General features: G+C 41.2%; 5 protein-coding genes across 5 annotated transcripts; 4 read left to right on the top strand and 1 right to left on the bottom strand.

Moving 5' to 3' along the window:
- The first annotated feature begins 19,920 nt into the window (after positions 1-19,920).
- rybpb (RING1 and YY1 binding protein b) lies at positions 19,921-35,666 on the top strand. The gene is made up of 5 exons (XM_038696969.1): positions 19,921-20,074; positions 20,671-20,796; positions 32,985-33,290; positions 33,380-33,478; positions 33,829-35,666. The coding sequence occupies exons 1-5, from the start codon at positions 20,049-20,051 to the stop codon at positions 34,076-34,078; spliced, it is 807 nt and encodes a 268-aa protein (XP_038552897.1). The 5' UTR covers positions 19,921-20,048; the 3' UTR covers positions 34,079-35,666.
- A 54,220-nt stretch (positions 35,667-89,886) lies between these two features.
- prok2 (prokineticin 2) lies at positions 89,887-92,997 on the top strand. Its single transcript, XM_038697710.1, has 3 exons — positions 89,887-90,898; positions 92,443-92,568; positions 92,855-92,997. Exons 1-3 carry the CDS (start codon positions 90,752-90,754, stop codon positions 92,978-92,980), a joined length of 399 nt encoding a protein of 132 aa, XP_038553638.1. The 5' UTR covers positions 89,887-90,751; the 3' UTR covers positions 92,981-92,997.
- A 3,459-nt stretch (positions 92,998-96,456) lies between these two features.
- On the bottom strand, positions 96,457-99,336 carry gpr27 (G protein-coupled receptor 27). The gene has a single exon (XM_038697136.1). It carries the CDS (start codon positions 98,614-98,616, stop codon positions 97,501-97,503), a length of 1,116 nt encoding a protein of 371 aa, XP_038553064.1. The 5' UTR covers positions 98,617-99,336; the 3' UTR covers positions 96,457-97,500.
- Positions 99,337-102,172: 2,836 nt separating this feature from the next.
- LOC119886422 (eukaryotic translation initiation factor 4E type 3-like) lies at positions 102,173-107,832 on the top strand. The gene is made up of 7 exons (XM_038697137.1): positions 102,173-102,488; positions 103,358-103,430; positions 104,252-104,346; positions 104,646-104,706; positions 104,799-104,865; positions 105,944-106,099; positions 106,316-107,832. Exons 1-7 carry the CDS (start codon positions 102,304-102,306, stop codon positions 106,360-106,362), a joined length of 684 nt encoding a protein of 227 aa, XP_038553065.1. The 5' UTR covers positions 102,173-102,303; the 3' UTR covers positions 106,363-107,832.
- Positions 107,833-114,302: 6,470 nt separating this feature from the next.
- foxp1b (forkhead box P1b) lies at positions 114,303-266,061 on the top strand. Its single transcript, XM_038695446.1, is given in 22 exon segments — positions 114,303-114,460; positions 130,276-130,373; positions 147,303-147,346; positions 163,499-163,565; positions 174,011-174,231; positions 182,779-182,948; positions 211,744-211,887; positions 229,469-229,606; positions 229,819-229,941; positions 233,365-233,515; positions 239,707-239,896; positions 245,009-245,116; positions 249,533-249,620; positions 250,883-250,966; positions 255,024-255,126; positions 255,129-255,227; positions 255,459-255,535; positions 256,203-256,304; positions 257,482-257,603; positions 258,457-258,526; positions 258,728-258,894; positions 261,567-266,061. Coding segments are annotated over 17 exon segments (2,070 nt in total). The 5' UTR covers positions 114,303-114,460; positions 130,276-130,373; positions 147,303-147,346; positions 163,499-163,565; positions 174,011-174,231; positions 182,779-182,789; the 3' UTR covers positions 261,712-266,061.
- Positions 266,062-268,492: the final 2,431 nt, after the last annotated feature.

Raw genomic sequence — 268,492 nt, 5'->3', positions numbered from 1 at the left:
GAGGGCTGCAAGCAAGGCTGCGGCACGGGAGACGTTTGTTTGAGAGATAAAAGCACCCCGCGGCCTGAGGCAGCCACGAGATGGAGGAGCAGAGGGCCGGCAGAGAAACTGACACTGGCCAGCTTAGGCATGGATATGTCCACATAAATTGGCAGCAGCAATATCCACCTACCCTGCAATAAAATGCATTTTAAATTGTGTCCCCTAAGTAGACTTAGACTGAGTAGCCTTGATATCTGTAATTGAGGAAGAAATTACCCAAATTAGCAGAACTTGTCAGGTTTTGTGATCCTAATGGCTCATAACGGGCTGAGGGAGTGATTGATCAAGCACTGCCGCAGTAAGGCCTCAGGCTTTTTCAAGGGGAATTTCATCCTACATGAATGAAGGCAGCTCAGCCAGCCACCGGTGATGATGGCTCCTTAGGTAGGCGCTGTCTGTAGTATTGTGTTACCAAGATGGATGGTGTTGTTAAGCACCTCCCAAGAAGAGACAACCTCCTCGCAACATCCCCATTGGGAGCGAGCGCCATCGTTGCTGTGACTGAGATGAGTTGCACCGTGAAAGTCGGCCCATTTTCAACCCCCTTCATTCTGGGGACACGAGTCGAGGGACTGCGCGGTCCCCGCAGGCAGTGATTCCCCCTCCCCGCTGGCTTTTCACATTGATTAAGTGACACCGGGCTCTGTTGCCGTTTTTCATTTTAAAGTGGCCTCCATATCCTCCCATTAGTGCACCCATCTCAGAGCCTGACCGAGGGATCTGCGGCCAAGCACGGCACTTCAGTTGGTTCTTCTGCAATTAATACTCCACACTAGCAGACATTTTTCAAGAGACTAGGCCATGGTTTAATGAAGGTAGCTGATAAATTATACAAGGCTGTAATTAATGTGATGTCTGTTCTCTATTTTGAGTTAGATTTGATAAATCAGCCACTTACTTGTGTAGTGAGCGTGCCCTTTGACCCCCAAGGGTCTAAGAAACTGGAGCAATGTGTTCAGGACTGATGTGTGCCACCGTGGTAATTAGCACAGTAACAACAGCACATGTCTAATAAGGTAAGACCGCTAAGGCTCAGGATAAATTTGCCTTTTATCAAGGTATGCATTGTTCACATACTTACCAGCACATTTTATGCGTATCTGGACAATTAAAAAGTAAAGTTGCTAGGGGACAGCTGGGGGGGGGTTTATTGATTTTTTATAAACAAATTCTTGTTGATTTTTCTCATACTTAAAATTACAAAGATTGTTGAGATTCACTGATTTTTTTTGATGACCTGTCCAGGGTGTATCCCGTCTTTCGCCCGATGTCAGCCCCCAGCGACCCTGTATGCAGGATAAGCGGTTGACGATGGATGGATTTGAACAGGTTTACAAGTTTATGCTTGTTGAATGGGTGTATTGATTAAATATTGGCTTTTTTCTCACTAAGGTTGATCAGTAATGAGCGTAGTTGTCATCAACTCCATGAAACTTCACTTCTCTTCCAGAGCTGCCTCTCTGCTCCGCTGACCATTGACTGTTCTCCAACTGTGTGTGTTTGTGTAGGAGCTCACAGAGAGCAGCACTTCTATGATTTCAACACAGAAATACTGTTCACAAGGTAACGCTGGCAAAATCACAGGAAAAATAGGGCTTGTTGAGATAGGATTTTAATGTGTTCAAGACGTAGGACACATACCTGACAACGCCACTGCTTCCAGCACACCTGTAGCGATGACAACATTGACACAGAAATGCTACTCTGGGGACTAGTTCCAGGGACCCTGTAATGATTTGAGATTTGGGGTGCTTGGACGCCCCGCAAATCTCTTTGTTCCACGAACACGCTTTAGAAACAGTGTAAAACAAGCGATTTCCCCCTTAAAAAATCGGAGCGTTCCTGTGCATTCCCCACCACTGCCACTCTCATATCTGTAAAGCTCACTGATTAAGAGAGTGTCCAGGAAGTTACTGCACCCTTCCAAGAAGTAGACTGGAACATAACCCCCCATAAAACCACAGTCTGTCGTTTTTACTCTTCAGTTTTTGTACCGATCAAACAAACAGGATGAAACATTGTTAGTAAGCTTTGGCAGATCTTTTTACCATTGGACAGAATCAGACTACCAGTTACCCTGTTTCCAGTCTTTATGCTAAGCTAAGCTAAGCTAAAATAAGCTAAGCTAGCCATCTCCTGGCTGTGGCGTCATATTTAACAGGCAGATATGAGTGAGGTATTGATCTTCCCAAACTAACTCTCAGCAAGAGAGCAAGTAAGAAAGCAAATGTGATTTCTTTATGAGTATGCCTTTAACCTCATCTCCAACATATGGAATGATATCAAGAATGTCAGGGCTTACTTGCATCTCACCATAAATTATTAATTAATTATTAATTTTGAAAAACACCATAATATGGATAGCCCTTCTGGAATGCATAGTTAGCAATAAGTATATGAGACGCTTATCTTAAAATGCCATATGTTGTATGTATAGTCCAATGTGACACAGGGACTCATTTAAAACATTCAGCTTTTCTGTCTGTGAAGATTAAGTGAACCATTTGTCTCTTTCATATAAATATACTCTACTAACAGCAGTGCATTTACTGTGACCTTGCTTGCTCCAGTGTGAGTAGACATTTTAAAATGATCTCACTAATGTGATAGTGTACTCCCTCACTTTTTTTTGTTTTAAATGGCAAAGGCAGCAGCAAGGACAGTGTCGTCACTGCCCCCTCTGCCTGCGACAAACTGCCTCTGGTTGATTGTAATAGAAAACCCATTCTCCTCTCCCAATCCTGAGAGGCAAAGTGATGCGGGTGCTTGAAAAGATTAATAGCCCTCAAGAAGAAATGAATCAGGTGCTCTCCAGGGCCTGACCCCTCCAACGGGCAGGCAAATAGAAGTCCTTTTGTGCAGCCTTTCTCTTGCGGCTGTGTCGGCTGGTGTGGCTCGGCTTTCCCTTTTGTGGCCTTCGTACTGTGTCATGTCGCTCCAGACTTGGCCGCCGAAGAGACGAGGAGCGGCTCCGGCGCTCGCGCTCGCGAAAGAGAAGCAGGTGGCCGCTTCCTTCAGCTCATTCTTCGGGCTTTGTAGTCAGTCCTCTTGAAATGACTGGCGTATGGTAATGAGGGAATGAGTGCATGGGATGTGTCAGTGTCTCTCAGGCTGACAGTGCTGACAGGGAGGGATTATCTAAATGGGCTATTTTCATGCTCTTAATCACAAAGGAAACAGAGAAATGCCCCCTTTCCGCAGTGTGTGGGAGCGTGTATGTGTGGGTGGCTGTGTGTTGACAGCGCGGCATCCACTTGTCGTCTGTAGCGTTGCCTGGCTGATTCACTCTAATTGGTGTGAGCAATGTCCGTTAAATCACTCCCTAACTCTCAGTGGACATGTGCTATCAGGCAGCTTAATGCTGCAAATTGCCTCTGCCATGGAGCTGTGTGTGTGTGTGTGTGTGAGAGAGAGAGAGAGAGAAAGCATCGTTCTAGCACCTTGTTAAGTGTGTTGGGGTTGCAGGGATGTTGATAAGTGGGAAGGTAGAGGGGAGTCACCTGGAAGAGTAGCCACACCTTAGGCTTGCCTTCTTGAAATTGATTGTTTATTAAAATCAGTATGAATATTACTTAATTACTTAATTAATAAAAATTAGGCTATCAAGTTACAACCAACTTACCCATTGGACTTTAAGAGGTTTTTGTGCATCCAAAGAAACTTCTATAAAAGCCAGACCAGATGTCTAATTGAGACCTGCGTTTATCTGTCAAAACGTGTAGCCACACCAGGCTTTACAGTATACTCCTCCACTTAGTACATTACAATGCTACCCCTGAGGACCTGACAGCTGAGATACAGTGCAGCTTGTCAAAATTTCGCACTGGTAAACAACAGCACATTTTCTAATGAGCCTGCTTGCACATAGTGTTGTCTCGAGCCTCTTCTTCTCTTGTCCACAACAGTTGTTCCTTATCTGAGCCAGTCCACGCTCGAGCGTATGTCTCTGCGCTTTCCAAAAAAGCTCCGGTCTTATGTTTGTTTTCGCAGCTAAAACAGCTGTCAAACACGATTAATATTTCAGCGAGAGACCGTGCTGGAGGGAAACTCTAAGTGCTATGGGAGTTGGAAACAACAAACCGACACTGTTGCTTTGTGCCGTTCTCCCTCCTCGACTGCGTCTGCTGTGTGTATTCGCCTGCTCCTGCTTTGCTTTCATGGAACCGAGTGGCCCTTTTATGACTCCTTGAACAAAGCAGCGCTGGATGGAAATTAAAATGAACTGGGCAAAGCTCTTGTTGGTGTCAACAAGCTTTTGGTGTATCAATTCATTTCACGCTGCGGTAGTTTGAACTATAATCATGCTGACTTTGATCTTTTCTTTTCAGAGGCAAGCAGATCAGAGCTTCGTCAGGAGAGAAAGAGGGAAGTCGAACCTCTGAGGCAGTGCCTGTGTTTGCTCTGCCTTATGTCCACGGGACGCTGCCTTTTAGCCTTCAGGTCCACCTTACTACCCCTCTTGGCTCAGAGTAGAGCAGGCTGAGCCTCAGACTAATGATGCCTCACGGATGTTAGTATGTTGCAACCAGACAGTGAACAAAGGTTTCTCATGCTCATACTCCCCGAGCGCTCAGCAGACAAGCTCCCCTGACATTACCAACACAGGATCTTGACACAGATAAAAGCCTCTGCTTGAGCATAAACACAGAAACACACTCCTCTCCTTCTCTAAATTTTCTCTGCAGTGTCAGTTCTGGGGCTTCCATTGACTAGCGCTAAGCAAAACAAACACACAGGCTTTCCACCCTGATCGCAGCTGCTGGAGCAAAACACAACTTCATCCTGCCATGTTTCCTCCACGGCGGTAACCTCTGCAGCTTTCTTCACAGTTAGTCCACTGCACTTGCTTAAACCTGCTTTTTCTATTTCATGCACGGTCTCCCACACACTCCCCTCTCCCTCTCTCACTTCTTTCTTATCTTCGCCCAGCTAAAATTCACTCACATGCCAGATCTTTTTAATGTGGTGCCCGCCATCCCACCCAGTTGTGCAACGTTTCTAGCACCTCTCCTTCTTTTTCACCCTCACACACGTCACAAGAGTTGGCCTCCTATCATACCCCCTCACCGGCCCCCCGGGATGTGTTGCATGAAAGCAGATACCCACACATGTGTCGCTATGCCGATCCTGTCAGCACGTCACGGATCGGCCGCCTGCTGCGATTCAATCACTGTTCTCTGGCAGGGAGAGGTGTAGATTACATCTGCATGGTACGGAGCCGTGCCTCCCAGCTGACACGCAGCATCAGCCGAGAGGGTAAAAAATGGTGGCTTAGGGGGAGGCGAAGAAAATCATTGTCAGTGTAGCAGGCCTTTAAAAAGGTAGCTGTCTGAACTTCTTGCTCGCACTTTCTTTCTAGTTTCTTGGAAAGACTTCTGCTGCTTCTCATCAAAGAACCAGACTTGAGGCTAATGGAACGTTCCAGCAGGCATGTTAACGAGGAGTAAAAAGACGAAAATCACTGAAGTGTCACTGAGTTTACAGAATGTGGGGCCTCAGCTCTGTCACAGACATCTGCCGTAACGTGACTCGCAGCTCAGTGGGTTTTCCTGACATCAGAGCAATGTAATATGTATGTTGTATGTTAATGCTGTGTCAAGCTGTGGAAACAGTGTCAGATCAGATAAGAACTGTGATAATGTGGAATAAAACTATCTGCAGGCAGCTGTGAGCTGAGTGACTCTGCACTTTCAAAAGAGAAAGGAAGCTATCTGATAACGAGCTTGCACTTGGAAAACTGTTGATAAGGTTGGCGGATCCATTTACTAGTACACAAGGAGGCTGTTTACCTCTGAACCTTGGCAGAGTGGCTGCTTTAACTGACCTTTATCCGGACCAAAAGGCACGGGATGATTATGGACGTGTGTGCTGAGTGGGGACTTTGATTTATCTGAAGGGAGCTACAAGATTTAGTCTGATATTATTTGACAGGTTGTTTGGATAGGTTTTTAGAAGTTTGAAATAGGAAGACATTTAAACAATTTTACAATACCTTGTATAGATGCTTTGCTTCAGTGTGTGGTCATATTTCTCAGTACATGAATAAAGCTAGGGTTGCTGATGTGAACGGTCACTGTCATTTACTGTAAAGGTGTTAGGACAATCACAGTCAGAGGGGCTGCGCCCGACAAGATTAGCAACTTTGCAAAACTGACAATCTGAAAGGCATACCCACTTCCCACAGTGACTGGCCTGCAGTGCTGAGATGAGAAAGTATTCTGTTTCTATTTTTTGTCACTTTTCGTGTGTACAACTAAGTGCAACATCTTGAATGCCTTTGCGGAGAGACTGTCTGAAAGTGTGTGCCAATATTGCCATTTGTAAGGTTTTGTGCATCTTGCCTCTCTCTATGATACCAGGCTTTTTACCCCACCTTTGATCATAGACATTTGGAACAGATATAAACACATTTTCCTTGCCAACACGTTTTACAAACTACTTTGTGGGAAGCATACTGAACCCTTAAGTCAAGACAGACTTAAGGCCCATTTATACTCTTGCATAGGGTCTACGTGCGTACCTACGCTGGAGGCTACGCACGTAGCCAGGCATTTATACTTGTGCGTAGGTGTGTCCGTCATGCTGCAATTACACCCCCAACCGCTAGTCGGCAGTAGCGCTACAGCGTCCACTGTGTTGACTTTTGCCGGCCGAGCAGGCTAACTTCCGGTTTAGTGCTACGCTAACATAAATGGGGGTAAAATTGTAAACGTGCAGCTGGTGTAGCCTTTTCAAATGTTACCGACCGAATGGATCACATTCTGATAGCGAGTCATTTCGCTCGGGTTGTGACGGTCACATATATTGATTCACTGTGTTACAGCTGCCGTTTTGGCCGCTAGTAAATGTTACTTCAAAGCGCGGGGTACTTCCCGTCGGCTCGGAGGCATTGCGAGGCTACCCAGCCGACCAATCACAGAGTTTACAGTCCGCGACTCGACATGTGGTTACATTTTTGAGGAGGTGTACGTCAGGTGACGGCGTAGGCTACGGGGCTACGCGGAGGTTTGATTTGACTCAGAAGTATAAATTGCACTTTAGGAGTATCATTCAACTAAGGGGGCTTTCACACCTGAAAGTCCACACAAAGGTCCGAACCAAAGTTGTTTTGATACATTTTGATACGTTCTGTTAGTTTTGGTTTGGTTTCACACTGCAATTCTGTGACCGCACTAAACTTTATATGACACACTTGCATCCTGTCGTCATCATCTATGTGGGCAGCGTCTCCCTCTACTTGACATTGATTTGTTTATTAAACAGCGGGTATCTTTGACAAGAATTAATGACTTAAAAATGAGCATATGCAAATTTGCCACAACTATATTGTTATTATTATGGCATTACTACCTGCAGCACCAACTATACTGAAGGCTAGTCGCAATTAAACATCCTCGTGTGAACATTATAACGTCGCCGACAGGACAGGAGGAGAAGACCCCAAGCAATCCTTCTGCACCTCCGTTTGAGGAGAGACCAAAGAGATGGTTGGCAGTGTGCTTCTATAGTGGCCCTCTGTTTGAAAAGATGAGCTGTCACGGGAGATTTATAATTGTGTCCTTATTTCAGTGCATTTACCCGTGCATTTGTTTGTTTCCGATTTATATGGCAAACGGCAAACTTCCTGTAAATGGTCTGAAAGTCCGAACCATGGTTCAGTTTGATCGAGGCTACCTCTTTTCGTCGGACCAAATTTTGTCTGTTTGGTCCAGACCATGGTCCGGGGGAGGTTTCTGTATTTTTGGTTCGGAGCAAACTGAAAAGTCCGAAAGTCCGGACCAAACAAGGTAGGTGTGAAAGCCCCCTAAGTAAATGATGCTTGATTCAAAAAATCATGTCCAACAGACTGAATGAAGCAGACAACATTAGCAGTTTGTGAACACTAGACCAAAACTGGTCACAGCATCGACTTGGAGTGACATTAAAGTCATTAAATTCCATGGCCAAACACCATCCTTGAACAGAGACAGAGGTTATGATTTCCTTCCAAATAGGACCACTTGTTAACACGCGACCGAAGTTCCTCACTGAGGTGGAGGAACCAAAGATCCTAATTTATGTCACGTAATGACAACTAAGCCAGCTCAATTTGCTGAATGAAGACCAGAAGATGAGCGCTTCAAAGGGCACTGAGTGGACATTTGAGCCCAGTGACCAAGAATTCAGTTACATCCTCAAATAACTCCCTTGATTTGAATGAGAAACTTGCCTTTATTTCATCCCAGATTTTTTCATACATCTGTTAGCCTGATCCAGCCCGTCTTCTGATCTCAAGAGGATGACGGGAGAGCTGGATTTGCAGAGCTAAAAACGAGTGTTCCTCTTTAATATAACCTAGCCATGAGTGTGTAACCCTAATGTGCACTAATCTCTTCTACACAAAAATCAATGAGGCACACATCCACCCACACAACCTTCATCTCTGCTATTGAGTCAGGAGACTCCGGCCTCCACAGATCTGTGGGATATTAGCATCACTCGTGCATTTACTAGTGTGTCGACAAACGCTTGCTCACACACCTCCCCTCAGCTCGTGGGTAACACCAGGACACACTGCATGTCCTGTCATGAATCTTATCAGGAAACAACAGGATTGTTTTCAAGAGTACAGAAATGTGAGGCTATATGTTACTGTGCCTCAAGGGGTCAAGTGGAGGGCACTATAAACACTTATTATTCAGAACAAACTTCTCCTCTCATTTATTAGAATATGAAGTGCAGTTGGATAATCTTTTTTGTTGTTGACAACACCGCTAGCTAGCTAACTAGCTTACAGAGACAAAGTCTTCATCATCCAGAAAGCCAACCTGGGGGAGTGGAGGTTTTAGCTGTTGACAGTGTTACTATGCTAATTTTCACTTGAGTCCAGTAAGCGGACATTGTCGCAACTGCCTGATGGCATCACAAAGTAATCGAGTAGTAGTGCTAATTTGATAATAATTTCATCATCGATTTGTGTCGACTACGTCGATAATTTGTTGCACCACATTCAGGGTTCAGAAAGGTAGCAGTGATTAAATCAAAAAGTTGAGGATTCTCTGTATTCATCTCAGAGGGAGAGCGCGAGAGACGGAGAACAACATATAGCGGAGAGTCTCGTGCAAGCAGCCTTATTCTTGGAAATGTACAGCTTGGCAGTCTCACACCCATCCAGTCTGTTGGAGGATGCAAGAATGTGACAGAAGGCACCGTGACAGGCTCCAAACGAGAACAGACCTTGATTCTGGACACCAGTTTTGAGAGAAAACGAGCATCTTGTATCTTCAAAACTGTGAGATGATGTCTATTTAGAACTTAATAGGGAAAGTATGCTGCTGCCAATCTGTGAGCTATTGTTTTGTCTGTTTGGCATCATAATTATATATTAGATCCATGTTTGTCAGCAGTTTGTGACCTTAAAATCAAGTTAATTAGGACCTTTTACTTCATCTCGGTTTGTTTCCCATTTATATCCATAGTGATTTTCATTGTGGATGTGGATGTTTGAATTTGTGTAGTACCCTACATTCTTTGAGTCAGAGCAAGTGATAACCGGTTGAGTTAGAATGACTATAGGGTGAGCTTTGTAACATACAGTAACTAGGTTGGCTGGTTCTTACTAGGCCTCTACTTCTACCTCAAGTACTTCAAAGTTACCTAACACAATGTTGGAGGCCCATTTCTCTTCACAACAATGTTTAGCAACAATACCAAGAAAAGCTGTTTGTCTTTATGACTTAGACATTTTAAAGTTATAACTCGGCAATCTCAGCAGTATGCAGTAAAAGATGACACATTTGGAAGCTGTCTTCTGACTTGGAATGGATAATTTCTTCCAGTGTTGTGCAAGTTCACACTTCGCAAGAGCTAGCTCAAAGTTCTGTTCACACTTGGGGTGTGCCGTATCATCACAATATAGCAGTATCATTTTTTATATGATAAAAAATCATATTGGGATAATGGAAATGTTCCCACTTTCTGATGTACTTGCTGATGTAATCTGTGACGTTTGGAGGTTGTTTGGTTACAAAAGATCAGATGTACAACAAAATCCCGCAAGGAGAGCTCAACAACTATTGTGAGTTCGAAGAGAATTGAAGCCGAAGGCGATGCATCGTTTTGTTTGCTAGCCCAATATTTTTCTTATGTGAATGCCAAACTAATGGTTCTTCATTGTGCACTGCCAGCCTCAGTAACAGAACATTATCCTAATCCTGATAAGTTCAATCCAGTTAAGGAAAGTGGAGACATAGCCTACCTCTCCTTTTCTGTTGGACCCTGCTTATTTAGTCCAGTTTAGACTGGATCACGTTACACGACAGACATTCTGCCCTCCAGGAAACCTGATTGGATAGGCCTCTAAGTTAGTAAAACTGGGTTTTTAATGCTCTCAAAGCATCCCCCATATTTTTCTTGTGTTATGGCATGTTCTAATTATGCAATTTTTCTCCTTGTGACAGTGCTCTCTACCCCATCTGCAGGACGAGTCATATTTCATGTGCTCAACACAAGCATTATTGTAATGACAAACAGTGCTGTTGCATCTGCTCTGGCTCCCCTGTGTTATCATGATTACCTCTCAGCCACATGGGCCTCCACATGTAGCACTTACTCACAACACAGAAACGTAGAAGCACCGTGTAGTATTTTATATGTTGCAGTTACATGGATGGGTGCAGCACACATAATCTGCCCTGGGCTCGTTTCCACTGTGCAGACACTCGCTTCAGTGAACAAGGATCACCCGCAACCTTCTCTGACATGACAAAGCAGCGGGCTGTGTAAAAGTCTGATCTGACACAGCTGCTTGATTCTTAATGGTGTGTTTCTCCTCACATGACAGGGCTTCTCACAATGTTATGACCGCAAATTGTTCATGCTACGTGGGACCATTAGAAAGATGCTTCTTTGACCTCTCTGGTGATTAAAAAAAAGGGTGAATAGCTTATTGGTGTGTTTCCCCTGTTTTAAATCAGCAGGAGCAGCCACTGCAGGAGCACTGAATTAGCTTGATTTGATTGTTGATCATTTGACACAAACCTGTTTTTTTGTCGCAGCGTGGCGCTATGGAGGGTCTCGCAATGTAGGTTTATTGGTCTGTCAGACCTGGGCAGTGTTTCATTAGAAAGTTAGAATATACTTAAGGCGGATCCTCATTCCTGCACTGCAGCAGTAAAAAATGTGTAGCCACTAGCCAAAGTGCTGCACTAGCTAATCATGAGTACTGTCACAACATCAGCATTCAAGTATAAGAGTACTGATCATGGTTTCAACTCTACTCGTGTTGTTTTCATTACAAAAACTAATTCATTCATTCATTCAAACCTCTAACTGTGTTGTCAGTTAAGTCAGGAGGATGATTTTTAACAGGGTCATTTTAGTTGGCTAATGTGAGCCTGGGTTAGTTCATCCACACTGACTTTGAACTACAGTTATTTGCACCACTTGACCTTGCTCTTAGAATACTGTCCTAAATTCTTCAATTCCTAAAGAGCTGTTAAGAAGCAGCCTCAGACTGTGTTAAGGTACCACAACCCAACATACACTCTGAATATCCAATATTGATTTGGTTTGCTGTGTGTTTAATGATGTTGATTTTATTTACATGCTTGTTTAACTCAAGTGTTATCAGCAGCCTCTTAATTAAATCAAATGCATGGCGCCAGCGTGGAGCACTCTTGTCTAACTCTCCCCCTGGAAGACAGCAAAGGACACACTGTCACCCTGGGCAAGGAAATCAGGTGTATTAACAAGTCAATGAGAAATTCATGGGTGTATAATTTCACAGTGAGCACATCTGACCTTTGTTAATGATGCCACTCAAACCTGCAGGTGGTGTTTCTCAAATGAACTCCCAGGGGAGCGGCGTGCGTTGCTGCTGCGCTAAAGCGGCTCATTCCTCCTGACTGGTAGGGAAGGAAGGAAGAACATGCACTCATTCAAAGGGAAAAAGGGGAAAATAAAAGGAAACCATTGTCCAAATCACTTTACATCAAAACTCGGTGGGTGGTCAATTTGTTTTTTTGTTTTTTTGTTGAGTCATTTTGTTGTTTAATCAAAATGGATCTGATGTCTTGCACCAAATCCCTGTGTGTTGTTGGTATGCAAACATTTTTTTTAAATCCCACGGGGGTGGGGGTGGAGTACTTTCCCATTCATAGACTTGCATTCTTCTTCACTAGCTTGTGGAGAGAGTCGAGGGGTAGGGGGACTGAGTACTTACCCGTTCATAAACTGGCTTTCTTCTTCACCAGCTAGTGGAGAGAGACAGAGAGCACCAGGCTTCTACATTCACAGATGCTTAAATTCACGCATGTGCCGCCACTGTGATGGATCACTTGTTCCTGAAAGCCACCCTTATATTGTGTCTACCCCAGCATACTGTTTGTTTTTGAGGTAGAGCTCTTTTTTGGGCGGTTGGGGGGGATCAATGAAAAGCAATTTATCCTCTTCCATCCACAGCCACCTTCTGCCTGCTTGCTCTCCCAGCTATCTCCGCTGCTCATCTCTTGGTTGCTCTCTTACTCCATCTTAATTTTCTTCCATACTTTCATCACCTGCTGACTCATCCTCTCCAAGTCCCACCCCCATCTTCCGTATTACTCTCTTTCTCTGCACTGCATCACATACATCTAGTATCGTAAGAATCAAATGTGAAGGCCAGCCATGCTCTCGCTGCTTAAATCTCCCAATAATGGAGCCCAGGGGTATCTGAAATTGAGTGTGAAAACTGCATCAAGGTCATTTACTCCACCCCACAGGATAGTGATGGATGTCTTGTCTGATTGCTCAATTTGGCTGCCCTACTTGAGGAGGGGGAGCATATCCTATTGCACTTTCCGAGTGAGGGGAGTGTTGCTTTTGCGCGGACGGCCAGAAAGTCATTCCTAGTGGGAGAGAAAAGATGGAGGAGGGAGGGGAGGAGGTGTAATAGGAGGGCGGAGATACTGTATAATACCCTGCGGAGCCTGGGGAATGAGGCGTTCTGAGTCCAGATTCTTGAGTAAACATTTAAAGGGATTAAAATAAAACATATTGATTGCTGGATGGATGGCGCACCATCTGTCAATACGCTAATCTGCCAAATTGACTGCTCCTCTCAGAGCATTGTGCAGCTCCAAACAGCTGGATTCAGTCATAGAACCATAAACACCAGCCGTAGTCATCTGAAACCTTTCCCAAGTGCCTGTGATTTATAATCCCCTGGATTCCGTGCGTGCACTTGTGAGAATTAGTATAGACTGTGGTTGGACATGTAGGGATCAGCCCATGCAATTGTATTATAGGGGTAAAAAGGCTCATACATACATACAAAAGCATGATGCAAAGGTTGTGTGTCTTTGCCATTTTTCTTGGTCCATCCACATTCTTAAAAGCAGCATGACGAAGAGGAAACTGGTGACCCATGACGACCCTTTTATCGAGTCTCATCTGTCATGTCTCTGCATGACTATTAAAGATTAGATTATCTCATTTGATCTACTGTAATAAACCATGTAATAGTTAAGTATATGTAATATAAGTAATAGTATGACTCCATAATGAGTCAAGAAGCAAAAATCTGTAATTATATTTGTATCTAAATTCTGAGCATGGGATGGGACATTTTTTCTATTGTTATTATCAGGCAGTGAGCAAACAAAAATGTATTTTGCGTTCTCTGACTTGAACAGAATATATTCAGCTATTTCTCAACTGACCGGTAATCCTGCTGGCCATTGGATAGGAGCCAAAATAAAACCAAAATACATATATTAAGCCTTAAATTTATTTTTGTATTGCACATGGAAATAGAATCCTTTTCTGCACCTAAATTTCCCATGGCGTGCTCAGAATTGAGAAAAATGTAATTCTGTCAAACTCAGCTTGAAGAAGACGCGGCACACGGTCGTCCTGCGTGAGGCTACAGCCTGAGGTGTTGAACTGTCAGATTCGCAATCAACAGGCAGATAATTGACAAGTGAGGCATGATTGTCTTAGTCTTTATTCAGTGTTATGTTTGAGAGTTAACAAAGCGTGAGATTGGGCCATGCCTCCACGCTGCACATTCTCAGCTTGCAGGCCTTTTGTTCTGCAGCCGTTGTGGAGCCTGCCCCGGATTCATTGAAACTCTGCTGCTGAGAGAGCTGAGGGAGCTGCTTTTTTGTCACACACCCTCCTTCTCTACTCAACACATGCACACACACGCACGCGGCCATGCACAAAGGCTGAAGCTCTGCCAGCGTTTCGTGGGATAATCTACCTTCCTGAAGGTTTGCTAAAGCACCCTTCCCTCCCTCCCTTCCCACCACAACCCCACTTCTTCTCCTCTTTCCTCTCTCCTCCCGCCTCCTATACTCCTCCTTATCGGCCCCAGTGTACGCAGCATGCGGTTTCCTGCCAACTTCTGGGAGCTGCGAGCAGCCTCTCCAAACAGGAACACGCATGAAGACATTCCACAGCTGAAGGAAACACTGTCCTCAACCGCCCTCCCCCCATCTTTTCCAATTCCCCTTAGACGGTTCCACACATCCCACACAGCTCCGCCGGGGCTTGACCACTGGACAATCAGCACACATAAACACACACAAACATGCACAGACTGGGCACGGACTACAGCTATTCAGCAGAACCATGGACATGGAAATGAAGATGGTGTAGAGGCTGTTGAGTGTGCGCGTGAGAAAGACAGAGACAAACAGAAATAGTGGGAGGAAGAGTGTGTGCATGACTATGTATGAGAAGGAGACAGAGAGTGTGTGTGCATGGGTGAGAGAGTCCAAAAAAAGGATTGAAAATTCATTTAGTTAAGAAATCTATTATAAGCTTATTCCACATCATTTATCATCATGTGCCGTCACATCAAAATCTTGGTTCTGGAGTCTGACTCTGAAATGAAAAACTTCTCTTTAGTGTGCTTATTCGCTGCACTTGTCCATAAGATATTGGAGAGGTTCTTCTACTGTACTTTTTTTTTTTTTATTGGATATCCATGAAAGCTTTAGTTGAAACGCAAACATCGCTGCAAAGAGTACTGAGAGAGTAGTTGGAGGGCTGTTATGTGCCTGTTAGGAGAGTAAATTTGTTTAACATTGCAGCAGGGCTCTCTGAAACCAGACGGCAGGTCTGGGTAAAAGCAATAAATCTACAAAAAGAGGCAAAGCTGCCCTGTTCATTTTGATAAATGTGGTGAGATACAGAGAGACAACAATACACAGTCAAACTCTAATGGGCATCATCTGCAAGTGGAGGGTCAAGTAGGTCTAATCATGGTAATACAGTGAAACCAGGACAGATGCAACAGCAGTGATCACAACAAACCTGAAAGATGACTGGTGCTCTTAATGACAAAGGCGGGATCACTGTGAGGACAAAATAAACTGTGTAACTAGTAGGCAAAGGAGGACGAAACCATATTCTAAACAAAGTCAAACTAAAATTGGGATACAGCAGGCAAGAGAAGGCTTCATATAATATCAAATCTTGTTTATAAGCTCCGTGTTTTCTCTCCTGGCATTTGGAGCGTATCGATTGGGGAATGTTGTCATAAGTCACTTTTCTCCTCTGGGTGTATGGATCAGTGCCAGAGGGAGAGGGAGAGAGAGGATGGGTCCACAATCTACTGTCCCACTGCATTTAAAGCAGCCAATTCGCTGACTCCTGTCATGCTCTCTCCATCTTATCTCCACTCCTCAGTTTCTGAATGTTTTCCAGGAACGAGTAAACAGAGCAAAATGGCCCAGACAGAGATTTTGAGAAACTGATTTCTTCCCTCCTTTCCTGGGTGGTTGAGCTCACCAGGCAGATACGTGGCACAGCATCTTTTTGTGTGCCCACATAAATGATTCAGTGGCATATTGAAATTACAGAGTGGGCTCTACTGGTAAAATTGCAGAGGATTTTTGAGATTCAGGTCAAATGTTGGATGCGCAATACAAACTGAAATACTTGAGGCAAGAGGACTTGTTTAAAAATGTTGAACAGGTTTATTCTTTTGAAAATTGCCAAATACTTGAGTATCTTGTCTTTTACTGCTCAAGCTTTAAATAGGGTACTTTTGGAAATGCGATTTCTTTTGGTCCTGCAAATAAAGACTGCAAGAGAGTCACCAACTAGTTTCTGATATCAGATTATATTTTACAAGTAAAAAGACAGAACAAGAACTCGCCTGGCTTTCATTTCTGATATTTTACATGTGTATGTTGGGTTTCAGTATTTGGAAAACTCTCAAGTACCGATATCAGCTTTTGACTGATAATCCCGACCAGTAGACCTTACAGCCTCTGTTTGTGATTCACACTATCAACCCGTTCTCATTTCCAACTCGTCACATATGGACTCTTGGTCAGCACCCTTGGCGGTGCTTTTTAATGCCATGGGTACTCTTTTGCACGAGTTTGAGCTCCGGGGTCAAGCAAAAATAAATATGCAACGTCCGGTCCATTAAGCAATCATACATATGCAAGTCTAGTTAGACTTTCAAAATAAAACTACTGGTCAATGTTGCAATTTGGTTAGGTTTACGCAACAAAATTACTTGGTTATGTTTAGGAAAATATCCTGGTTTGGGTTCAAATAGCTACATTACTGAAGTTAAGTAATGTAATTTACCTAAAAAGAATCAGTGTTTACTTTTTGTTTTACACTGGAAACGAACACTGGTACCCTGGGTGAGAGTCCAGTTTCTCTTTGTTGCACCCCACCCTCCAACCGCTAAATGTAGCCAGAAGTTCCTTTTTTCACACTGGTGACATGTTGTAGAACAGCCCTCCATTCTTCCATTAAACATGAAGTTTGAACATGAACATGAGAAGGTTAGGACTTTTTTTATGGAACAGACATTTTCAATGACTTGTTACTTGTTCTTGTATTGTGATGTACAGGTTTTCTTCCTTAAATTGGAGCGATGTGCTTTTGGATTTCAGGATTGCCTTGTTTAGTTTTTATGCTGAATGTCTTTTGCTTTCTTCGTGTTTTCTTTGTCTACTAACATCTTGGGACCACGTTGGAAATAAGTGCTTTCACATTAACATGTTATCTTTGGATCTTGGTTTTTTTCCTGTGTCTGATAATCTATAAATAAAATCAATCAATTAATCAATCAATCAAATCATTACATCATGTACCACCTTTACCTTTAAATTGACCCTAACCCTACCTTACCCATTCTGCAGAGCCCATGGATCACGATCAGTGTGAAAAAATATTTAACGGACAATGTTTTTAAATTGCTGGCTGTATAGAATATCTGCACATGGCAAGTATGATTCAGGCAGTAGTAAGCTTCAACCGAAGTGCTTGTCTGATGGTCAAAGAGCTTCACAAAGTCCCACCTGCCTTCGACTGTGGCCATTTGGAACAACTATATACACTTCAACATGTCATACATGTGACTTCTTTTCAAGCATAGCCCGACCTTTATTTCCCATCCCTACATAAAGGGCACATGTCTTCCTGCACTGACAGTCAGTGTTGGCATTGGATGTAAATTGAGAGGTGTGCAATTGTCCAATATGGACTTATTTCCTAGGATACCAGTCTGCGTACGTCCTGTCACACTGTGATGATGATGTTTGACGGGAATTTTGGCTGCTGCAGAGATTGAACCTGTGATTTCTCCAAACACTAGACATTACACCGTTTTTACACACTCATGCCTAGAAGCAGTACGACCTCAATCTTCTACTGTCAGACACTGAGCAGCCCTCTGGAGTTATTGGAATTCAAGGCTGCTGCGTGCTTCAAACAAAGTGCTGTTTGAGACAGTGGATGCAGTCAGATTCAGTCTGAAGGGTTTTGTATTGCAGGTAAACCAACAATCTGACAGCTACTCCACTTTTTGTGAGTCTGTAACACTGGAATGAAATTTTGCAGTTTTGCACAAACATGATTAGCATTACTGTCATCCTCCTTTGCATCATATCAAATTATTCAACGTTCTTTAAGCGTATCTCACCGAGATTTTCTTCACCACTTTAACGTCATGCTGTTCAAACTCGGCTATTCACTTCTCATAAATAATGAATGAGGGCTAACTGTTTGTCTTGTGAAATCATCTGCGAGTAATGGAAGCGCCTTGCTCAAGGGTGTAGTTGAAGAGGGAAGGAAGAATCAGCTCCACAAGTGCACTTCTTTCACCTTTAGGCCAGTGAATATTTGTTAATGCCTCCTTTAGTTTGTTCTTTATCCCTGCTGTATCAGTGAATCAACTAATCTGCACAGATATTGTGGTCTTTCTAAAGAAAAATCATATGTAGCTGGAAGGACTCATCCTACCTATGAATACTAAAGAGCTCAGCTGCTACACTCTATGCAAGTGAATGCTGTATAACTTGCAAGTTAAAAAAAACAAATAAATTTTTCCCAGGAACTCATTACACAACCAGCGAGGCAGGGCTTAATGTTGTTTTGACTGAATTGTAGTTATCAGTAGGCCACCGTGATGAAGCTCAATTAGAGCAGCATGCTATGAGCTAAGCAGAGGTAATCACTGGGCGGAGGGCAGACTTATGTGGAGGCACGGATATTCACTCTGAACAGAAAAAGCGAGGGATTGACAATAGGACCTGGAGCTGTGGAGAGCAGCTAATGAGCCTACATGATTCACTCTTGGTCTCCCCCACTGAGAGCCTTGTCCTGGGCAGAGCGGAGGCGTGCAAGAGGTGCAGTGTTTGCTCCAACACATTCCATGACGCAGCCTGTCAGAGGCAGGAGGGTAAAGGGGTGATTAAACCTTTCTCTTTGCAAATTTTGGATGAATGAGGTCCTCTGTGTATTATTGGGTTCTTGAATCAATCAATAAACATGTCCACAGTATATGTTTATTTCAGTAAATATAGGAAGACAATGTGTCCAGTAAGGCTGTATCTTCGCCATTCATCTTGATGTTCCAGAAAGCTCTTGAGAAAAAATGCCTGCAGTCCAATGGGTAATGTTTTTGAATATTCACGATGAAAGACAACAGATATTCTGTACAGATATGCCTAATCCTCCATGCAAGAAAATACTTCCTTGACAACTTTATACAGGACAAATTAAAACTGTCTATGCACTTGCTGTACGTGAAATCCTTTCTTTTATGGAGTTAAAGAGGGGGACGCATTGTCTAAACGATCCACAATGTTACTTCACAAAAAAGGGTTATGTTTTCAGAGCACAGCCTTGCTGTTTTGTCTGGATTTGCATGTTCACAAGGTTTCCTCCAGATACTGTAGTGTACCTGAAACATAAAGTGCCCGTGTGTGTGAGTGTCGGTCTGGCCATGTTTGAACTCTGTAGTAGGCTTTAGAACAGACCAGAGAACTTCCCTCTCTTTTAAAGTTGGGAGAGGCTCAATAAGCAATGTATGATGCACCTTATGATGGCATTGTACAAATGTAATTCTCTGGTTACATCTGTTATTACAAATAATAGTATTATTATTAACCATGAATTAGCATGCATGCTGCTTAGTTTTCAGCAGATCCCTAATGCTTTTTCCACGGATTAGAATTAAAAACAGGGTTTTTTTGTTATCAGAACTCCACCTGTCTAAAGACTGGTTGTATGATTGTAATGGGATTTTGTTGTTATATATATATGACCTATTAGTACTTTTGACAAACCCGTGGTAAGGTGTTTCTTTACTTATACTTTTCTGTGTTGCCTTAATTTAATTGCTTTTTTTATTCTCTTTATTCTGTTTAATGTGTTTTAAATGTTGTATCCACATTTTATTTTTATTACAGGCATTATGAACGATATTGATATTACAACATTGTAATGTGCATGCATGTGTGGGTTGACATGAGGACTGTCAACTGTCTCGAGCAGTTATCAAAATAGCTACTAAATATCCATCCAGACTTTTAAACCGACTCGCGCTCTGATTGGCTGGATGGCGGTCACGCGGTGTAGTGCAGTCAGTCGCTGTGCCGTGCCTCGAGCCAGCGCTGAGTGGAGCCTGTCTGCCAACAGCTTCAGCAGCGGCTCTATCTGGAACCCACTACACTCACTGACAATTAAAGGAGGCCCCTTTTTCTTCTTATTTCCAAGGACTATTCTTCACAATGGGCGACAAGAAGAGCCCTACCAGGTAATGCGCTCACCCGCTGTCGATTTATACTTGTTTTATGCGTTTTGGGCTCGATATTTGGATGCGTTTCCCTCTCACAGGGATCGTTTCTCCTTTTTCAGTTGGTATGCCACAGCTAGCTAGAATAGTGCAGTCACTATGGCGGCTTCTCGCTCCCTATAACCCAGTCACTTAACAGACAAAGGGAAATTTTTCAGAGGATACGCCTGGCATTCCCTGAAACGCTCTTCCGCCTCTATTAAGCCTTTTGGAGGGTCAATGTCGAAATGGACATTGTTTGATATTGGTTTTGTTAGCCGACATGCTACGCTTCGATGCCGAAATTTTTAGCAACGCTTGCCTGCCTGCTAGCCTAGCTGGCGATACAATCGGACGGTGTGGAGCTTCGCCACTGTGAGGATTTATTAACCAAGGAGCTCTACTTGCCGGGACTCGAACCCAATGTTAATGACAACACCACCATAATTGTGCTGCACTAAGTAGCTGGTGTATTACACAACGTGTTATGTTTGTCACAATCTCCTTTCTTGTTAATTAATGAAATATACTGGTATTTCAAGAACTAACTTGACCTTAACATTTGTCTAATTTGTAAGGCCAAAAAGACAAGCCAAACAGACCGCTGACGACGGCTACTGGGACTGTAGCGTCTGCACCTTCAGGAACACCGCCGAGGCTTTCAAATGCAGCATCTGCGATGTGAGGAAGGGCACATCCACAAGGTAACGTAGCTCCTCTCTCTCTCTCTCTCTCTCTGTCTCTCTCTCGTCTGAGCGTCTCGTTTTCCTCTGCTTGGCTGGCTGCAGCAGCAGCATTGCATCGCAATTTATGGGAATGGCAACTTTGATCGACAGCCTATTTGTCTGTCATCGAATGGGGACTTGTTGATGGACAATCTTGCAAACATCTTTTGCCGTTTTCTGGATTATCCGTAGCTACTCATTTTTATGCGACTAACATTGCATCCATGCATTCCTGTAGGTAGGCTGGCTGCTTCACAAGCCAGATTGGGGGGGGGGGGGGGGGGGTACTTCATGGTGGCTGTAACATTACTGCTACAGTGCATCAACAGAGCAACAGCGAAAGGGCTGCTTTTTCATGAAGTGAGGCAAGTCTGTGCATTTCACCTACCTGTAGGATTGCAGAGGTTATCTTAATGGTCTGATAGCAGATGTATTGTGCTTAAGATGCTGGCTGTACAGCAAGGAGATTATATTTCTTAGGCTAAGAACAGTGGTTGCAATCAGAATTAGAGCTAAACCCCAGATGTGCATTTTTTTATAATTCTTAGTCCATCAGACTTTTTCCTTGTGCCATGTACTTCAAGTCAACGTCATCTCATGCCTAACCTGGTGCGGCTGTGAGTGTTCAGTGTTCACCAGTTTTGTTTCCAGTGTTCCCAAAAATCAAACGTTTAAGTGTTTTTTAATGTCAGTCCACCCAATTGTGTATGATGAATAATTTTCAAAGCTCAATCTGCGACAAACTTTGTTTACAAGAAAATTCACTCATGTTTGCCTTTAGAAAAATTCTCCGGGTTAATCAGTCAGTATTTATAGTAACAGGCTTGTTTGTCACAGACATTTCCTATGAACTTAACTCAGAATACATTTTGTGATGTCACCAGAAGACCGTGTCTTATGGGAAACTAAGATGAAATCACTTGAATATCATGATGGGATTCCCTTTCGGTCTTGTGTATTCTGACGCCTCCTTCTGTTCTGGGGAATGTTTTTGATGAGAAGTTACGTGTGCCACGGTGCGAGTTTGTTTACTCGTGTCATCAGTTGCATGATGAGATGAAGAGATTGATGAGTCATTTGTGGGTTTGTTGACAAGTCCCCTGCACTCTAACCTTTCCAGCTGTGGTTTTACAATGAGTTTCTCGACACCACCGGCACACCACAAACGGGGAGAACACAGACTGACGCTGGTTTACTGAAAATCCAAAAGATTGAACTCAATCTTATGTCTGGCTCCCCTCCCCCTATGATCGTTTCCTAGCAGCGTGTAGCTCAGGAGCAGCTGATGATGCAGGCTGAGCCGGCTGCATGAAAGCAGGAAGCAGAGACAAGCATGTCATAGCCATCCTACCACTGTGCTTTGGCAACAGCCCAATTGCCTCTATTTGGTAAATGGGAGCACATGACATCACAGGAGTGGTTGTCACACATTCCTGTTTGATGTGAATAGTTAACCTTTGATTAATGCAGTTGTATAGTTGTGGGACTGCCTCTTATTCTAATGAGTACTAATTAGCTGTCTTTTCTTCACTGTTTGATGTATTTCAACAAAGCATGGGATGAAGCAATATGCTCCTAGCAAAATTACTCACACTTAAGGTTGTGTGTGGATGGTTGTCTTGCTGCTTTTATCCCAGTGAATGTGCTTTTATGCAGAAGGACACGTGTGTTCACTAATTAGAGTTCCTCGCTGCTGGTAGGAGTCAAAACACTTCTTTTCTCAACAATGAAGTTTGATTGGATCTTAAATTTGTGTTTACCAGAAGATAGGTGAACTAGTTTTTTTTTTTTTTGTCCAGTTGGTGTGACATGCTTGTATTTATGTTTTATTAACTTTTTGAAATGGCTTGATTTGGGTGGTGTGACCTCTTTCCACACAATCCCCAAATACAGCTATCTTTTCTTGTGTGCCGAGACAAACGTCAGATAGTATTGACTGTATTTGAACGTAGTAAGGAGAAGATGGATGCACTTGAAGATTTGGGCAGCATCATAGCCAATCACACATGCCTCTATCCATTCCTTGAAAGCTGTTGATGCAACAGGTAGCAGTCAGAAGACATTAGTGCAGTGATGTGGTTGCTAGCTGCAGTTTGAGTTATAGAGGGTCTACCTACCTGTCCTAAGTGAAAGTCAAGATCAGATGTTATCACAGTCTGCAGTGAGTCATTGAGATACCAGCTGTTTCTGTAAGTGTTGATGGAGAATACACAATTAACATGCTCCGTGGTGATTGACAGATAGCGGCTTACGTCCCAGCAAGGCTTGAATTGCACTCTGTGCTCTCCCAGCGGGAGGTAAGCTAGGTAACTGTGGGTCATGCAGCTCTGATTTGTGCAGATGGAGACAAGAATGTGTGTTAACAAGGGCAAAACTCTGACTGTGGCATCAGCATGCAGGGAGAGGCCCCGTTCTCCCCATCCGAGCGCAGCCTAACGAACCTGTTGACCCAGTCCAGCTTAGTAAAGTAACATGATACCCAAGTAGACTAAATCTAGCCTCTACCACTCTGACTCTTAAACAAGAAAGCACTCTGCTTTTTTGCACCTGACCTCGCTGCTTATCTACAAGTCCAAGTAGCCCAAGTGTTCAGCCTCTGCATTCAGTGGCTGCTTCTTTGGTAATTGGAGCAGGCCTTGCATTAGCATACCCTGTGAGGTGCATGTTATCATATTTAAATGTTTCTGGCATCTGAGTCTGATCGCTGTGTGAACCTGACACCATGTTGCTCTACATCAGTTTGCTTTGTGGTGGTGTTTGGTATACACCTTTGTCAGCCCCGGGGCCCTGGGAGAAACCATTAGGAGCCCTCTAAAGTTGATTGATGGTGGGATTCCTAGGAAGTCTTGAGGTACCTCAGTCTTTGACTGCTGTGCTGTTATCTGCACGCTCTTGTTGTCAACCATTTCAAGTAGCTTTCATCTATGCGTTATGTAAAACAGAACAAATGTACTTTTGAGTAAAATGCAGTGCTTGGACTGGATTAATACACTAAAAAATAAAGAAATTTATAGCCCAGGCTGCTGAAACGGCACAGAACTTGAGCCATTGCAACTGATGTACTATGTATACAGAGTGAGAAATAGGGATTTATTTATATGTGTTAGATGTAAGCCCACTAGTAAATGGCCTTTAAAAAAGATATTTATGCAAACATAATATGAACAGAAATCAAAACTACTCAAAAGACTTGTTTAAACAATTTGTAGTGTTGTATTTAACATACAGTGACTGTAAATAAAAAGGTTAAAATAGAAAATGGATAGAGATCTAATCTTCATTTTTGTCTGGTGATCTCAAAGGGTTGACTCCAGATTAGCCTGACCTGTCAAACAAATCTGGATCTGGATTGGTAGTGTGAAAGGAGCCAAACAACAGGAATCAACCATAGGCAGTCACTGTAATTTGTTCATGATGCTGTAGACATTGACAGATGTTAATGTACTGAAGTAAATGTATTTTGCATGTGATCTATGGCTTTATCATAAGACCATATGGGAAACTCATAAATCCACAGATTATGAACGTTATAACCAGGACTGATGAGCAGAATCAGAATAGATACAACCTAAAGGATACCCATCCCTAAAGCCACAAGTTGTCGTGTGAGTGTCGAGGCTGCACAAGTGATTGGAAAATGATTGCAGTGTGTGTGTGTCTGTGTTTGTGTGTCTCAGGTTGTGTGCCAGTCTGTCTTTTTCAGTGATGGAATGGAGTCATTATAATCCGTGGATTCTACCACTGTCACATTAAGGCAAATTGTCTAGGATAATGGAATTACATAAGAGGGACATGCTGGCACTCAATTTATATCTGCACTTTCTCGCCCAGCCCCTGCCCCCACAGCAGCCCCCGCTCAGAGGAAACTGCTTTTGCTTATCCAGCATTATCAGCATCTGCACTAAAACCCTGAGCACAAGCGGGTAGCCCTAATCTTTACATGTTAATTGCCGGATTTAAAAGTTCTTAATTACTTCATGGGATTTGGCAGAGTGTGAGTGATTTAAATACAGTAGCCAATTTGGCAATCTGACAAAACGGAGACACGATGACAGAGCTGTTGAATCGGGGCTCCACCCACTCAGCAAAAAGATGAGGCGAGCAAATGAGTGTGACAGCGATGGAGGAGGCACGGGAAAATACAGAAAAAGCCACACAAGGACATGGAAGAGAGGGAGTGAGGGAAGTGTGGAGTCGCAGCTAGCTGAGGAGTAAGGAGACGAAGAGGGCAAGAGAGGACAAGTGGAGAAACAGCGGTGAGGGACAGAGGAGTGTAGCGTCTGGACATTTGAGTGTGTGTGTTGAAGGAAGGGGGGGGGGGGGGGGGGCATGGATGGCTGCAAGGGGGATGTGCTCACTCAACCAAGAGTCTCCAGGGGCTAAAGCAGAGTGAAACACATCATTACCCAGGGAGGGAGCGAGCAAGCTAGAGTGAACGGCCTCTTCTGTTTCTACCAGCACCACCATCCATGCACTGGCGAAGAACAGCACCATTTAACATGTTCTCGTTCTCTACAGATGAGATCGAGAGTGAACCCGAATTGACCACTTTCTCTCTGTAAAGTTATGAGGTCATTCTTGGAGTCAAAGGTTTTGATCCCATTGAGTTAGGGATTGTCTGGGTGTCATCGAGAACCTATAGACCAAAAATCAAATCCGTTTGGTAGATTTGAATCATTTCTGTGTTTATCTAGTCTGTAAAGCCTCTTGGTGTCAGGTTTCTTCACTTGCTGTTTTTTTTTGTCTGCTTCCTTGATGTTGTTCCCCTTGTGTAGAACTTAAGAGGTGCAGTATCCCCTTAGGCAGGGCTGCTTGATGATCTGTTGAGCAAATTCAAACCAGGCCCTGTTTACGCTAAAGCAAATGGGGTCGACGATGACGGGACAGCGACAAGATGGGGTGACTTCTTGACAGATAACTCACGCACCCCAGAGGCAAACAGCAGTGGAGAGGGTAACGAGAGCCGAAGAAGACCTATAAAGCCAGCCTAGGATTTGGGGTGGGCTAATGCACACTGGGAGAAGGTAAAGAGAGAGCAGGGAAGAAAACAGAGAAGATGATAGCGAGGCAATGGAGAGGAGGAAAACAAATGAGTGAGACTGAGCAATGTGAGAGTGCTGCTGATTGAAAGAGCTCATACATGCTCAGTGCCTTTGTAATGGCTCGCTGTCAGACCTGAAAGGTCGGCCACGGAAAGGGAAAGACTCGTCAGTGTGAAGACAAATGTAGGAATTTCCTCTTTTAATTCCTCTTTGATAGACCTCACTCAAACACAGAGAAACGCAGACTGTCTGACTCCCTACAGACGGTATACAAGGTTTACAGTTATTGCAGAAAAGTTGAGATATCTTAGAGGTTTCCCTGAATTCCTTTGCACTATCCAGCATTGGCAGTACTCTGTACCGCGGGAACTAAATGTCATGCCTGATTGTTGAGCTCTTTTGCTGTTTGAGGAAAAGGTGTGGGGTGTAGATACAGTCTGGGAGCCTGCTTCCCATACAGAGCACCTCAATAAATTTGATGGAAATTGTTGGGGGATCCACAGACCCCACAAGGAGTGTAAGGTGGAGGGGATAGAGGGGAAGAAGTGACATAACATTAATTCCTCAAAGTCCTGACTGGAAGGGACTCATGAAAGGATGAATGCTTAATGCCTCTGGTGGGCAGTGGGAATGAATTAACAAGTGCTATGGCCCCAGGCTGCTCTTCAGGTGCTATCTGCATTTAACCTCCACAACACACTCACACAGATTACTTTACGCATGGATGGCTGGAGGGTGACAACACTGCTTCATCACTATAGTCTCACACTGGTAACAAGCTTCCTCACAGGGAACGCGAGTCCCAGAGTCCAGTGGTATTTGTGAATTTAACATGATAATAAATATGAAATAAATGAATAGGTTTGTCCATGTGCACTGATGAAGGTGCAGTTATGAAAGTTCTATTTAAGATTGATGTCTTAAGTCTCAGGACAAGACTGAATGCCACTGACAAATTTGGTTTGATTTTCGCACACTGAGGGTCAGATTCAGCCATATAATAGGCCACATGTTTATGTTAGTGCTGAAACAATAAATGTATTAATTCATTACTATAAAATGAACAAGAAGAATTCATATAAAGTAAAAATAATATGAAATATATGCTCATTCCATCTTCTGAACTGTCTGGGATTATTTTTTCAATTCACCAAAAACAATTGACAGATTAATTGATAACAAGACCAACAAAGACACACACATTCACATTTGTGGTGAAACTGGAAGCAATTCATTTTTGGCAATTTCTGTTAACCCGGGATGTGATTTTTCACACAGATTCCGGGGGTGGGGGGGTAAAGGAGCTGGCCGAGTGAAATGGAAAGGACATCTACAGGCTGGCGTGTGTAAAGTTTTCTTCCTTTCCAAGTATCAACAAGGATGCCGTTTGCGTTCAGCTGCCAATTCCACACATGCGCAGTGTGTACCACAGTTGCTCTCGCGCATCAGTGGTACGTAACTTGTTGGGCAGTAATACTGCAATATTACTTTTGCCAGTAAAGAGTAATGTAACGGATTACTATTTCCAAAACAGTTATATTATTACAGTTACTAATCCAAGTAACGCTGCGCTACTGAACGCATCATCCCTGATGTGAATGCACGACCACACTGCAGGTCAGCTGCACCGGACCTTATATTGTTCAAGTCAGCTTTTAGCCTAAAAGCTAAAGGAAGACTGGAGAACAGGGAGAGAGAGGTATTTCAACAGCTGTAAGTAACGTTATAGCTGTATTGTGTCACAGTCTAAGATGCAAAGAACATTGTTGTCCGTTGTAAACCAGCAAAAAGTTTTTGACCGCGAACAATTCTACATTTATACTTAGGCTAATTGAAGCATCAGCTAAAGCAGCACAACAATGTGAAACTCCGAAAGAAACTCCGGCCACTACTGCCAGTGATGCTTGGACTCATCGGAAGAGAGTGGCGTTATATCACCCAGTAGTAGAGTAGCTAATATTAGACTACTTTTTTAAGGAGAATATGCTAAGTAACAACTATATTATTTCTGAGTAACTTGCCCAATACTGAGTTGACAATAAGGATCGGATAAATTGGGTAGGCCTATGTTTTGATTGCTTGTTATATTAGATATAGTTATATCTAATGGTTATTATGACTTTGTGGTGGCGTGATCAATGCTTCTGTGTAACTTACGCCATCCTGTGAAACTGTCGCGGTCATTCTCGTCTCACGCGCGCGCCCGCTGCCAGAGTTGAAATGTCAAACTCGGACAGAGACTGATGTGGCTGTTTGATCTGAGTTTCTTGAATAATATGTTTCTTTAACAGTTAGGCCACCAGGTCTTACACAGGCGACAACCTTTGCTGCTGTCTCTTATTCATTAAAAATCATCTATTAACTTCAACTGAACTAATTTGAAAGTTAGTAGTTATATTATTTAGTTTTAGACTCAATTATTTCACATTGCATGTTCCACATTTAGCTGTTGAAAGGTTGCGATGGAGCAGCGGATTAGACACTTGTCTTTGATTCCCATTGCAACACATTCACCAAATAAGTTATTGTCATGGGTCCTGCCGCTGCAGTTTAATCGGGGTGTCGGGGGATCTCTATATGTTTTCCTTCTTTTTTGCCCTTTGTCAATCACATGCCTGATTAACAGTGACTTGATGATAAGTTGTAGGATTAAATTTCTGTCAATTGACCAATTGTTTCCGCTCTATAAACAATATGGATTACAATCCATTCTGATAATCTTGCTCTTGTCTAAAGTCAGCTAACGCATGCACACACTACTGTTGCACAGTTTTATAAAAGAAATGCAGCCAGTTGTCAGACCTATGAATTGAGTCAGGCCGGGACCTGATGTGTTCTTCTCAGACATACTTCAAGTCCTTCTGGAAAGATTGTCCAACTAACAACAATAGAACAATAGAACATGCAGATATATATAACCGCTGACTGGTTAACAAATTTGAAGCAGCACAGGCAGGCAGCTCTGGGCTTTGCTCCATCACCCTCCATGCTGGTAGGGGGAGGGGAGAGCATCACATGTTTCTACATAACAATCAAGGCATACAGCGAGTGTTGACACAGACGAGTGCATGTAGATCATCAATTTCATGGCTGCCAGCACGTCATAGGGAAGTGCTGTGATCAAACTAAGGCCCCGTGGCATTCTCACATGCTGGATCTGAGACATGTGCTCCCGGCCGAAACTGCGATGGGCTCTCTGTCCGATATGGGGGGAAGGCAGGTCACTGCTGAATGCATTTGAATTGAGGATTCATGTTTCTGAACAATTTTGATCGTCATCGAGGACAAGGAGCCCACATTTGTATTGTGTAGATGCAGTTATTTACAAAGTCTGAATGAGAGAGTGGGTGATGTTAAACAGTCTGAGCTCTTCCGTGGGCTGTCCATGGTCAAAGGATACTGTTGTCTGTTGGCGCCCCCCCCCTCCCTTCGCTCAGCTGTCTGCCTCTGCATTCACTCAGCCTGGCAGGAAATAATTGCTTGTCCTCCACACAGCACTTCAAATAAAAGAGCTGTGTTAATGAGGGCTTTCCTGTGCCTCTCTTTCTCTCTATCACGCCCTCCATCGCTCGCTCACTCTTCATTAAGCTGCCTCTCCATGAAGTGCTGGGGCTCATTGTCTTTGGATTGTCTAGAACGAGCTCCCTCTGAAACAGCTGCTCCAGCTTTTGCTCTTGTCTTGCACCGTCGGTTGCTGCTGGCCAGCGAGAGCACCAGTTGAGCAGAGGTGTGTCTGTCTCTGGGATGGCTCAGGCTGAGTGGAGCGGTCTAACTATGGGTGTCAGTCTGACCGAATTAGGAGCTTTTAAGCATGATGATAGTTATTCCAGGGCACCCCGTGGAGGGAGGCTCCCCACTCCCTGCTCCCCCAGACGGTGGAATTTAGGGGCAAGCATAGGAGGAGCTGTCAATCACGGCCCATTGTTGTGCGAAGGGAGGTAATAAGCTGTGAGCTCTCACAGCGGGAAATTATTGGACAGCAGGCTTTACACACTTGACACACTCACTCACGCTGATTCCCCAGGAATATATTGGCAGCAGTGGGAGGTTGAAGCAATTTGTGCAATTGGACCCAGGAGTTCACTCCTGGTCCTGCTGCCAGGATCATTTCCAGTACCTCTTGTGAAATGAAGATGTTTCCTATTTGGTTTGGATGTTTACAAAATAATACGGTTCAGATGTAGTAGTTTTTAGCAATGTTGCAGTGGAAGAAGTACATTCTGTGCTTAACAACCTGGACAGATTTAAAAAAAAAAAATGAACTGCAATTAATATTAGATATGATATTTTTAAGCGGGAGACTTATTCCAGCAGTTCAGGGCTACCACATTTTAATAAAAGTGAAACACACACACAGTGTCATGCAGAATCTCCAGCCATGTTAATGAGCCACAGAGCATTGCTTTGCAAAGCCATGATGTGTGGTCAGTAAATAAATAATGGTGCAAAGAGAGCGGTGGCTGTATCATGCCAGCAGCAACTCATGGCTGACTTACAGCTGGCACTGAATCACGGCTTAACTACCGGGGCTGCTTCTGCCGACACAAATCTCAGACTCTGGCCAGGGCTCCAACTCTGCAACAGGCAGGAATCGTGGATCTTATCAGTCAATCAATCACTCATCCACCACCTCCTCGACTAGCAGCGCTCACTGCCAAACAAAATGATTTCTGGTCCTGTTGGATGCTGTCTGCGTTTGCAATCTGTTTACTCGTGGCTGAGGCTAAGAGATTTATTTTTTCACATTACCTCATTGTAGCTCTTCTCACTGATGTTTGTCATGTAGCTCATGCTGCATTCCCCAAAAAATGGATTTCTTCGTCACACTTTGTCATCGTCCTACCAGATGTTGACATCTGATCATGAGGCCGGTCGTACTCGAAGAGCCCACAAGATGCCCATGCGTGGGCGGCATTATGTGATCGGAATAAGAACGGAACAGGGCTAACCAAGGCTGACAAGTTTACGGGAGTCTGGAGGAATTAGTTACATTTGTTTTAAATGTCACAGCCAATTCAGCATGGGGTCATGGCATGTATTATTTGCTCAATATAAATTATCGAGTGTAGGCCTGCTTTGACAAATTGGTGTTGTCGGTATGGGCAAAGAGGTTTAATTGTGTAAACTCATCACTTCCTAATTAATTAGTCATCAGCTTAATCACTTAAGCATTTACAAGCATTGCTGCGTGTAGTTCATTACCTAAGTACGATTAAGACGAGCTCTGACACTCAACATGGGAATGCATTGATCTAGATTGAAATGGAATTGGGATCACTATAATGGGAACAAGACGGCCATGGCAATTATGAAGGTAGGATGAAATGGGAAGAAAATTCCACTCTCATATAACCATTTAATTCTCACCCATTGGAGGCCCCCAGAGGGTGGCAAACATAAAGGTAGCAGGTAGAAAGGCCCAAGCTCCAGAGAACCAAGGCTGATGAATACAATATCAACAGCCTAGGGCTCCTCAGCATTCGCCACAGCTGGTGTATTGATTGGAGTGTAGTTTGAGCAGTACGACATGATGCTCTATTATGCCCCGATTGATTCCCTTCTGAGCGGCTGCATAACCCCCCCACCCCCACCAAGGAGAGGCTCTCTCTGTCTGTAATACACCACAGCAGGAGGAGATAAATGAGCTTGATGGAGCAGTAGAGAAAAAAGTTGCGAAAGAATCGGACTATTAGAGTTTAAAAGTACTTGGCTACTAAAAGAGAGTGTACTGAGGGTGTGTCATTTGTGGAAGACATGGGGAAACGAGAGTAACTGGACTGGCAATATGATGCTGCCAAATTGAAACACTGAGGCTAACCACTTAAGCTGTCTGAAATTCACTCTCCACGGCAAGCCAGGAGAGCCAGAAATCAGGGTCATCACACTACTGAGCCTCTTCTGTTTGTGCCACATGCATTTGGTCTTAGATCAGTTTCACTATATCCCATTCCCATGCCAACTCCAAAAACATTTGTTTCACTGTCAGAGCTTCATTTGCCTGATGCTTAGACTGCTTAGATGCTTAGAGAGTTTCAAGTTTCAAGACTCCCTACTAGACCACAGGTCTCCTAAAGCAGTGCTGAGGATCAAGGGACCTCCTGTCCACTGCTGGGATATCACAAAACCTCTTCCTGCCAAGACTAGAATTGGGTTTGGAAGGGTTGGGTATACAAAGCTAGCTAGTATAACTTGTTGTGTTCCTGCTGAAAGGCCTCCCGAGCTTCCATCGAGGCGTGCCAGGCTGTTTGTTTGCACGCTAAGCTCTTCAAGTGTGCATTTGTGTGCGAGTGTGCTTGTGGTTCACTACTCACCGTGCTTGCCCAGTGCTGGCCTGTGATTATCCGTGTTGCTGGCTGCTGTTTGGTCTCGGCTGAGTCGGAGTCTCTGGAAGGCTGCAGTCATCCTTCCCTCTCCCCCGAGGTCCTCTGCTTCCCCCCTGATGCTGCCAGCTGGTGTCCATTATGCTGCAGGTGTGTGTGTTGGCTCGGGCGGTCTGACTCTGGGTTAGCATTTTGCTTCACAACTTCAGGCCCTGTTCATCTGCACAACTGACCCAGCAAGTTGCTTCCTCCTGCTGCATGCATGTTTGTAACAGTTTAGTGGTGATACACAGCGGAAAAGGCTGGTTGTATGTGTTTGTCCCTTTAGGAAATACGTGGGACTTCCTTGCCTTTTTAGTGTTTTTCCTCAACAGTAACTCAAAATGATGGTTATGGTTTGTAGGTATGCGTTAAAAAAGTCAAAGTCAAAAAAGGGACAGGGTGGCTCTGTGGTTGCTGGTGAGCTCAGTGAGCGGAGCAACTACACCATGTCCAACAGAATCTCAGTCTGTGACAAATGGGGCCAACCCTGCAGTAATCAGATTAGAGCACCTAAGTGACGTTCTGCAAATGTCCCACCTTGTGATCCTGTGCATTCATTTTATCACAGCCGTGAGCTAATGAGATTAGCCCTCAAAACAGAGCGGCTCCAGCAGGAAGCAGCAGTCCCTTTCCCTCGCCGGCCTCTAGGTTCAGTCACCTCTCTTCATCTGCCGTACTGCGACTCTGTTGGTGCATAGCCAGAGTCAGCTCGTAGCTCCACTCTGAAACTAATCTATGATCGTGCATTGGATCTCCTCCACAGGAAACCCAGGATCAACTCCCAGCTGGTTGCCCAGCAGGTGGCTCAGCAGTACCCGATGCCTCCCCCACCGAAGAAGGAGCGGAGGGAGAGGAGCGAGCGCACAGAAAAGGAGCGCCCGGATGGTGAAGGAGAGCGCGCCAACGGAGAGGGACGCCCAGAGGGTGAGCGTCCGGAGAGAGTGAGGCCAGAGGGAGACACTCCCGAGAAGGAAAAGAGCGACAAGGAGCAGCCAATCAAAGACAAACCCGACACAGAGAAGGACATCAGCCCAGCCGTCACGAAGAAGCCCAGCAGCAAAAAGACCAGGTTAGTGTCTCTGTCGATCCTTCACTTGTGTCTGTGGATGCTCTCTGTGCTGGTGTTATTCTTACTGTTCTGTATTTGCTTTCTTCCAGACCCAAATCAGACAACCATCAGAGTCCACCCAGTGACAAACACAGCATACAGTCTGGCAAATCAGCAACCAAGACCAACAAGAACTCTCACATTTCCAGGTGTGTAGCACCCTCGCATACTCTGCTCCTCCTTGGCAGAACACATGGTTTTACATCTATCTGTAAGAAGTGCTCTGTAGTCTACGTAATGCAGCACAAGGCTAGTGGGGAAACCTCAAATGATTCACAAATGATCTTTTACACTAAACACCCACTCTCACTTTGTATACACTTGTTGTGACTGTTCGTGTGTCACCCGATGAATTGAGCAATTTAGTGTAACCACCCCCACACTGCTGGCAGCCTCCTCCTTGTTGTCGCTGAGACAGAAATGTTGTGGTTGCCATTTCTGGTCATTTACGTTTGTTCTCCCCCCACCCCCCACCCCCCTTCCCATCTATGACCCTCAGGCCCAAACTGAAGAACATTGACCGGAGCACTGCCCAGCAGTTGGCTATCACCGTAGGGAACGTGACAGTGATCATAACAGACTTTAAGGAGAAGACCCGCTCCTCCTCCACGTCCTCATCCACCATCACATCCAGCGCGGGCTCCGAACAACAGCACCAGAGCTCCGGCTCCGAGAGCATGGACAAGGGCTCGTCGCGCGCCTCCACACCTAAAGGGGATCTCTCTGTGGGGCACGACGAGTCGTTCTGAGTTCGCGCCCCTATCCCCCCCCGTCTTCACCCTGCTCCACTCCCCCTTTTTCCCCCAAGTTTCTGGACACTATGGATCCCATAGGGGGGGGGGAGAGGTCTCAACTTTCCCATTGCTGCCCTGCCTCCATTCCATGACCACCCCTGGATGCTGAGAGGAGCTGGCTGGCTAAGAGGAACAGTGCGGTGCGCCTGCCTGGGAAATCAACACCCTGCTGGGGGAACTTCCCTCGTGGTTGCACCCATGCCATAGGCGAGGAGAGCTGGGCTACAAGGAATAACACCCTACCCCAAACCTCCCCCGCGGTAGCATCCAGACACTTGTATGTATTGTTTTATATTCGTACGTGGATGTGAGGCCAAGTCAACATTATTTTTGTTTTTGTAAAGAAGAATTCTCCGCTGGGCACAATAACCACCATCATTTCAATAACTTTAAACTATTATTACCCTTATTTATTACCTGTTGCACCTGTATACTTTGATGTTCTCCTTTTTTTTATGTTGAAGCTTTGCTGTGTAGCTCTGCCGATCGATCATTCCTTCAGTGGTTTTATTACAGTTTGAAAATGATAGGACAAGACTCGGGTCACACAGACAGACACACACACACACACACACTGGTGCTAGATACACTGTGAAGCAGTTTTGCAGATCTGGGATTGCCCACTCACTCAATGTGACAAAGTGCTGACGAATCAAATTCTCATTCACTTTTCTCAACAACACTGTTTCACTCTGAACACTGTCGGGGCCTCCATCAGGCCCGTTCTGCTTGTTCTGTACATGTCAATGTGCATCAGAAGAAGGTCACCGGAGGTTCAGACACCTGACTTTTTCAACTAGATTGTCTATGATTTAGTATGCTATGGCAGATCTCTTATAAAGTATCTTATGTCATTAACTGTACAGTGTAGGCTGTTGTGTAAAACACTAAAAGCTGTTGATATTTTCTGCATTCCGTACTTAGATATTGAGTTTTCTGGCTAAAGGGAGAGCTGTCGCCTCAGCTCTTGAGCCAGAATCTTTTCTCTTGTGACTGAAGGATGGTTCCACGCAGTTCCACTTGGTAAAACCATATGGAACTGTGAAATAGACTTGTTGTGTCAAGCTGTTGTGAATCGATCTCATTTTTCTTTTGTTGTGGTCCTGAAGACAAACTTTGAATCTTCATTCTTTCAACCTGATATCCCAGAAAACACATGCAAAGACATTAACAATTTGCAAAGATTGACAATTCAATTGACTTTCTTTTATTAATTTAAGACTCCTGTCATTGAAGGAAAAAAACTATTGCAGTAGTTAATAGAACACAATTGCTCTTTCAATTTTTAGAACAGCAAGGCTTATTTAAGGGTTTTAATTCACTTTCACCTTAGCTGATACTAGACCAACATAATTTCCTTTTACCTGTATGAAATTGTATAAAGAATAAATGTGTATATGATATCTTAGTTTTATTTATTGAAGGACCAAAGGAATTTCATAATGACATGATAAATAGACAAATAAATAACAATTTGAAATGCAATTATCTAATGTGTGAGATGAATAACAGTTTAAATAAAGACTAATATAATCCATGTAAATGGTGTTCTTATTGTCCACTTGTCTCTTTGCACTGCTAAATTGGGGCAGAGAATTGTTAATACTGTGAGTTGAGTCGAAGAACACTACCAGCTCCACACCCAGCGGTGGATCTTCCCTCATTGTGCAGGTGATGAAAAGCAGACTGGGTGTGTTTGGGTAGCTGAGAAGAGCTCTGGGTCTGCTGGGTCGAAGTCTTAGGCTTTAGTAAGCCCCCTCTTCACTCTGCTGGACTACCACAGTACATGTAACTCCCTTAACAGAGGCCCCGACTCACCAGTTGAGCCACTCCCTGAGCAACTAAAGCCAGTTTAGGTGAGGTTAACAAGTCCCAAAAAATTCAATATATCCTACTACCATCTGAGGGGCAGGATTGGATCAGTGTTGAGTAAAAGCTTTGTATTTTCACACGTAGGTATGATAATCATATGTGTGTTGTAAGCAACGTTTGAAGCCCATGAGAGATGTGTTAAAAAGATTTTTCTTTGCTCTTAAGCTATGGTTAATATGTAATTATGTACTTTATTGCATACAAATATGGAATCAGTGTTCAAAGTGAGGAAAAGCAATGTGAATAGAACTTAAAAAGTGGGACTGTTGGGTCAAAGGAGAAAAATGTTTTGTCCAATTTATACTGAGAATAAAAGCCTGCTTTGTAATGCAATCTATTAGAAATGGGCCTAAAAAGCCATCTTTTCACCTGCCTTATCTGCAACCACGTTCACTTGACTGAGTTCTCCAACAGAAAGGATTCATTGTTAAATTATTGACAAATGGCCATTTGCTGAATATATGAATTATTGCTTGTATATAGAATTTTAAAAGGGTGCAAAAGTAAACACTATGAATAATGGCATTGGAGCTGAATTCTTTTGTTTCCTGTTTCCTTTCCGCGCAAGCAGTTCTGTTCTTGTGTGCGACCAGTAACCTTAATTTACTGTGTAAAGATGGTTACATTTTTTAGCTTTGTTTGTCAGAGACCCAAATATAGAAGGCTTGTTTACTGACTGTATAACCTTAACCGTGAATTTCCAATTAAGTGTATTATACGAACTCATTTCTTCCTATAACAATGTCTTGTACAATGCTTTTAAAGTTATTGCTCGGTTTTAAAAAAAATGGAAAAAAAAGTTTTAGGGACAGTACAATAATCCATTCTTTGTTTAATCCAGTTTAAGTTTTCTTCTTTGCTTTTTTTTTTTTTTTTGAACTTATAGCTAATGTGTCATTGTTTCCCCTTGTGAAATGGTCACATGTTCCTGGTGTGGAAATGTACGCAGCATTTTCAGCGGATCACAGCTCCTTGTCTAGCTTATAATGTTAAAATAATACATGTTTCTGGCATGTGCACGACTTTGCGCTTATAGGCTAACCCAATAATTTTCCTTCGCTTCAAATAGAAATGTCTATTTATGAATTTTGCTTGTAGTTTTTCACAAATAAAATTGTTAAAGTTATCTATTTTCTGGCTGTTTTGTGTGCTTTATTGATGGTTTTCATCCACATATACATGCATTTTACAGACACGTGCAAGTTCTGATATTCAGTTGCTTTGTACTATCAGATAACAGGAAATGTGTATGTTCTGAGGAGTGTGTTCATAGAAGAGGAAGCCTCCACGGTGCAGTGACACATGACATGTAGAAGCCCTCATGTTGACAACCGCTTTCAATAATGTTTCCCTCCAGAGGCTAGTTAGCAGCCAAAGTGCGCCGTCTAAAAGCTCCAACCAATGAACACATTCCTGTGTCGCCTCTGATCTGATCTATACAGTATGCAAGTCACAGAAGAGAATAGTTGATGCTCACATTTGTTTTAAAAGAAGATTCATTTCCTTGATGAGATTATTCTCAAAGGGAGTGTGACTATTCCATTTCCCTCTGGTACATTCCAAACAACTTTTTTGCTCTGGTGTTGAAAGACAGTTTTGTGGCTTAAAAATGTTAAAGGTTTTCCCCCTCTTGAATTTCATCAATCAATCTTTATAAATAAGGGAATAGATGAATAATAAATTAGATAATTTTCCTTTAAATAAATAATGAATTAAAAGAAGTCTCTTCAAGTAGTTGATATCTTGAATATTGTCAGTACTTAGAAATGTTGCAACTTGCTGAAAACTAGTAAAATTACTTTATAAGAGTTGAATTTATATACGGCACTCGTCCTTGCCTTTTCAAAACTTTTTTTTATTGCACTTGTCACACTGACATTGTGTCAAGACATCTGTCGGCTCCAGTTGGCTAACATGTACGGAAACCCTAAGCTGCCATCGATTCAAATATTTTTTTAATCAATTTTCCCGTGATAATTATCTCGAGATAAGGAATGTTGTTTTCCCGTGATAACGGAATAATTTTCTCATGAGCTCAGGCAGGGTCGGCAGGAACGTTTCTTAATGGTAGTTTTACTGTGGTTTTCAGTGTCAGTGGTTAGCTCAGTTAGTAGAACACAGTACTCAAAATCTAAGGGTTGTTTGTTTGATCCTGATGGAAGTCTAACTTTTTATCTTTTTCATAATTCTCCTCAACAAAGTTCTTATAACGACACTGTTTCATATATTCACAATAAAGCACGTGTTGGACTGGTCCACATCCATCAACCTACTGACTTTTCATTTCCCCATCATTCACAGGCAGAGGAAATTCCTGTGCTTCTCATTCGGGGGAATCCATTTAATGTTACTCATTTCCTGACGGGTATTTTAGAACCTTAGCCATCGGGAAATGTGTGATTGGATTCCTGTGAATCTCTTCATAACAACTATGCTGAAGAGGATAATAAAAAAGCCACAAAAGAAGAAAAAACATGGTTGAGAGAAGGAATTGAACACACAGTCTTTAGTATACAAATCCTGTACACTTCCAACTGAGCTAACTAGACACATTAAGAATCACTGAAATTATCCTAAAGAAACGCACCTGCCGACCCCTGTTTTAAGTTATCATTTGTTATCTCGAGATCACGAGAAAATTATCCCATTATCACGGGAAAATGGAGTAAAAAAAAATGTGAATGGATGGCCTCTTAGGGCTTCCGTAAACATGACACATGACAGTCCAACTAGAAACAGCAGCTAGTAGCAGTAATAATGCTAACCAAACCTTCACAAAGTTGGCTCTTATATGTAATGACAGATGAACTGAGTCTGTGCCTCCCTCGCACTAACTAACATTAGCATTAGCATGAGCAAAAACGTGGTGATAGCATATATGAAATTCCTGCTTTTTGTCTGCACAAATGAAGAGCATAGAGCTTCCTCACACCGGATATTAGTAACGTTAGCATGTCTGAAGTTTCTGCCTTACCTTAAAACAGTTTTTGTCCAAAACTATTCAGTACCTTATAAATATCCAGGGTTATGACAAGACCTAATAGGGAGGCAACTGGGTAATAGTATATTCAGCTATTATGGAACCATTACCATTGAACAAGCTAAGATGGTGTACTTGTTGTACTGTTTAAGCACTATATTATGTACAGTTGATTACACAGATGATAAAGGTCATGTGTAGAAATGTATTTTTTTTCTTTGAATAAATTCTTAATGAGCCAATTTTTAAAATTTCGCGACATTAAATTTACTTGAGCAATATGATCTTAAAAATAACTGTTCCTCAGCCCAAGCAGGATTTTTGGTATTCTTCCCACCTCTGGCTCTATATCCCCAGGTATCCTTGAGCCCTGATATTTACCCTTTACCTGCTCCAGGGCTGCTACGGAGGGAGCACAGAGAATCTCCCCCTTGAGGGATAAATTAAGTATATCATAAAAAGAAAATTGCTTTCAGGTCACTACCCAAGTAGCAAGGGCAAAAACCTAAGATACAGTATAAGGGGGCTTTCAAACCATGAAATAAAATTGCAGTTCGATGGGATGGAGTAAAAATTGAACAAGTTGGTGTTTGTTAATAAGGTTTCACAAAGTCCTTTGTCAAATATTGTGTTGTAAGTGTGTTCAAACAGAGCAGGAAGGATATCAGAAATCTAGTAGTGTATTCTCTGGAATGCTTTGAAAGACTTATGAGGAGGAGGGTGAAATGTATGCCTAATTTTGGTAGCTCTCGTTCATCAAACAACAAATTTGAACCCCTCAGTAAAGGAGAGCAGCAGACAAAAGCTTCACTTGGATCATTTACATTCAGGTCAAGGTCCAACCAGATTGGTGTCTTCCGTTATAGTCGGCCCCTCTGTCAGCTCAAACCGCCATACCATGACCAAATCCATATGTCGAGGAAGGGGTGAACATCTGCAGATAAGAAACCACTTCTTTTATGTGAAAAGGAAGTCAAGAGGTTTGATGCAGAACTCAGGCAATGTGTGAAACAGAAGGTGAAGCGAGCCATATTTCCTTTCAAACCACATACTCTGTGATGTTCACAGTAGTTTCTGTGCTCGTGATCCGGAAGTACTGAGGAAAATATGAGGTTTAAAAAGCAGTGCATAAATGTGTGTTATTTTTAACAAGAGGCAAATTCAAGTGAGTCATTAAATCCAGTTCTTATTCACTCCACTCCTCCATCTGCAAAGTATCAAACTAATCTACAACTGATTTCCCGAAAATTATCATGTTTCACAAATTCCCATTTCTGCTTTACAAAGGAAAATCTAACTGTTAAAAGGAGGTAAAAGATACAGAAATGGGAAAAACCTGAACCAATAATCGTATACATACAATTATACATCATTTCCAGAACCATGATCTTGGCCTAAATTAATCTTTATTCATTTGCACATCTAGCGACGTTTATGATAAAAAGATATGATAAAGTGAGTGAAGTTTGGAGATGTATGTTTGTTTGAGTAAGTAGCATTCAGTATTTTAAGAATGAATGGATAATGTCTGACTATGCTAACCTAGGTAATGTTGTTTGGTGATGTAGTCTAACGCTTTAATAGCGTAATAATATAGTTAGTTGTTTATCAGTTAGCTAACTATGCTTCACCTGGCATTTTCTATAATGTAAAAATTTAGTAACAACAAGCATAACAACTAGATTGTATGTTGTAACCCCTTGTAAGTTATTAATCTGTGGACATCTTATAAGAATTACAGGCAGAGGTGCGTGGGCCTGGTGATTTAACACAGGTCGGCCCGTTAAAATTTGCATGTCCTTGCTCGCTGGGCCTTGCTTGCCGCAACTAATTTCTCATGACTTTTGGTAATCTGTGGCTCCAACAAAATGATGACTGGCAAAAGCCTGCAGCTTGTTCAACAAGTTTTGTACTGTACATCACGTTCATATCCTGTGTGTTTACACTTTGGAAGTCAGACCTCATTTTTGGTTCAGAGCTTCTGCAGACTATACCAGCAACAGTAAACAACTATCCAAGTTCACATCCTGAGAGCCAATATGAACTTGCAGTGATCTAATAAGCCTGTGCCCAAGAACCTTTTCAAAAGTCACGAAAATACATATGATAGATCCATCCTTCAGCAAGTATTATAACAGCAATAGGGCTGTGTCAGAAGGTGCGCACAGTTTCTATGTGACATCCATCTGCTCCAACAGTACAAACTGTGCTGAAATAATAATTGCAAGAGGTTGTTTTTATGAGTTTTATGAGTAGAACTTGATGTTCTCAACACTGTTAGCAGGCTCATGACAGCAGGAAACACTTCATATAAAAAGCATACTGTGAAACATAAACTTCAGCAGTCCTTATTTAACCTTTACAGCTGTAAAAAAAACAGAAAAAATGGAGAGAACCACTTTATCTGGTACCTACCAATCAATATGACATCGACCTCCACTCTGGGGAAATGCACTTCTCTTTCCAAACAGCGCTGTGTAATGGTGGATAGGCAGTGATGATCACTTATATATATATTTATGGCCACACATCTGACTAAAACTCTATGTGCTGTATTTCTATTTATGTGATTATGATGAAGCGGATGAATCTGTCTCAATCACACTCCGTGTCAAACCACAACGCACTGGATCTCAGACACGTGCTGTGGCGAGCTCACACACCTACAGGGAAGCCCCAGCTTCAGCCTTGATTACTCACCACACGAGTGAGCGTCACTCAGGCACGGGTGTCATCACGCCGACATAATCAATGTAGGGTCCTAGTTAACTAGTTCTCTGTATACCCTCCTGTGTCTGTCTACTCAAACCACACAGAACCCGAGTGAAGTCAGATGGATTTTTAATGCTGCCCCCCATCTGTCTGCTAAGATCAAATCTCCCAATAAAAGCACAATGATAAAGGATTTATTGAGCAGCAACCTCAGTGCTCATAAAGTGGAACAGTAAATCTTTGTTGAAGAACTTTACTTCTTTCTCCCTCCCCGCCTGTCTGCTGGAGGACTTTCTGTCTTTTACAGCTGCTGCATATTTCCTTCCTATTTTGTGCCAAGAACTATACAGAAAAAGAAACGCGCACTTCACACAATCCAGTGCATCCAGTGCATCCAGTGCATCCAGTGCATCCAGTGCATCCAGTGCAGCGTGAATATTTGACATTAATTCCCCATCACCCTGAAGGGACCACATTGCCAGAGAATCACCCTCTTTGTTTACAATCTGCAGCTCGTCAAGATGATACAAGATAATAGGAAACCTCAATCCACTACCTGTGTGTGTGGAGGGAGTTAACTAACAAATAGTTCAGTCTGTGCACGCATGTTGAATGTGTGTGCGCTTCAAAGGAACCTCATTAGCTCGCTTAACATGACCGGCAGCGCAGTAAATCATTGATGAACGTTTGGAGCCTCGAGGAGCTTGTAAAGCAGCTTCACCTGGAGGTCAGACACTCAACCTGTGATATCTGTCCCAGCTTGCTCTCAGGGCCTGCTCGCTGCTTTCTGACATCATTTATAGACGATAAATCCATTAAGCAGGACTGCCCCAGGTTTAGTTTGGTTTTGAGTGTAGTTTTATTTGTTGTTTAATAGGCTACATATGAATCAGCTTTGTTTTTCAGCCTAAACACAGAATGGAGGAGATTATGTTGTCCTCAGGATAATTAATCCTTGATCTGCGCTGCTGCCTGTGTTGTTGAGGCTAATCGGCAGTTTTAGTCTCCTCCTGAATGCTCCCTCTTCTCTCCCTTCATGGGGGATGTGTTACTTTATCATTTAGGCTAATTACCGCTGAATAAATGGTTTCTCGCTGCCTTGTCAGCCTGCAGTGTGTAATCATTCTTGACCTACTCACTGAACTCTGCGTGTTAAGTACGTGAACTGTATAATATTCGCCCTGCTTAATTATTAATAGGACCAAACTGCGTGGGATGCGCCGTCCATTTAATCTGTGCTCCTAATAACTGTGGTTGCACAGCCTGGCGAAGTCAGGGGAGAGGGAGATGAAGTGGAGCCAGGATGAAGGACCCAGAGCTGATCCAAGTAGACTTCTATAACAAAGCAGACTTTCCAATGTAAAACTCTGAATATGGAAAAAGCAAATGTTAAGCTTTGCCTGTATAACCTGCAAGACACAGTGAAAACAACTTGTGCTGCCTGTTGATAGTTTAGTTCACATTCATTTGTCACTACACGCAGGAGCTAACTTTGTCTAGTCTCAGTTTGCATTATCTCTGCTTCTAGTTGCTGTTTCTCGCTATGAGCCACCTTAGCTTGCAGTACCCATAGACATAGTAATAACCAACAGATGTCTATCGAAGTGTAGCACTTGGTAAAAGATAAAATAAAAGGTTTGTAAATGCCAAGATGAGTTTCACACACATTTTCTTGTTTCTCAACAGTGATCTTACTGGTTTCTAGGAAGTTCATTTATTATTAAACACTTACAATGCCCATGCCCTATTATGACAGGCAAGGTTTTTTCAGCCCCCCTGCTGTGTGTGTGCCTGCATCCTCAGTTCTAAACAGCAAACCTGTTTATACATGTCGAAAGCAGGAAGACAGATATTTAACAAAATATCAGAAAACCCTGGTGTTCCGCTGTTGTTTTGTGTCAAGTGAAGAACGTGAGTAGGAACAAGCTGCTCTGAGTGATTAGTGCTTTACTCATTTGGACACAAAGTTTGTTCCACTGACAGGCCTGGAAGACTGCTCTATCCAAGCAGCCAGCCATCATTCACGCTGCAAATCATGCACGAGGCTGACAGCTTGGCGCGGCTCCAAATGTGTGTTTCTATTTGGGAGCCATCCAAACACAACCACGGGTGCTCAGCCAAGCTCCTAATGAGCGATCCAGGGAACTGGAGGTAGGTTAACGTGAACTCGTTCACTTGGACGACCCTGGGCTTCAGGAGAACCCCCCTCCCATGGATTCCAAATACACGGCAGGGGAGAAGGAGACCACTCTGAGTTTGAACTGCTTCTCTGAAATTTGCTCCGTCACATCAACACGATTACTTAACCCTAAAGAACACAGTTTGACAGCTTTGCCGTTCAGTGTTTGAGGTAGAGTTGAGATAATGAAGTGCTGAAAGCATTACTTTCAACTCTTTTTCCAACTGGGGATGCTATGTAGCAGTGTACATGTGCAACTACATCTCTGTTGCTGCCAAGTCTAAAATCTGCAAATCCATCTCTTCCTTTTCACAAAGTGTCTCTACAATACAGCTCCAGGGTTTTTGCAGTCACTTGGCACTGCTTGCAAATATTCAGTGACCTCTTTATTGTGAAAGAGTGAATAATGCAACTGCTGAAACAAAGACAGTTTTGAAGGAGCAGCGTTCACAGGCTACCTAACAAAGACTGGCACGCGAGGAGACCATTTGATAAAACGCCTGATATCGGGAGGAGTGTGCGACGTTATCAGCTCACAGAGAACATAAACTGTGGTTTACAGGGATTTCACCTGTCAGTTACTGCGAAGTTGCTCATAACACCCTGATATTTATCTGTGTACAGGTTCTAGATAACGATTTGGAGGCTTCTGATCTTCACGGAAACAACAGTGAACACAGCCGCTGCTGCCTGCGCTGCTGCGGTTGCAGCGACTGATAATAAAGAGATGCAGAAGGAGGAGGAGGAGGAGGAGGAGGGAAGGGGGGTTGATATCTGAGGGGAGGAAAAATAAAAGTGCATCTGCTGTGACATTTAATTCACAAGTGAGTGGTTGTTGTGCACTGGTGTGATTGAAAAGTGACTTAGCTGCTGCGTGATTATTTCCCAAGGTTTATATGAAGCAGTAAAAAGCCCTCTTCTCTGCAGCAGGGAGCATAATGTGATCTTGAGAGGAGATAGAGCGCAGAATGTATGCGTCTTATTTCAGGCTCTGGTGAGGACGGTTGTCTGCGTTCAGGAGCGGGGGTTAGAAGAATGGGGGCATATGGGATGTTACAATCCTGTTGAAGATGTCAGTACCTACAAGGGGAGCGGTGCCAACCGACGGCGCCCCGCTGCCAACTGGCACGACCGGCGCTGCATATTGAACGTCTCTCCTGCAGCGCCCACAGAGCAATGTAGGCCCCTTCGGAGTCAGCGAGCCAGTGAATCATTTATGCTCTCGCTCCAACTTGCCAACGCTTGTATGACACACTGTTTGTGATGTACCGTAAGGAGATTTAGGCGTAAGACAAATATATCTGTAGAATGGAAGTGCTTTGTTTGCAGAAGTCATCAATTGCAGTTTTGTTTACACCACTAACCAAGCAGCCTCCCTCTCTCTTCCCTCTCAGCCTCAGTCAGGCTGATGTTTTCACATTCTTATGAGATGCAGGGGATTTACAGGCAGAACACCCCCCACCAGCACCACCTAAAGAAACCAAAAACGATCGGCCCACTCTCTCCACATCACCTCACTACACCTTACCACACCACCCCAACCAGCCAAGACAGAATGAAGAGGAGGGGGTGTCTGTTGGCTTAAAGATAGAAATTGCCTCTGCCCCTCTCATGTATTTCATCAGCATTGGAACTCACCTCCATTCTTGGGAATTAATGGCTAGGATTTCTATGAATGTGAAAGCAGGCTGCTGGGCTGTTACGCACCTCTGCTGCTTCGTGCTGCCGTGGAAACAGGGAGGCAGCCAGCTACAGCAGACAGACACAAAAATCATTAAGAAAGTCCTGTCATGTTAGGCAGTTTAATAAGTCTATGGTGACTTTACAATGCTTCATTTTATTTTATTTTTTTTACATTTGTTTGATTACATTATTTCTATAATATTCTATAGAGGCTTTTAGTCTAGAGTAAATTTATCTCCTTATGCCTGTACACTACTGATAATAAAACAATGGTTTGTCATATTAGACACTTGGTGATTGTTGATAATGTCATTCAGTTTCTCTGTCAATGGGCCTCCTAGTTACTGTGCCGTTTTCCTCCCGAGTTTGGAACATCCAGTTTCCCTGTGCTGGTGTCCTTGTCACTTTTAAATGAGTTAGATATTTTGGAAGTGCGTTTTTCTTGCTAAGAGACAGATTTGAAGATTTCTACCACTCCCATGTCTTTCTGTTAAGTCTGGAGCCAGGAAATGATTAGCTTATCTTAGCATAAAGATTTTAAAAGACTTAAAAATGATAAGGGTTCAGCATCTCTAAAGCTCACTAATTAACATGGTGAATCTAATTTCTTTAATATATATACAAACAGAAACAGAAAATTCCTGGAGTCTTGTCCTCTCTGTGAGGTTGCCAGGCAACCACAAATAGTTCCAGCACATAACAACTTGAGCTTTTAAAATATTAGATTTTGTACAGATTATGCAAATGTTATACAGTGTGTTCATTAATAAGCTTTAGAGGTTCTGTAAGACGATTTTTTAAACTTTTGACAGAGCATGCTAAGGTAAGCTAATCACCTCCTGCCTCCAGCTCCAATCTAAACTGATGAGATATGAGATTGATCTTATCTATCTCTTGAGGGAAAAAAGAAAACAAGCATTATCCCCAAACTGTCAAACTATCAGCCTACTTTTAATCCCATAGTTGAGCTGGTGATGTTGTAAACAAGCAATGATACAACAGATGCCAGGAATTGAACCCTAAACCACCCATCTGCAGGGGTGGTAAGCGTTTTGCCCCTATTTCACCTGTCCAGCCTCTGGTCCAAAAACATACAGTCATAAAATGAGAGTTCCATCCTCGTTTTAGTATTATTGTAGTCATGTGATTACTGTGTCGTACATGGAAACTAGTATTACACAAGGTTTTTATAGTAGGCTAATGATGTATAGCTTTTCAGATTTTACCAAAACAGCACTGTTCAATTTAAATATAGCCTACTTTTTTTCAGTCAAGTCCTTAAATTCTAATGAAAGTGTTTAATTCTATTCACCATTTTCTATATTCTCATCAATGTGTTCAATGACTTGTTAAATATCCAATGTATTTTTCCCATTTGGAATCTCATCCTTGTTTGACCTGCAATTCAAATTTACCCTCAGGGATAATCCATACATGCATTATTTTAATGAGTACTAGGGTCAGGATGAAAGGTCAACTTGGCTATAGGTCTGCTGGGAGATAAAGCCCCTTCAGTAATTCGTGGATCTGCTCGGGGGTCTTCTCCTCACAGATTTTGCATGTAATACCTAAAAAAGGAAACACTTCAGGGATATCACTAGCAGGAGCAGGAACCATGTCACCTCTCAATGTTTGGAGGACCAACGGCCTGATACTGCTGAGGCTCAGATGTTTGCCTCAGTTGCAGCGCTAAACTTGCCCAAGGAGGCTGAGCAGTGTGGTCCCTGATCACCAGTGGTGGAATAAGTATTTAGATCTACTGTGTAAACATACTCTATTACAAGTAAAAGTCCTGCATTTTAACTCTTACTTACAAGTACAAAATATCAAAAGTAAAAGTAATCATTACGCTGAATGGCCTATTTCAGAATTATATATGTTATATTACTGGATTATAATTAGTGATGCATTAATGTGTACATCACTTTAATGTTGCAGCTAGTAAAATTGGGGCTAATTCAAATTACTTTATATACTGCTGGGTGGCTTAACCTATAATACTATATCATAATCTATTACTTGATGTACATTTTGTAATCCAAATCTGAAAAGTAACTAGAAACTAAAGCTGTCAAATAAATGTAGAAGTATAAATTAACCTAAAATGGAAATACTCAAGTAAAGTAGAAGTACCCCAGTACTTAAGTACAGCGGCGTCCTCAGCACATTCTGTCTTTCTTTACATGTGACCATATCCAGGAATGATGTCTTAATATCATTAGAAAATTGACCAGCAGAGAGACTAATGATTTTGGTTTTTAGTAACCTAAAATGAGAAATTTTACAAAGTGGATTTCTGGACGTTCACTTGTGTGTGCATGTATGTGCCTTTGTGTCTGTGATTTGGTTTTGGCCGTTATTTGATTTTGGTCTGTGATTTGGTTTTGGCCATTAATAAAGCGATAAACATATGCATACCCAGACAGAATACCTGGCAGATGGGCAGTTTTCCTTGAACGTGACTTTTGTTGGCAGATCACTGCCCATCAAGCTTCCAAGGAGGATGCAGGCAGACACAGGGATGGCTCAATTAGTTAAATACTGTGTATCTGTTTAACCGCCAACCAGTGGAAATCCAGGCTCCTTCTCGCATGCACAGCAGGAGAGCTGGAAACACTAAACATTGAGGCTCAGTCTACAACAAGAGCCAGATTCTCCATGCACCACCAGCAACAAGCAAGCCAGAACTAACAGAATGACTTATAGTAAAAACTATTGAATAAACATGTTGTTGATGAACATGTTTGGAAACATGTCTTTAATTTTACAAAATAAGTAAAAGTAAAGTGTCATATTTCTTAACCGCAGGACTGCCACTGGGTCAGTCCACCTTTGACAAAAGAGATCCAGGGAGTATATCTAAACGAGCTGTGAGACAATAGCGTGTGTTTGTGTGTGTGTGTGTGTGCACATGTCTTTGCACTTGGCCAGTCTCCAGCAGTTTGGACCGAGTACTATGTAATCTTAGAGGGCAATTTTTATTGAAAATTCCAGTATTCCCATCTCTGTCGTTTTGTCAGCCAGTAATTTTGTTGAACCATATCACTGGTGTCAGGTGAAAATATTCCATCTCCAGTATGTTGACTAATCAGGATCTAAAAAAAATGTTGAGGTTTGTGCCTTGTGGTTCTGGATGACACTGCAGTTTGGACTTCAAAAAGGTGTTTTGAAAAGGTTTTATCAGCATTAGGTTTTTAGAAAACTATGTCAGTCAACATAAAAACATGTTTAAAAAAACTAAAACATGTAGAAGTCCACTCAGCAGCTGGCCTGGAGCATTTGATCTCATCTTCCTGAGCGATGGAGTCACCCAGTTGTCATGGAAATGTAGATGTTCAAATACATTTTTTTGAGCACTTGGGAATGAGCTGGATATGCAAGGTTTTCACATAGCTCTAAAACAGACTTTTTAAGAAAGCCATACATTTCATATATAGGACATTTTAGGTCAAAATGCCATTAAATCCCATAAGAGCTAAGAGGGAAAACATCCCGGGTGTTGTTTTGGCCGACCACCAATGTTCTCAGTGAATTTTTTCAACAATACATTACGCTAAGAGATGCTCCATCACCATCCTACTTAGATTGATGAAGAATAGTAAAACTTAATGGTGTGAGATAAAACAAAGGCAGGAAATCACTCAGCAGGAAAATAAAGAGCAGCGTCTTCCTTTATATAGTCCAACTATGCCATCTTGTGGTTAAACTAGTAGAAAAAAATAAGAGTTTCCCTTGAACTCAAGCCTTGTTTCTGAGCCATAAACCATTTTTAATCCCAGCATACATCAGTGCTGCTGCCTGGCGATTCCCTGAGCGCTGGAACCTGTTGTGACAGCGGCCCTGGTCCCAGTCAATTACACCATTGATTGAGTTGTCAGGGGTGGAGGGGAGCGATGATATGATGTGATCAGTGCTGACACCCAGTGGTAATGTGTCGCTCCTGGTGCTTGCTGCTTCATCCAGCTCATTTGGCCCCTGCATCTCCCTCCACTTAATCAGATATGACAAGCTCCCTGGGCCTCCACTTCATGAAAACATTCACAGATGACTGGCCGACCTGTCGCACACCAGTCCATCGTCCTGTTGAACGTTGGCCATTAAGGAGGATGATGTGTGCCTCTTTGCTCATTTGAGCTCTCCCTTTAATTGTAAACACATTATTCTCAAGACAGCCTTGGAAACACAGCAGATGTCTAATTGGCGTGTTAATTATCATTATGATCCACTTATGAGTCTGTCGACAGCACTCTGGCACTAAACCGGAGCTGCTGTCAGATGGTGCAGTTTTTTCAGCGCCATTTTTGAGGCTCCCCAAACTCACTGATTAGAGCCATGCCTAATCATCAAACCATAATATCAAACAGGCTGTGAATATTTGAGCATCTCCAGTTTGAGTGCCTCTGGTTATGAAAGTGATTACTCAAGTCTGTCTCGGCGTGACAGAGCAAGTTTTAAAAGTTATCTCTCCATTTTAGCACCAGCTGACCTGACTGGCACTCCACCGTGCAGGGCAGGGTGTTGTCTTCAGCTGAGGGTCGAGCTTCAGGCAGTGTCATCCTGTCTTTCCTTTTCTCACCAGTAGAGGAAGTGCCATTTCACCTTCTGTCTGTCTCCTGCTGCCTGCCAGTGTTGCTGGAAATATTCGAACCACAGCTGGCCAAATAGGCATGCAGTGATGCTGCATTATTGATTTCCAAAAATGACATAGAATATCCCTTTAAGATGTTATCCCAGAGAGATTTCTGAACCTTAATGTCCCCAAGATTAGCTTGTCAGATGTCACGCTGGTATATACATACTGTAAACACTAAACAAAAACACTTTATGATCTGAATTTGCACATTTTCTCCTTCTTTTTTTCTGTTGCTGGTCTGCAAATACAGATGGGTGACAAATTATAGGAAAAACATAAACAAAGTGTTTTGCTGAGGTGTTGAGCCTCAGGGATGAGCACCATTTAACACCAAGTTATTCCCTTACTTAGTGTTTTGGTGATGGCGGTAAAAAGCGCTGTCTAACACGGCACTCCAAAATGTAGAGCCACTTCAGGGGGGTCGTGGGTGTTGAGCGGACCAAAAGTTGCATGAATATGATTCATGTGGTGACATCAACAAACAAAAGTGCTCTGATGCTGGCGAGGCTATTTTGCTAAGCTGAATCTTGTTTTATTTTAATTATGTGTTGTTATTGTTTGACAAATATAAAATCTTCGGTAGAATTGAGAACCACTGTGCAGGTGGCTCTTGAGATGGTGATATACAGTATCTCACAAAAGTGAGTACACCCCTCAAATTCTTGTAAATATTTGATTATATCTTTTCATGTGACAACACTGAAGAAATGACACTTTGCTACAATGTAAAGTAGTGAGTGTACAGCTTGTATAACAGTGTAAATTTGCTGTCCCCTCAAAATAACACATTACACAGCCAATAATGTCTAAGTGAAAATGTCCAAATTGGGCCCAAAGTGTAAATATTTTCTATGGCCACCATTAATTTCCCGCCTTACCCCTCTTGGGCATGGAGTTCAGCAGAGCTTCACAGGTTGCCACTGGAGTCCTCTTCCACTCCTCCATGACGACATCAAGGAGCTGGTGGATGTTAGAGACCTTGCGCTCCTCCACCTTCCGTTTGAGGACGCCCCACAGATGCTCAATAGGGTTTAGGTCTGGAGACATGCTTGGCCAGTCCATCACCTTTACCCTCAGCTTCTTTAGCAAGGCAGCGGTCGTCTTGGAGGTGTGTTTGGGCTTGTTATCATGTTGGAATACTGCCCTGCGACCCAGTCTCCGAAGGGAGGGGATCGTACTCTGCTTCAGTATATCACAGTACATGTTGGCATTCATGGTTCCCTCAATGAACTCTGGCTCCACAGTGCCGGCAGCACTCATGCAGCCCCAGACCATGACAGTCCCACCACCATGCTTGACTGTAGGCAAGACGCACTTGTCTTTGTACTCCGCTTGACACCATCTGAACCAAATTAGTATCTCTTGGATTCATCAGACCACAGGACATGGTTCCATGACATCCATGTCCTCAGTCTGCTTGTCTTCTTGTGCATCATCTTTAGAAGAGGATTCCTTCTGGGACGACAGCCACGCAGACCAATTTGATGCATTATGACGCTGAGCACGTGCACTAGTCAAACCGTCCTGCTGAACCCCTGTATGGTCTTGGCCACCGTGCTGCAGCTCAGTTTCAGGGTCTTGCCCTTCTTCTTATAACCAAGGTCATCTTTATGTAGAGCAACCTTTCTTTTTTTCAGATCCTCAGAGAGTTCTTTGCCATGGGGTGCCATGTTGAACTTCCAGTGACCAGAATGAGGGAGTGTGAGAGCGATGACACCCAATTCAACACACCTGCTCCCCATTCACACCTGAGACCTTTTAACACTAACAGTCACATGACACCGGGGAGGGAAAATGGCTAATTGGGCCCAATTTGGACATTTTCACTTAGGGGTGTACTCACTTTTGTTGCCAGTGGTTTAGACATTAATGGCTGTGTGATGTGTTATTTTTAAGGGACAGCAAATTTACTCTGTTATACAAGCTGTACACTCACTACTTTACATTGCAGCAAAGTGTCATTTCTTCAGTTTTTTCTTTTGTAATGTGTATGTTGTATGTGAGTTGGTTAGTCAGTGAACCACTTTGGTCTAGACATGTGGATTGCGTCCAGACTTTCATGGTCCCCGTTGCACACAGCCTACTGACTTTGGTGGTCCCCAAACTTTGCCTCTAACGCCACCATGAGGTGATTTTGAGTGAAATGTATTGACAACTACTTTTATACATCAGTATTTTAAAACTCAGAACACACCATTAACACACTATTTTTGTGTGCTAACAGTGGCGGCATGACTCTTCTGTTTTAGATTTCATAACTTAAATGTACTGAATTTTAAATGTGAGCTCTCCAAATGCCCTATGTCATGCAACAGATTAAATGCTATCCAATAACATGAAAAAGTGGGTCTATGTTTAGCACACACAGCACTCTACAGCCCCTCAGATGGGTATCTCCTCCATTTAACAGACTGATATTTATAGGGAAGCCATCTAAATAATTGATCTGGAAGTTAAAGTAGCTGGCCACTGCGTCACAAGGGTACAAAGAAAAGCCTGATAGCTGTGCCGCCGGATGGAGTTACTGGAGCAGAAGTTCCTGACAAAGACGGAGGAGTGAGTGCAGCACTCTGCTCGGCTCTGTGCTGCTGCGCTGACAGCTATTCTGTGGTTGGCTCCTTTAGTTTTCTTCATTACTCTCCCCTATGTGTGCTAAAGATTACAGTCGCTGTTCTGGAGTGTAATTTAATTTAACCACATTATTACACATGTTTGAACTTCGGCACATTGGTATATATTTGCACACATTTGCACACATTATATTAATGTCGGGGGAATTCTAAATGAGTCAAACATTTACACTGCAGAAAAATGCCAACATGCAAGTGTATAGAAATGGTACATGGTCCCATGACAGTCCAAGAACAAAGCACGATTCTGTTTCTTACTGATCTGTCCTTCCTTGTGTTTTATCATTGCACAATACAACCCCCTTATACAGTGACACAAGAACAAGATCTTCTTCATCTTTAATGAGCAAGCACCAAGGTGGTGTAATTGGTGAATGTAGCATCATCACTGTGTGCAGCAAGATATTGAAAAGTCATAAAAATGTCACATGAATATTCAGACAGCTCCACGCTGCCTGAGATGGACAACAACAGCTGTACCCTTACATCTTCATCTTCATCCTTCTACATCATCCTAATTATGGGGATATGTTAATTGGGCATCTGTTGCCCAGAGTCAAATTCATCTCTCTCTCTCTCTCTCTCCCTGCCTCTCTCTCTGCTGGCAGAACTGCCTCTGAGGTAAAATCAGCTCTCTGTCCAAGCATGCACCACCACCAGCATTAAAAGTGTGCACATACATGCACTGAAACTATAAGCAGCATCCACACATGTGCACTCATCTCATGCATGTGCGACTGGCAAGATGCACGCACCTAAATGCAGCATGTGGAGGTGGTGGCAATCTTTGGATTTGGCAAGCTGTGAAACCAAGTCAATTAAGGAAACATTTTTTCTTTTGTTACAAAGAGTATGCAATACACCTGTTCTGCTGCTGTTCCTCTCTTCGATGTAGACATAACACTGCCATTTGGTGGTTGCTTTTATTCAAAGCGACTGAAAGTTCTGTGAGAGCTTAAATTTTTAGCGTGGCATCGAATCAAACATTTAATCCCGGTTGGCAGTGTCAGTAGCAGGCTGGTGTAGTAGAGGTTGCTTGAGGATCAGTGTTGGAGGGTAATGGCAGATGAAATTTCACAGAGAAAGTGAGTGCTGGAGTGTCACTTTGTGATAAATGTTTAAGAGGCTCTTCCGTTTCCGTGTCTCGGGCTGGGAGGATGGGATCCAAGTGTATGTGGCAGCCACAAAGACACATCTTCATCTCTTCCGATGTGACCGGCTGAAAGCATTCAACACCAACCTCAGGGTTCAAGTCCCTGTCATGATTTGGTAGATGAGGTGAGCTCATTACAACATTATTGATTAGGGCTGTACCGTTGACTAAACTACGTTCTATGTTTAAGTACAAATTATGTTGTTGTTCGGGGTTTTTTTCCGGTGGTTCCCAAATGTTTTTTTATACAATGGCCCCCCTCCATGAGAATGGGACATCTAGCTTTCCCAATCCACAAAAAGCCGTAAGCCAATTGGCTTTCAGTTATTTCAGCTGTCTCAAACTCGGTTATCTCCCACTGTGTTGAGGGCTGAAGTGCATTGGTGTTTCTTAACTTAGTTTACTATTTCTGATCACTATATACCTGGAAAACTCATGTGCTGAAAGTGTTTTGCGTTACTGTGACAACCAGCAACCATGAGCTGTGATGCAGTCTCAGCGGAAGTATAAATGTATATTTTACAGGGTTTTAATACAGTGATTTCAATATTTATTGTTTTTATTTTCCATTTTAACATATTTAATACCTTGAAATGTAGTTAAAGTTAATGCCACCTCATCGTTTTTAATCAGGTGAAACTTAATTAAAAATGTAAAATGAATAAATTAATGTAAACAAATCATTTTCAGAAAGAAAAATGTGTTAAATTAAATAAACAAAAAAACATACCAGTAAGGTATTCTCCATAAACAATCCTGACAATGTGAAGGTCAGCCCTCTTGCCAAATAAGGGGTTATTATCGGAAGAAATTCCAGATTTCTTTAAGTGTTTTTTAATTTTTAATTATTATTTTTTTTTACATCTAGTGTAATGTTTTTACGCTTTCTGCTGTAGTACCGTCAAGTTTAGGGAAAGATCGTGGTACAGTTTGGCAAATGAAACATAGTGTAGTTATATTTAGGTGTGGTTGGCATTTGGCAACACTTCCACACTGAGGTCAAGGAAAGACTGTATGTTAAATAAAAATGCCTTTTAAAGGTCTGTCACAGGAAGTGAACTCTGGCCTCTGGCATAAATGTCTGCTAAACACCTATCTAACCCACAACTTCCACCCCCTTACTTGCTACATATACAGATCACAGTACTTCCTGCATTGGCACCTACAATCTATGATTGGCCCTAAAGCAGGGCATTGGAATTAAAAGATGAGTTTGTAGGATTTTGTGACATCTAGTGGTGCTCATAACCCAAGCGTGTTTTCAAGCGTGTATGAGATCCTAAACTCGTGAAAACGCGAAAAGCCCTCTCTGGAGCCAGTTTTTTGTTTGTCCGTTCTGGCCTACTGTAGAAACATGGCGGTGCAAACATGGCAGACTCCGTAGAAGAGTCGCCCTGAATCTTACACACATTTAATCATAATTGTCCAATATAGACCTAATCCCTAGGGATACTGGGCTGAAGTCCAGTGCAGACTCACTATCAGCTCTGATAATGCGGCACGTCATGCAGAAAATTTATGTTTTTCAGATGCAATGTAGTGTGTAAGAGGCAGAGCAAAGGAAAACTACTGGCTACACCTGTTTTACTTGATACTCGAACTTTAACTCCACATAGGGATTACAGTTGAGCTTTCTTGACCTTCACTGCTCATCATTAATAGATCATCTTGATTTTTGCTGATTGTCCTTAAGCGCTAAATATTTAATATTGTTCTTATTTATTGCCACAAGACGCTGTTAAAACAGTTGGTGATATTTCTGTCATGATTGATAAGTCACTTCGTATCGGCATATGGTAGGCCTATTAATTAGAATTCACATTTAAATATTACTCACCTCCAAACAGGACAGAGAGTTCTTTTAAACAAATTTAATTAAAATTTTTGCACTGCTGTTTCTGTTTTTTCTGGCAGCAACACCTCAAACTCTATCTTTCTTGGACCTTGAAGGCTGGACAAGGTTCATTTGTGTGAAATGGAGGTGTACCGTGAGCTCTCTCATGATACATCCTCCGCTCAATTAGCCGTGCTGACGCCAACGCCTCTCCAAAGATACCTTGAAGGCAGACAAGATGAAGCAGCACAGGATCCTGGGAAGCCAGAGGACTATTTTGAGTGACTCATAGCTTTGGCTCATTGTCCGCACATGAAGGTGCGTTCGCTGTGTGCATAGAGATGGAGAGCGAGGGGAGAGTGAGGCCCTCCCAGGTGAGAGAGGGAGTCCTTGAGAAATCATGACACATTGTTCTCTGAGTTTTCCTCCAACAGAAAGGCTCTCAAATCCCTATGCTCTGGTAGACTTTGTGTTGTAGCTAGGTAAAACATAAGAATATTGTAAATGTAATGTTGAATTACTTAAATTATCAAAATAAAAAAAGCCCATGAATCCACTACTGAGCAATTCTGCAAAGTCTGGCTTATGATACCAGCCAGGTTTTTATCTGTAGCTACTGAGCACGATGTTGTCCACTACTCATACAACAGCAATTCACCTATATCCAGTTCATAAAACATTTTACAGCTGCTATCCTGAACTCACAGTGTCTGTTTTAACTTTATGAGGGAAATCTAATGGTGCACATGATCAAAACTATAAGATTGAAAAACTTGTTTGCAAGAGTACACCGTACTTGTTGCAGATACTATGTTTACCATGTTCACCATTTTACCAGTTTAACGTCTAGCTAACATTTGATAATTATAATAATAAGCTTTATATAGCACTTATCAAACAGAGTACAAAGTGCTTCACAACAAATCACACATAAAATACAAAAACAAATAACGACGTGGGTAATGAGATACAGGGGGGTAAAATACAGAATATAAGAACAAGATCACAATAGAGTATAACAAATATGTTCAGTAGGACATAAGGAAGATAAGACAAGGAAACAAAGTGATAAGAACGGTAGGGCAGGAATAGTAAAAGAAGTGGCAGCTCAGATAAAATCTGGATATGCTTTCCAGTAAAAGTAAGAAGTAAGAAGCCGACCCAGCCAGCCTAATTTCTTCAGGCAAGTCGTTCCAGAGCTGTGGGGCCCTGACAGCAAATGCACCTTTTCACCTTTTCTTCTTAGGCTGGCTAATGGCCATGAATAGCCTTAAAAGTAATGAGTAAAATCTTAAAATCAATCCTAACACACACAGGGAGCCAGTGCAATGATGCTAAAACAGGGGTGATATGATCATATTTTCTTGTCCTAGTTAAGAGCCGAGCAGCTGAGTTCTGTACAATCTGTAACCTATTTAGGGTTTTATTATTAAGGCAAGTGAAGAGGCTGTTGCAGTAATCAATGCGTGAGGAGATAAAAGCATGTATAACAGTTCCAGTATCTGTAACATTTAAAATAGGCCTTATTTTAATGATATTTCTAAGGTGGTAAAAGCTGGACTGGACAAGTTTAGAAACATTATGCTCAAAGCATAAATTACTATCGAATAAAACGTCAAGATTTCTTGAAACAGGTTTCACGTGTTGCTGCAGGTCGCCAGAAGAGGGCAGAATTTGATTGCAGAGATGTTGGGGACCTATAACCAGGATTTCTGTTTTATTGGAGTTAAGTTGTAGAAAGTTATTTGACATCCAATGTTTTATGTCGGTAAGGCAGTCTTGTGGTGACCTCAGCATACTAAGGTCAGTGGGCTGTACAGGTAGGTATAAGTGTGTATCATCTGCATAACAATGGAAGGAAATACCATGCCTGCGTATGAAATCACCCAGAGGGAGCATATATATAGAAAACAAAAAAGGTCCAAGGATTGACCCCTGAGGCACACCGTAGTTGATGGTAGAGAAAGAAGACTTAAAATTATTTATAGAGACACAAAACGTCCTATTGGATATGAGTAGTATGAGTAATTAACACAGTACAGCTGAGACTTATGGGGGTTGTCATTAAATTTTGTTCTGATTATGGCACTAGATGAAAAGGAATCACCAAAGTTACTACAAATCCCCTGGGAACATGAATGTCTGCGTCACATTTCATGGCACATGGTAGCGCTACAGAAAATGTCCAAGGATCACAAAAGGCAGATGGAGTTATCCTGAGGGAGACATGAATGTTTGTGCCAAATTTCAAGGCAATCAACCCGATATTGGTTGAAATATTTCAGTCCGGACCAAAGTGGTTGATCAACCTTCTGAGCGCTGCTAGCATGGCAAAAAAATTGCAATGAGATACACAGGGAAGCGTGGCAATATTAGTGCAGATTAGATGCAGGCTTACATTAAAATGTGCAAGATGGGGAAAAGATCATATGAGTGGACAACAAAGCAAAGAATATGCTACAGAAAATTCTCGGCAGTAGGACAGAAAAAAGACTGTAAGCATAGCTCCACTTTATCAGAAAAACAGACTACAGATGCACACCAGGTTCCACACTGAGCTTCTCTGTTATCTTGTTCTGTACTCACAACACAACCCCCAGAGGATGTAGAGAATCTCTTCTCCATATCATCTCTTTTCCCCCCTCTCGCAGTGAAATGTCCTACTGCGATGCTGGATATCACAGTGGGCCAGTTGCTGGCACAACACTAGACAGAGAAGTGCTATGCAAGGGATTGCAGTCATGCCTTCTGGTCATTTATCTGTATCTACACTACTTTACACTCCAGGAGATGGGAAACAGCCAAGAACAATGTAATCACACACTGAAGGCAAGAGCAAGAGGTTGACCAGACAAAGAGAAGTGCCTGCTTACAATAATACATAAAAAAAAAAAATATTCCCACAATATTTAACAGATTTGGTTAAACTTGATTTATAAAGAGTTATTAGGGTGGAAAATACATCCTCTTTCTACTCAGTTTGACATTTTTTACATGTTTGTGGCCATTGCCAAAATGAAACCTCACTTATTTTATGGTCACCTGTTTTAGCAATTGAAGGATAACAGAAACCTCTGGCATACTTTCAATCACAAAATTATACATCACTGGAAAGGCCAGCTGTCAACTCAATGCATGGCTTTCACCTTGCATTTCATTATTACACAGGTATTGCAAGGTAACTACCCTCTTAACTAAATCTGCTGTGCCGTGTCACATTGTTGCATCACATCCAAGAGATGTTTTTGTTTATTCACGCTTTTTCCTCACAAAGCAATTCCACCTAGACTGAAGTCTATTTTACAAGCATCTATGAATAAATCACTAAAACAAGTACAAAGACAAAAAAGAGAAACAATTCTCCAAACAACAAAGAGAGAACAAACAAGCTATGCAAAACACTAACACAGTCACAGTGAAGACGGTGAGGATAACATAAGAAACTGAGGTGTTTTGAAGGAATGAACAGGAGGAAGAAAAACAGACAGGTATACAGTATATAAAAGATAGGTGAGTACCGTCACATTTTGTAGCTCAAAATGATCTGTAGGACTCTAGTGCTCATTTTATGCCCCAAGACACAAACATGGGAAATAAGGTCCAGATCCAAAAATTCCAAAGTTATCCTTTCACTGTGAGTGATAAATGATCAGAAACTTTGTCTTTACCTGCTGCCATTTTCTCAGGAGCAGGGATGAGTATCGTCAGGATTTTATTGATACTAATACTCTTATCAATATTCCTTACTGGTTTGGGTTTTTTATTGATACTCTTATCGGTTCCTTTTCATTACTAAATAATTGCCTTTTAGGAAATATATTATTTTTAAAAAGAAATAATTCAGAACAGGATTAGAATTGAACAAAATTATGTTTCTAGTGCAGCAGACTAAAATGTCATAAATATAAATATCATCATATTCTGGACATAATACTGAGTGAAGTTTAGAGATATTGAAGAACTCAAACACAGACACAGTCAGTATCAACCAGCAGCAGCAAGAATTTGCCAGACTTTAAGGTACGTGGTAAATTTAGGCTACATACAGAAAGCTATTGTTTGAGCTAGTTTGTAACAATGCTATCAGCTGTGCTAGCATGCTGTGCTTGTGTAAAACACTGTGAGAGACTGTGGACAGAACAGATTAAAATCTCGCTTTTGACGTGTTTAAATGCTTTTTACTCACGAAGGTATTATGGCACTCGCACTAAGGAGTGTAGTTGTCATCAACTCAAGCGGCCCCTATGATCTGCTGTTCGCTGACTTTGCTCTGTGTGTGTGGTGGAGCTCAGGCCTGGCACAGAGAACAGGGTAGGCTGCAGCGTGAAAGTAGATTACACCAAAACAATATGTTTAATTATTTTTTTTACCACTTGCCCGGGCAGTCGGGCAATCCTTATTGTGGAGGCCTGGTAATGCTATACTGTGCTATATTAGAACCTACTATACTACACTATTACTCTTAATTAACAATTAACAAAATACGTTTTTGTGGCATTACGTCTGAGAGTCTACTGGTTCAGTAGGATCTATAATGATGTCAATCTTTGGCTGACGCACGGATATTCCTTAATCCTTAGATTACTGGTCCAATGTCATTTTTATCTTTAGCTTGTTTGCAGTAGGCTACTTCATGAGACAAACTATTGATCTTTATGGTTTTACCACTTGGATTTCCACGTAGATATTCAATGGGTTTCCTTATTGCATGTGCTGTTTATAGGCCACATCACTTCCACCAGCCCGGAAGAACTCTATTTCTTAAATAGTTGACTTACCCCCCTTCAGAAATCAACAGCGACGGTTGAATCAACTGCAGTTTGGAGTCTAGCTCCGCTCTTAAAGTCATCATTAAGCATTCCTTTGATTCACATTGACTCTGAGAAAAAGATCATCCCTGCTCTGTGCTCGTGCTCCCCCATGGCTTAGTAGAATCTCATTTTTGGCAGGAAATTGAAAACTCAAATTGCGTTGGACCTGCAAACCGTAGCCAGCTCAGTGGGATGCCGCCATCCTTTTAAATTCAGTCTATATGAAGGGCAAGCAGGGTTTTTTTAGAGCAGCTTTGTTGACAGTTTATCCCCCCCTCCCGCCCCCCATATTTTAAAAATGTGTTTCTCTGTGTAGCCTACTGTTTACATCATCCCTCTGCTGGAGCTTTAGAAGAATCTCTCTTTTCTCCCGCCTTTCTGTTAAAGTCCCCCCCCCCTTCCCCCACTGTGTGCCACATCCCCCACTGTGTGCCACATCCCCCAGAGCTCTCAGCTGTGTGCACTATTTTTAGCGGAGCACTCTGGCAATTTAGCTGAACAATGTGCTGGAGTCGCATTTTTGCTTCCATGTGATCTGGTGAGATGTTGACAACAGGCATCACATTTGCATTGGATGTTTGGGTGCAGCCCATATTTTCAGACCTAAAAGCCTCTCTTAGGTATTAATACATTAAGTGACATCTTATTTATTATAGAAAAAGGCCCGATCTGTAACATAATTCTGAAAAGAGTATTGTGCGAGCGATGTAAAAAAAACAATTAAAGTTAGGAATTTCTGTGTCATGTAAAGGCAATGTTTTTTCCACACCCTGGCTCTGACTTTAAGACTAAATAAGTCTCAAATAGAAGCACAAACCAATCCCTTAACTACATATAAAAATGTCCCATCAAAGGTTCCCCATTATTGAGCTGGATTACTGTATTAACAGCCAGACTGGGGTAATTAAATGGAAGCCCTGTTGTGTCCTATACATCAATGAATGCAAGTTCAATTAACCACCTAATTAGAGGCAGGGCTTGCAAGAAACGTAAATTCACCTTGTGTCTAATCCAATTCATTGATGTTATCGTCAATGCGTCTTGAAACAGAGCACTTACCCCGGAAACATGAAAGAAGTACTTGAAGAGCACTTTCCTTCTGCTGAACATGAATAAACACAGCGGGGTCTTTTTCGGGCGATGCTAGGTGTGAGTGAAGGCAGGCAGGGAGAAGCTGTAGTTGGACGCCATACTCAGAGGAGTCCTATGTGGGAGGAAGGGAGTCTGATGAACGGGATGAGAGCCATTAAAGTGACATTGACAAAAAGGCAGGAAGTCAGATTATCATCTGGAGAGAAGGGAGTGTATTAGAGGAGATGGCAATTGCCTGGGGCAGGTGAAATGCAGAGATCTAGGAGGAGTAAACGGCATTAATCTTTGGGCTTCCTTTGTGTGAGCTGGGACTTTAGAGCCAATGGGACTGGAGAGGAGTCAAGTGCACCGTATATACAATTTTATACACACACATGCTTGTGTGCACGCAGTGTTTTGTTTGCCTCCACGCCACTGATTGCCTGTTTTTCCGGTTATGTTTGAGGGAATTTCTTCAAATTCGGCATAAACTTCCACTTGGACACAAGTATGAACTGATTAGAATTTGGTGGTCAAAGGTCAAGGTCACAGTGACCTCACAAAAGTTTTTACGTTTTTGGCCATAACTCAAAAACTGATGACCAGATTTCACAGCTGGTTGGACAATGAATTGGTGACACTTTTGGCTCAAAGGTCCAGGCCACTGTGACCTCAAAATGACAATCACGTTTTTGGCCATAACTTTGAATTGATGGGGCAATGACAAAATCTCACATAGATGTTTAATGGGATGCAACGAAGTAATGAAAGCTTTTCTCCAAAAGGTCAAAGATAAACTTCAATGTCCCAATTGTCATTATTCAACAGCATACAGTAACTCAGGAAAGAGGGGAGATTGTGACCATATTTCAAAGTTGGTGGGACACTGAATAGGTGACACTTCTGACTCAAAGTCAACTGTGACCTCAAATTCGGTTTTTATCCATAACTTAAGAATGAATTGGGAGATTCCAGATTCCACACATTATGAATGGGTACACAATAACTAGCACAGTACAGGCTTTCCTCCATCTCGTCCATTCTGCCTTTAACTTCCTGCCTCATTCTGAATTTCAAGGGTCACAATCGCATGACTGCAAACAAAGTATTGGAGCACGCTGAGCTAATCATGATCATGTGAGTGAGTGAGTGAGATTCACCTACAGCTAATAGAGAGGCTTTGCATCTAAAATGAGTAAGATTTTGTGTAGCTATACTCTATAAGAATCCATCTTTATATACAGTAGTAATCAGGTACATGTGTGGCTGTTTAGCCAATGCATCTATGATAATACTTCACTATCAGTTCAGCATTGCATATTCACTGGAATCAAACATGGGCATCATCAATGTAGTGATGACTTCCATTTAGCCCAAAAATACCATACATATATTATATGAGTCTGAGGTTGGCAGAGGCATACAACCACTGGGTGGTAATTCTAATTAAAGGAAAAATCTACTGCTAATATTCTGTATATTCTTATCTTGTCAATAAATCCCATAGAAAGTGGAAAACCCAAAAGGAACTGCTCGTACAAACAAATATTGTATGTGTATCCAAAGCCTGATCTTCCTTATTCCTTTGTGCCATAGAGCTCCATTGTTGTCCATACACACACATCAGTGAGCTACACTGTTGCACTGGGTGACATATTCCTTCATTACCATACACACACACACACACACACACACACACACACACACACACACACACACACACACTGTTGTTTATTTTGAATTAATCCCACATACACCATCCTTCCGCTATAAAAACAACTAGAGGAACAAATCTGCAGCTGAAAACAGTTTCCAACAAATGGACTAGTTACTCCTGTTTGTGTAACTTAAACTAAAAATGAGTGTCCAGCTGTTTTAGGAAATTCTTTTTGTACCGAAAAACTAATGTATGTATTATTTTTAGTTAAGTTTATTTTCTAATTATCTTTTAAATTAAAGCTCCCCAATGATGAAACCTTTATTTCATAATGCAATCAAAAACTTCTGACAAAGGGCAGTTGGTTAGTTTTTGGTCTTTTAAAAGGATTTGCTGACAATATAGAACATTGCCTCTAATGTTACTTCCTATTTGCTTTAAAAGCCATTAATGTTATAATAATTATTATTCTGAATTGTCCTAACATTTTTTATTTTTTATTCTCTTGATATAATACTTATATCACATTACACAAACACAGAGGTTTGCAATGACACTAAAAAATGTTCAAATGTATTAAAACCCTGATAATTTACTACTGCTTTCCACAAATAACACTAAGATAGATAGTTTTACCAGTACAGGCAGAGATGTTTATATTTAGCATTGCCGAGAAGGGAAAAAAGAGAAACAGTTTACCTTTGAGATTTCTAAACACTACTTTTCATGTATTAAGCAGAGTGACAGAGCGAGGGCTTTGGTTTGAAATGTTTCCAAGTGTCGCATAACCTTCGCAACAGAGAAGAGTGGGTGTAAGTATGTGTGTATTTATGTGTGATGTCCTGCCACGTCAGATCCAGGCACGTCTGTCAGGAAAGATATAGTGCTATTCTGATTCATCCCATTTTAAGCCCAAAAGCACGAAATGCAATTCAACCTTTAAGCTCAGACATACAAATATAAATAACTGTCACAACTTCCCTTTCATAAAACTTCTTCTGTCTGTTTTCATATTCTTTATTGTCAGACCGGCACATCTGCCATGCAGACTACAGCTTCTGTCGGAGAATGGATGAAGCAGTCAGCTGTTCCCCTCTAGGCATTATACATGCTTAGCTATCTTTGAGTTTTTATAACAGTGTTACACACAAAGCTGTACGTGTAATTGTGAGTGTTAGAAACAGGGTAAGCGCTTCCCTTCAGAGCATCTTTGATCCACCTTGTGCTGTTGTTGCAATCCTTCCTGTGTGTAGTGGACACTGGACATTTCAATATGAAAAATATAACACAACCTGTAAACTGGCTTTGGATCCCTGGGCTGATGAGCCAATATTAAACCCAGTGACTCATTACATATTAAGTGACCTTCATCATGTGTAACAGTTGGCAGCAGACACCATGGGTAGACGACTTCCTTTGGCCAAATATGAACCTAATTTATTTAGAACAGGCACAAAACCAAACTAAGCCCATATTTCATACAAGGCTTAATACAGCTAAAAACGTAGAAATAAGTGATATGGCTGAATACTGTCATGATATTTTAATCTTTGATGAAATGGCTTTAACAGAACAATAATTAAGACTAATTAGTCTGACTGAAATTAGATTTGCATGGATTAGTGAAAACATAGTCAAACATTTAAAAACATTTTTTAAACAAGATATAATACTTATGCACCAGGGCATGTTGTGTGTATCTCTTTTTGACCTTTGTTAGGAAAGAGACAACCCTGTAATCTCATATGGAGTGGGACAAGGTGTACAAAACGAGTAGAAAAGAAGGCTGAGTGGTGCAGACCTTGTTCGAACTGCGTTTCTCAACTATTCAGTCATGTCACTGAGGTGAATGTAATTAATATGTAAAAGTCCAGCTTTAAGTACCACAAAGACACTGTACTTTCAAGCTTGATGGCAGAGGTGATTATTATTGGACGATTCTGCAAAATCCTGGATTATGAACATGTTTAAAATTCTCCCTTTCTACAATATCTGTAGGACTGTGAACTCTGCGGTCTCCTGCATCGTCTTTATTACAGATATTGGAGAGATGACAAGAAATGAACAACAGCTACTATGGTGAAAGCAATTGTATGTTATAGATGTAATTTCTATGTGCGCTCATATCTATCAATACACTGTATGTTTGTTTTAAGTGACTCACTGAGAAATGGGAGTGTTGGCCTCTGGTGAGCTGGGGAACATTTAGGCTTTCTCCTCAACACCCCTCATTTTGATGCTGACGTACATACCCCACACCAACAAGAAATGAGATATGATGTGCAGATTTACATGTTGACCTTGTGGCACAAAAGAACAGTGGGTCTTCATGGTGAATAGATTGAGAAGTCTTAACTGATACATTACATACTGTATTTCAGCTTGACCATCTTGAGCAATAAAGAATAACTAGTTCAAATTCGACCTTGCATGTGTGAAGACCAACCCAGGATCCCCTGATGGTAGATCCAGGCGTACAATAAGGCTCTATTGATGAGAATGTTCTGCTTGTAAAAAAAAACATTTAATATATCTTCACAAGAAACTCTCATCCAAAATGGGCAAAAAGTGGAAAATCTGATTTCCTGGCAAAAGAATGAAAGGGTAATCAAACTGGCTGCAAAGATAAAAGGTGAAAGGCAATGTACTATTCCACAGCACCTGCATAATATATGTGATGCCCTTGTACAAGGCGGAAATTGTCTTTCTAAAAATATTAGGGGAATAAAGGGAAATGTGTTTGAATGGGCAGCTGTGAATACTTGCATGCCCCTTATAATCACAATATAACCAGTTTTTCTTTTACTTTTTGTGATAGATTGAATGAAATTATATATTTTCCTTCTTGATGATTCAATTGTGTCAGACATGCAGCTTTTTCTTTTTGACCCAGCACTGAAGTTTGAGCAAAACACTGAAATATATTATCGGTTTGGTTCATGTTATGTTACAAGCTTTTATTTACAATACAGTTTTTAAATACATTATCGGAGAGTATGCTGGTTTAATGTAATTAAGCTAAATTATTTTAATATGTCAGTCAATGTCTTTGTTTGTGGCACATTGTTAAAAAAGTTAAAAATCTGCATGTTATAGATTTAAATTATTTCAGGCACAGACTTTCTACAGAAAACACGCCATAAAACTAAGCTTATAACATGGTGTAATACAGAAATCCAGGCAGTGATGAAAATGAAAATTTATATAATCCATTCACAATAGAGTAAGAACATGATTTATTCTGGAGATAAAAAATGCATTATGAGCAGCTTACAAGTTCATAGTGATACCGACATTAGGGTGCCATGTTGGGCTGCAGAAGTCTCACTGTATCTGAAACAGAGCTAGCACACTCACACCTCTCACTGTGAATTCACACTCAGTGCTTGTATGATTCATTTACAGAGACACAGAAAGTTAAGTATTTCACATGAAATGGTTACTAAATTCTTGTATGTGCCTTGATCAGAACTGCCTGCCTGTCTGCTGTCTTTATTAGTATCACCTGTTTGTGCTCCCGCCCTCCTCGTTAGCCAGTGCTTAAATATGTGTGACTTCTGTTCAGCTGTTGCTGGTTTGTTGTATGTTTGTCCACTGCTTGCTTGCTTGCTTGCTATTCCCCTTTGTTGAACTCTGGACTCTGCCGTAAATTCTGTGGGCTTCAATAAATACCCAGAAACTGTACCTGTTCTGCGTTTGGGTCCTAAAACCTGTTCCTGCCAGCACACACGACAAATCCTGACAAAAAACAGCTGTATTCATATCTATAACTTATTATACTGGAAGAGGGCGTGGCTTATACAGAAGTGGTTAGAAATAGTATCATGTGCTTCATTATCTCCTCATACATGTATCTAAATGTTAAGCAACAAAACCAATATAATATTTTAATCAAGTATCTGAAATAATCTAGTAAAATATATTTGAACATCACCTACAAAAAGAGAACAAAAGTAAGCTAAATAAAAACTGTGTAATTCTTACTGATCCTGCTGGAAATGGAAATTACATAAAAATTAAGCACACCTCTGCTTTCTCTGTGGCTTGGAACAGCCACTATTCTGCGTCCAATGTGAAGAAAAGATTGTATCGGAATTTCTGCATGTGCACTCCCGAGCCTCTTGCCTACTGATTCTGAACTCCACATATCCACATTCTATACAACATAACGTTGCAGGACAACACAGGTATGAATTAGATCAAAATCAAGCAACTTAAAATATGGTGGGAGTTTACCTGAGTTCCCAGCATTTTGTGTGAAGACATCTCGTTATAATAATAATAATACTTTATTTGTAGAGCACTTTTCAAAAACAAGTTACAAAGTGCTTTAACAAGTGTAAAGACAATAATACCCAAAAGACAATAATACAAAAACAATACAAGATAGAAGAATGAAAACATTGAAAAGACTAAAATACACGTTTAAGATAAATATAAAATTAGTAAAATAGAATAAAATAAAAGGAATAAAATAAAGTCAGATAAGATCGGGAAAGGCTCTCCTATAAAAGTATGTTTTAAGAAGGGACTTCAAAGAGTTCACTGACTCAGCTGACCTGATTTCCTCGGGCAGGCTGTTCCAGAGCCTCGGTGCCCTGACTGCAAACACTCTGTCCCCTTTAGTTTTCATTCAAGACTCTGGAACAGACAACAGACCTCTGCCTGAGGATCTCAAGGTGCGTGCTGGTGTGTATGGGACTAAAAGTTCAGAAATATAAGCGCTTTAAAAGTGAAGTCAATTCTAAAACATACTGGGAGCCAGTGTAATGAAGCTAAAATAGGAGTAATGTGGTCATATTTCTTTGTTCTGGTTAAAAGCCTGGCAGCTGAGTTCTGGACAGTCTGGAGTCGATCAATAGATTTTTGGGTGAAGAGGCTGTTGCAATAATCCAGGCCTGATGAGATGAAGGCAAGTAAAATGGTCTCGGTGTCCTTAAAGTTAACATAGATCGAATTTTTGCTATATTTCTAAGTTGATAAAAACATGATTGAACAAGCTTTGTGGTGTGCTGCTCGAAATTTAAATTACTATCAAACCAAACACCAAGGTTCTTTGCCACAGGCTTAATGTGATTTACTAGGGAACCAGCAGATGGCAGTATTTGTTTTGCCATTTGCTGGGACCCAATGACCAGGATTTCTGTTCAGCTGGAGGAAATTATTTGACATCCATTTTTTAACTTCACAAAGGCAGTTGTTAAGTGAACTCAGCATTCCAGGGTCTGTGGATCTGACGGGCAAGTATATTTGTGTGTCATCAGCATAAATATGAAAAGAAATGCCATGTTTATTTATGGATAATATGTCCAAGGGGAAGCAGATACAAGGAAAACAAAATGGGTCCCAAGACCGAACCCTGAGGCACACCATATTTAACTGGACAGAACGAAGAGACATAGTTGTTTACAGACACGCAAAACTTCCTATTTGACAGGTAGGATGAAAACCATTCTAGGGCAGTCTGTCTAACATGATGTTGTGATCAATGGTGTCAAAAGCAGCGCTAAGGTCCAGGGGTACCAGGACTGAGCACATGCCTTCATCAGCAGACATTAAAAGGTCATTGGTGACTTTAAGCAGGGCAGTCTCAGTGCTGTGGTACTTCCTGAAACCAGATTGAAACTTTTCAAATATTTTGTTATTTTCCAGTACAGTGAGCAGCTGTTTGGACACAATTCTTTCTAGAATCTTTGCAATAAAAGGCAGTTTTGAAATTGGTCTAAAATTATGTGGGAGGGAGGGATCTAAACCAGGTTTCTTTAAAAGTGGGTTCACGCAAGCCGTTTTAAAATAATCAGGGACACAACCAGTAGATAGGGAGCTGTTGAAAACAGAGATCAGATGGGGCCCAACAGAATCTATTACTTTCAGTAAAAACTTTGTAGGTATTACATCAAGTGGGCTGGAGGACACTCTCATTTGTGATACTGTTTTTAAAAGCTCAGACAAGTCGATGGGATAAAACTGGTTAAAACTCTCTTGTTGCTGGTGAGGGACCTCTGAGTAAGAGGCCGCGGGGGTAATAGAGGCTCTGATTGACACCACCTTATTGGTAAAATAAGATAAAAACAATTCACAGTCATCATTACTTCCAGCTGAGGCACAAGGAGGGGTTGGGTTTACCAGCTGATCCACAGTCTTAAACAGAAACCTGGGATTGTGTTTATGTGTAGTAATGAGTTCAGAAAAATAGTGTGTTCTCGCATCCTTAACCAAGTTATTGTATTTAATTAATAAATCCTTCAGACTGATGTAATGGACTTGGAGACTGGATTGGATTGGGCAGATGGGACGTTGCTTGCCCATTGCCGAATCTCAAAACCACCTAAAGCGAGAGCTGCCTTAGCTTGTCGATGAGAGACTTTGCTGACTCGGGTGTTGAGAGGCTCTGCAGGCAGTTGTCAACGTAAAAACACTTCAGTGGACTGCAGGATGTCTTCATTCCCTTGAACATGGTCCTTGGTGTGTCTTTGCAGTGCAAACGTGGCACAGCAGGGGCTACTAGTCGTCCCGAATGAGAAGACTCACCACTGGTAGACCTCAGGTTGCTGTTCCCGTTGCAGGTTTCTCCAGACGAATCTCAGTAGTGGCTGGTCATCAGGCAGGAGACGAACCTGGTGGAACATTGCTCGGATATCCCCGCTTATGGCCACTGCATACTGATGAAAGCACAGGAGGATACCAATGAGAGATGGACCAAGGGTGGGACCTGCGAGGAGTTGTTCATTGAGTGAGAGGCTGTTATGGACAAAGGAGCAGTCCCACACGAGACGGGGCTTGCCGTTGTGGTGAACAAGGTGATGGGGTATGAACCATGACTCATTGGATGCCTTTACCTCGTCTTCACCGAGCTTGACAACACAGTCTCCACTGATGAGCTTCTGGATCTCTGCCTAGTATTGTTTAACTAGAACTGGGTCTCTTCGTAGTCGCCTCTCTGTGCCACGGAGAAGGGACATGACTGCTTCAGGTGTGGCCTTGAGTGGTGGTGCCCCTTTGATATGGAGTAGTGGTGTGGTGTAGCGGAGTGTGTCAACCACTTTGACTCTTTCAGTGTGTGTCTCAAGAATGTTGATGGCTTCTTGGTCTAGACGGGATCGGATTGCTAGCTTCTCGTTTCGAAATGGGAGGATGTCTAGCTGCCAGAGACGTTCGACATGTTGGTAGAGGACATCTAGTGCTGGTGTGAGGGAGGTAAAATAGCAGGAAGCAGCAGTAACCATACTGTCTGGACCTTGAAGTGCCCAACCGAGGCTTGTGTGGATAGCTGTTGGACTGCCCTTTGGTCCAACTCTCATTGGCTCTTCAGCTGTGATCAAGTGTGTGCAATCTGGGCCGATTAGTAGCAATGGTTGCACTTCACTAAAGTCTGGGATGGCGGTAACGTTCCTGTAGTGCAGCCGTGTGGTAGGATTGCTCTGCTAAAGCAAGTTGGCCTGCTGTATAGGCGTCTTTAATAAGGTGGCGCTCTTTTGGGTGTGCTAGTGGGGCTACATAGAAAGACACAGACTCACCAGCAAGATGGGCGACGTCTTGGCGGATGGTGCAGAGAATGAGGGTCTCTGCTTTACCTTTGAGGCCTAGACAGCTGCAGCTGGTAGTATTATTGTTCGTTCGGCCCCATCATCCAGAATGGCGTAGGTCTTCAGTGACTTGCAGCCGTGACTTATTATGATGGGCACCACCTTGAGATATACCTTTCCTCCTTGCTTAGAGTTGCTGAGGGTGGCTTGGTCATGTGGAGTGATGAGGTAGTACACGTGAGTGTCTACCTCATCACTCGCTGCATGGTTTCTTTAAGGTGCATGCTTCGGGCTGGTGGCTGGTCCGACCACAGTTACGACAGCGCTTACTACGTTCGAGCCATTTCCTGACGTCATATGGTGAACGCTGTACGATGTCAGTGCACTGTGACAGATGCTCTGTGCTCTTACAGAAGATACATCACTTCTTGGACCTTTGTGACTTGGGATTAGAGCGGGCTGCCTCTGCAGGATGACTGTTATCAGCTTCGGGTTTGTCAGAGCCGTGATAAACTGCACTCGGGGCTTGGAAGCTGGAGCGTGTTTGTCTCTCCTGGAGACACGGGGCTCTTCAGGACGATGGCGCTGTGCCATTTTTGCAGATAGTCTTTGAGCTTCTGCCTTAACTTTGAGCCAATTAGCGAGGGGTTGCGTCGACTTGTGTTGAGACGACCTTGTGTTTGGAGGTGCTCTACAAAACTGTCTCTCATATGCTTGGGCAGCTTACTAAGCAGTCTGTCGACATGGCCAGTTGACATCATTTCTGTCCCATTGGGCCCCTCTAGTGAAGTGAGCATTCCTACTAGCAAGTCAACACTGAGGGCGAAACTCTGGAAGCCTTTTGGTGTCCCCCGATCTAACATCAGGGGCATTTAAGATTGCAGCAATCTCACTTTGTGCGAGCTGTAATGCTTCCATAGCAGCCGAGTAGGGTTGGGTATAATGTCTGCAGGACTGAGCAATTAGCTTCGCTTCATCCAGGACTAGGTGCTCCATGAGTACACAGTACTTGTAGTGCTCTGACAGCTCTGTGTGGGGGCCAAGCAGGTGGTCTAGCGCCATCTTGAGGTCAGTGAATTCTCTCTCACTGTCACAGACCAGCTTGGGCAGTTCAGGTACAGGAACAGGCAGGCCGGCATCTGGAAACTGTATGAAGATTGCGGCATGGGGTACTGTGGCAGGGGAGTATTGTATACCTGAGTAGAAGGGCCTGGTATTATGGGCACCGGCTGGTAGACAGGCTGCACTGCGGAGGGAGGCTGAGGCTGGAGAACAGGTTGTAGAGGCGGACCTGGCTGATAGCTTTGTGACTGGATCATGGACTGCGCCGTAATAGCTGGTGGAGGCTGGTACACAGGGTGTGCAGTAATAGCTGATGGAGGCTGGTACACAGCGTGTGCAGTAATAGCTGGTGGAGGCTGGTACACAGGCTGTGGAACTGCAGCAGGAGTGTATGACAACTGGTAGTATGGTGCAATGTTACTTGACAGAGTTGGCATGTTGGCGTTATCACAGATGGAGATGGCTGGTATACTGGATAGGCTGGAGCTGTAGAACAGGGCTGGTATTGGACTGGCATATGAGTAGATGGGCCACTATGCTAGACGTTTGCAGCTGTATTCACAGGATGCATTATTTGATAGGCTGGTTGGTATGATGTAGATGCTGTTGGATGTAACATGCTTATTATTGTGGGGAGTGGTTGCTTGGGGATTGGTGCAAACTGTGATGTAGATGTTAATGTCACTGGAAGGGATTGGGTTAGAATGTCACTTTGGCCATAGCTCTGGCTTGAGGTAGTGGATGTTATAACTTGGGACAGTAATACTGTACTTGGCATTCACTGGCAGTGAATGCAGCTGCTTGTGTGCTTGGCCAAGTTGTATCATCTGGCGGGAAGCTTGGGTTAACTTGATTCTGGAGAACCTGGCTCACTGAGGCCGTAGTCTGTGAGGGGATAGCAGGCTGCATTCACTTAAGGCAGGAGATGGCGGCCTCTCCCTAACTGTTGGTAAGCTAGGATATGTGCTAGCTTGTGGTGTTGTGTACCACTGGCTGACTGCTGCTGCAGGGGAATGATAGGGTGGGTGTCCGAGTGCTTGAAGTAGCTGGCCATCTTGACAAGCAGACCCAGTCTGCAGGCTGACTGACAGTTTTCATCCGGATGAGGAGCAGTATAAGGCATGAGGGACTGAGGGAGGCTGACCTGGTAGCCCTGGAGGTAAGCTGGTAGCTGCCGTGGCCGTCCTGTCGCTTCACTTGCGATAGTTGATGTTCTCATTGTGTCTGTTTTGCTGATAATGGGTGATGTAATCCGGCTCAAAGGACCAGTGTTATGGAGAGCTAGGACTATATGTTGTTTTAGGGGAATTCGCTGGAACACCTCATCCACACAAACACTCCGATTAGAGAGCGAGGCTGGACACAGTAGGACAGTTAACTTGGCTTTACTGCACAACTCCCAATTACATACAGCTTTGTGTTTCTGGTTTGCTGTTTACAGTTTGATTCATTAGAATTTATCTCTATTGTCTGTTCTGTCTGAGACTTTACATTGGTCTGATTGACTCTCTTTCTGTACTGGTATCTGCAATAAACAAAACACAATATACATGAGAATACTAGCTTAAAGAGCACATGTTAACTCAAACTTAGCTTTAGGTTAATACCAAGTCAGTTGGCACGTTAAACATCAAATAAACACTGCTACGTTAGTAACATTATATTACCGGAAATTCACCGCTTCATTTACATATCAAAGGAACTAATTAGCAATCATTAGCAGATTGTTACCACCCACCTTCATCACAAACGAAGCATCAACGTTATAAGGACCCCTTAGCTGCCCAACGAGGTGCCTGATGTAAAAACACTAAATCAGCACTGAACAAATCCTGCACCACAAACACAGTAATAATAGGGAATTTACATCAGATATCCTGGCCATGACTTCCACTTCCGTGTGCCATTCATTTTTAAAGTCCAATTAGCAATTTCGCAACCCATCAACTAACATCTGACGACGATTTGAAGATGCAGATAAATTAATAAAAAGCTAATCTCAAGGGTTTCAAAATTGACCACGTGTCCGCGTGGGTTCTTTCCGGGTGCTCCGACATGCAGGCTAGGTTAATTGGTGTCGTTAAATTGTCGTTAGGTGTTAATGTGAGTGTGAATGGTTGTTTGTCTATGTTTGGCCCTGCAATGGACTGGCGACCTGTCCAGGGTGTACCCCAGCTTTCGCCCAATGTCAGCTGGGATAGGCTCCAGACTCCCCGCAGGATAAGCGGTTGACGATGGATGGATGGCTAACTGGTCATCAGATGATAGCCGATCCAAGACCGGTTCCAAGACTGTATTGCGACCAATGCGTGCAAAAATGTGTACTTTGAGGGTGAAGGCCTTTAAAAAGCTGTTACAACTAACAAGCTAGCCTACTTAAACAACCAGCAACCATAGCATTCATTTGGAGTCCTGTTTCTGTCACTTTGACAAAAGTAAATCTAATATTCATTCTCTTTTAGCTTTGGTTTGGACTCCTGTTAAGTATTTTAAATGAGTGAATTCCTAATTTTAGTTTTTTAGCGATAGCTGTCCTTAAGAGTACCTAATTATCAAACATAACTCATCAAAACTTCACAAATGACAGTACTGTGCAGTTACGTGTGGTATTTCCATTTTAATTAACAGGGCATTCCTAGCTACTGTAATTCTGTACATGAATAACACTCATTAACACCCAGTGAAGCTATCTGTGGACCAGTCTGCATACTTAATGCACAGTAGTTGCTGTTCCAACTCTCCCCACGGAAGCTGTGTGTTTACTCATTGAGGTTGTTTGACATGCCGTGTAACCTCTCAGGATATAGCCATGCATGTTTTTATCCCTCCTCAAACAATGTGTTATGCACAGTAACACAGTGAAAACAACGTTTTGTAGTGGGTGTCTCGTCCCGACACAAGATGCAAAAGCAAGATAAAAAAAAATAGTCAAAGCTGCCAGATTATACCCAGATACAGAAGAAAAAAACACGCAGTCACTGAAATATCACCCAGTCACAGCTTTCCTGCTCTCCATCAGAGCCCCTGCCCCTCTGGAGGATAGAGAAGGAGGAGGGGGCTCTTCCTTGATATACAGGACACCTCCTGTATATCAGGAAGGATTTATCCAGCTCTTTTCTTTAATGAGAGGAGCACATTGTTATCCAGGACTCATGCTGTTCATCCCTGGGGCAGTTTTCTTGGGTAAGCAAGCTGAGAATTCTGGCCAAGGCTCAGAGAGGCAAAAAATACACGAAAATGTGTCTGATTATAAGAAGCTCTTTAATTGTATTAAAAAGAGGAACATCATTTTAATGTAGTTACAGCAGAGCCATGTAATGATGGAACTTCAGCGTGCTTGATTTTCACGTGATTCCCATAGACTTCAGAGAGTTCCAGGTAGTTCTTGGTGGGCAAGCTGAATGCAGTAATTAGTAGTCAGTAAATGCATTGATCTACAAAAACAACTCTAGCAGCCCTACAGGACTGTTTTGAGTGCACGGACTGGCATATGTTCAGAGAGGCTGCCAACCAGGAGAACCACATCAATCTTGAGGAGTATACAGCATCAGTGACATCCTTGATCAGCAAATGTGTTGATGATGTGGTGATCGCTAAGACGATAAAATCATTCCCCACCTAGAAAACCTGGACTAATAGAGAGGTGAGGGCTCTTTACAGAGCCAAAAAAGCTGCCTTTCGGTCAGGTGATAAAGAAGCATACAACACCACCAGAGCGAGACTGAAAGCTGGCATCAAGGAGGCGAAATGGAGACATCAGCAGGGACTGGAGAGAGACCTCAACACCAACAACACCAGAGATATGTGGCAGTATGCCCCGGCCTACAGATTTTGCTCTCCAGATGTATAAAAACATGTTTGTTTGGTACAGACCCCAACAAATGTCACATGATTATGATTTTAATAGCTTTTTTGAATGAGAAAATGAAAAAATGATGAGTACCACACTCTGCAACTGGATATTGGACTTCCTACGGTTCTGATTGGCGGATACACCTCCTCCACTCTACTGCTCAACACAGGCTGTGTGCTACACCCACAACTGCATCCCCTGACATCGACAGAACTCTGTTGGGAAGTTTGTGGGCGACACCACCATCATCTACCGGATTTCAATCAACGATAAGATTTCATATCAGGAGGAAATGAATCTTCTGTGGTGTACAGACAACAGTATGCTGCTCAACGTCAGCAAAACAAGGAGCTTATTGTTGATTTTGGGAAAAAGGGGACAAAGACACACATTCTTGTCTACATCAGCTGAGGTGGAGAAGGTGAACAGTTTCAGGTTCCTGGGAATCAGCATCACGGAGAACCTGACATAGTCTTCTCACATCTCCATGCTGGTGAAGAAAGCAGAGGAGCAATAGAAAGCATCCTGATTGGAAGCATAACCAATTGGCATGGGATGTGCACGGTCCAATAAAAGAGGGCTCTGCAGCGGGTGATTAAAATCACTAAGAAGATCACTGGTACCCGTTTACCGAGCATCAGTGATATCGGTGAGGTGAGGTGCCAGCACAGAGCCCAAAGGATACTAAAAGGCTGAACCCACCCAGCCACATCCTGTTCACCTTGCTGCCATCTGGAAAGAGCTGCAGAAGTATCTACTGTCGTACCACCAGACTCCAGAGCAGATATTTCTCCCAGGCTATGAGACTCTTACATTTAAATTCAGATTCATCCTCAGCACTGCTCCAAGCAGTAGGGCTTATTTCTGTATAGCATTTTTTGAATTTTTGTATATATTGTCTGCTTTGTAGCAGAGTGGAACTACAAACTGTTTTCATTTTACAACCGTGTTGTAATGTGACGATTGAATTTACCTTGTATCTATTTTATTATGTAAATTTAATATATTTGAGTAATATTTAGTGATAAGTGGGAACAGCTATCTGCCTTGTTGACATATTGCTGCCAGCAGTGTAACATAGTCATGCTGGACCCTGATGCAGATATTTTCCTTGGGCCCAGACAAAACCACAGACAGCAGCTGCCTGAACGTGTAACCAGCTTACACTGACAAATCAAAACAGAGAGACACTATGACAATAAGCATAGAACTAAAGCCATCAACATAAGCACAGCAACTCACAAGTCTACATGTGTGATCACACAAACAGGCCTATTGATCATTTATTAATTTAGTTAGGGATGCACCGATTGCAATGCAATCTTGGAACGCATCGGCTATTGCTTTTTATCAATCTGGGAACCCTGAAAATTTAACTGCATTCAGATCGTAGTCAGAAGAGGAAGTCTTGGCACATCGGAAGCCCCGATACAGTTACCACACAGAGGCTAAATCAGTATCGGATGATAGCTGATGGGTTCTGAGATTGCAGTGTTGAGGAACTTGTTGTATGCCATGTCCCTCTCACACTTCCCACACTTCCTCTCTATTTCTCATTACGAAATGTAAGTATGTACATTTAAATTTGAGGTATTTCCATTTCATGACACTTCTACTTGTACAGTACTACAGTGCAGGAAATATATATTTTTTGCACTACATTAATCTGACAGCTATTGTTCATCATCATCGTTCATCGGCGACTATTTTCATAACTGATTTTTGTTCAAGTCATTTTTTTATGCAAAAATGTAAACGTAAAAATGTAAGCATAGTCTACTAAGAGAGAGAGAGAGCAAAATGCTGCCTCAACATTAGTGCATGAGTAACAATAATCAGTATGCTATTGGTACTTTTCCTTAAGTAAATGATCTTCTTCCACCTCTGATATCTCTACTGTAAAGGCAAGAAATGCCCCCCAAAAGACATCTATATATGCATCACAATTTACCAAGGCCTGGTGGATGGATCAGATGTCATGATCCAGATAATCTGTACAGATACAGATCCCATGTTAATACCGGGAGTAAATGGGGCCACATTGAGATTACAGTCTGTAAAAAAATATAGCATGACCATAACATCATCCATGGCTTTCCGGAGAGATGTTTTGAAGCCTGCATTCGGATTTAGTGCTCGTCAGTTGTATGGAGCCAGAAAGTCCAAATGTCCAAAAGTCTGGTTGGAGTTGAAGTTGGACAAGCAAGCAGCAACCGCCACATCTGAGTGTGCCAGGCGGCACGGAGACACTTCTAAACCTAGGACACGTCCACAATGTAATGCATTTGATCCATTAATATAAATAATAATGAAAACAATTACCAAAGTGCACAACCACAAATTACTTAATCAGTGTGAAACAGGTCTTTTAGCAGCTAGTGCTGGTGAAACGTGGTGCAGTGCTGTTCTGAGCTACAGAACGTCCAAAAATTGACACCTCGGGTATCAAACCTTTAGGTACTTTCTATCTTTTTAAACATTCAGCTTCAAAAGATAAAACTACAGAGGAAAGGGAGGCAGATTAGATCCCCAATGTTCCTGGAGTATAAGATTCATTTATGCCAAGATTGCCTCCTTGGAAGGAACTGACTGAACCATGTCTGCACTCCTGCTCTGTATTTTGCTGCTGGGGACATGGAGTGTGTGGTCTGAATCTTCAAATACTCTTCTGCAGCTCCAGCAAACCTAGCCTCCTCTGACCACAGACAAGTTGTTCTTGTGTTAGTTTGTACCTCAGAGACTTTACTGAGTCTTTGCTGGAGTCAAAGCAAGACGTGAGGTGATTCTGTCAGTCCAAATAGAGAACAGCCTTGAAACTACTTGGGAAAAGAGGTAGGACAAGCAAAGTAATTTCTATATGACTTAAATGATAAAGAAAACATCTTTGGATGTTCAAGGTTGCACTGTGTTACTGTCACATTTCTTATGTGTCTTCCCAAGCTTGCAGAGTTCCAGCATCTGGAAACCGCAGTCCTGTGTCTGCTGTTACAGAGATACCATGTGTAAATGTTCACTAGCTACTGAATAAGGTCATGAAGCCCCTGGGCCCAGTGAGTCTTCATTAGGTAATGCACGGGTTCAGAGCTCAGCCACTCGTGTGCCTAACATATTTAAGTTCAGCTGCATCTGCATTATGATAATGTATTAATAATGCTCGACAATAGGCGTTCTCTAACCAACAACAAACAATCTCAATAAACAACATTGCTGCTGTGTATATGAATGAAATTAGTAGTGACTACTAATTCTACTTCTACCCCCAGACCATGCTAATACATGATGTCAGGGTTTTTCCTGGCTCAAAATGAGGCGGAAGTGATACCATCCTGAAACATACATGCCTCTCTGCACAACACCAGTGAAGCTGGGGCTCGATCTCTTCAGCAAGTGTTCCTCTTCTGCCGCTACGCACACACAAATACACGCTACGCCTTCACATGCGACACCCCAGGGTTAGGGCTATGTACTTTAAAAACATTTATTGAAAGCTTTTATTCTTTTTTTATATTTACAGCATTAAACATTGAAATGTATATTGTAATAGGCTGTGTATTAACTTATTGGGAGAAAACTGGTATTCTATGTAAAATCTGACATTGAGCACCCCCATATCGCCAAAATGGCATGATCCTTGTTTCACTGCAAAGCTTCAAATATATAAAATTATAACAAACTATTGTTTTCATTTATAGTTCACAGGGGTCCTCTTGCAGTGTAGCTAAAGTAAATTACTGGATATTACATATTCATCTACAGTTTTCGGCATGACACACCTGTGGGCAAGTTGAGCCAGCCCTTGTTTCTCGGCAACCATAGACAAAATTGGTTACATGAACACACATTTTTGAAGAGTTAATCATTTTAGTCACCCTGTGGCCCATGGAATAAGTAATAAGTAAATTTAAGATTAAAAAATAGTTTTTCTGTTCAAGGAGTCCTGATTCATGTGTCATGAACAATTACAGACAGGTTTGGGAAAATCCTACGCATGTGTTAGTGCTTTAAGATGTAGTGGATGACACCAGTTTGTTAAAATGGCAGGGATCGGTTAATTTGAGCCAAAAGACCTGGGGGAAGATCCATCCATCCATCGTCAACCGCTTATCCTGCATACAGGGTCGCGAGGTGCTGGAGCCAATCCCAGCTGACATCGGGTGAAAGGCGGGGTACACCCCGGACAGGTCGCCAGTCCATCACAGGGCACCTGGGGGAAGATGAGCTATTTTAGTGTAATTTTACACTGCATACTTATGCATCATGGAAATGATGTGACATTATGCATTTTAGACAGAACCATCATGTCATGCTTCTATGAATGGAACACTGACAGGCTTCAACTCCTCTTGTGGATTTAGACAGAGTAGTGGGAGAGGTACAAAATGGAAGTCCATTCATCACTGGACATGACGATCAACGACACGACTTTAAAGTGATGCATTCATATGAAAAAACTAGGAGACATAGCTGCAATGTTTCACTACTAAATGCAATTGAATGTTGGGACCTGGCATTTGAGTTTGGATGATAAAATGCCATTGATGTCACTGAACCCCATGTGGCTTAACTTACCCCTCATATGGGGTTGAGCCAAGAGTCCACTTTTTTTGGAAAGCCATATTTTGAAAACAGTTTATTTTAGATCTAAATTGATTATTCCCAGGTACGCACCACATCCATAAGTACATATTTTAGTTAAAATGTCTTGTTAGGGTCACATCTCACCCTAACAAGAATTTTTACGGCCTATCATGTTTTTAAACTTATTTTGTTTATTTAACTAGCCAATTTAAATGATTTGCTTTTATCAGTATTTGTGTTGTGTTCTCCAATCTGTTCTCACTCCCAAGTCATCACATATGACATATGACTGTTGGCTTGAGTTTGTAACACTCTGGGAAGCCCCTTAGCATCATAGTTAAACACACTGGTGGAGCCCTGTAGTGTCATTTATGGGTGCTAAAAGCAGTTGTATAGCAAATAACAGCAAAGTCCAAGTGAGTGAGAAGGTGGGTGGGGTGGACAGGTGGCCCAGAAACCAGACTCTCCTAACCCTGACCAGTGTTTGTGTGTGAAACAGACATCTGTCAGATAAAATGAGATTCAGATTATGCCGGTGAAAACAGTAAACATCAGAAAGGCTAGAGAAATGCAGAGAGAGTTACGTTAGCTGGCCGGCTAACGACGAACAGTTGCTATTGCTATCTGGTGCAAAGTTTTATCGCTTTCCACATTACTTCACCAACTAATGCGACCCATTTTACTGTCTTGTGTACCACCGGTGTTATGTCAAAGTGTTCATTTAGCCTGCAAGAAAGGATGTAACGGTACAAAGCAAATGTAGATACATACAAATGTACTTTTGTATTTGATAAAGTTAAAAATTAAAAAACATCTTTATATCTTTACATTTCACCAGTGTAAATAAACACACTGGCTTTTTAGTTGCTGTACTGGACAGCATTCAGCCACACATGTAGAGGCATAGAGCAGACAGCCATTTGCCTGCTGGCGATATAAAAGTATATTAAGACATCAAACAGCTTCGAAAAGCAGTTCTATTTTTTTGTGATTATTTTTACTGTACTGTCATGCCTTTTCATTTTGAAAGCACAGTGCTCTCTGGAAATGTGGGCAGCGTTTTCCCCTGTGCTGATTACGATACAGCATCACCACATCAGCGTAATGTAGCAATGACAAATGACAGAAATCCACAAAGTGCAACACTTGCTAGAAAATAGTGAAGACTCATTTCATTAGAATTTCTTCTTCAGCTCATATACTTGTACATAAGCTGAATTATCACTGATAACTTTTATGGAGAAAATTTGGTTAGAGAAGTGAGATAAAAACAGGAATGTGAAAGTTGTAATAGCCTCTAATGCATTTCTGCCATTTTAAACCTTTTTGAAGTTGTGTCTATTAAAACTACTTCAACTTCTTGAGAGTTTGGCCCATTGGTCCCCTAGCACGACATATGGTGAGAGGATTGGCACAATAGTCGCCTCTGTGTCTCCAGTGGCTTGCAAGACTTTAAAATAGAGCATGCAAAGTAGGTGTTGTCTTAATGAGACATCTAAAGCTGCCAGGCTTGTTTACTTGTTTACATCGCTAACAATTTCTTCATCATTAGTGAACTCCATTATGAAAGACCTTTTGGAACAAAATCCAACATAAAAACAAAATGTTTTCACATGCATAAGTAATTAAAATTTAAAATAAATTGCACCACACAAACCGTTCTTATGTAGATATTAGAGGTGTTAATAAGTGTTTTCACATACAACACATTTGTCACATGTTGGGTGAGGTGACCAAACTCCCTAGAGTTCAACACACATTTCTTTAACAGTAAATATCCATTTAAAACTAGCAACTAAAACTAGTAACTGTTTGTGTTGTCATTTTTTGTTTTTTGCTGAAGAGCCAATAAAACTGATACACCCAGACAGCTGCAGCCCTCGCTGGAATGTGGCAGCACCATTCACTTTACTTTCCCTCTGCAAAAAGACAAAACAAAACAAAAAAAACATTAATCAGACAGACAGAAGATAATTGCAGACCCTACTCACATTGAATTGAAAGCTTTATGCACACTGAATAGCTGCAAATCCTTCTTTGACACTCAAACATGTAAATAGATAGACATATATGAGTGTGATTAGAGATATATGTAATGGATCTCCCAATTTAAATGCATACATTGTCTCAGGCTTTCGTTTACACACACGCCTTGTGTAAAGAAAATGGCATTCAATATCCCTGAAGTATCATACTCTAAGCTGCACTGTATCATCATCATATTCATATACAGATTACACACACAGCCTACACATGCATCATACATTGACTGCATTTCAGTTTACACGTGATCTGTCACCATACAACATATACAATAGTACATCACACACACTAGCACACAGTAGGAAATGTATTATATATATCTATACTGTTTTTTCACATAGAACGTAGTACATAGAGTCCTGAAAACTGAAAGCGATAAAGCAAAGCCCTAAGGTAAAGCCAGTAATGGGAAATTCAGTCTTTATTCTACCAGCATGTCTTTGGACAGTGTAAAGAGACGCGAACAATTCAAATTCCACACAGAAAGCTCAGTTTCTGTCACTGCCAGGGCTAATCTCCGATAAAGATAAGTTTATGCTGTGGGCTATTTAGTGTCACATAGATGTTTAATGGCAGCTACCATGTACAGCCAACCATATTGTGCATAGCATATGTGTGTCATGCATCTAACTGCTTGGAACTGAGATGGTTATGAAACTGTGGGATCTATCAGTGGGAATCAGCACAACACTGCTGACATTATCATCAACTTATTGAAGCTACAATATACTGTACTGGACCAATATTGCTGTATGAGTTTACAAGATGATCCAAACTACCAAAGATGACAAATACTATCAATTTCATGGATCAGTATGTCATATTGAGTTAAAAGCCATTGAGATATGAATAAAATATTGCATGAATTTACGTCAATACATACAATAATACAACATAATAAGTACTGAGGCATTATTAAGAGACAATATGCCATTCTTATTACTGATACACGGTGTACTTCTTGTAAAGAGCATCGAAATTGTTATTCTGGTTTACTATATATTCTCTAATGTATGTGTGTGTATAGATCATATTCACATATCTCATAACCTTTGGTTTTGAACCAGCCAAATCATGTGAATTACATTTTAGACTTCTAAATCTAGTTTTTAATGGGAGCACTAGCTCGTCTCAACTTTGCTGACGCTGCACACTGTGTCCTTGTCAGACAGAAAAACTAACATCATGTGATTGGTAGTGGAATATACAGTATCTTCTCCAGGTTGCACCAGCTCTTCTTCACTGTAGTTTGAAAATAATAATAATACACATCACTAAATTAAAATGAATCGCACCACACAAAGTGTTCTTATGTAGATATTAGATGTTACAAAATATGTACCCAGCTTGCAAGTTTAATTGTTAAACTGTTTAACTAAATTAACAAAATTTTAGCTTATGTCTTCTTGAGAGTGAAGGGTAAAATAACTATGAAATAGTTATTGTCCACACATCTGACTTTACACTGTGTGTGTATGTTAAATAATGATGGAAACTGGAAGAAGTTCACATTTCACAAAAATAACAAGCCATACACACCACAAAACATCATGCTAATAACATTTGACTAAATGACCTAGTAATGTCAGCTAGGTTAACTTGACTGGATATTTGCCACTCATTCTGAACCTCTTGAATACAATTAATTTTGAGACACACATTTTTCTTTATGTATCAACATATAAATAAAACAAACAAACAAAAAGACAAACCTAGAATTCCAAAGGAATGGTGTTATGTTTAGTATATTGCCCCCTTAAACTATAATGTTGTGATTCTACCTGTGCCTTCAGCTTTACATAGTTTATCACTTTAATTAGTCTTTGTTACAGATTTTTCTAAGCAACCAATTTACACATCATATGGTTTTACTAAGACATTTCCTCAATTGTAATGCTGCACCCTGATTTTAAATAACTAGTTTGAAGTTTGCTAGTAGGTACTAGGTACATTTCAGAAGAGAATCCTCATTAATTGCTACCTTCCTCTTGCTCATTTTTATTTTATCTGACAATGTGACATTTCAAGACTAATTATAAAGTGATCTAACTCTCTTTGTGCCCTTTGTGCTCTAACTCTGATTCCTCTGTCACTGTTTCGACCAAGCTAATCTCGAGCTCCAGTAAATTAATGTCTGAACATGATGTAGAGATTTATATTGTAACTCCCATTACAGCATACAAAAGTCTCTAATGAAAGCAAGGAGTCCTTTTCATGCCATGGTGTGATGGAATTTGTATATGATGCAAAAGCAAAAAGGCTGTTCTGACAGAAAGAATGGAAATTACTTTTAGACTCGTAGTCACGTAGTTATGTGTGAATAGATGAAGGCTGTGAAAGGAAGCCTTTGTGGAAGGAAGGCACGAAAGCAAGGACATCCTTGAGAATAGCTTAGTTATGACCTTGTGTGGTGATGGAAGACAGCGTATTTAGTAAATATGTTGGAAACAACTGACAGGTATACTCGATGTAAAATGTATTCCATTTTGTGGATGTCATGAATACATCTCAATGGGAACGAAATCATGCTCATATCAACAAGAGGCATGAGATCCAGCAGAGACACAGCCTCCTAATGTGGGAACAACCCTTATGCATCTAAAATGATCAGAGAGCAATAGAGATATATAAGATGAAACTGTTTCACAGTTGGTTTTGCAAACCTCCCATATGCAAAATCTCTTATAAAATGGCGACAATGTTGAACTTCCTCACCTTGAATGAGTGGTTCAGAATGATCTTGCCAGACGCACAATTTGCAGCTGTTCTCGTGTCCTTCTATTTTTGTACATCCAGTCTTGTTATTACAACAGCCAGGGACAGCATTCATGCTCTGCCGGAATACCATTGTACAGGTGGGGATTGGGACAAAAATTCAGCCCTGGCACTGTAGCGCACGCACGAGCACACATTCACTACTTAGGCCACATTTGTGTAGAGATGTTGAAATAATATAAGCAGAATGCCTTCCTTATGTAACAGATTTGAAACATTTAATGTATGTTACTAGCACCCAGTGCTCAAAAGTTTTTAGAGCACACGTTTATACCAAATTTAAACATACAGTTTAAACGATGGCTGTCCATCTGAGTATATTGTGGAGTCTGTGTGCTCTCTGTCTGTTCGTCTGCTGTTACTGCTGTTGTCTTTCTCTACTGCAGAGTTAATTACAAATCTAACATTTATGTGTCACAGTTTCCGTCCTACCTCTACCACCATCCTCCCCGTCTCTGCTAGGCCTACTGTAGCATCCTACCTCACAGCACTGGTACTAGCAGAGGATGTTAACATTGCAGAAAAAATGTTTTCTCATACACTGCTCTCAACATTGGAATACACATAAATAAAATGGTAGAAGTAGAAAGGATTATGGTTTTGTGTTCTGATAAAAGTAACATTACTGACTTTCAGATTTTGTTGCACTCTCTCTGATGATGAGGTGTTTAATTTTGACTTCTTGTCCCAGTTTTAATAACCTAATCAATTTGGTCAGCCCATCTCAGGACCAGGCCGGCCGCTGCCAAATGGGCCAAATGCTTTATGTCTTTGTATTTATTATTATTGTTACTAGTATTATTATCATTATTATTATTGGGCATATTATTATTATTACCATAGTAAACATGTGCAAGTGACAAAACCTCATCTTATGCACTGTCGTCCTGTAAAAACAATTTATTTATATATAATCAGTGTAAGGGTATATATATATATCTAGTAGCTTAGGTTATTTTTTATTTAACTATTTTAATTCTATTCTCCACCTTTATTTTAGTGTTTACTCACTAGCCTACTTGAATCTGCTCTCTTTGCCTTCAGTTCTAATATTCCCACACAAGCACGCATATACACCTCTGCTCCAAACACAGCGGCTTGCTTCCTCTTTCTTTTTCTCTCTCCCTGCATTTGTCGGCCCTTTTGACTTTCTCCATCAGCAGTGGGCTTTGTTTTATAAAAACTGCTACTGTATGAAAGACTGAAAAGTGGAGTGCAAGGTGAGGTGCCCTCTGAGCTGCTTTGATAGAATGTTGATTTTCCATGAAGATTGTGAAGTGGCATGGCAGGGCTACTTCTGAAAGGAAAGGAATTTATAATTCATCACTCTGGCTTGCCTTATAAGCCCCGTGTGGGTGTGTTTTTCTTCTCCCTTTTGCATATAATTTCCTTTATGTATGTTAACACACTAAAAAAAAAAGGCATAGAGAACATGCACAACAATGCTTCTCCCTAATCTCTTCTTGGGGATTGTCCCAGCCGGTGGGGGCCCAACATTACCCCGGATTCAGCCAAGATGAAACCTTGTAAAAGAGGGTCATGCAGAGAGAGAGAGAGAGAGAAAACAGCTGATTATATGTAAACGAGGGTTGCTGGCATGTTGTATGGCACAAAATAAGGGAGGAGGTCCGCTGGGAACACGATGCGGCAACAGCGGCGACATTATGTCATCCAAGGGGCTGATCCTCTGATGACATGCCCTGGCAGAAAGAATCTGATGTTCGCCACCACAGCATAATCTAGTGGCATCCTCTCACATGTTTATGGATGTGGAGCAAATGACATTGGCGACGGATAGAATCAGAGGATGAGTGAATGGAGTGACGGCAGCTCTGACTGTAGTAAAAGTGAAATCCAACATGTCTCTCTATTTCCATGGGTAAACTACATTCATCTTCCTGCACTCTGCTGGGTCAGCTGCCCATGGAAATGTATTTTGTCAAGGATGTATGCGCTCCGTCTTGCCTCTCTTTCTTCATCAGCTCATAACCATTAGAAAGAAAACAACTCGCTGCTAAAAGGGGTGCCAGTATTCTCTGTTGGCACACTGAGAAACCGAGGATGTCAAGCCATTCTTTCAGGTTGCAAAAAACTCCCGTCTTGATGCTTTCTTTGTGCCCCCCAACCCCTCTCACCTCCATCAACCCCACTGTCCTTAAAGATTAAAAAACACCACAAAGGACTGTTCCACTCTAGGTCTCTTATTACTTAAAGCTAGGGTAGGAAACATTGGAGAACTAGCAAGAGACGGCTAGAATGTATCCAAATGAAAAAATCCCACCCCCTCCCTTCAGGCCTCCTTCCAAGCCACTCCCCCAAAGCACATGTTCATGCGCATTGAGTACACAGGCATTTCATTTGGGGTGAAGAAGCATAATTCTATGTTTTACTGTGGAAATAATCTTTAGTTGTTTCAATTTGCAAAAGTGATTTGTCCTCGTGATTTAGCTGGCAAACAGCTGAATGTTTTATTTATTTGTTTGTTTGTTTCACATAAATACAAAACACACTGACTGACTTTAGACTTAGACTTAGACAGACTTTTTTTATTCATTCAACTGCACCTTCAGCATGTACATTTGAGTGAGATTTTGTTGCAAGGCTCTGAATAAAAAAACAGAAGACAAGTAAAAGACAAACAGTATAAATATAAGTATATGCAATATAAAATAGAATAAAAATATATATTACACTGAATTTCACTGCTAAACTAGCAGTACTAGTAGATGCCTTATTTGCCACTAAATGTCCAATGTTCTCAGGAGCCATTGCAGCCGCGGCCGAGCAGGGCGCCGCCATCATTGTTGTTGTAACACATACAGTTATGGTTTATTATCTCAAGATCATGAGAAAATGATTATCATGGGAAAACAACAGTCATTATCTCGGGATCACAAGATAATTATCCCGTTTTTACGGGAAAACAGAGTAAAAACGGAATGGATGGCTGCTTAGGGCTTCCGTAAAAATCATCATATTTGTAACACAAGTCTGATCCGAGTCTGAGTCATGTGACACAATTCCACATCTCTGGTAATTACTGTAAATTACGTTTGTCTGAATACTGATTCAGATAAAACATAATTTTGGTGCTGCTCGATCTTAGGGTAGTATTTGACATTGTGTGTTCAGATCATATGTCAATCTTTACTCTGACTTCCTGTAAGTTATAGAATAGATTTTTAAGTGCTGTTGTTGGTTTGTAAATCACCAGTTGTGTAACAAAATACATTTCTGATCTGCTTAAAGAGTATAACCCTAGTAGGTCCCTTAGATCTTTAGGAACTACCAGAATTTCTTGCCAAAACTGAACAATGTGAAGATGCTACACACAGACGTAACCAACTTCCTGATGATCTTAAATGTGCCCCAACTTTCCTTGCCTTCCATGATTTCAGTCTAGTTGTTGAGATGAAATAGAGCATTTATGGGTCACGGCAAGCTGGATTCTTGATGTGTGACTCAGTTGTCAGTGTCACTCTGCCAAACTGTGATGAAGACAGATTTAGCTCAGACGCGTTGATAGGCCATGTCAGTCGGCAACACGAGGTGCCGATGTTCTGAAACACACTGACTTCAGGCGATGGCACTACTTTGTGACTTCACTACAGTAATCTGAGATGTCTACAGGTTGCTCACTCATATTTGTTTGCAATGTTTTTCTATGTCAGGTTTTGAACTTTTCTTTTGCCACTTATCACCTTTTAAATGTCTAACATTAAAGGTTCAGTGTGTAATATTTAGGAGGATCTATCGACAGAAATGCAATATAATATCCATGTTTTCAGTGGTGTATAAAGACTTTACATAACCGTTTTTATTACCTTAGAATGAGCCATTTTTATTACCTTAGAATGAGCCATGTCTATCTATCTATCTATCTATCTATCTATCTATCTATTACATGGATGTAGCCATCTTGCACCGCCATGTTTCTACAGTAGCCCAAATGGACAAGTGGTGCAACGGAGCGTGTTTCGTCACTACGTTGAATATGTAAGAAGAAGAAGGACAACAACAACGACAAGTAACGTTAGTAATAGTAGTAGTCGACTGCTTTATTAAAAGTAAGAAAAGAAGAGAAATTAGGTCAAATGGACTGCATATATTATTTAGCACAACAGAGTGTCAGCCACCACAGCTTCTCCTGCTCGCTTGGACTTGGAATCTGTTTTCCTTCTTAAATCTTTATTGCAAAAAGAGAAATAAAGTGTACATGAACTTTGATTTGTGCAAAATTATGTTTTACATATCGTCTATGAAGATTCTCAGTCATCCAGGTCATAGTTATCCAACGAGGGTTAAAATGAAGGGCAACTGGACTTGGTTGAGGCTTGGTTGAGGCTTGGTTGAGGCTTCTTCAGTTCTCTGAACTGAAGAAGTGCTTCTCTGAACTGAAGAAGTCCTTTGGATAAGGGACGAAACGTCTTCCAGTAGCTTCAACCAAGTCCAGTTGCCCTTCATTTTAACCCTCGTTGGGTTTTACATATCCTGCAAACATGTCCTTTGTAATATGGTTGTAACGGTTAATTATAATATATAGAGTGAACTAGATCTCTGCGCTTTGATAATGCTAATCCAACACATCTTTGTAGTTAAGTCCATGTTGATTCCACATTTGGACTTAAGAGCACATGAACACAGGAAATGGGACCATCTGAGGAGCACATGAATGCAACATGAGCCACTGGTTGCAATTCGCAACCCTCACCTCTAAATGCCACTAAAGCTAACACACTGAACCTTTAAATCTGACATGCCTCATCTGAAAAACCTACAAATGTGGTTGTTTGAAAAGTTGTACAGTGAATCTCCTTAAAAGTGTGACAACTGTTAAACACCTATTAAAACCAATTGAGGGTGGCAAAGACTTTCTACCTGCAATTATATAAAATTAACATCCTGAGATTTAATATAATTGGATTATAATGAATGGCTTTGTTGAAATAACTTGGAATCAACATTTTACAGTATAATGGGCTCATATAGGCGAGTGTATCTCTTATGACAATAAGATTCTGATACATCTTCTCTCCATGTATAGTTTCTCTAGCAAATGGCCATTGTTGGAACTTAAAACAATCAGAAACCACAGTTTGAGATAATACGCATATTTTCACAAGTGCAGTGGCCACAGAAATTCACATCCATGAAATAAAGTTGCTTTCATTGTGAGCTCTCTCAAGAGTGGGTTTACAAGGATATTTTAAAAACTGTGGCCTTGTTGTGTGAAAAGGTGAAGAGGGGAAAAAAGATGCATGGAATGTAACAGAATGCCACAGTGATTATGTCTACAATTATTTTGACCATCTTTTGCACATCTGAGTGTAAAATAAGCTTTGTTTTTAGTATGAAAATGGTAATTCATCATAAAGGAAACAAGCATTGTCAGAAAAATGAAATGCAGGGGCATTGTAATGTTAAACTTTACCTTGGTCTTTTTTTTTTCTTTGAGGCGATACTAGTGTGAGTGAGTCACAGAGTTTCTGAATGGCAGGCTGGGTTTATAAACCTCCGCCAGCCCTCAACACAGGAGTTTAGAGGCCACTTGTCTCTCCGGTCTGTCACATAGGCACATGCAGCAAGGTCTGGCAGCCTCAGCATCCTTACGTTTCATCCCGGAGGGCACGGGAGCACAAAGACTCTTGATGATGAGGTCCTTCTTCCTACTTCTCTTCTCCCTGTTGTTGGTGTCCCATGGATCTTCAGCAGTCATCACAGGGGTAAGTGTGAGCAAACAAGAAGATACCTTACAGGGTACTGGAAAGCTTTCGGTGTGATGGGAATATGCAGAATAAGTACTTTCTTGTCAAACTACTATTTTCATAAAAGAAATGTTGCCTGATGTGAGCTGCTGAATATTTTCCTTGGTCTAAAAAGCAAAACCTTAGCATTAGTTATACCATCAAGATCACTTTTTAAATTCAAATGGAGGATACACTACTATGAAATTAAACTCTTCAACACACTAGAAACAGAAACAAATGGGAATATTACAGGAAAGAACAAAAAAGGTACATTAAGTGATGCTTCAGGAAAAATACTGACTGTGTGCTTATGTCATGTCTTATTTATGCTTAGACCGAAGCCTTGTACCATTCATCCTTTAATTGTAACCCCCTCCTCCAAATAATTGTGGAAAGTATTTGAATTTTGCTGTGCTTTTTTAGCCAAGGAAAAATGTAAAGTATCTTGTACTGAAAATAAATCATTATCCAGTATAATGTAGAAATATGTATATTTTAATTATTCAAATGAGATTTTTTTTTAATTTATGTCAAATTAATCCAGTCAGAGATGCCAAACATACAGTCTACCATTTGGGGTTTCTATGCATGAAGGGCAATCAGAATGTAAAATGACATCATGAAGTGCAGCGTATCAATCAGTTTATCCATAAATACATACACTAAAATCCGACCAGTCAAGTTGCAAACTTATCTTTGAATTATTTCCCTATCCAAGTCAGGATTCACATAATTCCACGAGCATAAATAAGGGCCATTACCTGCTAATAAAACACCTATCCCTGTCACAAGAACCCCCTCACACTGTGTTGCTGATGCAAGCAGAGAGAGGAGCATGCAGCCATAAAACCCAAAGTGATTTTCATCCACGTCTGTCACATGAAATCACTTCTGTTCCTCTTCATTGCGTTCTCTTCATCTCATCCAAAGTGAGAGCTGTCACTCAGCTTCTCATTCAGACACTCAAAGCAATAAATCCTGCAGTGTTTTGTTGAAGTATTATATGACTACTGGTGTAATAACACTTCTATTAGCATAATATACTGTTCTGGTAACACCAGTTTGCAGTGTGTATTGCACTTCTACTGCTTACACATTCGGAATAGCTCACTTCCACCGTACCTGTCTTTCCTGTTAGTATAAAAATGATCACATAATTGTGTTTAATGACATTACATAGCATTACATATAATCATGAATTATATAATTACCGATTACATCTTTCCTTTGATTTGACATAGCAGCAGTTACACCAGTGAACCGTGGACTACATTTTTATATTTGTAACAAATTTCAAACCTGAAACTGAAATGGTCTCATAATATAAAGCTGATATTAACAGAATATAATAAAGTTAATAATAAGAAACTGGAAATTGTTATTACATTAAGATTGAAATGTTTAGCTACTTCATGTCCATAAAACTAATCATTCTATTGGTCGACGTAAGTCATTAATATGCTTAATTACATCGGAGCATCTAAACTTGTGTGTGTGTGTTGGTGTTGTTGTGTGTGTAGGCCTGTGAGCGGGACTCTCAGTGTGGAGGAGGTATGTGTTGTGCGGTGAGTTTGTGGATCCGCAGCCTGCGTATGTGCACGCCCATGGGACAGGAAGGAGACGAGTGTCATCCTATGAGCCACAAGGTGAGATCATCTACAGAGGTCCTCTCGCCTCATCTGTGAAGTGTCACACATCGTTCATTGCCCTCCATGCAGTGGTGTCATGGCAGAGATGATACAGTTCATAAAGTAAATGAGCTCATCCTCAACATCCTCTCTGTAACAGCGATGGAGCAGAGGATTTAGTGAACACTTTCAGAGCATCAAGAGTCTCGCCTTCAAAATTCACACAAGAAAAAAAAAACATCTATAATGCCTGGGGGAATTGGAATGAATCCCAAACTAAAGGTGTCTTCCTTTTTGCTTCCAGGTTCCTTTCTTTGGGAAAAGACTCCACCATACTTGCCCCTGCCTACCCAACCTGTCATGTATCACCATAGAGGAGGGGAGATCCAAATGTCTCTCACCATACAAATATCCAGACAACTACCTCTGAGGAGTAGTGCAGTTACACTATGTGCTACCTGCACTGTAACTATCTGCTTTTAACAGCCTGTTTTTTTTAATTTTGAATAAAGATATATATTTAATAATGCATTATCATTTTGTTTCAGTTTGAGTCATATGATATATTTAAGGAAAATCAAATTGCTGGTCTGTACACTCTTAAATTTTAGAGCCAATAAAATATTTAACATGATACCAGGTGGGGATAGGTGACTGTTCCCTGCTATCACTGATGAGTGTGCTTTTGCAAATATTACAAGACTGCACCATATGCTGTAGTTTCTACCTAAACATGCACAACTGGAATGTTCTTTTACCTCTGGCAATAAGGCTTATTTGTGTTTGGCAATGAGAATAATCTAATTTAAATTGAGACATGGGCTGTGTTACGTGGGGTTATAGTGCTGCATGTCACCCAGTACTCTGCAGCAGCTGAGTGAGCTTCCAGCTGCCCTCTAGGGAAACATGAGGAGAAACACAGATGATTTCACTTGTAAAAAATGACACGCTGAGCGAGATGTGCAAGTTGAGTTTCAATTTCCATTCATAAATAATAAATCCACATGTGACAGTGTATATGCATGCTTAATTGTTTTCCTAAACTTTTCTTAAGTACAGTAGTTTTAATTGGGGTTAAAAGACAAGGAGAGACAGGCCTTTTCTAAGACTCACCTTTGCAGCGGGCCTTTATAACACCAGGAAACACTAAGACAGCTGAATCACTGTCAAGCTATGATTCGCAGTGTTTGTTCAAGGCTCAAAGCTATAATTAGTTTTATCCAATGTGTAAAGCAATGAGCCCCATCAATCTCATTCTTATAAACGGATGTTGGTCTTCTGTGGCTATAGACATGAGAGCATTCAAACCTTAACCTTAATCTGTGATTAGGCAATGCCTCATGTAATGCAAGTATGAAAACTAGAGTACATAAGGAGATACAAAGTCACCGGGAACAGATAATGGAAATATCTCAATAACTCCAGACAGAGTTTGTTCTAATTTACTATAGAAGTGTAACAACGTGCAAAATATGAAATAAGACTATCAAGATGAATCGTGAAGCCTTGGAAAAGCTGTGACTCTGAAACAGTAAGTCAATTCATTGATCAATTAATAGACAAAAGGTGTGTAAAGCCTTGTGGCTGCCTCAAGTGAAAGAAGTGAGCTCACCAGACCTCGCTGGTCCACTCCTCATGTCCAGTCAAGGCTAGTGGCTCAAGGCTGCATTAGCCGCTACTAATATAACACACCCAAATCTTTGACTGAACTGTTGCCAGTTAAGAGTTGCCAAGTTTTGACAAGAAGGAAGAATGCATGGAATAAAAAAGATATATAAGAGGAATGCAACACTAAATTGAGGGAGTACTCAAGTTAACAACAGCTCCGAATCTTTTGAATACTGGACCCAGCTGCCCAAATTGTACATTAGGAAATCTCAGTGAAAAAGACAGAGGTCATCATAGTTGCTCATTGATTAAAAAGACAATAGAAGAGCAACATTACCAACAGTAAAAGCCGTGAAAAAAAGAGTCACATTTCTCCAGCTTCACAACGGAGCCTACGTGCCCTAAAGACAACACGATGTACCAAAAATACCCGACCTGCATTTGCATTGCACGAGAGCATGTACAGGCGAGGAGCTTCCTGCAGCTGGGGAGCCACCACAGCAATTACACCATGAGACCTCAGCACACTGGTAGCAGAGCACAGCCAGCTGTCAGGAACAAGCAGGCATGTTGTGATGCTAATGGTTATGGATGCACTGAGGGTGGATAGTGTGTGGAGGAGCTCGTTTGTTGTATGGCAGATCAGAGTGACGGAGGGGCTGAAGCTCAGAAACACCTCAAAGTGATTAAAGTGTGTACCGAGAGAACTACTCAACCTTTTAAAGCTGTGGTTTGGTGTAATCGAGGCCAATGTCAACGAACAGCTATTAGCCGAATCAATAGCCTGCTACAGGCCAAAGGAGAGAGGAGGCCTATTGCCTATTGAAACAAATCTAATTAACTAGGTGCTAATTTAGTGCTCTGTTTAAAACAATGAATATGTAATAAAGTAATAAAAATTAAACCTCTAACCTTAAGCAGGTACAGACGATTTGTTATGCTGTTAAATTCTATTTTATATTTTATAGTATGCATGTTGAGGTGTCCTGCATTTTTTAACCTGGAACCTATTTTCCCATGTTTTTATGTTTATGTGACTTATTTTGAAATTGGTCCAGTATTGAGGAGGCACACTGCAGTTGGCAGCAGCCTAAGGGCACCTGTGCCCAGTTAAAGTACATCTGCTAAAACGCTTGTTTTTGCCACTGACAGGCTCACATTGTTATTATACTGACAACATTATGGAAAGGATCAATAAAGAGGTAGACATTCTTTTAAAGAGTAAGATCCTATTTGTTTAACCGGAAAACCAGTCACTATATTGCGCTGTTGGATGCCTCCAAGTCTGTAAAACAGCAGTTTTACCCCGCAGAACACCGGAGTTGTTGGTCTACTGCTGTTTAGTTTGTTTGTGTTGTTGTATGACCTTGTTTTTTTAAATGGTTAAAAACACCAAAGTCGCACAATAACACAAACAAACTGATCGAGGCAACAGTAGACCAGAGAGGTAAAATTACTGTTTTTGTCAAAGGAGTCTGGTGGGTTTGAATAGAGCAATTTAGCAGCCGTTTCTGGTTAAACAAAAAGGAATGCATTCTTAAAAAAGGTCTATCTCTGTATGGATCCTTTCCATCATGTTGTCAGACACTTACAATAACAATCCGAACCTGTCAGTGGCAAAAACAAGCACTTTCGTGGACATACTTTGACAGTGGGCAATTTCCCACAAGGATGTTGTAGCCTTGTTTCACTGCTGCTGACGGCAGCACGTTCCATCAATACTGGACAAATTTTAAAAAGCATTGTCCCCATTAGTCACATAGATACAAAAGCAAGGGGAAAATAGGTAGAGAAAATGTAGAAAATTACCCTTTAAATAGAATGAGTCTAAAAATACTGGGATCAGCCTAAAATACACCACATGCTTTTTTTAAATTGTAGAATGTATCTGCGCTCCGGTTATAAAAGATGCATGCCACAAATGTTGCACATGAAGTTCTGTTTACTCGTCACAAGGAGTCATTTTAGGTTCTTGAAAACAGATGTATAATGTCTTTTGTGACTCTAGGTTGAGATTTCTAAAGTCTGAAAATAACCCTGATGATGTCATCTGGGTTATCTTGAGACTTTGAGCATTATAAACCGTAAGTGTGGGGTTTGAAAGAAGTGGGCAAGACTAGCTATCCAGTTGCTTTTTGGGAAATAGACCTGTTCTAAAGACTAAAACAGAGTACATAAGACAGGGTGAGGGCAAGCCAGCATGCAATTTCATTTAAAGACATAACATGAGATGCTTTCAGGAGCAGAACCAGATCAAGAAAAGACATCTTGTTTAAAACAGATTAGAGTCCAAACCACTTATCATCCATTATCTTATTTATTTGCTAAGAAATACAAACAATGCAAACATCTTTTCCAAAGAACCAAACTGTTAACATTTTCAGAGTCCCAATGTCCATATCATTAGAAAAAGAATATCTGTATATCCTGCAGGCAATGTAAATCCATCCATTGCACAGCCCAAGTGACCCATGAATATGAATTTCCAAAACACCTTTAAAGTTTCAACACCTTTTCAACACATAGAATCCTAAGACATTATAAATTATACAACATGTCTGGTTACAAAAAGCAGAAGGAAAAGGGGAAAAGGGCTTTACAGTATTTACAAATGTGACATTGTCCTCATTAAAAATATACTGAGATCTGTGTCTCATTTGTGGTATCCAAACAATTAGAAACCAAGTGTGTCATAGATGCTAGAGACACTGACTCTAAATATAGTTCTGTTGTGTTTCAGGCATCAGTACTGCAAAAGGTAAACAACCTCAAATGGGTGTGCTGGGATACAATTTCAAAATATACAAACAAATAGCCCAAGTGACATTCATGTACAATATTGTAGTGGACCAAAAAGGTTGACACTCCATAGGACATAAGAAATGTCTCCAAATATAGGACATAACTGATAGAGGCCATACCCTATTTGGAATGAATGTCTCCTACAGTAGGCCTACATGCAGAGGTGTAAATTAAAAGGTGGCTTAACCATGATGCCCACTTAGACAACCTCAAACACATTATATTTCTATAAAAGCATCACTTTATGCTTCTATCCCTTACGCCTAACATGATTCATATAGGTTGGTCTATTGATCTGATTCTAATAACATCTAAATATAACATGACTTTACATCATATTCAAGTTTCTGTCAAATTAAAATAATGGGTAAAACCTTTGTCACAAATAAAAATGTGTGTACATTGTACTGAAGTGGGTTCACCTTCCACAGCACGCGTGTCTCGGGGTACAAACACATTTTGGGGACCAGTCTGTGTAGGCCTACATTCTGAATTAAGATGTAATGTATCTTTGGCAGTATTCTGGGGGGCCACTGCGGTTCAGATGACACAGTATGGCTCCATGGGTGTCTGTGTTCCCAGGCAGCAGGGGAAACAGGCTCTCAGTCGCATCCGGAGCTCCTTGTTAAACATGAAGCTGATGATGGGGTTCGCTCCCGCCTGGGCGAAGCTCAGCCACACCGCAGCGGTCAGGTGCAGCTGCGGGACCGGAGCTCCGCGCACAAATATTCTCAGATAGCAGGCGCTTATGTAAGGAGCCCACATAATGAGGAAGGTCAGTGTGATCATGTAGTACATCTTCCCGATCCGTTTCTCCATCTTAAACTCGTCCAGCACCAGCAACCTCCTGTTGCCGAGGTGCGACGCCTGCCTGATGCCCACCAGCGTCGGCGGGGTGGGTCCGCGGCCGAAGCCCGCGATCCAGTTGGCCGCGGCCTGTCCGGTGGCTCCGGGCCCGTGGAAGGTCCAGTTCTGGCTGATGGCAGGGACCAGCTGAGCCGGCTTCATCTTGCGATGGTCGTAGACGAAGCACAGCATCTTTATGTAAACCACATGGGTCGTGCCCACGATGACGGCCAGCATCAACATGAAGCCCAGGGTGTCGTTCGCCTTCACGTAGCGGTGCTCGAAGATGCACTGCTCCTCCTCACGGATGAATTTGTAGGTGCCCACGTCGAAAACCGGTGGGAAAGCCATGGCCACGGAGAGTGTCCACACCATGCAGATGACCGCCACGCACGTACACAGATTCATCCGCTTGTAGTAGAACCGGTGGTGGGCGATCGCCATGTACCGGGTGACGCTGACGCAGAAGAGCAGGAAGGCGACGTGGAAGCAGAAGAGCACCGACATGAAGGCGACGATCTTGCAGCTGAGCGCGCTGTAGGGCCACGCGGAGCCGCCGCTGATGGATGCCATCACGAAGGGGAAACACACGGCGGAGCGGACCACGTCTGCCAGGCACAGGTCCAGGAGGAAATAGTAGGGAGCCTTGTGCAGCGAGCTGTCCTTCAGCAGCAGCAGCGACAGCGACGCGTTGCCCAGCAGGCTGATGCCCATGATCAGACCCAGGGAGGCCAGCTTGACCGCAGAGGCCGTGGACGCATAGTTCTGTAAGGACGGGCTGCTCCCCGCAAACTCACTTGCGTTTGCCATCTATGCAGCCGAGGTAGCGTGTATTCCCACATCAATTCATCGACGAGCGGTTGGATCCTGCCAAGGCTGAAAGGAAAACAAAATCAACGCGATCCGCCGCCACTTTAACAGAAAAAACACTCAGGGATAAATTCCACTCAGGAGCATCCGTTCAACGTCGGTTCACATCCATGTGCTCTGATCCCCACCAAAAACAAACAAAAAGCATTCAATATTTCTTCTTTTTCTTCTTGTCCTTCATCTCACAAGAGTCCGGTACAAAAAGCACCCCTGTCTGTGGTTCTGTGGAGGCAGCCCGGTTTAGGTTTGCACACCATCTCGGAAGGCATCCGTTCAGCAGACAAGCGACTCAGAAAACACATCTCAATTTCCACTGATGGCGGAGGTCTCCCGTTCGTCTCGAGGAATTAAAAAACTGACAGCGTGACAGCGGAAGCATGGCGCAATTACGCATCCACAGCCTCACCGACGACCGCTAAAACATTAGTTATATATAGCCTAGGCTACAAAAGCGAACATGTTTGGAAAAGCTGCGTGGAGGTCTGAAGCTCGCAGAGGTGGGAGCGCCAGTATGGGTCTATGGGTGCATCTCACACAGCAGCGTCTAGCGTATGCGACGCACGTCCGCTTGCATGTAGAAAGCAGGCCTGGAATCAGTCAGGAGTCTCATCTGCTGGTCCTTGTCTATTGCAATCACAGGACGTCTGCCTCCGTGCAAATGATGACAGATCGACAGAGATGTCCTCATGCACAATAGCCTAGGCTATTTGATGTGCAGGTTATAAAAAACAACGTTGATCATACATTTTTAGGAAAATACTCTATTGATGGCCTACATATTATATAATGATCATATGAGTATTATAAAAGAGTCAAGCACACTTAATTGTCCATTAATGTCAGCTTATAGTCTTCATTATTGAAAGACAAACATTTTGAAACACACAGCACAGACAGCCCATACTATTTATGTGTTAACATCTATTCAATAAAATTAGTTTATTGAAAGACAAAAATAAAGACAAGATAGTCGTAAAAGATAAAAATCAAATAGGCCTACTGAACTTCTGAACAGATACATGATTCATGGTCATTGTGCCTTTATGCAACACACTACATGCAATGTAACTCATAGTGTTTCACTCTAAAAGATGATCAGTGAAATGGAGATTTTTTTAGAGAAGTATTTTTTATTTCTCTGTAAGATGTAAGGTAGGCTTATACTTAACTGACAGTCAGTAGTTACAAGGGGCATCAGCCGTTCATTACAATGATTCATGCCTGTATGGCCTAGGCTACATAATGTCATGTGGTTATATAAGTCAACCTAACGGTCCCTGAGTTGTTTAGTTGCTAGTTTGTTGGAACTTTATAAAAGGAATAATTAAATGGTAATGAACTGATATGCCACTTAAGCTCTCCCAAAGTCAACACACATACTATTTAGAATAAAATGTAAATGCGCTTAGGGGGCTCATTTGTGCCATCAGCTATCAGCCTCCACAACTGATTATATTTTTGACTATATCTGATAGTTATTATCCTTTATTGATTGTAGGCCTACATAGTGTGTATACAGAGTTTAAATATTTAAATGTCTACGTAGAATGTTAATTGTATAATGATTGTAGTGTGTGTATATTTATACATCTACATATAATGTTACTGATTCTACTTTTATTGTATCTGTTCTTTTACGTTCCTCTGTGCTGCATGCTTCAACGTGAATTCCCACTACGGGGCAATAATACATTTTTTATCTTCTCTTAACAGTTATAGCTGACACGAGAGACTGAAGGATGACACAGATAGAGCTAACAGTGTAGTTTTAAATATGGTAACTTGTTGAATAAGGAGAAATGGCAGAGGACTTTACAAGTGGCTTGAAAACAGCCAAAGAGACCTTTTGCATTCTAAAGCACTGCAATGTGACTTTTTAGGATAAACTAAAAACAGTACCAAATTATCTAGAATAGGTTATGTTATTATGTTAAAGAATAATAGATTCTTGATGATAGATTCTTCAAGGCTGCACCTGCTGCTGCAGTGATTCACCAGCACCCCCTACAGCCAGCTCCAAGGATCATCATGAGAATACAGTATAATAAATTAGGCAGGTTAGCTCTCATTGCTGTTTTACAGACAAATTGGCCTGGTCAGGAGAATTAACACTCATATCAGGACCAAAAATGAAACCACAACTGACCACAACCCATATTGTAATGCCTGGGCTTTCCATTCCAAGCCTGGCCAGGTTTTCATATGACTCTGTGACCACACCGGAGCCTGATCCAATCAAGTCCAGAGGAATAATTAAAGAAAGAAGTTCTAAATCCCAGTAACACCACTGGATCAATCATATGGTTCCAGCTATTAAATGGGCTGTTGTAGACAAATTATATATGTGTATATATATATATATATATAAATATGCTTATATTTGAGTCATTGCATTGTTAGGCCTGCTTAAATGTGTTAAGCTGAAAGAGACAGGTCTCCCTGGAAATGGGGCTCCACCAGCAAAGCTCTTGTTAAGTACTTTCACCAAAGTGAACTAAAACAATATCTTTGATCAGGCCCTGATAGTCAGGCCCTGTAATGACATCATGCAACACTCGATAAAATCACTCACTCTTTCCTGGATGAGACAGGCTAGCATTCACTGCACTTCTTAACTATCATATTAAAGTAGTAAAAACATTCAGTAAGAATATTTCTCTATTTGTGCTGATTTTTGGATTTTTACTACCTCAATATAATAGTTCAGCAGTGCAGTGAGTACTTAGCAAGCATGTTCCCAGACCCATTTAACAAATGTCTATCCCATGAAATGTATAGGCTCTGGGCCTCGACCATAGACTGTATTTAAAAAGGCCTCGACTACCCAAGTTCCTCTCTCTTAGTGGTGCCAATAGAAAAAAAACAAACAAGAGTTGAAGACAACCAAAAACAACCAAATTAATAAATGTACAATATCTAGTACAATAGATAAAAGACAGTAGACCCCTGGTCAAGACACATACTACTGCAAAAGTCATTTCTCAAAGAAAGGGGGGAATATTGCTTCTGGAGGTCACACTATATATAGCATAAAGGTATGAAGTAGGTGTGGAATAATATAATCAACTGGACCAAAAACAGGCAATATCAATAGTACAACTGACAGTGGTTTATTGAGGATGCTGCTAATAAACTTGTCCATGCACTCTGGTTGACATAATGTAAATTACATCGATTCACAAATCTGTAATGAGCACTGATGGCCAGTTTTTGGTAAAGCTCTAATATAGGCACCGATCAGGTTGATATTGCGCTATACAAGTGCATAGCACAGTAAAAAACATGTGGGGACCTCAATTTTCAAACCTGGTCATAATAATATATTTGACCATATTTCTGTAGAACAATTTATCCAGTCTCCTGCCATGAAATGGGCTGGTGGGGGATTTGTGATTCAGGTCAGTTTGTGCTACCCGAAAAACAAGCAGAGTGAGCCCTCACCTCTTTTTCCCGCTCTCTGGGATGGACCGACTGCGACGTTTCTGCCCAGTGACGCAGGTACGTCACCAGTCAGTAGGCGGAAAAGCGGCGGTGTGTTTCTGTACCAGGAGATAAAGCCAAACCGGGTGTTTTTGTGAAGGAGATACATTCAGGGGGTTGGAAAAGATTAGTTTTGTTCGTGCTGAAATGGCGGTTCCTGTAGGTCAGACAGATCTACCGATGGACAGGGGCGCCCTGAGCGGCCAGACAGTTTCCCCCGAAAACAACATTGACATCGACGAGAAAGAGTTGGAAAAAATCACAAAGAAACAGCGAGAAGAAGATACGTCAACGCTGCCTTTGCACTCACCTTGGACGTTTTGGCTGGACAGGTAACATTTGTCCCCTCTTCCGCGTTGTCTGCGAGTTTAGAGCCCAGGACGAACAGAAATGAGGGTGTGTGTAGGGGGGGGGGGGGTATAATTCAAGGCCACAGTTTTCCGCAGGCCTCCTGCAGAAGAACCTTTTCCAGTAAACCAAATATGTAGCGAGACTGTAATACATTGCAACAGTTGCATTTGCTTGGGACACTTTCCTATCAAAGTAAGAGTGGTGGTGCTCGGTGTCTCTTGACTTGATATTTCTTATGAGGAATGCCGCTGGTCACGTATGCTTTGTTTTATCGTTTTCCTTGGGGCAAAGGTTCCCAAAGTTTGGACGACGCCGAGGCTCGATTAGTCATCTTCCAACGTTATGCTCGACGTGCTGGAAGCAGTGAGATATTAATGAAATAATGAATTAAAACTTTTCAAAAGACTCAAAAATCCCCAGACCACAGAGCCTATTAAGACTGACTCACCTATTGGTCGATCAACTGAAAAACAGTTTAGAAACTGTTTAAATCATCACACATTTTTTAAATTTTTTATTATCAAGCAACCAAGACAACTATTATCTGGAACCAGCTTCTCAAATGTGAAGGTACCACATAATCTATATTGACTACGCTACATGAATATTATGCAGGTATGATTTGTGCTAAATCTCTCTTTACAACTCCCTTCTAAAGGTTGTCAACAATCATTTAAATAGACTGGCTGACCCCCCCCAAAACAAACATAACAAAACATGAACCCTGACTCTCCTGTGTGTGTGTGTGTGTGTGTGTGTGTGTGTGTGTGTGTGTGTGTGAGAGAGCAGCACAGGGTTTGTTCTGTCTCCCTATCATTACTATCTAAACCGCTTTCACTTGTTGGTCTAGGTCTTTACCCGGCACGACGGCTGCAGAATGTGAATCCAATCTGAAGAAGATCTACACTGTGCAAACTGTTCAGGTGAGATTTGGTGTCAGTTTAAAGAGCGTCATCATCTTAAGAGCAAAGAGATCAAGTGCATGACTTGGCTAAAGAGTCTAATTCCTTTGAGAAGAGCTCCTTTGATGCAAGGGAATAAGCAGGTCATTGGCAATCAAAGCGACAGTAGGCACAAATGGTGGGGAGATAATCCACCCATTTGATCATGACACATGAACATGTGGTGAGCGGTTTATCTACACCAAATTAGATAAATAAAATTGAAAATGTTCATACTATTGTTGCTATTGTTTTTGCAAACGTGTTGAATAAGATATTGTTGTGTGGCAAGAATGTCAGTCGCCTCTGATCTGCGGGTCTGCTACACACTGTTTGATGCAGTACATACACTGCCGCCGCTTGTTACGATGCTCCGATGGCTTCAGAGTATAATTATCGTGGGTACTTTCAGCATGTAAACAAAAGTAGACCAAGCAAAAGGTTTGTCACATCATCACCAGATTCCAGCGCACAGGATTGAAGCCTGCTACCTGTCCATAAATGGATTCCTGTTTAAATAGAAAGGTGGAGGTAATACAACAGTGAAACCTAAGTAAGTAATATTTTGCAGTGGTGTTTAAGTTTTGTTTACATCCTTAATGTTTGTAAACATAAAAGGGAAACAGGCTTGCTGTGCGGCCATTTTCAATTTAGTGTCGTAAATAAACCGAACACAAACTGGGTGAATAGCAGGTGAAATTCTGCTATTGTTTCATAGAATAGTAACATTCTCCTGGAGCTTTAAGAAAGAAAAGCAACTCATTTCAACATGTAGCGTCACTTATCTGCTTTTCTGTTCGCAGATGTTCTGGAGTGTATACAACAACATCCCTCCAGTCACTGCCCTGCCTATGAGATGTAGCTATCACTTAATGCGTGGAGAGCGGAGGCCACTGTGGTGAGTCTGTTATTATTGTAAGTACTAATAGGGGCAGATTACTGTCAGTAGTTTGTTACATTAACAGGTTTTACAACCGATTCTCTGCGCTGGACTGGCGACCTGTCCAGGGTGTACCCTGTCTTTTGCCCGATGTCAGCATCGTCGGTTGACGATGGATGGATGGATGGATGGATGGATGGATGGATGGATGGACAACCCATTCTGATGCTCATTTTTGTATTGTGATGACTTGTATACATATCTATGTTTCTTAAATTAGTTTAGTTCTTAAATTGTTCTATATTTTACACCAACAGGGAAGAAGAAAGCAATGCAAAAGGAGGGGTATGGAAGATGAAAATACCAAAAGAAAGCGCTGTAGGTGTTGTGCTCTGTTTAGCTACTTTTCACATAATGATCTCACGGAGTCATATTAATATTTTAGCTCCTCTGGGTTCTTCTTGTTTCAGTCTGCAGTTTGGAAAGAACTGTTACTTGCTACTATTGGGGAGCAGTTTGCAGATTACTGTGCCTCAGGTAAGCTTCTGTGTCAGACTTTCTGCCCGGTACGATCTTCTCTGTGTAGCTTGGCACGGCTTCCATCAAACGTAGACTAGGCATAAATTTTAAGCCGCTTTTGGGATTCTTCTGAAATGTGCTGGGCCCATCTGGTATCGCAAGCATTTTCTAGAGTGGGTGTGATCACGCAACATAGCCACTCTAGACAATGCCTGGTGGAATCAAGCCAAGTCTGGTCTATGGCCAGCCGTTTTAACTTTTATTCCTTACAATTTACTAGTCGCTATTTAAAAGCTACTAGTACTTATTTATTAGTTACTAACTATTCCAGTAGCTACTAGTAACTATTCCTGTTTTACTACTAACAATTTATAAGATACTAGTAACTTTTGTTTTTAGTTCCATTAGTTACTAGTAACTATTTTTTGTTAATAGTAATTAATTGGAGATTTTATGTCATTGAAATCAATGGGGCTTTGCCTATTCATTAGTTACTACTAACTATTTCTGTTTTACTAGTATCTATTATTTAGATACTAATACCAATTCAGTAGTTACTAGTAAATATTCCAAAAGATACTAGGGACATTTGAATTCTGACTAGTACATTTTCTTTGGTTACTAGTCATTCATTAATGCCTCGTAAAATGGCTTGTTGATTGTAACATTTAAATTGTTACTAGTAAGAATGGAGTAGTTACTAGTAACTAAAAAAAAAAGAAGCACTAGTTCCTAAATAATGGATACTAGTAAAATGGAAATGGTTACTATTAATTATTCAGTTAGTTACTAATAACTAATGAATAGGTGATATCTTAACTGCAGAGCCTCATTGCAAAATCTGCAATTAGTGACTAGCAACTAAATATTAAGTACTGTTGTGTAACTAATTATTGCTACTAATAACTATTAAGTACTTGAATAGTTATTAATAAATAAGTACTAGTAGCTTTTGAATAGCGATAAAATGTCCATACTCAACATTTTATGTTTGTGTTTTTAGGAGAAGATATAGTCCTCCTTGATCAAAGAAATAGGCTTTTTCCAGACAGCAGTTGAATTGATGAGTATTTGTTTACTGTCTTTTGTTTTCCAGACGATGAGGTTGTCGGTGTCAGTGTTAGTGTTCGAGACCGGGAGGATGTCGTACAAGTCTGGAATAGAGATGCGTCTCTTGCTAACGAAGCAAATATCTTGGGGAAAGTCTATGAGCTCCTCCCATACATATCTTTTAAAGCTGTATTTTATAAGTGTAAGTATTTTTGTGTTCCTGAGATTGTATTGTTTGAATTGCTTGACCTGCGAGTAGGATTTTGTAGAGTCATTATTCCAGTTTTTAAACATGTCCTTTTGATATTAAAATCTAGGGATAGGTTTTTATTTTATATTCTAAAACAAGAAAAATAATTCTGTGATTGATTGAAATGATTAGTGTTTACTCACCATGAATCACTTTTGTCTTTTTCAGCTCACATGGAACATCATGCCTTTGAAGGAGGACGCTCAAGACACTAGATTGCAATGCACTTTTAAAAATTTTTAACGTGAACTGTGTGCCTGCCTTGACGTAAAGGCACTGTCCACCAACTAATCAAGGATATTATTTTGCATTCAACAAGGAAATGTTATCAATATATTTTTATAACTTTTAATGAATGATGCCTTGTTTAATTTTGTTGTAGGTCCTAAAGCTCTGAAGAAAGCTCAGAGAATGTATATCCCGCATAAATCTCATCCACACTTCATTAGTTCATGTTGGTTTTGACTTCCTCCTATACTGAACTGCACTGTCACGGTCCTGTTCTCTGCACGGCCTATGGGCCTCACAATATATTCCTGGTATAGAGGTAGCAGCTACATAATCTACTGTGTGTTAACTGTTTGATATGCAAGATATCTCAGTTCATATCACCTTTTAATTAAGTCAGTTTATTCAGTGCCAAAACACTTTTTCTGCCATTTAAGAAGTTTGTATGTGTGATAGAGCGAATGTTGTCCCATTTGGTTTCTTGAAACTTCACCAACTGTACTTCAGACTTAAATCAGGGTAATACTTGGAAATATTGCACACAACTACCTATTTTAATCACAGTGTCCCTCAGTTCTAGAGCCATCATAGGGAATCAGAAAATATCCCAGCACAAATATGGCCCTAAGAAATGACATTTGGTCAGTTTGATGGTTTATTTTATTTTATATTTTAAATTTTTTACAGCTTTACTTAAAGAGCAAAACCCACACTGAAAGGTGCCTCTTCGAATATTTTCAGCCACATTTGACATTTCTCTCAATACATGTGCTGAAAGTAGACCCTCTGCTCTCCTAAATGGAGTCAGAGATCGTTTAGTGTGTTACTAAAGAGATCCTGCACATTTTGGTTCTCAACTAGTGGTGCTCCTTTGTACTTGTCTGTTCTTGTTTCCCATACCAGTAAATCTAGTGTGCATACTGAACGGTGCCGTTGTACTCATAACACAGAGAAAAAGCAGCATTGTCTGCTTTAAAGGAAAGTCATGCTATTCCCATATTTAGCATGATATGTAAATACAATATACCTAATGTTATCGTTAAGAAAAAGTCCTATAAGATATGTGATTTTCAATAGTCATTGAGTCAATGTAGACTGCTGCTGCAAATAAAAGTACACTTTAAAGCATAAGTTACACACCTGTGATTATGATAAATACCACCACTGTTAATCCCTTTCCAAATCTCATCCAAATTTCAAGTATTCGAATCCAAATTTTCTGAGACGTCATCACCCAGTCTGACTTAGCTTCACTAACACAGTTAAAATACTATTGTTTTATTGCGGTGTAGGCTACAGCAAACTGAATGCTCACGGTGTAATTCACACCACTACTTTTATAGTTCAACTTTGGACTGGTTGTTAAGTTAGTCATGAGAGGACAATATTTCCTTTGTAAACATGATGATTTTTGCAGTGACATGGACAAAGTAAATAAAATGTAAATGAAAATGCAATACTCATCTGTTTCTTCTTGCCTAGCATAATTTACAAACATACTCATGTCATCTCAATAGTAGTTGATCCTGTTTAAAGTTCCTAGTTGGGAATGCTAAACCCCCTTTAGTCAGTGTAGAAAAAGAACATTCAACAGGGTATCCGCAGGTCCTTGAACAGGTCCTTTTTAATGTAAGCGTATAAAAAGACTTCAGAAATCTTGTTTTTAGTTATGAAAAGTCTTACATTTTGAGATGGTGCATATCTCGTGAAATCACACTGACCCACATGAGCTACGGTTACATATTAAAATGTTCAGTCGGTTCTCTTGACAGTCCAGTTTTCTCCCATTTTAGAATAGCCTACTGTATGTTTGGACCCTTAAGACCACACCACTGATGTTTAAAAGCCTTAAGTGATCATATTTAACTAACCTTGTTGTGGAGTCTCGCTCTTGATTTGGATTTATCTGTGCTCAGTCTTCAGACTGGGCTGGTTTTGATAGGCCTGTCTGTATTAATGTACATTAGGGCGGGGCAAAGATATTGTATTAAATATTGCTTTCTTTTACAGATTTCTCCAAATTAAGAATTCGAAGCAAACAGTAATTAAAATCTTTTAAGTTATTATATTTTACTAATTGTTTGTCATTTTGCATATGTTTGTATGTTGAGATACATATCGAAAAAAGTCCGCGTTAATATCGCGGTTGATTTGAAACATTTTGCACAGTCCTCATGTGCTTTTGTTCTGCTGTGCACAGGGTATTACATTTTCTTTGTTTAAGACTTGAAAAGGTTTTTAAAAAGCGTTACATTTGGTTTCAATAAGTGTATAAATACCCTGATTCAGACGTATGGACAGGAAACCTGATGACAATTCTGTTATTGTCCACAGTTACCTCTGTAATACACGCTGGAGCCAAACCACATAAAATAAGTTGTTTTGATCTCGTAACATGTCTGACAAGATATACAAGATTTGATGTGAATGTCTCCTGTGTAGTAGCTAAGGGCGAGCAATTACACGGACAGCTTGCTTGGGTTTTAGAGTGTTCTACAGTTTGTCCCCTGTGGTTATAAAATGCATTCTGAAGGCTTGTCAGTAATTTATAAAACCTGTGCAGAGTGCATCTACCTCCACTCTGTGCTGATCATGCCTACACTGAGCTGCACTTTCACAGCCAATTGAAATGGTTAAAATTGCTGGTATGGACCAGCACCCTCACCATCTCACAAACTTGATTGTATCGAGAGTCATACATTATATGGATTCACCAGCCAGTGGGTTCAGGCATTGCTCTAATGATTAGAGGAAAAAATAACAGCTGACACTGCTAGCAGCAGCTTCAAGGAAAAGCTTCTTCATCTTTAGGGAAACGCTCCTGTTCTTCGATGATTTGCACTGATGTGCGATGACATACACTTTGTTACAAAATGTTCTTGCATCTCAAGAGCAACTCCTCAGTTAGACAAACCCTTGCATGAAAACCTGTTGAATATTCTAAATATGTGTTTTAAAGACCATCAAAACTTTCCATGATGCTGTCGAAACTATGCTAGTTGTTTGTGTTTAGGTTCATTACCTGCATTGTTATAAAATGAGTTTAGTGTTATGGTTTTACACTACTCAAATTCTAAAACCAGAATGCTGGTGAAAGCTTGTTGCTAGCACTTAATATGTTAACAGTGACATCAGACCCCTTCGCTGTAAACACTGGGATCAAAAAAAAAAAGCTGCCAGCTGATTTTCTGGCCTCATGTGTGCATGTGTTTGGTGAAGAATATGTGATAGGAGGGCTTCCCTGTTAGAATGACCAGAAAGGTAACGTACAAGAACACAATAGTTAAGGAACACATACACACCACTGTGTAAAATGGTATACTTGAAGCTACTAGTTTCAGTGACACTTTTTAAATAACTATTTAGTTTACCCTTGTTTCTCCTTGTTGCTGACTCCTTGCTGTTGACATTTTTAGTGAGGAGCGAGGCTGCACAGAAACAGAGCTTTTCTGATGTGCACGTTGTGAAAAAATATTCCAATGTTGAAAACGTGATTATTATGTGCAAAACAATTAAACAGTTAATCCCATGAAATACTATTAAGTAAGACTGTTCATATACGGTGATGTATGATATGTCAAGCAACACACCATATGATATACAGTTGTGTCACACTATACTTTATTGCTTCATGTCAGCAGGACATTTTTAGGCCTAAGGCTAAAAAGTCTCATATGACAAGATGAGAAAGAAACTGATTATAAAATACTTCATGCGGCTGTATACGAATATTCAGTATATTTGACATATTGAAAAGTCACTTTTAAGATACATAATTTTTAACATGAGTCTTTCTAGATTAGGTGACATTAAATCTATTTATATCCGTACAGAGACAAACCCAACACATCAGGAACATTCCAAACAAAACAAATAGAAAAGAAAATAGTTTTCATCTAAAAAAAAAAAGTTTAAAATGCAACAAGATACCAGTGTGATTTTTGTTACGTTTTCCTTCCTTTTCTTTTTTTTTTTCATTAAAGAGATTGGATCTATATTTCCATTCACGCCTAAGCAGATGTAAATTATCTTCACTATCACTTGCATTATTATTATTATATCATCATTATTATCAGAACTATACATACTGAATTGTTGATGAAGTGCATGGTGTCCACTACAATGGAGTATGGTAGTTAAAAATTAGACGGCACTGATGGCATTTGTTGTGCCACATTTAAATGCAATGATGCATTTACTTTTAATTATTGATGTGTGTAAGACATGCTAAAATTAAATACAACACCTTCATTCCTTTATATTGATTCATCTCTATACTGACAAGCAGAGTGGAGGGTCACTCTAAACGCAATAAATGCTGAATTTGTGTGATAACTGTAAGATTGTAAACATGCCCCTATCAGTCATCCACCAAATAGGGGGCACAGTTTAGGTTCACAGGCAGACAGCTAATTATTCCTTATTCCTGATTCCTGACTCCTGACCTGTCAGCCTGAGACTATTGGACATATATAACGTTTAACCATTACCTCTGACTAGGTAATCATCCATGCCTCGAGTTTGGATGAGGAACACGGCCGGTCAGTGACATTTTATTTTACCATGTTGTTGTGTGATTTTGATTTAAATGCAGTACCATGAAAGTTTATGATCTACAGCTTATGTGCTTAGTAATTTGAAAAACAAAAACGATTAGAAAATTTTCCCTTTAACAGACCTGGTGTAGCTTCTCCTTTTTACAAATAAACGCAGGTCTCAATTAGAAGCCTGGTCTGGCTTTTATAGAAGTTCTCTGTATGTAACACCTCTTGAAGGCCCACCAGGTCACCTACTTGAGCTAGTTTAATGTTTAGATTTTATGTTTAGATTGTCCATACTAATATAAATGTTTAAATGTTTTTCAATATGGACATGCTACACGTCGTTAGATCGGTAAGATTCTTCACAATTCAATCATTTAGTCCCTTTAACATAGGTATTATTCATTCAGATTTACCTGCATGGTAAAGGAATTAAAGAATTAAAGAGTGGAATTGGTGCAATTTAACCTTATAACCTTATAAAACGATGATCTTTTTTAGTTATTTATTTCTGTTTGATGACTGGAAATAAAGTAAAAAATTGCCACACTACATCAACCACCTAAGTATCTATAACTGCCGAATGGTACACAAGGTATCTGTTCTCTCATTGGACAGTTCTTTACTGGTCATTATCTGTATCTGTATCCAGAAGCCCTTTCATTACATGTTGAATGCTACAGCCCCCAGCAGCGAGGGAAAAACACTGCATGAAAGCCATCCATCCCCCTTTGGGAATCAAGAGGAGCTCCTATTCATTTGCTTAATTACCTAATTAACAGAAAGCTAATTACTTTGTTGTGTGCATGTGCATGTGTGGAGAGGCTGTTACGTAACTGATAGTGATCCTCAATTAATTTGTAACTACACCCCATCAAGTCAGGGCCTTAATCCACACAACACATCACCAGTGTGACACCAACAAAACATGATAATAAATTCAGACCCAGACACATGGCTGTTGGGCTCCGCTGAGCTCATAGATCCAGTATTGACATGCAGATCAAGCCACTGAAGAATTAGAAAGCTTAGAGCTATGTGTTAGATTGTCTTCATAACACTGTACATGTATTTGAATTTTTCTCGTTAATTACATCAGACATTGTGTTTACAACCTTTTGAAAAACTGCAGTAAGCCTATGAAAGACTGCAGGATTGGCTCTGTTTACAAATCATAACAAAACGGCAAATCCTGTTAGGAATATAATGGGAATGTAGTTATGCAATAAAAGATCAAATTACATTAAGTAGAAGACTGTCATCATGAATTCACCACTAAAACAGCCAGATCATCACTCAGGGATGTCAAAAGGTCAAATTTTTCATTTTTCATTACAATGCATCTCTACATAAGGAATATGGCACTTGTTATGCCATACTCTGCCATGCCATTGATGACATGCTTTCAGAAAAACATTTTAAATGGCTATTACTGTATGATTATTTTCTGGATATGATCCAGTTACATAATTGTCGAAAATTACAAATGTTTTTCTCCCCAAATTTTATAGTTTTTTTGTGTATTGCGGGTATGTAGGCAACATGAAATATTGTGTTTGTATGTCAGTGTTGTTGGTGTGCCCAGAACTGTGCGTTTAATATTAACAATGAAGACATATCTAAAGTGTGATGAAGACAATCTTTCTGTGCCAAGTGATCAATCACACATTAAAAGCAGAATTGGAGCCTGTGCTCATAGCACAACAGTACGGGCTACACTGCTCCATGTAGAGCAAGCATGTTTTAATAGATACAACACAGTGACTGTGATTTGGGATTCCTGTAAGAATTTGTGTTTGGTGCCAGTCACTGAGCAGTTACAGTAGCTCATGTGTAACCCAATCTGGATAAAACATAGAATATAATAGGCTATGTTGAAAGATATCAATAAACTTTGAAGGTACATTAAAAAAAAAATAATAATAAAGGGGGTTGTGATTGTTAATGCTATGCTCTGAAAAGTTTCCAAGCATTGTTTTTTTTTTTATTTGCAGCTCAGTCTGTAATTCATTTTGATTTTGAACATTCCTACATACCTCAGGCCAACACAGCCACGCATCGAAGTTGTATGGATCCTACAGAAAACTAAAATAGTATAGGGACACAATAGAGGATTAAGAATATGAAGTAAAATCAACTCGCATGCCTCATTTTTCCTGTGACAGGGCATGGTCAGAGGGTGGCGCTCTCTACTAAGAAACAGACTTAATGAAGAGGGTTCACCAGCAGCATTCCACCCAGATGCAGCCATGATAAATGTAATGTAGTTCATAGCGAAATGAGCTGTGCTTTTCAGACCTTGATCAAGGGCAAAAAAAATTAAATATTTTCTCTTGAGGTTAAATTAATGTTGCTTTACAATGCGTGTTAACTGGACTGTTGAACTGGCCCATGATAATTCTCATCTTCAGGGGCAAGTAACAGATTTTAATCACTGTCATACTGTTGTTGCAGTTCTTGTGACTGTCATATTGAGGGAAACTGTTTAGGGGTGAGCAAAACATTTCAACCACAAAGCAAATATGCCATGCAGGCAGAGATTCTTAAGATTTAAGTATTCTTAACTTTGTTGAAATTTAGATGCAGTTATGTCCCCCTTCAAAATATTATGAAGAATTGGCCCCACATGTTAGAAAATATAACCACACCAAACTTACCAAAGATGCACAGTGGTTATCTACACTGTCATTTTCAAAACCATAACACCACCGCACAATCAATAGTTAAAACTCCTCTCAGCAGATATTAAAACATCTTTGATGATTATGTCAAAGCCTTTCTTTTGTTCCTTTTTTTTTTTGCAGTGAGGTTCTGGAACAGTTATGATGAACCTCAGATCAAAAAAGAAGAAAAAAGACAGGAGAATTTTCTGAAATAATAGAAGTTAATTCTGCCTCAGCTGTAATTAGTCAGCTTAGACATTTTAGCTTTTCTGACAGCCCCCTCTCTCCTGTCACACTTTCAGCTAAAACTAATGCATATCATTACATTTCCCCATAGAAAGGACCTGCTAAGTGCTACTAAGTGCTACTGAATTGTACTTCTGACTGTGATGTTTCTATGAAGGATCTGCGATGCGATGAACGTTGTTTACCCAGTAAGCAGGTGGATATGACGTCACGGACTTGGAACATCAAAACAAAAACACCAAATCCGCGATTCTTCCTTTTTTCCTCCTTCTTTTTCTCGGCGTGTTAAAATCTAATAACAACATTAAGAAAGGAGCGTGTGCCTTTCCCTACCAGGCGGACTGGGAGGCAGCGAGTGTGAAACTCTACATTTCGCTTTTTTTCGACGCCCTCGGTAAGATTATCTTTTTCTCCTTGTAGTTAAGTTAGTTAGTTAGTCCCCCCCCCCCCCTTCCTCCACCTCGACACCAACACCGAGGCGGGCGGAGTAATATATTGTTGGTGTTTACGGTGTGATTTGTTGTCGCACGCGTTCTCGGTACACAAGCTCGCGTGCACGGGTTCGTTATCTCATGCTAGCAAATCGGCACCCTCCGCGTGCGCCTGTTAGCTGCTGTAAAGCGTTTTCCAGTCTGGTAAGTTTCACTATTATCATGATGTTAACGTTAGCCTTGCTGTTTCGTGTCTTGATACCTGCTGCCGCTTCTGCACTCAAATAGGTACACAAACACGGAGTTTGCCTTCGTTTCTTCTGCTGTTTTCTAGAATTGTTACAATTAGCGGAATAAACAAATAAACAAACACCTGTATTATTATCATGTTGGCGGATTTGGTAGCGCTGTTTAATATCTCCGTAACGAGCAGCTGTTACAGCTGTGTTTTTGGTAACTACTACGTGTTGTGTCCTCTACTTTCTTTTGGAAAGTTGGGTTTCTAACTTAGTTGAGGCTACTCGCGAGATCCCGGGGGAAACGCGTCTTTATAACCTAAGCTGGGTATAAAGTGCTGGTTACCGATAGCCGTTAACAGCCCGCAGTTACAACGTTACATGTGAGGGATAGAGCCGTAAAAGTTTTTATCTTCACACGGTGAAAGGGAAGTTTGAGTGCCGTGATTTCTTTGGAGTAAGACCAGGGAAGGAGCTTTTCCCCACGTGCTAGCTGTCCTCCAAACTCCGCAAGCCCGGAGGAAGACATCACAACTGCGCTAAACTAGAGATATTAACACTGTAATAGTCTATAGCTTCAGTTTAACAGGTCGACTTTTATTTGGCATCATTTGCGTTATTCTAGGCTGTTGTTTTGGCGTGGCTTGTCTGCTCAGCGATAAGGCTGTAACACAATAACGTTACGTTTAAAGCGGATATTCACCTCATGGTTAACTTTTCATTAGCACAAAGGATTTAGTGAATTCGTTTTTAATTATAGCGGTGACGATTTAAAGTCACACCTCAACATTCAACGTTGTTGGCATGGTTTAACTGTATTGCTCAAAGTTTGAACAGAGTGGTTTTATTGAGTCAGATACAGATACAGTTGGCCGTTTTCTTAACTGTAAATACGCTGAAGTGTCAGAGCACTTTCTCGTCGCTTATGGAAAGAAAGAGTTTAAATGTTGTTCAATTAACAGTCACCTGTTGTTGCTATAGTGGGTAAGGGGAGTAAATAGTTTTTTGGACTAACGTTACTTATCCTAATAAATTGTCCAAAGGAATTTACTTGAACAACCATATTTTATATTGTAGAAATACATTAAAAACAACACAATCAAGCAATTATATATAAGCAACTTATATTCAAAATATTTTTGATTTATTTCTGTTTTAATTAACATTTTAAAACAGTGGTATTACAGACAAATGCACACCAGTAACCAATATGATAATGAATTTTACTGTGCAGCTTATAAATGTACATGTACAATAAACAAATGTCTTGTGGAGGCAACTCACATTCCTGTTGATTTAGTACAGAATTAGTATTTTCAACAAAATACACAATTGTATATAAAAAAAGATTATGTATATCTATTGAGAGTGAACTGAATGCGTAGAATAATGGAATATCACCCTAATATTTTATACAGTAAGTCGGCATCTGGCAACAGCAGGACTAAAACCATCTGAACATTTACAAAAGGAAAACTGCAGCTTTAACAACTATTGCTGGCAGTGCTCCCTCCTTCTTGGTCTTTGGATTAGTCATTGTCTGAGGGGAAAAAAACACTTTTTTGTAGGAGAAGTAAAGTAAACAGCCTCCAACAAGCGAACCTTGACAACCCAGATTAAGGAAAACATTGGAGATCAAACAGTGCTGCTGCTGGGCTGTTGTCATGAGCTGCCTGAGAGAGAGCTGCAGACTATTTGAACAGGCACTGGGGTTTGTGTGCTCACTTATGCAGAAATGGACCTTCGCAAATGCTGACCCAGGTTTTAAAACGCAGGATGAACTTTCTTTGCGACTTTTCCCGGCCTGCTGTTTGACGTGGTTGTTACACACAGACATTCAGACTTCTGCTGTTTCTGATGGGAACAACCTAACGCCGTCCCCTGCGTCTGCTTCTACAAACAAAAATGACTTTACTTTCTCAGCCCCACACTACAGCTGAATAAATTGAGTTGTAAAGTGAAAAAGCTTGAAATTTGAGGAAGAGCAGCTGTATGCATTGTAATGATGCAAGATCCTCAACACACCAATCTGGGTTTTTGTATTATTTGGAAAGCCCTTGTTTCTAGTTTGGCCTCTTCAGGCAGGGGGCTAAGGCTCTTCTTTGTAGAGAGTTGAGGTTGAACTGCTAAGATCAGTCACTCATGCATTCAGTGTGGGGACTCCCATCCCTGAGTGGAGCGGCCCTCTCTTTCATCTGACGGCTCAGTATTTGTGAACACACATCGAAATGTGCTGGGTACGAAGGGGCTGTAAACTGACAGTGCACCCTTGCTTGCAGCTGAATGATAAGGAGAGTTCTTTTCGGTCCAGTGTGGGAATAAGGTTCTGCATTTGCCGTATTGTTTCTATCAGATTTATTTGCCGGCATCATTTGATTTCAGATGCAAGACGCCCTCAAACCAGTCGCTTGAAACATTTTTTTGCACAAAGCAAGACAAGTGACAGATGAATAAAGGGAATTTTCTGGTAAATGAATTTGTCATGTGATTTTTGCATGTTTGATTCACACAACACAAAGGGGGAAGAGTACAGTGTGCTCATTAGTGCTGTATTACATGAATGGAAGTGATAACAAAGGAAAGGAGAACAATATTTCCAGGGTAAAGGTTAGAGTGTCCCGGCCCCTGTGGTGTGCCCGGGCAGACGGTTCTCCATGCCAGGGAATGCGATTGGTCACTGAGTGGACAGCTTCAGGTGTGCTTTGAGCAGCTTCTCAGTCTCTATGGAGACTGCAAAATGCTTCAGGATGGCCATTAACTCATGCAGCCATTAATTACTGTCTGCTACTGTCATCTATCCTTAATAAAGGGATAATAAAGGATGCTGACAAAAAATGTGATCCGTCTGCATGGAAGGAGAGAGAGCATGCAACTGCAATCAATTATCTTGAGTTACAAAATGAATTTACTATTGGTGTTGCAAGAATTTAGTACAACATTGGGATACAGATTGTCCATTGTTGGAAAACATCAAAGTATCCTAAACATTTCGTTTTATCAAGTCAAGGTATTGGTGTGTTGGTTTCAGATAAAAGTAGTGTTGTTATCTTAATAAATAATGGGTCTGTTGTGCATGCAGTGTCTGTTACGTTTGAGTTAGGCTAGATGGGCTGCATAACATTTTGCAACAGTATATCAAGAAGCTATGTTGTAGTGGTACCAGAAAAAATACTTTTCTCAGTCCCAGAGTAATATCAACATATTGTAGCGTGGATTTTAGCATGTAGCTGATGGACTCTTTTCAAACAAGATAAAGAGGACTTGGAATAAAAGAAAAAAACATTAAGGGGTGTTGACATTTCACTGTGGTGTGGTTTGCGTTGAGATTTGACACCTTTATTAGGGTAGTAATAAAGAGTGTAGTGAAACTCTGAACCTATTCAAGATGTTTACATTTGGTTTGTTGCACCTTTGTTCACATATTATTTAAAGAAGCAACACTTTGTCAATTCAGAAAATAATTAGATAATTATGTGTACTGTGTCGCTGGTAGACTCAGTGGAAGTCTTATTTGTTTCTTATTTTTGTTCCTCATATACTTTATTTAATACCAAGTGGTTGTTCTTTTTTAGGCACACAATTCCCTGTTCTCATTTTGAGTGTGTGCAAGAGCCTCTTAAAATGTAATAACTTAACATCAGTTTAAAGTTTCCTTGATAGCTCAGTACTTGTCTGTTTTGGGAATGATGCAGGTAAGCTACAAACATTTTCATCCAGACCTCAGGGGCTAAACCATATGCTACAAGCTGTGCTCGGCTGCCAGGCGAAACCTCAGCACCTGTTTCTCTCAGCTGTCCGTTCTGTGTGTTTATGACGTGGCGTTCATTTTTAGCATTTTTTTTTTTTTTTTATCAAACAGGCGTTGATGAATGTTTCCACTGAGAAGGTTTGGTTATTACTCTGACATAACCTGACATGCTCACATGTTGTTTTGTTTGTCATTCCAGGTGGTACTGCTGCCCCAGAATGACAAACTGTTTGTGATCCTTCTTTATGTTCAAACGTTTTTGTTTGAAACTTTATGTTCATTTGCATCCCGCCACTCCAAAAAGATGTCTCTCGCTTTCGTTTGTTGTCTACACTAAAACTTTAATAAGTCATTTTGCTTTCTATCAATTTTAGAAAAGTCAGAACATGAGAAAAATGTGGCGACAGTTGAGTTCATGGAGCAGCTAATGTTGGGTTATGGCTGTTCCCAAATTCATGCTGAAGAAGTGGCCTAACTGATGGCATGTGATATAGACATGGTGACTTGAGAGTGTAAGAAGAAGCACCACTTTAAAGTTGAAAGGTTCAACTAATTTCTATTGATATTTTGATGACAAGTGGTGTGGTTTGACACTTTTTTGCAGCTTTCTAGCGGTGTTCTTTTTCTGTTCAGCTGTGGTGGCTGCTCATGCTATCTCACAGGTTCTTCTGTTTATGCCAAACAAACTGGATGTTCCTGCTGCTGGAAATATATAAGCTTTAACTTGCACCAACGTTTTTAGATCTTAAGGCCTGTCCAAAACTGGATGCTTATAGCTGAAAAAAAAAAAAGCTTTGATAATGTGGCTATAGGTTAAATCATTATTATGCTATATCTATGTGAGAATGAGAGGAGCAAAACAGACATTTACTAATGTGAAAATGTCAGACTGTTACTTAGACCCTGTTAACTGTAGTAGGCAGCGTAATGTTAAAATAAGATTGCAGGAGCACATCTTTAAGGGCCTCATCCTTGACTTCTTGGCTGTGTTTTCAGTTGGCAGCCCCAGCCTAATAAGAAACATAACATGGCAGGGCCTGCTCTTCCATCATCATTGCTGGGTGGAAAGTTGGTGTGCTTTGATCATGTCTTTTGGGCGCATCACTCCGGCTTAGCCTGCTGCTCGCTATGTGATAAGCCATCAGAGTACTCAGATCTAAGCCGGCAGCTCCGTAGGCTTGAGGAGAGACAGGAGAGAGTAATGGAGATGAGGACAGAGCAGCAATGCAAATTTTGTTGACAGACTGTTACTGCAGCTGTTCTCTTTGCCTTTGAATTCAACAATGTTACTGTCCATCTTCACTCATCTATGAAGAAAAGGCTATGTTTCATTTATAAGTCCTTTCTTTGTGGAACAGCACTGTTCCCATGTCGTATATTTTGCCCTCTTCGCAATTAAAACACCTTTAATTAGGCGCGCGTAGTAATTGCCTCAAAAACACATGTGATTTAATTATTTCACAAACTGTTATGTTCAGATGTACTCAACCCAACTGCGGTTATCTGATACAAGTTCACTTTGAAGTTGAATGCTCCGTTTTAACACTGTTTTCTTCTGTTTGTACATAAAACATAATTTTGAACCCCCCATTATAAAAGGGTGCTCCTAATTGACGGGTTGTTGCTTGTTTATTTGATATATATTTACCAGCTGGGTGGTAATTGGGGAGCAGTAATTACCCAAGATGCAGTGCAGCGCTTCGGCAGAGGTGCTACTGCACTGATGAGTCTGGAGCACAGATGAAAGTATGCAGGTTACTATTATCATCCTAGCAGGCTGTTTAAATACTTGACCGCGGAGAGCAGAGATGGCTAATTGGGCCCGTGTCCCTTATATAGTCTCATTGTTTACTGTGATGATGTACAGTGTGAGATCAAAAGCGTGATACTTTATCTGTGTGCTTTTTTTTTTGGGTACAATAGTTACCAGTATACCTGTTAATAGCAACAATAAAAGGCCAGTGGATGTAAGGGCCTCATGGATTTGGAGTCCCTCCTGATGATGTAGTTCCTTCACTGATAATGGCCTTGTTAACTGAGATTCATTACCTCTTCATTCAGAGTCCCCTGGTTATTGAGGGAGAGTGTTCTCAAACTACTGGGTTTGCCACGGTGAAGTCATACTGATGTGGTTTTGTGAGCTATTCATGGAAGGTGGTGACGGTATCTTCCCTGACTCCTGATGATTCAGTTGACCTGAGACTGGGGCGGTGGGGGTGGTATTTGACTTTGTTTGCTACTCAATTCCACTTTCACACCAACTCTCGCTTTCTCTCTCTCGCTCTCCAATTCACTCCCTCAGACACACAGAAATGCACACCTTGTTTGTGTGCACGCTGCTGTTGTTAGATAGCCCGCTCTCCCAGTAGATCTTCAGACGTTGTTGTTGTTTGCCTGTGATGGTTGGAGTGTGTGACTTGCATTTGCCCGGACTCCTTGGAGGGAGTTTGTTTTTGTTCTCAGTGTTGTAAACAGGGTGGGGCTTCATTCCCAAACCACTCCGTTGGAGATGGTTATTTTCACAGGAGTTATTTTTTTGTTTATCATTTTGGTCAATAGATTAGCCTGGGATGGAATTATGTGCTGAAGCAGACAGTGTGGCTAACCGTTTGCTGACTAGATAAACCCTTGTTGTTTTTGTGATTAAATTAGCACTTAGATATGGTTTTGTTGATACCAAATTTCATTGGGCTGGGTGAAAATTCAGTAATAGAATTTATTGTCTTTCTGTATGATTAGACCAAAATTCTAAATAAATTCTTGTACAAAAAATGTAATATGTCAGTGTTAAATATTGTGAAGATATATTTTTAATTGCAGAATTTTGTTTTAGGAAACACTTTCTTTTTTCAAATATTGTAAAAAAAAATAACAAAACAGTATACATCTTTTCCATTTCTTATAACCCTAGATTGGCAATATATTTTCATTTTGTGAGTGGTTAAAATTGAAAGGAAGATTTCCATTTATAACTAACCAAATAAGATTCCATTTGGTATGTTCAGTGAAGCCTTTACTCAGGTCATGGCAGAATTTTTGAACGACTCAAAAGAGTCTTTGCCAGAGGAAACACATGCCAAAAGGTCACAATGAAATCCCAGCCCAGTTTTCAAAACAACATTTTTGTTTATTGTAGCCAGTTGGCTGAACATATCCCTGGCTAGGACTTGCAACGGATGGGGATTGTCCTTCTCCAGCCCAGTAGAAAGCGAACTAGTTGAAATTTGGTATAAAAAGCCAAGCCTGATGATGGGACTGAAGATTTTTTAAGTAATATTTAGACAGTATTTGGATGTATATAGACTTGCAGCATGTGCAGTATTTGAAGCTAATGTTTATCAAGTAAGTGTAAAGACGAGATCCACACAGAGATCCTTGTCAGGTATGATACATCTGTGGCTTTCACAGGGTGGCTCAGCATCAGAGGCTGCGGATGTGTGTAAAGTCCCTTTTAGACGGGAGGCGACAGCCGCAGTGGCTGCCGCTGATCCTGCAAAGGTCTCACCAGAATCATACAGCAGTGTGCATAGCAGTCTGACATGCAGCAAGAAATGGAGGAAAATCTGGGTTTGGGAGTGGGAAACCCATCCTCCTTCTGTCCCACTACCACAAAGTTACTGTCAGGGTCCCGTTGCAGTCAACACAGGGAAGTGAAGCAGCTGAATAGGCTACTCAATGAAATGAAATGAATGGTTAGGGATCCATCATAGCTGTCAGTTCATTTTAAATGCGGTTTGAATGATTATAGGATCAGCAGCATTTTGTGTAATAACCTAGTGCTGGTAGTATTACTCTGTTTCTTAAGACCAATGTGCTTTACCTCTTGACAGTAAGCATGCACACACACACCAGTCGTTAGGTGACATAACGGCAGACAGTAAGAAAAGGCACATGTGTAAAACTTGATGTCTAAAAAAAACAAGCGTCACTGCGGGGAGGAACAAGCAAAAAGTTAATGTTGTGCAGACTTTTTGGAGGTCACAGGTGAGTTTTTCTACAAGAGCCCACACACATAGGCTCTTGAACGTTCTTTTCATAAACCATTTGCAGTTGATCTGAGTGAGTTAATGCCGACTTAGCTTCGTGACCCTGACACTGCCCGGCTTTCTTGCGAATGGGTGAGCACATGTTCATATTAGGGATGAAAAATTTGTTGATTGTTATTGCTGCTTGCAAGACATTTATCCAAGTGACTACGCAAGTCTAAATAAAGACCAAGATAAAGTAAGAGAACAATAGAAAGAGTGGATGTGTGGGCAAGCCGGAGAGAGAGAAACTGAACTGGAACTGAAACTTTATTTGGTACTTATTCTGTTCCAGTACTATAGTAAAAAGCATGAGAAAAAAATCAGATTCTCTACGTTAGCTCTGATGTGAATAGAACGTCAGTTGCTGATATGAGTCTCTGATTAACCTGTGATAGCGGTGGCTTGTGTATTAGTCAAACACGGGTAGAAAACGTGAGTGTTACACCACATCAGATATGGGGTTTGGCTATTAAAAAAGGGACCCAGATTTGTTTGACATTCTATTTATTCACTTATTTAAATTTAATATAGATTTTAGATTTCAGTTTGCTGCGGGAAAAGCTTTTCAAATGTTTTATTGTGAACGTGTTTTGACAATATTTGAAAATATTTTAATTGCAATCTTTTGTTAAAACTGTCCTTGTAACTTAATCACGAGAGCTTTTTCATTCCCACCACAGCATATTCTATTTGAATATTTTTTTTTTAGACGACATGAACGATCACTTTGCCTTGAAAGGATTCACATTATTTCAATGTTTTCCCACATCATGAACATGGTCTACAATTGGGCCTTCTGCATCGTGCATACATGTTCCAGAGTTGATTTCCTCCCAGCTTGCTACCGTTAACCATTTACTATTTACTGTTTACAGCCTTTTGTTGGAAATTTACAGCACCTGTTGTAAATGCTGCAAAAATGGTGTGGTTGAAGCAATCAGTTATTGGATAGTTTTATAAAAGCCTTTTCATGTAGTGTATACGGAGTGCATGATGTACAGGCTTTTAATGTGTTGACCAATCAATTCCTCACACTGAAAACAACTCACAGTTAGAAATAAGTAAATCAGTCTTTTCATATCCTACTACAGAGAGGTCTTGGGCCAGGATTCTGAGTGCATTTCTGTGTACTTTATACACAATTGTATGCAGTGACTGAAGGGCTAATTCAAAGAATTTTAATCACTCCGACCAGCCCTCTTGCAGTGTCATCTTTTTTGAAAATTCCCCATAAAATGAATAGATGAGCGGCCTCCTTTTAGAGCATAATGGCTACATTAGAATATGAGATGGATGAAAATTCTCTGTCCTTCATGCACTCTTTCTCTTTCACTCAGTCGCTCTGATCTCTTTTATCAATAGTAGTCCCGTGTAAAATACCTTGCAGGCCACAGTGAAGTGTTCAGTTGAACCTCACATAGACAGAGGAATGGAAAAAGCAGAGGTGAGAACAATTTGAGCAGTAAATTGTAGAGTAGCTGGTGCAGGATCGACTGTTTCAGAACCAGCTTAGCTAATGTATGATTTCATGCTGTGGAACCAATAACAGATTTGTTTTGCTTGTGTTTAAGTTTCTCCACCTTCATTGATTGCAATGCCACACCCTCCTACCAGATTCACAGTTACAGCTCTTTTTTCCACCAAGTGAGATCATGCCATTGAAGGCTGTGTGTTGTTCTCATCAGGGCCAACCGCATAGTGCCAGTCAATATGTAAACAATGGTGGAGACAGTTTCTCATTGCTTAACTGACATTTCTCATTCCTTGGCTGATGAGTGTTTTCAGGTTGCACTGTACTTACAGCAGTCTCAATAATTCACTCTGTGAACTTTGTTCACCACTGCCATATACTGTATATGCTAATACTGTAGGCTATTCAAGGCCACTCACTTCTTGTTTGGACTCTGATCTATAAATAAGCAAATATATTCCACATCATCTGACCAGACTTGGAAAAACAAGTTAATATCTGTATGGAGGTGATCACTATGGAAGCCCAAAGAGGGCTATATTAAAATGATAATGTAAACTTGAAAATGAAAATGTAATTCCACAATAACATCATAATTTTCCACATATTTATGCGTTATTTGAGTAAAAATTTAAATGCAATAATCCTATTTGCATTTTCATGCCATTCATCTGAACATTGAAACACTTAACATTGTCCACTGTTGGAGGAGCAGCGCTACAGACTTTGGCATCATGCAATGACCGCGAAAATGAAGTTCTGGTAGGTAGCCTATGGTGTCCTGTCTACAGAGAATGATTGACGTAAGGAAGTTGTTTAGCTCTCCAATTTAGCAAGTATTTTTGTAAATATTCACACAGGTAATTTATAAAACAACATGAGATAACATAAATAACATACAATTGCTGCTTTGAAATATAAGCTGAAATGGTTTAGTAAGAGTTAACAGGATGAAAATACACACCATAAGTCAACTGTAGTACCAACTATGGGGCATTTTTTTGTGTAATATTCAGCATTAAGTTTACTGTTCACTGGCAATATAATAGGATGACAGTCATCAACTTTCAGCGTTTTTTTGTCTGTCCCTGTTTTTTATTTCCTCTGTTCGAAAATAAAGTAGAATTGCCATAAAATGACAAAATCAAGTTATATATCACTAAATCTACTAGATGACTGCCTTTTTCCTTTTATGGCCCATCAGATACAGAATTTGGTCAGTGGCAACTGACTCACAGTGGAACTGAACTGAACTCTTTTTTTAAGACAAAGACGCCTGGCACTGAGGTTACAGGAGGCAAATATTTTCCTTGCTTTCATGTTCTGGAAATGAAACCATAGATATTTTTCTCCACTTGTGCTAATGTAAATGATTTGCATGGAGTTTGTCCCTGCTGATTAAGGCTGTTTGGACTGTTCTTCTTTGGAACCGTGCCAATTGAATTTTCTGCCTTCTAACGTGCTTGGAGAGTGGGGAATATGGTTCTCATTGGGCCTGAGGCTTGATCTCCTTCTTGCCTCCCCCAATCCTTTCACATCACTCTGACAATTAGTGAGCTCGACCATCCCCAAATGACACACGTAATTAAAGAGTTGGCATTATAATTACAATGTGTTTATTGTCTGTTTATGGGTTTTGTGCAGTGCATAACGCACTGGGAGATTTCTTTGGTGTAAATGGATTGAGGGCTGTTATTATACTTGGTGGTAAATGCGATTTCATGTGGTTAACATCTCGATATCTCCTTTATCAGCGCTTTGACAGTTGCTCTTTTTGTCGCACATACATCGCAGTTTGGCTGACAGCAGAAACTGGCACCCGAAAAAACCCCCAAATTATTTAGTCATGGGCTTTTAACGGGCACAACGGTAAATGCATGTTAAGTAAATGATGCAATTTATTCCCTTCTCCTCACTGCCAGGCTGACTGCCACGGGACTTCTGCCAGCTTTAAATAAGTGGTACCCAGATGGTATTCACATGATGCCCACTTGGTTACAAAATGGTCCTGGGGAATAAAGCTGACTGCCACAACAACCAGTGGGTCAGCCGGTGAGCCTGTTGCCTAATGTTGTGTCACTTTGCTGAATTCTTTGGGAATGTTGTATCTCAGGGGGTCCGAGATTAAATGGAAAAGAGCCTCGTTAATGAGGAGGGTGGGATAGAGAGATAGGGGAGAGAGATTCTCTGCTGGAGTTAGGCCTAGTTTTTGAGCTTTGCCTCTGGAGTGATATACGTTGGTCAACAAAGTGATTTCTTTACCATCTTATCTTAACAAAGGCAAAGTCTCTTTTCTTCTCTGCCTTCTCTCCCTGCGTCTTGCAGTCTGCCTCCTGCTCTGCAGCTGTGCTGGTCTCTGGGCTGGCTGTCTCCTGGAGAAGTGGTGAACTGTATCATCTCCAGCCACTAACAACCAGCAGCTGCAGCACCGGCCACCGCTGCAGATCGAGGGACAATGTGAAACTGATTTAGTAAACGCAGAGAAACAAATAAACAAAGCCCCTGAAAAACAAAGGAAACAATACCACAAACAACACACAGCTTATGCAAATGCTGGGGAAATGTGTTCGATCGATAAGCCCTATTTGTGTACGAAGAGACTATAGGACAAGAGTGACCATTTGCACATTACTACGCTTGCTATTTTATCCGCAGTAGCTACTCTAAAACATCTGTTTAGTTTTTTTCTTCCACAGTAAATGTAAACCCACACACATTATGAAACACGCTAGTTTTTTGAAGAGTTGTGACACGACGCTGAACTGGGGAGGGTGCTCGTTGCTGTCTACACATAAGTTGCCAGATGTTTCGAGGCAACGTATTGGTCATTGTGGTGGGAGAGGGGTCAAACTGTCAGTAGGTTAAAGGTTGTACAGCATAAAAACAAAACTGCAGCACCCACACAGTTAATTAGAGATGAGAGATTTATTGTGGGATGGTACATTTATGTCACTATGTGAAGTTGTTTTAGTTTTTGTCTTGTGTTGCTGCTGCTGTTGTGATCGTAAAATGTGTCTGTTGCAAGACACGGCAATTTCTTGCGATATTTGTTTTTTCCATGAATGAAAAATGAAATCTTAACAGCTCGTCCCATTGTTTAGCTTTTTCTCCCAGTCACCTTGTAATTGTTTCTGTGTCATAAGCAGCTATTAGTGTTGCTAGAAAATGGTAATGCTTTGAGAGACTCATCTCTCCCAGAGAATGGCTCTCTATCACACTCTCACATTCTTTTAAAAGGGAAAAGGAAGATGAATTTTGCCCATAAAGGCTGTATCACAAGGGCTTTTTATCCTAAATGGCTCTGGGGATTGTTATCTGTGGGAAGTGTGTCCTGCCTCCGTCGTGTTCAATCAAGTGTCCACTTAGCTGTGACTGGGAGTAATTGTTCCCAAGTGGGCCACACACTGACCTGTTAATGTCTGCTTTGACCCTCTAACCTTGTCAGCACGTCTTGGGGAGGAGTTTAAATCATGTGCATCTCCTCCGCATCTTTACGCTACCGGGTCAAGTGGGCGTCGGCCCTGAAAGACCACTCTCTTGTAATTGTCCCCAGCAGCATGGGTCACCCATGGGTGTTCTCAAAGATTGGCTCTTATTATATGCGGTACTGGGAGTGGTGTGACTTAATGGGTCAAGCTATTGATCTGATACAGCACCAGTGTCCACCAGTGCGGTCACAGTCTGCAATACCTGGTCACTGGCTGGACTTGCAGATCCATGTCTCCAACTATATGGGTGCTGGTCTTTTGTGAATAGCATCTCTTGTTTATGCATGGCTTAATTGTGCCCTTCTCTATTTTCACTCTGAGATTTACTTCTTTTTCACAATTTGACTTGATGTTGTCCATTGTAATTTGTGGCGTAACATGACAACACAAAACAGATGAATGGCACCATTCATATATCCGCAGCATTGATGCCCATCAATAAAGGGCCACATACATACTTGATATGATAACTGTCTGACACATAGTCAGTGCCAAATCTTATTTTGTTTTAAGTTGGTGAGAACACGTCTGACTTGCATCCTTGTAGATGTTGCTTTCAGATTTGACTTCAGCTCTTATGTACTATCAAACATCCTTGGCAACACCAAGTTATAGAAGAAGAGATGCCAAGAGATAATTAGGGTGCTGCAGAAGTGTACCTTTTGAATCAGGATTGTAATGTGAAATAGAATAAAGGTCTTACAAGCCCATAAACTTCTGGATGCACTCAGTCCCAGACACATATGCTTATAAGACAGGCAAAGGTGGGTTAGGTGCTGAAGGGGATTAAAAATCAATGCTTTGCATCTAAATTCATTTTCAGTCAATGTCAAACTTGCTCAGTTGTAATCTATAGTTAGACTTCCTTGACTGATTGATACAGAGCCATTGTTTGGCTCTGATTTGACTGTCATGGAGTGTGTCAGGAGGGAGAGAGCTTAAGGAGGGGAAAACGACAGTGACACTATACAACAAAGGTTGTGTTTTCAAACGTGCAGCAGGTGGCCTGTACTGATTTATGTAAAAAAAAAAAAACATCATTTGGCACCTGACGGACCAATTTCTGACCCTTCTCATTCTCCGCAATGCGGATGGACAGCTTCAAATGCCTTTCTGGTTTGCCTGGAAACTCACAAATGAGTGGCAATTAACACACACGCTGCAAAGTGGCTAGATGTGGAGTTTCTTCATAAACTTACATAGTTTGTATTTTCAGTGAAAAGGGGGGGATTACAAACACATGTTTCCAGAGAAGGAGTGAGTTGAGTGTTGAGCAGCTGGCATGCAAAATGCCACAAAGTGAGAATGCTTTACAGTTGGTGTTGAACCTTATGTTGGCATCTTAGCATGCAGTATATGGGTTGTTGAGTCTTTTTTATGCACAGCTGACACAATAAGATGTCATCCACTTAGCTGTCCCCTTTATCGTATGCCCTCCCATGCTATTTTACATGAATCCCATCCTCGTTGAATCTTCTTATCAAGTATTTTCCTAAGCTTGAGTAAGTTGTATGTGACAGACATGGCATTATTATTGACATCTTGAAACGTCGGCTGAAGTCGCTGAATGCCCTCTGTCGTTGATCTCAATGCTCTTTTTTGACGGGCATAGAGAAACAATAGCGCAACCATAAATCCATGGAGGGAAGCTGTCTGTTGGGATCAACAGAATTTTTGGGAGTAATGACAGAGATGCAACCGAGCAATCAGAAGGGTCTAATCTGGGTCCGATGGCAGGCCCAGGAATGTGGACTGGCTGTGGAAACAACGGCTGCACTAATGGGGTTAGTTGAATTCCACACTGGTGAATTATGAGAAGTTGGGACGTCGGGGCTAGGCTTTGTTGTGTCTGGTTGGAGAGCTACACTGCTACACACAGAAACAGAGTTATATATTTGGTTTTTGACACTTTCTCATGGAACAGGCCAATTAACTGGGAGCTGAATTGCCTTGCTGTGCGGCTGCAAACACAGCCACATTAAACAGCAAAGTGGCACACACATATATCATAGGGCAACAAGCAACACATGCAGCCATGACTCCTGTGACAGGGACAAAACCAGAAGCCATCCATTCTGCTGCCTCATTTGCATGATCTGAACTGTATCTGGAAGTCATTAGCATCTTTCCACTTGTTTATCTGGCCACAGATGAATGCATTTGAGCTTAACATCAAGTATTTGAATAAACAAAATGTCCAGCTTGTTTCAGATGTTTTTGTAGTGGTACACGTCATGCATCATGTATGTAAGAACATGTAATATTATAAATAATATTTTTTTTTAACAGAGGTGGAGACCACTGCAGGGTTTGTAGATCACTGTAAAGGCTTAACTGTGAATGCATTCTCCAGAGCACTCAGATGTGTAGCTTTGTAGTGTGTTGCAGTAGCTAAATTACCATTTGTAGTATACAGTAACTATCTCATCATGTTTATGTTGTTAGCTTGTTGTAATGACATTTTTTTATGTGTATCAGTAATGTATTTAAAATGAACTTACATATTTTTTCTTATTGGGGAACTTTGAATGCGTAAGAACAAATAAACACGATCTGTTTAATTACACTTCATTTACTTTACTGTCTATCGTATAAAAATGATTGAGAACACAAACAGCTATATCAAATTAATGCATCACAGTTTTTTATGTGGGTATTGCAAAAGTTAATTAAGGTCAACTTTGTGACATGTTTCCTGTTTTAAGGTGAGAAATGAACCACAGAAACCAGTTAATGTGATACAAACAGTTTTTCTAGTATTTTCATGTGTGTGTCCGTCATAGTTGCATATCTGCATGTTTTGATATGAAAGATAATTTTATATGCATGTAGGCCAGGAGGTGCCAAGAGGAATCAGTGTGTCATAACATATCAAATACTTGTGGCTGATGATCACTTTTACTTTTGCCTATTCTTATGTAATTTCTGTACATGTGGGCTCATTGGACCAGGTGAAGGGGCTTTCCCCACCTTTCACTTCCTGTTTGTAATAGTTGTATCTTTCCCCTTCCTTCCTTCTCTCTCTTTCTGTGTCTCTCGCTCTGTTAGTGCCCTCTGTGAAACCCCTGTGGTCCTGCCCCCAAGACTGTGAGCTGAATTCTGATTGGAGGAATGGAGTGCCAGTCTGTCCTGCACCAGTGATCAGGGTATGTGGCAGTCCTCCCACTCACCCCCTCTCTTATTTCACACAGTAATGTGTGTGCTGTTTGTCTGTGAAGTGACTCCAAACACTGTTAAGTCTGACTGTTAGGCTGTTTGAATCAGTCCATAATTAGCTTGAAGCAGATCTCAACAGATGTTTTCTAAGCATTTCATCAGTTTTATTGTTCAGCTGTTTAGGCCAGTGAGCATGGATATGAGTGATAAAGACACAAATTGTACAGATATGGGGCAGGCATTTTGGGGGAAATATCTTATTGTGATTTTACTGACCAATATTGCATTTTTTTTTTTTTGTATAAATCAAACTCCAGGACTGTTTTTGTGTAGACTGGTTCCAGGCCTATGAATCGCTGCCCACATGTCTGGATTTGCCAGTGATTTAAAAAGGTGAATGGCTGTTTCTTAGTTTTAAAAAGAGCCAATCAGATTTACTTCACAACCAGTAATCCTGGAGGTTCTGATTCAGAGCTTTTAACCTTAAGCAGGCAGAAGTGGAAAATTAGTTGTAAAAAATATTATAATGTTATAATGTATGTTATTTGCAACCAAGTAAAGCATTTCCAAAAAAATGTTTTCAATATTTTGTTTATTTCAGATTTTATGAGTTGTATCTCCCAGGAAACGTTGCCCTATTAATTCTGAATATAGATTTTAAAATGAAAAATCTGCACTTTCAGGTACTGTGGATTGCTCAAACATATACTGAACACCATAGTGACTCTTGAGGTACAAAGTGGCATTGCAGGCAAGTACAGACTAAAGTTAGCTGGTTAGCGTGCTACCTTTAGTAAATATTTCATAGTCACCATTCAATAAATTTGCATCATATTACATCAATATGTTATTACTTTCCAATTCTATTGATCTTGCAAGTTAATGCTTAGATGTTTTACACTATAATCATTATGGATTGCACCCTGGAACAAAATCTTGTCACATGGGGGTCCGTGGTCTAATTTGTGTTAGTTTGGGGGTCCCTGATGTGAAAAAGTTTGAGAACCACTGCTCTATCACTCTCATCCTCTCTCTCACTTCTATAACGTTAATCGCCTTTCTGCTGCCATAAAATGAGCTAACTGGGATGCCCTGCAGGACAAAATATGGTTATAGTGTCATAATCTTCATACCTGAACATGAACATATCTGTTTATTAGGGGTGTCAATGACCAGAGGCCCCACGATACGATATTACCACAATACTTTTGTCACGATACGATATTATTGCGATTTTATTTAACATATTGCGATATATTGCAATTCATTACCTTTTTCCCATCTTCAAATTGTGTCACCAAAGGAAAACCTTTTTTGTCATGGACTGAAAAAGCAATTGATTTTATTATTATAATACCAGAAAGGAAAATTCTATGTACTATTTATATAATAAAAGATTGATGCTTGACATCTGTGTCAATACAGTATTGCCACGGAAAATATCACGATACTATGCTGTATCGACCCCCCCCCCCCCCCCCCCCTTTGAATATCGCACATTAACCATTCCTTACCCATAATCTGGCAACATATCTTGTGGGATACCTACATTTAAAAAGTTGCTAAAAATGGAGTGAAATGGAGTGTTTCTGGACAAAACTTTCACCTCTTTACATTTCAAGATGTCAATAAATCAATTGTATTTTTAAGCAGAAGTTGTAAACATTCACTGGTTCCAGATTCTCAAATGTGGATATTTGTTTTGTTTTTTTTAGTGTTTCTGAGAGAAAACTGATGTCTTTGGGTTTTGCACTGTTGGTTGGACAACACAAGACATTTTAAGCCATTTCCTTGGGCTCAAGGCATTTTTCACTATTCATAGACATTTTGTAGACCAAACAATTAATCAATTAATTTGGAAAATAATTGGTAAATGAATTGATAATGAAAATATCCGCTGCAGCCTTAATAGGCATGTCATTTTGTTTGATCTTCGAGGTTTATGAATTTGAATATTACACCTATATTTGCCAACCTTTGCCAGTTGAAATTGTGTAGTAACAGTAATAGTAATATTAATAATAAATACAGCTAATTGCACCCCTGAAATCAATTAAATATTTGATATCTGTTAATACATTATACCCTCTACCTGAATGTTGCACCGTCAGCTGCTTTGTGTTCGTGACCCTCCTTTGTTTTTTAATATCTCTGGCGTACTGTCGTATTTCTGTCCCTCTGTTCACCTCTCTCGGCCCTGACAGCCCTGATTGGCTGAACACTTTCTGCACTATAGTTTGGCTTCTTGCCAGCCGTGCTGCCAGTGGCTGCGGTGCCCCCTGATCAGAAGAGAATGTGACATTTGTGCAGAGGTAATGGAATCTGCGTGCAATTAAATCTCTGACTGTGAAGAGGAGTCTATCTCATCCCTGCTCCCCCCAACTCCTGCCATTGCAAGCAGCAGGGGGGGTCAGGCACGATGATGAAACCTTTCCCAGCAGGCCCCTCTCCGCACTCTCTTTCCCAATCTCCATGTCAGGTTGTGTTTTTTAACTTTGCCGCACTAGCCCTGCCTCTATCTGGCAATTAATTACAGAAAACGTCCATTAGGAATCTCTCCAAATGTTGTGTAAGAATTAATATTCAATTATAAGAATTACATTACAGGGCTGCATCATTACAAATGCTTTAATGAATTCTGCTGCAGGTGACAGTTGTTATTTTGTGGTGACTGTTGTTTGGTGGTTAAGCATGTTTTGATGTATTTTTGCATGGGGAGTGGTAGAGAGGAAGAAAGTGAGGCAGAGGGCAGATTTATGCATGGTTGAGCAGAGGGTCATATCTCTCTATTTCTCTTTCTCTGCTGCCCTGCCACTACACTTAACGCCTCATTTGTGGGCTTTGTGGCCAATGGCTTGAGTCTGTGATCTGTTGCCATAAAAGGCAGCATTTTCCTCTCTGCTGATGGGGCACTTGCTTGTGGGTTAATACTAGACCCCCTCTACAGGCGGACTCATATCTAATGGATATGTGTATCCCCATCAGGATAGCTCATAAACATAAAACTCTCTGCTGCCATTGTACTTGGTGTAGCTGGTTGGGAAGGACAGAGCCACGCCATGCAAGCATTTCCCTTGAACTGGTGTAGGAGTAGTTCCTATCTGTGTTCTTTGTCCACACTGGGTGGACAGAGATGCAGGATATCCAGGTCAAGGTTTGGCTAAATCCTCCCTGTCGTTCACACCCTGTGTGGGTCTACCTAAATGGCACAATGTTAGTTCATACCTCTCTTCAGATCAGACACTGGACTCAATATGAATATTAAATTGGCAATGCATGTTCCAGTTCATTTAAACAATGAAAGATTACATTTAATTTTTCACAACGCTGCTGCCAAATGTCAGCTTTAATACGACTGTTTTTCTGTCACGTTCAACTCATTTTTTCACATTCAGCTTCCCCGGTAATGTATTTTGTCATGATGAATTATTAATGTCAGGGAGTGTTGTCTCAGAAAATAAGAGGGTCACTCTGTTTCTTCTTTGTTCTTCACCCAAGGGTTAATTTGAACCAACATTCAAATGAACCTCCCTATTTCCTCGCTGCACTATGGGTCGTAATGAAAACTGCTGGGTCTTAACTTTATTCACTAACGTCCTGCTGAACAAATACAACACTATTCCTCTTGGCTCTCTCTGTTTTCCTCTGTTGCAGATGGCTTTGCTGTGTTGCGTGATACACAGGAAAAGGCTTTGCTTGGGGAAGGCGAGAGAAAGAGGCTTACTCCATTAGTGTGATTCGAATGGTGAATTAGATCAGTCTGACAGATAGATGCGGAAAATTGTTTTAATTGTATAATTATCTGTGGCTAGCCACTTGTGCGGAAAAGTGCTGTGATGTTGTTGAAGGCCAGGGAAGAGCACATTTTGGCCTTTATGTGCTTATTTTGTCTTTGTACAGGAAATGAACAACAATTGGGGGTCCTGAGGATAAAATATAAACACACCCAAACTCGCAGACACTCACACTCCCCCTGGGCAGGTTGTGGCGTGCTCAGTGAGATGCTGCGTCTGGCCAGTGAGCCTTTTCCTCAGGCAAAGAGGAGGGCGCCTGTAACTGTCTGATCAAGATGGCACAACTTAACACAAATGTAACAGCTATGCAGAATGGCTCACTTAACACTGCTGGCGCTTTGAAGAGAATGAGAGGCCCAATAACTCGCTTAATTACATTCAGCTGATTTCTGACAATATATAAAATTCAAGACTACAGACAGATGCCACAGACTCTTTATCTCTGTCACTTGGTCTGAACTGTTTTTTTTTGTACTGCAACACCTTCCCATGAACTAGTTTGCATGAAGTACCTATCTAAACTGCCAGTTTGGTTGGAAAATAATCCTGTCTTCCCGTTTCAAACAGTAAGGAGCTACTTCACTGAAACAAACGTCTTGTTATGTACAGGCTCAGAAGGTAGAGCGGGTCGTCCACTAATCAGAAGGTCTGCAGTTTGATCCCCGGCTCCTTCAGTATGCAAGTGTCCTTGGGCAAGATACTGAACCCCCCCGCCATTGTGTGTGAGTGTGTGTGAACGTTAGTTCCTTTCTGATGTGCAGTTGGCACCTTGCATGGTAGCCTCTGCCATCAGTGAACGAATGGAGTGAAAGTGTCATGTATTGTGAAGCGCTTTGAGTGGTCGGAAGACTAGAAAGGCATTTTACCATTTAACTACAAGACTAATTTAGCTTAGTCTTACTTTCTTCATCCTTTATCCTCAGATCACAGTTTTTATGGTTTTGAATAGAAGTAGTCTCCCATTGCATGCTTTGCACATGGAATGTCATCACTGTTAAAGCAGTAAACTGCTTAGAATTAAATATCGCGACTGTTTTAACAAAGGTTTTATCTACGGATTAAACACTTTAGGACTAGGACTTTCCTCATCTTAATTCCATTTGACGAATATTTTGCAATTTATCAGTGAAAAAATGTGTTGATTTAATTTTGTAAACATATGTATTACCCTGTTTGGTGTCCTCGAAATATAAATTATGCACATTTCTATATGACCATTTTGATGTCAGTGACCATTACATTTAGAACATACAAGCACCCATACAGAAAGCATGTAGATGTGGCTCGCAGTGTTGACAAATCAGTTACTGAATGATTTTTTTTAAGCCTGGTGGGCAAAACTAAGCCCACGGCAAACACTGCGCTGCAGTCAGCAACTGCCTGCAATTTTCAGCTCAACTCATTCAAGTGTAGAAAAACAATGCAAGAAGTGCTGTTAGGACTGTTGGCCAGGATGCTCTTAGTTGAAAAGTTGAAATGGGACATAGGACAACAGTATATGCAGTAAATGGAACTGCTGCCATATCAGTTCCATTCACTGAGTGGTTTCTGTTCCTGGTTTTGCAAAGCATTTTATCACATAATTCGCTGTTTGGTTTGTCATCACAACAAGCAGGCCTTTAATATTTAATCAAATAATAGATATTAACATACTGAGCTGGTCTGATAAGAGTCTTGCAACACAAAGCAATTCATGAACTGAGAGCTTGTCATCTTTCAGTTGTTGCCTTCGTCACGCTCTGTTGTTCAGTTGCATCTCCTGCGATAATGCACTGGGGATAAGCAGGTAACAAGGCAGCAGCGCTCCTTTGAGGATGTTGCGCGTGGCTTTGAATGTGTCGCACAATACTCCATAAACGGAGGGGGAGTATCACCAAATGGTGATTTCCCAGCTACACAGGGAGCCTCCTCTTGGATAATGTAGTAATGAAAGGTGACAGGAAGGACTCAGGGTCTGGTGCGAAGCCGGGGCGGCTGGTCAGAGCAGGAGAATAGGAAACAGTGTGCAACCGGGCTAAAGTGCAGTGAGAAGCAAATTAAAGCTCATATCTGCCATCTCCCTCGCCTCCCTGCACTTTCCTGTTTGGACTTGAAGGTGATTGGGAGCCAAGGCGGTGACAGTTGACGGAAGCTACGCGGAGGAGAGAGTATTTATTTACAGTGAGATGCAGCGATGCTTGTTCAGGATGCGGTTTCACGCAGGATGTACCCCCCCCACACCCCACCCCACCCCCAACACACACACACACACACACCCCTCCTCCCATCTTTCGCATCTCCACCCTCACACTACAATCCCCAGGTTTGATCAAGAATGGGAAGTGGGTTATTGGGGAGGAGGGGTTGGCCTGTTGCAGGCTGTATTGTGTAAGAGGCTGGGTCTGGATACAGCCAGCAGAGAGCTCACTCAGCATGCCTTCCTGCCCGGCCCAGGAGGTGGTATCAAAGTCATCACTGAGAAAAAGGAGGGTGAAGCATTAAGATCGCATTGTGTGACAAAAATTGTCTTTGGTGTTACAGAAAAAGGAAAAGTAGAGCTAATGAACAGAATTGAGCAGATGAGAAAAAAGTACAAAAGAGAGTATGCGTACCCTGCCAGGAATTCCACCTTGTAAAGCTGAGGTTGGGGGGGGGGGGGGGGGGGGGGTGAGTTGACTGTGTAAATCCCAGTAATTACACTGTACACTGTGGTTGCAGTGCAATTACCTTTGTCGTCACCTTACACCTTACAATACTCACATTACGGTAAACTGCTAAGTTTCAAGATTTAAGTGTGTGCAACATTATTTTATACCACCCAAGAGTAGATATGCAGAAATTACACTACACAGATTGAAAATAGAATTGAACATATAGCAGACACAACTTTTCACCTGGCCAAGTGCTGCCATCTCTGGCTTTCATCTGGTGGGATATTGAGTAGTAAACATGCGAGTGTGCTGAAAAGGTGAGCTGTTCAGATCTTTGCCCAGTAGCTGTCATGTCGGCATTAATCCTCCCAAAGTTTCAAAGGCAGGTTTTATGACCTGCCTTACGGCCTCATCTGTGTGGACAGCGGCATCTAAACTCTGGAGAACCTGCCACATAAAACGCACATCTGTTAAAGCCTAAATTGCAAAACAGCCCCCGCGTGTCCAGGCAGCGTTAAGTTAATAATACACTAAAAGTACAGCTTATAACACTCCCCGCAGCAACAGCAGCAGTGATTGTCTTAAATTCTCTTCTTTTGATCAGCTCTTGTATCTTTTTTTCCCATTGTGATTTTATGTAATTTTTTTTAGGTTTTTGACCTTCAGAGAATATGCACTGTAAATTATCTTTCTGACATGTACAATTTCTCAGTCTCTCATCTTTCTCAGTCTGGTGTCTGTATAGTCAAGATGACTGTAGAAAACTAGCAGTGATTTTGCTGGATTTGGTTTAGATATAAACAGTATATATTTTTATCTATTTAATTTTACAGTTATGGTGAAGCAGGCGTTGCCATCCCATCTGAAATGCACGTTTGATAATAATTCAGAAGAGTGAACATAGGCCTCTTTGAAATGCCTGCTTAAAATCTACTTTGTCACTGCAATGTTTCTGACTGAATTCCTGAAAGAAAGTGCTGAAAACTGAGCTACGTTTGGATACACTCAAAGAGTAAATCTGTTATTTTTAAACTTGGGGCCTATATTATTATTTTTTTTATTTACATCAGCCGAAATCTTTGAAACAGGCTGCAATGGCTGCAGCGTAATCCTTGCGGGCAATTGTGCCCCAAAAAAGTACGTCCACTTAAAGTGCTTGTTTTTGCCACTGACAGGCTTAAATTGTTATTCTAAGGGTCTGACTTCATTATGGAAAGGATCCCTAAAGAAATAGACCTTTTTGTTAAACAGTAAAATGACCTAAATCTTATTGCAACAATCTCTTGCGAGATTTCAGGGTGAGACTTTTCTTTGAGCAAGACTTCTGTTTCTGGTTAAACAAAAAAGTTAGTATTCTTTCACAGGAAATTCTATCTCTGTAGGGATCCCTTCCGTAATATTTTCAGATAATTGCCCCCAAGGATTATGTTGCAGCCGTGCTTCCCGTATCATGGATGCCGACTGAGGCAATCTGCTGGAACAGTTCCAAAAAGTTTTGTACATAGTAGTCATATAGAACCCAATAAATGTAAAAATAGGGCCCAGGTTTAAAAATACTGGAATTACCCTTAATTTGAGTCAGCTTTTAGTATCACTAGTTAACATTGCTTGGTCAGTTGCTGCGTTCCATTTACCTCGGAAGTCGGAGGTCAGAGCTGGGAATGACGTCACACCCGAGTTGACGGCGTTCCAGTTACAAATCGTAAAAACCTCGCTTGGCCAGCTGTTTGTTTACAACTAGCCAGGTTAGCTATTGATACGACGGTTGATTAAAAAAACGCATTTTGCGGTATTTACTCACACTAAACACTGTAGCAACACCTCCACAGACAGCAGCTGGACAGCACTTTGTGTACGAACATTTATAGTCACAAGTACACAGAAGTGCTAATAAATAGTATAAACTACAGCTTTCACTAACTGTTGATACCCTGACAGCCATCTTGGATCACAAAGTCGGGGTAGTGCGGTTCTCCCGACTTCCCGAGTCGGAAATCCAACTTCAGGGGGCGTTCCAGTTGAAAGTTCCAACTGGGAACTCGGAAAAAAGTGTTTCATGTGCACAGTAAGGCCTTGCCACTCCCTTTACATTAAACAGCTTAATTTTGAGTGACAGAATGACAGACATTGACAAATAGCGATAAATACTAAAGAAAATAATAAAGAATTGCTGTGTTGCTAAAAAAAAATCATGAGTACTAGTCTAGTAGCTTTACCAAATACTGGCAAGTATTGTGCTCAGTCTTGAGGTTTAATACCACAGCTCTAATATATGAGGTACTTTTCACAGATCTGTGAGTGATGCAACATATGCAGCAGTTACAGGGACACAGTTATTACGCACTTTTGCGAGCTCATTCTCTTAAAGAGGAAGTGTGGTTTCTCTCCTAAAGGTATTCAATCACTGCTCCTGTCAGTGCATTAAGAGTCCCATGTACTGTATGTTGATCTGCGCCCTCCCTTCATCTGCTACCCCTGTTGCTTAGCTGTCTGCTAGTCAGTTCTTCCAGGGGAAAGGTACTTAGCTATGGACCTAACAGAAACAACACATGAGGGAGGGAGGGATACACCAACAAAACAACATCAATCTCAGGGGTGATTTGAGTTCTGTTCAAAGGCATTTGGCATGTAACCCGAGGGAGAACCCCCTTGCAGTTCTGTCATGTACACAGCGTAGGGGGCCAGGCATTCACCACCATTCTTGACAGGCAGATATTGTTGGTGAGCGTGTGGGGGTCTTAACAGAACTACAGTAATTATCAAATTGTTTTATTGATATTTAATTATTTACATTGCAGTAAATATTGAGATAATACTTGATCAAAATTTACTTGGGTTTTTGTGGTGCTGTCAAAGTAATTGTGACATTTTTGAGAATTGATCTTTGGTCAGTGTTGCGTTATCACCAAAGGTTTTGATGGTTATTGATTCTTGGAATGTCATTCGGTTTAGCAGTGATGAATGTGAAGCTACTGTAGAGTTGCATACTCAAGTCTCTGTGAATGGTGACAACCTGGGATTACCTGTGACAGCAGTTTTAGTTGTTGGTTGTTTAATTGTTTGGTATGGGTTGATTCTTTGATCAGTAGAACATGGTTCTCCTTTATATGAAAGCACATTTAAGAGCTACATAGTATAGCACCGCCTGTTGTAGTACTGTTGACCTATTCTGTATGTTTTTATATATTGGAGTTAAAAGATGTGTCTTCAATTTTAATGAGTTAAGAACATAAAGCTTCTTTCCATTCATAAACAAAACTAACCCTGTTCAAAAACAAGTTACAGTCAAATAAATTCCACATTGTATTGTTAAGTGTTTTAGCAGGTCAGAGGGTCTACAGCACCTGTTACTGCTAAAGGCACATGGGGAAGAGTCTTTGAGAATCTACAATCTACAGTTTCTATTCATTCTTTTATGTCCTGTGATTGTGTCTGTAATTGATCATGACAACGTGATTACATCTTGCATGAATTGAAAAAGATTTGTTATTTATTGCGATAGCAAAGGCTCTATTTGAGTGTAAGCTGGGTCTTAGCCTAATTGATGTTTTGGAAGATGAGCTCAATTGGATGAGTCATTAGGCCTATTACCAGAGTTTTATTAAATGCCCCCATCCAAAAAAAAAATCCGTTGTGGAATATTTCCTTCCTAGAATAACAGGAGGTTAGATTGGTAAAAGGCAAATAATATATGTGTGAGATTGATCAGTGAGTAGCGACCCCATTATCTCCTGAGATGTTAATTACACTCTGCTCAGCTTGCATGTCAAAAGGCAGATAATTGAAGAAGGTAAAAGATGTGCCACACTTTATTTATGCTTTCACTTGGAGCTAGTAGAAGATCGTCTCTTTCTTTTGTGCTTTTTATTCCGCCTCTTTTTTCTCTCTCCTTTTCGTCCATGATGTATTTATTGTTGGGTAATATTACATTGTCAGAGTTGATCATTTTGCAAGGATATTATTCATAATCATTACCATGGCCTGTGTGTGTTGGATACACACGAGAATCTTCTGTCCTGTCTCTGGATGTCACAGCTTTTTAACATGATTTAGATGAACTTAAATTCAAGACCTTTAAATGTCTTGTACTTTTTGTCATATACTTTTTCAGACTTTAAGATCTCTCTGTTGCATTTGTCTTATTCTGCTAATTTCCAGCTTGATTTTACTTTAACATTCAACAGCTTTTTATACATATTTATACATATATTTGAAATGTAAGCCTGCAGTCAGAAATGCAGTCATGCTCCTTATAGACCCCCAAGTGGAGAGCAGTTCCCAAGTTGTAATTCATCTCAATTTAAATTTCAGTTTATGTTGAAAAATAGTGTTACAACAATCTCAAATTTGTTTAGTTGTTGTTGTAATCAAAAATCTGTGACAGTGACAGAGACTGTAGCTGCTAGACGATTACATCAAGGGCAAACTTTAAACAAGAAAGAAAGAAAGGGGATGGAAACATTTTGGGAAAGTCTTAGTACTATACTTAGTATCTGCCAGAGAGATCCTCTGAAACACACACTGAGGTGAGAGGGTGCAAAAAGCATGAGAAACCCAATAAAAGCTTTTTAAACATTGTTTTTGTTTTGAGTGCAGTTTCCCCACCTCAGTATCTTGGTGTCTGTAAACTTCCTATTGACAGTAAATAAGCCATAGGGGACATGCTGTACTTAAAAAAAAAAAAATCTTGTTTGTCATTTCGCATGCTTATAGAGATAGCGTCAAAACTCTGTTTCCTGTGGTTTCCTGTGGAGAACTGTGGTGTGTCTGTGTGCTGCAATTTACAAGTGCACGTGAACGCTGTCTGCACTCCCAAAAGCGAATGTACAACATATTCACTCTCACGCACACGCACACGCACACACACTCCGCTTCTCAGTTCTGTGTTGTCATCATAACTTGGTGTGAAGCATCAAGGGTGTGGCCAGAGTGTGGTCATCATATCTCCGGGGCTGATGGACAGTTGATGCACGGATGATTTAGTGCATCACCTGGTGGACACTGCTAAGAATGAGCTCAGCATGACGGGAAACCACCTTCAAAACACTGGGATATACAGTCTGGTGACCAAACCACTGTACCTGGCTTAAGATGGTGACATTTATTTCTGGTTTTGGAGTTTACTTTCACTGATTTATCTCAAATGTAAGTCGCTTTGGATAAAAGCGTCAAATGAGTAAATGTAAATGTCATTGTATGTATATAAGAAGAGGCAGCAAGACTTCACTGATGTTTTTGTTGAAAGCATTGAAATAAACTGTTTAAAGCACCTCCTCTTCCTACCAAGTACAGTGATGTCGGGTTAGTACACCGAGGTAGTACAAGTTCATCAGGAGTGGTAAGGCCCCCACCTTTACTTTACTTTGTCTGACCAGTATCTAAAATCCATTAGTATCTTTCCAATTGCCAGCAGACCAGAAGGCTCCATAAGGCAGACAATGAACTTCATTGGATTTAAAGTTTTTATGGTATTAAGTTTGAAGTGTTTTTCTCATTTTGGCCACTTTTTGTTTGCCAGAGAAAGACCTCTGCTCTCTCGGATCCCAGCGAGCAGTATTTTGCTGTGGCAGTGCAGTCTTATCTGCGCTTGAGGTCTGTACTTTAATGGGCTTTATTGATCTAAACAACATCAGGGGTTGCGGTGATGTTATTAAGGCAGAGATAACTTCTGTGTAATTCCACTCCAACAATATATTAGCCTTTTATTGGTCTAAATAACTTTGCCTTTTAGACAGTAATGCACCAGTAAGTCACAGCAGCTCTTCATGTCGGCAGGATCTTAATAAAGCATTTCCTCTGGACATCCTGCTGCGGAGAGAGTGAAAAACGACAGGTTAAAAGGCATGCTGGGAAGTTTCCATGCCATCACTGTAAATTATCTCTTTTGAATACATAAATAAAGCTACAAGAGAGCTGTGAACGGGAAAGGGGTGGGGGATTGGTTGAAGTTTGTACAAACATGTGTTCCAGCGCTTTCTCTGTTCCACATATGGAGATCCTGTGAGGAGGAACTTTTGAACTGGAATATATGCAACATCATATAGGCAGTTACAGACCGGCGTTGTTTTGTTAAATTTACTGCAGAATCGTTTAGTTTTAGTTATTTAATAATGACAGTGTTAAAAGTTATTAAATGTATCTAATAATACAAAAAAAGGACATAATTAGAGGAAATGGAATAAATGATAGATTATGCAGCCACAGTACTATGAGTTAACTAGAAAAACTTGTGATGTAAGGATATAAAACCAAAATCATTTTAGTTTTGAATATTTATTGTTTGTTGATAGATTTTTCTGTATTGCTTTAATGTGCATTGTGTGTCTACAAACTACTTAATGGACAGTTGCAATATTTCTTTCCTTTCAAGGGCAGCATTTATCTAATATTTATATGAAATAACGAACCCATTCATCTGGAAGTGTATTTTCAAGGGGTGGGAGGGGGGTGGGACTTTATAATTTGCAGCTATTTAAAGCCTTGGTTTGGTAATGAATTATTTTGTCATCTAGACTGTGATGAGATTCATCTTTAATAACTGTAACAATTATTTTATTAAAAAGAGAAGCCATGCATTATGGCTATCTCGCCAAGGTCTCAAGCTGGAAGGAATTCTCATTAAGAGCATTATATTACCCCGGTGTGCTTTCAGTTGGATGTCCCGCTGAAATTACATTAGGTGTCAACAATGTTTGTGTTAGAAGTAAGCAGTCATATTTACAGAGGCTAGCTTTTTCATTTGCGGGCTGACACTGGGAGATGTATTAAAAAAGATACTAATGCTCTGTATCTGATTAAGTCACTTAGAGAGAAACTACTCTAAAGTGTTGACTTTTAATAAAAGGCAAGCACTGCTCTGTCATCAACGTAGACATAAATCTTTATTCAGAGATGAGGAACTTTTGATTGCTTGAGATTATTTTGTGATTTATTTAGTTGGCACAAAGAACTGCTATCACCCTCATTTAGATCCTTCCCAAACTATAAGCATCAGGTTGTTTGTGTCGTGATCGATTTATCAGTGTCTGTTGCTCTCCATCCTGTGTTTCTTCTGATGGTTAGCATGGTGTGCAACATTGTGTTTTGTTAATGGTTCCAGGCCCAGGGTTGCTGCTAATGACATGGTTGTAATTGTTTGTCAGTGTGATAATGTGTGATTTCCTATTTCCATGTGAAGTTGGACATTTGATGAAGGAGGGATCTTGTCAGGAAGACAAAGTGCTGTCATTTGTCACCAGCTAAATTAGCTTTTCTGCAGACATCCTCTTGGTTTTCAATGGCAACATTAAATTCACAGACCTCTTTTTGGGCTGTTGCCATGATTGCCACATGGTTTAGTGCACTGTACAAAAGAACAAGAAACCTAGAATAACAACAATGAGATAAAAGTTTGATAGATTTGCTCAGGTTCTGTGCTGACATATAGAAATCTGTTAACTGTATTTCAGGGGAAGACAGAAGTGAAATTACTGTGTGTGGTAATCTTTTATTCTTAGTGTTTGCTAGGAGGCATCACTTCCTTAAATTTAACATTTTTAAACTGAGAAGCTATTTCATCATTTTTAGAGGAAATAGTTTGTCAGTTCATGTCACTGTACACATTGGGTTTTCTGATTTTTATCTTATGGTAAAATTTGCTTTCTTTGGCTATAAGTTAATGATATGTTTTGTCCATTTTGTCCCTCCAGTAATATCATAAACTAATGAGGCACATAATTGCAGCAATTGAAGGACAGAATTGTGGGACTGCCTTCATACTTTCCAAAGTCTTTGATGTAGTCGCCCCCCTGATCAGACTGCTTCTGTTTCTGCTTAGACTGATTCCATATTTTGGGGTTGGGGGCAGATCCTTCCTAGTTAACAATCTAATGAGCTAAACAAGCCAAACAAAGGAGAGGTACAGTGAATAGGTCTCCTGAGGGAGCTACTTATTGTCACAATTGCCTCTGTGTCTTCTCCTTTCCACTCCATATCGATTCATGCCTTCATTGGTTATGCTCCATCCACTGTAGCACACGTGGGTGGTGTAATCTGCTAAGTGTAGCCTCTGCTTTCTTATTATTACCTGGGTGCTTAACACTGATATTTTTTTCCTTCAAGGACGAATGGTGTAGGAGAAGGCAGATCCCGTGTGAGGTCCCTGAGCTCTTGCTGAGCGGCAGATCCCTTTTCAGTGCCAGCTGTTCTCTCAGATACACCAGGCCGGGCTGAAATTCTCTTAATATAATTCTGGGGGCTCAGGAGAATTGTGCCAAACAAGCGTGCCAGCCAGGAGAATGTTGAATTTTTCATCAGTGGGCCTCAACTCGCTGAGTTAGTGGGCAGCGCTCTCATTCATGAGCAGATGTTCAGCGCAGTTACACTCTGCAGTTAATGTGAACTTACTGGCCTCTCTGCCATTGGCTGCAAGGACGTTGGCAGCGACCTGGCATCTGAGAATTACTCCCAGTAAAAGGCGCAGGCCTGGAAAGCGTAGCCCCGGCCTTTTTTAGCCACTTCCCAGCCCAGGAGCTGGATCCTGGACAGGGGAAGGCACTGACAGCCCATCCGTCTTCAGCCCGACAGTGATGAAACACTTGCCACTGTTTGCTCAGGGAATAGCAGTAAAATTCCTGAAGATAATTTCCACAAGTTTTACGGCCTTTTCTAATGACTGGCTAAACATTAACCAACTCCACTCGGCTGGTGAAATATACTGTATCTGTCTGAAATATAATTACATGAAGGTACTGGCCGGTTTGTATGAAACAAGTTTACATGCAGAGGAATTATTCCAGTACCCTTAAAAGATGAAATTCATAGAAATAAGGCACCTGTGAGGGGGAAACAGTTTGGCCCTGGTAGGTGTATAGCTGAAACCAGCTGGTGCTGCGGTCAGTCTGATAGGCTGTATCCTCTCCCCAGACTAGTGCTTCGGACATCTGCATGGCCAAGCTGCTCAGCCTGGGTTTGATGTGGCCATACAGATCTGTAATAGCTTCCCTCTAACTAAACAAAATGCTATTTAATGTAAAAGTGCCATTAACAGGTCAGAATGTCTACGTGGCACCAGGTTTAGTGGGCGGCATGCTTTCGCACACATCTCCGGTGTGTGTGTGTGTGTGTGTGTGTGTGTGTGAAAGTCATCGCAGTAAAGTTGTGCATATGGGACTTAAACAGTGGAAATGACAAGCTCTTGTTTCCTCTGCACGTCTCATTTTCACTTTCTAATTGGTCGTTTTCAGGTTGGCTTTACGAGAGCAAAACTAATTAGTGTTTCTAAATTCAGCAGGAAAAAAAAGACAGACGGCTTGATTGTTCTGGTTTCCTCTCCTGTGTCAGTCGCTCAACAATAAAATAAGACTCTAATCATTTTCAAATTGCTCATATTTTTAAACCCCAGAGCTGAATGTCACTCCCGGTCTCTTGGCATTTTGTTTGGCAAGATCAGGGAACAGTGGTTGCCCTCTCGCCTGTGTGCTCTCTTTGTGATTCGTGGGAAGTTTGGACTTAGTTGTGTTTTAGGTGGGGTTGTTTCTGCTTTGATTGGGAACGTCCTGCTGACAGGAGCAGCCTAGCAAGTTTACAGTAGCTGTGACATTGCTGTTACCTTTATTCAAAGTGCTCCAGCTGCAGCGAGCCCTCAGGAAGCGCAGCACAGGCCCACATGGACGGCTGGTGGCCCACAGAGAGGAGAATGAGCCCTGTTTGAGTTGGCAGACACTCCCCTCTCGGGGAACTTTTGCTGCCTCTGCAGAAAGGCCAGTGGCTGGTGGGGCGGCTGCGAATCTCAGGGCAGGATGGGCTTTTTCCACCTCTCCGCCCTTTCAGGAAACACATTTTGCTGTTTCTTCCCTCTGTGTTTGCAAACGGAGGGAAGGATTTAAGGCAAAAGGTATGGGGCGATGGGACTGCATGACAAAGCTGAACTGTGAGAAGCTGAGTGCTAATGTGATTTGAAAAGGGCATTTAAATATCCTATATACCATATATATATATATATATGAATAAAATGTCTCCAGAAGCCATAATTAAAAAGTGGTTGCTCTAAGGTTAGGTAGGGCAATGTTTAAATACAATTAGTGCATTGCTCAAATTAATTTAGAATCATTAGCAGTTTTTGTAATGTGTCATTATTTGTTTAATCAAGAGAGTTCTCAGTTGAGATGCTAAATATGTGTCCACGGACATTTGGGGGGGGTCACTGTGAAACCCATTTAATTCTGCCTGAATGAATATTAATTTGAAAGTGACCTGTTTTGTGTGTCATTGCTCTCATGCTCCACTCGTGTGTGCACACTCACACACACGCACGCACACATAAAATAGCATCTGAGGTGACTCCACTATCACTATTTAATAAGGTGAGTGTGTTTGTATTTTGTTAGTCACCCTCACGTTTGAAATAATTTCCACTGTTTTTTTTCCTTTCCACCACCCCCGCTCCCTGACTTTCCTTCCTATCTCCTCACCTCTTCTTCTCTCCTCCCCTTCTGTCTGCTGCTTGCCGGTCCAGTCAGGAGACTCCGTTGGTGACATCCTGTGGAGCCAGAGAGCAAAGTAAGTACTTGCACATCTGCACCAGTCAGTTAACACAGGAACGCTACTTGTGTATTAGCTTTGCATTGTTAATTTCAAACTTTGGACAAACTGTTTTTTTATGTCTTGTCAAATAAGAGCATTATATGGAAATTGTTGCAAGCTTGAGTGACACAAAATGATAAGAAAGGTTTTGCATAGTAACTGATTTCCTCATTTCCTGATGCAGTTGCATATTTACATCACTTTGAATGATGCTGAACATAAGGACAATGACGAGGCCTAGGCAGAGTCCTCTCAGTGTTGACTGATGAAAGTTTACTAAAAGTAAAGAAAATTGCAAATAGTGTGCTGGATCATGTCTGCATCCCCAGACTATCCTAGAAGTCATTACTCTTTGTGTGGTGTATAAACACGTCAAAAACAAACAATGACCCTGGGCAGGCTCCACACTGCAAAACAATTTCAAAGCCTGCAGTGTAGTGTAAACACAAAACATGGCTAACCTTCACGCAGGGAAGACTTCACCTTAAACCTGGTGTTTGTTTTATAGTCCCTGTCGACCTTGGTCAGATATAGTTTACATCTCTTCGGTTCTTTTCAGGCCAATGTAGCTCAGGTTCTGTGCTGACATTTAGGTTGAGGCTTTCAGTAGACTTCTGTAAAAGGTTGTGTTTTGACTGAGGGTGCAGATTTGTATTATTTAAATATATGTTAAAAATGTATTACTTATTTAAAATGTATTTTTATATAGACTCCTCACTGTAGTTATTTCTCTTTTTCAAAATGAAAGTGGTACAAATGAAAAAAACAACACTCAAAATCCATCCACCTTCTTCATCTTAGAGGTGGGTGACACGTGATGAAATGTTCCAGTAAAATAAAATATTGTTCTAAACAGAGTGTAAATACTGCTTTACTAGGGATTTCTCGTACAGGGACCCTCTCCATCAAGCAATGAATATTCATAATCTTGTTTCATAGACTCTTCTGCCTCTGTGAGCGCTTTCACATTGAGCCAGGGGTGAGGGCTCTAGGCTGATGTGAACCCGTATTTTTAATAAAGCCCAGCTGCTGAATGATCAAATAGTGTCTCTAATTAAGGCCTGAGTGTACACCCATGTAAAATTCTCTCTGGAATGCTAACAACCTGTGATATTTCCAGAGGAATTTGCTGTGCAGGTCTCAGAGAAGGGAGGGGAGTTGAGTGTTGGGGGTTTGGAGGGAGGAGGGGCAGTGTTCATGTGGCAAGCCAACATGTTGTTCACATCCGTGTCAGATTGAGGCTAATGAAGGCCAGACTGATCCTTGGATGCAAGCCTTAAGTAAATGATCCCCCTTTGAATATATTAGAGCCACATAGCAGCGCTGTGCCTCCCTGCCGTGCCAGAACTCCTACGCGTTGTCTTGTGGTCTGACGAGGCCGGTCAAAATGGCAGTCACGGTTTTCGATCATGTTGAACACCATCCAACCCGATTACAGTATGTCTTACAGACGTATTGTTACATTGATTTTCTCGTGAGTAACTACACACACAGATTGTTTCCAGGTTAGTGTTTCTGCAAAACAGTTTGATAGTAAATGGAAAGTATGAGTGTTGTGTCATTTGACAATGTAAATGAGCCATCTCAAATTTTTCCCCACCCTCTCAAGAGGGATTGCATTTACATACCAGGCTGGGGTTTGGTACTCATGCAAATTGGTCATGTAGACAAAACCTCATTTTTCTGATTTTGCTGTATTTTGTTGTATTATTTAGAATGAAATAGTTGTGTTCATCAAAATGTTTTTAAATATTAACAACAATAATAAAATAAATTATAAAAATAGCAAAGAGTAAGAAAAAAATCTCTGAGATAGAACTTTTTCACTGCAATTTATGACCACACTGGTCACTTTGCATGTAAATGAATCCTAAATGTGTAATTACGAGGCACTTTTGAATATTGATTGGAAAGACAAGGACATAGAAATGAACCACTTGTGAATGCACCCCTCCTAAGCTACTGTAACATCCCATTAATAAATACCTTTCTGGCTCTTTAGTGCTGGTCTAGCCTTACATTGAGTGAAACAATGTCGTTTGATTTTCGCTGATATAGCATGCGTACTTCATAGATGGATGGATTGGATGGATCCAATTACCATGGTCATTGCTCATGCATTTAAACTGACAGTGGGAGTCTTGCAGAGAATATCCTTGATTTTGCAAGTTTTTTGAAATGCTCTTGCAAAGTACTTTAGAAGACCATGAAGAGCACATTGTGAGGAATACACCCTAGATGGAGATTTGATTTACAGCTGTAGCAAATTTTCTCAGTTAGACATGGGAGGGAAACAATGTATTTTCAGTAGACAGTGTACAATGATGGGGAATACTTAAATGATAATAAAGTGACCAAGACACCTCTTTCCCTTTCCTGTTATGTACAATCAACACTGCAATTACTTTTGACTTTTACTTAAGATAATGCATCTTTTAATGCAGAGCACTCACTTTGAATCCAAACACACCACACATCTGCAGCACAATTCATGGCTTGTGACACCAGTGAATCAGGTGCATGCAGTGTCTAATAAGGCCTCCTGACCTTCCACATGATGTGTACCATGCTGGCCTGTTTGTAAGCCCGAGCCCTGTTTGTAAACACGGACAGAAGGATGAGAGGCACATTTGCCGGTCGCGCTCAGCTCTTAGACAGGCACAACACAACGTGACAAGCAACAGATGTGTCACACAGGCTGAAATCAAAACAGCCGTCCAGCATGGAGTTGTGCACACCATCAGACATGGTTGCTGTGATGAGGCAGGGAGGCAGCGAGCGCTGCTGGCAGATGAGACAAGGCAGCGCCTCTGCTGCTCCCAGCTTCCTGTCTGGAAGAGGACAGCCCTGTTTGTAGGCTGCTTTGACACCCCTAGTCACTTTGTCATCTGGGATGCCTGCTGCAGCTCTGATCACATGCACACACTACATTCAAAGAGCGTCACATCAGCCGCGTGACAGGTAGGCTCCCAATGAGACAACAGCCAAAGGGAATGTCCTTTTCAATACACTGTGTGAGTACAAATGCACAGTGCGCCAAGTCAAAATAACATCATATGACATCATTCTGAAAGCTCTTATGTAGTGTTTTTTCAGTTTGGAAAGAAGTTAGTAACTCAGTGTCATTTTCGGAACTGCCCTGCATCAGAACAGAGAGGCCTGTACATAGAGACCGGGACTAAAGACACACCCTGTCCATCCGTGATGTCCACTTCACGCAAACTGATTGTTGTGTTTGACAGCGGCAGTTAAAGTGCAGCAGGCATTAGCTTTACACAGGGAACATGTTAATGTTATTCTCAGCAGCTTAATCTGCCTACTGCCACTGCCCCATAAGCAAATAGTGTGGCTGCATGTTGAGCTGTGGGGGGAGAAATTGGAATCCATCATGAGAACAAGTGAATGAATGGAGGTACAGCAACAGCTGCTTGACTGATCATGTACTACAGACTGTCACCCCACATCTGTTTACCACTCTGACAGCCACATGAGTGTTTATATCCACGGGTGTAATTGAGCTATTTTCCTGAGGGCAGCTGTAACCCACACTAAGTTATATCCCAACTTTCCATTAAAGCATGGGGGGGGGGGAAGTTTTACAGATAGTAATCACGCCTGGCAACATCACTATGTAAATATGGCTTATCAGCTTTGCCAATTTGGTTAAGTGGCATGTACGTGGGTGATTCACATATTCATCTGTGTGGATGTCCTACAGGCCACATACAGACGTCATTTATTAAACATAGGTAACTTGCATTGTTAACAGGTATGTATGAAGCAAGAACATAATCATGAAAATGATGGTGTGTCAAACCTATATTGTGTAGAAAAGATGCAAATATGCTGACAAAGTCTTCAACCCGACAACCTGCGTTCAACAAGTACAGTATGTGGAAAATGAAATGGGTAATCTAGATCTAAAACACACCATTTAAATATTCAAATGTTAACACCAAACAATATAATGCATTATGGCTTTTAGCATTTGCGTACAACTCTGTTTGCTGCTGTGAGCTGGGGATGGTAGAGGGAAGAGAGAGGGAGAAACACTGAGTGGAGGATGTGGAGCACACAAACAAAGTCTCTGTCTGCCAGTTATAGGAAAATTAGAAGGTACAAACCTTGTAGTTTGTTAAAAACAAACCTACCATGTTACTTTAAGCGTCATATTGTACATACATAATATAACAGACAACCTTTCTAGTAATTAAAATTGGGAGAGAGCAGTAGGGTGAGATATAAGCATTTAACATTATTTTGTATATCTTTTTTTATTACAGTCAAAGGGAAAATAGCAGAGAATAAAACCACTAAAGTTGCAGAGATAATAGGCCACCTGAGCTTTTGCTTATGGTGCGCTCTCCTTCCATTACTTTTATTCATTTGACTGACACACGCCTCTGGAGCAACTAGGGGTTAACTGTCTGACACTAACTGACACAGTTTTTAAGTAAGGGTCACCCAAAGAACTATTTTTGGTTTAAACAGCCAGTGGTTTTGATTTTGACAACACAATCATTTCCAACCCTAACTGTCTTTAACTTTCAGATGTCAACAGGTGTTTTCACAAAAATCAAAGAGAAGGTTATACATGGCGCTCAGAAAGTGCTGAGAAACATTCTCATTCATCCAATCACGATGAAGGGTAGGTAACAAACATAAAGAATTTGATAGTGGAGACTACTTGTTGAAGGATTTGACATAAATCAGCATTTGTAGCTAACTAAGTGGTGGTATCAGATACAGTGGAGCAACAGGTAAACATCAGTCTTTTGAAGCAGGATGTTATGATAATTTCTCCTCACCAGAAAGCGCTCCAAGCAGAGCATTTTCCACATAAAAAGAAAAAGTGATCCTTATCTTGATCGGAAAAAAACACAGTGCAACTGTTTTCTGGTGTCTGGTAGGTCTTTCTATGGAAGGAATCCAGAAAGGATACAATTTCCATAAAGAGCCACAGTATTAAATGAACACTTTATATTAAGCGTGAGTATATTCTCCATCATAGCCAAACAGACAGAAGAAAATAATGCCCCACCAAAAGAAAAAAATTATGTGATGATGTGTTGGAATGCAATGTGAAAACGCTAACACCAAAATCATTAACAATAGATGTTTGGCACAACACTTTAAGAAAAATACATTATACTAAATAACCAGTTCTCATTTGTCAGTATCCTTTCTTCAGTATCTTGGCAGTGATTCTGTAGGTGAAACGTTGAGCAGACAGACACAGAGGGATGGTGAGAGGAAGACAGACAGGCCTCAGCCAGTATGTGACAGGGTTAAATATAGTAAAGGATTGCCAGTCCAAGCTCGGACATCTGTAGCCGCCATCAACATGCACTGTAATTAAGTGGATCTGCTATTTTTAATTCTATATGCTGTGCAATAACAGCCCCAGTAATGAATAATTTAAGGAATACGGGAGGCTGTTACTTGACGCATTTTCACTTTGTGTTTAAATTTAGCTGGTGTCATTGTCCAGCAGTGTGATTAATAGTTTATCAGTCTCAACTATACGTCTCCAAGAAATATCTCTTTCCATCTGTCATTAAACTGCAAATGGAAATTGGTTAGATTTTCAATCAGGGACAGCTTTGACCCCCCCCCCCCCCCCCCCCCCAAAGAAGGAAAATTACTAAAGGAAATAGCCATCAAGATGTACTCACATGCAGGTAAGGATGTGATCCAATATAGGATGTCATTTATGAAATGTCTTTCTAGCACTGTGCTTTGACACACTTCTCTCTTGCAAAATCACAGCTTTTGTCCTTTTTATGAAAACTGGATTGAGACCTCATACAAGGCACAATATGCATCCTAAATGTGTTTTTAAATAAGCCTGAGGTATGTAGCAGTGAAAGTGAGAGTTGCAAGAGAGGGGCCTACTGCAAGGGTTGACCAGTTAGCCAGAGATTGGCTTCGCTGTGAAATAAAGATTAGGCCCTTTATTTTACCATCTAATCCCTGTAAATCTCTGACGGAGGAACTTTGGCAGTTGAGGGTTTTAATGGTGCAGAGGCTTCACATTCTGCATGTCTTTCTTATCTTTGAATGTAGTAGATACAGCAACCTGTGGTCCCTGGTTAGTCAGTGCATTTAAGTCTGGGTTACAAAGCAGTTTAAGGTGAAACACGAAGGAGGCTATGATTTTTTTCATGATGTTGTCTTTTTGTTGTTTTTGGGTTGTCCGTCCATACATGCGTCCATCTGTCCCATTCTTGTGAATGTGATATCTCAGGAACGCATGAGCGAATTACTTCAAATAGAGTGGGAGGAAGGATGACCTGATTAGAATTGGGTGGTCAAAGGTCACCGTGACCCTTCAAAACACGTTTTTGGCAATAACTCAAGAACTGATGACCATATTTGTTGGTCGGACAATGAATTGCTGAAACTGAAGGTCAGTGTAACATCAAAATAGTTTTCTTGCCATAATTTCAGAATAAATTGGGCAATTCCAGATTTCCCACACACTTTGACTGGACGCAACGAGGAAACAATAACTAGCACAGAACAGCCTTTACCCATCGCGTCCAGGAGTCATAGCTATACTCTAAGAATCCATCTTAACATAGTAATCAAGTACCTGCGTACCTGTTTAACCAATACATCCATCTTTCATTAATCATGTCAGCAGTGTTTTTTTAACTGGAATCATCATCAAAATAGTAATAGTAACTTCCATTTAGCCAAAAACACACACTTCATACCTTTTAAATAATTCCTTGGATGTGAACTACGTTTACATTTACATTTAATCATTTAACTGACGCTTTTATCCAAAGCGACTTACAATTGCTATACATGTTGGAGATCGCAAGTGTCTTGCTCAGGGACACATTGGTAGATGGGTCACAGTGGGGAAGGTACAACAAATTCTAGTTTTTGTGCTTGTTAGCTTTCTTTGCTAACAAGCTGTGTTCCAATTGAAGAGAGCGCTGGCAATTAGATTGAGCTTGCACTCTATTTAGCTAACTTGGTGCTGTAATTTGACTTCTTTGGCTTCATTTTCTCACATTTAGTTATTGAATGTCTCCAGTTTTTCCCCTCAAATATGCTGAGCATTCTTTTTATTGAATTATTAATGTGTGTATTGAATTATTGAAGGAAGATAATTTCTGATCAGATTAATATTAACTCCCTGTAAAATATTAATGACTAATGTTAAAAACGATGAACTTATGGAACTATTAATATAATCATAAACAGACACAGTAAAAAGTGGCATGGAGACAAATGTGCCAGAAGTGCTCCAATCCCTTTTAATGCAGTTTCCCTTGAGGTCGGTGAATATGAAATATTGCACTGGTTGACTTTGCACTCAGACGCTTGGCTAATGTCATTGGCCATTCCTGCCTCGGGGCTGATGGCAGTGTCACAGGGGGAAGTTCACCAGCATTTGTCTGCAGGTTACCATTGTCACCTTGTCCACATATGACCTGAACTATGGCCAGGGGAAAAGTTATAAAGATGTTCTGGTGTTAATATTGTGCTGGCCCTTTTATCACCCCTGCTGATTGGCAGAGCTCCACTGACAGGTCTAGGCTCTAGCTCCTCCCTACTCTTGCTGTGAGGCTATCTTTACCTTATTTCTTTCACTAAAGGTGACACAAAGTAAATTTCATCTAGCGAGCCTAGGGGAGGTTAAATCCATTCTTTTGTCAGTTTTGATTAAAACTCCTTAGATTAAAGATATTCACCAAAGATTTGATATAGCATTTGCCGTTCTTTGGTTTGTTATTACGAACTGCCGATTGTATTCATAAAATATGGAAATCAGAGAAAATAAACCATTATTGTAACATAATGGTATAAGCACCTAGAAAATACAGTTACATTAATTATGTTTTAAATGCTAATGCCAGTGAAGAACATAATAACGAAGACATGAAAGAGTCTATTCAAAATCTGATAGCCAGGGAGAAGCAAATTATTTCAAATATTTGATATTTAAATTATTTTCAAATGAACAGAGACATGAGTAGAGCAGAGGCGAGTAGTTTCCCCTGGTGATCCTCCAGGCTTCTTTGTTTCCTTGGTGTGTCTCCAGCTCATTAATGTTCTAAGCATGTGAGAGAACCAGACCATACTCCATAACCCATAGCTGGGTGACACTTCGGGCCCATCACACACACACACACACACACACACACAGTACACATGCACATATACATTCACACACAAAAACCCCTCAGCCGTTTAAAGTCCACTGGCTCTTTCAGGAAGTGATGGCCGCCGAGCTGTCCTGATTAAAATGACAATAGTCTAATTAACTCGACCTCAGTCTCAGTGCACTAAAACGGTTGATGGCCCGCCAGTTCCTGTTTGAAAACCCTTTGTCTCCTCATCGTCCAAAAATATGACTTTTTTTTCCCTAGCAAAACGCCTCAACCCCATTTGACGAGATTTGCTAATGGCAATTATTTCTCATAAGCTAATTAAATCTAGGCAAAGTTTTCCATTCTTTTTTTCTGTAGAAATCCTTATGTGCAATTCTCCAAGGATTTATCATCACAATCACCTTCAAGCAATCTTAATCATTTAGATAATATACAATTCCAAAGTGGTGTTTTGGTGTTCAGCCTGATTTTATTTCAAGCATTTTCAATCATACTCCGTTCTGTCATCTCTATCTGTCTCTACTCTCAGACACCACCAGACAGGTCAAACAGCCAGATAGACAAAGGCTAAAGATTGCACACTCAAGCAAAGGAGTCTATTTTATGGCCAAATTATTTCGCCCTCTGCCATCAACAATATTTGAAAATGAGACTTGTGCCCCCATGATTCTTCTGCATTATTTGATGGACTCATCCAAAGTGCAGAGGAGAGAAAAAAAGAACAACAACATAAAAAAAACTTTAATGACTAAAGAAGAAACTGCTTTTTGTTCTATTATCCTTCTGTTGGTGATTAAGGTCTAGAGGGAGATAATTACGCTTTAGTCGGAGTTAATGAAACGAAAACTTCTCTTTTCTTGTGAAAAGGAAGGGCAGATCTTTTGTACTGCTATCTGCTGACATCTCCCACCCTTGACAAGGCACACAGAGAATTGGTTTTGTTTTAAGGTTGCAGCCCCCTCCGCCGCCTGTCAGTCTGTGGCTGATATGAGGGATCTGTGAATGAAGCCAGAGTCAATGAGGTCTGTCTCTGCTGCACTGTTGCATCTGCCTGTCTGTGAACGTAAGCACGCTGGAAAACATCAAATGGAAACATCACAACAGGTCTTGTGGTATATCACCTGATTTGAATGAAAGAATATCCATGGCCAACAAAAGAGAAAAAAATATATGTCTTCATTCTAACTACTCCACTTACATGTGTTCGCCATCAAATGACCCAGCTTTGTTGAACATGAAAGGAATGCACGGATTTGAATTTGTCACACGGCAACACGGAAGCCATATGTGTAGTCTGACTTCAGACGCCCCTTTTGAACACTTATAGGTGTTGACCAAGCCGTTGTCTGGTATGCACAAGCTGCGCGGCACAAGTGGTAGCGAGAGATCACATATTAAGCTGTCCTTGTGGAAGTTCACATCTGGTGTGTAGAGCTGTGTGTGTGACTGTGGGGCAGCATGCCCCCCCCCCCCTCCCCCCCCCTCCCCCTCCCCCCACAACACACACACACGGCCCAACCCCTCCAACAGCACTCTCACATTTCATCATCTGTTCTCCAGCGCCAGGGTGCTCCGGCAAAAGTTGGCCGCTCTGGATCCATCTGTTGTTATTATTTTCCACTGATAATTGGCTTGAACAATGGAATGCCTGTGTCCCCCTTGCCTTTGAAACCGTACACCCTGTTTATTTTCCAGAGGTCTCATTTCTGCTCTCCTTTCTCCCTCTCTGACTCCGTTTCACCCCTCTCTTCCCCTTTACAGTCTCCATTCGCCTAGTGTCACCTCACCCCTAGCCCCCTCTACCTTCCCCGTGATGCATTTGAGAGGGTTTCACATGAAAATGACATCTTTGACTGGCCACATCAGTATGTGTCACTCAGCATCTGACGCCACTCTACAGATTTTCTGGAGGGGCTCAGCTCCCATTCTCCTCTGTTTTCTTTTCACTCTGACAGCCATCCCCACCACCACACGCTTCTGCATTCCTGTCCTAAATGAGAAAAAAATAACGAGCCAGAGACTGATAGATGAAGAGAATAAGAAGGAGGGAGGAAAGTGGGGATGTAATTGAGAGACTTAAGAAAGAAAGACAGTGGACCTTGGTATAAATCAATTCTTTCTGCCGATTAAAATTCAGCTTTTATTCTTTCCCATTTCCACTAGGAGGTGTGTAGAGGGGAAGCATATGTAAAGATGAATTAAAGGATCACAGGTGTATTTTTTTTAATCCGGGACATAATTTAATGAAAACCCACACCAAAAAATGACCTACTTAAATTAATTAAATTTGATATTTTAGATTTTAATTAGTGTTTTAGGTTGTAATTAAGCAGTTTCATGTTGAAGTCTTCATGCTCTGGTTACAGTTAGTTTTTTAATATCAGATGGGTTTATCAACAATCTGACAAAGTAATATTGGCAAAGTCATTTGTGAAGTTACTTAAAATGTAGAATACTCATGTATAGGATTTGACAAGGTGTAAAATAGTCAATCATACCAGTCAAAAAATCAAATATATTCTTTGCCACTTGTGAAACTTTTGAACCCTTTTTTTTTTTTTAACAGCTTCTCTATAAACTTCTTAAGAAGTCCATTTTTGAGGATTGAGGAAATACATCCTTTTGTTCTGCCTTGTGTGACCGTGTTGATGTTCATTTGTTCTGCCTGCTCTTGTCTAATTAAAAAAGGCCAGGACAGGTAAGGCTCTCAGCAGGCATCTGTTCTCTGCCAGTTCTTCATTTGCTGAGTGTTTGTGTTTATGCAAAAGGGGCCTCTTCCTGCATATTTAATCTAGAGCAAGGCACCAGCTTTTGTTGTGTTAAGACCACATACCTCCAGTCCCTCTCAGCACTGCAGTCTGGGCTCTAGTTCTCTCTCTCTCTCTCTCTCTCTCTCACGTACACACACACATGTGCAAACACACTCAACTAGCACACACTACTTCAACTACTCCATACCTGCTACTTTCACTGGCAGCTTTCTCCTCTACGTCGGAAGTGGATTTCAAAACACTCAGTGCTTGGAGGGAATCTGCACCAATATACAGTTTCATGAACATTATGAAAGTCTGTTTAACTGTCCAATGGTAAGTCTGTAAAGATTTCATTATCTTTCCACACTTTGTCTCATTTTTTCCCGCCTCCTCTTCTTGCCTTTTATGGGACGCTGCTGGTTGTATGTGTGTGCATGTCCATGCGGGTGTGTTTGTAGGTGTGTTTTGTAGGTGACCGATCAGTTTTACTGCAGGACCTGAGTGGGTAGTTACTACTACATGTAGCATTTAGACAAAATGCAATGAAGTGTAATATTACAAATTCATGAAGGAAGTCAATGAAGTATCTCATAAATCAAACAGTTGTAGAGCTGAAACAATTAATCAGTTAATCATTTGAATAATAACTTTTTTTCTGCTTCTAGCTTCTTATCTAAATCTGAGAATTTGCTTTGTTTTGTCTCATACAATAAGTAAACTAAATATCTTTAGAGGTTTTGGACTGTTGGTCGGACAAAGCAATTCATTTGAAGATATCATATTGGGTGATGATTTTTCACTATTTTCAGACATTTTAGACACAATTAATTTATTTTATTTACAATTATAAATGATTAATAGAGAAAATAGTTGACAGAATTATTAATAATGAAAGTAATTGTTAGTTACAGCCCTGGTTGTTTCTGTGCCTGTAATTTCAAAATGTCTAAATCCATTTCGCACAGAAATTATAGTTAAAGCTTGTTCGTTCAAAGTGAAAAAATAAACTTATATATGAACTACAGAGTTGTCAAAAAAAGTCTGTTCCTGTTACCAGTCTCTCGATCTCCTTAAAATGTATATTTTAATAATTGCGATGAGAATGAAGAAGAATGATTGTATAGCGCCTTTCAAGTTGTCCAACACTCGAAGCGCTCTACACTACACATCGCATTCACCCCATTTACATGACTTCATACATTGATGGAAGAGGCTACAGTGCAAGGTGCCAGCTTCTACATTCACAGGAGCAATTCAGGGTTCGGTATCTTGCCAAAGGACACTTTGACATGTGGGGTGGGCGAAGGTGGGGATTGAACCGCAGTTGCCCCCACAAACATGGTAGATTTGAAAAAGTACAAAAAACACTATATGCTTAGCCATAACGTGGGCATAGGGGACTGCATATGAGTGAAACAGAGTGCGTACAGGTTCATGTGCAAAATTTTCTTTCTGTGCAGCAGGGTTGGAGGTGATAGTAAGCGGTAACCCCACAGTGATGTGTGAGGGTATTAGTTCCTCCCCTCACTCATCGCCTCTTGTTCTCCCTTTGTCTTTGTCTTGGGAAATGGAATCTGCAGCTTATTGATATTAATAGCGCAGAGGGTCTGTGGTCGGAGAGGAGCTGGGACCTGGGAGAGAGTGGAAACCTGATATGGATGGGTAGAATTGACAGTCCTCCTACTTGACAGGGTGGAAAGGGGTTGGTTTTAAAAATAGGATTTCAAAATGGTGAATGTACTGTTGTGTGATGTACTGTATGTGCGTGATCAGAGTGGAACTTTTTGACTGCGCCGATCTAATTTCACGTGTTAAGTGTGAGACTTTTTTCAGCTGTGTGGATCCTGAGCTGCCCCAGCTGTGACTTGTCAGCAGACAAAATAATTTACAAAGAGCTGTTTTCTCGTGGTTACACTCATGGATCTTAGACTTCCTCATATCCACTTGATATGGCTTTTTGTATTCAATGAGTACATTTAAATAGTGTAAAGAAATATGTGGTCTTGTTTGTTTTGGGCTAGGAGTGAAATTCCACTTCCTTGGTATTAAGGCAGCAAAGCTCTCTGTGTGCACTATGTGTACTTTGTTCTTAGCTCAGCAAAATGTGAGGGCAGGTCCAAAGAATCTGGGGGATCAGACAGGCCTGACATTCACCAGACTGCACTGTTGCCTCTTAAGCTTAGAAAAAAAAATATCTGAAAAAAAGCATCCAGAATAAGGGCTGGCTGGATTGAAGCTGGGTTTAATTGGTGGGTTTTGAGTCTGTTTGCGTGTCAGAAAGTGCTGTTGTTTACAGTCTGTGTGGGTGTTACAATATAATGCCAGGATCCTGCCAATCACATCAAAAAGGGGGAAAAAAACAATGCTTGTTTTTCACTATTTCTAATGCTGACTTTTTTGTCTTTACGAGACCTAGCCATGTTTTTCATTTAATCAGTCCCTCTTAATAAAAGCCCAGAAGACTAGAGGGAGAAAATAGTGTGCAGTCAGCCCTTTTAGCAGATCAAATCATACAGTAAACAGCTGCATTTGTTGAGAAGTGAGTCATGCTTTAGATTTTCCTGTGTTTCAGAGCACAGACAGTGACTTGGAAAATCTCCTGCACACACCCTAAAAACAAACACCAATGACTGTATATAGATATCACTGGCTCTACACAACTAAAACTATCCTACGCCCTCTTCTTATTTATACAATGCTCTTAATACAGATTCACCAGCCTTGAGGAGTGTTAACCAGTGCCACTACTTTTTTTGGTTTAGTCCCACACACACCGTTAGGCCCTGGCATGCTAAATAGGCACTGTAGATTTATTCAGATGCTGATACTAAGTGATCGAAACATCGCGGATGGGCTGTAAAGAACTCTGGCAGCCTCCTATTGACAACCATTGAGTTGAGCATTAATTAATATGGTAATGATGTGTGAAGGTTCATTAACGAGCCGCCACAGAAGTAGCCACAGATACAGTATTAAGCGTGCTTAGAGTAATTAATGGAATAACTTTACTTAGTGCTAAATATTCATGGGCCCTCATCTTTTTGTCTGCACAGTGTGAAGAGAGAGGAGAGCCTGTCCATTAGAGGAGCTGAAGAGCTGTCCACAGTGAATGCGGGCCTTTTGTTGGGATTGGGTGCGTTTCAGTGGAGAGGTATTAATTCATATTTTGAACATGCAATCTTACAACAAAGCCAAAGGCACTGATAACATACCTGGGACTAGAGAGCATATTGTGAAGCCGTGACCCCCTCACAAATAGGGAAGTCCACTTCACAGGTTTGTGGACAGAATAAAATGAGTCTTTGTTCGTGCTCAGATGTAACCACAGCAGTTCATTACCATAGCGAAAAACCCTTCTGAGTCTCCATTTCCTCTGAAAATAGGCTGTTTGCATGTTTTTTACTCCACAGTTACAATGAAGCCTGTGATATTTGCATAGAGAATGGAAACATTTATTTGGATCATCTGATCCTCTAAAGGTATCAGGCTAACGGTCATGCTATCTTTTACACACAAGAGTCTTGTAACTACTATGAGATTTCTTTGTCAAAAGTCTTTGTTGTCCTATTTTCCACTTTGTTTAACACAGTGCACCTACAAGATCCTCTCAAGACTTTACACGAGAACCTTGCAAAATGCTCCTTAGTCTCCTTTGTCTTTTGAAATTGTTGCATTTTGATTCATATTCTTAGTTTAAGCCTCTTACTGAGCATGCACATAACCCACCTAGGTGGGTAATTATCTCAACCAGGAGTTGTTCTATTCCCTAAAATCTCAATGTGGGAGTGTGTGATGGGCTCGGTTTTCCCAACCGGGTGAAGCAGCGTGTGCTTGTTTATCCTCACCCTATGTTCTCCGCACCCCCACTGTTCTAAATGGCAATATTACAGCCTTGTGCTGTTTGAAATGGAGACAATTATCTGTTTAGGCATTACAAGATGGGCATTATATTACAAGGAGAAAAGGCGTACAGCTGCTATCAGGATCCTGTTGTTGCCTTTTCTTTCCAATACAAATGTTCCATCATTAAAATGATGGAACATTTATCTAAATGGATGTTATGCATTGGGTAAACTCATTTAGCTCCTGGGGCTCTTTCAGGTGATGGGAATTAATGATGTTTAGTAGTTTGAAACTGAAAATATCTGTCATTTGTCACCGCTCGCCATTGATTTACGATTCCATTGATGATATGTTAATTGAAGTGTAATGAATCACAATAATAGGCTAGTTGTGTGGGAATGGTCCATTTTTCGATGATTGTTCAACCCTCAGTAGAGTTCACAGCGAGCTGCATGTTGACTCGCGTTTTCAACAAGGGCATTTAACACATAATTAATGCTGTAACTGGGCAAGTTGGACCGGTGTGTTTTATCTATGCTCAGTCTGCTTTAGATAAACACTTGCACAAACGCCTGGCCACAGTTTTGACTGCCAAATGTAAACGGCAAAAAAGAACAGTGGGAGAGGGAGTTGGAGCTTTTTTTTTTTCTCCTTTCGTATTTGGATATGCTTTAATGCTTTTATTCAAATGCACCTGAGATATTGGTCCCACAGTCACTTCTCAGTTTACCATAAAAATAAGATTTTGTTTCCTTCTCTCCCTTTTTTTCCTTCTTTCCTTGCCTGGGTTGAGTGCTCAGTTAGGAAAGCTGTGTGCATGCAGATCAGGGCTACCCAGGGGGAGTTGAGTCAGGGCAGAGCAGGTACAGGTACACTGTGTTCATCACTGGGGGGGCGCAAGTGCCTCTACTGTTAGCAATATAAAAAAGTTTTTGTCTTGCAAATAAACCATTCACTCACAGCAGACAGCCCCATTGTTCATTTGTTATCATCAGTGGGTGTAGTTGTAGTTAACAGACAGATAGAAATGCAAGGATGTGTCCGACGGTGGCAAAGGCAGGACGAAAAACGAAAGTTGCCTTCTGCCCTGCTTCGAGCTGAAATGGTGGCTTCATGTCCATAGCAGCAAAGCGAGGCATGCTGACTCATACAGCGTCATACAAACACAGGAAAGCAAACAGCAAAGGGATGCAGAGAATTGATTTCTTTCTGATGATTTCTCCGAACACGTATAGGTTTGTGCACGTTATCAATTCTAAAAATTCTAATAGAAACTGTTGGGCATTTAGTTTACACCCATGTACTCTTTCTTTAAATTGTTGTATGGGTGCTGATGACAAGCGTTGTGGGCTGCAATGTAATTATTTCATAACTATAAATAATTCTCTATCTTGTGTCTGCAGGGCGAGGAGGCTGTTTCACCACCGCTGGAACTGAAGATTGCTTTAAATAAGCAAGTCCTTGTAGAAGGTAAACACACAATCATTCACCAGACTCAAGTCCCTGCATGTGCATGAACGCTGTATTGAATTGGCTGAATAATTAACAGAATGCAGTGTGGTTGTCTTGTTTGTGTACTGTATTTTGAGTGTGTATGTGCGGGGCAAGAGGATGGGAGACTCGGTGGGGGCTCAACAGGTCGGTGGGGGCTCAACAGGTGCACTCTTGTCAGTGGTTTAAGAAGCTGCATGGCGAGTAATAAAGGGAAATTTCCCCCGAAAGTCCAAATTGAGTTAGTAAGAAGTTGGTTGTGTGATAACTTTTTGTAAGGTAGTTTACCATTGTACAATTGAAGAACTTTTTGGACATGAGGAAATGACGCTCCTTAGTGTGGAGGTATTTATCTGTGTCCACATGTTGACATTTGTCAGGAAAAGCTGAAATATGGTAAATATGGTAATGCCATGTTTACCAAACAAGCGGGGGGAGGTTTACCGCACACAGTCTGGTTACCGTTGGCATCTCAGCCATTCTGGTGGATATCTCGTGTTTGCTTCTCACACCCGTCTTCCTATCTTAGAAGGTTTGGGGCCCCCAGGATGTAAACTTTTGGCTGGAGTGATCCGGTGAGGCAGAGTAGGACTGTGGGGAGTTTTGTGTGTGTGTGTGTGTGTTCAGGAGCTCAGGGCTTCAAAGGAGGAGTGTGTCTGTTTTCTGTCTCATACAGCTTCAGCCTCACCGTCATCTCTTTCTCTCATTCCCTGTTTTGTCTATCTTTATCATTTCCTCTCTGTCTCTCACCCATTCTCTCCCTCCATCAACTTGTTGTGACTTGTAGGTAGAAAGGTAGGACATGTGCCAAATAACGACTACACATGTGAGCAGTGCTTTTCTTTCATTTGAGGCTACTACAGAACCAGTGAGATGTAACTTGGGTGCAACCAGTATTCATTTTTGGGATTGCAATTAGTGATTTAGTAAATGTTATAATTATTGTACAACAATATACCCTGCCCATGGAGGCATATTCTAACATATAAATGAGTAAAATCAGAAATGATAGCACAGTTTCTGTATTTTAATACAATTATTTTCATGTCCTTATTTCCATAAAAATATATGCAAATAGCTGATATTTTGTTCTCATGTTAACTTTAAACAAAATGCTAAATTTGTTGTTCTTGCCACAAAAAAAAATAGTAAAACTGTACAAGTGGTAAAGTGTTTTGCCTAGAATGTATTTCTTTAAACAGCATTTTACAAAAGGTGAATCCTACAGCTCTCAGTTTACCCCAGAAGGGATCCCCAAAGACAAGTATTAGTATTGCAACTGTACAATAAAAATGTAATAAATCCAATTACGTCCTAGAAAGAAGGGTTGATGGCACTTTCTGCCAATGACAATTTTGGATCATTAACCAAAAGCCATTACTGATACATCTTAAATATTAACTGCTGCAGCTTCTCCATAGAGTTTGGAAATGTAGCTGTAACAGCTAGCAATGGTTGTAGGATTTCAGCAAGACTAGTTATATTTTTCTTTATTGTAAGGTTCTCATCACCACAATCTGTTAAACAGCCTTTACTCAGACAACCACCCCCACATTTGGAAAACATCAGAAAATGGAAGTGGATTCATGTTGCTGCTGTTTATCTGGAGAGAATTCTCCGCATATTCAGGTCCACTCCAGCAGGCCATCAGCTGCCTGCTCCAAGATGTAAGATCAGCCCTGAAATCTTTCAAATGGTTGTGTAATTAATGTTAATGTGGCAAAATCAGCCTAATTATTGACACAGCTTTCCAATGTGATTTTGATTGCATCACTAATGCTGAAATCCCTGTGGCAGCTTATGGGATTACTATGTCTTGGTGTTTAAAGCTCTTTCAAAGTGCAATAGACTCTGATACGTTGTATGTGTTTGTATTGTGTTCACTTTTGTCTAAATTTGGACCAACCATACGTTTTAGAGTATTTATGGTTAGGGTAATTGTTGTAAAGGAAAAGCCTTAAAGCAGTCTGACAAAAGTTTTGATTTGATTATGTGTGGAATACATATCATCATATAGGCATATCTATGTGATAGGGCTGCGTCTGATGTGTGCTTTGTGCAGGCCTGCTTGTTTAGACAATTTATTCAGACCTGATGACATCCAATTTTCTAGAAAAGGGCCTCTGCTTAGAACAATCCTCAGATACCCGAAACACATTGCTCTGTTTTGAGAGCTTCAGAAAGTTATTGTCTCATGCCGGACATTTGAATTTTATGAATCCATGTAAGCTAGAGAAGAACACATCATGCAAACACTCGGCTTCTTCTAATTCTTGCTTTGCTGTAAATGCTTTGGTTTATGTTGCCTTGTTGAGGTTGTTTTGTTAATCCACTTTTTATGGAATTGTTATGAATAAACAAGCGGATTCGTGATTTGGACCCGCAGAAAGGTCGTGTGCAGATTTATGCTGGGATGAAAATAGGGTCTCTGTAATAGTTCCCTTGACTGCATTTATTGCTTACTTTAAAAAAGTAATTTCTTTATATCAGCATCAAGCTGAAAATTGCCATGTATTAGTATTAGGCTTGGTAAGCTTCTAATTCTGTGGCATTTACAGCCGGCTGTGTTTCCATGCATTTATAACACTTTGATTCTTAAGAGCTCCTTTAATCGCTTATGCCTAGCTTGGAACATAATAAACAACTCGCTGTAGCAAAAGTGCCACATGGGGGAGATTTCTAGCAAGAAAGTTAAACGCTTCTGTCACTGGCAGTTTTGTTGCTGTGTTTTTCATGCACTGTAAGTACCATAATCTACTCTCTGAGCTTGGTTGCTGTAGTTAAAAACAGTGACAGGCAGAATAGATGCAAGGCAGCGTGAAAATGAAAAATTATCGTCCCTACAAAGACGTCACAATGGAGACCAAGGCAGAGACATAAAGCGACAGCGCTCTCCTGCCTTTTCCTGTTGATTGAGATCACAGGATGTGTCAAAGCTTTCTAAACACCCTCACCTGGCCACCGTCTGCTTTCCCTATCTGATGCTCTGCTCCCATGGCCGCATCAGCTGCTATCAGAACACACTCTGGCAGATTGCCTGCTTCTGTATTGTCTGGCTAAACAGGTTGCACAGTTAGATGCATGCCTTATGCTGAATATATTATGTCACACAATAGAGCAACATTCTTATTTTCTCTTGCATCTCCTACAACCTTCATGTGAGTTATCGTCCGCTGTGAGGTAGAAAGAATTGGCACTGATAATGTTACCACAGATGTGTTATCTTGAAGCTACTTAAAATACCTTTTGGGGGAAAACGCGTTTGGCAAGTTTCAATTTCTTTTTCTATCAACATCAAACAGACATGTCTTCTTTTGGTCTGATATTGACAGATGTATAAACTCTGGTCTGCTAGGAGAGTGAGGAGCTTTGATAGTGTCAGCCTGCTACCAGGTGCAGGCGGCTAACGTGACACAGTCTTTGTGTGAGATTGACTGAGGCGACAGAAGTAAGCAAATTCCATCCGCAGATGAGTTGTCTTACAGCAAGATGAAAAGAAAATCACAAAAGTGAGAATAGGTGTCAAAGCTCTCCTTTTTAGCTTTGGCCTTGTGTCTCTGCCTCAGAAAAGATGAAATAGAACTTGGATTGATTGTTGTCTTCTGAGCAAAATGAATACAGTTGTTTTTTTGTTGTAACCTAGGCCAGCGTCTGCCAGACTGCAAACCTATGTACTATAACTAGTGTAATATCAAATGTAACTTAATATATGTACACACTGTCCCTGCATCCAAAACAATATTATACATTTATATATTATGACACATTAAAAGGACACTTGTTTATGGTTTGTAGTCCGACTTGAGAAAGTCTCTGACTATGTAAGGAAATTCCAAAAAGTTCCTACAAGGCACAGTGATTCATATTTGGATAGTTTTGACTTTGTTGCAATCACTTCATGTCATGGTAAATATCACTTTGGCAGTCCTTTGCGTTCTCCGTTTATTTTAGAAAACAAATCCCTTTTAGGGATAAAGCACCTGGTGGTGCTTCTTAATGGAATGGCTTCAGCACTACGCAAATAAACAGCTTGCATTTTTGGTGTGAGATTAGGAACTGGGCTGAGAGTGAGAGAGAGAGCTGGAGTGAGGTGGGTAAAAACCAAACAAAGAAAGTCATCACCACATGTGGAGGGGACAGAAGCCGAGCAGTCAACTCCTACTACTACTCCTACTATAGTTGACTGTATGTTTTGAATGTCTATGGAAATACATGTCAACATTGGCATTTTGTGAGCTTTAAACCTGGGTATGGCTTTCTTTTTTTTTTTTCAGTGTCATTCTGAAGTGAAGCTTGTTGTTTTAAAATAGTTGATCATAGAGTCAGCAGTAGGCCATTATTCAAAAGGACTGGAAAGGAAGTACGTCTATCTGAGTCAACACGCAGTTTGTTTGCTTGCAGTTTTTTCTTAACTTGGAAAAGATAATGTTGTAACCAGAGTCAAAGAAAAGGGAGTGAACATGGAGGCGAACAAGTGACCAGTGAAACATAAAGCAGAATCAGGGCTACATTTCTTTTAATCTTGGTTCTTTTAATTTAAATTAGTGAGACCAGGCAAATAGTATCTCAGTTATTTAATTCATCCATGAGTTTGCCCACTGCTCTTATTCACATGATATATTGTTAACAATAGTGTTCCCACTCATTCCCTTGCTGTATTGTCTGGATAATTTAAAAATAGTTTTAACTATTTTTCAGAATTAAAGATCCTGTATACTAAATCCTGTATATGAAAATTATATCCACACTCAAGCTCATTACCGGTTGAGTATTAACTAAAATGTTTACGGCTAAACTACCTGGTAAACTACCTCACACTAGCCAGCTAGGCTGGCGCTAAGCAGTCACAATTGCTCTCTTTCTATTTTTTCTGTCTTGGGTGTTTTCCTCCTGGCATTTTGTTCTCTTTTTATCTTGTTCTCATTTTATCCAATAAAGAGCATTTGAAGGAGGATAAAAGCTCTCTAAGCTAACCATCTAACTAGTTAGAATATTCGCTAAGTTCACACAGCATATTCAAAAGACGGTTTACTCCAGTTTCATAACTTTCTGCAAGCCTTACCTTGTCTGTGGAGCAGGTTGTACTCTGACCGAGCAGGGTTAAATAATAGTTAAATGTGCAACACAGCTGATGATCTATGATAATGTCCTCCATTTTGGACTCTCCAGCTATCTGTCCCCTAGAAGGTCAGCGATATCAAAACGTTTTGCTCTTAGACAATTGGTGTAAATTCATGTGTCAGAGTTCAGTGAAGAACTCAAAGTGAAAAATTTCAATGCAGATGTACTTCGCTCAGCAGGGAGTGGATCTATTGATTGCAGTAACTACTGATTGCAAATTATTGATTTAGCGGGGAAAGTTTGTTGATTCTTGCGTGGCTACCTTATGATAAAGTTTAGTTCTGTTTTAAACGTTCATTGTGTAAGTTTTAGTGGCATCTAGTGGTGAGGGTTGCAAAGTGCAACCAACAGTCACCGCTCACCCTCCCTTTGCAAGTAGGTAGGAGAAACTGCGGTGGCCAACAAGCTCTGTCGGCTCTTGCACTAAATAATTTGCATGGTCCTGCATTTGTCTAAATTTCACTTCTTTTCTTACTTTTAACTAACCAGACTCATTCTATGGTGATAGAAACATAACGGTTCATTAGCCGAGGGCAGCGCTGTTTGCAGCTTTTGGACAAATAAACATCTGTAGTCGGACTGGATTATGCTCTGACTGACTTTACTCTGACTTAACGGGAGGATCTCGGAATTAACTGCTTTTATAAAATTAGTTTTTTACTTAAATTTTTGGGATTACAGTGTTGATTTATCTTCACTCGAGCTTCTCAGCAGCAAGCTTCCATGCACATCCAGTTCTACTGTTGTTGTTAGCGTCGGTGCGCACCCAGAGCTCTGTTTAACTTCTGCTTCATATTTATATAAAAAGCGGACAAAACTGGATATTACTTGGAGGAAAGAAAGGGAGGTCTGAGTTGAACTAGCTGGTGAGTTCAGAAAATATGTGCCTGTAGCTTTATTCCAGCTATTGTTGTACTTAAATGTGAACAAGGTAGCAAAGCATAGCCCTGATTGATTCGAACTCTATTCAGAAATCAAACATTTTAGAAGTTGTTGTCATGTGGTCTTGCTGACAGACCAGATGTTTAACAAATCTGCATCATGTTGTAGTTATTTCGGCATCAGTTTGATCCTATCCCAGTTTGTTGCTATTAAATCACAGCAAAATGTTTACATGGGGTTCATACAGCTGTAGTAATGGCAAGTTGTGTTTATTCACATTATTGCATTGTGTGTGAACACTTGGCAGTTGTCCAGCATTGCGAGGATTAAATCTGAGTTTGGTCTGAATGCAGCATAAGAGACGCACTGGCGACAGACGATAGTGCCCATGGGTTTTTGCCTCCTCATCAGCGTGTCTGCTTCCCGTACCGGAGTTCGCCGGTTTGAGTCAGGACCGTGCAGTACATTCTCGCCAGCAGCCGGTTACACTGGCATCAGTAAACTTAATGGATCCCAGCTTTAGCTTCTGCATCCTCGTACTCCACCCGATCACTTGTATTGTCTTTCAGTGAAGCTAAACACAATATTTTGATGCTTTCATTGACATATTTTTCTTTCTTTTTGTCAGACAACTGAAAAAATGTAAAATATTGATTTTACTAGCTTCTAGCGCAAGACCATTGTTTTCAGAATTCTCCATTGTAGAGAGTGTTTTTAGAGTCTGATTTGTATCTGTGAAAGGTGGTGAATTAACATGGTGGGAAGGTAATACCGGAGAGGAAAATGTTTCAAATTTAGCCACCGTACTGTGGACACGGCCTGGGAGGGATGCGGGAAGCGAAAGGCTGTTTCTACCCATATGTGGGTTTATTTATGTAATCAAATGAAAAAGGTAGAGGCATTTTTTAAACTGATATTTATTTACAGTTTTCTTTTTTTTGCTCTGGTTTTAGCCTTGGCTCCTGCGTTGTTTTCATAAACAAAGTCTCTGTGGCCAGCTAGAAAAAAAAAACACAGGGCTGCTCAGTGCAGTGAAAACAGGAATGACAAACACCATTAGCTGAAAAATTTCCATCTCATTGCAACTATGTTATTGTTTACTTTACCATACACGTCCTAATATGGTTACCTCCCTGTCAAAGCGGGCCAGAGCAGAGCCGAGGGGCCCTCGCAGGGAGACGCTTTCAGCTGCCACTTAGACAATAAGAAACAAATGTCACAGCTCGGCAAAATAGCCTGGCTTTCACAGCCTTACAGTGCTTGGCCTTCCACACTGCTTGGCTCAGGCTCCCGTGTGATATTTATCTACCCTCCACTGTTAGATGCCCTCACAATGTACCCCCCCCTCTCTCCTTCTCTGTCCCCTCTTCTTGTCTTTCTTCCCTTCCTTCCATCTTTCTTTGTCTGTATCTCTCCATCGATCTCCGTCCCTGTCCTGGTGTTAGCTTATGTGTAGGTTGACTGATGGGCCTCTGTTTGCTGTGTTAAGTTATTTATCAGGGGGTGGGGTGATGTGTTTGGAGTGGCTGTTGCCCTCCTCCCTGTGGCCGAGCAGAGGCCAGTTCAGCTGCAGGTCGCGCCCTGGCCCGAAGCCGACACTGCGTTTGAACTGGAAACTTCTTGGCGATGCTTAGAGGCCCTCTGTAATACTTGGATGAACTCAGAAAAACCCGGGATACTGCAGAGGCAATGTAGCATTCTGGAGGTTGTAGCTTTTTTAATTTTAATTGTTGATGTTTGATCAAGCATCAGTTTTAGTTGTAAAAACTAGCCAAAATGTTGTTTGTAATTTCAGATTGAACGCAGTAGTGATTAAACCTATAAAGTCCATGAAAGTTTTAAGATTTGCCTTTGAGGCAGGTGTATTTGGTTTGAATTTAGCAGAGGTGGATAGTTCTTCATGTGCACTGTTATCAATACAAAGTAAGATGTCATCAAAATCTAGAAACTGGACTTCACTCAAATTGCCAATCATCTGGGAGGATTCTCCATGGGCTATTAGGCATTAGGGTCAGGCAACCTCACTGCAGGTGAGTCTGGCAGTAGGTGGAAATAGGGTTCTTTCAGATGCATGGGCTTTCTTTTCCCCAGTTGGTGGAGGATGATGGCAGCCTCACCTCAATCCTAAAATCCTCACGTTTATGATATTTGCCCAGTATTATCTGTGCCTGTGGATGAATGGGAAGACAGAGCATGAGGAATGTAGAAGGTCAGCCTGCGTGATTTACACAGTACAGAGCCAGAGAATCCTTGGGAAAATACTTGGGCCGGGATCAAACAGACGTCATGTGATATGTTCTTAACACTGACCTTTAAGTTCATGCATTTTACTGCTCCCCTTTAGCAAATGATGCACTAAATGTAAAACAATTCATATTTGAACATTTTAAAAATAAATGCATTTTAAAGAAAGCGTCATTTTTTAAAATAATTTGTGCAGCTTCAAAGATTCTGGTTCTGGAGAGGTCATTTATTAGCAAAATAATGCAGTCATGTGTAATAGAGCTAGCTTGTGTACCGATGATAGTTCTTGTATAATTTCTTTGATAAAATGCTTCAGACCCAGTGAGTCAGTTTTGAAGTTACTCAGTCAAAGCTGTGGTGTCAGAATGCCAGTATATTGAATATGCATAGACATTCATAGTAAAAGCAGACACTGGAAAATATTTTACATCTGTGGTTTTAGGGCTGAACAATTTATCGAAATCGCAATAGCAGTTGGTGCAATATTTGTTAAAGGTGAAATGTGTGTCAAAATACCATTTTGAATGGAACATTGTCATGCTGCAGAGATGTCCTGGCCTTCACGTCATATGCCACAGACTTAAGAAAACATCTTTGTTTGGTACAGATCCTTGCAATCATTTAAATATGTTTTTCAATGAAAATTTGAATAATCAAAATATATAAATATTCCCAATTAGGTATTTTTTCAAAATCGTTCAGCCCTATATGGTTTTCATCTTTCTGACAAAAGCCAATTGTGAGTCACAGTGACTTTTGATATTTTGAGGCACACACACAGAATTAGCTGTAAGTTGACATTTTTAACTAGTGATAATTACGATGATAAAATTCAGTTGTGCTTTACATTTAGTTTTAACCACATTTCAAACTGACAGTTTTAATTTTTTCTTTAGTATTTGTTCAGGCCATTTTGTTGATAAGCTAATGGCACTGACCTTTCTTTTTATCCATCCGAGGGGAAAGACTATACCCTCTTTGACGTTAATGAACTTTGTAAAAGAGTTGTTTACTGGCTTCAAGGTCAGTTTCTGAGAAGGGCAGCAGGTTTTCTTGTAAACATATTTACAGCCAGAGATGTGTAAACACTGTTAATGTATACAGGTTGAGCAGGGGCGATGGTGGCATATTTCTCTTTTTTCTCTTTGTTTTTTTCCTGACCTTTCCCCTGTGACACACGCAGAAAGGCTGTTGTGTGCATGTGTGTTTATTTCTGGAAGCACTTTAAAGTGATATGTGTACCAACAAAAGCAAAAAAGGACTCTTAGAAAGCGTAATGATGTGCCTACTCACGATATAAAGAGGGGAGAGAAGGAGAGGACAGGCAGATAGCAAGGCAAACGCAGGACTAGTGGGGGTATTAAATATGAATTAATGGAATGTTGCTCAGGCACATCTCTGGGTGTAGTGTAGTGTTGAAAAATAAAATTTATGTTGCCCGCTACTAGCCGTGAAGGTGCATTTGGACTTAGTATACTTTAATTAGAAGTGAGATATTAGCATTTCATAGGGCTTTATGCTGGGTGAGGGGATCGGCCGGCCACCGCGCCTTCATTAGCCAGCTTCTCTGTGTAATGAGTGCCATCATTAGCTGATGGAGTGGATTTGCCCTAGCTCTACCTTGAAAGGCACATCTCTTACATACTTGCAAGGAATGAGGCCTTTTAATGGATTTCTTAATAAATAAAATAAGATGCCACTTCTTAAAAATTTGATGAGTACATTTCTCATAATGTACACCACTGCTGCCTTTTACTTTTTTGTTAAATTAGTAGCATAAAACAGACTGGTAGTAATAACAGTGAAAAGTGGAAAACAGGTAGGGTATTCATGGGGCTTAGCGGTAGTGTATCTGACATTTGCAAAAGTAGAAAAAAAATCAAGTTCACTTTGTATGTTGTGTAATCCATTATGCATTATATCAATATGTAGATGATAGAAGTGCTACATCAAAAGGGTCGACTTTTCTTTCATATACACATGAAATAAGGTGTGTGTGTGTGTGTGTGTGTGTGTGTGTGTGTGTGTGTGTGTGTGTGTGTGATTTCTGTCAGAGGTCTGAGGAAGTGCTCTCTGAGCTACAGCGCTGGATGTTAAAACTCGCCATGTTTATCAGGAAAATAAGGCAGCACAGCTATTGGATAAACCTGACTGCAAATTATATGTGTGTCTTGCAGGAGTGTGTGCACAATCAACAACAGTCAAGACAGTCTGAACGGAGGTGTTTTTTTGTGATATGGAAGTCTCCCTAAGCCTTCGGCTGCGGCTCCATTCTCAGAATCAAGCGTGAAGTGATTAGTATTTTATTGATGAGTTCCTGAAGTGGCAAGTGTGGGAAATTGGATCTTTGATCTCCTGGAGTTTTGGAAATATATCCTGAGTGTGTGGAGCTCTCCAGGTAAAACACCCCCCCCTCCTGCCAACATCAGTACGAACCCCCACCCCCCCACGCACACACAGACACACACAGAGACACACAGACAGACTGACATGTCGTTTAGGAGGGATATTCCTCCCCTTCTCCAAAACACATATTTGTTTTGGATGTTTTCACTGAGAGTCTACATGGTGATTACAGATGTTCATTAACAAAATTGGGTATTTGTTTTAAACTTTAACCAATCACTTTGATATGCTAATTACAGTGTAATTTAATTTGAGCCCTGTAATGATGATGCTGTTATTATGGACATAAATGATGCAGTTAAGCTGAGAGTAATCTCATTTGCATACTGTACATGCCAGTAAATTAAGCCCTTTCCTGCGTTGCTTCAGCTTTAATTTTCCACTCCTTTTCACACAGCATCCCTCAGCCCCTGTGCCTAATAGCAGACCAGTTTGTTTGATGTGGAGAGCCGCTTCCTCACACTAAATCTAGTCACAATATGTAATACATAAAGGCCTCTCATTATAACTCTAAGTGCTCTTTTAAGAAGTTGGTATTAATAAGCAGGCAAGCTTTTCATGCTTTGTAGTGATACACAAAATAGTTTTGTCCCTCACCATAATCATCTTCAAAATTCCTTAATCTGCATCTAAGAAATAAAAAGTATCATGGTTGTGATAACGATGTACCCAGGAATAGTTTAAGAGCCCCTAATCATATTGTATATGTCCTCTTCTATGTGTTGATCAGAGATATCTTCAAAGAGGGGATTGTATTTTGATATTCCTCCTTTGAAAAACAGATGAAGGGCATTTGGATGTGTTTTTTAACTAAGATTTTTTTTTCCTCTCATAAAAAACTAATTGAAAAATATTGCCTTATTGTATGTTTAGAGCAAATAATTTGGCTTCTCTTCTTTGTACAAATGCTTTTTGATGTCTGTATAAAAGAGGCATATTTCTGACAGAGGGACACGGCTGGCCTTGATAAAAGCTCCCGTGTCTTCATTAGAGAAGCAGCACCTCATGGTGTCTGATTGTCTGATGTTTGCAGTGGGAAGGTAAACATGTTTGTCATACAGGGGTGTATTTATGCTGATCAAACATGTGAGGTGGGCCATGGTGACTGTTAAAGACTTTTGCTCAGCACAAGGCTCAGCGGCTATGTGAACTGACAGACTCATAGTGGTCTAAACTTGCCCCTACGTCCCCTGCTTGCAAACAGAGTCTGACTTCCCTGTGCACTTTGGAGGTGGGTTTGGGGGGTGGTTTATGGACTTTAAAACTGACAGAACAATTGCCCTTCACTGAGAATGCTCCTCCATTTTCTACCATAAAGAATATTATTTTTCTGCCAGCCAATTTTCTCTGTTAGTCCCTAATTGGCTACATAAATCTCGGCCGTTGAGGGTGAGAAATGTTGCGGTGTCACACAGTGTAATCTTCACCCTTATTTACCAATTCATTAAGATTCATTGATGCAGGATCGGTGAGAGGAAATGACAACATAAATCAGGCCTCCAACATAATGACCCTAATCAGTTGGGAATTGCAGAAAATGTCATGATGAACTATGTCCTTGTATTAGTGCCACTGTACATTGTCATTGTGCTGCTTTATGAGTGGGACGCATCCTCCTGACATGGGCTGTATTTAACAAAAAAAGAGTTGTTAAAACCTGATTCCATTAAAAAGCAGAAATTCATGTAAGGTCCTGTGGTATTTAGCCCCTCGCTCTTTATCTTCAATTTAACTGCTTAATGGAAGACACAAACTCCCTTTCCTTTTTAACCCTCTCTGTCCTCTCTCTGGGAAGCTGGGGCTTTTAAAATAATAACATGCTTCTTGGGCTTAAACAACCCCGGTAACATATTGAGAAAGAATTGCTCCTTCAGAAGCAGCAGGAGGGGTCAATGGGTAAGCCCCCTCTCATACCAATGGCAGTGAATCAGATGCCTAATAGCAAACTGGCAGATGTGGTACAGATGCCTAAATTTTAAACAGACACTCATCACTGACATTTGTAGGTGAGCTACTACTGAAACAAAATGACCATTGCATTTCCATGCCATTAATTGTGTGTAAAGGTTAATGATTGTGTCTGGAAAATCAATAGCTTAACTTCATCTCTGTGTGAGTAACTCTAAACAACCTTCACCTGCTGCGTGTTTTTGTCTGTACAGAAACAACAGTGGTAAGAATCATTTAAATAGCAGGGGTAAGGCCAGATCCTACTGTTTTGTCCAGTTATCTTGCATGGTACTGAGAGAGGAATCATAATAAATAAATGCATCTACCACACTTGACTTACTCAACAGTAATTAGCGGCTTACTTTGTGTGTAGAGCGGTGGTTTTACCACAAGTCTGTCTTGATGAGTTAATAGAACTGCAAATCGTTTCCCAAAAATGATTAGGCTACCTGTTGTCGGCTCACAGAGGAAGTGTGCACTCCAGTGAGTTGACATCTCCCCAAAAGACAGCAGTTCTAATAATACTGTCCTCTCTTTGTGTAGGTATGCAATATTAATTAGACTAGTTCGTTAAGGCTAACCTTGGTTTTCCCAGGAAAATGCATCTGACACATTTCCCCTCCACAAGTTCGCATTCCCATGCCCGTGGGAACTGCCCTTACATACATTCTAGTAAAAATGATTAAAAATGTATGACACTCTTTAACTAATGTTAAAACAATAAGCTCTTTTGTAGGTCCCATAGGATGCTGATAGATTGAAGTTGTGTTTTTCTTTGGGTATGCATGTTTGACAGGTCTAATTGGTAAGATGAGCTTGAGGGAAGTGATGCTTGCTTTTTCCCGTGCATTGAGCCTGTGGTCAGAAAAAAAAGAGGCCTCTTGTCTCCTGGTGTGTGTCCTCTCGCTGTAGTGTTAATGGGCATGAGCCACATGTGAGCATGATTATCAAAGTCAAATGAAGGAGAGTCGCTGAGAAAATGTGTGGCGAGCCACTCCTAAAACAGGCTCCACATCCCAGAATTACTATTCCATTCATGTACAACCAGATTTAAACTCATTAGACTTCTCTATTTACTTAGTCTCTATCGGCCCTAGTTGATACTAAAAATACCATGGCCTGCCTTACTTTGGCACATTCCGTCATTGTCTGCGCACAGCAGGCCTTTACACCGAGGTGTTTCTCGGATGGCTCCATGCAAAGGAGATAAACTGGTTTGTGTATTTTCTGAAATTATGGATCTACTCAGCTTCTCCACTGGAGTCTGCCTTTTAGTACCCTTCTTATTGTTAATTTATCTGAGCTTGTAGCGTGATAATAGGTTGATATTCATATGAATCATCAGACTCACCATTGCTTGGATGTCGAGTCCCCTTCCTCTGCTCGTGGTGCAGTAAGAGGTTTGGATCTAGATTACATGCTTGAGAATCCTATCACAGTTGTCCCAATGTATTATAAATATGTGTTTGGCACCCTTGCTCATATTTTATGCCTTCCATACGTGGGGGGGGGGAACTGTTTTTGGGGGACTAAATGAAATCAGTAGGGGAAGTAGAGACAGAAAACTATGGATTCTGGGTAGGGAAGCCTCGTTGGACTGCTTCAGCTCAGCAGATGACAAGTTGTTGTAAGCATTAAAAATTCATGGTCAAGGTGACGTGCAGCTTGAGAGTCCCTGCACTACATTAACTACCACGTCTTTTGTAATCACTGCTTACAGACAATGAAGTGTTTGATCTAGCAGCTGGAGTAACTCACAATCGCTTGAAGTCACACATACAATGTCAAAGGCACATACTTAATTTTATGATAGATAGATAACATCTTTGTCCGTTCAATTCCACCTAATTTCTTTTTTTTTTGTTGTTTTTGTTTTTTCACTATATACCCTGATGTTGTGACTGCCAGCTCTTGGAGCCCTCAGACATCCTTTGTTATTTCCACAAACCCTGTTACTGAATAATTGAACAAGGTAAATGTTTAACATGTTTTTACAAGTTCCTCGCTGTGCTGTTGTGAAGAACCACTGTTTGTTAGGTCTGGGAGAAACACTTGGTTGCTTTGCTTGACAATGATGTGTTTCCATAGGAGACCACCTCGCTGGCTGCCCAAACCCACCATCACCCATCTTGTTCTCATTCACCGTGGCTTGCGAGCAGCTGCAACACACCAGCCTAATGCGTCTTCAAATGTCAGAAGAATGACTTTTTGTTTATCTTGACTTCTGCCTTGCTGTTTATTCTAGCCAAAGCTGCATTTGCATCGACCTTGATTCCCCAAAGCCTGGCCCTCTCTCCTCCCCTCCCAGAACTTGTTTACACTAGGCCTGCCCTGACTGTCACCTAGGAAATCTGCTGATCATTCCACCTGGTTAATATTAAATGGCTCCAGCAAGGAGATGTGTTTGTTCATAAACACAAACCCCTGCTCCTCCTGTTTACTGTAGCCATGGCAGCAATCACTTATTAAACAAACAGCTGCTTTGTTTGCCAGCACGAGTGGTCTGCTTATACCCCGTACAAGGTCTGGGAAGAACTTGGAAAGTGCTTCTGTGTCTCGTGTAGTGCAAGGATGTGGGGTTTGTGATGGAGGTATTATTTGCAAGGGGTGGGGTGTGTGTTCGTACTATATTGTCACAGTAGTCTGGAGATATGCTTTGCTTATCTGTGACTTGGTTGAAGTGGCTGACAAGATTACATGGCTGTTTGGTCTGACTGTGAAGTCTCCTTTGGTAGAATGTCATCCCTGCCGGTAGCAGCAGAGAGCGGCCAGAGGATTGTAGTGAGAGCGGCAAGTGAGTCCAGATTGAGTCTCTTTGATTGAGGTGGTTCTGGTTTGCAGAAGGCCTCTTTTTGCTGATAATATGTGGATGGGTGTGGGTCTACAGATTAGAAAGGTTATTGGGATTCAGCCCAAATTCTATGTTGTCTGGTGGATGTTTCCAAGAGACGTATTCTGAGTGTGGTAGCTTGTTATCAGTGATAAGGACTGTAATAATGGATTATTTAACATACAGCTTGTGTTTGTCTTTTGAGTTTTTCTTGGAATCACGAGCCAAAATACATCGGAACATACGACAAACCTTGAGAAGCATGCTGTTGTTGTACCTTTGGTACACGCTGATGTGTTGTCTAGTCTAGCAACCAAGCTGAACCTAAACAGCTTTAAATTGAACCTCTCCCCATTGTCCCCTCCTCGGTGTGTCTTTATCTTCCACCCAAGAAATGGTGTGCTTTTGTTGTGTGCTTGTGTAAACAAGGGCTGTGTGAGAACTTGGCGAATCGAAGCAGGTGGCCGCTGAGGCTTTACTGTCATGAGCATTAAAGAAAAACAGAACATGGAGAAGGGTCAAAGCACAGCTGCGTGGGCCGACCCTACCTTGAATCGACTGCAGACTTGTTTGAGCTGTTGAATTCCAGGCAAGCATGACAGGGGGACAGGAATTAGGGGGTGGGGGGTGGAGAGGAGAGGCAGGGTTCATGAGCTCTGGCCACCGGCTGTTCTTAACCTTCAACCTGTCTGGTCAGGTGGGAGACACATGTGACTCTTGTTTGTACTGTACTCCCCATATTTGAGTCAGGGAAAACAAAACAAACTGTAAACAAACAGAAACTCTGACCTTTTTTTATTATCCAGTGTTTGTTCCAAACACTTGTTTTGTTTTGCAAGCAACTCCCCCCAAAGAACAGACAGGCATCTAATAATCAACAGCACAGCCAGTTCTTTTTGTACTAACTGCTGTTGCCTTGTTTTGATCTCCTGGAATTTCCATTATTTTGATTATTTTCAAAACTCTTTCCCAGCTCAGAAAAAAAAGCTAACATGCTCCATTAATAATAAGAAAGATATTTTTTCCTCATGTCTCCTTTTCTGTATTGTTTTATGTTGAAATGTTTGTGTTTGGAGCATGAATACATATGTTTTAAACTCCAGTAACTACAGCCTTTTTAGCAGGACTCTTGACCCATAATTACAGCTGAATTTGTACGTGTTGTATAAATGGAACGGGTGGAAAAACTTGCAGCTTTTTGAGTCATCACAGACAAGGCTATCCCCTGAGCAAAGTGAAAATAAATAGATAGTTAAACAAACACAGGGCCAAATCACGTGGCCAGGTTGCCCAGGCCCCAGCTGATGATGGTGTCCCTGCCTCAGTGCTTCACAGATTAACATTGTTATCAGCACAACTCTCTAATAAGGCTCTTTCCTATCTGCTTGATATTTATGATGGATAATGCCCATTTTCCATTTTCTTTTTTCCTCCAATTTTTTCGCTCATGATATTGCAGCTTTGAATTATTCTGCGGTAAAATTAATGAGAAAGTAGATTTATGGGTTTCATTTGTTTGTCAATTCGAAAATTAATTGGGTGTTAATTTTAGCCATCCCCTCATCAGTGCCGGTTCCAAGCATGCGCGCAATACTTTGCATTCATTGTAGCCTTTTTCTCCTTTATTGTGGGTCACTAGTTTTGCATACATTAAAATAGCCCACGGCTCATTCTCTTGATTACTTTTGGAGATGCCATGCATTTGGAATTTTACGCCTTTCCGTTATAATTATGAAAATTTTGCATTGAATGACAGTGCATGTATAATAGCCATTACTTTCCCCCAGTTTATGTAGCTTTGGGAAAAAAAGAAAGCAGGCCCCTTTCTTTTTTCTGCATGTGGAAAAATGTCTTTTATTTGAAAAATAAGTGGGGGTGAATAACGTCAGCCCATGGTTTATTTCAAATGGCATTTAATTTTGCCCGAGAATGTGTGTTTCTAATTGGTGTCTCAGAAAGGGAGTTGGTGCGAGCAAGGGCCTGTAGATGGAGTTGTGGCTGGCTGTATCCCATCCCACAGTATTCCTCTTGCTCACTCCTTGTTTAGAAAATCCCATTATGGAGGGAGGCCGTGCCAGACTGGAGGGGTGAGCCGGGTCAACATCTGTCTGGAGGGAGAGGGGGGCCGGCTCTATCCCCAGCCCAGAGAACAGGGCCTGTAGGCCGGGTCCAAGCTGCTCAGACAGGCCCCTGAGTGTGGGGGCGTTGTGACACGCAACTGAACCGGCACAGGCCACAGTGTCAGATGACTCATTCGGATATGCTTCTTGCAAGGAAGGCTTCTACAGGAGAAGAGATGTAAACCATAGTAAACTTTGGTTTTGATTGTTGTTCTGGTACTGTTTAAACTCACTGTAGCCCACAAATGCTACTGATGATACTGAGCTGAGAGACTATCCCTGATCCATGACGTAAAATAGCAGTGCTGCTCATAGTGCTGTTTATTTTTTAATAATCCATTGTCTGGATTATTATCTCACCTGTTCTCTGTAAATATTCTTATGTGACAAGTTGTCAACCTCAATTTCCTATCTGTCAGCCTGAGTGTGTGTCCCCACGGTGTCTGGGTGTGTGTCCGCATCTTGTTTAGATCTGGATCTCTGGAGACACTATGCCTGTGTAGTAGACCACATATTAATTCACATTGGACCTCCTATTACACGCCTTAAATGCAACACTATAAATCTGCATTTAGTTCCATTTTCACCTTCTTTCATGATGAGGTCCAGTGTTTTAAAGGCATTTATTCTGCTTCATATAAATAATTAATCAGCCAGGTTAATTCGCTTCTGCCTGACTTGGTCAGCTTCATTAACCGCCCTGGAATTGGGAGGCTAGACGCGTTGCAGCACTGAGGCCTGTGACCAACGCACAATAGCTGTAAATCATTCCACTGATTTGAGGATTATTGATATGCACCAGTGGAGGGTGGGGGTATAATATAAGCAAATAGCCGTATATTCACAATAATAATAACTTAGGTGATACATAAAACTATACTGCCAATATCTGTACGTTGTCCTTTTGAGTTAGATTTAAATTATGAAAGACAACACTTTCTGCAGAACTCAAAGTGGGTTATTTATATTCAGACCTGTATTTTGGTGTTAATTGAGCACCCCTGAAGGACTTGACTGTTTTCATTCGGCCTCAGATTGGATGTTTCTCATGGAGATCCTTTGGCAGGCCTCACACAGTCACCCTGTTTCCCATTAAAAAGCCATTCTGCCGTGGTTCTTCTGGGAGCCATGCAAGTAAATATATCCATTTCCATAGAAAGTGTTTTGTTTTGGAGGTCCAGTGTTTTCTTGGGCTCCTCAGCTCTCACTCAACTCAGGTTGGGTTCCTCTCCGATGTGTGCTGGACCCCAAACCCTCCACCGCACCCCTGCTTATACCCCATAATGGGGAACACAAACAAAACCTGAATCCCACTCGCTTCGCTCTAGCCCAGTATGGACTGATCTGCACCGGAAAAGACAAAACAATGGAGCAGTTCATTATTCTTTGGAGAAGCAGTCTGTGCGAGCGTGTGTGTTTGCCTCATTGCATAGGCTACAAACAAACAAGACACGGGGAAGCACAAACCAACAGGGAAACCTGCAATAAAAGCAAAATTGTGTGGGAAGGATATGACAGATGTTTATAGTTTGGCTCAGAGTTAAAATGCGACCTCATTGCTGTGTGTTTTAACAGCTGTTTCTCGCTGTCTCCCTTTCTGTGTCTGTCCCTGTTTTCTCTCTTCTGTGTCTTCACTCAGGTTTTTAAGTCATGATGCAAGAATCTGGGACCGAGGCGACGAGCAACGGACCAGCAAATCTAAATGGAGGAGGAAGCGTGGACGGCGGGTCCAGGGAAGGACGGCCCAAGAGCACCACGCCATCAATGGAGGTGACTGCAGCTGAGCTCCTGCATCTCCAGCAGCACCAGGTAGACCAATCCCCCTTTTACACTGGTCTTCTCTTTATTAAGACATGTCAACAGCAGCCTCCTCTTAAAGTGCCACTTAATATTTAATTCCACCTCAAAGTAAATCTACTACATAAACACATTATTATTATTATTTTATGTATATTGAGGACCTTTTTGAATATTTAAAGAAAGGGAAGTGCTCTTTGCGATTGTGTTTGGCTGTGAGTGTGTTTATTGTAGCATGCAACATCTGCATTTTGGTAAAATATTTATCATGGTGTTCTGACATATTTTAAGTATGTAGGTGCCACAGGATTTTGTAGACAGTTAAGAAACCATGACATCCAATAGGATGACAGCATTTTTGCCTGGCTCATTGTAAACACTCACAACTAATGCCACACTCTGCAGTGTTAAGTGTTAGGTGCGGAGATGCACGCTGGCATTATTGTCGGTGAAGCCCACAACATTTTCACCATCTCAGATTTGAGGCAAACAGACAAGCTCTTTCTGTTGGTGTCAGTGTTATGTGTGGCACACGACAGTGCGTTTAAGTAAACAACATTGAAAAGATCAGTGTGTCTTCTGCTATCTTGGTCTATCCGACAGGATGACTAGCGTTGTTGTCAGGAGCTGTTTGGTGATGATGCACAGGCTCTGTGCCGCTATCTGTTGTCACAGCACATCCATCAGCATTTGCACAGGGAGGACAACAACAATGCTGTAGCATGGAACATAGGATATATGACACTGTAACATATAGATATGAGCACTAATTCACTATTATCATTTATCATATTTCAGCAGAATCATCATGACGTTATGATCATGTGATATTGTGACACTGTGGTACAGAGTTCTGTTGTCAGAAATGAAGACAGCCAGCAAATTGATCCGTGTCTCATTTTGACAACGTTTGCCGTAGATAGCTTAGCATTTTGAAAAGTCAATGCTTGACATCTCACTTAATACGCAGGTCAATGCAGTGATAATCACTTGTGCACATATATGTTTTTATCATGGTAAGAAAAATCATTAATTTCAAGTATATTGCTCAGCCCTACTTATATCACTTGAATAGTAATATGACTTCATAAGCGATTATTGAAATTAGTCATATATTTTAATTATTTCTGCCATGCTTTGTTGTAGTTTAGAGACACATATGAATAATTGGCAAACATACTATACCGGCCAAATGTGATGTTTGAGATGTCATCTTATCACTAGTACACAATGTGTGCCATGAAACAGGATCCCTCTGTTTGCATTTTTGTTTTGCATTAGTTAGGGTACTTGGTGGGAGAGAATGGGAATACATACCAGAGAAGAACTGTTAGCTGGTCAGTAAGTATAAAAGGGTGTGTCAGAGTGCATCTTCCTTCTCAGTCTCAGCTTTAGGCCTTACCAGATCTGCTCTTCATCCCCACACCACTAGCTCCAGACCCCAATCCCAGACCTCACCACCCACCCATCTTTTTTTCCAGCTCAAAATGAGCATGTCGTCAGTGAGAAAATCACAGCCATACTGAATTCATTACTGCAGTAGTCACACAAAACCATGGATAAAATTTCAATAACTGCAGGCCACAGTTGAGTAAACAGTTGCACTGAAACTTAATTCCTGTTGACTTTTCCTTCATTCTTTGCCAGGGGCACATTCTGACTTGCTCTGCAAAGACAACAGGGTTACAACTTTGATGAACTGATGCATGGGAGAGAGGGAGAGAAAGGTGTCATGGATGTGCACTTGACACCAAGAAAGGATAGAAATAAAGCCTCCCCCGCTAGAATAGAGCCAGTCGTCCAAGCACGGTCTCTGTTTTCAAGTCATCCAGAAAGAACTATTACTGTCCAGGATCTGCCATGGCATTTATAGGAAGGAAAAACGAGCAACTCTCTCCTTCCCAACTCACTGTATTACAGTCATGTTTCTGCTCTCTGCTTTCTACGTGGTGAATAGCAAGCCCTTTTGCTTTATGCCTTTTGAACAAATCCTGTGGTTAATTTCCTCAGCCTGCGGTTGGAGTTGAAACAGAGGGAGCTGTATTAATTGTTGTGTGTGAGAAATGGTGCATGGATGGGGACGAAGGACGAGATGTCTTACTCTCAGCTCCTGACACTGGGCTTTGATAGGCTACTTACCGGGGTAGTGTTACTGGGAAGGCAGGCAGGCAGTCTTTTTATTCTCCCATTAGACTAACCCAGGATTTTCACTCATGCACCATGAACCATGTTAATTGTCCCCAGGGCATTACGATCTTCGCTCAATTACTTGATAACTTTTTACTTTTGTGGCATTTCACAGTCTTTCTTTTAAGTTTTTTTGCGGCTTGTGCTAATACGCCTCTAACTGACACACTGAGGGCTTTTTTCTATTTCTTTTTTGCATTCTTTGTTCTCCACAACATCCAAGATGCTATTACCCCTTTAGGTGATGCAAAAATCAATCTAAAATCTTCTCAGACTCAAAGTGTAAATGTCTGAGAGTCCCCTGAGTGAGCAGGAACAACAAACCTGGCAGTGGCATATCATTTATTCTTATTAGGGAACATAACTATGAAAGACAGTCCTCATTAATAAAGATGGGGGATGAAATAATTGTAATCTGTTTGATCATCTTGATTCTGACAGGGGAATTCATCTTGTAGACTAGTCAGATTTGGGGGAAGTGGACCATAAGCTTGATTTAAGCATCTCTATTAGTAAGTCAAATACTGTTTGTTAAGAAGTAAGGATGAAAGAAGGCACTATCGCTCTTCTTTTTTTCCTCTAACATGCTGTGGTAATTTAGCAGACCTCACTTTTTGAGGAACTCAAAGTGATATCTGTTGTGTTGTAATGGTTAGATGTTTGGCTATTTGTTGTGCAGCTCAGTTGTTTGCAGTTGCTTCTGTATCTTTTTTTTATAACATGAATATATATATATTTTTTTAACATATGTGTGCACCCCAGAACATGTATGTTTACTTTCTCTGTGTTTTTGTTTGTGTGTGCAGAAGTTGTGGTTTTGACGTTATGCTTAAGAGGAAGTGAAGATACTGTCGAAGAGAAAAAATAACACAAAACAATAGTATGAAAGAGGAGTGTTTTGCAATAACCTGTTTTGTGATTTAAATGATTTTGTAATAGGAAGTTGTGTTGTGTTGCTGCAGTTGTCAAATAAACACACTGACAACAATGATGTTAGGGACTTTGTATTAGCTTTGGAGCTGTTGTCTTCAGGATATTCAACTCCCTAAACATATTTCCTGTGATATATGGTCAATTTTAGCAAAGCATTTATAACATCTCACATGTTTAACCATGCAAGGGATTCCTTCACTTGAAATTTCTTCCTACCGATAAAACTGTAGAACATTAAATATTAATATCCTGTCTTTTAGAAGAGCCCTTTTAATCAAGTTAGAGCGATTTCTAAAATATCAGCCTGTCTCTCCCTCTCAGTGATACTGTACAGATATACCCCAACAATAACAAAGGAAAAAATAAAACAGGCATGAATAATTGCTGTTCTTTTATTGCATACGCACCCATACAGTCTGCTTTGTCAAACAAGTGCCTTTAAAGCTTTGTTACATATCGCAAGATAAGGCCAGCCAATCACGGGTCCACCATCGTGTTGCGTGTGCAGAGAGGATAGAGTGACACGCATAACAGTGGCCACAGAATGAGCTGAGCGGGCACAGGTTTCCTGTTTGCATAATGCAAGGCTTACACGGTCCCTTGTGGAGGCTCGAGAAGGTGGAAATGCACGTCTTAGCCACCGTCACCGAGCTCTGTTCTGCCGAGCTTCGGGGGGAAGTGCTAGATGATATGCCTCACTATCACAGTACGCTCAGACAGGTACACACCCACAGACACACAGATATACTGTACACATATAAACACATGCATGCTCACACACAACAGAGGCCAGGCCTGCCAGTGCAGGTCCTGCTGGTTTCTGGCATCCAGTCCACATTATGGGCTAATGGTCAGACTAAGAGAGTTAACAGCGTCAGGTCAGAGAGGAGGTCAGAGAGCATTTGCTGCCTCAGATCTCCGCTAATCGCATGTACTCTGCCGCAGAGCTGAGGGCAAGAGGGAGAGAGAGTGCTATGTCTGAATTGAAATCTGGTGTTTCACAAGACGAACACAGCCTTATCACCGCACGTCTGAGTTGAATTCCTGCCAGCATCTCTGTATTTGCTCTACTGCAGAATTATATATCTGCGCAGTGCAGTGCTGAATATTTGACATGTGTGGTGAAGGTGACTTTGCTCTGGGTGCTATTTGACCAATAGCTGCGGTGCATAATCCTGCTGAATGTGTGCTTCCTTCCAGAGTCATGCCATCTAACTCATGCACTCATACAGTTTGCATCCATAGAGGAGATCACACTAAAAGAATATGAGTTCACACAGTCTTGCTGTGCATACTCCACTAGCTCTCAGGTATGCTCATGTATACTGTTCATATTGTCACAGGAGGCCAAGCAGAGGCGCCGACTTATTGGAAAATCTGGCAGAGAGGATAACATCAGTGTTATGACACTGCATATTGCCCTAAATTGCTTTATTGGTAAAATGATAGTGCTCGTCCAATTTGAATAATTTTATGGAATTCCTCACAGAACAGTTTAATTATGTTATCACACAACTGGCAACATCTGTCTTTATACCACAGCACATGACAGTTTTATTACAGGCTGAATTTCTTTGCTGGTTCTGGCAATTGATGTGTGATCTGATTAATAATCACACAGATGGAGGTTAAATTTGAACAGTGTTGCTCTGCTATGTTGAAAGAAGGGAGAAAAAATGATTAAAGGAAAAAAACACAGCCTGTGTCTGTTACACAAGCTTAAACTTCTTTCACTTGAATCAGATTGCTTTCTTAAACACAGTTGCATGCATTTTTTTATCTAAAGAAATCTGTTTAGTCTAGGTGCAACTTTTCAAATCCTTTTGTCACTCAGGTTTTGTTAGTGGTTTTGGGAGGGTAAACCACCCAGCACCTCTCCTTTGTCTTATGGATGCCATCCAGGACAGCCAGTCTATGAACTCATCCATTTTGTTGAGTCTACCTCCAGCCGCCGCTCTCCTACTGGGAAGAGATGAAGCACAGGTTGCATGTGTGCCGAAGCTATAGTTTAAAATAGTTGACTGTTGCTCGGGTCGACATCCTGTTTACACACCCTGCTTATGTGGGCAGCAGGAGGGGGATCACAGGAGTTGTTTGACATTGTGGTAATCAGATCGGACGCGCGCACACACACACACACACACACGCACACTCATCTCACATCTTAGTTTCTATCTCATTCCGGCATAAAAAAGAAGAAACAGAAAGTGTGTTAACATGCATTTGAGTTATGTGCTTGTTATGGTTTCTATAGTAACATGACAGTCACTGCCTGGTATTAAAGCATTCCTATTAGAAATTAATCAGAAATTAATCAGCTCCTTTATTTACTAAAAATGTGTTGATGAAGACATGGTCAGTACTTTATTTCTGGCTGATCTGTAGTTTTACATAGAGAGTGAAGGAGTAACAGCCCTGACATCATGGCGTCATGTATATTGTGTGGCAGAGATATCTGCTGGAGGGAGTAAGCTAACCAGCTAACCCTGTCCTGTCCTGTGTTTAATAACGCTAGTGCTTTCAGATGTGATAGTAAGTCAATGTAGCGCCCCGAGGGCTTGTCACTCAATGCGGCTGCATGAGCTTCTCCCTCCCCGACCTCTGGGCCGCTCACTGCCCCTACTTTCTGGTGTCCTGCTACCACTTAAATGTCCCTGTCTGCGACTGGGGGGGACTGGGTGTGAAATCGTCTTGTCCGGGGACACACAGAAGGTGGAAGCACCACGAAGCGCTGTTCGCCTTCTTTTGGTGCTCATCTAAACTAACTGGGCTGCTCAGACAAATTGAGCCGGTAACGTTATAGGTACAGCCGTGAGCTTCAATTCCTCCGATTTTCCCTCCACATCGTCTGCCCATCCACTATAAATATTATAAATAGTATGACTACTGTCTGTGTTTATAATACATTCTTATTACATATATTTGTCAGTTATGTGTTAACTGAGTGACATTGAAGAGCAGACACACACAGGCAGGAGAGAAGCCCCTCCCCGCAGATCATCATATAAGGTGATGGTCCTTTAACTTAATTGTTGCAGAAGAAGCGACACCCGCTAATCCAGGAAGACATAAAAGGCTTAATTTATGAGGTTATTATGAAGATAAACTCTAACGTTACATGTGATTAGAAAAGAGCAGATGAGCAGAATCACTTAGAAGCATGGGTTTTCAAAGAGACAGAGGGCGTCCCCTCAAAGCTTGGGAAACAGCGCCACCCCCCCCACCACATCTTAAGTTTACTTGTTAAGTTTCTTCAATTCCTGGATGCCTAAGGGATCATTTTGCATTACTTGATTTAAAAGCGGGGGTGGGGCAGGGTGGATGGGTGAAAGAATGAATCGTCTCCCCATTAAGAAAGACGCTGTGTGCATTTACGCACATTTACGCGATTTGTGGTGAGATCTTGACCTGATCACAGTGTTGCTTAGGCTACCTGTCAACCGTTTACTGTTCAATCCCACAGTTATCCCGTTTAAATAGGCTACATGAAAAACGTGTTAAAACAGAGGAGCTAGCCTATTAAAGTCTAGGAGTTAATAACTGAATCAAAATGAATTCATTTATCATTGCATTGAAAAGGTGCCACAATCACATTTAAAGAGGTTACTTCCCCAAACAACAGACATAAAAAGGAGGGAAGAAAATCATGTGTGTTGACTTAGCAGGGATTTAATGCTCAAAATGTTCTGGGGGTGGACCATCCAAGAAAACTGTCTCTGTGTTTACAAAAAGTTTCTGAGAGGAACATTCACTTATTAATTCAATATAATTACTATTGACATAGCCAAATGGGGCTATGTCAATGGGGGCGGTAAGGGCCCTGGATAATGGATAGGGAGGCGCTGGCCCAAAAAAGGTTGAGAACCACTGCTTTAGAGAGTAGCCTGGCTGAGGGAGTGAGGGGACGTGAAATGCTGCCTTCTATTTGTTTGGAGCATGTGGCCAGTAATTACACATTGTACCTTTAAAAGAAAACTCCACAGGTTTAGCATTATACTTGTATAACGTTAAAACAGAGATTCAGATGTTATGCTAGTCTAGCCTCAAGCACAAATGAGGAGCAGGACACATAAGTCTGGTAAGCTCACTTATTTCTATCTCTACACCCCAAGATATAGTGTATTTCATTTTCAAACTTGTAGTTTCAGCCCCAACCCACGCTGACTCCGGTGACATCACTTGAGTCAGTTTATTAGATTTCTCTCAGGTCCCTCTGGAGCCACGAAAGGCTTGAAACAAGTGTTTTCACACAGGAGTAGTATTGGTAGCATTAGCACTCCTTAAGACCTGTTAACAGACTTTGTGTAAAATCAGTGAAGTTCCCCTTTAATTAATAAAACATACACACAGGCTGTGTCCGAAATCCCCACTCATTCACTACTCTCTACCCCCTATGTAGGGACTCGCATTATTAAAACAACACTTTTGGACACTGCCCTGATCGTTATTTTGGCGCCGTTAATTGCCCCATTGCTGTCGGACAATAATTTTTTTCTATCAGCTCAATGCATGATGGTATATATGGCTTGGTTAGTGACCATCGGTTGTACACTACTTTTCAAAATGCATTCTAGGATACACTGAGTGGACTATATAGGGTATAATAATTCTCACTATACATTCGGACAGCACTACAAAATGGCGAGCTCACTACATAGTCCACAATATAGTGAGTTGTGGGTGATTTGCTGTAGTCGGAACTGCCTACTACATAATACTCACCAGTAGTACGTATTAGGCAGTTTTCATAGTAATATGCAGTATGCTAGGCTAGGCTTAGCCAGTTTCCAAGATTTGCTTTTGTTTGCATACTACATACTACATTTAGGCCAAATCACTATGTACCGCTAGAATACAGTAGCAGGCTGTTTCAAATACAGCTTAACATTTTTATGACATAAAAGATGTACTTTGTTTGAATTTCTCTTCTTTCTAATAAAATTGGTAAAATCAGTCCAGTTGACTATGGCCACACCAAATAAGTCTGCAAAAAGTTGTTAATGTCAAATATGGACTTGTCTTCACACTTGCATTTTCATGTTATTAGTAATGTAAAGGTTGTTAGTAAAGATTGCTATCCACACTGAAATATGCGAAAATAAGAAGGAAACCCCTAAATCCCTTTCTGTCTCCTCATTTTTGGTTGGTAAACAACAAAATAATAGTGGCCCTGACAAAGCCTTGCTGTTGTACAGAGTCAAATCACTATGTTATGTTGCAAACCCATTGAACAACATTTAATACAGGTAAATTACTTATATCATGTAGCAATCACAGGGAGAGTTACTGCTACCAAGTAAGTACCTGAGTGTGGCTTAGTGTGGACAAGATGGACAGCTAGGAAAAGCTAAACAACATGCAATTTGTAAAAAAAAATAAAAGTTCAAATAGGCACACAGTGAGGGAAAGAAACTGTCTACAGTCTGTCCACTCACTGCACCACCAGTCCAAACGCTCCAAATAAACAGAAACCTCTTCATCGCCAAGCAGATTTCTTACGTAACAAATTAGCTACATTACTGTCGCAGAGCATATCAACACATCATCTGATTCCCTGTTCTAATCTGATCTGATATTAATCTGGTTTCTTTTGTTTGTGTGTGTAAATGTGGTCAGAATAAAACTGACTCTGTAATCTCTCTTTTTAAAGCTAGATGTACTGTATATTGCTGTTGAAAATTTGTGGATGAGGAAATCTCTGAAAGGACGTATGCTTGTACAAATGCCTCCCTTGTAAATGATGCAAGTGTATGCTGGTATCATTAGGAAGAGTGAAGTGGCTCTCATTGTGTGGCGCCCGGATGGTCTTTGATGGCCACAGTCTGCGTGTTTGTGCTGAAGTGGGCAACTCTAAACTTTGAGCAGGTGTCTGAAGCAGCTGGCTGGAGGCAGACAGGGAAACACGTCTGCGTCAGTTCAGTATTAAATGGCTTAGAGAGAGGCCTCGGCTAGCCAGAAGACTAATGCATCCTCAATGTTTTATTTAAAGTAGTGCCAACAACTGCCTCTGAATGCTCCACATCAAGACTCACACAGAAATCATCACACACACACACACACACACAAAGGCACACAGAGTAATTTTGCGCTGTTTAGCTGAACAACTTGTGTGTTTAGTGTTGTAAATAAGTAACCGTTTTAACAGGGCCTCAGGAGACTGTGGTTGGGAAAGTACACGCTCAGACATGACTGGCTTTAATAGCCATTGTCAAAACACTGTTTCAACAAAACCCTTTCTTCACCCAATTGGAATGTTTACATTTAGTTGAATAATAATGCCAATTTAAGGAGAAGCTATTCTTTAAGGATTGCCAGTCTGACCCAATTTATTAGGGATAGACTTAAGGATGCACAATTCCTCTTGGGAAAACATTCAAGCACAGGGCCTATTCATTTTTAATGAGAGCACTACTTTAAAAACTTCATAGAATTAATATGTATCAGTGAAGTCTTTCCTGTGCAGAAAACTTCAGGGTAATTAATATTCATAGGCTGTGCTTGTTAACACCCCCAATGCTAGTGCAATGTAGATCCAATTAACATAGAATGGACCCTAAGGATTTGGGCAGATAAGGGTTAAATGAGCTATTGAAATTGAAACTGGGACTGTCTCCTCTTAAAACACTTATTTGTTTCAATAAGCCCTAATCCTTGTTGCAGATTAAGGCATCGTTTAGGTTCACATGGCTGCAAAGGTAGAGTAGCCTGAGATAGTTCATACTGCGTATGTGCATGCACATTTTTTATGTGTATGTGTGTGCGTGCGCATTTAGGTAAATGTGTGTGCATGTGTGTGCATGTGCGTGCATGACATGCAAGCATTCTGCACTTGCTTGTATACATGTATGCATAGAGGGCACCACCTACACAGCCAGGCTAATGTGAAAATCCTGTAGTGCGCCTGGCTTTTTATATCTTATTCATAATCTCTTGACACAATGTGGGTAATAGTCATCAGTGTTCATTCTTAGCGTCAGCCTGCAAGCCCTGGCGAAGCTGGGTGACAGAGGGGGAGGTGCTGGGGTTGTAAGGGGAGCTAGGCAATAGTAGCTGAATGCCTGTTTCCAACCTGCTGCTGTGTTAGCACACAGACTGCAGATATTGCTCCCCAGAGCATCCTGAGCCTCCTTTTGGAACTGAGACACAGTGGGCACACTGTGTCTCAGTACCAAAAGGACTCAAAATTAAAGACTAGATTTAAACAGTTTTTTTTTTACCTTGCTTTTAACTTCGTTTGACTTTTTTCAAGTTATTTTAGCAAACTAAAATCAAGTCAGGTTGATTACCCTGAGGAAAATAAATGAAAACTATAAAAAGCCTGGAGCTAAATGAATCTGAACTTTGACATTTGTAGTGTGAATGACGGCAGTGAACTTATGTATCATTATTATTTCTTCATAGTTGTTTATAGTAGAAAATGTGTAATGTAACAAATGATGATGATGTGGATGTTTGTAATTGTGTTTAATAATCATAATTTTTATATCTGTATATATTTGTATACGTTACACAATTAGTCACACAGCCCGTTATGGATAGTGTTTTTCTTCTTTGTTTACACATATATTTTGATATATTTGTAAATTATATATGTTTGTATACCACATATTATAGAACCCCCCTGCATTTCAGTTATACATTATTTTTTATTCTTTTTGTCCAGCTGTCCCTTTTTGCTGTTTAGTTCCACTTGGCCCTTTTGATCTGTATTAAAAAGCCTCGCCCAAACTGTGGGATATGTAGCTCTGCAGTTAAGTAGCTGGTAAAATTTTGACTGGCTCACATGGACAATGTCGCTTTATTGACAATAACATACTAATAACATATTATTTACTAGTGGGTAGCTCTCACCTGCCCCAGCTGTGAGTCAAGTGGGTCAAGGATCGGACTTCACAGCCACGTCCAATGGCGCCGTCGATGTGCCGTTATCTTCGGTGTGTACAGCCACAAGCAAGCAATTTAATATAGAACGAAATCTTATGGAACTGTGTAGTAGTAAAGAGATTTCAGTGTTTTTTTACAGCACTAGTGTGCAGTGGATATCCCTTTTTTCTGTGAAAAAACTGACAGCTCTGTTTTTGGCTCGTAGTGTGGAATATGATAAATTACCGAGGCTGATGATCAAATGAGCCTTCATTGAAGTAAATATACATGGACAGCCACGTCCACGTCCAGGTCTCTTAGAGTAAATTTGATTGTTTGACATGTATTCACCCATCAAAGTTTGTATCAGTGATTAATAACAGCCCCTTGCGCGTTCAGCAGTGACATGGCCTCTATTTGAGAGAAAAATGGCACAGGTCTGTATTCACTGGTGAATAGCTGTATACCATTTAGAGAATGATATGCCATGATGGGTTGTCTCTTCATAAATAATAGTGATGGCAACTCTGCATCCTGTGAATGGCGTGTGCCATAAATACTTAGCCAGGCCGGAGACAATGGTTCATAAAAATCCTTATGCAACCTCTGCACAAAAAAAGATATATATTATTTACATGGACGGTAAAAACAAATGTTTTTTCCTCCTCAGTTGGCGGCAGAGACACCTCCAGAGCAGGACAGTGTGTGCCTCTCCCTCACAGTGGTCGCTGATGCGCTGTTGTTATTTGCTTGTTTACAATCTTTGACATGATGTAATGGGATGGCTGTGAAAGTACTAGCCAGTAAATGGCACAGAAAATAAGACGGTCCTTTATGTCTTTCCTCCCCCCCCTCCCCCCACTTTTTTTCCTTGTTTTTTGCCTGCAAATGTGGAATATGTTCTGCATTTGACTGAAGGAACATGAGCCTTGAATATAAGTAACTGTTTTTTGCATTAGGTACTCCCTGGAGGTAGGGGGGAAATATCATGTCCCTGCGTGAAATGTGAATGTGAAATCTAGCAGAAAGAAATATTTATGACCATTTTCTGCTTGATTAGAGCTGGATGACATGCCTTAGGAGACAGTGAGTGGACAAAAGGCAGCAGCACTGCTTCTGGGCAGATGTTAAAGAAAGAGTTGTTTAGGGAGGAGGGCATTCTGTCTGGGGGCTCCGTGTGCGTGTCTTTGTGTGTGTCCGTGGGTGGGATGGGTTGGCCTAGGGGGTCGGGATTGAAGCATGGTAGAGGAAATTGAGTAAGTCAACAACAGGAGTGAACTGGGAGGCAGATGGAGAGCACACAAGATCCATCACTGGTCTTGTTCTCAGGCATACAAATTATAGCCAATGTCTCTGAGATGCCAATGCTACGCTTTGATATTTAAAACACTAATATAACAAAAACAAAACTAAACATCAGCTTGAATTGAGCAGCGCTGCAGTGCAGTGTTGTGTCACTTAAACATTTGACTTCGGGCAACAGTTTAGTAGTTATCAGTGAAGGGAATTTGAATTTCATTTTATTGCTACTGTCTAATGTCAAAATTAGACTTCCTCGTCTGGTGTAGGGTAATAACTTACTTCATACTTTAGGACTAATCAGTCAGTAATCAATGCATGCTGTTCATTGAAGTGTTGATCCGGCACACTCCTTACAAGTAAAGTTTAATCATTCAGTGCTTACGTTGTCCTCTAAAACAACACAGATGAAACAAAAATGTTGCTCACTTTTATCCAGTGATACTGAATTTACAATCCTACAAGCTTAAGTCAAGCCTACATTATGCTACAGCCACCCACTAAAGGACAGGCTGGCTGAAGTGTCTGAATTGTAAGGTGAGCCTCATTACCTCTTCTTCGTCTTTATTTTACCAGCAAGTCCCTTTTAGATCAAAAATCTCTTTTAAAAGAGAGACCTGGCCAATGTGGCAACCTTAAATAAACACCACATTTAAAATGCACCACATACAACATGACAAAATTCACAATAAAACAAAAGAGTACGGCTATGCGGTCACAACAGCGGCTGTGGCTCAGGAGGTTGAGCGAGTTGCCTGTTAATCGGAGGGTAGACGGTTCAATCCCCGGCTCCTCCAGGCTGCATGTCCTTGGGCGAGATACTGAACCCTGAATTGCCCCTGGTAGTGGCTGTTCCACCAGTGAATGAATGTGTGTGTGAATGCTGATGTAGTGTAAAAGTGTTTTTTAGTGGTTGTATATGTATACAAATACGTATCATTTACAATAGCCTCCCAAGAAAAACCAACCATGTTCTTTATGACGCTTTTAAATGTATCAATTGATATACACATGTTTCTAATTTGAGGTCTTTTAGCAAATTATTCCATGCCCAGGTGCATAGCATGAAAATGCAGTTTTCCCCAGACCTGTCAAAACCCCAGGATACATTAAAAAGCAACCACTTGGAGGAGCGTAGATAGTAACTGCCACAGTTGAGACAGAGGAGGTAACCTGGAAGTTTACCTAGCATAGCTCTTGCTTTGGAAGGGCCACTTATCAGACATAGCAGGCTCCCAGTATTTTGTTAGATGCGGTCAGTGGCAGTGCTTATGTAGATCAGAATTAATGACAAGAAGTGGTCATTTTTTCTACTTGTACTGTAAATATTATTGATCCATAAATGTGCACGCGCTGGCTGTGATAATGAATTGTAATTTCACCTGGTAAAACACCTTTAATGAATGTACAGGACATCAAATGCACACAGCAGTATTTAAGTAGTACTGAAATTGGAGTTACCATTATTCTGCACAATACCTTATTATACAGTGTGTGTGGCTTTCAAAGTGTGTGGAATAAATCCCTCTGTCAACTATAACATAATGCTGTCTTGTCTGCACATTAGCATATTTTATACTCAGTACATTATATTAGCATAGATTGCATACAGTAATGTCAAGGGCCAAAACAGGGATTATTGAAAACCCACAGGGCCCACACATGGATAATTGAGTTGTATAGCTGTGAAACTGCACAAGACAACAATTTTGTTCACCAACCGTTGTCAGTGAATATGCATCATATTATGGCACTATATGTAATTTAGGGACTGTGTTAGCTTGTTTATGTCATCTAACACTATGTGCTCATGGCCAGTAGAGAGGTATTTCCTCACTGTCTGCACCTATTGACACAATGCCCTGTCAGACAAAACCCCACTATGCTATAACGTATAATATTTTGTATAATTAAACACATACTGACTGTGTCAGGCGAAAGAGAGACATCTGTATAATCATCACCACTCGCAACAGGCCTATCAGTGTTGTGGTGTATCAGGGCAAGCACTGACATATAAATAATCAGTTAATTACCGTATTGACGCAATTGTGTCCATTGCATAAGCAACCCATATCTGGCAGCAGATTGATTGTGTTTAGACAGAGCCTGTGACAGGAGGGAAGCCACAGCTCTTAGAGCCATTTCCAATGGATCAGAGAAGTACAAAATTGAGAGTATGATTAATTTTTCAATTTCTCTCTGCGGATATCTAATAATTGTGCCCATAGATAGCCATGGGCTCTTATTAAACATTAACATGCAAAAGAAAAGTTAGAATCAGAAAGATGGTATTTTGGATTGAATAATGTAAAATATCTGTAGGGCAACAGGGAAAGAAGCAAACTAGTCCAGGTTTATTCTTCAAATGTTTTCCACCACCGCAGTGCCTACTCCTAATTACTGAGCTCTTATCTGCACACTCAACACTATATTTATTTTTCTTCATTGCTAAATGCAAATTTCTCTAACCTTTTAATAACATATACATGTCAGTAATTTTTAAAAGCAATCATTAGAAATGTCAGTTGGATTGTGCCAGGATTGTGTTTTTAATTGGTATGTAACTCTACTGGACAGACAAGTTTTTATTTTTTAATTCAAGTTTTTGATAATTAATGTGAGTCTGTCTCCAGCATATAAATGCTTGGCTCTTTGATCTGGTAAAGGGAGTGTTGCGAGGCACATGGTTCTTATTAAAATGTACCAGCGTGTTATCTCCTTGCTTTGCAGTAGAGAGACACTTTGCCTTTAAGAAGCCGAGCCATAGAGAAGGTTCCACCCTCAGGTCTCTCACTGTCTCTTTTTCTCTCCCTTTCTGTCTTTCTCTATTTCTCCCTGTACTGTCTCCATCACTTTGCTCACTTCCACATAATATCATCTTCATCTCAGATAGCTGTGGCACAGGGGAACTGCATTTGTTGATCAGATTTGGCTTGGCTGACGCCTCCTCCCCAGAAGTACGGGGATGTGTGTGTAATGCTTCCCTGAGCCCGGCCATCGCTGGCTGATTGAGTGGTCCTGCCTGTCACAGGACAAGATAACCACATCAGTAAATACTCTCCACTCCTCAGCTCCTCACCACCACACCACCACTACCAGGCCCAGCATTGCTCTCCACACACACTGGTGCATCTTGTAAATTCATTTTCAGCTTTCCTGTCATGAACATCTAAGAGCCTAAATCCTGATATATATTTAGATCATTCTTTTATAAATCCATTTCTATCATGGGTATGAAGGATGCACATAAAAGCGCATTCCATATTTAATACATAGACATATAGTACCAGCCATTCTCCTCTCCAAAGGGAATTCTGACTCGAGTTACAGTTAGCTTTTCTTCTGAATTTGATGAGGTCTCTAGTCGGTATCGCACCAGCAGACTCCAGTTTCACAATGCGATCTTTTGATATTGCCCTCTCTTCAAAACATCACCGGTATCAAAGACGGATTGAATTAGCGATTTGTGGTGTATTTATCTCGATCTCAGAGTAATTTTGGGCTCTCTGTCTTAGCACTCAAGCTCAATGAAAACAATAAATGGTGTCCTTATCTTCTGGAGTGAAATCAAGATAGGCGCAGGAGGCGAGTGAGTTATTTGTGGTTGATTTAGAGGGGGGGGGGGTGGCAGGAAATGGACACCCCTCTCACATTACCTCTCGCCATACAGCAGGGGAAGGAGGGAGGCAGAGGGAAGGTTTTTAATCAGCAGAAAGCTGTGCTCCTAATGTAAAAGTGTCAAAGATGTGCCTTAGCACATCTTGCAATGAGTGAAATCTGGTCAAGTCCTGTGTTAAATTGAAAAGGGGGCCGCTGGGATTTGGAGGTGAGGGGCCAGGGGACTCAGTGATAGCAGCATCTTGGTCAATTATCACAGTCTCCTCTGCTCTGTTCTACTCTTGAGGCCTCTCTTCGTCTGACTGGCCCAACCAAGAACACAAGGAAAGGCCAAAACTCAAGATTATTAAGTAGCAACATTTTGTGGATTTTGAATGTAAGCAAATGTTTTTGAAGTCTTTGGATCAGGTCTGCAGGTGATTCCACGTCTTTGCTTACGGAATGAAAAAGCGCAACGTGTCCCTCTGTACCTCGGCATACCCTGCCTGTAGGAGCATCGGGCTAAATGCTCACGCTACAGCTGCATGTCCTGGCATATCCCAGCAGCCTCGCTGGCTGGAGAGAAAAGGATCACTTCCTGGCAGGTGCAATGTGGGGAGCCACAGCTCTTGCCTTTTTTGATGACTCACCACCAAAAAAAAAAATGTATACTAGAGTGGGGAAAAAATAAAAGTTACCCACCACTCTATTTATATGTGTATGTGTGTAGTCTATTTTAACCACCTGAGTGGAAGCCAGGAAGCCCACACTTGCCCCATATTTTAACCAGATGTTGAAGTGGGGGAGGAAAAGCCTCACAAGAGTCGTACAATCAAAATAATTATCTTTATGGGTGAATGTTTACAAAGTGTTAATGGGATATTCGGCAGGCGGATTAACTGGGTCTGCTTTTATGTGTTGAACATGATAAATGCTTCTGTGTATTAAAAGACCAGCACCTTTTACTTTATATAGGAGCAACACAGTTTGTAGATATCTTTATAGCTTCCTTATAAAGAAGTATAGATCATCTATAGTCAGCCATGAGGCTCCTCCTCTCATCTATCCACAATGAATCATAGCAGACAGGACAGACAGGATTGGATACGGCCTCTTTGATAGACAGTCAAAGAAGCACCAGCAGTGATTTGTAGGCACTGGGCAACAGTATTGCTGTAACCCGTCCTCTTGCCAAGCACTCATATCAGGTGGAGGCTTATTTTTGTCATAATTCATATTCCACAATATCAAAATGTGATTTCTAATTTTTTATTTTATTATTTAGTACCTGATTGGACAAGTCAAATTGAAATTTACAGTATGTAGGCTGACATCTAATAGAATTCCCTCATTTCGCTTCAGGGGAGTTTGTTTTTGGAGCATATTAGCTTCGCTGCATTGTAGTTTGACAGAGGTTTTCTCTCAGGAATCAATGTTTAATTTGAATAATCACAAAAACTGTGTTCTTTTGGTTTGCGGGGACACCAGTGTCCCAGATGAATAAAGAAGTAAATGAGGGGAAGAAAAACAGGTAATTATGCTGAACCAGTAAATGAATGACCCACTGACCCTCAGTCCTAATTGATTTTGTAGAAGCAAAACGTTTTTATCACCCATTTTGATGTGTTTTTGTTAACTTTTTTTTTTTAGATGTAATTAATTGGTTATGTGAACAAAGAATCAAATACTAGAAACTGGGTTGGAGGAAATCTGTCTCTTCCATTCACCAGTAGGGCAATTATAGTTGGCAGCTTGTGCTTGTGGGATGATGTCATATCCTGGAAGAAGAGTAAATATTTCACCTCCCACCATAGTCATTATGCCCATAGTGTTATTTAGCTTTCTTTACTGTTTAAAAACCAGCATACATAACATTAACATACAGTTGCCTGTTTGGTGGAATAGTTACGCTTGTAGATACACAAATTATGCAAATGAAAAAGTGGAGGAAAAAAAAAAGTCTCCGGCAGCTGTGTATTTCAGAAATAGCATTGTTCAGAGAGTGCCTGCCCTGGGTCAGGCTGTCAGCCTCACAAACCGTTGCAAATATGTGGCGGTCAGTGAGTGTATGCTAAGTTACAGTGTAACGCTACGTTTGCAAGCACGCTGTCTGGGTGATGACATGTGCTACTTTGCATGTAAATTCTTTAGCGATTCACCTCCAAGTGAACCCACTGAGAGCGCTTCTGTTGCTGGCTTAAAGACAGAGGTGTGTTTTTATGACTAGGTGAGGCACGTCCTCTTCAAGGCCCTCAAGCACTGTATCCCCTTTACCCTCCCCTTTAATCACTGTATCAACCGCTCTCATAAACTCCATGAGGTGTGTATTTGTGTGTGTGTGTGTGTGTGTTTGCTTGCATGTGTTCCCAAATGTGTGTGTGTGTGTGTGTGTGAATGCCGTGTATATGCGTCCGTGAGCATGTGCCCTTCCTTGTTTCCCCATTTTTAAACTTAATCAGCAAAAATAAAAGCCATTGTAAGCTAGCTCATATTAAAGAGGTGATTATTGGTAATAAATACTTTTTATACATACTTATTACAGAGGCAGTTTTCTTCTTGCGCTTAATGAGAGTAATTTGATTTGCTTGAGAGATTACAGTTTCCTAGAATTAATGCGGCAATCCCCATTCCAAGATAGAGTGAGATCTAAGATTCTTCACAGGTCGTGTGCTGCTAGATGCACCCCTCTCACATAGCAGCTAATGGAGTTGAACAGCAGTCTGTCATCCCCCCGCCCACCACCCCAGCAGCTCTATAGCCCGCATGCCCTTGGTTCCTGCAGTGCTTGTTGTTTGGGCTACTTCTGCCACTTGCATTTTACTTTTACCTCTTATTCGCGCCAACTGCTACTAAGTACCTCTCTCTGAAAAACAGGGGGATGGTGATTTATTGACTTTATGCAATGTTCAGTCATCAATGAAAATTTAGCATCTGGGCAAATTATTCACCCAGTTGCACTAATTCAAATGGTTTTCAAGTTGCACCAGAACCTGTTTTTACTAAGCATAGTTTTCTATCCTCAGTTTGTCGTTGTTTAATATTTCCATCACATGTTTATGTAAGCCCTCCAAGCTTAGTGCATAACTTAATTTGAGTTGTGATCATCTTCTCCAGCGACATTTATTGAAGCCTGCAGCCTGCAGGTCTCAGCGCCTAAAGCTGAAGGTGGCTAAGGCAGATTGAGGGCGGCCAATTCTGTCACCACACTGCACTCCGCATGTTAATTAAGCTTGAGGTGGTTTGGAGAAGTGCTTACACTCAAAGGACTTTTTTTCATGACTTGTTAGTCCATAAACACTCTGGGAAAAGTTCAAATGAAAGAGGATTTGTAAATTGTGAATGTGGTTGGCCAATCTAATCTTAAAAATTTTGCGAGTACTTCTGATGGTCTAAGAGTTTATTTACATTTGTTGCCTTAAAGCTATAGGAAACTCAAAACTGTTAATTGTCTGAAGCTTTAGGTAGTTGTGTAAAGTTAAACCGTGTTGTTGGCTAAACTACCTGCCACTCTTAGCCCCATATACAGGCCCTCATTGCAAATTACAAACACTTACATCTTCTCAATTGCGTTTGCGTACATTCAAAACCATCCTGGTGGTCAGAACAACCTGTTCTGTTTGGTTAAGGCGGACATAGAACACAACAGTCAGTAAGAAAAAAAGTCTTTGTAAGTGAGAGGGCTGGCAAAGGCAGGTGGCAGACATGCAGAAGATGGCTGGTCCGGCTGGTGTTAGCAGAGGTGAGGCGAGCGATGAAGAAAGGCATAGGCACAAAAATCCACTGAAGTGACGGAACAATCTGACAATGAGGAGCATGAGAACAGGGCCAAGAACACCGCCGACAAAACGTAGCAAAACATTTTTTTCAAATGAAACGGTGGGGCCTCGAACACCCAGTCGTGTACGCAAGCGCACTGCATTTTCCTGCCTTTTTAACACTGTTGTCTTTACAAACTTGTCATGGCTGATTGGGTAACACCTGTGACAATCCCACCAAACAGAAGAAAACATACCTCAAAGCCTGTTGCGGAACATTGCACAAGGTTTCAAGGAAGCATGTCGTTCAATCCGAAAACGTTGCAAAACTTTGCAAAACACTTTGAGATTGAACTCGTCCCAGGTGTATATAACCAGGAAGTAGTTTAGATGATTGGATTAAGGTCAGTACCTCAGCCAGGTGCCTGGAATGGCAAGCCGCGCCCGCAACACGCACACATACATGCAAGGACATACAGTACAAAGGAGGAGGGGCAACAAGAGAGACACAAAGACAACACTGGAATCACAGCCAGGGCTGTGACACAACCCTTTTTAAGTTATTTAGTTATTACATGTTTTTTTTGTAACTTCACATGCTTTCCACAGTAGACTATTAAATAACGTCTGTAAAAATTAGACATGATTAGTTGAGCATAGGATAATTGAAAGGTGCATCGCTGCACACCTTGCAATTAAAAGTTACCACGTGATGTTGGCACCAGAAGTGGCAATCCTTTGTTTTCCCATTACACCTTCCACATCTTCCTGCTATGACAGTAAGATTAAAAAATCTTTGAATCAGTTCTTGAATCCCCAAAAAAGTGAGGTCCACATGTGTCACATCATCTGCCTGTGAGACTATAATACATTACAGTCCAGTGTGACGGGTGATGACCCTGCTGGAGATTACCCCTCTTTATGGCTGGAGCAATCAGATTTTTTTCCCTCCTTTCTCTTCCCTTCCATTATTCCTGGCGGCATAGGATCATATTACCCATCTTGGAATGACTTCAACAGAGACACTGCTATTCCCAGGGAGCTGTCTCTCCCCGCTGCAACTCAATCCATAGCCAATTGGACTGGCCTGTGATTTATAGAAAATCCTCTCCTTCGGTGAAACTCTTGCTCCACACACACACACACACACACACACACACACACACACACACACACACACACTGGGAATTCTCCCTCAGCAGCTCATGATGTGTTAGGTCTCAGGTCAGGACAGTTCAAGACAGTGAGCATCAGTGGGAAAAGACAGTACAGTTGAAAAGCACAGAAAACCTCACCATAAAGGCTACAGTAGGTTTGTTGAAGGCAAGATACATAAAACAAAAGAGATAATACTTTAAGGCTCGTAATGAAATCAACAGATACTATGGGAAGAACTTGTTTGCTCTTTGGGCAGATGTCATTTCTAATCCATCTTCAAGGGAACAGCCAATAATTTGCTTTGGGCAGCGTCTCGCCTGTATTACTGATTAGTGGGATTATTCATCCAGATGAGTTAATCAACATGCCCTGCGGTGCAGAGGCTGAAGAGTGGTCAGCTGACAACACATCAGCTCAGGCCCCAAGCACTGTGACTCTCCGTGACTGTGGCAACTGTCTGATCACTCTTCCCCTCCTCAAACACTATACTATAGTTGTGTGCAGACTACATTCATCTATATTCACCACAACTAAATTGGAAGATTTAGGGGTTTTACTGGTCGTATCCTGGAAGTCTCGAGTGTATCAATGATGTTGAGTCCTCCGTCTATGAGACCAGGGCAGATAGATCTTCCCATTCTAAACAATATCATTCACGCATGATAAAATCTGCTCACAGTATTCTAGGTCTCACGCTGGGTTTTTGGAAGCGCCCATTTTCCCAAGCACAACACACCCCGTTACAAAGTGATGCAACACTTCCAACGGAGATGCAATCGGGAGTGCATGTTTTCTAACAGTCCATCTAAGTACCCAGCACAGTTGGCATGCCTCTGCTCTTTTCCTCCCACTTTATCAACTTGACAGATATTATCGCCGTATTCAGTGGTGGGCATCCTGAGGCATCATATGCTCAGAACAAAAAGCTAAGGTCAGGGAGAGAGGGGCCGCTGAGATCCGCCGGCTGCATTGTTCCCACATCGTTTGTGCTTTTGCCTTTTTAGCTCATTTTATCCTCCTCTCACTCTCCAAGTCTTTTTTTTCTCTTTCTCTCCATCTGCCTCTAAATGACACCTAAGCATTGACTGCTCCTCTGACGGATCTGCCTGCGTGTGACCTCCCTCCTTTAGTAGAGCCATTCACAGGCATTCCTAAAGTAGAATGCTTGGCTCTTGGCGGGTAGACATAAGAGAGACAGTGACACGCGGCTGTGCGCTGATAGACTTTCCACTGGAGTGGGTTAAATCAGCATCAGGCTAGTGGAGCTGATTACTCCAATATGAAAATGCAGTATCTTAATGGTACATATTTTCATGAGGCAGCCCAGTTGCCTTTCATTTTGTGGCTAATACGTCTATTCTTATGAGTCATTTACTTCTTTAATTACCTTTAGCAGCAGATGCACAATGGTGTATTAATGTGAATGATTTTTACTGCCACTTTATCATACTGAGCCTATGAAGTTGAAAGGCGTAATTGAGGTGGAAGAGCGACTCATGAGAGAAACAATATTTAGCTGACAGCTCCTCTTGTACTCCGGGAGGGTGTTTATGAGTTTACACCGCACTAAAGCTGTAATAAACACAGTATTCGTTTAATAATGGCGGGGGACGGAAATGCTTTCACTCAGCTCTACTCAGTTATTGAATAGTTCCAGGAAGTTGTTTGGTATAATCAGACAGCACCGTGCATGTGTATGTGCTTACTTGCATGTTGTTGCGTGTGCCTTGTCACTGTGTGTTTTGCATGCATATTTTGTGGGCAAATGAAATAACTGTTTGCAACAAGCAAAGCCTTATTTGCTGTTCCCCCATGTGCAGCATGTGCAACTCTGACAATCTATGTAATTTGCATGTGTGTGCTTGTGATGTGTCTATGTGTTTTGTTTGCAGCCTGTGTACTTTCCTTGGTTTGATTTTCTGATCCAGACCACTCTGAATAGAGGCCTTCTTTAGCCATCTGTTGTTAAGCTGCTGGCTAAGCAAGGCTGGGGAATCCAAACAAACGCAGAGCACACAGCAAACGGAAGCTGTCAGGCCTGCATAGCTGAGCTGACCTCCTTGGGTTGGGGGGGGAGTTGACCCCTCTGTACCAGGCTCCGAGCGCCCGGACCGCCTGGTTGGGGCACTGTTTACCCTCCTCTCTGCACCTCCTGCAACCTCCGCCTCCCCTCTGCAACATTCTCCTCTTTTCCGCTCTCTTCCCATCTCCCTTTTACCGCTCTCATCTCTGTTTCCCACTTTTATTCTCTTCCTCCATCTGCCTGTCCTCTACCCCTCCCTCTTTTCACTCCACTCCCTCCATCATCAGTCCTGCTTCACAGCCCCCCTCTCTTCTATCTCCACTCACAGTTAATAACTTTGCTTTCGTCTTGTTTTCCTTGGAGTCATTTTTTTTTCTCCAAAAAACATTTGTCAGGCCACTGCATTACCTGTTATGGCGAGAGAGGGGGGCGGTGACAGGGGGAGGTGTGTTGGACAAACAGTGAAGTCAGATTTTGTCTTATGTAAGTGCACGCACTGCTTTATTGTTTAAACGTAGGTATTTGAAATGTTTAGTGTTGTCATAAATATTAATAGATTAGTTGAAAAGTGCAGCGAAGGAAGGGATTCTAATGGTTTGAAGTGGGTATAAAACGTTGATTTATTTATGTATTCTACATGAATTAGTTTGGAAATCTAAACACAGACTGGAGAGTGTTGTTGTGAGGGCTCAGTAATGCGCAAGGTTTGAGCATCAGGGCCTGTTTTCCATGTGGAGTGGCTTTTTGGAAATGGCATTAATTATATACTTACTGGGAAACCAGACTTTCCCTGCTTTGCATTGCAGATAAACGACTGTATTAGTGAGGACAAGAAAAAGAAAAAAAAGCAATTAATATAAATAGACATGATCCTCGCTGCTTATCCTCTTACATGTTTAAAAATCACCCCTGCCAAAAAATAAAGAAAATTATATGCATTTCAGTTGAAATGCCACGTATGTTTCCATAGTCAACACACCTCTAGCGCCATAAATGCCATCAGTCATATTGTGAATTTAGAATCAGTCCTACCCCCAGCTATTTCAATTTCATTGACACAGATTACAACAGCCCATATAAAAAATGAAATGACTGGATAACTTTGCATTTTTCGACTGCTTGTGGAAGGATGTTACATTAGCTTAACATGTTAGCACCTTATGTTGTAAGAGCTGGTGTGAAAATAATCCAGCTTCTTGGCTTGGTTCGGCTACCACTGGGGAGCAGAGGGCATTGAAACAGCAGAGGTGATAATTGTAGATGAGTTGAGACGTGAGATCAGTCAGAAAGTCAAGCAGATAACCTTGACATTTAGGCCGCTGGTGTCGAAGCCCCACAGAGGCTGCAGCGTGAGACCAGAGGGCCCGGTGTCTTCTGAGCAGGACTACATTAAGAGCTAACCTATTAGTCGAGTTGTTGCTGGCTGACTCTGAGCCACACTCTCCTGACTATTAAAGCCTAGCCAAACGTAGCCACTGAGTAAATACACTGAAGCACACACACACACACACACACACACAAGTGCAGGAACACACAAACAGATGCACATCTTGTTCCTTCTCCTTTTCTCCGAGTGGCCGCGGGGATCCGGTTACACCTGCTTGCACATCTTCTAGCAATTAGGAGCAATCTGGTTGAAAACATTTCACGTTCAAGGTCTTCCCCAGCTGTGGCAAGAGGAGCCGGACGTTTATAGAACTATAAAGGTCTCTCTGTTGATGGGCCTAAGCAAACAACGCTGGCCCATTTCTCACTGACTCCTGATGGAGACACCCTGAACATTTCCCCCCTGAGCATTTCCCCCTCAACATCTGGGGTCTCTGGACTTTTTATCACATTCACTTTCTATTTGTCTGTCATTTAGAAAATATGATGTGAGTGGTGTGTGTCTGCCACACAAATTCTCTCAGATCCCTTTCCTTCATGCACAGTTAGATTTGGCCTTTTGATTGTTACTGTGGGTCAGAAAAGGCATAAAATGAGGAAAAAGAATACATATCTCAATTATGTCGTTTTTTTGTCGTAGCAGGAAAAGGTGCAGTGTGGGATTCAGCAGAGAGAGCAGGCTTCACTGTGTGGCAATGCTCTGAGCTGGGATTTGTAAGACACCCAGAGCTGGCTTTAGCAGCAGGAAACCCCAAAGCCTGTAAATAATCCACATGTGCAGACTGCACATAAAGACATCCAGTACTTAGCAGTTCCCTTATCACAGCGTGATAGCCCAGGGACATAAGAGACGCTACTGCCTCTACTCACTAATATGGTGTGAAAGTAGATGCAGATAAAACGCCTGTTGTTTATTGAGGAAGTTGCGTTAGCATGGAGAAGAGGGGGTGAACTTTGAACACATTTGAACACAAATGGGGAATATAAAAGAGGACTGCAAATGACAAGGATACCAAATCGCACTGGCTTCATTTCTGATAAAACCTTTGTCATGTGCTGGAGGCTGTTTTCTCATCAAAAGCACCTGGAGGGTTCACTGCCTCCATGGTGTGTGTGCGTGTGTGTATTTGTGTGCACGCACACCCACAAACAGTGAATGTATATATGCTGCGTGGATGTAGGTGTATCTCTGCAGTTGGGTGCTTATTCCAGTAACAAGCTTGCCTCACAAACAACCTTAGTTTGTGATTAAAACAGGGCTACTGTTGTCTTGTATGCTTACACACAAGGTGATGTAACCTACACGCAGTGTATCACAAATCCTGATTTTTTTGTGTCTTTTGTAAATGTTTTTTTCTTTTATCTCAATGAGTACACATTTTACTCATACATCCACCCAGTTGATCATTTTCCCTGTGTACATCTTTATCTGGCCTGAACATTTATTTTTTTGTCACTGATGAGTTTAACCTCATCTGTCTCTTAATTTTAACTATTACACTAATTTCTCTGTGCTTCACATGCTGTGTGCCTGTCATCAGTTTCCAGTTTATCACAGTTGACCAGAGTAGCTCTAACGCGTGCACGTCTATCAAGTGTCCAGTACCTTTGAATGGAAGATCAAAAGAGGATAAATTCCAGAGGAGGAGAGCGAGGGGGACTCTGAGCTAGAGGAGTGGTTGCTGTGTAAACATCGCAGTGACAGTTCACAATAGGTTATTTTAGCTCAGCATTAGGCCTCTCAAAAAGCATGCCCAGCTCCACTGGCCTTTCTAAAATATAAACATGACAGCAACATTCCTAAACGTGGAGCAGACCTCACAGCACAGGTTCTCAGCCCACTCGCCTTTTTGTCTCATTATTTTCTATACCAACAACAGCGTTTTACTCATCTTGCATCTAAAGTTTGTGAAGCCAACATATCCAGGCATGTGCTGTCAGGCAAATGAACAGAAATCACATTCCTGCCGATGTCAAAATGAGCATTGAAAATGTTTGTGTATGATCACATAATTATTTCCCTAAGTTTAATAGGAGGAATAATTTATTGAAGCTGTTGACATGAAAAGCAGGATGCTTATGTTCATTTTACTATACATGTCTGGACACTGTGACTGTCACTCATGTTACCGCAGTTTTGATTGCATAATTAATACTCTGCAAACAACCTTACTTTGATTGATGTAATGACATAATTTGTCGTATGTTTATATTACAAAATGGTCATAGCATCAAGAATGAATGTACTTTTTGAAAGCCCATTGCTTTACCAGTGCACATGTTTATCTTCATGTGGTGATCATTGAGCGGGTTTGCTGCAGATGATAATGAAGGAAGACTTCCCAGAAATGTATTTCTTCATCCATTACTGTGTGAATTTCCTATCATATCCTGTTGACTCAACTCTCTTTGTTCCAACACCCTCGGTTGTAAACCCAGACAGACACACACCACACACACATTTCACTGCATGTGTCATCAGTTACAGGGAAAAAGAAAACAGCGAACTTTGTTTACTCTTCAGTGTGCCCGTAATACCACGCCTTGGGCGTTGTGAATGATTTTGTTACCGTTTTTTGAATTGTCAGCGTTTCACTGTCTTAGTCATTCGAGTTAACTTTTAGTTTATGATTAATACTAGCTAACACTTCAAAAATTATTTGTTCATTTGTTGATTAGTAGAGCTTCTAATTTAATGTTAATGTTATGAATATTGCTTTAAAAACTACTGACTTTCGTAACTTTGGTGTTGTGATGTGATGCTGAAATATCTTACTTTTAGTTTTATTCTGTGAGTTGAAATCATTGTGACTTTCATAATTCTTTTCCAATAAAATGTTGGAATTTAAAAAAACTTAATTACTTTGAATTAATTTATAAAACAATAGGCATTTTCATATGTCAAGGACTTTCAGTAACATTTTGTACCAAATATGAAATATTGACCTGCTTTTAATAATTAAAATAATGAAGAAAAATATAACCTTGCGTTAGCACTTTTCCGATTCCCTCCCCATGTCACTTCAGTTCACATCATGTTTTTGTTGCTGATTTTTCGACCAGATTGTAAGTTGCACTGGAGAAAAGGCTAAATGCCCAAAATGTAGATATTGCCGTCATGTGTGGGAGGGAATCTTGCTTACATCTTTCTTGGTTTCAATTTATACACTTACTATATGAGTAAACGTGCTTACGGGGGGCTTCCCCTACACAAATTTCAAAGCAGAGGACAATTAGGCATGCAGAATGAGATATGTTGCTCTACCGTCATTTATCTTTACATGAGAGCATAAAGAAAGACAGAGACAGACAGAAAGAGGGAGAATTTATGTACTTTAAAGTTAAGCATGGTGAAATGCCAGGAGTGTGGCCTCTTTGTAGCCTGCGGTCATATTTATGCCTCATGATGTCATCCAACAGCCGTGTGTTTGGGAGGGTCAACACATACACCCACACACAGACCATCACACAGCTGTTCTCTCCATCCCCTAACTGTCTCTCTCCCCTTTTTGTCTTAAAGTATTGTCAGACTTTACTGGCAGTAAGACCAGTTCTCATAGTAATCTCTGTCTCTTCATCCATCCACATTGCTTTCTGTTTGCCCTCCCTGTAGATAACTTACTTTCACACAGTCTTACACAGGTTTCACTCACTTGTTCACATGTCGCCCTAACTTTTTCCTTTTTTGTGTTCTCTCTCTCTCTTTCATTATCGTCTTGTCAAACATTCCACCGTTTACTTTTACAATTTCTGAACTTCTCAAATCATTGACCGGAGAACGTATAGATTGTCCCGTCCGAGAGATGAGCGTCAATGTGCCCCCGACTGTTTGTTTAATTGTGGGAGCAATCGTCTGAGGAACATGGAAAGAATGAGGCCAGTTATTTACCCAGATGGTTTACTGGTGGAGGTGTGAGACTGGCCAGCTCACTGTGGGAACACAACGCTTGCTTTTCTTGGTATCGCTGACCGTTTTCAAGACCACTGTGTTTTTTTCCCCCAGCTCTCTCCAGCTTTGTTTGCTCTGGATGGCATGTTTGATTATTTATCGTAAGGGAAAAGGGAGTAGCTGGAGCAATAAACATGTGACTGCACTGTATTTTGTTTTCCACTGAGAGGCCGTGTCCTTTAACAGATATTTGAAGCAGCCATAAAGTTTTTTTGGGGGGGGGGGGGGGTTTGACTGAGCTAAAGGAGGATCAAAAGCACTGATTAGTGTCTTTGTGACAATTTGTGTTTGCTGTAAGTGCAACTTATTAACAGATAAATATTTCTTCTGGATGGCTGCAGTTGATTTTTTTGTCTTCTTTCTGCCTGTGAATTTGTTTTGACATCTGATCATTGTTCCCTCTCTGTTTGTGGAGGGATTGTTTATGCCAGCGTTAGATTTATGGCTGAGTGGCTGAATGGGAGCGTATGAAAAAGATGGTGTGTAGTGTTTGTTTGTTATCTAGCAGAAGGCCAAGGGAATATTGTTGTAACGGGATACATCTGCTCTGATAATAGGCAGCAAAGTGTTCTCAAGGGTCTTTTAGCATATCTACATCTAGCCTTTCCATCAGACTTTAACAAAAAAATCTTTTTATGTATTTCTCTCTATTAGGCTCTCCAAGTAGCTCGGCAGATACTCCTTCAGCAGCAGCAGCAGCAGCAACAACAGCAACAGCATCCCCAGTCACAACTGCAGTCTCAACCAAACACTGGCCGCAAATCCCCCAAAGACAGCGACAAGCAGCAAAGCCTACAGGTAGCATAAATATGTTGTCATTCTGAGACACCCTCCTATTTATTAACTCATGATTATCAGATGGCTCGGTTATTTGACTTTGCGGTTGATAAAATAAAAAAAAAAATGAAGTGAACTTTTGCAACTCTCTCTAGAACACAGTGTGCGAGAAACAGCACTAGTCTAAGTTCACAAACAGGAAATTAAAATTGGCACTGCAACATTTGCAGTTATGTATGCTCGCGCATTATGTGTGATTTAGCAGCACACACACAGGCACACACACAATCAGCCATGTGTCATCAAAATCTTAACACAGAACATTAGAAGCAGCAGTGCATATAAGGGCACTTTTGTGAAATATATAAGCCTGAAAAGCCTCTGTGAGGCCAGTTTAGATCATCCTGTAGTACCACAGTCAGGGAAGGAACACACATCAGCATGTGTAGCTGATCCTGAGTTTTTGCAGTGGAAAGGCCTTTTTTATTGACTGCACTTGGTTTAGGAGGTGTGCAGCTTGGGTAAAAGCAGGTGAAAGTGTGGGAATGAGGGAGAATAAAAGGGGGAAGTGAGAGAGTTTCATTCCTCCCACAGAGAGACAGAGAGAAGTGAGTCTGGTCAAGCAGAGGAAACTCCATGCTTTCCCTGTTTGCCTTTCATTACTGCTCTTCATACACTGTACACACACACACACACACACACACACACACAAAAAGGAGGCATGTGCCTACCACCAGCAGCAGGAGGTGCTAGAGAGCAGCCCACGAGAGGGGTGGGTGATCCAGGTGGAGTAGAGATAGACAAGCGAGGGGTGGGAAAGTGTGAGGGTGGTGAGAGGTAAAGAGGCAGTAAGACAGTTATTTTGACTGCCTTTGTGGTGCAAAAAAAAAAAACAGCAAGAAAAAAAAAAAATCTTGTTCTGCTTTTAATATGAACAGCGCTGCATATCTGATGCAATATTTACGTTAATTTCAGATCAGCTGCCTCAGAGATGTATATCTTTGTTTGAACAAGGAGCGGTTGTTTGTGTCGTGTGAAATTGCAAACGACTTCAGGGCATATTTGGTAATTAATACGGAGACCCTGTTCTCTATGTGTGTATATATATAATATTTAATACCCTTACTATCCCGTTGGGAGCCCTTTTTAATGAGCTATTGTAGCAGCTAGGTCTAATGTCAGGTTGTGAAAAAGCCTCTTTGTTGTGCAGATGTCTTCGGAATAGCTCCAGAGGATGAAATATGACTGTGATGACCTTTCAGTTGTGTGTATATTTGTCAGGATTCAAATAAGTTGAAAGGATCAAACTAAACAGTTTCCCCAGCCTGGCAGGGAATTGTGCTGCAGAGGTCAACAGAGGGGACCACAACGGCAGATTCCAGCGTACAGCCAGTTGTTGGTACATAGTGAAGTACTAGACCATCTCCTGCAGACAAAGACAAAATTAAAATTCTAATTTATTAATGTATACAGAGAGCTTGGCCAAGCTGTCACTCAGCTATTGAAAAGAGAGTCGGGCCCTTTCCCCCGCTTCCCCTCCCCTCTCCTGCCCGGTTCTTGTGAAGAGAGCACAGGCTTCCTCTAGTATCTAACTAACACTGTAAATTGCCTGCTCTCTAGTGTTGTGTGTTACATTTTGCTGGGTTGAAACTACCATTATGAAAAAGCCACAGGTCCAGACAAGTGTTTGTTTATCTCTGAATTACATATTCTGCTAATTAAACACTCCCTAACCACATACGCACGTACAGTTTGAAGTTGTTCGTAGATAAACATCAGTGTGCCGTTCTGTGTGAGGATGTATTTCATTTGTTTTTGTTATTTCTCTTCTCATGGTTTTCTTGTGGTGAGATTTGACTTGTTTTCTCATTTTTTTTTTTCTCACACTGTCTCTCTCACAAAAACATTTTGTGAAACACCAGAGGGTAACGGTCTGAGTCTCTTCTCACTTCCTCTTTTAAGAACAAACCCGTGCTTAGAGGAGCCCCCTTCACACAGAACATTCACTCTATCGCCATCCTACAGCCTGGATAATGATTCTCTGTTGAGCTGGACTGGGTCATCAAAAGACATGATCCAACAATTATGAGGCTGTGTAGTAAGCTGACACCCCATAAAAGCACCTGATCTGCAGACGAGGCTCCATTCATCTCAGAGGTCTTCCCATTAGGCAGAAGGAGATGTGCAGAGAGACTTTTACTCATTTGGAGATGTGACTCACTTTCCAATTCAGTCTTATTCAAGTCAAAAATAATGAAGCACGGTATATACAGAACATCTGATAAAAAATGACCTGCATAGAGTACTAAAGGGGAGAAATATGAGTCAAACAAGCCTCAGAATCCTTGATCAGCATTAAATGGCTCTTTGGTTTTATATCCTCAACAGGGGTTGAGGATATAAAACTCTGGACTCTGGATGAAGATGCCTCTGCTGTATACTCAGCAGCCTTAGAGTCACTTTAATCAGACTAGATATACAAACAGCTGCTGTGCAGGCTGGAAAGCAGCTAAACATACTTGACTGGTCAAAAAGCCAGTAAATTACGTTGACAGAATGACACGTGTGATTAAAAGAATCCAGTCCGCTTTTACCTTCGGTGCTTCACACCTACAGTGGCACAACGACAAGAGCCGGCAACTTCCACCCCGCTAATTACCATTATCAGTGAAATGGTAGGGTTTGACTCATTAGTTCCATGTGCATTTAATTAGAGGCAGGCTGAAATTGGATTTAACTTATTACTTTTTCATGGATCACTTTCTTGTCATCACTTCAAATTGGATTGCAGCCCCAGGTAACTAATTATGCCAGCCGCAGGATCAGGAGTGGAGAAATAGGTAATTAGGAACAACACTGTCGGACCCTCGCTGATAGTCCACCAAGCACCAAGGTGGGAGGAAGGGGGAAATTGAAGCTCATTTGTGGCGTTGCTCACAAGCGTGGCTGGTTAACTATACCTCATTGCAAGAGATCCTAGGTAGGCATCCACCTCCTACAGGGGATTATGTGGCATTCAGCTGGGCTGAAGATGTTGTGTCAACATGGTGTCTTTGCTATCAGTGTAATGCCCAGATTATGCTTGTTTCCCATCTGGGATTGTGCCTGAGATAGGGCTGGGCAATAAAACAATAATGATAATTATCGCAATATAATTTTCCTCAATAACAATATAACAAATCAGTATATCAATAAATGTCAATAAATGTTTTATTTAATTTATTACGATCGAATTAGCACTTTATTTTTCTATTAAGATATTTATTTTGTTGAGGAAAAGGGACTGAAAAACGATTTTACTTAATTTTACTAAAGCATTTTTTTTTTCATTCATTCAAGATTTTATCATAATTGTATTGAATGTTCTATCTCAAATTTGTGAAGTGATCCGCTGTTTGTCAAGTGTTTGTTGTGTTCTGACCATAAAGAATAGTTTAAACCTGATGAAAGAAACAATGATTTGACATTTATCGTGATAATTATCGATATCGAAAGGTATGAATTTTTATTGTGATTTTTGGCCATATCGCCCAGCCCTAGCCTGAGATTGGCCTTCATTATTCATGTCACTGGTACAGTGTGAGGTATGGCCAGCAGCCAGCTGAAGTTACCTGTGTGGACACTGCTTGAATGACATTGACTGGTTTCTGTCTGTAGTATGTCTGCGCTGATGGTAATGAGAATACATGAATGGTTCGTTTGATGAGAGGCAGGTGGATAATGTAGGAGAGTAAAAATATACTTAATACATCTAGCTTTAGTTTAAGGCAGTTTTTACGTGTGATTCAGAGCAGAGCTATTTAACTTATAGAAGGTATAGCAAAAAATGATAGAGCGTGCATGTTTCATCTTAAAGTGAAGAGCTTCGTAAAGAGTTTGAAGCTCAATGAGCATCTCTATCCATTGGGTTTCATTGTTTTTTGTATTTATTGTACTTGTGTGATGGCCTTTTGTTTTTAAATGAGAAGCACTATTCACTATTCCTGATGAATGTTTTTTATTGAACATTTTTCATGATGTCAAAGGTGCATCACTTGTTATTCTTCACACACGCAGAAACTACTGATAATGTTTCAAAACCATGCCAGCAGAGAATTTTCTTATCAGTTACATTACCAGTTAAAGCCACACTTATTTCTCCTTTCCTTTTTTCTCCCTCCTCTCTCTGTGTTTTCACACCATAGGGTACAGGCTCACAGAGGGCATCTCCAGGTCAAGAGATAATGTCTTTTCAGTTTACAGGATGAAAGCCTTTTAAGTTGTAGAGCGCCCCTCCAACTCGCCTCCTCCCCACGTTTGCTCTTCACATCCTTCATTTGTGGTCTGTTGGGGGGGGAGCGTGATATGACACAATCCAGGGGCCAAGCCTCTGTCTGACAGGACAGTGAGAAGCCGCCAGCTCTCCTTCTCTCCTACTGTTTTTGCAGCGGGCCCATGGCATTGTCCTGACACATGTACACCACGGCGCTCCAATCTGTAAGTCATTAGAGCACTAGGCCGAAGCCTGTCAGCTGGAACTCAGCCAGTGCTGCAGGGCGATCTGAGGCAGCATTTCGAGGTGTTCCTGCAGCCCAGTCGGCCAGTGGCCCAAAGTGGCACAGCAGTGGTAGCCCACTGGCGAGGTGACAGTGAGCACAAGACCGGATTAATGTTCTGGGTTAGTTACTGCGAGCTAAAGATTCTCTTTACACAAGGAAGACTGGGTCAAAACAACAGGAGTGTATTTATATTCTGTCTATATTCATATAAAATACATGTAATACAATTTTAGACTAGAAATAATGCTGATATGAAGAAGAAGAGGAGTGCTGAACATAGAGAGACATTAGAATGAGTGGTGGCACTGAAGCACTGAACCAAATCAAAGTATTGCCAATTTCTAATTAATTCAATTAATGACACAAGTAAGTGGTTGGAGTAAAACCACAATGTGTTGTTTTTACACTTACGTTTTTGTACATCTTAAATAAATGACATAGAATGTGTTTAGTGAGCTTTAGAGGTGCTGGTACGTGGATTTTGTAGCCCTTGGGCAGAGTCAGGCTAGCTTTTCCCGCCTGTTTCTAGTCCTTGAGGTAAGCTTAGCTGGCGTACAGACAGCAGATTATCGTTCTTCTCATCTAACTCTTTGTAAAAGAGCCAAAATCTCAAACTATTCCTCTAAGTGTTGTTGCTGTTGCTTAAAATTACAATTGTTGACATTCTTTTGCAGTCTTCGCTTCTTTAGGATGTGCTGTTGCAATATTATATATCCCATAATTCATCAGTTGTGTGCGTGATCCTCAGAAGGAGTTCATCACTTTGTGTTTGTAAAAAGTCTCAAGGTGATGCTGTAATGAAATCTCATTTTAACGCGTGCGTTGCTTTGAGGTGATACAATCTGTCAGGAATGATGAACACAACACCAAGGCCAGCGCTCGCGTGGAACCCCAGGATCATGCCGTCTCTTTTGCTGCTTGTTTTCCTTGTCATATTGTAAAAATGTATTATGTGTACTGTATAGATTAGAACCAGGTTTGGGATAATCCTGTCAGAATGAAGTCATCTGTCCCAGTTCCACGCAGCCAAGCAGAGACTGGGGGGGGGGCTGCTGTGTTAGGAGCTCTCTCCCAGCCAAGACGATGACTGTCGAATTGACTCCAGTCACAGCGCTGGGAGCTACTTACCATTTTCAGGATCCTCTTTTCATTTGAGGCCTGATGTTTCCCTTCAAGCAGTGAACCCTCTCAACCCTCCACCCCACTCAGTCATCCACCCACACACACACACACACACACACACACTTCCCCTTAAAATTAGTTGTATCTTTGTGTCATCCTCTGGCGCTATGTCTTGATGTCAAGCGTGTGTTGTTTGGAGTGATTCACACGCCCTTTACAGAGGGGTGGAAGGACGGATGGATGCACAGTCAACCATAGCATTAATAAACACTAACAGCTATGCAAGGTGCAAGTCAAGTCAGCATCAACTCACAATGTAGTTTCTCTTTGGGTGTCATTACACAGTTGTGACAGCTTGGCGATTCTCTGATTCCATTTTCACTTTTTGTTAGGCATAAGAAAGAGAAATATTGTCTCGCTCAGACAGCATGAGAGAGATTCAGATACAGAAGGGCCTTCAGCTACATGAGGACATAATTTAGAGATATATTTTATGTTTGTGTTGGACGTTGTTGTACTTTATAAACCATCAAAGCGCACAGCCTAGTCATCCATGTAGCTCCACCCAATCTGCAGAAAGCAGAAAGTCAAAGTAAAGTTTTCTGTTGCGTTTTAATTTTGCCTTGTTGGTTAAAAGAAATTCATTTAAAGAGTGGTCCAGGAATCCTCGTGAGGAATTTTACTGGTGAGTAGTAGTGGAAACAGGACAGCAAATGTTTAGTAACAGAAAAGGTTAGCTAAACATTTAATCTAAAGGGGTTGGTGGTGCTCTAGACTTACTGTGAGAGTCTTCCTTAAAAAGTGACAAACTTGCTTGGACCCTGCTACAATCAGTGAAATAATGATAGTAAATCTATCTGTGACTGCATATCAAAGCCTTTAAATTACAATATCATATATTTAAAATAAAAAGTGCTTTATGCAAATGTGTTTTACAAGTCAAGTCATTTTTATCTTTATGGCCCCCACAGAACCATTGTTATTGCTTATCAAAATAGTGTTGCTTTGTGTTAATATAGTTTCTGATTTAAATCAAAGATGAATCCATCACCAAACAAGACACAGCAGAAATTCCCCCACCTCCTTAAATCGATGTTGCTCAAACCTAAAAGTGTTCTTGTTTTGACGAAGTGAAAAACCACACTAGACGGTATGCGCTGAAACACAAGCTCCGTTATACACTGGCTGGCATATCACCTCAGGAAATATTTTGCAAATACAGAGTTCACATGTGCTGACTAAACAATGTGCTCCTGAATGCTGAAATTAAAAGTAAATAACCAAACCCGTATATAATAGACAAGGAGGAGCACGGTGACTCAGGCGTGACTTACTGTAACTCCATTCTGCTTCGGGTGATAACCTCATTCACTCTAAATATGACTTATTCCAAGTATCAGAGGGAGTATCGGTAGGTTGCAGGTTGTCATGTAATTACAATGGAAATACACTTCATTTTAACAGGACTTTTTAAAACACAATACCAACAATAAATACGACTCTTTTTATTTATATTTGTTTAAATAATAAGTTAGGTACAAGGGTGCAGAAAAATCACCTAATTATAAAATAAATGCAGTTTTAATAACAGTAAAAGTTTAGTTAGGAAAAAAAAAAAAGCCATTGTCTTAAACTTTAATGTAGTAAGCAATTAAAAATGGGCCCTGGATGGAAATGGCCAGATCACCTTTGGTTTTGTTATCCTTGACTTCAGTATATTAATAATGTACAAAGGAACCATTCCACAGCTTCATAAAGGTTTTGGTGCTATCATTTCACTGCTGCAGAAATGACATACCACTCTCCCTTGTACCACTGCAAGCGAGTGGCTCACTGAAATCAAATGTAGGTTCTTTGTGGACTGTGCAAAGTCTTAAGTTTTCGTGCAGCTTGGAAGAAACAATTAACAAGTTGTGACTTATGTATGTGATAAAATGCTCTGTGTCTGTTTTGGCTTTGTTAGGGGACACTGTTGAAATAATATAAATATAAATAAATAACAGAAAGATCACATATTATGGTACTGGTGTGGATCTGAGAGGTATTTTTGTTGCCTTGGCAATATTATATAGAGCAGCTGTTATTTATATAGGTCCCACACCTGCCCTGCTGACTCCCATCATCAGTAAACAATGATTTACTTTACACACACACAGGGAAACAGACTGTGTTTGTTTTCTCATGACAATGGTCCAGGTCACCAGAGCCTTTCGAGAAAAGGAATGACTATAGTTTTGTATTTTCCTCCACTTCCTTTCACTCCTCTCCTCTTTCTGTAGTAGCAGTAAGACACTGGTTGGCATGCCGGTGCAGCTTATTCACTGGCCGTGTTAGTGTTTTGGAAAGGCTTTGTAATTGGAGCTGAGTCGTTATCTTTAGTCAGAGCCGAGCGGAGCAGAGCCCAGGCCAGACCAGACATTAACTCATACTTTCACTCTAACTCAAGCAGGAAATGGGAGTATTTTATAATGTCATCCACTCTGTCATGAACACAGTCGCTCAGTGCTCTCTGTAAACTATCGCAGGGGATGCCGGTTCAAGGCTCAAGGATATTGATGTTTCTCTGTGCACAGGAAGAAAAAAAATAATCTATATAGTCTGCGTATCACATCGACACATATGTGTAATTATTTTACATGGCACAGGCACAGAGGCAATGGATTAGAAAGACAGTGTGTGAGAGGAGAAGCTTGAACTGTGCGTCTGCTAAATTTATCATGAGGCCTTTGGGAGCGTTGAAATGAGAACAGTGGCCTATTACTGCTAAGAAGGTGTTTTATTGAGAATACGCCGACATACCACCCCAGGGAGAGTGCCGGGGGAGAAGAGTGTGGCCATAGCCTAAACCACTTTGTGCGTGTGCGTTTGGATGTGTGTGTGTGTGTGTGTGTGTGTGTGTGTGTGTGTGTTGAGTGCGTGCACTTGTAAGCACATGCCCGCATGTCACTGTCTTTCTGTGCGAGCCGTCTTTTGGTGTCAGTTAGAAAATAAAAGCGTCCTTTTCTTCCACTTATTTATTCATTATGATATGTATTGGAATTGTCATTTTTGACACTTGAGGTGTCCCAGTCAATAATTTATATAGGTCAGGTCAGCTTAGCAGAGCTCATTGTTAGTTATTAGCAGATGAGAGCAGTGGCTTGTTATGCAGGCGCTCTGTTTATTTTACCAGTGTGTTTGCGGACTGGAATGCGTCCCATGAACATTCCTTCATCCTTAGCCAAGGGTTTATAGCTGTTGATATGAGCTGTGTTTTAGAGCTCTGTTATTCAGCAGTGTGTTTATTGTCATGATAATTAACAAAGTGAGGTGTTAATCTTGCCTCATGCCTTTCCTCTAATTCTTTGTTAAGTGGGTTGCACAAGTTAGTGAACCTGATTTTACTGTTATAACTAAAAGTAGGTTTGATTAACAACCCATTCCATTTCTTTATGTTTTATGTACTACAGAAATTTGAAAAAGACTCATGGTTGAATTTAGATAAATGCTTGCGAAAGGTAAGATTTGTACAGTTAGAAGTTCAAAAATAGAAACAGTATGTATATGTTAACAGGATCCAGGCTTCTCACCCTGCCTTCTCTCCTATGGTGAGTTCAGTAGGATCTCCAGTAGGTGGCAGGGCCCTGTTTTCCTCTCCTGTCTTTTCCCCTTACTGAGTGCACATGGGTGTTAAAGAGTGTGATGATATTATGACAGCTAATTGCTCTCATTGGGATGGAGTTGGATGGATTGCCTGGTAGCTGGTATAATGTTAGCTATTAATGCAAGTGGTTTTAGCTTGTCTGAGGCCAAATTGTAGGATAAGTGTTTAAAAACTGGGAGAAAAAAAAAAGTTTATGCTGCTGTGGTAGATTTTACGACCAAATACACACAAAGTTGTATTAGTATATTGCAACCAGTTGCGTGCTACGGTGCAAGAGTACACATTAACATTAGTGGAGGAAATACAAGGCAAAACACCCTGTTCTCATAAATACATTATTTTGCTATAAAATATAATACATTGTATGAGCTTGGGAAATTTAAAAGGAAGAGAAAGTCAAAATAACTACAAAGTGTCTGAATTGTTTGTGCATTTGTTGTTTTCAGCATGTGAAATGAGTTGTGTCTTTGTTCTGGCACTGTAAACAATTCCATTTAGCAGAACAATAAAGGGGCTGATAGCAGGGCCAGTTGTCTTTCTTTCCGCTGGATAGCTGTGTTTACTTATCTGTTGTTTAATTAAAGGGCCTCTTTTCTTTAGGCTCCCATTGTTTCAATAGCACGGCCGGAGTCCCAGCAGGGGTCAAAGGGTTAACAGCCGTCAACTGTGTCTTTTTTTTTTTTTAAAGGGGCCCCCGCACAAAGGCACGGGTTCACCTGCAGCCCAGCCCGCGGCTCCCTATTGTGTGGCCCCATTTGAATTGATTATGTTTAGAGGGCTGGTTGTGATTGGTGGAGAAGGGCGTGGTTGATTGGATAGTTTTGTATCTTGTCAGCCAGGGAGCAACCTTGCGCGTGCAATCTGTCTGTATCCCGAGGAAGGTTGGAGACTCCACAGCACAGCAGCGCTTGTTCTCAGCCTCCCTGTCTGCCAGCCTGTGTGCCTCTACCTCTCTCTCACTCGCTCACTTACTCTCGCTCTGTCTGTGTCTCTCTCTCTCTCTCTCTCTCTCTCTCTCTCTTTCCCTCTCTGCGCTGCTCTCCGCTCTGCTTCACTCCACACCGCGTGGCCCAGCACTCTGTTTACCCTGCCAGCTAAATGGAGTTTGTCAGGTTTGTCAATATGATTGATTTCTGTGATTTTGCCAGCTTTCTTGTGTAAAAAACTTGACAATTTAATTTGACCAGGGAAAAAGAGAAAAGGAGGCTTATTGTCTGTCTATCGTTGGTGTTTTATCATTGTAATTGGTTAATTTTGTCATGCAGTTTGTATGAGAGAAGCAGTTATCCGGGGTTTACTTTGCCGTTGAGACTTGCAGAAAGCAGGTGTCATGTACGTTAGATCTACTGTGTAAGAATGTATTGCATTTCAAAACAAGACTGTATGGATTAGGTGCCTCTGTTTTCCTGTGTACTGTGCTGTGGATGGTATTGAGCATTTCACTTTGAGTTCAAGCAACAGTTTCTTTTGCTTTGTTTGTTTGTCAGTTTCTGTAGGAGTTACCTAACCATTTACAATAAGTTTCACAACTCTCATTTTATGCTGTTTGTTTAGTTTTGTTTACTTAACTGGTAACCAGTTAAGCAGGATCCGGTACTGTACTGTATGCTGTGTGAATTATGGAAAGGTCTAGGCAAAACAGGAGACAGGTTTGTCTTCTCTTTTACATTGTTGTATACTATTGTTTTTATCAGAAAATGTCATTGCTTTATTGTTTAGAATATTTCCAGGGCAAGGCATTTAAAGTATAATAATATAAAATATTAATTTTTTGTCACACATTGGGTTTTGCTGGTTGGTTGTTCAGTGTTAATGAGTGCTGGTTAGACTGTGCTTGCTCTCAGGCTATGGCCTGGACTAATCCTCACTGTCCTCATGGTGTCACAGTGAATTAAGACTGGCTGGCACAGCTCTATATTTGACACCGTCACCACAAAACCACGTTAGACACACGCTGTCACTCCAAATGTCATCGCTTATATCTTCCTGAAAAGTTAGAGTGTGTGAATGTTTTTACGTGCCTTTGCGTGTGTGTGTGTGTGTGTGTGTGTATTTGCAACAAAGGGACTGCGGAATATATTTAGGAGGGAAAGTTGTGGTCGTTTCCTTTCATGTTTGAGTCAGTCCTATTTGACAGCTTTGGGGTTTTACACAGAAGGCAGCTGTTGGCTTTCTGTTGTTTAATGACTGTAATGCATTTTAATTAAAATAATTTTAAGTAGTACACTCTTGCTCCTATAGTAAGGACTCACATGTGATTAACTTTCTAGAGTGTCGATTTTGTTTTTTTGTCTCTTTGCATTTGCCGTTTAGTCCAAACGGTTTTTGGGTGCAATGTTTCAGCACCTTGCGTCAGTGCTAAGAAAGTGGAAAAGGAGTGATGGAGGAGAATAGTGGACGAGAATATCAGATGGTTAAGGAGGAGTAGAGCGAAGCCTAAACAGGGTGCACCGTAATGCCGTGCAGCTGTGCCGAGACTCGCAGTTTGGGAGAGCTAGAGTGCGAGCTGATTGGGTTGACAGTTTGTAATCAAAGTTGATTTATTGTTCATTAGTAGTGCATTAGCCCTTTCAGGCAGGGGCGTTATTTGTGCAGTGGCCTGTCAAGGCGAGGGGCTGCCAGCACCTGTCATTTCTAAACCATGACATAGGCAACCAGATATTAGCTGTGTACCCGGAGAGGGGGGCACAGGGGGTAGCCGCCAGAGCCTCACGGCTCGCTGGGATATCCTTTACAGGGACGGTCTTTGCTTTGTACTGGAGCAGGCAGGCAAGACAGAGAGGAGAGACGGGGGAATAGTTTAGCAATGATATAGTGAGCCACCAGCTGCTCTCTGCTGTTATTCCCTGGCTTTCCTGACTAAAACATGTTTTTACATGAAAAAGCCTTTCATTCATTTAAGGGTCATTTCTTTTCGGAGTATGTGCGTCTCTGTTGCAGATTGGGAGATTAACTCTACACTTGAGATGTCATGTGTTTCAAAGGGTTGAGGTGGTAGGATAATGATGAGATTACATGGTGTAGTGTGTTTTGTGGCAGAAGATCTTTTTCACCACTCATCTCTGTCACGTCATAAATATTTTTAAAACATTAAGGAAAGTGATGGCATTGACATGTTGTGCATAGAAAATAAGGGTGAATTTCTAGGGTTGTGTGTGGACATTAACGTTTGACATATCCCATATTTTGACTTCATGCTATAAACCTTGCTGACCTGCTGCTACTGCTCAATATATATTTGATATAATTTTGTTAATTGGCTGTATACTTTATATGAGTCACATAACACAACAACATGAAGAGTGTCAAGAAGCAACACAATTTGTGGCCCCCTTGTCTGCCGTCATGGAAACAAGGATTAGCTTTGCGTTGCTGGTGTGCAGAGAATAGAAACAATCTGCATGAGGATGTGTCAGCTATTGTCTTTTGACTACAGTTTCATTTGAAAGGGATTTTAGAGGCTGTGATCTTAATTAAATCTCAGCTGACTCAAATAATGCATCTGAAGACGTGCACCGTTGCGTAACCGTGTAGAGCTGGTAAACCATAGATCGGGGCACGCAGTTGACCCCAACTGTGATCGTACGTTTCCAGGAAAGGTGAAAACTGTGGTGTGTAGGATGGTATTTGTCACCCTGAATTTGTAAGCCAGGTTTCAGAACTCAGTTGCCTTGTGGCTGTGAAATATACCCTTACAGGTGTGTTTTGAAAGGTCAAAAAGAGTGATGGACATTGGGCCACATGTCAAAATTTAAGGAAGCATTTAGGGCTTTTTTTTTTTTGTTAAAAAAATGATGTCTCTGTTTGGAAATGCTTACTGCATCAGTGTTACCACTTTAACGCTACCAATATTAATACTGATATTTTTTTTGCATGAAATCATCTGGTCATTGATGTTTTATTATAGAATAAAATCATAAATCAATAAAATATATTTTCTGAAATGCAAATAGTACATTATGAATGCTGTACTAAAACACGGTAGTGATGCAAAGGATGGTGGGTCTCTGTTCGTGTGTGTGTGTGTGTGTGTGTGTGTTGGTGGTGAGGGGGGGGGGCAGGTGCCCCGTGTGCTCTCCCCTCAGCAGTGGTCACTTGTAGAGGTGGCTGCCTCCAGTGTGGGAAACAGCATCCAGCTCACAGCTGAGCTGTTATTGTTGGGGTGAGAGCTCACTCACTTCACCGTGCAGTTTGTTTGTTTAAACCCGACACTGGACCCAGCTCCGCGGAAACCTGTTTGTTTGTAGTCGAAAAGTTAATTAAAATGCAATCTTAACTTTTGTTTTTACAGTTGCTGCAAATAATTTGAGCCCCAGCCCCCTCACGCATACACCTAATTTAGAATATATATAGTGTATGGTAAATGGAGACGAAATGTGGCCGTGATTATCCTGTTTATCTGAGCTGTAAACATTTTTAAAACAGCTTGATTGTGGATGAGGAGGAAGGAATTAAGGAGGTCTTAACACTCTCAACTCATGTAGGGATGAGTAGTTCTGTCGTCCTTTAAAAAAATTCTGGGATGCAAAATGTGTTCTTTTTAAACAAAACATCTTTTGTAACAGTTTATATATCAAGATATTATTATTAATATTAATAATCAATTCAAAAATCATTTGTATTTTTATTATTACTATTATGGGAAAAGGTTATCAGTGTGAAAATACTGCGTCTGTTTTTTAGAGGGAAATAAATGCTCTCCACCTCAGAGATTTCAATCAACCTGAATGGGTAATGTGGAATTAGTCTTTCCAGTCTTGCCGACGACTAATTATGTTCACACATCACTTAAGTACAATAGCTCCCGTGAAATCCTCATTTCGGCGACATTTTCATGCAGGAGATCATAGTCAGGATGGGAAGTCGTTTCCTTGCGCCACTGCAGGCCAAGGTAAAACAACAGCATCAAACGGACTACGCTCTGTGATTTCTCTAGGGCTTGTTATTTCTTTTTTACTTCTCCATTCCATTTGATGCCCCTCCAAAACAAGATGACCCTGGGGAGCACAAATGAAAATTTGATAATTCTCTTCTTTTTTTCTTTTTCATTTTTTCTTTCAGCCCAGTTGCACCTTTGCAGCCAGTGAAATGCCTGTGCCGGTCTAACTGACATTCACCTCCTTGTCCCTCATTTCCGTTCCTCTTAATTGCCTCAGTGCCGGGGAAAGGGGCTATCTTACAGCCTCGTTCACCTCTACTCCTTTGACCTCTGACTTGTGAATTGGGGGGGGTGGGTTGCTTTGGGAGCATCTTCATAAACTCTAAAACAGTGACTGTCTATAATAATGTCATGACATATCCCGATCTTTGACAAGAAAGAATATATTTTGTTTAAAATTGGGAAAAATAACATTTAAATGAATAATTGTAATTTGTAATTTGTAATAACTGTTTTGTTCTTTATTTAATACAGGTACATTCTTACTTTGTATGGATAGTATGGTTTTGCTGCTCATATACAGTGTGTTATGGGCTGAATGTGCTGTATGTGCTTGTGACAGTTAACATGCCACAGTGTAGAAACGTGCGTGTGTGTGCTTGTGTTTGGCCAACCGGCCTGTGCTGGTATACATTGCCTCCAGTCACTTTGCAGCTGTGTGAGAATGTTCCAGGTTTGAATGTTTATGTATGGGAGGCACCTGGCGAGCACCACACCTTTGTAGAATTCATAAACGTCAGCTATTTCTGGCATCCTCAGAATGTCCTCTTTTTCACACCCTCATATTGGTAGAGTAGATTAGAGCTGGGCTCAGTGGATCCCTCCAGTTATTAGCCCAGTACGAGGCTCCTTTTAGACTATCTTTAGATGGTAATATATTTTTGTGGATCATCTGGAGTCATGATGTTATCCAAGAGATAAGGGAGTGCACCATATGGGAGAGCTCTAAATGGCGACTGGCGTCCTGTGTTTGCGTTAAATGGGCATGATACAGTGGCCAGGGCAATATTTTTCAGTTAAAGTGCTCCCTCCCGCCCTTCCTCTCAATAGGATCCAGTCTTAGGCAGATTTTCACTCCTTCAGCACAGGATTAAATGGTAGTAGTTACATTGATCAATAGGTTAAGAAGCATACAATCCCTCTTGCTGCTAATGACCTCAGTAGTAATGGGTAATAAAATGGGGGTCTGTAATAGCCTCTTGCTGGGGCTGTGCACAGAGGAAGCTGCTCTAGCTGTAGTTACTGTGAGCCAGACACTCCTGACAAGGCGAAGTGTGAAACCATGATGAGATATACACCCAAGGTGTAAAGAATTAAGACAGTTAAATTGAAGGGAATCTCAGTGTAATTTGTAATGAAATTGGCAGCTATTGAGAGCTGGTTAAGTGTGTAAAATCTCTGTGTTAACTTGGAGTTTGCTCTCCCCTTTTTCATATCACACTCTATATAAATATGGCATGACAAAATGATTATGCATTTGAAAATAAGACAAAATTTACAGCTTTAACACGGTAGTAAAAAATAGAGCATGACAAGTATGGAGTAGATTTTTAATGCATGCAGTTAAAGTAAAGCTTAAGGGGGGGGGGGGCGCATTATTATTTATCCTCGTTGTGCGTGGGGGGTAAATGTCATGTTTAGACGGGAACTATATTTCACATCATGTATGGCGCTTGCATGTCAGCAAGACAGGGTTGCTAGGTTGACCTTCAAAATAGTTCATCAAAATTAGCGATGCCCAGAAAAAAAGGACTTCCGTGGATAATGACTGTGAAATTAGGAAATGGGAGACCGGGGCTATGCAAATGACAGGACAAGTCATGTGCAAAAGTCAAGATGAACTGCATATTAAGACATAATACAGGGGGGAATTAATATTGCATTTTCCTTCTTGCGCTCCTACGCCTGGTGCTGGGGATGAGAAATGTGAAGTGTGTGTTAGTCCTGGGTGGGGCTGAACCTCCTTCCCTCTCTTGGGGCTGGAAGAACGCAGCACAGTGTAGTCTGGCACTGCTCAATAAAGTTAACGGAGAGCATCAAAGCTGGTCTGTCCTATTTGACATCACTGCCCTTTCCTCTGTATTTGCAGTACAAGCTGTTCATTATGACAGCGCTTTGTTTTTGTTATATGCTACGGTGGGGAGAGCCAATAAGGTGATATGCATGCAGGGTGTGCCCCTTAGTTACCGGGCGAGATTTTTAACAGCAAAATTACATTCAGAAATGCATGAAAAATTCAAAGGGTGTCATTAGCTATAAGACGGCCACACAATTTGGGTAACCTTGGTGAAGACAGACTGTCACCCGTTATGTCCTCTCAGCTGCTGACAACAGCCTGAGAGACACAAAGCACATTGTAACACACACATATGCACATCCATACCAACGTATCTGTGCACATACACAAGAGAATGTCGCCTAAACATGTTAACAACTGCAAAGAAGCTGCACTATCAAGTACATCTTAGTTGCTGTTTGTCATCCAAGTGTCAAGGAAAGGAGATTTTAATGGTATTGCACATCATAGTTGTGAGTGGCAGCATCCAGACACACTCGGAGTCCTCTACGCCGCCGGAGCAATTAAGGCACCCTGACAACTGTGGGGGCTCTTTCACTGTCACAACAAATCACTTGTTTTGAGGAGTCATGCTCTCACACCTTTCTACTGGGAGTTAGTTAGAGGCCTGCGTGTTCTTCACCGTGGCCCCTCCTCCAGGCGCTCTACATCTTCACAATAATAGATCGCTGTTGACAGCGTCTCTAATGAAATGTTCTCACATGACATGTCGTGCGTGTGCGATGAGCGAACCGCAGCATTTTTGAGGCAATCTTTCACGTCCTCAGGTATGGCATATTTGCCATGTTGTATACACGGGCGAGCTCTGAGAAGCATCGCGGCCGATGCAGATCATATCAGATGGTGTTGAGGGGTTTTGTGTGAGAGGGGAAGGTCGGAAGATGGAGGATGGGGTGGATATGGTGGCCATTTACTCCACAGGCATGTTCCACGCCTTGCTGTCTTGTGTCCTTTAGCCCACCTCAGTCTGGTGTGGTGTCATAGCGGTTAGAGGGGTTGAAATGTGTGTGTTTGTGTGTTTGTTGGAGGGCATGTGCAGCTTATAACACATCAATTTGACACTTGATGACGCTATCCCTTCCACCTTCATGTTATTCCATATTTGATCAGAGTTTGATCCTTTCACCTATTGCATGTTGGGATGGGCTTTAGCCCGCACGTGACTATTAACAGGACTAAGAGGGTATAGAGGATGGTTTGCTTTTTGTTTCCTGCAGTAATTCTGTATTGTATCAGTGGATTTTGTTTTTACATCTATCTGCTTGTTCTGTGTGTCTGTGCAGGTTCCAGTGTCAGTGGCTATGATGACACCTCAAGTGATAACTCCACAGCAGATGCAGCAGATACTTCAGCAGCAAGTCCTGAGCCCTCAGCAGCTCCAGGTTCTTCTCCAGCAGCAACAGGCCCTCATGTTACAGCAGGTAATGTACACCTGACATTCATGTCATGAATTATTTTGTCAGACAAGGCATAATTTGTTTCAAATAGTGGATGTCTCTGTTTGGAGTTTAAAATAAATATTATGTATAGACAACAGACTGTATATTATTTTTCCCCCAGCCTTAAAGACAACATTCCTCAAAGTATTGGAAATTCTAACAAAACCCAATGCATTTTTTTGCCTTTTCTGCAGCAGCAACTCCAAGAGTTCTACAAAAAGCAGCAGGAACAGCTCCACCTCCAGCTTTTACAGCAGCAGCAGCAGCAGCAGCAACAGCAACAGCAGCAGCATGCAGGCAGCAAGCAGAGCAAAGAGGTAGGCTGACATCACTCCAACTGCCTGCCATTACCAAACCCGTTGGCCAGACAGAGCATGGAAGGCATGTGTGCTCCCTCCCTCAATCCCATCTGCTTCCAGACTGTGGTTAAAGCAGAGAGGAGAGGGGGAAAATCAAGTGCACTCATGCTTCTGATTAGCATGTCACTTGCTAGCTAAATGGTAACAACTGACTGATACTGTGCTAAGAACACAGTGTCTCTTTTTCTGAAGCCATCTCCGCATTAAATTTATATATTTTATAGAGTCTGAGCCTCAGTCCATTGTTCTAGGGTTTTTTTTTCAAGTAAACAAATGTCCTATACAACAAAGAAATGACCGTTCCTGTGAGCCTTGTGTAGGACATAATGAAAGGCAGAAGGGAGAAAGGCAGAAACACGGAGCATATAAATCTGAGAGGCTTTTCTCGGTAATTAACATGGAAATGGCAGAGGAAGAGAAGGCATGTAATTGTGAGATATCAGTGCAGAGAGCGCTCCCAGCTTTGTTGCCTGTGTTGAGATTTTTTTTTTCTCCATCTTTCTTGCTCTCTCTCCTTCGCTCCCTCCAGTACAGCAGGGCTTGCTCATAGGCAGCAGCTTAATGCGTGTTAATGACTGGAGGATACAGGCATCACTGTGGACAAAGCAAATTATTATTGTGCGGTCAGAAGAAGTTCAAAGACAATCTGCACATTTTTGCTCCCGTCCCCAATGAGTTCCATGTTTGGAGAGTAGTGGAAGTATAGAAAATTAAGCCCAATGTTAAAAGCACACCCACACACATATCCACACATGCTCACACGTCCGTGTGCTGTCGAAGCTCCCAACTTCAAAGTCGTAGCTCCCTAATTAATGAACCGCGGGCTTCAGTTTGGACAAGTTGTGGCGTGATGCTCCCATAAATCAACATGACAGCAGGGCTCCTCGGCCTCAGATAGGGCCTGTCACCAAGTCGCATCTGATGTAAACACTAGAGGAGCAAGGGAGAAAAGGGGGGTGGGGGGTGGCAAGGAGGTGCAATTGATCAGTTGAATGGAGCATGAGAATAAAAGAAAAAACAACTTTTGAAGCATATTATGTATGATCACAGGAAATGGATGCAGCCTCGAGAGGCTCTCCCCCTCTGCCGATGTTTTCTTTCTCTCCCCATCGCTCTCTCTTTTTTCAGACGCATTTCTAGCAGCCATCAAAAGACAGAATAAGAATTACGCAGTGACTCCCCTGTGGCTGCCAGACAATAACCCCCTGTTGTTGCTTTGTGCCTCTTTTATTTTAAAGACATCAAAATTTAGTTTTTCAAAGATCTTTAACTTTATATTTGAAGCTTGACAATAAAGGCCTGCCATTGTCACTCTTTATCATTTGTCAGGGACTGTATTTTTCTCTCCCTCGTGCCACTTCTTGTTAACCTCTTATTTGGTCTATTGGGTCTGGGGTTTTTAATGTGTCTGCATGCTGGGAGCGCACAGGAGCTCCTGTCAGCTGATGGGACCAGAAGAAGAAAAAAATGTGAAGGGGAGAGAGTTAAATTCATTTGCAATACTTTTCTTTCTTCCTATTTTTTTCTGAAAAGCCACCCTCCTTTTATTTAGCGTTTTGATGAAAGACATTGTTCCATGTGAAATCCCACCCCCGTAGCACTATTATCTTTGTCTCAGGCTGTCAGGGAGGAGCTGGAGAACACCACTGAAAACCACTGAAGACATGAGAAACTTTTCTCACACCGAGGAGAAAAAAGAACTAGCCACCTTACATAAATAGGACAGATCACAGGCCACCTACTTCCCAAATTTCCCTGAAACCTCTGTGAGATCTCTATCATGTCTCTTTTTTAGCTTTTTTCTCACTTTAGTCTTAGCACATTTAGGGTTAGATCACACATGAGCCTGTGTGGTTACTCCTCACTTATGACTCTCTGCTACCACTGTCAAACCATCTTTTCCCCCTGATTGATCTAATGAGACGACCCTGCTTGCTGTAATAGACCAAGGCAGTCCAGAGCTTTATTTTTAGTGAGTCATTGCAGGGGCAGCAGGCAGGGTGTGGGGCAGGAGGAGGGAGAGGACGGGAAAGGAAGGCCGCTAGACCCTTTTGACAAGCCAAACGGGGGTGGTTGGAGGGGACGCGTTTTATCTGGCTGTTTCAGTGGTTTCAGATCCGCCAGCAAGTGACCTGACAGCCACGTTGCACCGAGACCTTTTTTGTATGCTCTCAATTGTGAGAAGTAAACAAAGTGGTGTATCCTGTGTTTGGTAAAAGGGTGCGGTGCACAGCTTGGCAGCCCCTGCACTGCTTTTAGTGTCCCCTCCTCTCCTCCCACCCACTTGACAACTGGCCTTGTATACTCATAAACATGCCTAATATCCTGTTGAATCTCAGGCAAGCTTATTTTATCCTTATCTATTAGAAAATGCATAAGGTGTCCTGATAGATTGTGTTGTTTAATTGATAATAAACATTTTGGCGAGTTGACTGTGGATTTCTTGAGAGCAGGGATTGATGAAATGGTTAAAAGTAATCTCTCTCCTTTGTGCCCCTGTTATCTAAATAACATCTCTCGTTTGTTTTGACTCATAGGAGATTGGGGATATTAGATCATTTCCTTCTATTTATTATTCTGACTTTGTCTTCCATTCCTTTCCATTTTCTTCTCTACTGTCATATCACTTTTTCATCCTATCAGAGTTCACACGTTTCACTTACCAGAGCCAACATTTTCCCCCTAACCCCTAAAACAGTGAAGGCACACCAGCTTTTCATTAAAAATTCCTTGATGAAAGAGACGTACCACAGTTATATCAACAAAACAGCTATCTCTCAGCCAGTCCACAGTATGTGATTGAACAAAGCTTGCTGCGCTGGCTGGGGAAGAGTGTATCCCTGAGCTCAGCGCCATGCCTGGGAGAGTTGTGAGAGTTGCTAGGGTGGTTATTAAGCACTTTGATTTAGTCACACGTTGTTTGCTGAATTATGAATGGCTGTAATTAAATTCCTGTGGCTCTTATTATGAATGATTAACTATGTTGTTTCATTGTTTGTCATTTGCCTCCCGACTCCTCGTTAATTAAGAGAGAGAGAGATGTATATTGTACCTGTCTTAAGTGGGCCCAGGCAAACCCACAGTAAAGGCAACGTTTATGAAAATTACACTGTGCTTTTGTGTGTTAGCGCACGCAAAATTCATTAACTTTGAGTATTATGAATAAATGTGTTACATTTAACAACCTGAACTATGAACTCTGTGGTCTTGAACTTAAAATGTTTTTCTTCAAAGGAATCCAGTAATGTTGAAACCTGAAATTCAGCTTTACATGTTTGCGGTAGCTGTTATGCTTCTATATGCAGTATGTGTGTGTTTACTGATGGTGTTCCGCTCTATCTTTTTGTGTGTGTGTGTGTGTGTGTGTGTGTACGCCACCAGCAGCAGGTGTCTGCACAGCAGTTGGCCTTTCAGCAGCAGCTCCTGCAGGTCCAGCAGGTCCAGCAGCAGCATCTGCTCAACCTTCAGAGGCAAGGGCTGCTCACAATCCAGCCTGGACAGACCGGCCTGCCACTGCACTCCCTCACTCAGGGTCAGTACCAGATATCACAACACTGTACTGAACTACTATCCTGCAGCTCTTCAAATCCAAACAACATGTCAAAGCAGCAACTCAACTCTTCAACAGCAGCATTCGTGATAACAAAACACTGCAACAAAACTATCTCTTTGGATGATCCAACACCTCTTTTTACCTCCGATTTATAATAATATATTTGGAAGTGGTAAAATTTATTTGCTGGTGTAAACTGAAGATGGACCTGCTGTTGAGACCACATTAGAGTTTGAGTTATAACACAAAAACAATGGCGGTTAGGGTTATGCTAACACATCTGTTTATTGATATATTGGTTAGTTGATTTTGTCCTGTTATTATGGGAGTTGTTCCCTGAACATAACTTGTGACTTTGTTTTTATAAAAAGGAAAATTCTACTTAGAAAACTGTTAATAGCATAGAAAGTATCTGTTGTAGTGTAGCAGGATTTTAATCACCTGTCTGTAAAAGGTAAAGATCTAACACATCTAAAATAGTTTTTATGTGAGCTAGTTTTCACTTGAAATTTTTGGAGTCACATGATCATCATAGAGATGAATGCTGTTTCACTGGCCTTATCCGGCCTCTAACAGTTGTGAGAGAAACATTTGAGTTTTTTGGCACACAGATGGTCCTGTTCATACTGATCTCGGCACAAACTATAAGCAGCATCATTGTGACAATATCAGTATTCCAATGGGTCTTCAAATATCTGAACACCTGGCATCGGAAGTTTTACTTACAAACTATTTTGACATTGCAGCTTATGTAGGTGTATGTCTCTGTACATTCAGAGTAGTCTGATCTGCTAATGTAACTGCTACAATACCTGAACAAATTGACTTAGCCAAAGTGAACAATGCACCACTTCAGTATGTAACCACATACTTTACGTGGTTTCACTGATTCAGGACACACCTACTGTAAATCCTCACTCAACACTTTTAATTTACTAATTCACTAAATGGCATCTCATGTCACTCGTCCAGGACTATTGTTTACAGTGCCATTGCAGTTTGATTCTAGTATGCTACACGTTATTATCATCATAAACCTTAGAAGTAAAGTTACCCCATGGTTCAGAAATGGAGATAGAGTGTGATGTCCTGCTTTGTCCTTGAACTGTCTGTACTGTGTCTGTGATTGGCATCCTGGTGGCAGTCTCCTTCAGCCTGGGCGAAGAGTGGATCTATTGTTCGTAAACTGCCAGTGAACTTGTCATTGTGAAACTGCCTGCTACTTGAAAGTGAGTCAATACTTGTTGTTTGGCCAGGAAGTTTGTTTCTTTATTTACTCTTTTAATATTTTGTTAAGGAGTGGTCGCCTTGTGACAAAGACGCCGTCATAAGGGTTTTAGAACATGACATTGACTATTCATTCCCAGCTAAGACAAACACTTTTGAAATAACAAGATAAGGGCAATAAAAACGGGAGGGTTAGGGGGGTGCTTAGGTAATAGGCAAACACAAACACGGTTTGTACAGTGGTGTTATTGTTTGGACTGGGTATGGAATCACTCATCCACTCGCACACGATTGCCATGGGCACAGGCGTGGAGCGCTGCTGTGTTGTGAGTGTGCTTTGCTGAATTGCTCTGTGTCAGATGTCTGGCAAACACATTCACACCCTTTGAGTAAAGCATTATATGGGTGATATGGCTAGGTCCTGTACTCTTGATGGATTTCACAACAGCCCCAGAACATCCTGTTTATACTGTGCCATCATCAAATACCTATCTTACCAAGAGAGTAAGTGTGTGAATGCTTTGTTAGGGCTGCACGGTTAATTTCATTACAATAGTGATTTAAATTATTATTTGCTTTAATAGGGAGGATCCATGTATCACACCATGTTCCTAATTTTCTTCCTAAGTTGTACAGAGGAAATATTTATGGGAAGAATCCTGAGTCAGAAAATTATAATTTAAATTTTATGAGGAATCTTCTACACTTAACAATATATTGAAATTAATTCTACTCAAAACTGAGGGGATCATTTCTTAAAAGTGGTGTTTGAATCTCCCCATGTACAGTTAGTGTTTGTTTGTTTGTTACGACCAGTCGAACCTGGTTAGTTTGCCCTTGCAATCCATTGATGGTTAACTCTGTGCCTCCGACAGCTGTTACAACACTTAGGCTAGTGCTTCAGGCCCCCAGTTTGTCTTCCTATTCTACACATTTTCTGCTTGACTGTTTGAAGTTATTGATGACCTTTCTGTTTTCCACATCACTAAACTCTTTCATGCATCAGCGGGCCGGGCCTATGGTGCTCAGATCTAATCTGCAATATTCAGCTAGCAGTTAGTACTGCATCGCAAGTGATGAGTTGATCTGCTCTGTTTGGGTCCCAGTGATTATAGATTCAGACTTGGGGGCAGTAAATTGGCATGACTTATTGACTGATGATTTTTATTTCTTTCATTTCAAAATGTAGATATCAGTATTATTATTTTAAAAAGCCACTGTCATCACCGGCAGTCCTCTGTATCCTATGTGCTGAGACAATGAAAGGGACAAAAGGTTTTCAGATAATAGGTCACCGTAGCAGAGTAATTAAAGAAAACTAGGTGTGCAATCTGCAGTTGTTTTTTAGGTACTACGATGCAGTTTATAGCTCATTTTTGCATCACTCTCCTGCTTTGTTACATTGTTGGCTGAGACAGATTGCAGCCACTTTTTTTCTGCCAAAACGATGGACTGAAGGAATGCGTTTGAATTTCCTTTTCAAAAATTTGATAGCACTAATTAAGTATGAACTTGTAGATAGCAGTTTTGAGTGAAAAACAATTGCTCACATTATCTGGAGTATAATTTGTTTCTCTTGTCGTAAATTCTTGTGACATTAATGTTCAAAGTCTTGGAAGCGGCCAGACGGTATCTGTTATAAATTACAACAATGTGTTTGGGGAGGATATAACTCTCATAAATATAAATTTGATCCACCCCCTTCCCCCCTTCTTACAAAAAGCCTGTCCTCTTGACCTGATAAGTGAGTCAGTGGTTGCTCACACTGCTCAAGTGTGTGTGTGTGTGTGTGTGTGTATGTGTGTGTGTTTTCATGTTTATGCATGTGTGTGTGTGTGTGTCACAGAGGTGGGCAGTGTTTGTGCACATCCTGGCTAAATCACCCTCCGAGGTTGCTCTGCAAGAGAGTGAGTTCTTGTGCCTGCACAACATCATTTAAGCTGTCTGGGAGAGGCCAGTGGGACAGTGACAAGACAAATTTGTCGGTAATATGAAAGCAAAGAATGTGGAGAGCCATGAAGTGCTCACAGAACAGCAGCACATCAGGGACAGCGGTGGGTAATACGGCTGACCTGTCAGTGATTGATACATCCAGCAGAGGGCTACTGGTAATAGTTCCAGCAGCATTAGGACAGGATATATTTCAGGCCTAAGGGGTGCATATCAGCAGGCCAATGATTACGGCAACATAAACAGGGGTGCAGTAAAGGTCCCAGCCTGACGGAACAATAAACTAATAGCGATGTCACTGTCCCCCCATGGCACCGGGACTGTGTGAGAAGTAACAGCACGGTTTAAAGAGCCCGGAGCACTGGGGGCCATTTTTTATTTGGGGGATGATGGCCTGCAACTGATGTCATTATGAACCTTAAATCAACTTTCTGCTTGCTTGAACATGGTCACCTGGGTACAGGGGGACAAGGACAGGAAAAGGTTGAAGAGCTCGGCCTGTCTCAGTGCCAGAGCTACCTGCAGAGGTAAAATTGAGTTGGGAGGCCGGTGATCAATCAAGTGTCCCAACAACATACATTTTTTAGAGTGCTTGTCCGTATTTCCCAGTCGTAATGAGTGGAATAGTTGTGTTGAAAAATGGAAAGAGGAAAGATAAACCAATCCAGCATTTAAAGGATGGACAAACTGGAGACCCAAGAAAGAGCATTTACAGATCAATGTCATTATGTGTCCCACAGTAATCAGATGGAGAGAAACTCAATGCATTTTGTTCAAACACAAAATATAATACCCTCTGAGAGATTTGTGCAATGCTATTTAATTGTCATTTATGTGGAATCATGAGCCATAGCTGTTGTTGAGTTTGAAAAGGTTAGGGTTAGATAGGAGCAGAGAGAGGGAAGAGGCGAACAGAGAGCAATAAAACTATGGGCTAGATCCAGAAAGAGACAGCCTGGTCCCACTCCGTTACCTCTCTCATCAGACCGGTCTATCCGCTGCGGTTTCATCTGAGTAAACAGTGGTGTCGGGGTCACCAGGACTGCTGGGTAATTGAGCCAGTGCGGGCCGCCCTGTCAAGCACATCGGCTAAAAATACATCGCCCACTGTCACCGGGCACCAAGTGGGGGGAAAATGATTGTTCCCGCTGTCGGAGCGCAGGACACTCGCATCACCAGTGACCTTCCGCTTCCAAACTAGCGATCACAGGGGAAAAAAAGAAACAAAAACAACTTTTGCTCTTAAGTCTCCTTATTTCATCAAACCAACAATGGAGCCTTTGATAATGTAACCGGACGTCAGCAAGCTGTGGATTAGCATGCTGTAACACAGAGCGCAATGTTAAGCATGTTTAGCCTGTCATGGACGTGCACTTCGATTAGGGCACATCAAGGCATTGAAGAGAATAAGATAGAATACAGGCAGGCAGAATAGAGCGAGGGGTGCTGAAATGTTCGAATGAGGAAAGACGCCCCTTGGAACGTGGAAAGGTTATTGATTTGTCCTGTAATCATTTCCTGCTCTTTGATATGCAAACGATCTAGTGTGAATTTACAGCAATCCTATCAGACTCATTTCACAGTTCTTAGCCCCGCGTCTCTCTGGAGTCCTCCGCCTCATTAGGCCAATGTTCTCCATTACCAGCATAATTAAAATCTTTAGTAGCTTATCAAATTAAAAATATTTTTGCTGATCGTATTGAGATCTTCACCTCACAGTTATTTTCCACAACAGGAATAAATTAAGACTAAGCATTTTGCGCACAATGTATTACAATCTGGTGCTTGAAAGGAGCACTTCTGGTATCTATAGAGCTGGTGATGAGAAACCGGCAGGGAGGGGGATCCGGAGAATATAAACCCAACTAGATAAGCATGTGCAAATCATCTTTCATTTGCCAGTACTCATTTTGAGAATGGATTTAATTAATTGTAATGTTAAACGAGCGGTCTTGGCCATTTGCTCTGTGGTTAAATTCACCACACATCCAAGGGCTTCTTTCACCATGCTTAAAACATGTGGCTTATATAAGCACAGATTTGAATACCCAATACAAAGCCACACATCCTCCCCTATTAGATATTTCCGTATGCTATTAAAATCATGGTTACCCAGATGCAGTATGTTTTGACTGAAAATATAAATAGCCAAATATCCTGCATCCATGAAGCTTAATCGTGTTTTACACATCAGCTTTATCCTCATTTGTGCAAAATGAAAGCACAGTAACAGACACACCGTAGATGGACACATATGTATATTGTGTGCCAACAAAGGCTCTCTTCTCTCAGACACAGAAAGTGGGGTGCACAAATACAGCATTATCCTTCTTCATCCCGACTCCGGCCCTGGGTGTCGGGATTGCTGTCACTCATAGGCAGAAAAAACTCACGCACTCTGTAGATGTGTTTCCAGCACACAGAAAAATGTCTTCTGTCTTCAAGGGATTTTTTTTTTTCAAAGGGCTGTGTGAGCTGCAGTGTGCTTGACTTGTTAAATGAGGTTTAAGTCGTCTGTGTCAATTGGAGGCGGTGCAGAGCTTTAAGTATTTTGCACATTAATGCGCTTTTGAGAATATTACCCCAGGGTCCTGTTTCTCAAGGAGGCAGGGGTGGGATGTTTTCTAGTGTTGCTATTGTAAACTTTTTGTTGTGTATGTTCTGCACATCTCTGTTGTTGAGAGAAAATGATGGTGATTATTCAGATTTCATGCCATGTCTGGATGTTAATTATTTACTCTGGGCATGAAATTTGCGTGAATGCCAGGGATTTGTGTATACAAACACGCTTCAGATCACAGGAAAAAATGGGAGGGAGTGAAGGAGGTGGCAGAGATACGGGTGCAGGCAAGAGCTCTCAGTGCATTACCCTGTAGTGGAATATTTTCTAATTAATACTCGGCTTTGTTTACAGGCGCTTTGATTTAATTAAGCGATGAAGAAGAGTTGGATTAGCTGTTAATTGATTTAATTATCCAATTTGTTTGTCTCAGGCATGATTCCAGCAGAGCTGCAGCAACTGTGGAAGGAGGTGACAAATGCTCACGTGAAGGAGGAGCACAACAACAGCAGCAACAACGGCCACCGGGGCCTTGACCTGTCATCCCCGGCCCTGCCAAAGAACCCACTCCTCAACCAGCATGCCTCCACCAACGGGCAGTACATGAGTCACAAGAGAGAAGGGTGAGTCCCTCCCTCTGCAAGGTCTTTTAGATATTTCTAGTTTTCACTTCTTTTATTTGCATGTGTCTTACATCTTTTGTGTGCTCTCACAATGAGAACATGGGTCAGCGAAGACACACAAGCTTAAAATTAAGTTTTTCAAAGCACTGTTCCTTATGTCACCTACAACTGGTAATTAAACTGGTGAAATAGTCTTCACTGCCATCATTGTGTAAAGCAAACAGAAGGCCCATGTGACATATATTCCCATTTAAAATAGCAATTTCTCACAGGGCCTCGGTTGATGGAAGTGTCCCTATAGGTTTTGCATAGAGATTACTATTAATTTATAGTAAGGCCACTTTTCTATGTGTCTGGATGCAGCTGGGGAACACCTGGAAGGAATACAGGGATTTGGAGAAATGTGCAGGCAGTCAAAATGGGATCACTAAACTATTAATAAAGGGGTCAGGGTATTGACCCCCTTCTGCTATTGTTTTAATTGCACATTGGGAAGTGCAGCTGGGACGTCAGTTGGATTTCTTGAAAACATTTAGGTTACCAGTATCTTTTCTAAAAGAAAAAAACACGTCTTGCATACTGGGAACTTGTTGACATGTAGAATTGGCCTGATCACCACCTGCCAGTACAGGAATAAAAAAAAACATAATAAGAACAACAAGCTATTATATGCTAGAAAAAACAAACCCTGGGTGTATCATATTTTCAAAACCAGGATGAATCATGTATGAAATGTGTTTGCCCTCTGAGCTATGTCTGTGTCTTTAAGGAAGGAATTAATTTGGCATCTTACACATTTGCTTGTTTTCTTGCACCAAAAGCCTGATCTTTGAACTGCTAGTGAGGAGCCTCCAGGCACCATGAGCTCACTGCATAACATCTGACTTGTGTTTCAGTGATCAAAACCTACGCGTCATTATGAAAGCAATGCAGATGAAGACATGTTTAGCACAGTAAACCAGCAGGCCGTTGGAGGTGAATCGGGGCTGCTGGGAGCGCAGAGAGGATCTGAGTGACTTTGAGAGGAAATACTATGATTCACTGATGGAGAGATACAAATGGAAAGCAGCTATTTCTTTTCATGCAGTGGTATCGGTTTTAAAGAGATTAATATTACCTGTACAGACTTATCCTCTTTAGTGTGTTTCAAAGTTATCTTCCAGCACAGACACTGGAGAAAAATCAAATAACAAATGGGCATTAGTTGCTCCCACAGTTGACAGTATCCACAGGCTTCCAGTCCTTCATCCAGTGTCTGGCTGAATGTCTGTTTTTGTGTAGTTAAAGACAAATCGCAGGGGAGGATATTGACTCGCTCACTCCATCACACTTTGTCGCAAGCGAGCAAACAAGGTGAGCATCGATGGCAGGAAAAGGCAAGAACTAGCCTCAGCTGAGGGCTCCATGAAACATCGGAGAAGACATAACGCAAGAGCTGGCAGCCCCTCTGCCTCGCGCTGACTTTCAGAGATTAAAGAAGATGTCAACAGCAGTTTAACACAAGCTTAAGTGAAGAAGGCAGTCTCAGTCTGAATATTCTCGCAGTATCTTAGATCTGTCAGAAAACCAAGCAGGTGATTCTCATCCAGCCCATCTGCTTGAGGAAGCTGTGGATTACCTACCCAGAGTTTCAGTGTGAAATTACTAAGAATAGACGACTGATACAAAAGTGAACACAAAACATTCCTTATTAAATGCTGAATGATGCTAATTTAGATTCACACCACCAATAATCCTTTCTTGTGTTCATTTTGGAATCGCACAACTATCAAGAGCATTGTTCCTCTCTTTTGATGATGCAGACTCAATTCTAATCAGACTCCATGGTAAGAAAAATGAAATATTATTAAGTATGATTATTCTAAGCAAGGCTCTGAGAAAACGTCTGCGTTATAATCCAGGGATTTGAATAATCAGGTTGAAGATAATGGGCTGGGCCGGCTGGGTGTAAATAGAGAGCATCTACTCATCCTCCCAGTGCTGAACTTAATGAACTTTTAATTGATGCGGTTTTGCAAGTCCTTTTGTCATGCAACAGAAACAAGCCTCTCTGCTGATGGGCCTGTTTTCCCGACTGGCTTCAGATTGGTTTACAGCAGGCCCTAAGTACCATGTAGTTAGTTTCATGTGTCATATAAAATCTGCCCAGGCACAACGACGCCTGCAACTAAAACCTTAAGTGCATCCACAGGAATCACTCACCGGCTTTGCACTTCCGTCTTAAGGAAGGAGGAGAAATTCAATCACTGCCGGCTTGACACACCAAAGATGAGGCACGTGTTCCTGCTTTTACTTGTCTCAAAGATCACTCTAGCAAGGCAGGCTGGGATTTCTGTTTGACTGGATAACATCCCTGATATGACCAGGTCCTGAGTCACTCAATCTGTCAGCCTGTGTTGTTCCCAGCCCGCAATCTGTGATGCATAGATTGAGATATACCCCTGTGAGCCGGGTCATCTTTATTCAATGATTTGCTTATTTAAATGAAATGTGCTTGATCTGTATCTGACACAAATTCCCAATACAATGCTGCATCAGCTTTGTAAGGGGGAGCATCCTCACAAAGCGCTTGGCCCACTTTACTTCCCAACAACCATCAGTAACCACAGCTCGGGGACTGTAACACAGCAATCTGTTAAGGAGATAAATAATCAGATTTGGCACAGAACTCACATCACTCCTGCCTTTCATTTGTCTTACACCAGAATAAAAGATAATTAAATCATTTAGGGTAAACCATGCAGTGGCACAGAGACAGGAGGAAAGGATCGAGTTTAGGGCCTAGAGAGTTAAAAAGTGGGGAGGGTAGCGGGTATGGGTGGAGGACTGAGGGGGAGGACACAAGGGAATAGGCTAACATTAGAACCAACAGTGAGTGTTGTGATTGGCTTCACACACTGTGGCCAGACTCTGACCTAGCATGGTGGACATCAATCTTCCCACTTTTGCTGATAGATTGAGTCCATCAGCACACGATGCCATAGATCATGACTTGTTTATGGCCCAAAGCATCTCATCAAAAGAAGCGAGCTAGAAAACAACTGGCTAGCAGCTGTCAAAGTCATCTTAGTGTGCAGTTCCTCCTGTCTGTGTACACATAAACACAGCGCAACACCTGGAAGGTTCGCACACTTTCTGTCCGGGTCTATAGGCACTTTAATGTTCCTTCTCCTCTAAAGAGAGCTGATGACACAGTTTTCCTCATCGCTGTTACAAGATCATTAGAGTGTTCTTCCCCCGGGCTGCCTGACAATAATATCATCCTGACAGACCTGTCGTGGGTGCAAGTCAAATTTAACGCAACGCAGGGAACTGCAACACAGTTTCCTTTTTTCCCCCCCTTCAACGTGTTCTCAAATGGGAGAAAACTCCATGAATCCTACACTCTTCTCCTATTACACTAATGTAGCTCATTTGGTGTAAATTCTGTCATTTACTACTGTTTAGCCATCCACCGTTTAAAAGGGCTCTTCTGCCGCCAGCCCCTTACAACGCATTGTGCTCACTGATTCCCAGCGCACTCCACATTTCAATATCTTATTAATACAGAATTAACCAACAAGCCTGCTCGCAAAGAATTAAAAAAGGATCCCTTTAAATTAAAAACCAGCGTTACCTTCACCAGTCCACACATTTCCTTGTTAAAAACTCATTATAATAGGTCTTCCGCCATCTATTTATTAGCTGTATCAAAACAGAGGTCTTAATGTGAATGCATAATTCATAATTGAATAAAAAAAATTCTGACTTTTGAAAGGGGGGAGAAAGAAAGCTGCTAACTACATTCAGGAATGCTTGACTGCTTCCTAATTGCAATGCAATTATCACATGTTATGAACAATGTGAACTCTGAAGCAAGTAATTATAACACAAGGAAACCTGCGACGACCTTAAAAATTTCCTACTTGAGGTACAGCTTTACTAACATTGATACAAATGAGATTTTAATCTGAACATCAGCTTGTTTAATCCTGCAAAATTGGCACACCATGGTTAGATTACTTTCTTTTTTTACTAATTCATTTTTACATCAATTTTTAAATCATAGCAGGCGGATGATTGGCTAAGCAATGCAAAATGTTATTTTCAGTATTTGTTTTTCCTCTCTATCCTTAAAGACATCCCCTGAAGTAGTTGTATTAGACATGATCTCTTATTGAATATATGAATGAGATTTTAGTAGTTGGAGTTATTCCCACATGGCAACACAGCAGTTTGTGGTGTAATGAATCTCCCTATCTGGCTTGTTGTCTTAGAGAGCAGGGATCAGACTGGAGGAGAAGCAGCAGCGTTGCGCTCACGAGCCACCAGAAGCACAGGTGGTAGCGATATAGGCCAGTCCCCCAGGCTCTTGTAGCTGAAAGTTGTGTGTCTTGTATAGCGCCTGTATCCATATGGCTGCCTGTCTCGCTCTCTTAGCAGACACTGCCTCCACACAGGCCGCTTTCTCTCAACGCTGAATGTGGTTAGCTGTGATTCTACGCCTCTTGCCATATGGAAGATGTTGTAAAGTTTGTTTTTCAGGGATGTTCCCGCTATTTAGACTGATTGTACGAAGCCATACGCTCCCCATAGATGCGTGCTTGTCAGCCCCTTGTGACATGGATTGGTCAGTAGATAAATTGATTCCAGGCGGGGATGTTTACAGTTTGTGTGAAAGTGCCTGATGCGTTTGGGGGTTTCATGTTGTGGTACACGCTCCTCCTGGTGTGCTCTGGGACATGATGCAGCAGGCACCGCAGGAAAAGCAGTGACTGAGGGAGCCCCCTAGCAGTCTGATCAAAGTGAATAGCAACATGGCTCAGTGATAAATAATTACATATTGATTTGGTTGTGCTTTCACACCACGAGTAACCACTTTTAAGAGAAGAACAAGCAGAGATCACAAAGGTCTCTACACAGACCAAGGTTCACAGATCAAGTTGAAGTCAACGTTTTCATGTGGAAACAACATACAATACACACAGGCAGGTACTAACCGGCTTAAAAGAAGAAACCATGTTCTGTTACCCCTCGTCAAGTAATATGACCACAGGCCTGTAACTGTGATTGTGTTCCAGAAAATCTGTTGTTATTATTAACCGTCTCTCTTTCTGTAAATTCCTCTTTTAGATCCACACTAGAAGAACCTTCCCACCACAGCCACCCTCTCTATGGTCATGGGGTTTGCAAGTGGCCTGGATGTGAGGCAGTGTTTGATGATTTCCAGTCATTCCTCAAGTAAGTAAAAGTCGTAGTCAGAGGTGCGTTTCTATCACAAATTGTTTGTACTGGTGTTGGGTCGAGTACAAGTTTTGTGACCCCCGGCGACTCAGAGGCACCACATGTGTAGCTGGTCGTTATTCCTGAGTGTGGGCGCTTGGGTTGGCACTCTCTTGACAAGGGTACTGTGGCGGGGTCTCCTTCTGAGAACGGCATGGGCCTCTAATTCCTGTGATAAGTGCAGTTCCCATGGTGACAGGAGCCGTTTTTCCCAAACAAACAACGGTAGGATGTTTATCTGTGGCAGCCCTCACTTAGGGCGCTCTGCATGTTTGCCCTTGTCGCTGGACAAGGGGATTGGTTTGTGTGTCTTTGACTGCCTTTCTCTGCTCTTTCTGTCTTTTCTCAGTGGTTTATTTGTCTTTCCCTCTGCTTTCTCATGCTTTACTTCTTTTTCGTTTTTTTGGTTTAGTGTGTTGCGTATTTTATCTAAGGCGCACACCTCAACACCATGTTAAAATGAGCCATGTATACTGTACTGTAAAGAGCTCCAGCTAATTCAGCATCACCTGCTGTGTAGCATCTTTCCACTGTGAACTGTGTAACAGGTTTGACCCTGTCCAGCCTGACACAGGCCTTTGTTTTGCACCATGCTTCCCCATCTGAGTCAGAACCTGGTTTACTAATCAGCCCTGTGTGCAGCGCGCTCTAGGTAATCCAACACATAACAGCGCCATGGTTACGGAGAGGACGAAAACATCTGCATTGTGGCAGTAGATCAATGGCTCACTGTCACCCTGGATTAGTCGCACTTTAAACAAGATATGACACAGTTTCATTATCCTAAAACAAGCACTCAGCGAACACACAGGAGAGAAAGGTGCCTCGGAGAGACACCTCACAGGCAGCTGAAAGTTTTGACTGCCTTCATCAACATTTTGAATCCTCTTTTCGTTTTTCGATCGTTTACTTAAATCCACTCGATTGCAGTTTGCTATAGAAAAGCTAATCACACTAGATTGTTTGGTAGCACAGTACCGTTTCTGTGCAAGATGAAAACATAGGCAATTATATATTTTTATTTTTATTAAATAAACTTCCTTGACACGTAGTTATTAAACTATGTATTGCACACCCACACTTTCACACTTAGACACATATTTCAGCTTTGGGAGTGTCCCCTTAAATCCATCACTATTTATTGTATTCTGACATTGCCTCACCCTTTGTTTATAGTAGAGAGGGGAATTAAATTCAGTGTACCCGGTAGAGCTCTCCCTTCAAATGTCTCTAAGTGCACTCTGCTATGTTTTTACAAGTGTTTTTATCATGGCAACATCTTGTTTACTTTAGTTGCCTGCTCAAACTGCTTGGAACATGTTAAGAAAACATTTGGGGAGAGTCTCCACAAAGCTGCCTTTGTTTAACAGCAGGCAAGAGTACGAGCAGCTCACTGAGGTGTTAACTCTCAAACCCTTAAGCACTTCCACATGAAACCCAGCAACTAATACTGTGGGCCTCAAAAAACAATCAAAAATATAAATGAAGAATACACCAGGCAGTGCTCTCCAAAGGTTGGGGGAAATGTTGAAAATAAAAGTGAAGGGGTGTGTGTGTGTGTGTGTGTGTGTGTGTGTGTGTGTGTGTGTGTGTGTGTGTGTGTAGTCAGCAGAACACAGTGTTCTGTGTACCAGTGAGAAAGAAAGGTGAGGAGGACTCTAACGTCAACCAGATTTTAGCTCCACATGCCAACATTAACAACTAACACCGGACTGAAATGTTGTTTTAAACTGTGTGTGTATCTTTTAAAGAAAACATTACATACCTACACACACTGTCTTGATAAATACAAAGCACCAAATCCCTGTTCCTGTTTTCGGGTTCAGCACACAGAAGGGCAGGGTGGGGTTCATAGCGGAGCCTGGTGTTTTTATGAGGGTCAAGACCCTTCTCTTCGATGTCCAGTCAGAGGTCAGAACCAGTGAAACAACTGCAGTGCCCTCTAGTGCTGCACTGTCTGCCTGCTAAAACCACAAAGACTCATCTCTCACACCTCAAGATAACATAGTAAATGTTTTGTAAGTTACGCAGCCTTGTACCACTGAACAAAAAACACAAATAAGCCAAATAACATAATGTAAAATAAAATAAGAATAAGATATGTTAAAATAACTGAAGAAGTAGATTAAATAAATGATTTTAATACTAAATACTACATTTAATACTTAATAATACATAATACTGTATATAATTAAATAATTAGAAATGTGCATAAACAAGTTTTAATACATTTTAAATGTAACTACTACTGTAAAGATGTGTGATTTAATTTAAATTCCACCAAACAGTGAAAATGAAAAACCTTTCTCAGAGACAGGCTTAAGCTCTGGGTCCAGTCTACATAATCAGCAATTGTAAAAAAAAAAATTAAAAAAATAGTAGGCAAACTAACTGATATGTAAAAAGCACACTGTTACGGGAATGTCTATTTAACTTGTTTTATTGTGGCAATTTACATTAGGGACTGTCATCCTGCCAGAGAGCTTTTAAAAGTGGCTTCATTTGAAGTCCAGAAAGTGACACATGCCAACGCTCATAGTCTCTCTCGATGTCAATTCCCTGTATCCCCTGCTCCCGTGTCCAGACACTCCTCTCAAGGCTGCATTAGGGCCATTTGAATATTTCATTTCCTATTAATTATGCACTGTGACTCTCCATGTCATTAGAAGAAATAAAGTGGAATGTAACAAAGGATGAAAAGAAGCAGGGCACATGTCTCCTATGAACAGAGAAATTCCAAAGCTGCTCACGTAGGCCACCCTTCATTGAAAATTCAGTCTGTGCCAGTTAAATTGAAGTTGAAACGTCTTTACCTATTATTTTCTTCTTTGAAATCTAGTAAGATGTCCTGAAATGTTTACCAGTTTCATTTTCCGACCTACTTAATTAAATGGGCATTTATTTGACTCAAACAAATGGAAAGCCCAGAGAAGTCTGAATTGATTTCAGCACAGAGGGTTATTGCCCACGCTTTCTTTAAATATGCCTTTTTAATTTCTTTTTCTCGCCATAATAATTAACTTCAAGTGCTGAATGTATATCACAGTCATTTTGAAAAATGTATTATCAAAACACAATAGGAGGGCCTGAATGAGAGAAGAGACCACATTTCCTCTAAAGATTTAAATCATTCACCTCAAGGTTGAAAATACCGCAGCTGAACAGAAACCTTCACATTTCAAGCAGAGCACTATCAATTTTCCTTCCCTTCACATGTGTCTGTTTTCTGAGTGTCTGTGTGGTGTTTAATGCACAAATGGGTTGCTTGTACATAAAGCAATGGCATCAAATTTATCGGGCTATCATAACGCCAGTGCTGCCACTGTCCCTTCATAGGTTGACTCTGGCTATTTTTGATTTGCAGTAAATGACAGAAAAAGTGCATTTGAAAAGGCAGGCACGTTGCACGCCCCTCTCCCATCTGCCGCCGCCGCCACTGTGTGCACACAGACATGCCTGGTGACAGTGACCTACATGGTCACCGAAGATGTGATATAATTTATGATATATATAATATATTGGATCCATTAGCGAGCATAATGAAGTAGTGAAATGAAAGGGTATTTGTGAAATCAGTTCAAACATCCTGCTCGGATTATGATTAAATGATTAATGAAATGCCCCTGCATAAGCATTTTCAAACAGTAATTCATGCGGCGGCTGATAAAATTCCTCCAATCATATTTCCTTCACTCGTGAACCTTATCTCCACCATTTTATATAAATCACAGAAAAAACCCTGTCTGCTACATGGCGAGCTACTTATTTAGATTAGTTATAAACGTAGAGGAAAAGAGAACATCTTCCCTGTGTAAAATAATCATGCATAATTAGATCCATAATTCAAGTTTGTGACAGATCCCATCTCCTCGTCCTGTTGTCCTCTGCATTTGGTCTGGCTTTATTTGAATTCTCTTAATTTTAATGGCACAATTAACAGAAAAAACACCAAAAAGGGAAAATACAACAAGGATTAAAGGGAAGCTGGAATGAGAAGAAATGGTACTAGGTCACTAGTGCATAATTTAGCAAAAGTAGTCCAACCTGAAATTCTTCAATCAGTCCTCTTATCTGTGAGCTGTAGTTAGAGCAGACCGGACTGTCATGAAATACTGAGTGTCGCTCTTGCGTGTTAAAAGAAGTATTCTTCTGGTCCTGCAGATTTTGTTTGTGTGCTCTTTGCGATATGTTAGTTTTATGTTGAAGCTCTGCTAACCTAAATGTTACCACATCTTTTCTATTATGCTTTATCAGATTACATCATTAAACCACGCATCACAGGATGTTTGTTTCTTATATCTAAAAGGCTGCAGAAGGCAAAAAGTCAAAGTGACACCAGCTTTTTTTGTGTGTGTTCTGTTTTTTGTTTTCCAGGCATCTTAACAATGAGCACGCACTGGATGACAGGAGCACGGCCCAGTGTCGGGTGCAAATGCAGGTCGTACAACAGCTGGAGCTGCAGGTATTGTCTCTCAGTTTGTTTTGGCCCAAATATTTATGTGTCTTCTTCTCCTGACACTTCCTCAGTGTCTGCCGTACCCCTCCCTGTCCGTCTGATATCAGCCATGGGGTCACTCATGGAGGGGGGGGCAGCAGAATGAAATCATTTTGTACATTTGCAAGTAATCAGTCATTAAAAATGTGTTATGTATGCATGACAGCCAGGGAAAGATATATGAAGGGCCCGGGGCTAAGTAGAGAAGATAATTACATTTTGAATTTTACTGGGTTTTAAAGTTATTTATGACTTTTAACTGTTTGGCACCAACAATAAAACACTTGGTGAAATGACTCGGCAGCATAGTGTGGATAGGTGCTGGGGTGACTTAAAGGAAAACAGCCCACCACAGAAAACTTAATCAGTGGTTTTACAATTTCCCCTGTGTGTGATCTTTCATTGTCTTTTTCTGCAAGAAAGAAAAATGTGAATATTAAGAATGCACTTATAGAAAAAGACATGGTTCACCATCTTTCCTTTGGGGGGAGGGGATGGCGGGGTGGCAGTATAATGGCCAGTGTGTCATATGTGTATCTGTGTGTGGGTGGTGGTGAGTTAAATGGTGAACATGGCCAGGTTTCACTTATTATTATTATAAAACCAACCATTCTAATAAACTGTATTTGTATTAATTAGCTTCTGCTACAGTTGCAAAGCAAATACAGCCAGGATCAAATGTAATGCATTCCAGATTGTATGCAGCAGTCTCTTGTGGTTCACATATTAGCCATGTAATACCCCAAAAATGACAGATAATGAGTATAAAACAGTTGTGGTTTACAGAATGTTAACTTTAAACAATGAGAGTTCAGTTGCTCAAACATTATACCAAACCGACGTCCTGTTATTTCCGCTCTCGTGGTGTATTTACCAGAGAGATGGAGCAAAGGTTTATCAGACACAGACTTCCTCTGCATGCAGCCTATCACCATAATTTAAGTTGGCAGCTAAGACAGCGCTGAGTCTTAGACAGGTAGAAAGGGCCTGGGCTTGTTATTGGCAATGAGACGCAGTCTCTTTTAACCTTGAATTGGACACAGTAGTTAGATTGTCTGAAGTGCAGAGTTGTTGACATTTTGAAGCATTTTGAAAACAAATAATTGATAGTCTATTTGTTTAAACACACTTACTGTTAAAAAAGAAATAAAGTGTTTATTGCAAAGGGATGTATGGAATTAATAATATATTATTGTAATATATTTTCCTTTTGTCTTTCCTCATTACAGCTAGCTAAAGACAAAGAGCGTCTGCAAGCTATGATGACGCACCTTCATGTCAAGTCCACAGAGCCCAAAGCCACCCCACAGCCGGTGAGCAGCAAGCATGTCATACATCTCTCTCTCGTCCCTCCCCCATGCTTTTGTTTGTCTTAATTGGCACACATGTATTCATTAATCCCTTCCTCCATCTTCTTATTTATCTACTAAATAAAAACAGCTGTTCTCTTGAGGGAGGCAGTAAATATTGTTTGGACCACATCTGCTGACATCCGAGATTCAATTTGGTGTCTGTGATGAACTGGAAGCACACTCTGTAACAGCGCCCATCTCAGCCTCAGAGAACCAGTGCCTGTTTGGGCAGACAGAGAAGATGAGAAATACAGTGATAATAACTGACATTATATTTTATAAATAGATCAAATGTAACGAGTATTTTCAGTGCTTTTAAAAGCAAAAAAAGAAGAAAAAGGATTGTTAAAATTAAACAAGACTAACAATTGCAATATATTAAAATTGTGATATTTCAAGTAAGGGATTAAAATAAGATACCACTGATTGTTTGATACGTAGCTATAAGATTTTGCTTACTAATGTTGAAAGAAAGGTTGAGTGTCATTCCAAAATTTATGATAATAGATGCTTCCCTGAGGACATCCTTATTTAGGTTTAAACATTTGTCAAGAATTACTCTCAGCCATTTTTAAAGTAATTAGTAAAATTGACAAAGGCTAATCTTGGTACAAGGTATACTTTATCTTGGCCAAGCATTCAGACAAAACAAGAGTTTTCTTGTGTGGAAATGTACCAGTTTTTATGCACCTACACCTAGCAGCATTTTTCACATTAGATCAAGTTGTATTTTTAACTTAAATATTGTTTGAGTTGAGTTTGGCATCAAAGTCAACAACAGAATGAAGGCGATTTTTAAATCTTGCAGTATGAGAAATGTTTTACTGGTGACTCACCTAAGTTTTCTGCAAGTGAATAGCTGAAATCTTGATTAAATGTAACAGCAGATGAATATATTATCTACTTGACACATTCCAGACACCGTGCTTATCACTCTTAATATGTGCCATGCCATAAAGCCTACTGCTTAATCCCTATCCTATAGGGGCAAGGGCTTAACATATGGCATTTAAGTGTCTGCGCTATTTTGTCATGTTTAAGAAGGGGCCTCACCACCATATTTCAGTCTGCATGACAGTTCATTCGAAGAGCCAAATGTGGAAACATCATTTTACTGCAGGGCGTGAATCTGAAACCACGCACACACACATACACGAGCACACAGATGCACAAAATACATGCAGGAGTATTGTCTCACAGCACACTGCAGCTTGGATCATTTATTTACAGTCAGAGAAGCGGCTATTGACGTGTAGAGGCTGCATGTGCGCTCCACACAGCGCAGCCAGTCAACATAAATACGCCTGGAGATGTCGAACGACAATAGGCTGTCTGTTAAAGCTGCGCCTGTGTCACACACACTGATTGTGTAGATTAGAGTGCAAAACGAGAGCTCTGACACAGGGACATTTGTATATGAAAAGTGGTAGGGGCGGCAGATAACATCTTGAGTTCACTACCTCTCCTCTCTCTCCCGGGGCCTGTGAGAATGGCTGTGTCAGAGCTCAGCGTTAACACTCTCAAGGGGGCAAGCTGGGATTTTTATTCAAATAAATAGACTCCCATTCTCCAGCACCACTTTGCCTGCTGCGAGCTGCTCTGAAATGCTATGATAAATATGTCTGGCTTCGGCTGGGTGAGTGGTGGACTTACACAGGTCAGGGCCCATAGCCCTCACTGAGGCTTTAGTGAGATTGCAGCATCAGAGGTGGCCACCAAAAAAACCCTCCTTTGAGCAGATACAGAATGAAAGTATTCTCAGAGCTGACTTGAAAAAAAAAACTGCCACTCTGAAGAAACAATTGTGTTCTTTCAGTAATTGCCAGTTATGCTTTTCTGCTGTTCTGTACAGTTGCATATAATAAAGGCATGTTATAAGTAGCCAACTGTCACAGGAAAGTAGCTCAAATGAATGTGCTGGTTTACATTTAGTTATAATTAAAGACAAACAAACGGATACTGTGCATGCAGGATGTCAAATGAATAGGATTCATTTTATTCTTCTAAGGTGGATGGGGGCGGGGGGGGAGAGATCAAAACAAAATGCGCCACATTAGCAATGCGTGTTTCTGTGTGTGTATGCCTGTGTATGTGCATGTTTGTATTTGCCTCTGTGTGTGTGTGGGTGGGTGTCTGCACTCGGTGTCACTAAGCATTCTTGTCAGAAATCTGACCTTTTACGCCATACATAATTAAGGAGGGACTTTTTGTTTATTTTCTTTAGCAGCTTGCCGAGTCAAAGCCAGTATAATTAGATCACCAATTACCATTTAATTAATTTCAGTCCTGAAGTCTCATTTTGTCTAGGCACTGGAGTGAGCCCAAATGGTGAGGCAAACAAAGGCAAGGCTATTACCAGCCTGTCTGGCCTATTGTTGAAGCCTCTCTGTGTTTATTGCCAGGGAATATGGATGAAACATGAAACAAAGCCTGCTAATCCACAGGAAGAGAAGTCAACACCGCAGCCCCTTTCTATTGATAGCATTGTGTCAGAAACACGCGAACCCAAGTGTGATTTATTTTGCTCATGATTTAGAATAACACGTTTTCTGCTACTGTTGGTGAGGATGTACTCTACATTTGTGCATCCCAGCAGTAATCCAAATTATTTTGGCAGACTCTGCCAAAAAGCCACAGTTCAGGCTCCACAACATAAATAGACATTGTGAGGACTTGGACACATGTCTGTTAAAGTGGGGGAATAAGAAAACACAAATGTCAACTCATTTTGGTAAGAGCAGTTTGAGACTTAATAAGGTCCTTTTTTGTAGAATTTGTAAAATTGTAAATTAATGATAAATAATAAAAAGTAAAAAAATACCAAGACAGTGTCATGTCAACCCTGATTTTTGGGGAAACCAATCTATATTATACCTATTGATAATCGGTGGTTGACAGGATGTGCGTCAGATATGTGTTCCCTTTCACCTACCGTCAAAGTTCCTGGACATTATCAGCAGAAATCAGACAATGTCTCACTTTTTCTAGCTCTCCATTTCTCTTACTGTATTTTCTCGTCTTTCTTTTTCTCACAGTCTGAAGTCATGTTTAATTTGGAAACTGGCCTCCTTCGGCAAATTAGCAATTAGAACAATTTTGTTTGAATATGTATCTGTGTCATTAGTTTTCCTGCCAATTAATAGCTGGAGCAGAGGGTCAGGCTAGAATTTTCCACTTGACTGCTGCTCCAGTATGGAGGCTTGGCACTTGCTCAGAGCCGCTCACAGCTGCTAGAAGCCATGCTATACCTTTGGAGCACTTGCCATAATTAGTTTACCTTGTAGCCGTTATTACTTAAACCCCTCCTCCTTAGCCCACCCAACCCATCCATACATGCAGGCCTCAGTGGTAAAACCAAATATTCTCTACATAAGGCTGTCCATGAAAACACTGTGAGGCCATCTTTACCGTGGCCATCGTGGCCCTGATGATGGAGGTCAGTCAGATACAGTAGTTAATCATCAGATCACCACCATAAGCAGCTCCTAATTAGAGTCCTCACAATACAATTTCAGCTTGTAATTAGCCCAGATTGGCTTCTTCCTCTGGCTGCCTTATTAGCGGGGCTACTCAGCGGTAGGTGAGAATCTCATGTCATTTTTCAGAGCTGTTCAGGCCGCTCATCTTCCCTTCTCTATACTCCACCCTGAGTAGTTACCATGCTGCGGACCCACAGTCGGGGGTGGTGGTGGGGGCGGGGGTGGTGTTGTCCAAACGGGACAAGAGGGACAAAAGATTTAACAAAAGCGATAAAAGAGAACGCTGTGAACACCGCCTGACACGGCAGCAAGAGAGTGGGAGGGAGGAGAGAGCAGAGCGTGAAGAGTAAAGGAGGTGGAGGAGCGGGGCTCCAGGGTTGTTTTCCAAACATTTAGCAAACGTTCATGGATCATCTCAGGGCCCGCCTGCAATTAGAGAGGAGATATGCATAGTCAATGAGGCATCGGAGACATAGGGGTAATTAGAGGACTAACTGTGCTCCTGTCTGTGTTTCTCTGTTTGGTCTTTCTCTCCTTAGCTCAACCTAGTGTCCAACGTCACATTGTCCAAATCAGCCCCTGAGGCCTCTCCCCCTCTGAGCCTGCCGCAGACCCCCACCACACCCACAGCGCCCCTCACACCCTGTCCCAGACCCACTCCGTCATTACCGCCAACAGCCTCCACAGCGTGGGCCCCATGCGACGGCGCTACTCAGAAAAGTACAACATGCCCATCTCTCCAGGTACGGCAGGATAAACACACATACTCACATGTACAAATAAATCCACGGACCTGCATGCTCATCCGCCCTGCTCAATAACTGACACGCAATCCATACACACTGTATCTGTATATACACACAACCATGTAATCATGCTGTAATTTGTGTTATCAGCCACTGAAAGGACATAACTGTTGACACCTGATCATTTTATTCATATTGACACACTTTGTGTTTGTTCCCTGTGTGTAGATCTCAGTCAGAACAAAGAGTTTTACATGAATGCAGATGTCAGGCCGCCGTTTACGTACGCCTCACTAATAAGACAGGTAAGGACACTGCTTGTTCTTTGTAATCTGTCTATATTTGAAAAATTGGGCCTCTAACATCCTACACCCTGCATTGCAGGATTTACGGCGGGTATCCACTCAGCTATTTAGAAGTTCAGATTTGTTCCATTTATTTCTCTGTTCCTTCCTTGTTAAGTTTTGAATACAATTTAGAAAGGGGAGCAGATTAACCATCTTCCAATGAGTGCAAGGAGGGTATGGGATTCAAAAAACAGCCACATATGACAATTGCATTTGATTAAGCATTTCAGTGGCTCTGATTATTACCAAATTCATTTCACACAACAGTAGGGATGAACCTGTTTTAAGATGGCCAGTCAATTATAGCTCGGCTGCAGTAATCTGGGATCTCAGGAATTAATCTGAGCCGGCCATAATTGCTGCCCTGTAATCTGCCTGAGAAATGTTTTCGCTTGTCCTTCATTTACACCCACAAAAGAAAATATATTCAAGTCTGCCATTTTGAATGAAAGTGCACAAGACTTTTTATAAACAGTGGAAGCAGTACACTTTACATAGACAGTTTCTTTGCTGTTTTTTCCGAGAGAGAACACACACAAACCTTCATGCCTCTTGTGAATTATTGATCACTCTGTGAAGGGAGCAAAATTGTAAATGTTTGTTTCTGTCACTGTTCCTCATCCAGGCAATCCTTGAATCTCCAGAAAAGCAGCTAACACTAAACGAAATCTACAACTGGTTCACACGAATGTTTGCATATTTCAGGCGCAACGCAGCGACGTGGAAGGTAATTTTGCTGTTCCTCCTAACATTTTTTAACCAGATACAAACATTGTGTTAATGTTTGGGGGTGGGGGGGGAGGGTAAATGATAGCCAGGCACAAAACCTTTATAAATGAGCCACTACCTAAACAAAAAACAATACTCTACTTATTCTGTCCAAATGAACCACCTTTTAAACAAACATATGAACCACATAGAAAAACCAAGGATAGGAATATGTGCATTCTTGCAGGAAAAAAAGAGGGGAAAAAGAGCAAGAGAGAGAAGAAAAATGAAAAACCTTCCTGTAATATGTGGGGATGTTCTGGTGGTGGGTGGCATTAGTTTAGCATAGCAGCGCTCTGCCAGTGACTCCTGGCTGAGCCCCTCACACTCACTTCAGAAGGGAACACACTGTTTTCCACCAGGCCACACACACACACACACACACACACACACACTTAATGAAAACAAAACTACAATCTAAAAACAAAAAATACATAAATGACTGGAGAGAGATTTGAATGAGAAAGACAGTGATGAAGCACTGAAAGCCTTAGCTGATCTGCCACATGCAGCTGAATGACACCTAACACACACACACACACACACACACACACACACACGCTACCGCCAGCCTGCTCCACCCCTGTCCTCCATCAGCTCCCACACTTAATGACACATTGGTGTTATAAACACTGGATTCTACAACTCTCTCTCTCACTCAGCATAGCTCCTGGAATAACAAAGGGATGATATATGCAGGTCTACTTTCATGCCTAAATGATTTGTATTGGACTCTGGATTTAGGTTTTAATAGCTGTTTTTCTCACATTTTAATGGGAAGTGCCACATGACAATGACCAGAACCTTTTCTGGCCAGTGAAATTTTGTGAATAAAATCTTAGGTTTCTATATGTCACTCAATTCATTTGTACTGACTTACCAGAAAAGGCGGCGTTGTGAATGATAACTCTATTGCCATGGAAACCCAAGAAATATGAATGTGTTGTTTAAGTCATTTGAAACTTCAGGACGTCTTACTGCCAATAACATTCTGGTTTATTTATTGTTTTCATTCAGGTTTCATCCCGTGCCTGTCAAAATATTCCTTCTTTGAAATGATATTTTTCCCATGCGGTGAAGTTTACTGCCCTGAAAGCAATCTTTTCTTTCTCTCTTTGTTTTTACATCAACTGCAGAATGCAGTCCGGCATAATCTTAGTCTTCACAAGTGTTTTGTGCGGGTAGAAAACGTAAAAGGGGCTGTGTGGACAGTCGACGAACTTGAGTTCCAAAAGAGACGGCCTCAAAAGATCAGTGGGTAGGTTTGTCCTTTTCAGCCCTGACTAGCGTCTGTCTCAGCGTTTACCGATGGGAAGACACCGCTGCTGCTACTGCTGCTTCATCTCATTGTCTGCGTGCCATAACGTCCAAAGTCCCCTCTTGCTTTGGTGTGCCTTCCCTTCGTGCTTTCAGCAGCCTTTTGGTGATGCCTCATAACCCACAATGGCTTTTTTTCATTTTGATCCTCACCCTCTCCCCTCCTCCCTGTGTCTGTGTGTGTGTCCGTCCTCTGTCCGTCCCGTCGATCACTGCATCTGCATCTGGCTGTCCCCCCGCTGGTTTGCTTTCCCAGGGTGCCATTCGCACCAACCTTTCCCTGCATAAGTGCTTTGTGAGAGTAGAGGATGAGTTTGGGTCCTTTTGGACTGTTGATGATGAGGAGTTTAAGCGTGGCCGCCACATTCAGCGAGGTCGCCCTCGGAAAAACGCCGCTGATGAGAACTTTGACGAGCTGCTTGTACAGTAAGCACTTCCGCCTGCCCTGCAAACCCCAGAGGCCCAGCCCCACCTGCATGCTCTACTCTCAGTGTTGTCATCATGCGCTTTGTGTTTAGCTCTCCATCCATTATGCTTTCACAAGGTCTGCTTCCATCAACCTATTCTTTCTTCCCATGAAATGCAAAGTTGTTCAAGATAGTTGTGTGGTATTGTCAAGTGATTGAACATCTTAGAACTATAGCCTTAATATCCACATTACTACGCCAGTAAATGTATTTAGTTCTTATACAAAGTGCATTGATTTCTTTTTATGAAATAAGATACTGTGGCTGAGGAATGCATGCTAGGTGAGACATGAGTCTGTGGTTGTAATTAAATTTTTCTGTTTGCAGAAGTCCGGCCTTAGTGAAGAACATTCAGACCAGCTTGGGCTATGGTCCGACCCTCTCTGCTGCCTTCCAGGTAAAAATAAAAAGTGACTTCTTCTTTAGCTGCCTCGCTTAGAACTTTAAAAGACAGTAAAGAATAAAAGTCTCTCTCCATCTCCATCCATATGCCCAGTCACCTAGGGATGTACTGGTATGAAAAGAGTGATGGGCAACTGCGAAAGTGCTGACAACTCTCTTGCGTTTCATATTTAATGCCTCGGGCTTTGCTTTTCAGGCTTCAATGGCAGAAAACAACATACCTCTATACACTACTGCTTCCATTGGAAGTCCCACCCTCAACTCCCTGGCCAACGCCATCCGTGAGGAGATGAATGGAGCGATGGACCATGGAAACAGCAACGGCAGTGACAGCAGCCCGGGACGCTCGCCCCTGCCAGCTATGTGAGTGGCGCACACGCTTTCTATCTCCACCACAGTCTGTGTAAGAAAAGAGAAGAGAGGAGAAGATATTCAGCTGCTTACTCCTCTGAGACAGCAACACTCTAAACAGATTTAGACAGAAAATGGTTTCAGTGCCCACCCAAAATGCTCTAAACTGGCCTAATACGTGGCATTAGATGAAACAGAAACAATGCCGGAGAGGACAATAAATAAAGTGAAGAGGGATGATATTGGAGTGGTGTCAGGGGTCACAGCCAGAGCTGTGGCTGGCTTCCCTGCAGAAAAGGAAACTCCACCTTTTCAAAAGAAGAAAAGCCCGGAGCCCCTCTGTTATTTTAACAGCTAGTTTATGAATTCTCCTTTATGTGTCCTGCTGTCTGTCTGAGGCCTGCCATCATCAGCATTCCAATTTGTTAAAATATTTACAAAATGCCAGAACACAGAATGACAGGGCTGTTGGCTCCGACACGGTGAAACATGAGCTGCAACACCTTCACAAACGCCTCTGAGCCGCTGAAAGAAATACAACACAAAAGCATAATTAGTCTGGAGGACATCATCCAAGATTCTCATGTAGGAAAGTTGCGGTTGGCCTGGAAACCGCAGCTCCCCGTTCACTTGTTGTATAGGAGTGTCTGCTAAGTTGTTTGAAGCCTAAAATAATACAGCATACGCTGCATCGTTTCCAGATGTGTGGGCAGACCACCGATGTGCAGCGTGGGTAGACTCGGGGATGGCCTCCTGAAATGTCTGAGCTGGGGGGAAATTCTGCCTGAAAACAAAAAAGGTGCAGTAATGAGCTCCTGGCCAAATGGAGGAAAGTGCCATCCCTAATCACTGTGAACATAGCTCTGAGCATGGCTGTGGAACAGGAAAGGCAGAGACAGGATGGGTGTGCTGGCCTAAAGGCAGCCTGCTTCTCCCTCTGCCCCTCTGCTTCTATCTTTAGGCTGACGGAGCTCACAAACTCTTTCTCCATAATTATGTCTATAAGCTCTATTCAAGCACAAAATGAGCTAAATCTGTTTTCTTTTGCTTTTAAAGAACTTTATCCTCTTATTAACAAAACATACCCGTGTTTCATGCCTACAGATTGAGCATTAAACGTTATATACAGTAGCACCAGCACTGGAACATTTTTTTTTAGTATTGTGCTTTGGCATTATTGTTATAAAACTTTATTTTTTTTACTATGGTGCGTTGGCAAACACTGTTCTAACTACGAGTTCATCACCACTGTTAACTATGTTACAACATGTGTTTTCCACATGTGCCAGCGTGCTGCCGGTTGACAGGCCCCAGCTTTTTTAACACTGCGAGGAAACCAGAGCACTTCTCTTAAACAGCCAGACGAGAATATCCAGAGACATCTAATTATAAGCAAAGTTGTAGAATCAGCATGCAGTTCAATAGCATAATAATAACAATTTCATGTCTGCCCTGCAGCCACAGAGTCAGACCCGAGGCAACGGCACTTGTGGAGTTACTTTGATGTGAAAATGATAGAAAAGCTGACTTTACTTTTTCCCCTTTTTATTATTCACACAAAAATATGTCAGCTCATTAGCATTTGAGTATCTCCATCACAATAGTTGCAAATCACACAAGACATCCTGGTGTGAATAAATCAAATGTGGGCTTTGGTGATGAAGAATGTGCTAGCTGTCCCTTGTTGTTGTAGTAAATGAGCCCGGTGCCTCATCCTGACACCGCTCCACCTTCACTACAGCAGCCTGGCACCGCAGGTTAGAGCGGCAAGTCCCCTGCAGCTGCTCATAATGTTTTTTCTTTTTTTTTTCTTTTTCCCCCCTCCTTGCTGCCACAGCCAGGCCTTCTCTCCCCCTGCGCTTTATTCCTGCTCTGTTTCTGTAATGAGAAATTTGGCAGATCTCATCTCTTTAGTGGCTCTTTTGCCCAGGCTGTGAGCTGGGGGGGCTCATGTTTTTGCCTTGTTTACAAGTGACAGCGTTATTATTCTCATAAGGGCTCTGTTTCTTATCACAGTGTTGTGCAGAGTGCGCCGCTGCTGCTCTCCTTGCGCGCCTTTCCTGCCAGCGCTTTTCTTCCCTTATTGACACTTGGTTGAAAATATGCATTAATTCTGGAGTTTAAAGCATGTACGGCGGTGTCTGGTCGCTGTGTTTGCTTGAAGTTGATTAATGATAGAAGCCGGCTCGGGGTCGTCCTCTGGAGACCCGCCTCGCAGGTTGTGCATGTTAACGAGCAGGAAGGGGAACACACAGCGCGCCGCTGATCCTCCGCCACCAGGAGGCTGACAACGGCAGCCCACTCGCTCAGCACAGTCCATTCTCTCCTCTCCTCGCCTCACGTTGTTAATCTTCCTCATTTATCAATTCTAAGTGAATACCCTGTTGTCGGTTGCCATGAAAATAAAAAGCCTGCAGCTTCTCCGGGATTGGAATACCTCAAAAGAAAGCTGAAATTATCATCAGCACCAGTGAGGCCCCCTCTCACAGTCTCATTGAAGCCAGACATTTGTTTTTGTTCCCCTGTTTCCTTCTTTATAAACAGAATCAGCACAGGTCTGTTTCGTTATGTGACTTCCATCTGCCAAAGGTTATTAAAAGGATTTAAGAAAGTAAAGGATAGCAGAACTGAGGCTGCATTTTTACTCTCTCCTCCTCCTCCTCCTCCTCCTCCTCCTCCTGCAGGCATCACATCAGCGTTAAGGAGGAACCACTGGACCCCGAAGACCACGAAGGGCCCCTCTCCCTGGTAACGACTGCCAATCACAGTCCGGATTTCGATCACCACAGAGATTACGATGACGACCAGGGCCACGACGACATGCTGTAAGGCTAGCGCCGCCCCTCCCCAGCCTCAGCGGCAGAGGCAGTCTGGGTCATCTGGGAGACAGAAACGCTCCGCAGATAACAAACACTGAACTGCAGTCTCAGCCACTGATGACAGCTCTCAAATGTCTCAAAGTTAACTTTTTAGTGCCATTACAATACATAGCAAGAACACACACACAAAAAAACACAGAATACATGAGGGATTTTTTTTTCTGATTGCTTTCTACTTTTGATTTAAGTAAAGCTTAAAAAGCGAACACAAACTTCATTTCTATGCCTCATGTGTCGGATGGAATTGTTTGGTACGGGGCCGACATGTTCGTGGTCAGAGACCCTCGCCGCGCAGCCAGGACGGACTGCACTCAGCAGACTGCAAGAGGGGCTGTGTCTCTCCCCCACCCACCCCCCCTCCACTCTCTCTCTCTCCCTCTCTCAGACACACACGTCTGACCACAGACTCACAAGAGAGAGAGAATGACTGGCGTTTAATTTACATCGTGTGTGTGTGTGTGTGTGTGTGTGTGTGTGTGTGTGAGAGAGAGAGCGAGTGTGGACTTCTGTTCATTGTCACTGCCTTCAACACTTCTCATTGGTTTGATTCCATTTGGGGTGGGAGGGATGTTGCTTTTATTTCGGTGTCTTTTTTGTTGGGGGTTGAGAGGTAATAGAATATCAACATGTGTCTTTTCCATTCAGTGCTGTTATTGATGTTGCATCGTTTTCTCTTTTTTTTTGTTTCTGATCAGACCTCATGCCCATGCTGTGGAGATTCGGTGTTGTCAGCACATGATGATGAATGTTTATGATTTCCTTTCATGTTGTTCTTTTAAACACATACATGAAGCAGAATGTCAGATACCAAGTAGTATTTTTCTGTCATTTATTCCACGATCTTAAAAAAAAAAAAAGAAAGTCACCACTCTGAAATGTAGCCCGCCACTCATCCCCTCCTTCCTCTTCCTCCTCCTCCTCCTCCTCCTGCTCATGAAGTCCATTGGCAATGCACTACTCATAATGAAGGCTCTCTCCACGCATCAATGAAGTTTAATTTAAGATGTGAATGAATGACAGAGAAATCATGCAGGTTATGATTTATCCTTATGAAATTATACTTTAAAACAGCCCCTCACGGCAGAGCATGTTGAGCTGCAACAGAATTTCTGATCACTTACAAAGGTTTTATAAAGCAAAATGAAAATGTCAGGTGTGCACCGGCGAGATAATGATTTAGACCAACTAATTGTGATTCCTGAACACAACTGTCATTGTTAATCAAACGTGTCTGCTTTTCCACACTGTAATTCCATTCAGTGCAGTGAAGATAAACGTGCATTCCCTGTAGTTTTATTTGTATCACGCGCATGACTAGTTTTAAGTTTTAGTGAGTGTTAATAATTGCACAGCGGATGAAATGCTTATTTTCTTTCATCGAGGGAAAAAATCCCAGGACTTGCAATAAGACCTAAACATTGCACATTCCAGCATTTGACAGCCATCATAAAGGGCCCAAATATATAGTACATGTCATTTAGGGAATGTGGATACCTCGACGTTCAGTGTCACCCAAAAAGCCGAAGTCCACAACATTGAACCGAGTGGAATCCACATGCAGCAACAAAAATTCCAGCTTTGGTAGGGAGTTACATTTTAAAGAAACCATGCATTTTCAAGACTGCAATCAACCACTTTTAATTTTGTATTTATTATTATTTTATGTTTTATTTGGCTTTTGTTTTAGTTGTCGATGTTGATGTTTTAATATCTTGTTCTGTGACTACCAAAGATAAACTACAAAGTCAATGTTGTGTGTTCCATGCAATAGCAGATAAGGCCAAATATCTCTCCTCCATTCTCTCCCATTGGACGATCTCAGCAGCTGCGATCAAGCTGGTGGCACATTGAATCGAGGGAAATGCTCCGCAAACTGGTGTTTTCATTAATTCTTCTAAAAAACCAAAGGGGTGTCTTGAACAGGACAGCTGCAGTAATGTTTGCAGTGACCAAAACTGAATGGGAGGCGCTGAGAGTCTGACTACATGATGACCAAATTAGGGAAACTTTTTGTCTTTGGGCCAGTGAGTGGAAAAGGGAGCTTTTTGGTCAGGAGCAGATTTGTGTACAACATAAAGGGTATGTAGAGAATTTAAATGTATACTGGTAAATGGGAAAAGCTTTGCAGAGAACAATGTGAAACGGATTCTATACTTCAACTGGACCACACAATGATTCAATGTTTCTCTTCTTTTATTCCTTATTCGTTTGTATCCTTTGAAATGATTGTATGCCACTTTTTAGGGGTTTGAGCGTCTTTGTTAAGATTGGCAAGACGTCATGATTGTGTTTAGTTTCTGTCAACGTATTACTTTTTATATTAAAAAACACTCCTGTCAACTAATAAGCTGGGTACAAGGTACTTTATGGCAGTTATTGTTATTATTATTCTATTTTTTAAGTTCACTGCTCATTAACTAAAAAGGAGAATCTGTGGTTTCCAGAAGATGTATTTAATATCCAGGCAGCTGTGGGATGGGTCAGTTACAGCCAGGCTAGGATCGTGAGAACAGGGCCGAGCTCATCCACAAACCCCCAGTCATCTTGGCTGGTTTGTTTGGTATTCAAAAAGGAGGAGAAGCGCTGGTAGATTAGAACATTCTCAGCATGTGTAGCTTGACATTACTAAAGATAACAGCATGAGAAAACCGTTTGTACGCATACCTCAGTTCAAACCTGTAGGGAATGATTCAATGAAATGAGGAAAAAAAAAATAAACAAACATTTCACTCAGTTGCACTTAGTTGTATGTCTTGCATGTTTAGTCTGATACTGTAGAGAGAAAATTACACACAGAAAAAGAAAATGAGATTAGAACTTGTTTATCTTTAAGGTTTCATCCTTTCTTTTGCCAAACCAATCTGAACCTCAGGCCTTTTGTTCATTGAAATATCACCCAGCTGTGCGTGGCACCATTCATCCTGTCACAGTCTTTTCTCTGATGTACTGATGGGTTGTTTTAAGGGCGTTCCAATATTAGGTTGTACATACATGTCAGTAGAGCCTTTGTCCTTTTCTGTCCTTTCCTCTCTCTCTCTCTCTCTCTTTTTTTTTAAGATCAAAAAATACATTTGTGTTATGATGTTTGCTTTATCGCGACTGCTTTGTATTAACTATGAAATAGCTATGAGAAAAACTGCTGTATGTATTGGAATAGCAAACTGTGCTGCAAATGTATTTTACTTAGTAATCCTTGCTTTAAAAAAAGAAAAAAAAAATCACATCATCCACACAGACATTTGGGTGAGCTGGGCAGGGGCAGGCTGGGGGGTGGGGGAGGGGGATTATCCCCGATTTTGGATTTTAAACTGTAATATAGAAAACAGACTTTTCTCTGTTATCATTGACCTAAGCATTTTGTACAGATTTTTTTCCCTCTTTGTGTTAATCTGTTTTTTGATACTTCCTTTTTGATGGTCCAACCACTGCCTTCTGTGGCTGTATGTTAAAGATTACTGCTCTGAGAAAAGGGCAGACAGGTATATTTCCTCTACAAGACGGAGATATCTTGCATGACTAATCCCAGGGTCTCAGAGATGGGGAGGGGAGGGGGGAAATATGGTTTAAGTGGTCAGTAATAATATAAGGGTGTATCAATCTAATGATATTTTATATGAAATAAATAGGAAAAAGAAAAAAAATAAGCAGTGCCAAGATGTAAAGAATATTGTTAAATGCTGTCTTTTTTTTTTTTGTTTGAAAAATTTATTTCATTCACGCATCGAAGATGTGTCCTTCTCATCCATGTCATGTAGGCAAACCACACATTTTGTTTGGCATCAAGATATTTATATTTTTTATCTCAAGGGTCGTTGTAAATGAGTCAAACCAAGGCACAGCAGGCAGATGAAAGGGTTAGACGCTGCTGGAGACTTAACGTCCTGCAAACTGCGGCCGTGTGACATCAGATCGCCCAACATCACACACTGGCACCCGAACTAAAACGCCATTGTTTCATTCATCACCAACCATCCAGCCCGCTGTCGTCCTTTCCCCCTCTTTCTCCCTCTCTTACACCACACTTTGTTTTTTTCCAGATGGAGGGGGGGGCTGTCATGGTGCTCTCATCCTGCAGCAGCTTTTCTTTCTCCTTCTCTTTCTTTTCTTTGAAGATGTACTCTGTAGTTTCTTTTTCCCCTGTGTTTTTTTTTTTTATAGAGAAATATTATTGCTCATCACTTCCATCAGTCTGTAACCTCCTCATCATTCCTCGTCTGTCTGATGCAGACCACTCTGTTGTAGTCAGTGGCGATGACTGACGAGCATTCTAAACATGCAATAAAATGCTGGTTGTTCAGATTGTTTCCCTCCGAGTCTCTCATTGTATCTCTTTGTGCAGTGTGGCAAACGGAGCTGCCCATTTTTACTGTATCAAATAAACTAAAGAAAGGTGTAATGCAGTATGCAGTAGTCATCTAAAGTTCGAATACATTTACAACTACTTTTTATTTTCACTTGCACATGGAAGAGACACTTTGTTTGCAGCATTTACATGGCAATGTACAGTCAACCAGTGCATCAAAAGTTTAGAGAATACATTTCTGACTGATACATACTAATATTACCAGATATATTGTCATGAATATGTTTTTTTCCTCAACAGTTTCATACAGACCTGAGTTTGTCATCTGCTGCAGGACTCTCATCTCAGCCTCAACGTTAAATTAGATCATAATTAAAAAGAGACAGTTAAACTGTCTTTTCTTAACAGCAATTTAGGTAACTGCATTTGATAAGCTATAAATTGGAACAGCATTAAAATTCCAGAAATAATAGCGATATGGATTTGGTGACGGGAGCTAATGCTGATGACCAAGACTTGGCTTTTTATGGTGGAGGCACAGGTCATGTTGGCCACTAAACAGGAGACAGAGATCAAGTCTAAGCACTTTTAATCTTGTGAAACAAGCAATTACAAATAGTTGCATTGATTTGTTAAAAAGCTTTAGGTGACATAAATCGTTTCTTGCTTAGCTTATTGCTGGAAAACATAAATGTCAAGTGTATTATTAATTAAGGCCTTTGAAAGACAAGATTTAATGGAAACAATATAAAATCACAAGCAATCTTTCTGTCGGCAGTATTTCACTGGATGGTCAGGATTCATGTATTTCCGTGTTGTTTTCATGACACTGATCACAAACTGGATCAGATGACATAAAGTTAGAGGGAACACACTAATGGGAGGTGTTTGTGTTTAAAAGTCATCCAGAGCACAAGCATTCACATAAGTGAATCTTACAGAGAGGCATTAACATATGATATTATTATAGACCATAAAGGTGGATGAAATATTATGGGAACAGTGGGTCTCTGTGGATATATCGCTGCAGTGACATGATCAGCCAATACAGGCCCTGTACACATAAATCTGAATATCCTTGCAGACCAACAACTCACCAGTCAAACTTAATACAAAATATAATATTTTGGTGCACTCAATCATTGTCACATTTAAAATATCCTGTAAATGAAACAAACCGGTCTTCAAATATGGTTCTAGTTTCTCTGATTTCGTTGAGGGTCACCTTATAAACATTACCTTACCTGTGGTGATATAGCCGTGCGGACAGTTTGGGCTTTATCTGCCCTGGTTTTCAAATATTCACCTCTGAGATTTCTGCCTCAAGTAGTGGTGGGAAATACCACAAAGTAATACCAGGGGCATAAATCACGGATATTTATACCAATTCAAGACTTAGTATCAGTAATATCAGTGCTTATACGTCAACCCCCAGCCTCAAGTTAAGGGAAATGTTTTAGTTGTGCTTTCTCTCTACATCCAGTTGTTATAGTAGCAGTTAACTTAATGTTGTGAACAATAATTAAAGAAATATGCCAATTTAAGAGTAGGTTTTTTTCTTTAAGTTGACATAGAACAACCTGTATGGCTGCATTGACTTCATCAGCGATTGATTTTTGTGGCAATTTTTTCGTTAGCAATGTGTCCCTGGGCAAGACACTTAACCCCTAGTTGCTCCAGAGCCGAGCGACCTCTGACATATATGGCAATTGTAAGTCGCTTTGTAGAACAACGTCAGCCGAGTCAATGTAAGTCAGATGTAAGTCATCATTCTTTAAAGCTTTGATTGGTCAATTGTTTCTCCAACTGGCAGAAACAGCCGTCAATGAGCTGAACATCAGACTTATTTGTATCACCTAACTAATCGGAGATGTGGGTGGTGATATTATGAAAAGCCCATTTTCACCAATAAATTTTTTTTTAAATGTGAAAAGTTAGGCATGATAAAAAATTTAAATACTCTGTAACGTAACTGGATAGTTTTGACTTGGACAATTTGGACCCAGTAGGTCCTCATTTTAACCAACCAAGAATTTATTTTATTTTATTAATATTTTATATATATATTATCATGTTTAGTATGTTTTTTTTCTATTCCTGACAGATAGGGGCTTCCATATAATTGAAAGGGTTGGAACCACGCCTTTTATTGAGTACTGTGGGCACCACGAAAGAAGTTCCACTCACCTCCATTATGTAAAGGTAGAGGCAGAAATTACTAGTAGATACTGCTTTAAGTAAGTGAGAAAATGTGTCTTTTGTGTGAGCTGACCCTATTGCTATAACAGATCCCCAGTCATAGATAGTATTTAGCTCTGTTAGATTGCAGAAACAAACGTGGATGGCTGCTGTTCACTTCATTCTAATTAAAGCGTGGCGCAGCCTCATCCATTCGCACAAGAGCTTCAGTCAAATAGTCAAAGCTGGC

This window comes from Micropterus salmoides, unplaced genomic scaffold (genome assembly GCF_014851395.1).
Source record: "Micropterus salmoides isolate LMB-PRFRI ecotype aquatic unplaced genomic scaffold, ASM1485139v1 Ms_hic_scaffold_4, whole genome shotgun sequence".
In the NCBI taxonomy this organism is placed as follows: Eukaryota; Metazoa; Chordata; class Actinopteri; order Centrarchiformes; family Centrarchidae; genus Micropterus; species Micropterus salmoides.
The sequence above is the reverse complement of the archived record's forward strand: the minus strand, read 5'-3'. Positions and strand labels throughout refer to the sequence as shown.

Coding starts and splice junctions, on each gene's coding strand:
- rybpb (XM_038696969.1), top strand. CDS start 20,049: ATGGGCGACAAGAAGAGCCCTACCAG. Junction 20,075..20,670: donor GACAAGAAGAGCCCTACCAG/GTAATGCGCTCA, acceptor CTAATTTGTAAG/GCCAAAAAGACAAGCCAAAC. Junction 33,479..33,828: donor AAGAACTCTCACATTTCCAG/GTGTGTAGCACC, acceptor TATGACCCTCAG/GCCCAAACTGAAGAACATTG.
- prok2 (XM_038697710.1), top strand. CDS start 90,752: ATGCAGCAAGGTCTGGCAGCCTCAGCATCCTTACGTTTCATCCCGGAG. Junction 90,899..92,442: donor CTTCAGCAGTCATCACAGGG/GTAAGTGTGAGC, acceptor TTGTGTGTGTAG/GCCTGTGAGCGGGACTCTCA. Junction 92,569..92,854: donor GTCATCCTATGAGCCACAAG/GTGAGATCATCT, acceptor TTTTGCTTCCAG/GTTCCTTTCTTTGGGAAAAG.
- gpr27 (XM_038697136.1), bottom strand. CDS start 98,616: ATGGCAAACGCAAGTGAGTTTGCGGGGAGCAGCCCGTCCTTACAGAAC.
- LOC119886422 (XM_038697137.1), top strand. CDS start 102,304: ATGGCGGTTCCTGTAGGTCAGACAGATCTACCGATGGACAGGGGCGCC. Junction 104,707..104,798: donor AAATACCAAAAGAAAGCGCT/GTAGGTGTTGTG, acceptor TTCTTGTTTCAG/TCTGCAGTTTGGAAAGAACT. Junction 106,100..106,315: donor TAAAGCTGTATTTTATAAGT/GTAAGTATTTTT, acceptor TGTCTTTTTCAG/CTCACATGGAACATCATGCC.